Below are 288,358 nucleotides of genomic sequence, written 5' to 3'. Positions count from 1 at the left end.
TCAACTACCTGTAAATCGCCTACTCTCACTTCTGAAATCTAATACCTCACCCCCCACCATTTTTTCCTTTGTCCAAAATGCCTTATACAGTCAATGCTGCATCCTATTTTGGAATTTTCATGCATATGTGAATTCTCCATGCACACATATTAAAAATTTGGTTTTCTTCTGTTAGTCTGTCTGTGTTCATTTGATTCTCAGCCCAGTTAGAAGAACTTAGAAGGCGGAAGGAAGAGCATTTTTTTTAAGCCTCCACACAGTACAGTTGTCACCTTGGGATCTCCCTTCACCACATCCTGGGGGTTCCCTTCCCCAGTTGTGTTGAATACTCTGGTTCTTGGATTCCACCTCTCCCTCGTTCTTGATTCACTCCATTGTTTTGGTGGAGCACACCCTCCAGTAATTTTCTAAGAAAGAGTGCAAGGAAGATATAACAGATGCCATCAATGCCCTGCCCACAGTCTCTTAGCACCTACCACATCCATGTAGTTTAAATTACCAGCACAAATGTCTCTTTGCTGGAGGTTTTTTCTGGCCTTGGGTTTGCTCAAAATTAACCCCCTTCTCCCTGCAAGTATCTCTTAACCAAAGACTGATAAGAGTTAGTAGATAAACACCCCAGTTCCTTCAGCCCTGAGTGGGGATAACTTTGAGGCACAATTTCTACATTGGTCTCCAGAATTCCCCAAAGGAATCAAGTCCCAGTTGTTCACAGGAACTTGCTAGACTTACTGGCTTCCTTATTTCACTTCCCACTGCCTCACATGTGTTCCCTGGGATCATCTCCCAAATAAACTACTTGTGCTCTTATATCTTCTTTGTTCCATGTCTTATCTGTATGCTTTGCTTTTTGAAAAAAAATTTACTTATTTTTAGAGAATGGGAAAGGGAGGGAGAAAGACAGGGAGAGAAATAACTATGCACAAAGGATACATCAATCAGTTGCCTCTCACACACCCCTTACTGGGGACCTGGCCTACAACCCAGGCAAGTGCCCTGACTGGGAATCAAACCAGCAACCTTTTGGTTTGCAGGCCAGCACTCAATCCACTGAGCCACACCAGCCAGGCCTGTATGCTTTACTTTCTACTTTCCAAATCTTCTACTGAGCTTTCTTTAATATTTGCAATCATATTTAAGTTTCTAAGGTCTCTTTTTTGTTCTTTAAGTGTTTCTTTTAAAAAAGTGTTCTGCCATTGCCAGCTGGCTCAGTTCATTGGACTGTCATCCTGTACACCAAAGGAGGCTACGGGTTCAATCCCCAGTCAGGGAATAGTTGGGAGGCAACCTATCTTTGTTTCTCTCCTTCTTTCTATCTCTCCCCCTTTCTCTCTCTAAAAAAACAATGGAAACATATTCTCAAGTGAGGATTTAAAAATGACAATGTTCTGTTTTTATTTCATATGTGTACTATTCCCTCTTATCTCTAAGAGAATATTAATAATTGTTCTCTTTTTTCCTCAGAGATGCTACTGTTGTCAAGTGATCTTTAGGGCATTTCTATCCAGTGTGTCAGGTTCCCAGAGAAAACTTTTTAAATATCCTGGTTGGATGCAAGGGTTGTATTACCCACATAAGGGAAGCAGGCAGGGGGATCTCCCTCTGTCTCACTCTCCCACCAGAAGAAAAGCTTCCATTCTTTGGCCATTGTGGGGCAGGGGCAGTCCACACAATGGCATCCAGGGGAGCAAGGGGTCTGGGGACCTCCATGCTTCTTGAACTGACTTTCAATTCATCCAACTGCTTTTAACCATAACTTTACTCACAAGAGTACCTGGGGACAACAAGGGCTGAGCACATGGAGGATTCTGAAATGTATTGTAAAGCAAGTTGCTTGAGTTTTCTCATCACTTGGCTTAGAATTCTGCTTTCTCAGGTCTCTTGAGAAGTCTGGAAACACACACACATAAGAAACTGGTAATAGTGCTTACTTATGAACAGGAAGAAGGTGGGACCTGGGCCAATGCAGGACATGAGTGAGGGATACTTTTTGCTATACGCCTTTTTTTATTTTGTTTTAGAACCATGGGAATGTATTCACCAAACATTAACTTTTGGTTGAGCCCTAGGAGGGAGTGGAGCACAATACATATGTTTAATCTGTTTTCTTGAACAAGAAATTTCACGGATTGTTTTCTAAATTAGCAGCTTCAATGTTGAAACCATGAGAAGCTTCCCAACCAAAATCCATTCTAAGCAAAATCAGAAGACATAAGTAAAAATATGGACACATATGACTCCATAAAAATGCAAGACTTCCTCTGTGAGGCAAAAAAAGCAAAATCAAATAAAATTAAGTCAGGATACCAAAAACAAATTGGGGAAAAATATCTGCAACTAATATGAAAAATAGCTAGTTTCCTTAAAATATGGAGTTCTTACAAAAAAAACCAGATCAAAGTCTAATAGAAAACAATAGGCAACAGACATAAATAGAATACATTGGTAAGTCTATACAAATGGCATTTAAATATAACAAAAATGCTTGGCATTACCTGTGGCTTTAAGAATGAGCATTAAAACAACAAGAATTCATTTTTAACTTGTCAGAATAGCAACATTATACAAATCTGATAACACATATGGTGAAGTGAGGACATGGGGAGACACGAAGTCAAAACATTTTTTATGATACTGAAAATTGATGTAGTCTCTTTGTACCACACTTTGGTACTATCTGTCAAAATTTAACAGTTACCATATACCCTTTGACCCAGCAACTTCCCAGCCAGAAATTTATCCTATGAATATGCTTACACTGGGCATTAAGATATATTTAAGACATATTTATAAGGATACTCATTACAACCTAATTTGCAATCATAAAAACCATAAGCAATCCAACCATTCACGTAGGAGACTGACTAGCAGGGGTGTCCAACTCATGGCCCATAGGCCACATGCAGCCCAGGATGGCAATGAATGCAGCCCAACACAAAGTCATAAATTTACTTAAAACCCTTTTTTTGCTTAGCAGTTTTCACTAGTGTTTGTGTATTTAATGTGTGCCCAAGACAACTCTTCTTCTTCCAGTGTGGCCCAGAGATGCCAAAAGGTTGAACACCCCTAGTATTCATTTTATATATTGTATGTAATACTAGGCAGCCATTAAAAAAGAATGAGGTACTTTTATATTTATAGAATAATTTCCAATATGTATTATTATGTTTAATAGCAAGATATGAAACAAATATGTATGAATGACCCCATTTATGTGTTTGGTGGTTTTTTGAGTGTTTTTTTTCTTAGATATGTAGATATACTTACATACACACAGAATATCTCTGGAGGGAGACTTAAGAAACTAGCAACTATGGCTACCTCTAGAGAGGGGAACTGGGAAAATAAGAGGTCAAGAAAAGGAAGGAGACATACTTTTAAAAAAAAATACTTAAAAAAAGTTTTCTTTTTTAACCAAGTCCAATCCAGGAGGACTGGAGATCCAGGTTTGGAGGTTGCATATCCAGAAACATCTAGAACAACCCTATAAAGACACCAATGTCTCCACTGCATGTTCACTGCATGAACACCCCAAATCTGGAGGCTGATTTCTCGCTTCTAGAACCACTACTGAAGCATCTGGAAAGTGAATGTGGTTATTGCACCTGACACCCCTCTCTGCAGAGCAGATCTAGCAGTCTTTGCTTTTTGAGATCACTAGTTCCTGAGTCAAGGTCCAGTGCAGATCCTTATATACTGTATCTTGCTGTTTATAATGCACACTGATGTTTTTGGTCCAAACTCTCAGGGAAAATATCTTTTGTTTTAATTTTTTTAACTCAATTATTTATTTATTTATATTTAGGTACTTGTTTTTTTGTACTATAAAGGAATTTTAGCATTTATTTTTCAACACATGGATATCATTATTACTTTCTAGAGTTACACTTTTAATGTATAAGCATGAACAAAAGAATTAAAAACATTTATGTAGATATGGAATTATATGTTTATGTGCATCCTTATTTTTCCCTCAAAACTTTAGGCAAAAAAGTGCGCATTATACATGGCAAAATACGATTTAGCATAGCTGCACAGGAGGCTGGAAATAAATATCCGGTATTTTTAGCTTCTATAGTGAGAGGTTGCCTCTGTATCCCATCAAGACCCATAAAGTGAGGAATGTGCCAAACATAGAGTTTCTATAACTGGGCTGCAGCAAGGGATACAGGGAATAGAAAGAAAGAGGGAGTTTCCTTCAATTTTCACTTTGCTTTGGAGGAAAATAAGAAATCCTCTCCTGGCTCCCATCAAACAAACTCACCTTCCTAGCTGGGTCTTTGCATGCACAATATTCAGAATCACAGGTCTTCAGAATAGAAAGGTCCCTATAGGTCATTTGGTTTAACAGCCTTGTGTTATCATGGAGAAATCCAAATCAATTAAGTTTGGTCAAACTCAAGTTGACCAGTATTACCTAAGGAGAGTTTTTGATGATGTGATAAGGTCCTCTCTGTCCTATCTGGGTCCCTAGCCTCCATAGGACCTTTATGTAAAATCAGTACTTTAGCAAAGGCTCTGATGAAATATCAAGATACAGATTTGTTTCCGGTAGAATCTCTTCTTGAACAGCTGGTACTATTTATTTCAAATATTTTAAAACATTTGTACAGGACTTTTGAGGTTTATTTTAAAAACAGTTTTATTTTTAATAAATAAAAATAAAATAAATAAAAAAGTTTGCTTAATAAGCAAACTAGTAATAAGCAAGTATTATAGAAAAATTTAAAGTAAATAGTAAAATCTCTTCCCTCATCTCTACTTTCCTATTGCATAGGAATGATCAATGTTAAAAGTATGGTGGGTATCTCTCAGTTCTTTTTCTGTGTATATATACATATATTTATAATTTTATAGGTATATGTAATGTGCATATAATCTGTTATGACTTACTGTCTCATTCAACGTGGAAAATGGACATAGCTTGATACTTGAAGTGGCTGCGTGCCAGCGAGTTACTGGCAGGTTGGTAAGCCACGCATGGAGACACAGTGTCTGAGGAGGGGATGTCACGCTTCATGGAAGGCTTGGCAGTAAGGTGATATTTTTGGTCCAGTGGGCTTCACGGTGCTGCTCAAAGTGTAAATCATCTCTTGTAGAAAAATACGAACTTCTGTATTCAGGGCTGTGACCTCCAAATCATCTAGTCTGACCTCAATTGTGGGTAAAGAGTTATTTTCCTGGGAGAAGGGAAGGACTTGGTTAGGGGCCTTTCCTAAGATCACCCAGTCAAGCAGAATGACAAAGTTGGGACTTCTTTCTCCAAGACACTTTCTCATCACGTTGTGTTGCTTTCTGCTGCTTTAGGGAGCAGGGTTTGGGGGGCAGTGCTGAGCATGAAAATATTCAGATGCACAGACCACAAGACTTTTCAGACTGAGGTGCTGGTGCTTCATGCCTGACTCTGTGCCCATGAGCTCCTCCGTGATGTTTTCCTCTTGCCTGCTTTATACCTTATTCACTGCCATTAACTCTTTTTTTTTGAATTATCAGCCTTACACTTTTCGGTCATGGCACTTTGCACTCTTTATTTCTCAAACACAGCTTTATTATTTGCCCAGGTCTTGGCAGAATACTGAACAGGACAATATTACATTAGATGGATGACGAAAGGAAGGGGGGAAGATAACCAAGTTCAGACAGATGCCAAATTCATTTATTTGGGGAATGGTCATTTAGTGCTAGATAATGAAGATGGAGGAGGGATACAAATCAGAACAACATCTTTCCCTTGCCCTCTAGAAGCTTCCTGTTGAGGCAGTTACCTCCAAACTCTTCCATCATTACACTCCATCAAATTAGCATGTACTCCCAATAACTGCATACTTATTGTAAATTATATATGTTCTGCTCTACTAATTTTTAAATATTGGTAAAGCTTAATTTTCTTAATATTTTTCTATAAAAAATACAGAGAAACAAGTGCTCATATATTTTCTTGCCACACCTCAGTGTATCATCTTGGGCACCTCACTTTGGAGTCCACTGTTCTAACAGGGGAATCGGATGGATACCGCAAAATGCTATAACACAAGTTGAGTATAAATCTCAACTATACACAAGTTGAGATTTCCACTTGTGTATAACACAAGAGAGTATAAAAAAGGCTCTAATCCCAAATAAGCAAAGTATTCTGAGAGCATGAAGGAAGCACTGCCAAAAGAAAGGAAAGTTGAGAATAAGACTTCTGACCTAGCCCTGAACCCAGCTCCCCCGGGCCTGGGCTGGGGATGAGTGCCAGGCCTCATTTCCGAGGCTGGTGTCCATGCAAAGACTGCCTTATACAAAGACTGCACGTGAGCTCCTTCTTTACTCCGGAAACATCCATCTCCCAAAACCTTAGCGTGTGAGGGCTTAATCAATAACATGTCATTTCACGATGCTAGAGGCAGACATTTCTGGCTCGGGGCCCAGCGCTACTTTTGACTATGTGCACTCAACGGTGGTGCCGTAAGGGCCCTGGGGGTGCAGTCAGGAAGCTGAGCCAAATCCTGGTTCTTTTACTGACCAATCACATGACTACAGCCCTTTAACTTCTCTGAGCCTTAATTTTCCTGTCTGTGAAAAGGGAACAATAAATTTCTTCCAGGATTAGTAACAATTTCTAACATCTGTTGAGTTGTGTTTTTGTTTGTTTGTTTTTGTTTTTTAAAAAGAGAGAGCAATTTGCTGTTCCACTTACTTACACATTGTGGGTTGCTTCTTGTATGTGCCCTGACCAGGAACTGAACCTGCAACCTGGGCCTATCAAGATGATATTCTAACCAGCTGAGCCACCCGGCTGGGGCCTGTTGAGATTTCCACTGTGCATAACATGTATCATCTCATGAAATCTTCATGACAATATGATGAAGTCGATGCCGTGATTGTTCCCATTTTGCAGACGTGGATATGAAGTCGTAGAGCGAGTAGATCATCTGTTTGTACAAGTTCACACAGCTAGAATGTGCAGAACCAGAGCTCTGAGCATGCCGGAGCCCATGCTCTACCCACTGTGCTCAGCTGCTGACCTCTCAGTGCTGGCTGGAGGGGCAAAGAGATAACACTAACGCTGAAGTCCAAACAAGGTGCTATTACACAACTCTAAATGCAAGATATGTTTTCTTACACAGCCCTAAGAGTAGAATTTGGTTAGAAAAAAATGGAGAAAGAGAACTTTAAAGTTAACTTGCTCTGTTTTAGTCTCTTACAACAGTGTATGATAATCTGGGAAGAGCAGGCTGTTAGGACCAAGGAGACCAGTTCTGCCTCAAGCTTACCCTCTGACTTTGGGCACATCACTGAAGCTGAGTTTACTCACCTATTAGGGGTCCTAATAAGTGAGGTCTATAGAGCTTTCTCCTCTGACGACCCCCAAACTCCATTCTCATAACCGCCTGAGATCTAGACTCTCCCTGATCTTTCTGGAGAGGGCTGGAGAGAGGCCTGAGTTCAGGGAGGCGCTGGCTCAGGTCTTCGAGGGCGTAGGCAAGGCCCGTGGGGGCAGCTTGGAGGGGGGAGGGGGACTCGAGCCATAGCTTCGGTGGATGTGGCCGGCCGGTAATTGTAAGGAAACAGGGCAGAGACCATTTCTGTTGTGGTTGTTCTCTCTGTTTACTTTGGGCTGTTCTGTCATTTTTTAACTGACCCTTCCCAGATGAGATCGTCCCTTTTCAGCTGGGTAAAGTCAGACGCTTGCAACTGATGGGTATTTGAATCTTCTGTGGAGGGAGGCCAGGACAGCTGACCAGCGCCCACCCCCCACCCCCGCTCCCCACACACACAGACTTCAGGGAAGTGAAGCCAGGGCTGCAAACTTGCTGACAGTGGCCAGCGGCCTGCAAACCCAAACATCCTTCTCTCCTCTCCTCTCCTCCCCTCGCCTTGCCTGCCTGCCTGCCTCGGTGTGTAGCAATTCGAGAGAACAAAGCCCGGAGCTTTCCAGAGCAGGGGACGGCTCCCGCCGTGGCCTTCCAGCACTCCCTCCTCTCTTGGGCTCACAGCCGCGGGCACAAGGTTATAGTTACAGTTGAGAACTGCTGACGGCTACTTTTTGGTTGTTGCTTCAGCAGACGCGCGCGCACACACACTTTCCTCATGGCTTCAAACTTCGTATAGTTGATTCAAACACAAAGGTGCATATTTGCTTTGCTTTTCATGTTTTCTTAAGTTTGAACAAAATGAACGCAGTGTTTAAGAGTCAGAGGGAGGGATACTCATTGGCTTAGTTATTTTCCTAAACTTTCCAGTTTCTTTCAGCCTCTGAAAACCAAAGAATAGAGTCTTTTACGCCTAAGATTAGAAACATCTGGCCGTCACATTTGAGTCGGGCTGGGCTGACGTATGGCAAAGCCAGGTGGAAAGGCCTGGCTGCTAGAATTGTGGGATTTTAAGCATTGATGGGACTAAAAGTTATGAAATCTAACCTCTTGGTTTTACAGATGAGGAAACAAACCCAGAGAAGTTAGAACTTGCTTAAATTAATATCGCACATCTTGTGAGTGTCACAGGTGAAGCCAGAATTCAGGAGCATCTCATTCCTGGTCTACCATTCTTTACATGTACCCACAGGCAGGGCTTGAAATAAGTGAAATGTTTATAAATATTATTAATTCCTCCAGTTGACACACACCACTATTTCCATTTTTGCATATTTCCACCAGGTCTTATCCCTGGGGGGAAATATCCTTCCTCAAGAGATGAGAGCACCTGCTGTGTACCAAGGGTTCATTTACATTTCCTCGTGGAGTTTTTACAACACTAGGATGAGACTGAGAAGTCAGACACACTTGCCCAAGGTCACACAATTAGAAAGTGGGGGCATCAGGATTCAAATCCAGGTCTCTCTCAGTGAAGCTCCAGACTTCAGTATACCACATTGTCACAGCCGCTGTGCATGTCACCGTTTGTACCTGTACGCTTTCCCACTTTCAAAATTATGACCTAGCTTTCAGAGCAGTCACCTTTGTGGAGAGTTCACTCACTCCACAGATAATTATCAAACAGCTACTCTGTGCCGGCGGAGTCACGACACTGAAGACTGAGGAGTGAGCAACATACACAAATCCCTGCCTCCACAGAGCACAGATTCTGCAGGGAGAACCAGGCAATAACCCAGATAAATAAGTCACATCAGGTGCTAAGTGGGATGAGGAGGATAAAACAGAAAGGGAATAGAAATGCTGGGAGCTGGGGGTGGGGGAAGACGGCAAGTTTAAATAGGATGATCAGGGAAAGAAAGCTCATCTGTAACATTTAAGAAGGTGAGGGCATGAGCCAAGTGGATATCTGGGAGAAGACAGAAGAGTGAGTACAATGTCGCTGAGGCAGGAGAAGACCTGATGTATTCAAGAAGCGGTGAGGAGCCTGGTATGGCCAGGCTGGAGTGTGCAAGAGGAAAAGTATTGTAGTATCAGATGAGGTCAGGGAGTAACAGAGGCCAGATGTGGGGTGGGGAGCGGCGGGGGGAAGCTGGGACCAACAAAAGACATAGGCTTTTATATACTAAATGGGAGCGAAGCCATGGAAGCTTTTAAATGGAGAAAATACATGTTTAAATGTTCTCAATGGCTCCAATGACAACTGTAACTGAAAAAAAAAATCCTAAATGGTTCCTATGACCACTGTGTTGAAAGTAGAGTAGGGAGTGGGGAACAAGGATAAAAGGAGAAAAACCAGTTGGGAGGCCATTGCAATTCAGATGAGAGATGATGTGACTTCAACTGAGGGTAGCAGAGAATGCAGTGAAAAGAGATGCAATTTGCAGTGTATTTTGACAGTGGAGCCAGTATGATAATTTGCCCTCTTTGCATGTCATGATGTCATAAAACATTTATTTTAGAGATATAGGTTGTTCCCGCTGGTGCTATTCCAGATAACATTTTCATTAGCATTGCCACTCAGGCTTTTTGGCTGCCTTATTTCCTTAGGATAAACTATAAGGAGTTGGATTACTGAGTCAAAGAACGTGATCATCTTTATGGTTTCTGCTACCTAATGCCATATTCCATAGTACTTTCTATCAGCAGTACCTTAAAGATCTTTCACTTTAACTGCTCCAGAATTCCTCTTCAATCCCTAGCATCTCTTATCCTCTCTGCCACTATGGTTTTCTTCTTTTTCTCCTTCTCCTCCCTCTTCTATTGGGGAAATTATTAAGGGGCAGGGTAACAAAGATGAACAAAGGTTAGGGCTGGCCACAGAGAGGTAAGAAAAGACTGGAAGGAATTTCTTCATTTTTTTCCTTGTGTTATCCTGAGAAAGGGCCAGCTGCTTCCTTTAGTCAGATGTGAATCTTCTTCAGTAAGAATCAACAAACTGACAATACTGCTTGCTTAGAGACTTTTTTTTTCTTCTAGAGATCAATGGACTTAGCAATTTCAATTATCTTTCACAATGTCCCCTGGTGCTAGATCAAACTGCCTCCTCTGAACAAACATTCCTCTTACCAGGGTGGGAAGTTCACCAAACTTTTGGGCTCCTTTATTCACCTCCTCCAGTGGTTTGGTGCCCCTTTCCAAGGATCCCCCTGCTTTCCACAACTCCCAAGACTACTTGTTTCATCCTCCTTATCCAAGTTGATTCTTAGTATGGAAGAACAATTTTTTTATCATTTACTAAAAGTGAGGGATTTCTTATGAATTTTAGGATCAGTTGGTCAGTTTCTGCTGATCCTAAAGTTCATATGGAAAGGCAAGGGACTCAGAATAGCCAGATGATCTTGAAAAAGAACAAGTTGTTGGACTCACGCTTCCTGATTTCAAAGCTTACTGAAAAATGATGGTCCTCAAGACAGTGTGGTACTGGAATAAGGACAGACATACAGATCAGTGGAACAGAGTTAAGAATCCACAAATAAAACCTAACAGTTATAGTCATTTGATTTTTAACAAAGAAGCCGAAAGCATTCAATAGGAAGGAATTGTCTCTTCAGCAAATGTTATTGGGATGATTGAATACCAACATGCAAAAGAATTTGGACTTCTATCAAATATCATATCATACATAAAAATTAACTCAAATAGGTCATAGACCTAAATGTAGGAGTTAAAACTATAAGACCTTTAGAAGTAAACATGGGAGTAGGTCTCTGTGACCTTGGTTAGGCAATGATTTCTTAGAGACAACACCAAGAGCACAAGTGATAAGAGAGAAGATTGATGAGTTAAATTTCATCTGAATTTAAAACTTTTGTGTTTCAAAGACATCATGAAGAAAGTGAAAGGGCAACCCACAGAATGGGAGAAAATATTTGCCAGTCATAAATCTGATCAAGGATTTTTATATAAAATCTTAAAAACAGTTTAAAAAATATTTTTTTTATTTATTTGTAGAGAGAGGGGAAGGGAGGGAGAAAGAAAGAGAGAGAAACATCAATGTGTGGCTGCCTCTTGCATGCACCCTTGCTGGGGACCTGACCTGCAACCTAGGCATGTGCACTGACTGGGAATCGAACTGGCAACTGTTTGGTTCGCAGGCCGGCATTCAATTCATTAAGCCACACCAGTCAGGGCAGAATCTTAAAAACTCTTAAATTCAATAATAAAGAAACAAATAACCCAGTTTAAAAATAGGCAGTTATGATAAACATTTTCCAAAGTAAATATTCAAATAACTAATAAACACATGGAAAGTTAGTGGGGAAATGCAAATTAAAATCACAATGAGCCCTGGCCAGGTAGCTCAGCTGATTAGAGCATCACCCAGTACACCACAGAATTTTAAAAAAGATTTTATGTATTTATTCTTAGAGAGAGGGGAAGAAAAGGAGAAAGAGAGGGAGAGAAACATCAATGTGTAGTTGCCTCTTATGTGCCCTGCACTAGGGACCTGGCCCCCAACCCAGGCATGTGCCCCGACTAGGAATCGAACCAGTGACACTTTGGTTCACAAGCCAGCACTCAATCCTCTGAGCCACACCAGCCAGGGCTACAAGAATTTTTTTTTAATCCCAATGAGATACCCACTAGAATGGCTACAATTAAAAAAGCAGACAATAACAATTTTTGGTGAGGATGTAGGTAAATTAGAACCCTCATATATTGCTGATGGAAAAGTAAAATAGTGCAGCCACTTCAGAAAGCAGTTTAGCAGTTCCTCTAAACGCTAAAAATAGAGTTTCTGTATGACCTACCAATTCCAATCCTAGGTATCTACCCAAGAGAAGTGCAAACATATGCCCACACAAAAACCTGTACATCAGTGTTCATACCACCTTTATTTGTAGACTCAAAAGTGTAAACAAACCAAATGTCTACCAACTGATGAATGGATAAACAAAAAGTGATTTAACCATATGATGGAACTTTATTTAGCAACAAAAAGGAAAGAGGTATAGATACACCTTACAATATGGTTGAACCTCAAAAATATTATGCTAGGTGAAAAAAGTCAGTCACCAAAGACCACCTATTGTGTGGTCTCACTTATATAAAACATTTAGAATATGTAGATCCATAGAAACTGAAAATAGACTAGTGAGTGCCAAGAATTAGGGGAAGTGGAAATGGTGAGTGACTGCTAATGGGTACAGTTCCTTTGGGGATAATGAAAATGTTCTAAAATTAATTAATGTGATGGATGTACAACTCTATACTAAAACCCATTGCATTTTACACTTTAAACATGTGAACTCTACAGTGTTTAAATCATACCTCAATAAAGCTTTTTTTTTAAGTGGCTTCATGTTCACTATTGGAAAAAGACACCAGATTGTTCCATTCAGTGCCCTAAAAAAATTTGTTCCTGTAATGCATGGAGGAGCATGCTATGAGAACTGCCCTAAGGGTTGCTAGGGATAAAAGCTGGAGGCAGAGAGGGGCCAGGGGAGGAGGAGGATGGACTGAGGGAAGGAGGAGGGATGATAAGGAATAGGCAAAGAGATGCACCCAGAAATGAAGGCATAAATCATCTCAAGGTTGCATCAGGGAAAGGAAACATGGGAGTGGGGTTTGCAGGAGAGCTTTATTGCCGGCTGTGTACACATGGGGTGGGGGGGTGGGGGTCAAAGCAAAGCTGCAAAGCAAACGACTGAGGGGAAGACTTCACCAATTCGTGGCGTATATAATGCCATGTAAAGCCCACGGGAATTGTTTGGTTAAAGTATACGAGCACTGCAGCGAATTGGAAAACTCAGTCATGATTGCTATCACTAAATTTGTATCAGAGCAAAATTATAATGTGATTCTGCAACTAGCCAGAGAAAATGAAAGGTTAAGCCCTTCCTACAAACAAAGCTGGGGATTAACATTGGGTACTTCTAAGACAGTGCTCCTTTGTCTAAGCAGAAATCTATGTGTATCATCTTATTTGTACACTTCCTTGCATCTTAAGAAGAGTACTTTTTAATTTCTAAAAATGTTTTCCCTAAATTAGAGCTTTTAGGGGAGATGTTGGATCTAAAATGTGCCCATTTTTTGAATAAGAATTTTAAAATAAGAATATGGGCAAAGTGAAACAGTTCAATGGTTAACTCATTGTGCGCATGCGCACATACATACGTCACCCCCTCAAAGGTTAAAGCAGGGCGAGATGCAAATCCCTTACCAGTAGCCTTTTCTGTGGGGCCTGGGCCTGCCTGCTCCAGAGTCCCTGTCTCCTTCACGGCCCTGTCGGGTAGGGTGGAAAAGACAGAGTCAGAGAGCTGTGACCAGGGCTTACTCATCTGCACAGTCACTAGATGACGATGGTTATAATAATTAACACGTGTGAAGGGCTTTGCAGCGTGTAAGCCTCTACCATGCACTTGATTTTTATTTAACTTTAATCTTTATAGAACCACCCCCCAACCATGAGAAAACCAAAGCTTAGGAATGAAGTGACTTGCTTAAGATCGCTTACTCCTTTCTCCTCAAGTGTGTAAACATACCTAAACCTCACTCCACATGCCCTCCTGCCGACCTATGCGTCTTCTTTCATAAGTAAGCTTTTTCACACTCCCTGTCTACCCCTCTTTGCAGTCATATTGTTAATTTCCCTTATCTAAGGAATGTAATATACAAAGGCAGGTCATAAGCTGAAGGATCACACCTGGGGAGCACAGTCACTCAGCTCCTGCAGCTTGGACATGCATAAGTATTAAACACAGCTTGAGGGTTTAACAAGAGGAATGTCCTTGATCTCTGAAGAAAGCGGGCAAACTCTGGGCAGGGAAGCTTGCAGCATTCCTTGGAGCTCCAAGGAGCTTCCCATTCTACGGTTACACTCCCCTCCCTCTCTGAAGGGAAGAAAGAAAGGGAGAAAGGGAGGATGGAGGCAAGGAGGGAGGGAGAAAGGGAGGGAGTGGGGAGGGTTATTTCAAAACAAAGTCATCTGACCTCAAACCCCTTTAATTAGGATCTGTTCCAATTCACTGCTGTTGGAGTTGCAAAACAGAGACCACGTTTTTAGAACTTGTAGCCCTGGCCTTGTGAGAAAAGAAGGTCCCCATACCCCAGAATTGTTTCTTTCACCTCCTATCAAAGTACCTATACTTCCTCCATTGCAACCTTATTAATGATCTAGATCCTGAAAGATTTTCTGAGTTGAAGAGTCTCAAGGAGCTAAACTGCTGGCAGGGGGTGAGGATGCTGCAGGAGCAGGAGGTTGCCTGAGGCAGATGTCACCTGCTTCCTAGTGCTTCGCAAAGTCCAGTCACTTACAGGACAGAAACACTTACAGGACAGAAAAGCACAATGCAAAGAAGCCAAGGAGTAACTTCATGGTCTTGGGTACACAGTTCTCTCCCCTCCCAGCTGCACTAACCGTACTTCCTGTTCTGTTATCTGAAGTGTGAGTCTGGCACTCTGTGAAGACAGTGCCCACTTCCAGCCAAGCACAGCAGCCTTTCCTCCAGACACAGAGGGCCACCCCTGTCTTCAGGGCTCTGCATCTCCAGCTGCGAACACAGGGCGCAGCTTTCATTTCCCCACATTCCGATGTAATGAGCCTCTGGGAGACCAGCATTCCAAGGACTTCCCAACCTGACCAGTGTTTAAAATCTAGATGAAGTCCCTGCACATTTCCCTACACTGTCCATCCCTTCTCTGTAATTCAGGCTGCTGAAGAATAAGTAGCTCCTCAATAGCAGAGGGGACACATGCAGGTAGTCAGGAGACACCACGACAAAAGCACAAAGTAGGTGAAGTATATCTTTGATGCTCACATCTCTTCCCCATGTCCTTCTCCCTCTACTGAAGTCAGGAAAGAATCTGGAAATACTGTTTGCAATTCAATGTGAATGTGAAGTTCTCTTGTATCTCACAGGGCCTTTATCTGCAGTTATAAAATTGGGGGGTGGGGTGGAAAGCAGCAGCTTTTCAGGCAGGTAGCAAAGATGCTTTTAGGGAATGTGGGTATCACCCTAGGTGGAGACCTATTAGAAACACTCGTGTACCCAGGCCCTTCCTGCTCATGGAGCTGGACTATGTGGGAAGTTTGAGATGAATGGTCCATAATCATTCACTTCAGGGACTTGCCTTCAGCCTCTACCTCTCTGGAGGTTTTTCCATCATCACCCACCTTCTTAGGCCAGTACCTGGTGACACCCACGGTGACCCAGGAAGGCTGGACCGGGGGAAGTAGAGAACAGGCTGTGCTGATGATTTATTAAACCCTGTGGCTTCTGACTCCTCCACAAGACTCCTCATCAGAGGGTGCGGCTTGGGTCATGCTGGGCACTCAGCAGCTTTGCGGTGGGTATCGGTTTGTGCTTCCTCTCCTTTGCTTTCGATTCAGAGCTTTCCTGTTGCAGTCTGAGCCGGTCTGCTTTAACCAGGGCCCTACAGCAGCTACCGCTGCGTGCAAACTGGATCCACCAAGGGGCAAGTATAGGGCAACCAGAGGGGAAGGTTGAGAGGGGAAGGTTGAGAGGTGAGAAAGGAAAGTGATAGAAGTCAGCTGGAAATGAGAAAAGAATTTCCAAAGATAAAATGTCATGATGAACAATGAAGAAAACATTCCAGTAATTTAAAACACATGTTCCAGTTCACATTCAGCCATGGTAAAAGTCAATCCTGGTCTAAGTTAATTTGTTCAAATACATTTTCATGAGACCATAGCCTTGGAAATATTTTTCAAAGAAATAAGAAATATATAGGATGAAATAAGGTTAATTCAAGATTTCACTAACTCCAAAGACTTTGGGGAAGGACAAAGAAGGTAAAAGGGGTCAAATACTGGGTGATGGAAGGAGACCAGTGTCAGGTCGGGAACACACAATAGAGAATACAGATGTTGTACTACAAAGTGGTACACCTGAAGTTTATTCAATGTTATCAACCAATGTTACCCCAATAAATTTAGTTTAAAAGCATGTTTACTAATTTAAAAAGAATTAATTAAAATTGAAGTAGCCCAGGCCAGGCAGTTCAGTTGATGAGAGCATTGCCCTGATACACCAAGGTTGAGGGTTTGATTCCTGGTCAGGGCACATACCAGAAGCAACCACTGAATGTATAAATAAGTGGCACAACAAACCAGTGTTCTCTCTTCCCCACCCCTCCTTCCTCAATAAATTGAAAAAAAAAAAAGAAAAAAGGAAAAGAAAGGCAGTGGGCACTGGAGAGTTTCAGATCTGCTTCCCAAAAGTTACAAAAAAAAAAAATGAAGTGTCCCAATCCAATTTTAATTCAGGAACAAGATAACTGACAATTGGGGGGTGGGATTTAGATTAGCTACGTTCAAGGTCCTATACTAGGTTGTTCCACGTAAAGGAAAGAGCATCTGTGAATGCCTAGGAGCAAGAGGAAGCAGGTGTGTTTGAAACACTGGAATCCAATGTGAGTGGAGTGTGGACTGGTGACTGCTGGGCAGGCTGCTGATCCCAAAGGGCTTATGAGCCCCGCCTAAATGATTGGACTCTAGCCTAAGGATAGTTAGAAGGAACAACATGATTTTAAACAGAGGGAGATAAATTGATCAGACTTGCATTTACAAAAAACTTTCTGGTCGCTGGTGGAAATTCATCCAAGGGGAGAGGAACTGAAGGCAGAAAACTAGCAAAGAGTTGCAAAAATCCAGAGGTGATCACTTAAGCCAAGTGGGGATGAGAATAAATGGGAAGATTTGAAGAAGTAGATTTTACTGAATTTGGTTGTTGATTAAATGTGGAGGGTGAGCAAAAGAGTAATCAAGGATGAATCCTAGGTTTCTGGCGAGAGCAGTAGGGTGGATGTTATGGTATATATTTGGATAAGGAACATTAGAACCTTATTTGAGTGAGTGAATTAATATGGTTCCAGGAATTTCCAATGGAAGAAGTTCTAGAAGGCAATTAAATGTATGTCTGGAGTTCAGTGGCAGGGGGTAGAGATTTGGAAGTCATTGGCATATAGACCTCAACCAGCCGTGGAAGGGGATAAGATTTCTCAGAGAATGCGTAGAGGGAAAAGGGGCTGATGTGGGTCAGGATCCTGAGGAACCCCAACACTTAAGAAGTTTATAGAGAAGGAGGAGCTTGCAAAGAACACTGAGGATCCCTGACTAAGGCAGGACAAAAATACTAGTGCACAGAAACCAAAGGAAGACAGTGGGTCTTTCAAGGTCAATAGCATCAGCTACTTAGAGACACATAAGATAAAGACCGATGTGTCCATTGAATTTAGTGACAGAGGGACCACTACTGTTCTAAGCAAAAGCTCAATCAGCGCAGTGGGAGCCGATGCCAGATTAGACTGAATTGAAAAGAGAGAGAGAGAGAGAGAGAGAGAGATGAAGAATCAGAAACAGCAAAGGCAGACAGCAAGGTGTGCACACTCCACCCTCTCCCCCAAATGACCTTCCACACAGTTCCTACTTGGTAAAAATCTTGCTCGTTCCAGGATTGGGCTGAAGTGAAGTGGATTTATTTATTTATTTATTTATTTATTTATCTTTCAATTTTATTCTGTATTGGTTTCAGGTATACAGTTTAGTGGTTAGATGATCACCTACTTAACATAGTGTTCCTCTCACTATTTCCCGTACTGACCCGGCGCCATATATACTTATCACAATATTATTGACTATATTCCCAAAGCTGTACTTTACATCCCTGTGACTATTCTGTAACTGCCAATTTGAGGTGAAGGGGATTTATAAACAAACAAAAATCCAAGGAATATTTTTTTTTCCAGAGATGAATTCAGCCAGGGCTGGAAGTCAGGAAGTGAGTGACTTACTCTGTGCTCACCAGACAGGAACTTTCAACCAATAAAGGCCCGCACAGTCCCTGGTGCCCACATGGGAGTGTTGGTCTACATTACGCCAAGAATGTGATGCAATTCTTAAGAACAGGAAGAGGTTTAGCTGGAATGGAAAGATGACTCTGACTTGGAGGTGGTGGTAGAGGGGGTTGGAATGGGAAAGTCTTTTTTTTTTTTTCTTTCAAAAGAGCAAAGCCAGAAATGAACTGACAAGAGCAGAAAAAATTGAAAAACTGTAACAGAATGCCTTTGTACCCTGATTGTAGTAAAACAGGCAGAAAAAGCATCAGATTCAGAATTGGCTCTTTTTATCACTTATGAAGAGAGAACAAGCACCCAGTGCTTGAGACTCTCTTGATACGTGGAGCATCTCCCTGCACTTTTCTCTTTAATCACAGAGCAGGTATTCTGATAACAGATGAGAAAATGTATCTCAAAGTTGGGGAGAGTGGCTTGCAACCTCACTCGAAAATATAGAGGACCTTGTATGCTATCGAAACAGTTCAGATGTTAGCTGCTGGAGTTCTTACACAGTATAAAAGCACAAGGATATTTTAAAACAAGTTTGAATAATGCTACAATAAGAAAGACTAGATACAAATAACATTTGCTCCAAATGACACAGACACACTCTATGACAGACACATTTAGACAGTGTCGGGGATCATTTTTTGAACTTAGGTAGGCATCTTAAATGGAAAGAATCAGGCCTGAACAACTTATTTTCTTCTTATTAAAAACAATATTTAAAAACCAGTGCTACGTGAGATGTAAAATTCTGGAATTAAACGGGAAAACATGGCTAAGAGTTTCTGGTTACACCAGTCAAATCATTAAAATGAGATTAAAGGAACAGCCCAAATTATTTTCTTCAGAGATACAGAAAAGACAAAATATTATTAGAAATGAGTGAATGTTTGTTATATTGTAGTATTTATAATAATGATATATGTCTCATATGTCACTTAAAGACCATTTGTTAGAAGCTTCTCTCTTAACAGACTAATGGTTGCCAGAGGGTAGGGGGTTGGGGGGCTGCTTGAAAAAGCGGTTAAGAAGTCCAAAGTGGTAGTTATAAAATAGTCACAGGGATGTAAAGTACATCATAGGGAATATAGTCAATAATATTGTAATAACTATGTATGAAGCCAGGTGGGTACTGGAAATATCAGAGGGAATGCCTTGTAAAGTATATGATTAACCACTGTGCTGTACATCTGAAATTAATACAAAATAACATTGAATATAAACTGTAATTGAAAAAATTTTAAAGACTAGCAAATAAATAAATAAATAAATATGCTATTCTCTTTGCAGTGTAGTTGTGACCTCTCAAGGAAACACTGTTAGACACTTGGAGGAAGTGACAAGAGCCTTTGGGTTGGAGTTTTGCTTCCCTCTTCTGGAAACGGTAAGTCATAACCCAGGGACGGGCCGGTGCTAAGGGATCCTACATGCGGCAGTACAGCCAGACCAGGAGGCTGCTCCATCACGAGTAGAATCATCAGGGGACTGAGTTGTTAGTTTCCAGAGGAAAAGGTGGATTGTGCTGGTCATGAATGTTTCCCTTAAGTTAGGGTAACAATAACAGTAATGATAATAGTGACATTCTGTGGCACTTACAGGCCACTTAACAGTTCATAAAGCACTCAACCATGATTGCATTTTTACCTGCCTTTATCCTCCAATAATCCACATGAGGTAGGCTAGCAGACACCGCTCCCCTTTTCAACCATGGGAAACTGAGGCCTAAGTAACTCACCTCAAGTGCCACAGGGGCAGAGTGGGGAGCTGGGTCTAGAAGCCAGATCTCCCCAGTCCCCAGTTCGGTGTGTTCTCCCCGTCACCTGCACAGACCCGCTGCATGGGACGCCAGGAATTCGTCTCTGTTGTACTCTCATGTAAACTCTATGCTTCGTCAGCCTTGTCCCATAGTGTTCACCTAACTGGTGGACATAAATAAGCTTTGTATCGGATTGTATAGGATTTTAACAAGGCTACATGGTTATTGTAGCAAAAGCAACAAAAATGTATTTACCAAAATCCCACAAACAAGTGCATGGGCCTTAGCAGATCTTAAACTTTAGCTTGTAAGTTCTTTAGTATTTAATTTAGTGTTTTTAATTTTTAATTTTTCAACTATGGTTACCTTACAATATTGCATTAGTTTCAGGTGTATAACATAGTGATTAGACATTTACAGAAATTATCAAGTAATCACCCGATAAGTCTAGTACTCACCTGTCACCATACATAGTTGTTACAATATTACTGGCTGTATTCTCTATCCTATACTTTACATCCCATTACTATCTTAAAAGATTAAAACCACTGTTTTTTTTTAAAGACTCTTTGGTGCATAGAGTTTTGTTAATAGTAAGTCCCAACTCTGCTACTGGGGAAAATTGAGTTTGTGAAAGATGGAAGAGAAAGCAGAATGTAAAGATAAAAAAAAAATCAAGGAAAACCAATTTGAAGGTCAGAGTACATTTATTTTACACTTCTGGGTGGGCAGATAAACACACTCTGCATGTTAACAAAATGGTCAAACAAAAAACATACAAATTGATGTGCTCTTCAGTCTTTACTTCCATAGGTCGTACCACCTGTCCTTGCATGCCCAGCCCTACAAACTTCATTGTCTACCTACACTAGTTGCAAGGGAACCACTGGGAGAAGTTGGGCAGGTGGAAACTGCCATCAGTTGGTCAAAACTAAGCCTTACACCAGTTTTGTAACTGGGACATGGTAAAATATGTCTTCTTTTATAGGGCATGTCAGTCAAGGTATTTGTTATTGAACTGGAGTCACCTTTTTTTTTTAAGATTTTACTTATTTCTAGAAAGAAGGGAAGGGAGGGAGAAAGAGAGGGTGAGACGCATTGATTGCTTCTCATATGAGCCCCAACTGGGGACAAAAGTCACAACCCTGGCATGTGTCCTGACCTGGGATCAAACTGGTGACCTTTCACTTTGTGGGATGAGGACAAACAAACCGGTCAGGGTGAAGTCACTTTTTTAGATAACAAACTGGTAAGGAGTTAAGTGACATGAAAAGCTCATTTACTACTATCCACACAACATAAAAGCAACCACAGGCCCGAAGGCTCTGTGGTCAACTAAGAACAGGGCCAGCCCGAGATGGCCAGTCTGACTTCATGTTTGGTTTCAAGCCTAATTTACCTCTTTGCCCCACTCTCCTCCCTCTTCACCCTCTTACCTTTCAATTGTTTCTGCCCTAAAGGACTGATTTCACTTGCTATATTATTCTCTTCCTCTTCTCCAATCTGTTCACTACATACAGAATCTTTCTGTTGGACTTTTGTTGTGACTTCTTTTTAACATGCCTCTTTCCTTCCCCATTCCCTTACTAGCCCTATGCCATTTTATTCCACTCTTGTTTTTTTCTTTTACTCAAATGATGTACATATCCATGACTTGCAGAATAGCCCAGTTACAGAAAACTTGCACATAATCTTTTTTAAGTCAACGTACCCTTTCTGCAAATACCGCTGAGTCCCTCTAACGTCAGCCATTGTACTGAGCGCCAAGGAGACAGACAAGCACCCAGTGACCACTATTCTAAATTGGTGAGTTCTACACTAGAAATGTAGACAAGTTGCTACGGGAGGATGAAACCGTAATTTCTCCCAGGTTGGTGGGAAGACACACATGAGACCATCAGAAAGGCTTTCCAAAGGAGACATCGGAGCTGGGTCTCTGAAAGATAAGCAGACCTTTAGATTCTTTTAAATCAAAAGGGAAAAGGAGAGGGGTATAGTTTACAAAAAGACGTTCTGGAGAGAAGGTACTAATGAGCCAAGGCACAAGGTAAAGTGCCTGGCTGGCAGAGAACAGATAATGTGGCAGGGTTCAAACAAAAGAGGTGGGGGGCGGGAAGTGGCGGATGAGTCTGGAGTGACACAAAGCACAGACTGCGGGAGGCAGACTGCAGGGCATGTGATCTTTTATTCTATAGGGAATGAGGGTGTGATCAACTCCTTAAGTAAATTTCTGGTGCTAACATGGTAGCGCTGGGTTGGAAAAGGGACTTATGTAAGGATAGTAGTAAGGAGGCCACTGCAAGAGTCCAAGTTAAGTTAATGAGAGCTTGAATCTAAGGCCAAGGGAAAGGACGTGATGTATGAGTGGTTATTAAAAACAGACTTTGGTTAACAGTTGAGAGGCGGAAGGCAAAATCAGGAATCAAATGTAGTTCATGACTTGTAGCTCAGGTAAAGGTGATGCCTAAAACCTGAAATACAGCAGGAAGCCCAAGGTAGTTTTTACCTTTGAGTGTTGAAATGGAGGTAATGTTTTAGATGCAATTACATATTTATGGGCCATTCAGACACAGATATCCAATAAGCAGCAAGAAATTTTGGTCTGGACCTCCAGTGTGAGGATAGACAGGAGTACTTCAGAGTTATCGATGCTACAAGCTGGAGCCGACGCCCTAAGTAGAGAAGGCAAACCAGTGAAGCTTGTTCTTGAAGAATTCTTGCCACGTTTGGAATTTTTAGTAAAGGGATTCCTTAAAGCAGGGGCATATCTGGATTAAGTAATAAGAGAAGATAGTATATTATAAAAGCAATAAAAGGGAAGATAAACTACGGTCTAAAAATAAAGAACACACATAACAGTTGATTTTGAAGCTCTTGCTTACAGAGCAGAGTTGAAGGATGACATTAACTCCTCAGTAAAAACAGCATCTAGGAAAATGAAGTAAAATGGAAAGGGAGAAAAAGAAGTGAGGAAAAGAGAGAACAGGCAAAAGGACTAGGAAGGGAAGATTCAAAAATCATTTTGCTACATTTTACATGAATCAGATGTGGAAAAATGTTGAATTAACATTGAGGCCAAATGAAAAAGTCAAACCAAGGATGAAAAATGGCAAATAAGAACTCAATGAGAAAAAAGCAATTAAAACATCAACAAGGAATACAGGAGAAATGACAAAAAAAAATTAAAGAGAATGGAATAATAATAAAATAAGGGAATGGAATGAAATTGTTAAAATAGATATGCCTTTCCCCAAAAAAGCAAATTAAATAACTTGACAGGACAAAGCAAAATGCCAAACGCTCAAGCTGAGCATGTCTGCATGATTGTTCAGGAACAGGAACCAGAAAGGTGTGCTGGGTAGGCATCCAGCAGTTCTGGAGTTGAACCTAAGTATTTGTTTGCTGTGTGGCCTTGGGCAAGCTGGGAAAATGGTTATGAGGATTGTAATAACATGTATAAAATGCCTAATACATAGTTCTCAGTAAATGAAGGTTATGGAAGAAAAAAAATTGGATGTCTTGGTTAGTATATGAAAGTCAAATTTCCAACAGTTTTTCTAATCTAAAACATGGTTTCAGTTACAGCACTTGAAACAAACTTTATTAGAACTGAGTGACTAAACTTCTCGAGATAGTTTTACACTGTTGGGTCAACCATTGCTGTAACAAATAAGAATAGGATGTGAGACTCAATTTGCCCATTCTATCTCAAATTATGTAACATGCTATAAATTTTCTTTGGGGGCCTTTACAGTACAAGCTATTTGGTCCAACCAGTTTATTTGCAATTATAGTGATAACAGCTATACACCCACTGCACTTCACCTTTTTGCTGAGCTGTTTGAAGACAAGCAGGGGAGGGTTTAATCAGTTTTGCTAAATACATGAACCAAAAAGTCTTAATTGTGTGACCACCAACGTTCAAGCCTTTAGTCATACAAACTCCCAATAAGATGGGAAATTAAATTATGAGATGTTTTCTTACACACGTAACATTAAAACACTGTGTGTGCAAAAATAATTATCCATTTGACTTAACTTGCTTTTGCCGGACTTCCTACTGATAAAAGTAGAAAACTTTAAGATCCTTAAATGTGATTTTGTGGAACTGAGACCAAAATATTCTTCTGTATAACCAGCTCCCTAAAATGTACTACAGGAAAATAGAATCTTTTTTTGTAGACAATCTTCCAAGAAAGCATTTCATCCACAAAGTTAGTTCAAACTATAGTTTTTCCAATTCACCAGAGCTGGACAGTTTACAAAGCTTCTGGGTACTTACCTTTGAGTTCCACATTCTACATATCTGGGGTTCTTACCTGGGGGATCATGGACCACTGGGTGACTAACAGGCTTTATGGAGTTCTTGTTCCCTTGACATAGTGTGTGATTATCGGTATGCATGTACACGTGAACGTTTTTCTGGGGTAAAGGCACACACCTTTCACCAGATTTTCAAAGGCTTTCCAAAAAGCTTAAGAACCAGTTTGACATTTAAATGAACAGATGTACAATTGGCCAAATATTGCTGTATTTTAACATTTGTGAGATTTCTTAATTTAATAAGCATCTCAGGAAGTTCAGTGTTGTAACTACCAAAAAAGCTGCTTATAAGAGTAGTTCTTCCTAGTAGTTCACACAATCCTCAACCTACTGCGAACTGTCCCCAGTTCTCTGGAATTACTTGTCTGTATGATTAAGTTCCTAATTGCTAAATTCAAAATATTCTTTGGTACTTATTTGACTACTTGGTGGGGTAGTATAGTGGAGAAAGCAGACTCTGGAGCCAAACTGTCCAAATCTCAGCTCCATCACTTTCTAACTCAGCAACTTTGGACAAATTAACTCTCTGTACCTCAGAGGGGTATCCTTTGTAAAAAGTTTCTTCACTCATATTGTGTGACCAGTACTTACTTCAATGTGAAATTAAATTAGCTCCCAATAAAGCAAGCATTTATGTGTTAGCTATTATTTGGCACCTGGGATAACTTCTTTCTAGGAAATCATTTGAAACCTGTCTCCTATGTCTCATTTAGCCAACACTAAGGATGGCTCCCTAGTTGCACTTTCCTACTTCTAGGTTTATCCCTCCCTAATATTATCTTTCATACTATGGCCAGAACGATCATTTGAAACTATAAATCTGATGTCATCTCTTGCCCTGGACATTAGTGTAGCCTACGCTCCTTAGCATAGTTGACAAGTCCCTTTATGACAGTGGGCCACTCTAGCTCTTCTTCCTAAGTCTCCATTGCCTACACTTACCCTACCAGGTACATTGAACCAGCTAATTACAGTTCCTAAACTGCACCTTATTCTTGTAACTCATGACTTTGTATAAGCCACTGACTCTGTCTGGAATATCCCATTCTCCTCTTCTTATCACTCCTTCCCAAAGTAAATTAGGTGTCTTGCCCCTAACAGCCCTGTACACTACACTTTCTATTCTGTTTGGTGCAGATCTTCCCTTCCCACTACTTCCAATAAAGAACAGAAGTAGGAGCCATATTATGACAGTCTTGTTCTTTTTCTACCATCATAATCTTAAACCATATTTTAAAATTCCTTTGTCATTCTATGATGCCTCTTCTCATTTTTTTAACCCACTGAGTTTAGGTAGAAATATACCTAGAAGGTCCTATGTACATAAATAAACTAGATAACAAAAATTCACACTGATGGGAACATTCTAGAAGTATTTATTTCACTGCTGACCACTTGGTTACAGCATGCAACTCTCAACAACGAGCTGCCACCCTGCACTCCTGCAGAGGCACCAAACGCTTTGGTGCCACTATTTAGCTTTTCAGCCTTTCAAAGGCTTTCATTACCAACATCATTACTTAGGGACAAGCCTTTCAGGGACCTAACTTATTTTCTATAAAAAAGAGTAACTTCATATTTCATGCACAAAATGCCAATTGGCAGATTTAGGTCCAAAAATGGAAAGAAAAAAAAAAACTTTTATTCTAGTTCTGGAAATTATCAGGAATAAAATAAGCATTTCTCCTTGCCTTGTTACAAGGAAATAGAATTTTTGTCTCTATCAGGAATCAGGACAGTAGCTTTGGTGACCCCATAGTTATAAAATTACTTATTGGTTAAAGTTCTGTCCAAAGATGTTAGAAGTTGGCTTGTTTTCCTGTACAATTTAAAGAAATATTTGCAATATTTGTAGGAGTTGCAGGTTATACTGCAGACCCTTGTAACAATATTGAAAAAGCCTACTCACCCATTTAAAAAATTCTATCTCAGAAGGTAAAAGGAAACCCCATTATCCCTGAGCAAAAAGAGAAAAATCATAGGTACTTTTCCTTGTTCAAAGAAGCCGCTATAAATGTTATGTAGATATCTATGCTATCTAGAGTTATGCAGCTCTAGATCATTCTCAGAGAATTTACATAAACTGAAGCAGGTATAAGGAGCTCTCAGCGGCTTTTTCAGATAAAAGTAGTATTTAGTAGTTTGAGTAGTCACTCCACAAAAAACTTAAATTTAATTAACTACAGAGCTAAACATTCTTCATTTTGAAATTTGAGACTGTCCTGAGGATGCTTATGGGACATGAAACTATTGGGCAAGAATTTTAAAAATGTTAACAAATTGTGGCAAGGAGAAAAGACAGTGGGGAAACCATGGTGAAGAAAGTGAGAAAGGGGCAGGACAAAGCTGTAGTTATGAGCTGGGCCTTTCTTTTCGTAAGTCAGGGGGCTCTGGCTATACATATGCTATGCTCACTCATCTTAATATGAACCAGATGTTGAAATATAAAATAAAGAATGTCCCAAACAATTTTAAGTCTTGTAAGGAACAAATGACAGAAAACATTTTAGCTTCTTAATCAAGGAGTGCTATAATATAATTTCAAGGCATCTTGATATAATTCGTTTAACCCTAAAGCAATTGTGCAATAAGCAAAATATAAAAGAAAAATAACAAAGGTTAACTTGCTACAGGGGCCAACAGACAAGATTCTTTGCAGCACATCAATTAACCTTCACATACTGGAGTCTTATTTAAAAGGCCATCAAAAAACTCAGATTACTGAAAATTACAATGTCACCAACAAAAGGAATGTTGATCAGATAGAGTCAAAACCTGCCCAGAAGACTCTCTTCTCTGAAGGAATTTCTGACTGTTGCTAACACAGGTTGGTTAAGTCAAATCTCACTGATGGCTCCGATTGAGAATGAGAATTCCCCAGTCAGTGCTGTTTTAAAAATGTAAAACAACTGGGAAAGAAAACACAAAACAAAACAATCTACTGTTCCCTAACATACATGGCTTAGTACCCAGAGAAAGCCTCTGCCCCCAAAAGAGACTTTCTACATAGGGTTAAGCTTTATTAAATGAGGTGTAATCTTTCATTTTCAGGATATGTCTTTTCTTGCAAAGTCCTTAGAGGCGTAAGTTCCGCTTGGATTCTAATACACATCTCTGTGAGCTCAGTTTCCTGAAAATATACACCTGCCAGGTTCTAGGCTCTCCCTTGACAGTGACCGGGTTCACTACTTCACAGCCACCAGAATCGCACATACACTATTAACATGATGAAAAACACAGCTACTGCTGCAAGTTTGGCATATGTGGAGCGCATGTTCAAGTACTTCGCATCCTGGCGGTATTTCTTGGACAGACTGGACAAATTGTTAGCCTTTGAATCCAATGCTGTCAAAGAAGAAAAAAAAGGAAAATATTAATTAGTACATGGAAGTATTTTATCAAATGTATTAAGACATAAAAATAACCAAAATGAGTGATATTATACCAAACCACCATGAAGCTTAAATTATCATTTTTAAGGGTAAGGTAGTATGTACTGATTAATCCATGATACTAAAGTACTGAAAAATCTATAATGCACTTTATTTTTTACATTATATTCTATTGATTAAGCTATTATAGTTGTCCGGATTTTTCCCCTTTGCCCCCCTCCACCCAGCACCCCCTACTCCCTCAGACAACCCCCCCTCCACCATTGTTCATGTCCATGGGTCATGCATATAAGTTCTTTGGCTATTTCATTTCCTATACTATGGTTTATATTCCCATGGCTATTCTGTAACTACAGATTTTCACTTCTTAATCCCTTCACCTCTTCACCCAATTTCAACATCCCCCTCCAATCTGGCAACCATCACAATGCTCTCAATATACATGATTCTGTCTCTGTTCTCATTTGCTAAGTTTGTTTTCTAGATTCAATTGTTAAATATGTATTTATTGCCAGTTTATTGTTCATTGTTTTGAACTTCTTTTTTGTAAATAGTCCCTTTAACATTTCATATAATAATGCTTTGGTGATGATGAACTTTTTTTGTTTGTTCTTGTTGGAGAAGCTCTTTATCTGCTCTTTGATTCTAAATGATATCTCTGCTGGGTAGAGTAATCTTGGCTATTGGTCCCTGCTTTTCGTGACTTTGAATATTTCTTGCCAATCCCTTCTAGGCTGCAAAGTTTCTTTTGAGAAGTCAGCTGAACTCCTCTGTAGATAACTGAATGCTTTTCTCTTGCTACTTTTAAGATTCTATCTTTAACCTTTAGCATTTTGATTATGATGTCTTGGAGTGGGCCTCTTTGCATCCATCTTGTTTGGGATTCTCTGTGCTTCCTGGACTTGCATGTCTATTTCCTTCACCAGATTAAGGAAGCTTTCTTTTATTATTTTTTTCAAATAAATTTCTAATTTCTTGCTCCTTCTCTTCTCCTGGCTCCCCTATGATACAAATGTTGGAATGCTTGAAGTTGTCCCAGAGGCTGCTTACACTACCCTTATTTTTTTTTGGAATATTTTTCTTCTTGTTCTGACTGGTTGTTTTTTGCTTCCTTATGTTTCATATCATTGATTTGATTCTCAGCTTTATCCACTCTACTGTTGTTCCCTGTAAATTGTTCTCTATTTCAATTAGTGTGTCCTTTGCTTCTGACTGGATTTTTTCATACTGCTGAGGTCCTCACTAAGTTCCTTGAGCATCCTTATAACCAGTGTTTTGACCTCTGCATCTGATAGATTGCTTATCTCCAGTTTAGCTCTTCTTCTGGAGTTTTGATTTGTTCTTTCATTTGGGTCATGTTTCTTTGTCTCTTCATTTTGGAAGCTTCCCTGTGTTTGTTTCTATGTATTATGTAGAGCTGCTACGACTCCCTGTTTTGGTAGTGTTACCTAATGTAATAGGTGTCCTGTGGGGTCCAGTGGCATAGCCTTCCCTATCACCTAAGCTGGGTACTTGAGGTGCACCCTTTGTGTGGGCCGAGTACACCTTCCTCTTGTAGTTGAGCCTTGGTTGCTGTTAGCAGGTCAATGGGAGGGATTTACCCAGGCCAGTAAGTTGCAAAGATTGGCTGTGACTGCAGACCACCAACCTCCATCCTCCACAGAGAATCAATTGTGTAGTGGCAGGGCGGTGGTGCTCCAATGTGGTCTGTAGTCGTCTACTGGGTGCATAGGCCCTGTGGTTTCCCAGGTGGTGCAGGCCAAGGTCAGCCCCCACATATGTTTTGCCCAGGGCAACCTTGCCTGAACTATAAAGCAATCTGTGATGGCTACTACTTGTGCTGGGCTTGGAGATTCCCAGAGGAAGCCAAGCTGTGAATCTAGGCTGGCTGCTGCTAGTGCCATGTCTGGAGCCACTTAACAAGAGGTACAGGGGCTGGTGGCTCAGTGAGTCCAGTTGTTGCTTGTTTGAAAGGATTTAGGAAGTTGTGAAGCATAAGCCAAGACCAGCCATTCATACGGAAAAGCTAGTGTTAACAGCTGTAAGTTGGGTGGGATCCTCATGCGATCTCCAGGGCAACACAGTGTTAGCCACGTTGATGGATTCTCAGATATGGCACATATCTGTTGGCTCTGTGGCTCTGACCACCTTTCTGTCTAAAAAAAAAACAACAAAAAAAAAGCTGTTGTCTCACCTTGATGCTAGACACTTCAGTTCCTCCCTATATGCCATGGTGCCTTTCAAGCTGCTACCTTGATGCTGGAGTTCAGAGGAAGTGAGTCTGAGAAAGTTTGTGGGTGGGTTCTTTAAGTGGAACTGCTTGGGACTCTAGAATTTTCTTTCACTAACTCAATCCCTGCTGGTTTTTACAGCCAGAAAGTATGGGGATTTATCTTCCTGGCACTGGCCCTGGGCTTGGGGGGCCTGGTGTAGGGCTGGGACTCCTCACCCCTGAGATATTCCTCCTGGAATTTTTATCTTCTACACGTGGATGTGGGACCAGCCTGTTACATCTCTGCCCCTCCTACCAGTCTGGATAGATGTGGTTTAATTTCATAGTTGTCAGACTCCCAATGAACTCAATTTCTGCCACTTCTGAGCAATAGTTGTTATATATTTTAGTCGTAACTTTGATGTGGCTGTGCAAGAAGGCAAGCTATGTTTACCTATGCTCCCATCTTGACCAGAAGTCCTTCTACAATGCAGTTTAAAATTATCAGGCCAAATTATGCTCAAATTCTTGAGACTGAATAGTGAAGTGGTTAGGAGTGCAGACTTTGGCCGCTGACTCTTTGGTTCAAATTTCAGATGCACTGGCCATGTGACACTGGTCAACTCAGCCTCTCCAAAGACCCAGTTTCATAATCTATTCAACATATAATGGGGATAACAGAAACTTATCACCGGAGTACGGGTACATGAGAATGCCTCTAAAGTGAGTGCAGTGCCTGCATACAGTAAACATCTGAGAAATGCTGGCTGTCCTAAGCATCTCCATAATCCTTCAACAGTCTAAATCACATTCTCTCATATTATGAAAAATAATAACATATGTAAAATAAGACTCATGTGCCCAGAAAATTCAAGGAACCAAACTCTGAGTATTAAGCTTTATTTCAACGGTGAATGCCAAATTTCTAAGATTCTCCAGCAATTATTCTCAACAGACTTAGGAAAGTTGTATTGTACTTAAAATACAGTGACAGGTGCTAGAAAACTACTTATATCTACTAAATCAAGCTTTATAGAATCTTTTGCATCATTTATTTTTCCTACAAGAACATTTGTAATGTCATTATCTTCTTATAATTGTGAACTGAGCACTTAGAGAAATAGCCAAACAGACACAAGCTAGACTGAACTAAAGTATACAGCATACTTTAATAATAAAAACAAGTAGAATAAAAGCTCTCAGTTTGATATAAATGAATGTTGATTAAACATTGTACTTCTTTAAATTTTTGAATAAGTATTTTGCAATCTGAATTTGCATGTTCTCCCTCAGAGAATGCTTTTGGAATGTTTGCAGTTGCCTAATAGAGACTGGTTTGATTGAGAAATGTGCTATTACTTGGTAACACAGGCATGACAACCACATCTAAATTATCAACTTGTCTACAAGAAAAATACCTAGTCATGTTAAAAAAAGGTTATAGGCTGAGAAATAACCATGACAGTGCTGTAAGAAATCTTTCTAACCAGTCTACTAAAGTGTATAACCTACTGGACAGAGGTTTTTAACTACTGTGTTGATAGCTGTATTGCCAGTAACTAGGACAGGGTCTGGCATATAGTCAGTACTCAATACATAAATCTTTGCTAAGTGAATCTAAATCCACTGGAAATAACTGGGCAGAAGAACAAACATATGAAATATGAAATAAGTAATAGGTAAGAGAATTCCTTTACATAGGAACATTTAGAAGCACACAATAGCATTAACACAAAGCTACTGCTGGGAAAAGTCATTTAGGAAATATGTGAAGGCACTACGTAAAGTGCCGGAGGATACGATGATGGTCAAACATGTTTTTTTGATCCCTGTATCTGTGGAATTTACAGTCTAGTAGGGTGACACCTTTGAATGAAATCCATGGCTTAAAAGAAACAGTATATTTAGGCAGTAAAAAAGGGCATAATTTGATCTTGCAGAAAGAACCCATAAGAACTATTCTTGGATCTTAGATGCAAAGTAGACTAACTATACAACTTAAAAAAACTGAAAGAGAAGAAGGCATAAAAGATGGATTCTTATTATGAAGAAGCTTAGAGAATAAATTTTTTTGAGGTAGGCTCATCTTTTCACTGTCCCTCTCATATGCTCTGTTCAGAAATGCTTTTTCTTTCTCTTAAAATACCACTCTTCACTCCTTCCTGATTTATCAAATTTCAAGAAATCTTTCCTGCTCAGTTCACATTTATCTACTTCCTTCTACATTTTTATAGTCTCTTTGTCTATATGTCTGTTTAAAACTATCCTATGCTGGAGATGGACGACAACGCTGCAGCCAACAGATTCCACCAGGCACTAGCAGGGGCACTTTTAGTAAGCTACTAAACTTTTCTGAGTTTCTGCTGCTTTATCTGTAAAACTGGTTTGATACCATGCACCTCACCTGGGATTATGCCAAAGAATATGTAAAATATATGTAATCCCCTTACCACACTACCTGGCACAAAGTGTTCAACTGATATTTGTTTCCTTATACCATCTATAAATTGCTCTGTGACAATGTTTCCTATTTTCCCAATCAGATCAAGTTACTTTGGGGTATAAATGTATCTCTTTTTATTTTTTAGATTTTATTTATTTATGTTTAGAGAGAGAGGGGAAGGGAGGGAGAAAAAGGGAGAGAAACACCGACTAGTGCCTCTTGCATGCACCCCAACTGGGGACCTAACCTGCAACCGAGGCATGTGTCCTGACCAGTAGTCAACTCAGCAACCTTTAGCTTTGTGGAACTGAGCCACTCTGGCCAGGGCTTAAATGTAAATTTCTTTTTCAATCAGCGTATCAGCTATGTAGCAACCAGCAAAGCCCTAGAAGAGAATTCTTTACACTTTTGATAAACTAACCAATGTAGTATATATTTTGAATTTTTAAAAAATTCCTATGCAGGTCTACTTTATCTCAGGTAGAAACTGTAAGTCTGTTGTGATGAAAATATACACAGACTCACTTAAAATTTGATGTTTAAAGAATGTGAAGCTATACGCTGGGACAACTTCTTACCACTAACATAAAGGTTAAATTTTGCAATGTATAATTTTAAAAAAGTTATTCATGAATAGGTTGCAATTTTCTTGTTAAATTCAAGAAATATTCATTAAGATATCTACTTGTGATCACTACTATGAGGCATAAAAGAAGTATATGAAATAGACATGAAACATAAGCACTACCTTTAAATAGTACATGCTCACATTAAACACTTCAGTTAACATTTAAACACTTACATAATATTTCAACATTAAATATAAATATACACTATAAAGTATATATTTATATTTCAGGTAAATAGGTAAGCAAGAACATATACACATTTACATACAAATACCCCATTATATGCACCCCCCCCCCCAAAATATGTAGCTAAGTGCTTTGAAGGGTTTAATGTGATGTGAGCTATAAGGATCAGAAAAGGCTTTTGCAAAGAGAAAGGTCCCGGCCGGCCAGCTCACTTGGTTAGAGCGATATCCCAATGCACCAAGGTTGCAGGTTCAATCCCCAGTCATGGCACATATAAGATCTAACCAATGAATGCATAAATAAATAGAAAAACAAATCAATACCTCTCTTCTCTCTCCCTACCCCCATCTTCTCCCTCTAAAAAAAAATCAAGTAAAAAAAAAAAAAAGAGCGGCAGTTGTTATCTAGATTTTAAAGAACAGTTCCAGGATGACCAGAATGAGTCAGAATGTTTGTGAACCCGGAAGGAGAGCAGCTCTTAATCTTCTTATCTTCCATCACAGAGTACACAATGCTTTGTGCATTGGCAAGTAATAATGACTGACTGAATGAAAAGTAAGTTGAGACCAGACTAGATCTTATCTTGCAGTAAGAGATTTTAAAGTTTTTCAGCTGAGGAATGCCTTGATGAAAATGGCATTTTATAACTTTTGCTCTGGCAGCAGTAAAGTCACCTGAAGTGCCTACTCAGGAAACCACTGCAATAGACAATTTCCTCTCATTCTTCTTTTCATTTCCCTTAACTTATGTAGGTGTTCCTGTAAATATTTAATTGTGTAAATATCTTAGACACAGTAATTACTTCTGATATGGAATGAGATCCTTATACAGTTTCAACTCCACAAAAACTAACGACACTAGGAAAAACATACTGGAAGTTTTACAATGTAATCTGTTTCTGAGAGATGAATTCTTAACAGTGCTCAATAGAATCTGGCAGCATAAAAGGTACCCCAACATAAGCTATCCTTGCCTGTGGATATCTAGATTTCCCACAGGCAAGGATATAAGGATGAGAACCACCTCTTCATAAGACCCATATTGCTTTCAGATACCTGAGAGTGCTTCTCCTCGTTGTAACACTTCTTCAATATTGGCCACCATAAGCCTCTGCACATCTTGCAATTCAGTGTTGATGGAGCCTAGGTTTCTCCGAGCACGGCTGTCGATGTAGAGCTTCTTGGTTTTCTGAATGTAGGTCTCTACAATGATGAAGAAAAATGACCATTAATGACTTCTTTCATGTCCTTCAAAGTACTGAAGTAGGCAATACAGAGTTCTAGGTTCAGCCCTCTATTGCAACTCTCCATGGTTAAATCAAGCACTTGAATGAGTGTCAAACTTTGAGTTCTGATGTCTTCATTTGTAACATGTAAAAATATAATTAGATGACCATTCAGAAGAAATGCCCTTTGTACAACTCTGAATTAGAAGTATATACTCTCAGGATCCTTAGAGAGATTAAGACCCACTACTGTAAGCCTTTCCTGAAAGCAGAAATTTTCAAACTATATTTCAAGCACCCTAAGGGTTTCATTACTTAACTCGACACATTCCCTGAAAAGGATGCTGGCAATCATCTAGCATTTCTACAGGCTAACATGGCAAAAGAGTCACTCTATCATTAACAAGTTGAAAAAGCCTTGGCTGGTTGTGGCTCAGTGGATTGAGTGCCAGTCTGAGAACCAAAGGGTCAACAGTTCGATTCCCAGTCAGGACACATGCCTGGGTGGTGGGCCAGACCCCCAGTAGGGGGCTCACAAAAGGCAACCACAGATTGATATTTCTCTCCCTCTTTCTCCCTTCCTTCCCCTCTCTCTAAAAATAAATAAACCTTTTTTTAAGATTGAAAATATTATCTTAAAGTATTTTCTTTAACATACATTCCCAATTTCACTGTTTGCAAACTTCAGGTTAAGCAAGCATGTGTTAGGGTGTTTCCCAAATATCTGCTATAAAACTGCAGTCTCATTCATATTTAGCCCATGTCTAAATTTCTCAAAAGAATGACATTATTAAAGATTATATTCTCAACATTTGGCAAAAATCTTAAACTGTGTGTGCTGGGTGCCTTTCATTTGCCTCTTTAGATCTCCTCTCCACCGTTCTGCACCCAGCTTTTGCCTTGGGAAGCTGACCTACATAGGCTATATCAATGGGCTCCTTGTCCCATAGGTTCCAGCTAGGTTCAGTGAAAGGGGGAACCCCAAGGGTAGGAAAGAAGAGTGAATAGTGACATCAGGGTATTTATCTCTGAGAAGTCACCTTGGGCTGGCACTATTCCTCCACCAAAAGTTACAGCTCAAGTTGGCCTTCTTCTTTTTTAAAAAATTTATTTGTTTGTTTGTTTGTTTATTTATGTATGTTTAGAGAGAGGGGAAGGGAGGGAGAAAGAGAGGGAAAGAAACATCAATATGTGGTTGCCTCTCTCATGCCCCCAACATGTGGGGACCTGGCCCACAACCCAGGCATGTGCCCCATCTGGGAATCGAACTTGTGACTCTTTGTTCTGCAGGCCGGCACTCAATCCACTGAACCACACCAGCCATGGCTCAAATTGGCTTTTATAAATTTTCTCCTTCCCTAATCCAGAAACTGCCCCTTCCTCTCATCCCTCCACACCTAGGGATGGTAATGATTACTGTCCAGTACCTTGCAGTCCTCCTATATCCATTCATATCTTTGCATATAAACCTTTAACCTAATTTGAGTGTATCAACTATCTCCTGTGTGACCCTGACAACAGTAGCCTTATTTTTTTCTTGGGTTTACTGGACCGCCATTATCTATAAAAGTAAAATTTGAAAAAACAGACATTAAAAAATTAGCACTTGGAGAGTTTGGAATTATAAAAACACTGGAGTATTTTGCTAAATTTTATTTATTTCTGAAAAGCAAATGATCTTATCTAGGAAACCTGAAACACTTCAGAAACTCAGGGACAGTAAAAACCAATTTCTTTAACAAAAAATGTCAGTGATGTAGTCTGAGTATACTTGTTCTCACTTCCTCCACTTGCTGTACTCAGGTCATTCCCTCTGACCTATTGCCATCAGCTACTTTAACAGGTCTGAGCAGTGATGAGTCTGTAATTCTTTTATAGATAAACACCTGTGTTCACTACTTCTGCATGTAGTAAATGTTATCCCCCAATGACATCTATCTTCTAGTACTTTTCTTTAAAATTAGAGAATCTTACTTTTCTAAAAGAAACAAAACATCATTCTTCTGATTATCAAATTCTGACCTCCATAAAATGAGCTTCACTGTGAATGTGTGAGTGTGTGGATGTGTCTGTGGGTTTGGGGAAAGAACACAGCTATTATATGCCAATCTAGTAGATCTTTAGGCACAGTTCTTGAGCCTAATGAAGAATCAAACCAAATAACCAAAAAGGGCAAAGGGCAACGAGTTCTATTGGGAAAAGATCAAAAGACCAGAGAAAATTACTTATAAGAAGAAAGCCCCATTCATTCAAAAGAACAAGAAGAGGTGGGATGGGAGAGGCAGAATCCACTACTTCAGTATGTAAACATCAGTACAATTATGTGAAAATTATAGCAGCATAACAAATAGGTTTTTCCATATTCTTTGCTCCCTTGATACAGAGGCGAGGAGCAAACACTTACCGAACTCGATAAAGCAATAGGGTCTGGACACAGTGGGCACCTTCTTCCCATACTGTTCATCAAACTCTGAGTGCAAATCTTCTAGGTAGGCAAAAGCCAGCTTCTTAGGGAAGGTAGCCTCACACAAAACCAGATAACACACCCCTTGCTCAATAATGTAGCTGGAGGAACAAAAAAGCAAGAAAAGTTTTTGTAGAGTAACAATACCTCTAACAATCTCGAGCAGACTCTCAGCACCATACAAACTTTTAAAAGTATTCTAACTTAAGCCCTTTGAAGATAACTAAATCAGAAGCCAACCTGAAACTACATCTAAACCAACCTAAATCAGAAGCAAACATCTATTATTAGAAGTATATTGCAAAAGGAGTATCTAGACATGTTTATTATAATTATCTATTCACTATATAATTCTTCAACTAAAATATCCTAATACCTAAGGCTTTTATTGCGAAACCATGGAATTGTGACTATATCCATCCTTTGATTACATATGGTAAACTACTATACACAGTTTTAAACTCCTTCTAGCTGTAACAAAAACAGTGAAACTAAAAAACTGTGTGGATACTTAAAATTTGGACATTAATGCCACAATGTCACTGGGTACAGAAAATAACAACCTCAGGACTATTGATACTCCCTGTCTAGGGTAGGCGTGCTCTGTTCAACTGGAAACCACCCAGTAACAGAAGGACTTCCTCTTGTGAGAGTGAGCAGTGAGCCTCCTGGCCTGGAAGGGGCTTCATGATTACATTCCACACTCTTGGGAAGAAGTTAGGCTACACAGTGACTTTCAACTGTCTTTTTAGCCACTATACTCTTTCTTTAGCAAAAATTACATTCAGGAAACCAATATGTATAATAAATAAGTTCTTTAGTTTAAGTAGGAGTCTAAGGGCCTAAAGTATTACACATACCCTGCTCCTAAGGCATCCTAGAACTCCACAGAGTAGTGTTTACAGTCCATTATGTGATCTCTCAGGCCCTTTAAAACAATGATGATGATGATGATGATGATGATGATGATGACAGTGATGATGATGATGTTATATAACAACATTGCTGTCCTCTCACTTGGGTACCTGAGTTAACTAGTCTCTTTGCCATCAGTCTAAACCATCTTCTAATCTAAACCATTGGTTTTATTCCTAACAAGTGAAAAGAACCATATTACCCTACTTAAAAGCTCTGGGGGTCCCCAGTATGCATAAAAGAAAATCATACTCGTTGGTATAGTATTTGTAACCCTCCAAAACAAGTGTAGACCACATTACGTCATATTTCCTAATACACTATATGACATGCTGTTTTCCAACAAGCTAGGTTCCTTCCCATCCTCGTGGACTTCTACTTTCATAGTATTATAACTGTAATACTCTTTTATGTACCTGAGGAAACCTTGTTAATTTTCATATGCTCAATTCTACTATAATTTTTCTATGAAATATCTTTATAGTCCCCCTCTATCCCCTTTCCTCAAACTTACTCCCTACAAATGGAAATGTATTGCTTCATCCCCCTTGCTCCCAAAGCATTTCAGTTATACCCGAATGGTAGCACTTCTTGCCTTATAGTTGCTTGCATATGTGTCTCTCTGCTAATAAGAGGATAAGTTCATTAAAAGCTATGGCCATTAAAGACAGGACTTAAAACATGGTCTGGCAAAGAATAAATCTTTAGGAAATAGCTCTTGGATGGAAATGAAGATTAAGTATAAAGGTCCCAAAGAAACAAAGCAAAAGAAAATCTCTTTTCAATTCTATGAGAACTCTCCTAGGTTTTTCATTTCTTTTGTTCCTTACCCATGATAGATACAAAGGTACTATATAATTAAGTGCCTGTAACATTTTGACATTAAAAATTAGATTTATAGAAAATGTTTTATACACTATACAAATTAATACCTTATGAAACTTAATATCCACTATTTTAACCAATAGGCCATGGTTTTTTGTTTTGGTTTTGTATGCTTATTTGCTTATCTCTGATGAGTGAAGATTTTTTTTGTCCTTTTAAGTTGAATACAGAAGGTCGCTCCCAGGTCTATATTACCTTAGTTATCCGAGTTCTTAAAATAGTAAGGTTACTCAGCTAGTCCTTTTATGTTTTTCTCTGTTCTTCATGTCCTCTTTTTTCTTAAATCCTTCCTGTTTTATCATGTTCAAACTTCATATGTATTAAACATATAATACCAATTATTTGTGGATAATTTGAAATCCAATGAAGTGACTTTGATCCCTCTCTCAGCTGTATGCATTATCTATAACCACTAAATGGAATGCTCTTAAAGTGTTTTTTATAATTCTTTTTTTTCTAAGTAATAACTAACGGTTATTGACTACTCTCTATGTGCCAGGCAAACTATTAAGAGATATACACGGACTCCCTCCATGTATAATCACAACTATGATTACTTCTCCTATTTTATAGAGGGAACCGAGGCCTGGGGAAGTATATGGGAATTTTTCAAGGTTACGTTGTTAGTAAATGTTTGAGCACGGTACTACCCTGCACGTGTCTAGCTCTATGAATGCCCTAAAGCAAAAAGCTACATATTATTGCATTCATGATAGGTACAGCATTCACTAGACATAGGATAACAGGTTAAATTATTGTGTGCAAGTCAAATAAACAAACCACGATTCCAGTTTTACAGAAATAGCGCTAGGGAAGTTGTTTCCATGAAGAGGCTATACTTTTAAGGTTACCTTCACTATTATTTATTTATTTTTTAATATATTTTATTGATTATGCTATTACAGTTATCCCATTTCCCCCCTTCACTGCTCTCTACTCTGCCCACCCCCTCCCACACACATTCCCCCCTTTAGTTCATGTCCATGTGTCTTAAGTTCTTTGGCTTCTACATTTCCCATACTATTCTTGCCTTCCCCCTGTCTATTTTCTACCTATTGTCTATGCTTGTTCTCTATACCGTTTCCCCCTCTCTCCTCCTCCCACTCCCCTGTTGCTAACTCTCCATGTAATCTCCATTTCTGTGGTTCTGTTCCTGTTCTATTTGTTTGCTTAGTTTGCTTTTGTTTTAGGTGTGGTTGTTACTAACTGTGAGTTTGATATCTTTTTTTACTGTTCATATTTTTTATCTTCTTTTTCTTAGATAAGTCCCTTTAACATTTCATATAATAAGGGCTTGGTGGTGATGAACTCCTTTAACTTGGCCTTATCTGAGAAGCACTTTACCTGCCCTTCCATTCTAAATGAAAGCTTAGCTAGATAGAGCAATCTTGGATGTAGGTCCTTGCCTTTCATGACTTGGAATACTTCTTTCCAGCCCCTTCTTGCCTGCAAAGTCTCTTTTGAGAAATCAGCTGACATTCTGATGGGAACTCCTTTGTAGGTAACTGTCTCCTTATCTCTTGCTGCTTGTAGGATTCTCTCCTTCATTTTAATCTTGGCTAATGTAATTATGATGTGCCTTGGCATGTTCCTCCTTGGGTCCAACCTCTTTGGGACTCTCTGAGCTTCCTGGACTTCCTAGAAGTCTGTTTCCCTTGCCAGATTGGGGAAGTTCTCCTTTATTATTTGTTTAAATAACTTTTCTACTTGTTGTTTTTCCTCTTCCCCTCTGGTACCCCTATAATTTGGATGTTGGAACGTTTAAAGATGTTCTGGAGGTTCCTAAGCCTCTCCTCATCTTTTTGAATTCTTATTTCTTCATTCTTTTCTGTTTGGTTGTTCCTTTCTTCCTTCTGGTCCATTCCATTTATTTGAAACCCAGTTTTCTTTCCATCACTATTGGTTCCGTGTGCATTTTTCTGCATTTCACTTATTATAGCCTTCATCTCTTCATCTAATTTGTGACCAAAATCAACCAATTCTGTGAGCATCCTGATCACCAGTGCTTTGAACTGTGCATCTGATAAGTTGGCTAACTCTCATTTGCTTAAAAGTACTGGCCGAGGGGCTTTCAATTGTTTGAGCCATCTTTTCCGCTCCCCTTTGGTCTGGTTGTGCCTGTTACATATGAGGGGTGTAGTCTTAGGTGTTCACCAGGGCGGGGTACCCCAGTTGCTGGGCTGTGATGTTGTATGTGGGGGCGGGGTCCAAGAGGGAACAATGGCACCTGCTCCGCTCTCTCTAGGACTTCAGTCCCCTCTGCCACTTCCCACAGGCAGATTGGGCCCTTCTGGTGCTGGCTCCTGGGCGGGCGGGCTTTCTAGGACCCTGTGGGTCTCCCCAAGGAACTCTCCTGTGAGGCTGGGAGATTCTCTGGGCCTCAACCCCCACAGGTGTTTCCAATCGGTGCTTTTAGGCTTTGTTTCCTGGCGCTGGGTCCCTGGGTTGCACAGTCTGTGTCGCTGCCCACTTTCGCCTATTTATTTGCACGTGAATATATGACTGTGGACAGCCAGCTGCCTTGCACACTTCACTAGGTCTGCTCGTTGCCTCCCACACCCAGGGTCTGCCACCAGGTCCGTCGGCTGCCCCTGCGCTTCTGGGGTCCACCAACTGCTGCCTGAGCCCTGCACACCCGCATTTGCCAGCCACTGGTTTTTCCTGCCAGGACCCCTCGACCCCTCTCCGTAGGCCTCCAACTCCACCCCTCCTTACCGGTCTGGATGAATGGTTGTCAGATTTCCGTTCAATTCATTTCTCTCTGTTCTGGTTGTTTTCTTGTTTCTAAATTTTTGTTGTCCTTAGTTTTGTTTGTGCGAGGAGGCACAGTGCATCTACCTACACCTCCATCTTAGCCAGAAGTCGCTAAAGTTACCTTCGCTTTTAAAAAATTGTTACTGTTCTCATCAGGTGTTACTCACACTCACTGTATTTCACACTGAAATGATCACAAAGAAATCAGGGTTGTACTCACTGAAAAGTCATGGTGCCGGCTTCCAAGGTGCATCTGGTTGGGGACTGCTCATTCAACTTTCGAAAGAGCTGCTTAGCCTGACTCTGGTACTTCTGAAGATCTCGGACAGACTGAAAGAAGACACTTTCACTTAATTTTTTACACACACACTCAAACTATAAATTAGTGAGGAGCATCAGCATATGAGGACACTATGTGAACAAGGCCCTTCATTTACAAGTTAGTAATATTCATTTTAACAAACAAACAGGACTACTTTTATAGCAAAAAAGAAAATCAAATTCCTAGTTTTCAAGAAAATCATATTAGTTACTTGCTAAGAAAAAAGTATACTTTTCAACTATATTTAAGGCACTCTTAACTTCCTTTTGGTTGTTGTACTTTTTGAAAATAACCTCTTTTTAAATTTTTCAATTAATTTACATTCAATATTATTCTGCGTTAGTTTCAGATGTACGGCATAGTGGTTTGACAATCATGTACTTCAGAGTGCTCCCCATAAATGTTTCCAGTACCCACCAGGCCCCATACCTGGTTATTACAACATTATTGACTATATTCCCTATGCTGTAATTTACATCTCTGAGGTACTCTAAACTTTCAATCCAGTGTTCTTTCCACTATAAAGCCAGTGCCTCCTCATAACCCACTTCACTTGTACAGTTACTGGCAGGGAACTGTACTCGGAACTTGTTGTGTACTTGGGAAAAGTTCTGGGAACAGCAAACTGGTAAGTTTAACTTTTATGCCAGAATGTCAAGCAAAATCTTCCACAAAGTGTTACAGTATTGAGCACATCAGCAAAAGTAAATGTGTGCACCAATGACTGTTCAAATTCTTACAAACACTAACTGCAACTAAGTAAAAATGAACAAAAGTGAGGACAAAGATTGGAAAGTCAAGTATCCTTTACTGAACAAATATTTGGTCCCCAAGTCTGGATAGCAAAAGTTTAAAAAGCAAGGGATATATGCATAAAAATATGAAAATTATATTCAGATGCCAGAATTGCAAGTGATATTTCCCTGAACAATTTCTATATGATTTTATAATTTTGTTTAAGAGAAAAAGAGGGGAAAAGTCTACTGGGGGAAAGAGCAGTGTCATCAAAAGGAGAAAAAATCATCTCTTACTAACCTACAAGATCTAAAAGGGAGAAGAATGTAGAAGAATGGAAAGCGAATATGCATTACTTTTTCACCTACATACTGGGGGAAAACTTCTGCCATGTGATGGGAAGGAATTATTTTATTTTGGGATTATTTATTTTGGTTTGAATAACTGATAGAGTCTCTCCTTGACAGATGTTTGATAACTACATGTTTAAATAGAAAAGTGTTTATGCAAGGTTTGCCCCCAGCCTGGATGTGAGGTCTAATATCGAAAAACTATAAAATTAAATCTTAAAATTCTAGATAGTAAACCACTGAGCTATAAGAGTAAACACAAGGAAGCAATGAAAAATTAAGTGGCAGATAAGCAATGTACCAGTATAGCTGTATTTAAAATGGTGAACTGGAAATGCAAATCTAAACCACAGTAAGATACCACCTCACACCTATAAGAATGGCTAGTATAAAAAAAGACAAGAAATAATATGTGTTGGGGAGGATATAGAAAAAAGGAAACCCTTTTTCACTGTGGGTAGGAATGTAAATTGGTACAGCCACCATGAAAACAGTATGGGGTTTCCTCAAAAAATTAAAAATAGAACCACTGCCCTGGCTGGCTGAGGAGCTCGGTTGGAGCACTGTCCCATCACCAAAAGGTTGCAGGTTTGATTCCTGGTCAGGGCGACATGCCTAGGTTGCGGGTTTGGTCCCCAGTAGTTGGGACACCTATGGGAGGCAGCTGATTGATATTTCTCTCCCACTTGAATGTTTCTTTCTCTCTTTCTCTCCCTCTCCTCCCCGCACCCTTTGTTTCTCTCTGAAATCAATGAACATGTCCTCAAATGAAGATTAAAAAAAAAACACACAAAAAACAACAACTCTCATAAGATCCAGTGATCCCTCTTCTGGGTAGTTATTTAAAGATGAAAACAATAATTTGAAAAGGTATATGCACCCTTAACATTCATAACATTTATATAGCAAAGATATGGAAACAACCTAAGTGCCCATTAATGGATGAAGAATGGACGAAGAAGATGAGTATATATACACACACAATGGAATACTATTCAGCCATTAAGAAAATGGAATCTTACCATCTGCAACATCATGGATGAAACTTGAGGGCATTACACTAACTGAAACAAGTCAGAGAAAGACAAATACCGTATGACCTCACTTATATGTGAAATCTAAAAAACAAAACAAAAAACAAAGCTTACAGATGAGAGAACAGACTGGTGGTTGGGAGAGGGAAGGAGAGTAGGGGGTAAAAATGGTTGAAAGGGATCAAAAGGTACAAACTTCCAGTTATAAAATAAATAAGTCATGAGGATCTAATGTACTAGATAATACTAATAAAATATTAATAATCATGTATCATACATTTGAAAGGTTCTAAGAGAGTGAATTTTAAATGTCCTCATTACAAGAAAAAAATTGTAACTATGTATGGTGATGGATGGTAGCTAGATTTATTGTGGTGACCATTTCACAGCATATACGAATATTGAATCACTATGCTGTATACCTGAAACTAATATGATATTATAAGTCATTTGTGCATCAATAAAAAAAATTAAATTAAATTAAAATAAAATGGTAACCTGAAAATTTAAATATGAATAAGGATGTAAATAAGCATGAAGTGAACCAGGGAAGTTAGGTAGAGACCACTAAAACTATCATTTGGTATATTTATCTAGTTTAATACTGTTCTTATGGCAATTATTTGTTATAATGCTGTTCACTTGAGAAATACCTCTTTATCAACATATGTTTATATATGCATGTAACTGTGTATATATGTGCATATACATCGTTTCACATATTAATACTTTGAAGTAATAATATTATATACTATCATTAAACAATATTGCATACATATATGTGTGTATTTTTTCATAACTGGTCAGCCAGTTATAAAGGAAAGTGTATATATCACATGCTTTGAACTAGTGCACAATATCCTATGTTCCTAAGTCTGAACGGTACTTGCTAATTTGTTTGCTTCCCTCTGCCATTAAGCGGCATTCAAAAGAATTCTGACCCCACAACAATAGATAAAAGGAATGTAAATAAAGTTGAAAACACTACTGAAGTGCTAAGAAATAATATCAATGTAAATTAATGATTTACCGTGGCTTCACACTAGAATCACCTGAAGATCTTAAAAAACAAACAAAAAACCCACTCACGCACAATTTCTATCCCCAGTCAAATTAAACCAGCAAATTGCACATACATGGCTCATACATTGCTATTTTTAAAATACTAAAACCACAGATGTCTTTTTTGACAGGGAAAGGCAGGTAAGCACCTTAAGTTTACAAACTTGCTCAAGTACCTGGGCCAGAAAAGGAAGGGGATAGCATTTGAACCCAAGCAGAAGCAATCTAACTCTGGAACTCCTGCTCCTAAGCATATTATACCACCTCTTCAATTGAAACTGCTTCATGCCCTGGCTGGTGGATTGAGTGCTGGTCTGTGACCTGAAAGGTTGCTGGTTCAATTCCCAGTCTAGGTCCCTGGTGGAGGGCCCGCAAGAGACAACCACACATCGATGTTTCCCTCTCTTTTTCCCTCCATTCCCCTCTCTAAAAATGAATAAATAAAACCTTTAAAAAAACACTGCTTCAATGATAGCAGATCCACCTTCTAGGTGCTATCTCACCATTTAATATTAAATTTAATTCATAGGAAATGCTCAAAAAAAACTCTGGCAGCTAAGATCTAAACCTCACAATATAATCACTGCTTTACAGATAAATCCTCAGTTTGTTTTCAAGGTTAAAGTCACAACGGGCCCATAGTCAGCCAGTCTACCTAAAAATAGATTAGATATCCTAATTCTGTTTCCTACTTCATCCAGAACAGACTTAAACTGTATTCACCGTAATGGGATATCTGTTAGTAATCCAATAATGAAGAGGATGGGAAGTCTGGACAAACTCTGAAACTAACCTGAGGTCATCCAATAGCATATTTAGGATTTGGTTCTGTATATAATATAAAAAGTACAGGGTATTAATTTGCCATACAATGGCAATATTTTTTATTGCTGTCACTAGGACTGTGGAACAACCAGTTGTATCAGTCCCATCTTCTGCCTTACAAGAATGTTTAGCTAAACTCTTATCATTATTAAATTCCTGCTGAACTCAACTGGTCAAAGGCCAGAAGCACCAGAACCAACCATTTTCCTCTAAAAGCAATTACAGTAAGGTGATTAATCAAAATTCGTTTAACTATAAACAGACTATCTGCTTTCTTGTCTACTAGGTCTTCAAGTCCACAGAGCTAGGGCAAAATAAAGAGAAGAGAATATGGTTCATTTTGAGGTAGAACAGGAAGGTCAGTGAAGAAACTGCAAACATCTGAAAAGGAGAAACACAGCAGGATGGAAGAAAGAAAGGAAATAGAGGATCAGTTACAGAATCTAGGTTTGAAGAGAAAAATTCATCTTTCTACCTGCCGGAGGCCCTCATTTCTAGTTAAGCACAGAGAAAACAGTGCATAAGATATTCTGCCTATATCATTTTTTAATTTTACTCTCTATTGTATTATCTAAATAGCCATTCAAATGCAGTAATAAGGCAGTTTGTACAGAGATTAGCACCTAGTAACTACCTGAAATATGGTTTCTATTTTATCAATGTTAATAATTGAAAAGGTACGCTAAATTATTTGGCCTGGACAATTAAGGTACTTACTATAAAACTATTTGGTCAAGATATCCAATTCTTAAAAGTTATTTCTGGATTCCTAGGATGTAAATACATTATTAAGAAGTCTTAGAACAAGGCAGTAAAGTGTAGTGGTTAGGTACTAAGGCTGTGGTCTCGAGTCAGACAGATAGTAATTAAAAACCAGTGGCTCTCAACCAGGGTTGATTTTGCCCCAAACCCACCCAGGTACACCTGGAAATATTTTTCGTTGTCACAACTGAAGGGAGGGTGGGGGTGATGCTACTGGCATCTAAGGTATAGAGATCAGGGATGCTGCAAGACATTCTACAATGCACAGAACAATTTCCCACAACAAAGAATTATCCATACCAAAAGGTCAACAGTGCCAAAGTTAAGAAACCTTGATGAAAAATTCCACTGTGCTATTTAGAAGCTGTGTGACTTTACTCAGGAGACCTATCCTCTCTAAGCCTCAGAGCTTCCTTCCATAAATTTGGAATAATAACACTACCTATTGGTATGAAAATTGAATGACATCATTCACTCAACAGGCTCAGCACAGAACATTCTGTAAACATTCTGTATACTATTGTACTGGTAAAAATATAGTCTACAGTCGATATTTTTGCAGATATTAAAAGTTTAGGACTTTATCATTCAAAGCCAACATTTCTAAAAGGAAATTACCAAGGAATTGCAATCACAAAAATCTTTTGTGGGTCAAGTTTCTTTCCTTGTCAACTGAACAAAGCAACCCACCTTGGTAAACCAATACCTTATTTGGAAAATTAAGAAACACACAATAATAGGTCAATTTTTCAATAAAGTATCAAGGTAGAGTAAGGGCCCACTAATATTAAGTTGACTTCAAATCCATTTTGTATTTTTTGCCTACACTGAAATTCAATGCAATAGTTGGAAAACTGACCAGACTTCCCTCACTTTGGGAAAACTATTTCTTAGTCAAATGACATATCCTTTAAGAAATATTTCCCACACCATCCTGCTTGTTAAAATCAGATTCGATTCTAAACTTTCACTCTCTCCTTCTGCAGAGTGGTCTTAGAAAATCTTAACACATCGATAAAGAGAAAAATATTTCACAATTTAAAATTCAGGGCACACTCCATTTTTTTCACATTTTATATCAGTGTTTATGTTGAATTAATGGAAAATATTTCACTGGTCATACATGCAATTTCAAAATCTGTATCACTGTTAGTCTAAAAGCAAAAGTAAACATATTTCTAGATCAAACCTACGAAGGCAAATAACCAAAGAGAAGCCTTCCTTATTACTAGACACTATGGTCAGTTTAGATGTCATTTCTTCTGAAAATTTTCCTGATCTCCCCAAATCAACTTGGATACCATACCTCTTCCGTGTTCAACCACAGAACATTCTTTCCCTTCTATAGCAATTACACTACATTATAATTGTTAGTTATCTGGCTTTTCTACTAAACTCTAAGCCCCATGAAAGTAGGGACTCTGTCCCCTAACCCCCTGCATTAGCACACTTGATGTGCTCGATACGTTTTTCTTTTCATGAATATATGAATGAAAAACACAAGACAAGGTATGTGCAGAATGGTTCTTCCTAAGATGCATATTTTTTTTAAGGCCTTGAGGTATTTTATCCCCTAAAACTACTTAGGTTGTAATATAAAATAGATTACTTTAAAGAGATTATAAAATTTCACTCTCAGCCTCCCTTCTTCAGGACCTCCCAACCTTGCTCCAGAAACCTGGCTCACACCAGAAATTTCTTTTGTGTGTCTGAATCACAAAGGACTTCCCTTTCAAGATGTCTGGAGTTGTTGTTTTTTAATAAATTCAATATATTTTTGAGCACCTACCAGTATAAAGCTGCTGTAGTAAATGCTATGGGAAACACAAAGATGACTAAGATCTGTCGCTTGCCTGCTAGGAAACTATTAATACAAAGGAAAATAGTAAGATAAAGGTATAAATCGTAACAGGAATATTACACAGGAGTTTTAATTCCAACAGTAAGAATTTAATGAAGGAGGTGGAATTCAACATAACCTTGAAAAAAGGTACTGTATTGAACTTCAAACAGGTGTGTATATGTGGCAATATTACCTCACCCACTTTCAAAAGATGTCAGCAAGCTAGGTCAAGGATCAGGTGTTCAAGTTGAAGAATTTAGGAGCTGTTTTAACCCATGACCTGTCACTCAATTTTATCAGCAGCAAAAATGTAGAAATCCTGGATTTTGACAAAGTCCCTGAGAGTTACAGAAGACTAGATGATCACAATCAGCCGAACCTATCCATTCTCCAGAGCGATGTTTGTTTGTTGGTTCGGTTTAAGAGAAACAGATAACACAAAAATCTACCTCCGCCCTCAGAACAGATTACTTCTAACAGGCGGTCTCTCCAAAGTCAAAAGATAAAATCGCATTTCAGAGAGGCGGGAGTGCCTGAGAAGTCACAAGGGTCTCCAGCGTCCTAAGAAGAACTCCGGGTGCTGAGGGCACAACATTCGGCAGGTACTTGGGGTCGCGGGGATCTAGTAGCTCACCTGTTCGTCCTCCTGTATCGAGGCGGCCAGCGGAAGCCCGTCCGCCACTCGGGCAATCATTGTGAGCAATAACATCTTCACAGGTTACAGGGACCCAACACTGGCCCGCAGGGTTGACTTCCTCCGCCGCTACAACAGTTCTAGCTCTAGCTTAGTTCCCAAGACCCAGCCCCTTACGTCTCCGCTTCCCGCTGAGGTGGCCGGAAACAAGCTCCAGAGCGTTCAACTACCGGTCCCCAGAATTGGCTTCCCACCGAGAATCACAACTACCGGAACACTAGTTCCGCGGTCTCGCCCTCCACCTTCAGAATCTTCCAAGGCTCCGCTTACTTTCCGGATTTCAAGCTTCCAATAAACCTTAACCCCTGAAGGGACGTGGCACACAAACTGAATCAGAATTTTCTAGTTCTTGAAACTTTAAGTTCGGGGAGAGAGCTGGGAAGGAGGGTGGGAGTTGATGGGTACTTGGATAAAGGGAGTATAACAGACAAAAAAAATCAAGCTACATGTTTTCTTTTTCTTTTTTCCATTTTATTGATTTGGGAAAGAGAGGGAGGGGGAAAGAGAGAGAAACATCCACCTGTTCCACTTATCCATACACCCATTGGTTTTTTTTCTTCTGTGTACTCTGACCCCGAACCTTGCCCTATCGTGACAAACTCTCTAACCAACTGATTTATCCAGCCAAGGCTTACATATTTTCGTATTTAATTTTTATTTTCTATATTATATATTCTACACATAATATTGTATATGTTCATATATTTCTAGGCAGAAATTTTTGTCTTTTTTTTTATGTGTTTATGATCCACGAATGGATCCTTGAACATTTTCTGGTAAAAATATGTATTGTATATGTGAATAACTGATCTTAGGTCACAGAGCAGCCATCAGGAAAATGCCCGAGTTGTCTCTGTTGAAACTGCCCCCGGCATTTTAGACCTCAAGAACTCTGAAATCTGATTTGCTTTTGCCTTTGACTTGATCAGCATCATCTCCTTCACAGCCAGGAGTTGCCTTTGAGATCCTGCCCTTTGGTCCTTTGGGAGATACAGAACTAGGTAATGGCAAACACTGTGATCAAAATCTGGAAGGTTCTCAATTCTTTTACACTGAATGGAAAAAGGGGGGGGGTGGTAACAAACATTGTTCAGAACTTTAAAGTTTATGAAGCTTATTATATCCTTTGCCTGTAACCTGACAACACTGTGAAATGGGTCAAATAAAAGAATCATGAAGCTTGTAAACGTTGTACTGGGGTGGGGTCGGGGGTGGGAGACAGAAGTCTTGAATAGCAGAGCTGCCAACAAATTCTTAACTCCTATCAAAGAAACCGAGTAAAGCACATACCTAAATCAATTTAAATTAAGCTGCTAAAACAGGATGGCTTTCCATTAGCAGAAGATTGCAGAAATTTTACACATGAGATCAAAGGAAGCAATAAAGGCTTGGGTCCATTTATTCTTAAGCAATTCTTGAGTACCTAATTAAATGCCAGACACTGAGCTAGGTTTTGAAGATGAATAACAGTCCTAGAAACCTATGGTCCTTATGTACCCCCACATCAAACATTGTCGCTTAGGAGAAAAAGTCTCAAGTAAACAGTAGCTCCCGTTCGAATTACATGATTGTTTAAATGGGGGCGGGGTGGGGGGAGCGTTTCTCAGAAGGAGGTGAAGCTCCTAGCAGACAAAAATAGACAGCCACTATATTTGGACTGATATCCAGACATATACATTAGTACTGCCGAACCGCTCATTAAAAAATTGAAACTCTTTCTTACAGATTAGTATACAACCGTAGTCCTGAATACCCGTCCTCAGCCCCACCTACCACCCCTACAGTATCAGAACTCTTCTGGGTCTGCCTCCGCAGTTCACACAAGTGAGGTTCTGATCGGTCGGTTTCTACGCCAGTCAGCTTCAAAAGCTCTGCCCCCTAGGTGGCTATTGGCTAGTTCCAAGTACGGCCCGCCTTGACGTTGGTGTCCGCCTTTCGGCCAAGCCCCAAGGCCACTGCCCCTCATAGCCCTGCCCCTGCGGGAGGAGCAGCACCTCACTCGGAGGATACTGACACGGTCTGTGTTGGTGGCAATTTTGAATTACCATCCCTGACTAAATTTCTTACAGTTCGAGCTCCATTAAAGCAGGAATTTGTCTTGTTCATTCTTGAATTTGCTCACAGACTTTATCTGTGTCTATGCACTCAGTTTGTCCAGACACTGAAATGGAAAGTAAAGATTTGGGGAGGAAGGAGGAGACAAGAACAAAGTGCATATTGTAAGTAATGTGAAAGCCCCTATTTAAAAGAATTACTACTTTAGATGGCCTACTTCAAATATCGAACCTGTCTTCTAGAAACTACCTCACGAAACTACGTCTTTCATAGTGTCTGTTCGGTCTCCCTACTGTGTTAGGAAAGCCAGGCCAACTTGGAGTTTGGGATACTGGGGGTGGGTGGGTAGGGAGGTGCAGTATTGGGAAGGATAGTTGGAGTAGTTTTGATGGCATCTAAATATGTTATTGAAATTAAAATAATGTTAACAGATGTCTTCTCCTGCTAGCCCCAGAATCCTTTCACAGCAGAAAAAGTAGTCTTTTGTTATTCCCCAGAGTCTAGTAACCTGTACATGGAATTTAACAAAGCTCAATTAATGTTTATTGCATAAATGACTGAATGAATGGCATGCTCATGGACTGAGAGTATTTCATTAGTTGTATACAGAACAATTCATAATAGCAGTGTACTAAGTGAAGACCTATCCATAACCATTCTCTTCGTCCAATTAGTTATTCAACAAATATGTACTGTTCGAGGGCTATGGGCTGAAAAGAACATCAGATACTGGCTTAACAAAGAAACACGATTGCTGGTAAGGTTACATTTTACCTGGCTCTGCCTCTGTCTCTCTGCCATTACCTCCCAGCCCACCTCTACACCCATTCCTTTCACATCTCTCACTCGGGAATGATAAAAGCTTTGAGTGGCAATTTTTTTTAACCCTGGGTGTCTACACAGATTGCACCTTAGACATACAGCCCTGCTTCCTTTCCGTGGAGTCCAAGTTGTTCCTAGCAGCCATTACAATCTCCTGATCTTAGCTGCTGTCGTCTCAACAACTTCCAGAGTCAGTTGGCTTCTTTCTCTTATGGTCCTTCAGTTCCTGCTTTTTACTGGACTCTCTCTCTTCTATCCATACTGGTCTTTCAGAAATGAGTGAACAACTTTCTCTCTGAGTGATTTTCTTTACAACCATAAGGGTCAGATCCCTCAGTTATTATTGGTCTTTGTTATCATTCCTTGTCAAAAACCAGCCTGACCTATTCAGTTTCACCTACCAGAAACCTGAATCCAGTAAGTCATCAAGTGTGACAGAACGAAGTATAACCTAATTTGTTGCTAATGCTTTCTTATGGTGATTTTCTACTTCCCTGAAATACAATTTTTGTTAATTAGTTTCTTGTGGTTATCCTTACCTATCTCCCTAGCCAACCTTCCCACTCCATCACTATCTGATGTGGGAACTTTTACTCCCTATTTTGTTAGGAAGTATAATCCTCTGCTTCTGGAAATCTTACAGACCCAAAGTCAGCACCATTTCTCTAAGGAAGCCTACCTCAGAGCCCTTAGGCAGATGATAGCCAACATCCCAAAAGCAACTCACTTTTTTTCAATCTGCTATTTATTTATGCAGCCTCTTGCTTCTTGAAAATATTACAATGGCAGGTTTGAGTCAGGGTTTTAGGGGATTAAGACAACAATCCTTTCTTTCTCTTCTATGTTGAGATCAAATTGGGAAATAGACATAGGAATCAATAGAGAAATAATACTACTTTTATTATTGATCAAACTAAGTAGGGCATATGGATTTAGATCTGTGATGATCTAAAGGTCTTGCTAAAATTTTACCCCAGAATTAGGTAGACTTACCCACCAAGCCAAGAAACCGCAGGCCTTCCCCCAAAGAGGCAGGCAGGCTCCTTACTACATGTTAGAGACCAAACCAGAATGTACCTGCACTGTGGCCAGCATCTTCTCAACAACACTCACCTATTACTGAGTAGAGCCCTACACAGAGAAGGACCTAGGCCCTGCCAGCGGGCAAAAGCTTAGTGGTTGTGGTAATCTCACAGCCTCCTAGCTTTTCTCTCTTGGCAGCCTTTCGCTGGGAAGTTGTTGCAATACACTTTTTTGGTTCAGGATTTGACTTTTGTAAATGCCTTTCTTATTAGTCTCCTCATTCTGTGTGTTGTACTCCAGTTTATGGTGAAGTTATTGCTTCAAAAGTAAAATTATTGGTTTTTTATATTACTTTGGGATAGAATGTGTATTTTTGTTGGTATCCATCATTTTTGTTGCCGCACATGGCAAAACCTCAGCTTAAATTACTGTAATTGAGTTCAGGTTTTTAGCAAGTTTTATGTTGCCACTTGATTTTTTTTTTTTCAATATGCTCTACAAAAAAGGTTGGAAAATGCTGCTGAAACCTCCCCCACCCCCCTTGAAAATACCAATAAGACAGAAGCCTTAATTGAACCTCTAAAATGCTTCAAGACCCTGGGAAAGATATTATGCACAATGGATGATATTTGAGTAATGTCATAAATTTGTAAAATTTGTATAATTTTTAAAGCAGTTTTTTAAAGAGTGATAGAAATTATGAGGTATTTTATATCTGGATTAGACTATATACAAATACCATTTACCACAAATTGCACCAGAGGCATTTTGTGTTTTTTTTTTTTATAAGTTGGCCTTTGTAACTGTTGTAACTTTGTAATTGTTGAAATCTATCTCAAATGGAATTTTCTGGTGGTTTTGTTTTGGGGGAGGAAGTGCTGGTGGGGACCCAGACTTTTTTTTTAAACACATAGGTCAACTATGCTGTATACTTGAAACTAATGCAAAATAATATTGAATGTAAACTGTAATTGAAGAATAAAATTTAAAAAAATAGAAGAGCATAAAACCCCCCACATTACAAATTACAAATGAGAGAGGGGATATTACTGCTAACCCACAGAAATACAAAGGATCATAAGGGAATACTATGAACAGCTGTATGCCAACAAATTAGATAAACTAGGTGAGATGACACAAATTCCAAGAAAGGCACAAGCTACCTAAACTTATGTAAGAAGAAATAGAACTCCTGAATAGACCTGTAACAAGGGAAGAGATTAAATTAGTAGTAGTAATAATAAAGCTTCCTACAACAATTTCTAGGTCTAGACAGCTTAACTTTTGAATTCCAGCAAATGTTTAAAGAACAGCAGTCCTATGCAAACTCTTCCAGAGAGAAAGAGAGAGAGAACATATCCCAACTCATTCTATGAGGTCAGAATTACTCTGATACTGAAACCACACAAAGATTTTACAAGAAATGAAAATGACAGACCAATGTACCTATGTAAAAATAAGTAGCAAAATAGCCCCAGCTGGTGTGGCTCAGTTGGTTGGGCATTGTGCCACAAACCAAAAGGTTGCCAGTTCAACCTGGTCAGGGCACAAGCGTCGGTTTTTTGTTCTGTCCCTGGTCAGGGTGTGTACAGAAGGCAGCCAACTGATGTTTCTCTTCCTCTCCTTCTCCCTCCCTTCCCCTCTCTCTAAGATAAAAAAGATAATAATAATAAAATAAAATAAATAGCAAAATAGTAAACTTTTCCCAGTCGTATATTAAAAGGACTACACATCATGACCAAGTGGGATTTGTCCTAGGAATATAAGATCAATTCAATGTAAGAAAATCAATAAATGTATTACACCATATCAATAGAATAAAGGACAAAACTCACATGATCATCTCAGTAAAAGTTTTTTTTCCCAAACTCAAAAAAAAGAGTTTGAGAAAATCCAGCAACTTTTCTTATTAAAAATGGTCAATATACTAGGAGTAGAAGGGAACTTTCTCAATCTGATAAATGGCATCTATGAAAAACCCACAGTTAACATCATACTTAAAAGTGAAAGATTGAAAACTTTCCTCTAAGTTTGGGAACAAGACAAAGATGTCCACTTCTACTCAACATTACACTAGAAGTTCTAGCTAAGAGTGTTAAGCAAGAAAAAAAATAAAGGTGTCAAAATTGGAAAGAAAGAAGAAACAAGAAATTTATTTGCAGGTGAGTTGATCTTATATATAGAAAATCCTAAGGAATCCACAAAAAATAGAATTAATAAGTGATTTCATCACAGTTGCAGGATGTGAGATCAATACACAAAAATCAATTGTATTTTTATGAACTAGAAATTAATCCAAAAATAAAATTAAGAATATAATTCCATTTATAACAGCATCAATATAAATGAAGTATTTAGCTGATTTTAACAAAAGTGTAAGATTTGTACACTGAAAACTACAAAACATTGTTGAAAGAAACTAAAGAAAACCTAAATAAATGGAAAGACATCCCATATTCATGAGTCAGAAGATTTAAAAGGGTTAAGATTACAATAATTCCCAAAGAGATCTACATATTCATTGCAACCCCTAACAGAATCCCCGCTGGCTTTTTCTTACAGAAATTGCAAGAGCATCCTACAATGCATATAGAAATGCGAAGGACTAAAAATATTTGAAACAATCTTGAAAAACAATAGTTGAAGAACTCACACCTCCTAATTTCAAAATTTATGACAAACAACAGTAATTAAGACAGTGTGATCCTGGAGTAAGAATAGACATATAGATCAATGGAATAGAACTGAGAGTCCAGCATAAACCCATTCATCTCTGGTCAACTGATTTTTAACAAAGGTGCAAAATAATTCAATAAGGGAAAGAATGGTATTCTCACCGAACAATGGTACAACTGGATATTCACATTTAAGAGTGGTGATGGACCCCCTGTTAGGTAGCCCAGGTGGCTAAGAAAGGACTGGAAGCCAAAAAGGTCCAATTAAGGTCTTTTAGTCAAGATGGGACACTGCGATCAGGCAGGTTGAGTCCAAGCAGACTGCAGTAGCAAGGGAAAGAGTAGAAGGGTTTTTAAGGGTGTGTAGTAGACCCCTGGGGAGGGTGAGTCACCCTGCTGATCTGCCCCAGGTGTCCTGGATGTAGGTATTTGCAAGACAGTGTCCTCTGGTCAGGGGTGGCTGATTTGGTGACAGGAAGTCTGGGAGAATTATGGACCTTGTTTGGGGGGGGGGAAGCTTGAGGGAGAGGGGAGGGTGAGTGAGGATTCAATCAGTTTCCAGCAGGATGCCAGTGGCTATGCCTCAGTTGCTTCTGATAATAGGGAACCTTGTGGTCAGGTATTCAGCCCACAATGCATACTTTCTTTCTTACAGCATAGGTGGCAGCTTAGGTCCTCCATGTCCCAGTACATTCTAACACCCCTTACCTCACATTATATATAAAAATTATCTCAAAATGAATCATCAACCTAAATGTATGACCAAAAACCATATACCTCTTAGAATAAAACATAGGAACGAATCTTTATGACCTTGGATTCAGGAATATTTTCTTAAATATGACACTAAAAGCACAGCAGGAAAAAAATTGGACTTCATCAAAAGCAAAACCTGTTTTGCTTCAAAGAACAATCAAAAGACAAACCACAAAATGGCAGGAAATATTTGCAGGTCATATATCAGGTAAGGAAATTGTATGCACACACATGACACACACAAACACACAAACTTACAATTCAACAAGAAAAGGACAAACAATGGGCAATGATTTGAATAAACATATCTCTAGAGAATATTTATTGTAGACTTCTGGTCAAGACGGCAGCATAGGCAGACATGGCTCACCTATTCACAAAATCACTTCAAAATTACAACTAAACTATAGAACAACCATCACTTAGAAGTGGCACAAACTGAGTTGAATGGAAGTCTGACAACTACAGAATTAAAGAAGCCATATCCATCCAGCCTGGAAGGAGAGGTGCAGATGCAGAATGGGCTGGTCCCATACCCATGTGTAGTGGATAAAAATTAGAGAGGAATATCTCAGGATCCAGGAGTTTCAGCCCTACACCAGGCCCCCCAACCCAGCATTCCAGTGCCAGGAAGATAAGTCCCTATAACTTTTGGCTGCAAAAAAGAGCAGTAATAGAGTTGGGGGAAGAAACTTCTAGAGTCCCAAGCAGTACCTCTTAAAGAACCCACACTCAAATTTATTCATACTTACTCCTTCTGAGCTCCACCATTGGGGTAGCAGCTTGAAAGGTACCAGTGGCACACTGGGAGAAACTGAAGTCTCTGGCATCAAGGTGAGCAGAGGCCATTGTCCCTTTTCTAAACCCTCCCCACAGAGCCACAAGCTGGTGCCATATCTGAGACTCCATCAGCCTGGCTAACACTGTTTAACCCACTTGGGAGATCCCCCACAGACTCTGCCCCAACCGATTTACAGGCTCACCCAAGCTGTTTTTCCACATGAATGGTTGGTCTTGGCTTATGATTCACAACTTCCTAAGTCCCATCAAACAAGCAACAGTTGGCCTTGATTAGCTCCAAGCCCGGCACTAGTAGAAGCCAGCCTAGATTTACAACTTAGCTTCACCTGGGAATCTCAGCACAGCACAAGTAGCAGCTGTCTCAGTCATATTGCTTTATAGCTCAGGCAGAGTGATCCTGGGCAGAACACAGGTGAGGGCTGACCTTGTCCTGAACCACCTGGGACACCCCAGGGCCAGTGATCTGTAAATAGCTACAGACCATATCAGAGCACCACCATCCTGCTCATGCAAAGCTGAGCTTCTATGGAGGGCAGAGGTTGGTGGTCAGTGGTCACAGCCAATCCTTGCAGCTGACTGGCCTGGGTAAATCCCTCCCATTGACCTGCTAACAGCAACCAAGGCTCAACTACAAGAGGAAGGTGTACTCAGCCCACATGAAGGACTCACCTCAAGTACCCACCTTGGGTGATAGGGGAGACTGTGCCACCAGACCCTACAAGACACCTACTACATTAGGCCATGCTACCAAGACAGGGAGTCATAGTAGTTCTACCTAATACATAGAAACAAATACAGGGAGGCTGCCAAAATGAGGAGACAAAGAAGCATGGCCCAAATGAAAGAACAGATAAAAACTCCAGAAAAAGCACTAAATGAAATGGAGATAAGCAATCTAACAGATGCAGAGGTCAAAGCACTGCTTATAAGGAGGTTCAAGGAACTTAGTGAGGACTTCTATCGCATATAAAAGATCCAGTCAGAAGCAAAGGATACACTAATTGAAATGAATAATTTACAGGGAACAATAGTACCCTATAAATGAAGTGATGAAATGAAATCAAGTGGATGAGGCTGAAAGTCAAATCAATGATATAGAACATAAGGAAGCAAAAAACAACCAAGCAGAACAATAAGGAAAAAAAAGATTCTAAAAAAACAAGGATATTATAAGCAGTCTCTGGGACAACTTCAAACATCCCAACATTCGTATCATAGGGGTGCTAGAAGAGAAAGAGCAAGAAATTGGAAATCTATTTGAAAAAATAATAAAAGAAAGCTTCCCTAGTCTGGTGAAGGAAATAGACATACAATTCTAGGAAGCACAGAGAATCCCAAACAAGATGGATGCAAAGAGGCCCATTCTAAGACACATCATAATTAAAATGCCAGATTTTAAACATAAAGAGAGAATCTTAAAAGCAGCAAGAGAAGAGAAGTTAGTTACCTACAGAGGAGTTCCCATAAGACTGTCAGCTGATTTCTCAAAAGAAACATTGCAGGCTAGAAAGGATTGGCAAGAAATATTCAAAGTCATGAAAAGCAGAGACTACAGCCAAGATTGCTCCACCCAGCAAAGACATCACTTAGAATCAAAGAGCAGATAAAGAGCTTCCTCGACAAGAAAAAACTAAAAGGAGTTCATCATCACCAAATCATTATTATATGAAATGTTAAAGGGACTTATTTAAGAAAGAGAAGATCAAAGCTATGAACAATAAAATGACAAAAAATTACAAATCTATCAACAACTGAATCTAAAAAAACAAACTAAGCAAACATTAAGAAGAGACAGAATCTTGGGTACAGAGAGCATTTTGATGGTTGCCAGATGAGAGGGGGGTGTAGGGGAATGGGTGGAGAGGTGAGGGGATTAAGGAGTACATATAGGTAGTTACAGAATAGCCATGGGGATGTAAAGTACGAAGTAGGAAATGAAGTAGCCAAAGTACTTATAGGCATGACACATGGACATGAACCATGGTGGGGAGATTGCTTCAGGGAGTGAGAGTAAAGGAGGGGTGGGGGGGGGAAATCAGGACAACTATAATAGCATAATCAATAAAATATAATTTAGAAAACAAACCATAGCCCTGGCTGGTGTAGCTCAATGGATTGGGCACCAGCCTGTGAACCACAGGGTCACTGGTTTGATTCCTGGTTGGGACACATGCCTGGGTTGCAGGCCAGGTCCCCAGTGGGTGGTGTGCAAGAGGCAACCACACATTGATGTTTCTCTCCCTCTCTTTCTCCCTACCCCTGTGTCTAAAAGTAAATAAATAAAATCTTTAAAAAACAATAAAAAAGAATACTTATTGTACAAATAGTCAATACACACTTGAAGAGATGCTTACCATCATTAGTCAGTAGGGAAATGCAAATCAAAACCACAATCAGCATGGCTTGGTTGAAGCATTGGCCCATATACCAAAAAGTTATGGGTTCAGTCCCCAGTTAGGGCACATACCAAGGGCACATATGGGAGGCAACCAAGAGATGTCTCCCTCACATTGATGTCTCTCTCTTTCTATCATCAGTAGGCATATTTTTGAGTAAGGATTAAAGAATAATTAAAACCTCAATGAGGTATCAGTTCACATCCTAACTAGGATAACTATAATTAAAAAGGCACATAATAACAAATGTTGGTGAGAATGCAGACAAACTGGAACTTTCATGGACTGTTAGTGGGAATGTAAAATCATGCAACTACTTAAAAACAGTTGAGCAGTTCCTGAAAAAGTTGAACACAGAGTAACATGATCCAACAATTCTATTAGGTATCTACAAAAAAGAATTGAAAACGTATGTCCACTCAAAAGCGTATACATGAATGTTCATAGCAGCATTGTTCATAATAGTAAAAAATGCAGACAATCCAAATGTCAATTAACTGATGAATGAATAAACAAAATGTGGTCTTTCCATACAATGTGATACAGTTTCCGCAACAAACATGAATGGAATACTGGCATATGCCACAAAGTAAGTGAACCTTGAAAACATTATGCTATGTGAAAAAAACCAGACACAAAAGACTATGTACTATATGATTACACTTTTATGAAATGTTCAGAATAAGCAAATCCATAAAGAAAGAAAGTAGGTTAGTGGTAGCCAGGGGCTGGAAGGAAGAAGAGCAGATAATGGGGGTGGAAATGGGAGTGCCTGTGATGGAGTGCTTATGATGGGACTATGGAGTTTCCTTTGGGGGTGATAAAGATGTTCTGAAATTGGATAACAGTGATGGTTGCACAATTCTGGTGATTACTAAAAAACTACGGAGAAAAGAAATCAAAGAAGGACTAAATGCATGGAGAGATATCCCATGACCATGGAAAGGAAGTCTCAATATTGTCAAGATGCCATTTCTTCCCAACTATATCTATAGATTCAATGCATCCCAATCAAAATACCAGCAAGTTATTTTGTGGATAATAACAAATGGATTCTAAAGTTTATATCCAGAGGCAGAAGACCCAGAATAGCCAACACAATATTGAAGGGGAAAACAATGTCAGAGGACCAACACTACCCGAGTAATCAAGACAGTGTGACTTTGGCAAAAGAACAGACAAATACATCAAAGGAACAAAGAGCCCCAAAATAGATCAACAAAATATAGTCAACTGATTTTGGACAAAGAAGCAAAGGCAAATTAATAAGAAAAGGGTAGTCTTTTCAACAAATGGTGCTGGAACAACTGGACATCCACATGCAAAACAAGGAATCTACATACAGACCTTTACCTCTCACAAAAATTAACTCAAAGTGGATCAAAGACGTAAATGTACATGGAAAACTAAAAAACTCTTAAAGGTAAGATGATAATATCTAGATGGCCTTGGCTTAGGTGACGATTTTTTTAGATAAAACACAGATAGCAGCCATGAAAGAAAGAGTTGAAATATTGAACTGCACTTAATTTCAATTAAAAACTTCTGCTCTGCAAAAGACACTGTCAAGAAATTGAGATGACAAACTGCTCTTTTTTTTTCTTCTTTCTTTGATTTGGCATTTTCTACTAACCTGTTTTCCATTTCACTGACCCTGACTTCTGCTGCATTCAGACTGCTGTTAAGCATACCCAGTTGGTTCTTACTTCTGGTTATTGTGGTTTTTATAATTAGAATGTCCATATGATTTTTAATAGATTCTAGTTCTATATTGAAATAAATTCTCCATCTTTGCCCATATTTTCTTCTATTTTCTTAAACCTACTAGTCATAGTTATTTAAAGTTCTGTATCTATCTGTTTCTATGAACTTTTCTGTCTTTTTTTGACACATCAATACAAGAGAGAAACATTGATCGGTTACCTCTCACATGGACCAGAAATGGGGATGAAACTGGCAACTGAACTGGCACATCCTTCCCTTTGCAGGATGATGCCCAACCAACTGAGCCACACTGGTCAGGGATCTATTAACTTTTCTCTTAGTGTTCAGTCATTTGGATTTGATTTTTAGCATGCCTCATAATTTTGTATTATATCCTAGACATTGTAAGTACAAAAATTAGGAGGTTCTAGAAAATGTTATCTAATACCAAAATTCAAGTAGACAGAATACTGGCATATCACTTTGATCCTGTAAAGTCTTGTTTTTAAGCTTTGTTAGATATATTCTATTTCAGTATTGCCCTTACTCTGAGGGTGTGGCCTCTTTGGGGTTCTCAACTGAAAGCCCTGGGTGTCTCTCTGCCTTAGGGAGACTTGAAATCCAACTTGTGTTGGATGCTGAAGTCTCTGCTGAGTTCATTTGCCTAAAACTGATGTTAATTTTTTTTAATTTATTGATTTGAGAGAGAGAGGAGCATTGACTTGTAGTTCTACCTATTTATGCATTCATTGGTTGATTCTTGTATATGCCCTGACTGGTATCAAACCAGCAACCTTGGCATATTGGGATGCTTCTCTAACCAATTGCACTGCCTGGCCAGGGCCAAATGGCTGGTTGTTTGTTTTGTTTTGTTTTGTTTCTTTGTTTGTTTCTAGTGTACTTTTTGGCATTTTGCTTTTGCATGCTAGGCTTAAGAATTGACAACTATAATATTTTGAGGAGGGTGAGTACCTAGATTATTGAGTTACTTCTCTGCCATTCCCTTTTCTTTGGGAGTTCTCTCTTAAGTCCCAGCCACTTAGATACCTCTGAATTTTGGCCTTTGATTCTTTACCCCGGCAATACTGCCATCTTCTACTTGGCCTTTACTCTCTAGCACCTGGTTTGGAAATTTCCCTCAGGAGAAAAATCCCAGGGTGAATATGGTGTCTCACTTCATGTGCTTTTCTTCTCGCTAGGGTCATAGATTCAAGTCCTATCTGCTAACTCTTCAATACTTTCAAAGAGTTATTTTTGTATTTTCTATACTTATACATGTAATATTTATATAATGTATAATCTGTTTATAAGTACTTATAACTATATAAAAGTAACACAGCCTATTTTATCTCACTCTCCCTGTCCAGGGGAAGCGTTAGTCTGATAATATGTTCCTCCATCTTGGCTGGAACTGGAAGTCTCAGCACTTCTTAGCTGTTGGGTTTGCAGTAATTGCACTAAACTATTTATCTGCCTCAACAAAGATGGCAGATTCCCTTTCAATGAAGGAACCCCATTCCTATTCCTTTTAATTCACGTTTAAGATAAAATCCACAACTCTTCTGTGGGCTAAAGCAAAGTCTGAGTCTGCCAGACAGCAGTTTCAGCTAAGTAGTAGGATTAGAAGCCTGACTATAGAAGTTTAGATGGTAAGGAAGTCAAGAAGTGTAGACATCAAATGCACACAATGTATTTAAACAAACTAGTGATGAAGGGGTGAGAGTATGATGATGGTCTGTGGGGAAAGGACTCTGTTTTGGTGATAAGACTTGAACATGTTTATTTGCTGGGGATGGGTCTAAAGGAGAAGGGGGAGGCTAGAGATATAAAGATAAGAAAAGTTAATTAAGAATTTCTTAGTGGAGATGAAAGTGGTAGGGTGAATTGCCCAAGTAAGAAACATTGCGGGGGCGGGGGCAGGAAAGGGAGGTAAGGACATAGATTAATTTAGAAGATTTAAGAAAAAAAATGATGAGATCGCTGATGGTTTCATTTTTCTGGAGGCCGTTGGAATCATGGGGGAAGGACCCCTTAAAGACGCGGTAAAGAAGTAGAACTAAAGAAAAGGAGAAGGTAAATGAGTGTCGCAGACAAGTCTCTAAAGGCTCCCAGGTTTGGAGCTCGGGGTGGATGGTAATGTGAGATTTTGTTTTTGTTTGTTTTTTTAAGACAGGACTGAAAGCAGACTTGGAAGGAAAATGAGTTAAGGATGACTTCAGCTTTGCTCATACTGAGTCAATCAGCAACAGTGACTGTTACCTGTGAACCCCGGGGTCCATCGTGTCTACGATGCTCCCTCGCAGGCCTGTGCTGTGCAGAAGGGCGTGCCAGCCTTCTGCTTTGCTGGACACTCACTAGCTTCTGTTCGCAGAGGACACTGTGCGAATATAAGAAAAGGGCTTTGAGGACAAACATTTAGTAGGTTGATTTGACCTATAAACTTTTTTTTAACCATGAGAACATTCCCTTGATTTGATAGTGGATACCAAGCTACATATATTTTCCTGTGAGTTCTTCATGAAAAAATGGCAATCAGAAAGTCTCAACTGAAAGGAAAATTGAGTTTGTTTAGGGGAAAGGTTCTTACAATAGTGGGAAAATTGAAAGGAAAAGTAGATTTTAAAAGAGGGAGAAAGGAGGCTAGCCACTAACCTGGCAATGTAGTGACTCGGCAGAGAGTACAATGATATAAGAGGATGACTGGTTTGTAGGGAAGAGCACGACAAAAATCAGGAGAGGGAATGAGAAAAGGAGAAAATTTCTGAGGTTGGAAATTAAGGAAGGTGGCAGTGGAGCTCATAGGAAGGCAGAAAATAGAGGTCTGGGAAGGAAACCATCTCTGGGCTGAGGCGCCGGGTGGGGAGCGAGCGGGGAGACGGTAGAGGGTGAAGAGGCTGCGGCGGCGGGTGTCTGTGGGAGACGGACAGAGCAGTCTGGGCGGAGCAGGTGGCAGAGGCGGCCGCGGAGGAGGCCTGGTCCTCCCAGGTCTCCGCACCACGGTGGCAACCGGAGTGGATGCTCACCCACACCCAGAGAACGCGCGCGGGCAGTGCGTGGAGACCAAGCAGGGGCCGTAACCAGGACTGGGGTGGCCAGGCCCGGAGAAACCCATGAAGCGCACCGACAGCGGCTCCTGCTGCTGCCGCGCGTCCGGCTGGGCGCACCACGCGCCTCACTGGTTCGGGGACGTGGCTCGGGCCCCACAGTCCTCGAGGCAGCCTGCCGGCCGGGAAAGGAGGCATCTGGAGCCGGCTGGGAGCTGGGCAGCTGCGGCCGAGGAGGAAGAGACAGCCGCGGCAGCCGAACCCTGGACGAGGTGAGAGGATCGTGGGGACCTCATCCGGAGGCTGCAGACGGCTGTGCACTGGCCCGGAAAACCAAAGGTTCAGGGGCTGGAGACTGCAGCGCTGGGGTGGGGGTAGGGGCGAGAGTTGGTGAGGTTAGGGGGGAGGCCGGGAAGGGGGAGAGATACGGGGGAGTTGCCCAGGTGTGGCGCTGGATTCTGCTGGACTAAAGCTTGGGAAACCCAGCCTCTATCCCAAGATCTTTGTTTTATGTGTTGACACCCACTTTGCTGGTGGAGATGAGGTTAAAGGCCATGCTCACCGGGTCAAGGGAGCGATGAGCACATGATTCAGAAGGGGTGGAAGCATTAGGCATAGCAGAATGAAGGATCACGAAGTGTGCTTGGGTGCACATTTGAAAGGGTACCCACTGCCTTCCCTTACACGCCCCCCTTTAAGAAATATTGTCTTAGCTGCAGACAGCACAGTGGGGTTGGCTATGGTTCTTCTTTTCCTAGGCTACCTTTCCCCTGAAGAGCTGGAGCTCTGCCTGTTGGCTGCTGAGGCCGTGCAGGAGGAGCGCCACCTAAACCCAGTCCCTTCTGCGGCTCTGGCGTGGCAGACTAGACAAATTAGGCCCAAATTCTCTTCGTGTAGCAGCAGCAGGGTGAAAATCTGTCATATACATGTTTGTTTGTTTTTTAAAGAAGAGAGAGTGCTGCTGCTTTTTTTTTTTTAATAAGCATTTTCGTGTCATAGCATCTTTAGCTTACTCTTTTTGGAGAGCTAGTATTCTACAAGGCAACAGTGGTTTCAGTCTCTGAGTGGGATCTGAACAAACCTAACTCATTTCTTTAAGGCTTCAGTGTCCTATGCACAAAGTCAGGGTTAGGATCTTTTGAGTACTAATTACAGAAGTAAATAGTAGTGGACCTGTATTCTGTGTTCAGGACTATGCTTTACTTGTGAACTAGGAATCTGTTTATTCACAGACACTTAATGTATTCATTCATCACACTGTCCACTGTTTGAGAAAATTGAGTCAGATACTCAGTTAACAGTGCTTAAAGTAATCACATCTTTTTTTTTCTTCTTGGTGTCTTTATTTCCATTTTTTAAAATTTAATCTTTATTGTACTTTTCCCATTACCATTTAGTCCCCTTAGACTCCTCTCCACCCAGCAATCACCACACTGTTGTCCATGTCCATGAGCCCTTTTTCCTTTTTGCTCGATCACCTAACCTCCCGCGCCCCAGCTGTCATCTGCTCTCCACCTATGATTCCGTCCCCATTTCCCTTGTTAGTTCAGTTTGCTCATTAGATTTCACATATGAGTGAAATCATAGGGTATTTGCCTTTCTCTGACTGGCTTATTTCACTTAGCATAATGTTCTCCAGGTCCATCCATACTGTGGCAAAGGGTAAGATTTTCTTCTTTTTTATGGCTGAGTAAAGGAATCACATTTCTATTAAGAAGCCCATAGTAAATTACTGCTTTTAAGAAGGAATGAAGCAGTAAGTATTCCTTATTTGACTTTTTATAAGAATTTTGGCTCAAACAAAAGTGTTAGTTTTTTTTTAATGTGTGCCTATGGGGTGTTGAATATTTTTCACAGACTACTTGGAATTTTTTAAATGTGTAAAACAAAAAAATTTAGTTAGATTTTTATTTTAAGTCTTCTTGACTTTAGATTTTATTTAAAGTCTTGAGTATTTTATGTACACTGGAATAAATTCTACTCAAAAGAAGCAAAATTTTAAATACATGATTCTTTGTCTTAAAGGTGTGTGTGTGTGTTTTTTTTTTACTGTCATTAGTAACACAAAGTTTGTAGGATTAGAAAGTCAGTTCTCTAATTGTGGTTTCATTGTTAAAGTAGATAGCACACTTTCATTATTTCCTTAATAGTTATTCCTCTCTCAGAGCCCTGCGTTCATCTCAGCTGATGTAATGCTGACCCTGAAATGCTTTTAAACATCTCAGGAATTCTCAAACATAATTCTCAAATGTCAGTGACTTCACCAAGCCTGATGCTACTCTGACCCTCATTTAAAAAGTAGTTCTCCAGGAATGTGCAGCATACTTTTAAAGAACAAACTGACAGTGACCAGAGGGGAGGTGAGAGGGGATAATGGGGGGAATAGGGGGAAGGGTTTTCAGGAACATCTATAAAGGACACATGGACAAAACCAAGGGGGAATGGGATCAGGGGTGGGACGTTGGGGTGGCTGGGGTCAGGGGGGAGTGGTGGGGAGAAAATGGAGACAACTGTACTTGAACAACAATAAAACATATCTCTCTTAGCTATGGTATTAGATGTCTATGAATCTTAGAGGCTTATATTTGGGAAGGGGTGTTTTTGGTATCCAGTTTTCTAATTTTGGGTCAGGAAAAAATGTAAGAAAGCATATTATCCATATTTGACTTAATTCAATGTTATTCACTGAGCAATGATGGTGGAGGCCAGTGCAAAGCTGGATGCAAAGCTACCCTCAGGTAGCCTGTGTGTAGTTCTAAACTATGTTCCTCTAACTATAGTATGAAGTAAGTGCTATAATAGAAAGATGAACTGAAATACAATAGAAATAAAAAGATCTCTGTAGGGGAAGCTGACTGTCCCAAGAGACCATGCTAGTGGCATTATCTTGGAAATTATGTCAGAATCTGGTCGTTAGCTTGTTGAGTCTGTTTCTCAGACTGATATTAAAACAAATCCACAAGACTAGTATCTGAATCTGGAACGGCCAATTATTAATGTATTATGAGGATTCTAACATCTCAGGGCACTAGAACCTCTTTTGTTATTGCAGTGAGGCTTCTCGGCATATTTGCTGCATTTAGAAGCCAAATTATAACCAAAAGTTTGTTTGTGAAACTTGAAGTAAAACAAGGGGAACTGAGCATTTTAAAAAATTCAGTGGCTTCAAACAGAGTGTCAAGAGATGTAAATGAGTTCTTTCTTCCCTGGATGATGTCATCACTGATCAACTTCTCTTCTCATGTACCTTTTTTCCTGTCTCTGACGGACTAGTATGTTCAACCAGGTGGTAGGAATCCTTGTGTGTATTTCAAGTGTCTGCACATTTCTGAACCAGTTTGTCTTCATTGTAAAGTTTAAATTCCAAATGTCAAGCTTACTTCCCTTAGGTAAAATTCACGATGCGGGTAGAGAAGTGGAATTGGGGCAGCTGCTGTATAATCCCTACTGTTAGATAGGACAAAGGTCTAAAGGTCAGGGGCATTCTTGCTAAATTTTAAAATGAAACCCAGTATTTTGCAGACCAACTAGTTGTAAACAGGACAAGTTTGACAGGAACCCAACCTGATAAGGGTAGCCAACTGCAAAGAAGAAATCAGCATGTAACTGACCAAACTGTATAAGCAATGGATAAGCCTTAACTTCCTGAAGTCAGAGCTTTGGAAAGGAATCCTGTCTTCTTTACTTGCTGCCTGCAAATAAAACTGCCATGCAACAACATCTTATTTGTGAATAGAGCACTGCAAGTGGCGAAGTCTTAATAGTTGTATTCTTTAGTTGCTGAGTAGTGTTTCATTACATGACTATGTCACAATTTGTTTATTAATTTACCAGCTGTTTGTGTTCCCCATTTTTTGGTCTATTACAGATAAAGCTGCTGTGAACAATCATATACAAGTCTTTGTGTGTAGCCTGTGCTTGCATTTCTTTTGGTAAATTTCTAAGTGTAGAATAGTAGGCATATGTTTAACTTCTTAAGAAATTGCCAAACTCTTTGTCAAAGGGATTGTACCTTTTCCATTCTTTCTAGTGATGTATGAAGGTTCCCATTTCTCCACATCCTTGCCAACATTTGTCACTTTTTATTGTTATAGTCATTCTAGTGGGTGTGAAATGGTATCTTATGGTTTTCATTTTAATTTTTCTACTGACTACTGATATTGAATATCATTTCATGTGCTTAAATGCTATCCATATATTTTCAGTGAAGTGTCTGTTGAAATCTTTGGCCCATTTTTTTATTGAGTTGTTTCATTTTTATTGTTAAGTTTAGGAATTCTTTATATATTCTAAATACAAGTTTTTATTATATATGTACTTTGCAAATATTTTCTCTGAGTTCATAGCTTTTCTTTTCATTTTAGCAGCAGTGTCTTTTGAACACCAGAAGTTTTGAAATTTTGCTGAAGTAAATACAAACTATCACATTTTTCTTTTACGGATTTTGCTTTTAGTGTAATGTCTAAGAAACCATTGCTTGACCCAGTGTCACAGAAATATTCTCTTATGTTTCCTTCTAGGAATTTTATAGTTTTACATTTTGGTCTATGATCCATTTTGCATTAACTTTGGTATAAAGTGCAAGTATTGATAAAGATTCATTTTTTGCACGTAGATATTTAATTGTTCCAACATTGTTGAGAAGTCTGTCTTTTCTCTGTATGATTGTCTTGGCACTGTCACTGAAATCAATTGACCATATATAATTAGTCTATCTGAATTTTCTATTCTGTTCCTTTAATCTATTTGTCTAGTACAAAGTTGAATTGAACTAGTGATAGCAAACATATTTGTGTTGTTTCTGATTTTAGGAGAAAGGCTTTCAGATGTTACCTGTAGGTTTTTCATAGTTACCTTTTATCAAATTGAGGAAGTCCCCTTCTATTCATGATTTTCTGAGAGGTTTTATTAGAAATAGATGGTTAATTTTACAAGTGGAGAATACAAACTAATATTCCTCCTCAACATAGATGGATAATTCTTAACAAAATTTTAGCAGATCTAATTCAACAACATAGAAAGGATAGGAGTAAAAGACAGAAAACTGTACTTGAACAACAATTAAAATAAATAAATAAATAAATAAATAAATAAATAAATAAATAAAAGCATTAAAAAATGAAAAAAAAAGAAGAAAGGGTAGGTTAACATGACTAGGTAGGATTTATCCCAGAAACTCAACGTTCATTTTAACATTCTTAAATCAATCAGTGTACTTAACCATATTAACAGAATAAAAAAGGTAGAGGAATCTCAATAGATATAAACATTTACTCCTTTTTAACTTATTTTTTCTTTTTTTCTAAGGAAATCTTTTTAAAAAGATTTTATTTATTTATTTTTAGAGAGGGGAAGAGAGAGAGGAAGAGAAGGTGAGAAATACCGATGTGTGGTTGCCTCTCACATGACCCCTACTGTGGACCTGGCCAGCAACCCAGGCATGTGCCCTAGACTGGGAATGTTGGATTTCCAGAGACCCTTTGGTTTGCATGCTGGCACTCAATCCACTGAGTCACACCAACCAGGGCTAAATTTTATTTTTGAATTAAAGTTCACATTTGATATTATTTTGTATTTGTTTCTGGTGTACAGCATAGTGGTTAGATGAGCATATACTTTAGAAAGTAGTCCCCTCTTGATATTTCAAGTACCCACCTGGTACCACACATAGTTATTATAGTATTATTGACTGTATTCTCTATTCTGTACTTGAAGTCTTAGCTACAGCAGTCAGACAAGAAGAAATAAAAGGCATGCAAATTGGAGAGGAAGAAATAAAACTGTCATTACTTGCAATGACATGATACTGTATATAGAGAACCCTAAAGATTCTACAAAAAAACTGCTAGACCTGATAAATGAATTCAGTAAAGTAGCAGGATACAAAATTAATATTCTGAAATCAGTTGCATTTTTATATGCCAAAAATGAACTATCAAAAAGGGAAACTAAGAAAGCAATCCCATTTATAATTTTATCAAAAATTCCTAGAAATAAATTTAACCATGGAGGTAAAAGATCTGTACTTGGCAAATTATAAGACATGAACAAAAAAACTGAAGAAGATACAAATAAATTGAAGCATATACATCATTAAAGTATCCATAATACCCAAAGCAATTTATAAATTCAATGTAATTCCTGTCAAGTACCATCAATATTTGCTTTATGTATTTAGTGCTCCTACTTGGGTGCATAAATGTTTGTAAGGGTTATATCCTCTTGTTGGATATATCACTATGCAATGTCCTTCTTTGTCTCTTATTATATAGCCTTTGTTTCAAAGTCTATCTTGTCATATAAGAATTGCCACCCAGCGTTTCTTCTTTTTAATTTTCATGTGCATGAAATCTCTTTTTCCATCCCTTTACTTTCAGTCTATGTGTCTTTCACTCTAAATTGGGTTTGTTGTAGATAGCATATATATATATATAGTTCTTGTTTTCTTATCCATTCAGCTATCCTGTGTCTTTTGATTGGTGCATTTAATCCACTTACATTTAAACTGATTATTGATAGGTATGTAGTTATTGCCATTTTATTATTCATAGTAATGTTCTTATTCCCCCCTTCTTAAAGATGTCCCTTTAACATTTCTTGTAATACTAGATTAGTGGTGATGATCTCCTTTAGCTTTTACTTGTCTGGGAAGCTCGTTATCTCTCCTTCAATATTAAATTATAGCTTTGTTGGGTATTCTTATGGGAGTTCCCTTGTAGGTGACTGCCTTTCTTTTGCTGCCTTTAAAATTCTGTCTTCATCTTTTTTAAAAAAATTTTTTTAAAGATTTTATTTATTTATTTTTAAAGAGGGAAGGGAGGGAGAAAGAGAGAGAGAGAAACATCAATGTGTGGTTGCTGGGGGCCGTGGCCTGCAACCCAGGCATGTGCCCTGACTGGGAATCGAATCTGTGGTGCTTTGGTTTGCAGCCCGAGCTCAATCCACTGAGCTACGCCAGCCAGGGCTCTGTCTTCATCTTTAACCTTTGCATTTTAATTATGATATGTCTTGGTATCGGCTTCATTGGGTTCATCTTGTTGGCACTCCCTGCGCCTCCTGGACTTGTATTTCCATTTCCTTTGCCAGGTTAAGGAAGTTTTCTGTTGTTATTCCTTCAGATAGGTTCTCAATCCCTTGCTCTGTCTCTCTTTTCCTTCTGGTATCCCTATGCAAATGTTGTTATGGTTGATATTGTCCAAAAGTTCCCTTAAACTATCCTTGTTTTTTCTCACCCCCCTTTTGCTGTTCTGATTGGGTGCTTTCTGTTACTTGTCTTCCAAACTGCTGATTTGATCTGCTTTATCTAATCTGTTGTTGATTCCTTTTAGTGTATTCTTCACTTTAGTAATTATATTCTTCATTTCTGACTGGTTCTTTTTTATGGTTTCTATGTCCTTTTTTAATGCTTACTATCTCTTCATTGAAGTTTTCACTAAGTTCCTTGAGCTTCTTTATAATCAGGTGTTTTGAATTCTGTATCTGGTGGATTGCTTGCCTCCATTTCATTCAGTTCTTTTTCTGGAGATTTTTCCCGTTCTTTCATCTGGGACCTGTTTCTTTGTCTTCTCATTTTGGCAACCTCCCTGTGTTTGTTTGTATGTATTAGATCTGCTACATCTTCCAGTCTTGGCATGGTGGCCTTGTGCAATAGGTTTCCTGTGGGGCTCAGTGGCACAGTCTCCCTCATCACCTGAGCCAGGTGCTCCAGAATCCTGGAGTGGGTTGTGTGTGCCCTCCTGTTGTAGCTGATTGATGTTGGCATGTAAGTAGGTGCAATTGCCCTAAGGCTGCCTGGCTGTGAGGACTGGCCGCAACCATAGCCTAAGCACTGCTGTGTGGAGAATGACACCATTGAGCGAAATTTTTGTCAGTGGGGCCTAGTGCCAGGACCACCCTTTGGTTGGTTGTGCAGCTACTCGTGTTCTGTTGTGGTTGGAAGCCAGCCACCAGGTCTGTTGGTTCTGGAGCCTCGGGAGGGATTTCAGTGCAAGTCAGTATCAGAAGCTGCCTGTGACTGACCTGTTAGGAGCTACAAAGTGAGTCACAGTTGTAGCTGTCCATGCGGACCTGGGTTTATGTGGTAAAGGCCATGCTGCAAACAGAGTCTGGCTCCCACCACTACTGGGTCTGGGGCAGGTCAGCAAAAGGCACAAGGCATGCTGAGACCCGCCACTGGCTCCTGTAACACTTAGCCGCTGAAAGAGCCTTGGGTGCCTCAGGGGTGGTACTTGAGTTGGGTAGGGCAGGGTCTCAGGGAGTCATGGGGGGAGGTGGTGGGGAGGAGTGTTCACCAAGTTAATGCAGATTAGGATCTGGTGCTAGTGCTGAGCCTGAGGCCACTCAGCAAAAATCTCAGGGTACACTGACCTCAGCCGCCACCTACCTATAGTCCTCAAGGCTCACCATGCTACCGCAGATTCAGACTTGGCCATGTGGAGGGAGGGCTTCACCCAGGAAAATGGTGACTGTCCCCCTAGTCCTTGCCCTGAGGCCACACAACTCAGTTTCTCCCTGTGTGTTTCTGCCTCCCCCTAGCTGGACTGGAACTCCTGGAGAGTTTTTAAGGAAAGACTGCTACACAGCGCTAGGATGGCTGACCACACTGAAAAAGCCTGGGGCAGTACCGGTATTGGGTGGAGCAGTGTCTCAGAGAGTCAGAAGGGTGGAGTGAGTGGAGTTCACCAGGCTAATGCAGATTCAGATTGGGCTGTGTTGGGGATGGCTCAACATGGGAAAGATGTCACCCACCTGCACTGCATTGGAGGGGACCTCAGCAGAGGACAATGGCCGCCATCCCTCCAGTCACTGTCCTGGAGCCACACAACTCAGTTTCTCCCAGTGTGTCTCTGGTGCCACCTCAGCCACTGTCCCTCCACTGAAGCCCGGGGTGAGTGCCTGTGAGAGAGAGTCTGTGTGTGGGCTCTTTAAGAGGACATCTGGGTTTCCAGCAGTCTTCCATTTCACCCAGATGGACAGAATCCCCTCTGAGTTTCACAGCCCGGTGATTTGTGGGCTCCTTTTCCCTGGCACTAGTGCTCTGGGCTGGGGGGCAGGCGTGGGATGAGACCAGGGTGGGTAGGGGGCCAGCCTGTTTCGCATCCCTGCTCTTTCGGCCAGTCTTGACATGGCTTCTCCTTTATGTCCTTAGTTGTAGGACTCCTGTTCAGATAGTCTTCAGATGGTTCTCCAGGTTGATTGGTCTAAAATTCAGTTGTCATTTCATGTGGTCATGGGCAGAGGTGAGCATGAGTGACTTACTCTGCCATCTTGCCCAGAACGCCCATCTTGTATGCTTTACATTTTCTTCCTTTCAATGACCCTAGATTGGCTTTTCCTTAAAAAAACAAACAAACAAACAAACAAAAAAAAACCAAAAAGATAAAAACAACAAGACTTTGATTGCACTTTGACAAAAATGGCCTTGTCTCCAAATTAATATATCAAGTGTGAAATGTCATTTGTTTTCAAATAATCAGCTGCATTACTACAATCTGACCTTGTAGGGATTTGCTCTCCATTTATTGCACAAAATGCCTGCAGGTCAACACAGAGAAATAAATGACCCATTTAAAATAAAAAGAAGTGTGCCTGGACATGACCAAGAATCTATCCAAAAAAAACAGCAGATAGCTCAATATTTAGGTTAATGAAAACAGGTGAATTGCGCATTTCCAAGGAGGATCTGGGACACTCTTCAGATAACAAAGACTTAAAGCAAGCTGGGCTCAGTGCCCAAAGCAACAGGCCCCTGTGTGCAGAGAATGGGGGCTTTTGTTCATGGTACGTGTGCTGTATGTGTACCCACACTTAACCCTGCAGCCTTAGCGCAGAGGAAGTGGACCAAATAAAGAAATGTTAACATGCATGAGTGACCTTACTGTACAAAGAGAAATAAAACCGTATTTTAGCATGCTTTTAGTTTCCATAATACTCCAGTCTATAACATCTCATTGCCTCATTGCTCCATAAACCTTGACTTTGGAACCTTCAACTGAATACTGCAACTAAAATGTACAGCTTTACTATCATCTCAGCAAGAACCTTCTTAATAAATTTTACATATTTTCTAAAAGAAAAATATTTTGGTAGTGATTAAAAGCAAATTTTGGAGAGAGAGTGCTTAGGCAGTAAGTTCTATGGAATGGTCTAACAAAGGTGCTACTTTTCACCCCCTAGATTTCCTGTTGTGCTGCCTTAAATAAGTATTTTAAATTCTTTGTCCTTCTTTACTATTAAGAGGATGCTAGCTTCTTTCTGAATGGTAGACCTGGGTCTCTAACTTGACAACGTGACCTTGGGTTGTAGGAAGGTTCAGGAGTCTCTGCATCTGTTATCTATTGCTGCATAGCAAATTACCCCAAATCTTGGTGGCTGATTAGATCATAAGGTGCCCAGACACTTAGCTAAACATTATTTCTGGGTGAGTCTGTGAGGTGTTTCCAGATGAAATTAGCATCTGAAATCAGTAGACTGAGTAAAGCAGGTGGCCCTCCCCAGGGTGGTGGGCACCATCCAGTCCACTGGGAGCCTAAATGGAACAAAAAGATGGAGGAAGGGAGACTTTGCTCTCTCCGCCTGACTGCTTGAGCTGGAATATCAGTCTTTGGACCGTGGACTGAGACTTACACCATGAACCCTCTTGTCACAACTCCACCATCAGCCTTCCCAGGGTTCCGGTTTCCACACAGCACAACGTGGGGTTTCTCAGCCTCCAGAATTGCATGAGCTAGTCCCTTATAATAAGGAAATCTCTTTCCAACGTGAAGAGTGTGATTACCAGGCATCCCTGGTGGCCATTTTAAGACTTCCTGTCACAATTTGCCTCCATTACCTCAGCTCCTAGAAATTAGATGAACAATAGGATTTTTTTCCGTCCCTTTCTTCCTTCTGTAACAAGGCTGGAACAAGTCAAGCACAGAAATCAGGGACTCAACTAGAGCTGAGGCTGAAGAGTATGCCAAACTATGTATGTCATGTTGGAGACTTCCATCCGTATCCTCAGAACAATAAAATCCCAGACTCTGCTTGTTCAGTCAGCTCTAGCTCTCCAAGCATCTCTGGAAGACACTGCTGGCAGTGACTAGCTTTGGCTGCCTCTTGGATGCCTTAAAGGTAGAAGGGATGAATTTCTGGACAGTGTAACCTGTTTGCAGCACAAGAGGCACCCTGGTTGGGAATCTCTGCCTTAGATGACCTGTTGGAAGACCACCTTGTACAGGGTAGGGCAAGAGTAGGTTTACAGTTGTGAGCACGTGAAACAGAGTTTATTCCTGTGTCATTATTTATCATTATATTATTTTCCATATGAACAACTGTAACCTACTTTTACCCTACCCTGTATATTTAGTTTACAGAGATGGCCCCTAAGCCACTATTAATTTACTAAAGATTGCCCAAGAAAAGGCCCTAGTTGGTGCACCCATTGTCTCTCACGTGCACTACAGTGTAGCTGTACTTGCCACCAAGTTCGAGTGCTTCTAATATAAATGAGCTGAGCTGCACTCAGACTGGTCAGGGCTGGGTAGAGCCAGAAACTGGGGCCATATATGTAGTTAAAGTAACTATTAATACTAATAACAGTAATTATTGATTTTAAATTAGTAGTTTTCACAGTTATTTTTTATTATTGCATTATTTCACTTGTGAAGTAATCATTAAAATGTTATACTTTCAAGGATTAACAGAATTTCAACATATAAAGCATATAAGGAGGTTTTCTTTTCAAATACAGTTTAAGTATCCTTAAAACTACTTAACTGTATTTGAAATGAGAACTTCAAAGGGTACTTAAACTGTATTTGAGAGTAAATGTTTAGATATAAAAAATCTAAATGCCACACTTTATTTGTACTTGCTGATCTGTTATGCTGATTAGATATTATAATAATGCACACGAGCACAAGTTTAGAGATGGAAAAAACAATATGAAGTCAGCTACAGGAGTTGCCCCCTTTCCCTATCCTCCAGGGACACAGTCCAGGACCCTGGTGGATGCCTGAAACCATAGGTAGTACCCTCACTTAATAGTACACTTCTTCCTATGCATACACACAGTTTCCCTTGAAGGAAGCACTTTATGGCTTCTTTGGCATATCTGAATTGCCAGCACCACTGTTCCAGCCCTTGGGGCCATGATTATGTAAAAGAGGGTGATTTGAACTCAAGCACTGGGCGACTGTACTCAGTCAGTCTGATCACTGAAGTGGCATTGTGACTGGCTGGCGAGTGGGGTGTGTATTTATGCAGCATGGATACGCTGGATGAAGGGACGATTCACGTCCTGAACAGGATGGAGTGTGATAGCCTGACATTTCATCACACTACTCATAATGGTGTACAATTTAAAATTTATGAATTGTTTACTTTTGGAATTTTCCCTTTAATTTTTTCAGGCTACAGGTAACTGAAACCATGGAGAGAGAAACTGTGGGCAAGGGAAGGGGCTTACTTACTTAGTTTTGCAAAGCCAGACCAAATGGCAGTCTTTGGCTCAACGGTGATGGAAACTTTGGTTTATCTCCTCCAAATTTGATACCCTTATTTTGCTCAAAACTAGAAGGTTTGACACAGGGCTAGTTTTTCTGAATCGTCAGCTTCAGCTTTTCAGTGGCTGCAGTATTTTTTCCTTTTTCATGCTTTAGGGAAACTGTAAGAGACTTTCCTACATCTTACTGCCCTGCTGTCTGAGCTGGCCCTCAGGACTGCCTTTCTTCCCCCGCCCTCTCAGGGCAGCTCCCGCTTGGTCTGTCCTGGTCTCACCAGCAGAAATTGATGTCAAGGCAGGCCAGAGCAGGACCCGCTCCCTAAAACAGAAGCTGTCAGAAACGGAGCTAAGGAACTACGGTCCTGCTTTCAGCTGGACTGGGCCCTGAGTCACACTTCCGTGAAAGAAAATTGGAGGTAGAGTCTGGCCCTTTGAATGGACTGTCAAGAACCTGGTGAATGGTTCAGCTCTCTGGGCAGTTCCGAGCTGTGACTCCAGTGAACCACCCAGAGGATAGGCTGAAAAAATAGCACAAGGGACCCAGAACTATCAAGGCAGCCTGGCTCTATGAGTCAGATGTAGGTAGAGAGGCAGAAGGCAGGCCTCGGGTTCCTCACCACTAGGAACCAGGCAACATCTGAAGGAAAATGGAAATACTCATTGCCTACAGATGACCTGATGGGTAATATAAGTTGTGAAGCAGGTCAGGTGGAAGACCTTAGCAGGTAGCGTTGGTGGCTGTGATTACTGGGAGGGTTTATGTCCTTTCCAAGGGCCAAGCAGTAACATGATGAGGCCTCCCAGTAGGATAGGTTCTGCCAGCAGGGGGCATCTGTAGATGGTCTTCACTGTCACAAGAGCAGGTTTGGTATTCATGGATTGGCACTTCTTGCCAAAGGAGAGGTTCCAATTTGACCTTGAATTAAGTGGACTCTGCATAAAGAATGTGGCATGGCTGCTTTGATTTCCAGAGCCAGCTGCAGTCCATGTGACTGGAAGACTAAAGGCGAGGCAGATTTGGTTTCTGAGTTATGTGGGCACGTACTTCAAACTGAGAGTTGGGGCTCAGGGTTTTCTTAAAAGGACAGGGTCTTAAAAATCACATTTGAGTAACATTAGCAGCAGCTCATGAGGTACCCTATTCTTACTTCCCCCTTCCCATCACATCCCCTTCTCACCTGTCTCCCCAATGCCCTATAACTCACGGAACTTGCCCCTGAGCTTTGAAACTACTTGGGAAGGAAGTTGGAAGAGCGGGCTTTGGTTTGCAGTCACTTTTGCCTTGTGGTATCTTAAAGGTGCCACCCAATGCCTGGCAGTTCAAAATGCACAGAGATGCTGCTGACAAGGGCAGCAGAACACAACATTAGAAGGTACCAGTGGAGATGCATCTGAAGGTTTGACTCTTATCACCCTCCTGGGATGAACAACCGGGGCCCTGACCAGAATGAAGCAAGTAAGGCACCCACTCCTAGAGTCATGTAAATGTAGGGGCAGACCCTGTTTTTATGAAAAATTTTGGTATTTTCTTCATTGTGAATTTTTGCATTAATTTTTAAACGCTTTTATTTATTTATTTGGAGAGAGAGGGGAAGGGAAGGAGAAAGAGAAGTTGAGAAACATTGATGTGCAAGAGACACATCCATCAGTTGCCTCACGCACACCTCCAGTTGGGGAACTGGCCTACAATCCAGGTGTGTGCCCTGGCCCTGGCTGGGAATCGAATCGGTGGCCTTTTGGTTTGCAGGCTGGTGCTCAATCCACTGAGCCACACCAGCCAAGGTGCATTAATTTTTTAATTAAACTATTGCATTAAAATATCATTCACCTTGACTTCTAAGTTTTTGGCATCCCTTAAATTTTGCACCACAGGGAAATGCTTCACTGGCCTCACCCTAGGTCCAGCCCTGAACCCCTTCACAGTTGAACCAAAATCTTGAGCCATTTGAACAGTCCATCAGCACCAGGACCTTCTGGCCTCATTCTTCTCTCTCTCTCTCTCTCTCTCTCTCTCTCTCTCTCTCTCTCTTCTCTCTCCTGAGAACCTACAATACAGGAGGCAATAATTTTTACAGAGAATGCAATGATTGTTTTCTGTATATCACAACCTCTGATTTAGAGTCAGCTAGTATTTTTGTACCTGTTGTTATATCACAGACCTAGCCTAAAAATGGGATACTTTTGTCCAGTTTAAATATTTTGGCTGAAAAGAATCATAGTGGTGCCCTGGCTGGTGCAGCTCAGTGGATTGAGCATGGGCTGTGAACCATAGAGTCGCAGGTCCGATTCCCAGTCAGGGTACATGCCTGGGTTGCAGGCCATGACCCCCAGCAACCGCACATTGATGTTTCTCTCTCTCTTTCTCCCCCCCTTCCCTCTCTAAAAATAAATGAATAAAAAAGAAAATCTTTTTAAAAAGAATCATAGTGGTTAACGTTGGATGCGTTTGTTTTTTACTGAACTGATACCATCTGGATTGGGATTCACCCATAGTCACTGTATTTACTTGAACTTTGCAAGGATAAAAGACTGTTGAGGTGTCCCCATTTTTGTGTAGGATTGCCAGATGTTTGATACTGAACTCCACAGCTCAAAATTTCAGCTTCTTTCATGCTAAGATGAAAATTAAAATAAAAATGGATACCCTAATGTGGGATTTTTCTCGTTACAATTTTTTCTTCATTGTGTGAGTGTTGTTGAGACTGTATCTCAGTATTTCTGAACCCTTGCCAGCTGAAGAAAGGACAAACAAGCTGTTCTAAACTGCTAAGAAATTGACTTCTAATAGCTCTTAGAGGGGAAGAGAAAATTTGTCTTTGTTTTATATTTCACCTTTGTTTATATTTCACCTAGGAGTTATTTTGATGAGCCCTTTTAGATGTGCAGGTTTGAGCCAAATATCTACCAGGGAAAGCTCCAGATATTTGTTAAATAATTCAATGCAAACATTTCAGCTTCTAATTAATAGTGACAAAAGCTGCTGTGGAAGAGGTGGTACATAATCACAGTAATTCAATCATTTTCATTATTCTTAGGAGATACACACGGAAATATGTAGGGGTGAAGAGTCTGCATCTTACTTTCAAATGGGCCGTCAATAATTGTGAGGGGAGAGAAAATGTGACAAAATGTGAACAATTGGTGAATCAAGTGAAGGATTTACAAGACTTCATTGTACTATTTTTTTTTGCAAATTTTCCATATGCTTAATTTTTTAATTTTTAAGAAACTGATTTGTCATATGAAGCTGATTTTTATATATGAGCACATATATGTGTGTATGTATGTATGTATGTATGTATCTATCTAGATAGATATAGATATATCCTTAAGGTCCAATCTACAGAGGACACAGACGCCAGGGTATCTCAGTGTCTGCCAGAATTTTACATCCAGAGAAACCCATCGTGACTGATCTGGGGACCGGCTAGTATGTGGCAGGATGCAAGAAACAAAGGGAGGAGCCAGAGTTGTATGGCTGCCTTATCCTTAGCAATATGTTTCCTAATTCAGAATCCAGTCTGAGCCCTAAACCAGGATCATGTGCTGCAGTTAGTTATCATCCCTGAGGGTGTTTTGTGTGGCCTAGACTGCCTGAGACATGCTCCTTGGCCTTGGACGGGAACTGCTTGTCCCTTCGTGGAAAATGACTCAGGTTTTAGCAATAGTGCAATCGTCATGAATGCCTGGAAAGCTGTTTGTCAATTTATTCCAGTATTGTTTCTGATTCCAGAAATGTATTTATTAACCTTCACATCAGTTCCTTCAATTTTTAAGGCCCAATGTCCTTGTTCAAAGCAATGAGAATTATCCAGGAATTTCACACAAGTCTTTCTTCACTGCTCTAACCCCACTCCTAGAAATTTACATACCACATTTCTTGCATGACTCCCCCTCCTCCCACACCAGACGCACATAAGTAGTGGGTGTTGAAAGAATGAGGGGGATTGTCTGAGTAAATTACCACCAGCTGTCTGCAGGCTTGGTCATAATTTCTTTCCTTGAGGTTTTTGTTACAGCTGACAGGAGTAGCTAGTGAAGGAGATGGGTCTGAATAAGACACATACAGAGTCCTCAAGACAGTGGGAGAAGGTGAGAGATAGAGAGGGAATGCAAGATGATGGATATACCCACTTTTCTGCCCCTGAAACTCCAGCCAGGTAGTGAGGGAACCAGTTCGTTCAGCTTCCTTGCCAGTGCCTTGGTCTCATGATAAATTAGAGCGCTGAGAAACAGAAAGCCTGGGTCACCGGCCTAGCCCTAGAGAGCAGTTTGGAACAGAAATGACGTTAAAATTCACGTCTTCTATGCAGGGTTGGAATCCTGCCTGGGATCCAAACATAAAAAATAACTATGATTTATTGAATGCTAAAAATGTGCTAGGCAACAAATGAAACACATCATGTGTTATTTGTTCTCACAACTGCCCTGTTAGGTAGTTATTATTATTAACTTTATTTTTAAATGAGGAAGCGAAAATACAGAGTTTACATAACCTATCAAAATAACAGGGCTGGAAATTGACAAAGTTGGGGGAGGGGGATTCGACCCAAGTCTCTCACTCCAGAGCCAGAAATCTTAACCACGTGTAATGCCTGTCACTGACAGCAGCTACACAGTGTGGCTCTTTTGGATGAACCTGGCCCTAGATGGTCACTCAGAGGAGGCTGGAAACATCTCTTCTTCTAACAGTGAAAATTCAAATTGTCAAATAAAACACGATCTTTTGCAATGCTAATATGTGATAAAGTTTTGTATTACTAGCACCATGCAGGACTCTTACTCAGATGCTACCTTCTTTACGAAACCTTCTCTGGTCAGGTTTCATTAATCGTTTCCTCCTCTGTGCTCCTCTCTGCACCTTTATTGTAGCTCTTACACAATCTGATTTGTATTACGGTTTGATGAATGTCTGTCTGACTTTCCACGCTAGACTTTAAATATGTAACATGATGCTTAGGATATGCGTCCTGTTTGAACTAATGTGGAATTGAATGAACTTAAGGTAACCAAATTGCCCCTGAGCTTAATTAACTTGTGGGAATAAATTAAGTTCCATTAGCACTAGCTACCTCTGAAGTCTCGCCTGTTCATTTAGGAAATGAAGTCTTTTACAAAGCCTCCTTTGCCACACAGGTATTTTTGCTTATCCCAGGGATATTTCCCAATACCTCAGAAACTGCACTTGGTTCTGATCTCTGTGGCTCTGAAGCACAGCTGCCACTTCGCCTGCTATGTATGTCATCAGAGTCACACAACCTCCTAGCCCCTTCCCTGCTCTAGTGACTGAAGTGCAGATCCTTCAGTTCACCTACGTCCATACCGCCTTGTCTCCTAGGTTACTTGCATGGCCTGGATAACCAGGCACAGCCATCTGAGCCTCATTTTGCCAATTAGGTTCCTCTGTTGTACTAATAATACATACAGATCACAGATTTGAATTCATGACTCTATTGGACAGTTTTTTACTGTCTGAAACTCAAGTTATATTATATGTGGGAACCTGCTTCTCTTACTTGCCTGTCATTTAGTCTCTTTAAGACCCTGTTTTCTCATTTATAGAAGAGGGTTGCCTCCCTGGGATGTGCTCTTAATGCTGCTTGGTTTCTCTTCATTGCACTTACCGCCATCTGGCATATTGTAGTTATTTCTTTCTTTACTGTCTCTCTGTATCAGTAGACAGTGAACTCCATGAAAAAAAGGGTCTTTGCTGCTTTCTTAAACCGCTGTAGTATATAGATTAGTGCCTGACACACAACGGCCCTCAGTATATACACATTCTGAATGAATAAATGAATGAGATAATGTATCAGAATTCTTGTGTACATTAGAAGGCATTGGTCCAGTTGTCTATTTCTGCGTAATTATGTACTTAAAAACTCAGTGGCTTCAACCAACAACCATTTTATTACATCTTACAGTTTTGTGGGTCAGGAATTTGGACAGGTCTCAGCGGAGCAACTCGTCTGCTTCATGTGGTGCTGACCGGGCCACTAGGTATTCAGCTGAATGCTGTCTCGGAGGTCCCAGGACGACTTCACTCACGATCAGGCGGAGAATGCGAGCGATGCCTGACGCCTTCCTGTAGACAGCTGGACTGTATTTCACAAGTGGTTTCAGGGCCTCTCCTCAGGGTCTCTCCAGTAAAGTGCTTGGACTTCTTTTGTTCTCAGCTCAGCGTGAGACCCAGTTGGGAGCTGCAAGGCTTCTTATGACTCAGCCTCAGGATTTATGGCCTAGCAGTGCATGCCGTTGGTCAAGCAACTCACCAAAATGAGCCTTGATTCAAGGGGTGGAGACCCCAAGTCTCATCGGGAGAAGTAGAAAAGAATTTTCAACCATCTCTAATCTACCACATTCCTCTAGCTTTTGACCATAAACATCATCACTTATATTATTCCCTCCCAGAACCCTGGAGTTTCATAACATTTACTGAGTCAGATCAGAAGTTCAGAATATTACCATCTAAATCAAGTTCAGGTGAAGATAGGCTCCTGGGGTACAGCTCCTTAAGCAGGTTCCTCTTGATCTGAGGGCCTCTCGGTCTGCCCTCCGGGCTCCGGGTGTCATTCTCTGAGTCAGTCTTTGTTTTCCAGAAGAAATGGGACTTGTTTGCAGTCCGACAACTTTCTCATCCTGCTTCCTCTCAGTGGCAGGTTGAGGGCCCAAAGGCAGTTTTTCCTTCTGCTCTGTCGAATCCCTTGCAGCCCATGCTGATACAATTTGCTGAAAAACTTTGAAGGCATCTTTCGTACAAATTTATAATCAATTCCTCTAGACAAAAGCCATACCCACACTTCATTCTGAGACAAACTCTTCTCTACCTTAGGCTGCCTGTGAGGCTGCTGGAGGATCATGGGTCCTTAAATCTCGGCTCTTTTGTCTCCTGGAGAGGCACACGCTTCAGATTCTTACAAGACTTTCAGTTTAACTGAAATGATATATGAGGCAACACCTTAAGGCTTTTTGAGTTCTTACCCATCAGTCTAACAGTTACATCTTAGATTTGATTTTTGTCCTGAAATGACAGTTGACCCTTGAACAATGTGGGTGTTGGGATTGCCAGCCCCCCACTCAGTCAAAACTCCATGTATAACTTTGACCCCCCAAAACTTAACTATTAACAGTCTACTATTGACTGGAAGCCTTACTAATAACATAAACAATCAACATATTTCTTTTTGTTATATGTATGATATACTATATGCTTATAAACTAAGCTAAGGAAAAGAAAATGTTTTAAGAAAATCATAGGGAAGAGAAAATGCTTGTGTAGTACTATATTGTTCTCTCTACATCTTTATTTTATTTTTAAATTACAGTTTACAGTAAATATTATTTTATTCATTTCAAGTGTATAGCATAATGGTTAGATAATTATATAATTTATAAAGTGATCCCCTCAATAGTTCTAGTATCTACCTGGTATCACTCATAGTTATTACATATTATTAATTATATTTCCTACACTGTACTTTATGTCACTGTGATTACTTTGTAAGTACCAGTTTGTACTTCTTAATCCATTCCCCTTTTCACCCAGCCCCACAAACCCTCCTCCTATCTGGCAGCCCACAGTTTTGTTCTCTGTATCTATCAGTCTGTTTCTGTTTGGGATGTTTGTTTATTTCATTCTTTTCGAATCCACATGTAAGTGAAATCATGTGGTACTTGTCTTTCTCTGCTGACTTATTTCACTTAGCATAATACCTGCTAGGTCCATCCATGTTGTGCCCAAATGTTTGGGTTTCATTCTTTTTATAGATCACTAGTATTCCATTTTATACACATACCACCTCTTCTTTATCCACTGGTCTATTGGTGGGCACTTGGGCTGCTTCCATGTCTTGACCCTTGTAAATACAGCTGCAATGAACATAGGGGTGCATATATTTTTTTGAATTAGTGTTTTGGATTTCTTTAGATATATACTGAGAAGTGGATTTACTGGGTCATAAAGTAGTTTTAATATTTTGAAGAAACTTTATACTATTTTCTGTAGTGGCTACACCAACAGTACATGAGGATTCTCTTTCCTCCATACCATTGCCAACACATATCTGTTGATTTGTTGGTGATAGCTATTCTGACAGGTATGAAGTAATATCTCATTGTGGTTTTAATTTACATTTCTCCGATGACAAGTAACATTGAACATCTTTTTGTGTATCTATTGGCCATCTGCATGTCCTCTTTGGAGAATTATCTATTTAACTCCTCTGCCCATTTTTAAATTGGATTATTTGATTTTTTGATATTGAGTTGTAAATTTTGGATATTAGCCCCTTATTAGATGTACCATTTGGTGAATATCTTCCCCCATTTAGTAGGTTGTCTTTTCTTTTTGTTGATGGTTTCCTGTGCTATGCAAAAACTTTTTAGTTTGATGTAGTCCCATTTTTTTTTATTTTTCCTTTTGTTTTCCTTGTCTGGGGAAATAAAAAATATTACTAAGAGCAATGTCACAGATTTTACTGCCTGTGTTTTCTTCTAGAAATTTTCTGGTTTTGAGTCTTACATTTGAGTCTTTAATTCATTTTGAGTTTATTCTTGTACATGATGTAAGAAGGTAGTCTATTTCATTTTTTTGCATGTATCTGTCAAATTTTCCCAACACCATTTATTGAATAGGCTTTCTTTATCCTATTGTACAATATGTTTTTACCTCCTTTATCATATATTAGTTGACCAGAGAGGTGTGGGTTTATTTCTGAGCTCTCTATTCTGTTCCATTGATCTATGTATCTGTTTTTATGCCAATACCAGGCTGTTTTGATTAGTATAGCCTTATAGTATAGTTGGATATCAAGAAGCATGATACTTCCAACTTTGTACTTATTTCTTGTAGTTTCATATCAAGTTTTGAATCATTTGTTATACTTCTGTGAAAAATGCCATTGGTATTTTGATGGGGATTGTATTATAGCTATAGATTGTTTTGGGTAGTAAGGACATTTTAACAATATTAATTATTCATATCCATGAGCATGAAATATGCTTCTATTTACTTGTATCTTCTCCCGTTTTTTTTTTCTTCAGCACCTTATAATTTTCCAAGTACAAGTCTTTTACATTTTTGGTTAAATTGATTCCTAGGTATTTTATTATGTTTTGTATGCAACTGTGAATGGAATTGTTTTCTTAGTTTCCCTTTCTGATAGTTTATTATTAGTGTATATAAATGCAACTGATTTCTGAATACTAATTTTGTATCCTGCTACTTTACTGAATTCACATATCACTTCTAGTAGTTTTTTTGGTGGATCTTTAAGATTCTTGCTATATACTATCATGTTATCTGCAACAGTGGCAGATTTATTTCTTCCTTTCCCAGTTTGGATATTTTTTTTCTCTCTCTTGTCTGATTGCTGTGACTAGGACTTCCAGTACTATGTTGAGTAAAAATGGTGAAAGTGGACAACTCTCTCTTGTTCCTGATCTTAAGGGAAAGGCTTTTTAGCTTTTTCCCTGTTGTGTATGATGTCAGCTGTGGGTTTGTCATACATGGCCTTTATTATGTTGAGGTATGTTCCCTCTATTCACACTTTGCTGAGAGTTTTTATCATAAATGGATGCTGCATTTTGTCAAATGTTTTTTCTGCATCTATTGATGTTACCATATGACTTTCATTCTTTAATTAAGTGGTGTTAATTGATTTGTGGCTATTAAATCAACCTTGCATTCCAGGGATAAATCCCATTTGATCATAGTATATGATCTTTTTAATGTATTGCTGAATTTGCTTTGTAATATTTTGTTGAGGATTTTTGCATCTATGTTTATGAGGGATATTAACCTATAATTTTCTTTTTTTTATAATGTTTTTATCTGGTTTTGGAATCAAAATAATGCTGGCCTTGAAAAATGAGATTGGGGGCCTTCCCTTTTCTTAAATATTTTGGAATAGTTTGAGAAGGACAGGTGTTAGTTCTTCTCTGAATGGTGAAATCACCTGTGAAGCCACCCAGTCCAGGACTTTTGTTGGGAGGGTTTTTTTGGTTTTTGTTTATTTCAACAGAAAGGGAGAGGGGAAGAGAGAAAGGGAAGGAGAAAGGGAGGGAAGGAGACAGACAGACATCAATTTGCTTGATTCTTGTATGTGTCCTAACTGGGGATCAAACCTGCAACCTTGGTGTATTGAGATGATGCTCTGACCAACTGAGCTATCTGGTCAGGGCTGTTGGGAATTCTTTGATTACTGATTTAACTTTGTTGGTGGTAACCAGTCTCTATAGATTTTCTGTTTCTTCTTGATTTAGTCTTGGAAGATTGTACTTGTATATTTCTAGAAATTTATTTATTTATTCTAGATTACCCAATTTGTTGGCTTACAAGTATTCTTAGTAATTTCTTATAATCCTTTGTATGGTTATAATTCTGTGGTATAAGTGGTCACTTCTCCTCTTTCCTTTCTGATTTTATTTATTTGGATTCTCTTTTTTTCTTGATGAGTCTGGTTAAACTTTTACCAATCTTGTATATCTTTGCAAAGTACCAGCTCTTGGTTTCATTGATTTTTTGTGTTGTTTTCTAGACCCTACTTTGTTTATTTCCTCTTTAATATTTATATTTCCTTTCTTCTCTTCTGGGGCTTTGTTTGTTATTCTTTTTAAAAAATTTTTTTCTAAATCCTTGAGGTATAAGTTTACATTGTTTATTTGAGTTTTTGTTTTTTTCTTGAAGTAGGCCTGTATTGCTATGAATTTCCCTCTTCGGACTGCTTTTTCTGTGTACCATAGATTTTGGGTTGTTGTGTTCTACCTTTCCTCTCAAGGTATCTTTTGATTTTTCTTGATCTCACTGTTAACCTATGTTCACTAGCATGTTAATTTAGCCTACAGGTGTTTGTGAGCTTTTCAATTTTTTCCTTGTAATTGATTTCTGGCTTTACCCCATCATGGTTGGAGGAGATGCTTGATAGGGTATCAGTCTTCTTATATTTATTGTATTGAGACTTGTTTGTGACCTATTCTGGAAAATGTTCCATGTGCACTTGGAAAGAATATATATTTTGCTGCTTTGAGGTGACAAGCTCTAAAAATATAAATTAAATCCATTTGGCCTAATGTGTCATTTAAGGCCTCTGTTTCCTCATTGATTTTCTGTTTTGAAGATCTATCCAAAGATATTAATGGGATGTTAAAGCCCCCTACTATGACTGTATTACTTACTGTTGATCTCTCCCTATATGTCCATCAACATTTGCTTTGTATTTTTAAGTGCTCCTATGTTAGGAATATAAATGTTTGCAATGGTTATATTTTCTTGTTGAATTGAACCTTTTTTCACTATGTAATATTCTTCTTTATCTCTTTTTCAGCCATTGTTTTAAAGTCTGTTTTGTCTGATATAAGTATTGCTACCTCACCTTTTGTTTATTTCCATGTGCATGAAATAATCTTTTTCCACCTCTTTGTCTGTTTTTGCCTTTCTATCTAAAGTGGCTGTCTTATAGACAGCAAGTATACAGGTCTTGTTTTCTTATTCATTTAGCTATACTATGTCTTTTGATTAGAGCATTTAATCCATTTACATTTTAAGTGATTATTGATAGGTATGTATGTGGTTGTTGCCACTCTATTATTCATATTTATGTTCCCCTCGACTTCTTCTTTTTAAAGATGCTTGACATTTCTTGTAATATTCTTTTGGTGGTGAGGAACTCCTTTGGCTTTCTCTTGCCCAGGAAGTTCTTTATCTCTTTTTCAATTTTAAGTGGTAACCTTGCTGGATAGAGTAGTCTTGGTTGTAGTCCATTGCTTTTCATGCTTTGAATATTTTATTCCTGTTACTTTAGGCCTGAAATGTTTCTGTTAAGAAATCAACTGACAGTCGTATAGGAGCTCCCTTGTAGGTAGCTGTCTTTCCCTTCCTGTTTTTAAAATTCTCTCTTTGTAACCTTTGACATTTTAATTATGGTGTATCTTGGTGTGGGCCTCTTCAGGTTCATCTTGTTTGGGACTCTCTCCACTTACTAGACTTGTATGTCTATTTCCTTTAACAGGTTATGGAAGTTTTAAGGCATTTTTTTCTTCAGATAGGTTCTCAATCACTTGTTCTGTTTCTCTTCTTCTGGTACCCCTATGATTCAGATGTTGCTTATGTGTGGGGGGCTCAACCTGCAGGCCCCCCAATCCCCCCGGCCACCACAGATGAGAATAGGTCTACCAAGACATGATATGCTTGGGGAGGAAAGGTGGCCGATCTGTCAAAGGAGAAGGGCCAAGAGCCTTTTCCTCAATGGTTTTATTGGGTTCATTTGCACAAGAATTCAGTTAAAGCTCATTAATCATTGACAGGAGGAAGGATCAAACAATAGATAACAAAGAACTCTGAGGGCCTATTTTGAGTAAGGGTCAGATAGCTAAAGAGCTGTAGAACTATGAGGAACAAACTTACTTCTTGCTTAGATCCTTATCATTTAATTGAGAGCATTCTAAACAAAGCAGGTTTCACAGGATTTTGAATATTCTTTCTTAGGCCTGGTCACCCGGGGAATCCGCCCTTTCCAGTACAGGGCTGCACCACCCTCTGTCATTATTTCAGGCTTAGGTAGAGCAAGGGAAGTAAGGCAGCCAAGAGATTAGATTTCTTGCAGACAACGAGGACTCAGGCAATGTCAAAGCTGAGAGGCGAGGGTACATCACCCCCTTTTGCTGTAGCCCCCAAAGTCTTTACTTGGGGGCCTCCCATGTGATCATGCCTGTCTTACATTGTTCCCCCCTTGGGGAATCTTATCTGTCATTGGCTAACCGACCAAGCATTGGGGGCCAGGCAGGGTGAAGTAAAAGGAGCAGAAGTGGTGCTCCTGCCAGGGAAATAAGCTTTTGTCTCCTTGATGGCCTACAGTCCAAAGTCTTTCCCTCAGCCTTAGCCTTGGCAGTGGTTACAGCTTCTGATACCAGGCAGGGCAGTTCCCAACAGTTGCTGTGGTTGATGTTGCCCCAGAAGTCCCTTAAATTCTTCTCATTTAAAAAAAAATTTTTTTTTTCCTTTTCCAATTAGTTTTTTTTCTGCTACTTCATTTTCCAAATTGCTAACTTGATCCTCTGCTTCATCTAATCTGCTGTTGATTCCTCTTATAATATTCTTTAGTTCAGTTATTGTATTCTTCATTTGAGTGTTTTCTTATGCTTTCTATGTTCTTTTTTATGCTTACTATCTTTGTTTTGAATTTCTCATTGAGTTCATCTATTCTTCCTGTTAGTTCTTTATAACCAGTGTTTTGAACTCTGGTAGATTGCTTGCATTTCATTTAGTTCTTTAGCTGGAGACTTCTCATATTTTTTTCATTTGGAACATATTTCTTTGTCTCATTTTGGCTGCCTCTCTGTGTTTATTTTGGTGTTTTACTTAGATCTGCTATAGCTCCAGTGTTGGCAGTGTGGCCTTACTTATGTAGTAGACATTCTCTGGGGCCCAGTGGCAGAGTCTTCTGAGCACCTGAGCCAGGTGCTCCAGGAGTATCCCTAATGTGGGTTGTGAATGCTCCCATGTTGTAGTAGAGGCTTCGGTGCTGTTGGCATGTCACTAGGTGGGATTGACCCTCAGGCTGACTGTCTATGAGTACTGGCTATGATCATAGTGTATGAGCTGCTGTGTAGGGGCTGATACCATCAAGTAGGATTCTTCCCAGTGGGGTCTGGTGCCTGCTGAAACTACCCTTTGGGTGTGGCACTAGTGGAGCTAATTGAGTTATGTTGTACACAGAAGTTATGTTGTATGTTAATTGAGTTATGTTGTATACAGAAGCCAGCCACCAGGTATGTTGGTTCTGGGGCCTGTTGGGAGGGACCCCATTGCAAGTCAATGTCACACTGCCTGTGCCTGGCTTGGGACTTCTGTTAGGAGCTACAGAGCAATCTGAGGTTGGTTGCTGCCTGTGCTGGGCCTGGATGCACACAAGAGGGGCACACTGTGAACTGAGGCTGACTTCCACCAGTACCGGGCCTTGCAGGCCAGCAAAAGTTTCAAGACATCCCAAGACCTGCCACCACCTCATAGGCTACTTGTAAGGCTCAGCTGCTGAAAGATCCTTGGGTGGTACACAAGTTGGGTGATATAAGGGCTCAGGGAGTCACCAGGGGCAAATGGTATTCACCAGGTTAATATAGGTTTATATCTAGTGCCAGTGCTGGGCCTGAGGCTACTCAGCAAAAGTCTCAGGGTACACCAAGGCCAGCGGCATTTGCCTGGGGCCTGCAGACCTTTGCAGTAGGGTGGGGTCTTAGGGAGTTGTTAGGCTGGAGTTAGTGGAGTTCACCAGGCTAGTACAGATTCAGATCTGGTCATGTAGAGCAAGAAACAATAGTGGTCCTCCCTCCAGCCCTTGTCTTGATGCCATACAACTCAGTTTCTCCCTTTATGTCTCTCACACCCCTGAGCTTGATGGAATCCCTGGAGACTTTTTAGGAAAGACTGCAATGCGGGCCCAGGCAGGTTGCTTCTGAAAGAGCCTTGGGCCGTGTGCGAGTTCGGTCAGGCAGAGTCTCAGGAAGTCATCAGGGTGGAGCTAGTGGAGTTCACCATACTAAAGCAGATCCAGATTTCTACCTGTAGAGTGGGGGCCCTGCATGCAGGAAAGATGGTACCCCTAGGCCTGTAGGAGCAGGGCTCAAAACAGGCACAGTGGCAGCGGTTCCTTCAGCCCTGGCCCTGAAGCCACACAGTTCAGTTTCTCCCTGTATGTTTCAGGCAACTTACAAGTTTGACAGGAATCCCTGGAGAGGTTTTTAAGAAAAGCTTCGAAGCAGGTCCAGGCTGGTTGGTGCTAAGAGAGCCTTGGGCCATGGGCTAGTTGAGTAAGGCGGGATCTTAGGGAGTCATCAGGGTGGAGCTAGTGGAGCTCACCAAGCTAATGCAGATTCAGATTTGCCCGTGTGGGAGGAGGGCTCTCCACACAGGAAAGATGGCACCATCCCTCCACCCCTCACTTCCAAGCTGCGCAACTCAGTTTCTCCCTGTATACCTCCGGCATCCCCTGAGCTGCCTTTTCTCCACCAGAGCCCAAGGTCAGTGCCTGTGTGTGAGTTTGTGTGCTGGCCCTTTAAGAGGACACCTGTGGTTTCAGCAACCTTCCATCCCACCCCTGTGGATGGAATCGTGCTGATTTTCACAGCCAGATGTTATGCGGGCTCCTCTTCCCAGCACTGGTGCTCTGGGCTGGGAAGCTGGGTATGGGGCTGAGACTCCTTGTTCCTCAGTGGGGAGTGGTGGCAGGGGAGAATCCCTGCAGCTGAGATATTTCTCTGGATTCTCAACTACGTGTGGGAATGGGGCCAACCCCTTTTGTGTCTCTGCCTCTCCGACCAGTCTTGGCATGGCTTCTTCTTTATATGCTTAATTATAACATTTATGATCAGCCAGTCTTCAGATGGTTATCCAGGTTGAGTGTTCTATAATCTAGTTGTAATTTTGATGTGGTCGTGGGAGGAGGTGAGTGCAGCGTCCTCCCACCCCGCCATCTTGACCGGGAACATCCACATCCTCTGTTTACAGGGAGGCAGACACAAATCTGTGTCAGTGGGCCAGGACGGTTCAAATCTGTGTTGTTCAAGGGTAAACTGTAGTTCTTGTTTTGCAGGCTTTTGATATCTGGAGAAGCTGGGGATAAGAAGCAGTTTCATTTTTGAATGTGGTCCTGACTCTATATTTCTTCTAAATTCTGCTTAAAAACTGAATGATTCTTTCTTTTTAGCCCCTCTATTTTCCACATTCCAATGGGTAATGGTTTGGGTAAATTTCTGCCAGTATATAACACAGATCATTTTTTTTTCAGCTCCCAGTAACATTTTCTTCACCGTCCTTCACAGTTTCTCCATATTTTCCTCAGTGTCCTTCCACTGAGAAATGTGTCAGAATTATTGTATGCATTCGCAGGTATTGTTCCAGTTGTGGCCTTTCCAGCTTCTGCTTCATCCAGGACCCAAAGTCATGCCACTTGTTTTAGGGTTTTGTTACAGTGACACCCCACTTACAGGTACCAAATTTGGTTCAGTTATCTATTTCTACTTAGTAAACTATTTCAAAACTTATGGCATAACACAGAAGACTTTTTATTATATCTCATGATTTTGGGGGTCAGTAACTCTTGCATGACTCAGAAGGGCAAACTTACTCTGTATAACCACAGCTGGGGCTGCTTGATTATGTCCGGCTGATGGCTAGACTGATGTGGAAAGTCCAGGACTGCTTCACTCAGATCCCTGGCACCTGGTGGGAACTGCTAGATGGTGGGTTCAGTTGGGCCCCCTCTTCTTTTCCTGTAGTCTCAGGGCCTCTCCACATGGTTTCTCTAGCAGGGAAGTTCCTTATTTGGCTCAGGAAGCTTCAAAAGCAAGTCTCCCAAGTCCTGCAGGGAAGCTGCAAGGCTTCTTTTTGAATAGGCCATCGCAGTCCCAAAACATCTCTTACACTGCATTCTGTGGTCAAGGAAGTCCCTAAAACCAACCCAGATTAAAAGGAGGGGAATTAGATTTCACCTTCGGTAGAAGAAGAGGAAAGAATTTGTGGTCATCTTTAATCTACCACAGAAAGTCTGTCTTTGATTGCAGAATGATTCCTCTCTGTCTGGAAAGGACATTGTGTAAACGCAAGGTCAGAGAGATGAACGCGGAGCTGTGAGGGGCAGAGGAGACATCTGCTGACTAACGGAGTTAGCTGAACCAACTGCAGCGATCAGTGAAGTGACAGGTGCTGCAGACAGCGTCCTGTGAAGCCTCAGTGAATGTTAGGGGTCAAAATTAGAGAAGCAGTGTGCATAGTGAGTGGTTGGGTGTGACATTCTGGAGCAAAACTGGTTGCGGATCTCAGTTTCATGAGCTCAGGCAACATATTTTACCTCCCCGTGCTCCACGGTGGTCAGTTACAGAACACAGGTAACTGGGCCCCTCATTACATTACGGTGAGGGTGAAAGGTGTCAGCACACACAACACTTTCAAGAGAGAATCTAGGAAAATATGTTAGATGTGGTTATTTTTTATGCCTTTCTCTTTTTTATTAGTGAAGTTTTTAATTAAATTTCAGATAAGTAGATAGAAAAGAAATTATGCAGAGAAATACAATTATGGTTATGTTTCTCTTTTTTAAAATATATTATACTGATTATGCTGTTATAGTTGTCCCATTTTTTTCTCCCCTTTATTCCCCTCCACCCTGCACTACTACTCCCACCAGCATTCCCCACCTCCCCCACTGCTTTAGTTCATATTCATGGGCTATACATCTAAATTCTTTGGCTTCTCCATTTCCCATACTATTCTTGACCTCCCCCTGTCTGTTTTGTACCTACCACTTAAGCTTCTCCCTGTACCTTTTCCCCCTTTCTCCCTCCTTCCCCTTCCCACTGATAACCCTCCATGTGGTCTCCATTTCTGTGATTCTGTTTGAATTCTAATTGTTTACTTAGTTTCTTTTTGTTTTTGTTTTGCTTTGAGGTTCAGTTGTTGATAGTTGTGAGTTTGTTGTCACTTTACTGTTCATATTTTTGATCTGAACTCCTTTAACTTGACCTTATCTGGGAAGCACTTTATCTGCCCTTCCATTCTAAATGAGAGCTTTGCTGGATAGAGTAATCTTGGATGTAGGTCCTTGCCCTTCATGACTTTGAATACTTCTTTCCAGTCCCTTTTTGTTCTGCAAAGTTTCTTTTGAGAAATCAGCTGATAGGCTTATGAGAACTCCTTTGTAGATAACTGTCTCCTTTTCTCTTGCCGCTTTTAAGATTCTCTCCTTATCTTTAATCTTGGCTAATGTAATTATGTGCTTAGGTGTGTGCTTTCTTGGGTCCTACTTCTTTGGGACTCTCTGAGCTTCCTGAACTTCCTGGAAGTCTATTTCCTTTGCCAGACTGGGGAAGTTCTCCTTCATTATTTTTTCAAATAAGTTTTCAATTTGTTGCTGTTCCTCTTCTCCTTCTGGCACCCCTGTGATTCGGATGTTGGAACATTTAAAGTCATCCCAGAGGTTCCTAAGCCTCTCTTCATTTTTTTAAATTCTTGTTTCTTCATTCTGTTCTGATTGAATGTTTATTTCTTCCTTCTGCTCCAAATTGTTGCTTTGAGTCCCAGTTTCCTTCCCTTCACCGTTGGTTCCTTGTACATTTCTCTTCATTTCACTTTGCATAGCCTTTACTTTTTCCTCTGTTTTGTGACTATACTCAGCCATTTCTGTGAGCATCCTGATTACCAGTGTTTTGAACTGTGCATCTGATAGGTTGGCTATCTCTTCATTGTTTAGTTCTATTTTTGGAGCTTTGATGTGTTCTTTCATTTGGGCCATATATTTTCATCTCAGCAACCTGTTATATTCGAAGGGGAGGAGCCTTAGGTATTCATCAGGGCAGGGCAACTCACTAGCTGTGGTGCTGTATGTGGGGAAGGGGTCTGAGAGGGAATAATACCACTTGCTCGGCTCTCTGCTGGCTTTCAGTCACTTCTCCCGTGTCCCACAGGCAAATTGGGCCCTTCTGGTGCTGATTCACAGGTGTGTGGGCTTGTGTACATTTTAGGACCCTGTGGGTCTCTCCAACAAACTCTCTTGTGAGCCTGGGAGTTTCTCCCACCATTGCAACCCCCACAGATTTTTACAGCCAGAGGTTTTGAGACTTTCTTTTCCTGTGCTGGATCCCTGGGTTGTGTGGTCTGTCTTGCTCCCTAGTTGTTCCTCCCAGTTTATCTTCACATGAATATGGAACCACCTGGTCCTCCAGCCGCCACATTGTCCTGTCCACCATGGCTGCCCGTCTCCACCCTTCCTACCATTCTGGATGAATGTTTCTTCTTTAACTCCTTGGTTGTCTGACTTCCATACAGTTTGGTTTTCTGGCAGTTCTGGTTATTGTTTGTTTTTAAATTTGTCATCTGTCTTTTGGTTGTGCGAGGAGGCAAAGTGAATCTACCCGTGCTCCATCTTGGCCAGAAGTTGGAGACGTGGTTATTTTTATTACTTCCTTGTAATTCATGGAGTAATCCACATTACGATTAATAGTCCTTTTTACCCAGAATCATGTGAGGGAGAAAAAAGAGAAAGTGAATAGAAAGACTTAACAGTTGGTTAAAGTACATTAGGAATATTTTCAGCTGAGTATAAAGACAGATACCTTCCTATTTTGTGTCTCTTTATCATCCATTCAAATATTTCCTGAAGCATAATCAGATGATCCATTCAAGAGTAGTGAGTACTGTCAGGAAAGATTAGCATAACTGGTTTAATTTATCAACATCATCTACCCGGATTCTGTGAGTGCTAATCCAGAACACTGGGAGAGATACACAAGCAGGAAGATATGTGACTTTCTACATAATAAGCACTGGGACCTATAGTCTTCTCTCTGCCTCGGTCTCAAAATGAATTAAAAAATAAAAGACAATGTGTCAGAATAGGCTAGGTTATGCCGCAGTAATAAATACCCAGATTTCAGTAACTTAATACAACAAAAAATGTATTTCTTACTCATTCAATTGGGTCAGCAGGAATACTGATCAATCTCACTCAGAGACCCAGGTGGATGAAAACTTCATTTTGATATGTATCACTCTTCAAGGATTAATACAACAGCGGAAATTGACAGTTGCCTATTGTATACTGGCTCTTAAAAACTTCCACATTTTACCTAGAAGTGGCCACATGAGACTTCCTCTCACATTTCAATGGCCAAAGGAAGTTATATTTCATTGGCCAAAAGCCACACCTAACTTTAAATGGTATGGGGAAGGGAAAGTTACCATGTATCCACAAGGAGAAAAACTTAACAAAAAGCCAGAAAGTAGCATAGCATTAACTAGTAGCATAGCATTACTACATAGCATTAACTAGTAGATTGTATTATTGTTCCACAAATACTCAGCCCTCCTGCACTCTGTGGGCAGGGTGCACTTTTCTGCGCCAATGACTTTGGACTTGGCCATGTGACTTATTTGGCAGAAAAGACAGTTCTGAGCAAGAACTTTAAGAGACATCACCAGTCTCTGCCAACACTCTTTCACTCCTGTACTCTACCATGAGAAGAATATTTCCTAGGTAGTTGCTGTTCTTCAATGTGGGTCCTGGGATGAAAGATACATGAAGCGGATTTGTGCCCATGCCCGACCAATTCATACCTGGACCACAGATCCTTGAGTGGCAATGGGTATTTGTTGTACAATACTGAGATTTGGCAGTTCTTTGTTAAGCAGCATTGTTTCAGCAAACAAGGTGACTCATACAATGTAATGTGTATTATATATTATATAGTGACTCAACACAGCAAGATTTCATTATGACCAACTACTACAGGCAATGGTTTGCAAGTAAGCATATGAAACAAGAACTTACTAGTTAGTTTGCTGAGAAATTGAAAGTACAATGACATGATGTTGAATATATATGTCTAAAATATCATAACTATCAAATTATGTCTTACTAAATAACAAAAAAAATGATAAACCCTATTGCTGTTGAGGTTATATAAGATGATAGAATTTGTTCTTTTACCATAAAATTCCTGTGCCTTCCAAAGAATAAAATAACAGAGGCAGGAAAACTTCATTAAGGTATTGTTTATGGGCCTAATATTAGAAACAGTGTAGCTATATAGTAATAAGATGATATCAAGTAAACTATGATCATATTGATATGATATAATGTATGACCATTAGAATAATGAATATGGGCACTTGCTCACAGCATGGACAAATATTTAATAAGTGAAAAAAGGAGGATATAAATTTATGTCTAAGTTGTAATTGTAACTCTATGAATAGATATGTAATATATAGATAATGACTAGAGGGGAATATGGAGGTTGTGCTGGAGGATTGGGTATATGGGTGAATAGTTTTCTTTCAAAATATAACAAAAATTTCATTTTTTAACAATAAGTTTAATTCTTAACACATTGTATGCGGGAAACATATTTATATGTTTTACGTTGACTGGTAGTAGAGTGCGTGATAAAAACTACCCGTGAACAATGTGTTAAAACAACAAAGATGTTTCTCAAGAATATATTAATATGTGTAAGAGAGTCATTGTTTGGATTAGAAGATATTTTAAAAAGACTGGACAGAAATTAAATTTTAATATTGATTATCTCCAGGGATTATAGGTAATTTATTTTCTAAATACTTGTCTGTATTTTTTCAAATATTTTACAATGAATATATTGTGAACTTTGTAAAAAAGTAATTTTAAAAATAAACCAGCATGTTTTCTGTCCTCATCTCCAAGACCAGCACACTGTATCTAGTTAATGTATCATTTCTTGAGTGCAGTGCATGTCTCTGGCTGTAGACAGCTTCTCTCCAAACTCACTGGCCCATAATTTGATTTGAGACAGAACTAAATATAGCACCAACTTGGAGATGGAGGACGGAAATCTGGCTTTCCCTGCCCTCCTCTTTTTTTCCCCCTTCAGAGGCAGCGGGAGATTCTTTTCAAGACAGGTGGCCTGTGAGCCTGGTGCCATTACACATTTTAAAATGTTTCCTGGAAATAGTCTAAGCTCAAGAGCGCTGTGGCCTTAGGTAGAAGCTAAGGGGGACTCCATGCTAGGGGCTTTTTAGACTATTACTCTGGTCCCTCAAATGTCTTAATATTATCCTGCCCTCTCAGCCCCTGTAATGTGCTGATAACCAGGAGAACTACTCCGAGAGATGGGAAGCAGGATGACAGTTGCCCCCAAAGATACGAGTTCCCTACAATCTCACCCATTCTAGGCATGCTAGCGTCCCTGTGAGTTTAACTGCAGGATACCTGAGAGAACCAGTTCATTCTAGGGAAGCCTCGTCAGTGGTCTGATCTTCAGAGAACATGTCTTTAGGGCCACAGTGTGTAGAAAACAAGCCTTAGCAGAGACTTGGAGCCTTTTCGGGTATCAAATTTATCATCTGTGAAACAAGTAATAATAACTAAATCAGCATTGCCACATGTGGGCACTACAAAGCTTTCTGCAAATTAAAAAAAGGTCAGTGGTAATGCTAATAATAACAGTGATTATGTCACGTAATAAAAAGGTTTTATTTTAGAGCTAAAAAGGAGCTTCAGGGCTGTAAGCACTTTAATTATAGCACGTCTGACTTGTTTAAACCTTGTTTCATGAATAGATGGCCCAGGGTAGAGCCCAGCTGCCTCTGTGCGAGGGGAACCGAAACCCGGAGAGCTAGAGGACCGTAGACCCAGGATGTGTGAGGTGGAGACAGCTGATAAGACGGCAGGGTTTCCTTAGGATGCTTCCCCTCCCGAGGAAGGCTCCTGTCCCCAAATTAATGGTGGGACTGACGTGTCAGATACCTAGGAAAGGAACAGCACGTCGTCTGAACATCTAGTTGTGCATCAGCCAGGACTGCGTCTGAGACGTTCCTACACCCCAGCTCTGGCCCCCGGGTGCCCGTGGGTGGGGTGAGGCAGACGCTCACGAGGACCTTCTCTCTAAATTCTCCCAACGGTTGGTTTTTCCAAAGCCCCTCCTCAGTGAGGTGGGCGAGGGACAGAAGGTCTGGTGCCCTACCTAAGTCCTCTGCCCTTCCGCCACCATCATCAAGGCCAGCCAGGCTGGAGGGTGTGTCCAGGCAGCGAGCAACCTGGACCGGCCCAGCGCCCCAGCCCCCGGGCAGTCGGAGCCCCGCCTCCTCTCGCGGTTGACAGCTCAGCTGGTCCCGAGCCTCTCGTGCCAGCCAGTCGTGTCTCAGCCTGCGCTGCCTCTGGCCGCGGCTCCCAAAACAGCTCCGGGCGCAGCTCCGCGTCCAGCTTCCTACTGAGAACAGTCCCTCCCTTGTGCCCGTCGCACCGTTAGCTGGAGGTTTGGCCACGTCAAATCGGGTTTAACCAAAAGAAAAAAAAAAAAAAGCAAGAGCAGAGCGCACTCTTCTCGGACACAGAAGGAGGGAGCTGGGGAGGAAAAGGCTGCTGCTCTTTGCACTGGAGATTCGTGGGCAAGGCTTCTCATTTTCCCAGGCTGCTTCCACTCCCGGCTGAGGAGCTCCCGGGAGTAAGGACAGCGCCTGGAAAATGGAGCAGACGTGGACAAGGTAGGTGAGCCGCTGCGCTGCGTCCTCACTGCATCCCGGATTTGGTGTTCCTTCCCCCACCCCCATCCCCGAGCCTTTAGGGAGAGGTCGCCTCTCGCCACTAGGGGCCTCGGACAGCTTCTCTTCTTCATCGCCTCGCCCTCCCTGATTCCCAGTCCACTTCTCTTGGTCCTCCTGCACATGGCCGGGTCTCCGATGCTTCCTTGCTTCAGGACTCTCCTCTCCGCCCAGTCTTGATGTTAAAAATACCCATGAGGCTGCCTGGGAGTTTTTGTAGAAATGTCTCTCTGTCTTTTCCTCGTTCCAGAGATGACAGGGATTCCCTCAGGTCTTTCTTTAGAGATACCTTTGATTTCAGCTACTTTGAAAAATGTCACATTTTCTTCTCACCCTGCCACGCTTCCTTTCGGACCTCTCCCTCCAGGAGTCAGTCACACAAAAGCGAAGGGCCGAGGGAGCAGAGCTCAGCGGTGCTCATCTCCGGAGTCCCAGTTGGAACTGACTTTGGGAGAGGAAAGGGGAAAGAGAGCAGGGCACGACTGCCTGCTTTTAGGTCATGTTTTGGAGATGCTTGGTGAAATTGTGTTTTCTCCATCCCCCAAATATTCTCAGCATGGAGCGCACTCAGGGATAAGAGGCGGTGTTGAGACGAAGACTACATTTCTGTTTTTCAGCGGGAGGGCAGGTGGAGATACCATATACAGAGGGGTTTCCATAGCAGATGTTCCTCCATCTCCAGACTTGGCTTCAGAGGACTGGGATGGGGCCAAAGGCCGTTCTGCGTCCTAAGAGAGCTAGAAGGCTGGACAACCACCGAAAGTGAATGTGGGCTTAACCATAATTGTTTCGAAGACCTGGAGATGTCTAGCTAATTGTTCAACAGGAGTAAGCTGTATAATGTGAATTTTAAAGAAAGGGTGAATTGAAGCTTAGGGTGTGCTGGTGAGAAGGACACTGTCAAGATTTACAAGGGATGAGTCTATGTTTTGCTTTTTTCTGCTCTTCTCAGGCCCCTCCTGGGGGACTGTGCTCCGTTCTGCGCATCACTGGACAGAAGGAATGCAGTCAAGGGATGAGAGGGACTGAAACCCAAACCTTGAGGGATGATTGGAGGACCTGGGGTTCTTTGGAGAAGTGAAGACTTGGGGAGGGGGTTATACAGTAGCTTCCTTCAAACATTTGAAGAGCAGCTGGTGGTAGAGGGAGTAAATTTATTTGGAATCTGTTAGGAGGACAGAATGACCGATTGGAGCAAGGTGTGGGGAGGCAAGTTATGGCTGAATGTAAGGGAAAAGCTTTCTAACAAGTGACCTACCTGGGTGGTAAATAGACTATTGGCCCTGGAGTTATTCAGGCAAAGGCGTGATGACCTCTTGATGGTAATGAGGGAGTGCATCAGGGATTCTTGCTCTCTGTGTGTCTTTCACACAGAAAAAATAACTTTTTTGAACTTTATATTTAGATATAATAATTTCATACAAATTCAGAGATAATTTAGAAAAATCACAAATCACAGGTTTATAGTCCAGCTAATTCTACACACTGCGTATGCCTATGTGACCGGCACTCAGAAGAACATTACCGGCACCCCTCAAGCCCTTGTGACCTTCTGATAACCATGGTCCCGACTGCTAGCACCACAGATTAGTTTTGCCTGGTTTCGAACTTGATGTAACTGAAAGTATCCACTGTGTACTCTTTTGTGTCTGGCTTATTTCACCCAGTCTTAGGCTTGTGGGTTCTTTGACATTGTCCTGTGTAGTTGTGGTAGTTCATTCCTTTTCACTTCTGTGTAGGATTCTGTTGTGTGTAAATATGTCAAATTTATTTATCCATTCTATCATTGTGAGCATTTGGGCAATTTCTAGTTTGGGGCTGTTATGAATGGTGTTGCCATGAACAGTTCTGTACATGTTTTTTGGTGAACGTATGTACACATTTCTGTTGGATAAATACATGGTAAAATTTCTGGGTGATAGGAAATGCATATTCGGCGTTAGTAGATACTGCCAAGTAGTTTTTTCTTAAGTGCTTATAAAGAGGATCTCAAGAGGACACAGACACAGCGGGGTCCTCCACATTGCTAGTCATCAGGGAAATGCAAATTAGAACCACATTGTTATACCACTATCAGAACAAAATGAAAAAGACAGAAAATACCAAATATTGGTGAAGCGAAACAGTCAATATGCTCACACTTTTTCTTACCCTTTTTGTTTTAACCCACAATAAGAAATGTATTTACATTGCAACCAAGTACACTCCCATACTTAACTGAGACAAAGTTTCATGTAGCCCTGGATTCTTGGCTCAGTTGTTTGGTGTGTCCTTCTGTGAAGCAAAGGGTTGCCGGTTCAGTTCCTGGTCCGGGCACATGCCTAGGTTGTGGGTCCAGTGTGGGAGGCGACCAGTCAGTGTTCCCCTCTCACACAGATGTTTCTCTCTCTCGCTCTCAAAATCAGTGGGAGTGTGTCCTCGGATGAAGATTAAAAAAAAGAAGTTTCATGTAACAATACTTAACCTTACTATGTGTTTTGTACTCTGATCTTTTCTATCCTATTATTTTTCTTTAAAAAAAAATGCTGGTGTGACTCACTCAATTTATTCCACCACCTAATGGGTCACATATGGAAAAATCCGGTGATCATGTATGATAACTGATGTCTCAGACACTTCCTAACTCACAGCTAAGATCAGTTCATTATTTAAAATGTGAGAGCCCAGTGCAGATCAGACGCTGCTAAATGCTAAGGGCAAAGCAGTGAGTGAGGCTGGTTTCTGCCTTTGAGGGTTTCGCTTGCTCATTGTCTGTAATTCTGACAGAAGCGAAGGCAGACGTGGGCACTGGCTGCTCCGGGAGCACGGGGAGGCAGCACAGCTTGGGGGATTCAAAGAATAAAAATTAACCAGAAAGCTACCATTTATTAAGCTTACATTCATTAGCTTGCGTGTTAATCCCCTTTCATACAGTACTTTGTATTACCTGATCCTCAGAACCCAATGAGGTAAAGGTAAATGTTATTATACTGATTTTTAGGACAAGAACTTGAACTTTAGAGATATTAAATAATACCCCCAGGCAATGCACACAGGTGAGGAAGAAATACAGCCTGGAGCCATCTACCGTATTTTGCAGTGCATAATGCTCACCCATGTTTTTGTGCACATTATACAGGGAGTACCATACCCATGGTGTGTAATCATTACACCCTTATTCTTCCCTCAAAAACTTGGGCGAAAAGATGCGCATCACACGTGACAAAATACATAATTCCAAAGACTATGCTCTTAATTGCTTTGTTTAAATTGAGTCTTGTAGGTGATTCGGTTTCTGAATTGGTTGTGAATCTGGCTACTTAACCTAACTACTCCTAAGTTTATGAGTAAGTTTAAGACTGTGAGCCTGTTCCCACATTGTATTCTTGGCAGCTCTGGAAAGACACCCCCCACACCTCCCTGAGTGGTTCTTCACATGAGCCTACACACTCTTTATCTTGGTTAGACTTCCAGAAAAGGACAGGGTGCTGAGTGTTTGAGTTCTCTGAGTTCAACATCCCCTACCCCAGCTCTGCACATCTTCCCTGCTGCAAATCACCAGGAGTGGTTTTTTTCCCCAGGAGTCATGACTGACTGTTGCCAGATGCTTTGGTTAAATCCTTTGGGGAGAGCACGGTTAGTTCTGGAATAACAGATTTCACAGGAATACGTAAACCTTACAGAGGGCTGGTTTGGTCACTAATCACACTGCTATCCATGGATAGGGCAGGAGTTGTCAAAGGAACAAGCTACTGGAAATGATGAGGAACCTGGTGATGAGGACAGCTTTGCTCATCCTGTAAATCTAGTACCGGTCAGACAAATAGCTTCTACTGCTCCTGATTGTTAGTGTTCATCTATCGGGACTAGCAACTCCTCAGAACCATGTGGGCATTTCAGAGTCTCTGTCACAGATTACCACAAACTTAGTGACTTAACACAACACAGATTTATTACCTTGCAGTTCTGGAGGTCAGAAGTCTGAAGATGGGTCTTCTAGGCTAAAATTAAGGTGTCACCAGGACTGTGTTCATTCCTTGCCTTTTCCAGCTTCTGGAAGCTTTCCACATTCCTTGGCTCAGAGCCCTTTCCAGAAGTGGCATCACTCTGACCTCTATTCACCTCCTCTCCTCTCCTTTGTACTCTCCTGTTCATCTCTTACAAGGACCCTGTGGTTACACTGGGCCCAAGGGAATGATCCAGGTTAATCTCTCCATCTCAAAATCCTTAATCCCATCTGAAAGTTCCTTTTGCATACAGAGTAGCGTGTCCACAGGCTCCAGATATTGGGAATGTGGGCTGCTTTGGAGGGCCACTGCTCAGCCTGCCACTCTGTTAAATGCTGGAAAAGGCATTACGGGTTCTCTTCCCTTTTTAGTTAGGTGGAAATGTTCTTGTTTCCAGAATGTGGGAAAGCTGAGTAAAAGTCAGGTGAATCATATGTGAACCTTGTATAATTTTCCTGAACAAATAACTAAAGAAGAAAAAAAAAAGAACTTGAAATATTTAAGGGCTACCTATAAGACTGAACTTTAGGAAAAGAAAACAAGTTAGCCTGTTTTGTTTTACATTAACCTGTAATTAGATTTAGTGAAGATGCAAGTATTAATTGTATTTGCCTGCCGTGTGAAAATTTGGAAAAGGCAAGAAACATCCAAGAAAAATAGAGATTTGGTCTCACAATTCAAGAATTCTGATTTTGTTTTTCCTCTCCCACATAGCTAAAGTGTAGCCTTTAAATAAAAGACATAGTTATATTGCACTTACATGATTTTCATTGATATAGATTATTTGAATCTTTTCAGCTCGGTATTAACTCTTAAGCAAGAGGAAGCAAGAATGTTTCTTTCTCTTTGAATTCAGGGTGAGTTAGCAGGGTCCTGTTTACTCATGCATAGTGACAGCCAGAGGTGGGAGTTTCCCCCATTTTATAGATGTGGCCGCTGAGGCCAGGGAGCTGAAGTCAGCACTGGAGCTTGAAGATCTGGTTGACTTTCATATCTTTGCTTACCATGGTGCTGCTGCTTTGCATATTAGGGAATGCCCCGTTTCAAAATTCTACCATTGAGAGATCTTTGGACATATAATTTCCTGTTGAATTTAGCACTTACAGAAATTTATTTTCTTTATTTGGTGAAGGAATATCTCTGCCTTTACAACTCTGATCAACTTTGATCTGATTTGAGCAGGCCCATACTCAGATTTTGGCCTGAGGAATTTATCTCAGTCTGTGCTTTCTCCCCCACTTGATTCCTGCACACTAGATCAGATGAGGCCGCCCACCCCGCCTTCTTCTTGTTTACGTGTTAAGGCTGGATTTAAACCGTCAGAAGACTGGGAAGAGGTTGTGCTTGTCTCTGAAAGGATAAGTTGGTTGACTCCGGTCCATCACGGAGCCCTCTCCACTCTGGGTGACTCAGGGATAATTTATTCAAGCCTGTGTGGAGCCCCATTCATTTGGTGGATGCCCTGGGACACTCACTACTCCTATTGAAATGGACCTTATTTTATAAATAAAATTCCAAATTGGGCTCAGAACATTCCTCAAGTTGTCTCTGGCAAAAATTCAAATAACATTTAAACTTACCAGAAAGTCCAGAATAAAAGGGATGCCATGATGACCTGGGGTGGCCCTGTCCAGTTCTATTTTAAAGCGCTCGAATGCACTGACGACTTGTTTTCCCCGGTCTCAGAACGTCTTCTGACTTCTGTGGTCAGCAAGGCAAGCACACTCTGAATTTTATTTTTTTCCTCATGGCTGAAGCACTTCGTTAGTCATAGGCTATTTATAATAATAGTAATAATAACAACAACAACGACTTGTGTTTTCATAGTACTTGAGTAGTTTCTAACACACTCTTTGTTGATCTGTCTCATTATTTCCAGTCCTTTGCTACTTGTTCCATTCTGCAGAAGCTTCTTTCTCGCTTGACTTCTTCAAGGCCAGCTAGGGAAGAGGTATCTTCTTATCACGTCCAAGGTGGCAGGGGTGTAAAGAAGCAATAACTGCTGATATGTAGAAAACATTGATTGACTTAAGAAAATTTAATAAATTCTAAAATTTCACACAATTGAAAAACATGTTTATTTTCCTTTTCATAATGTGGAGTATTATCATTCTAAATGTACAGTAGCATGTCATGTGGAAAAATAATAGCATGTCATGTAGAAAAATAACACTTTACTAAATCATTCCCCTATACTAAGGCTTTTAGGTTTCAATTTTTTTTATTGTTCAAGTACAGTTGTCTCCTTCCGACCCCCCCCAACTGTCTCCCCCCCAAACTGTCCCCCACCCCAACCATCCCACCTCCCACCCTGGATCCTACCCCCCTTTGGTTTTGTCCATGTGTCCTTTATAGATGTTCCTGAAAACCCTTTCTGCTTCCCCCCCCCCCATTATCCCCTCCCATCTCCCCTCTGGTTACTGTCAGTTTGTTCTTAATTTCAGTGTCTCTGGTTATATTTTGCTTGCTTGTTTGTTTTGTTGATTAGGTTCCACTTATAGGTTAGATCATATGGTATTTGTCTTTCACCATCAAATTTTTAACTGTTATATACTTTTGATAAACATCTAGGTGATAAAGCATGTTCTTTCATAGGTTTATTTTGGAATGACAAATGTTCAAAGTAGAATAGCTATGTCACACTTCTAGTTCTTGAAAATGCATTCCAATTTGCTTAGGGTTTAGGATCACGTAACTTACACCAATATAGAGGGTATTACATTCCATTTAAATATCTCTTTCAAGACGTGAGTCCCTGTTTGCAGGAAGGGAAGTGGAGGCACACACGCTAGCATTAAGCGGCATGCGAAGATGTAGGACATCCCAGAGGAATCGCAGTGATGCTCCCAGGTTTTACTTCTCTCTGGGGTGAAATGCTGCTCTGTTGCTATTATCTCTGTCATCCTCTTGAAGTATTTCCTCCTGAAATAGAGAGAAAATTTTAATATAAGATAGTACAAGTGGATGTAATTTACATTAAACTTACGCAGATATATTGGGATGTCTTTTCCAAAGAAAGAAAAAAAAATAGTTGCTGTATCTGGTTATAGGATTATGGACAACACCCTGTATATGCTGCTTTAAAACTAAGTCAATATATGTTTTTGTATCAGGTTACATTTATGTTTACCAAGTGACAACATGTGAAGTTTGGAACCGAGTTGGTTTTGGAAGGACTCTTCTGTGCATTGGTTTACTTAGAGATTTGCAGAGTATGGCTGCCGTGGGAGCAGCACTGTTGCCGGCAGACCGAGGGGGCTGGCTGTAGAGCGTCATTATTTTCTCGCCCTGAGCTAAAATTATCATGAGTGGGCCTCAGTATACCAGTTGTTCCCACCTACACACCTAGCCTTGCCTTTGCTAGGGTAACTTTGTCCTTCAGAGGTTAGTTTCAGCATTATCTCCTTTTCAGATTATTTTTGGAACCTAGTTCTGTGTGTTTTCTGTAGCCAGAGCACATTCTGCCTCCTTCATTATGGCAGGCAGCTAGTTGTTTTACTGGGTATTTTTCATACTCTAAGATTATTGGAAGAAAGGACTGTTTTTTGTTTCTAAATATTCAGTATCTTATGTTGCTTCTAGCACTCATTGGATCTTCAGGGAAGAGTTTTGCAGGGAACATTCCCTGCAGGGCTCATCTGAATAAACCTGTTCGGTCGGTGTCTCATTATGGAATGGATACAGTAGGCTAGCAGAGCTTGATGCCATTATACATTCAAATGATCATTATGTGTTTCAGAAAAGTGTGTCATATTCCTTTTATGATCTAGACTTCTTAAATAGTAGGTAGATAATGGGATGATACAAAAATCCTGGCTTCCCGGTGCTGCCATTCTACGGGGGTCACCAGACATGAATGTATATTTCTGTTGCAGCTTGACCTCACAGTTCCTCAATTCGTATTCACTTGAGCACTCCATAAGCACAGCCACTCTTTGTAGCTCATCTTCATCCCAAACTCCCCATCTTTATGACTCTTAACTCTAAAATTATGTTCCCTGACCACAAGGTCAAATTCCCCATCTCTTCATTCTTTCTGAATATTCACTTTACCTTACAACTTACTGCATTCCCTCCACTTTTCTGTGCCTTCCAGGCCTTCGGCTCCTCATTCGTCTCCCTACCGAGCATTGGCCTCCGAGTCAGCTATTTGAATTGTTCCCAGGGTTGCTTTAGAATCTCTTGCTGCTTCAACAGTTCCCACCCTTAGTCAGTTTTATTATCCTCTAGCATGCTGTGAGCTCTGTTTTAGTATATTACAAAACCATATTGAGAAGGAAGATTGTAAGTTCATTCTTTCCACTCTCTGGCAGGTCTGTAGTGTTAACACTCTCTCCTCCTTCACTCACCTGCCTCCTCCTCGATTCCTCCTCTTCCCTGCAAAATGCATTTCTCAAAACCTTTGATTTCTGTAGTATAAAATCCAGATACAAAACAGTTTGTTCAGTGTTATTTCTATTATATAGAATTCAGGCAGCCATGTGAACAGAAGAGCAACTAAAAGTAAATACATAAAAATCTTTACCAATGTGCTTTAGGTGGTAACACTTAAAAATTATTTTTATTTTTTTCTATACACTCTTCTCCTTTCCAAAATTTCTAAAAGAAGCGTGTAATTCTTTTCAAATCATTAGACATAGATGTTACTAAGAAAGGAAACAGTAAAACAGTAAAAGATAATGTGAATAAAAAGATGAAAGTAGGGGAGGGGGAAGTCACCTATCTCTTTTTTTTATTGTATTTTTTCCCATTACCATTTAGTCCCTCTACACCCCTACCCAGCCCCACAATCTCCCCACTATTGTCAATGTCCATGAGTCTGTTTTGCTTAACCCTTCCACCCCCTAACCTCTGCCCCTACCCCTTAGCCATCATCCTGCTGTCCATCTATGAGTCTATCTCTGTTTTGCTTGTTAGTTCAGTTTGTTCATTAGACTCCACATGTCAGTGAAATAATATGGTATTTGTATTTCTCTCACTGGCTTATTTCACTTAACATAATGTTCTCCAGGTCCATCCATGCTGTTGCAAAGGGTAAAATTTCCTTCTTTTTTTACAACCAAGCAGTATTCCATTGTGTAAATGTCCCATAGTTATTTTATCCACTCTCCTACTGATGGACACTTGGGCTACTTCCATATCTTGGCGATTGTAAATAATACTGCAATGAACATAGGGGTGCTTATGACCTTTCAAGTTAGTGTTTTGGGTTCCTTTGGATATATTCCCAGAAGTGGGGTCACCAGGTCAAAAGACAGATCCATTTTTAATTTTTGGAGGTATCTCCATACTGATAGGGGACCCACTGTGGTCCCCTATCTCTTGATGTTTGGTCTTGAGCTCTGAGCTAGACTGAACCAACGGCTTCGGCATACCCCAGGGCTGTGAGTAGTGGTTGTGAATGAAAACTGAGGAGTACAGAATGCATCGCTAGGACCAAAAGCAAAAAACACAAGCTAAGTTTTGGAAGTGGGTGGAGAGCCCATGTATCACCCCTGGGTGATGGGACTGAATCCAAAGCATATTATTTTCATGTCTTTTTTAAAAGAATGATATTAGTGCCTTGGCTGATTTAGGGGACAGGGAGGAGAATTCGTTAGGTATTTGGATGTCCGATAACCTCATAGGTCAAAAGTACAGTAGTAAGTGATTTTTCTGAACCTTGATGGATAGAAATAAGAAAAACAACATTAGCTCCTTTAGGATGAAGACTTCATGCAGGAGCAAAGTAGGTCATAAAATGCGAAGTTGTTGCAGATGCACAATGTTGCTTGTAGCTCCCTACATCTATTGAGGACTTAGCAGTCCAGAAAGAGTGCCTCCCAGAGCGCGATAGGCCAAGGTCAATCTCAGTGAATAGATTCTGTCGAGGGAAGGGTGTAAATTGCAGCCTGCACTGGAGAAAAATGGGTGTTACTGTACTGGTGCCAAGTTGCCCACACTCGGCGTGCAGAGAGAGGCGCAGGAGTGATGCTCCCTCTTGTCAGAGGGGCTCTGCCAATTAAGCATGCTAGCTTGCAATTTTATAATGATGGGTCTTGAGATAAGAAAAAATTATAATCTTACTGCATTTATTATGTAATAGTCTTGTGTTCTGCATCTGTGACTTCTACCCTATTTGCATTTGAATATATGTTTTTGGAAGCATGGTGCCAAATGGGGGTTTTCTGGCAATATTGGGAACATAGGGCACACAGACTCAGTGTCTCTCTTGGCAAGAGTAAAAGAGATCTGAGGAGAAATCCCCGAGCTTATTCACTAACAGTCTTTCCCATTTTGATTGTGTCTATTTCCATCACCTCTCTTGCCTGTCGTTTTATTCCCTTTGTCTGTTAGGGACAATGACAAGTATTAGCACAAAAGGGGTTCGAGGAAGGTGTGAATTTGGAGGAATTTGGGTAGAGACAGGGAAGTATAAAATAATGGATGGCTCACTTTTCAGGGTAGGACCTATATAAAAAGTCATACTTACCACTTCCCTTTTAGGATTTTAATCATTCATCACATGGCATCTGTTTATACCAGCACACGCACTCAAGTGTGAGCCATGCCCGTCAGGAATGAGTCAGTGTCCCAAGAAACAAACTTGTGTCAGGATTTGAATCTAAATCCCATCTCCCTCCCACAGCACCACTGCCCACCCTTCCTCTCACCTCGCTTTCCCAGGGGTCGCTTCCCTGGAGTCAAGGCAGGTACAGAGGAGGTTCATTTACCCAGTAATAAATATGTAGGTGCAAAATAGAGTGGACAGGGCAGAGTAAAGGTTTGGAGCCGAACAGATACAGTTTTTAAGTGTCTGAACCAACTAGCCAAATTGTTATATGATCTTAGGCAAATTACTTTATCCTTCTGGATATCCGCTCATTTCCTCATCTGTAAAACTGAGGTAACAGTGCGTGCTTTACAGGATTTTGTGAGGATTGAAGGAGATAATGCCTGCAACAGAGTGGGTGCTCAGGAAGTTATGGCGGCAGCCCTGGTGGTGAGTGCGTGGTGGTTGTCTAAATAACAATGCTGGTCATTCAATTCCAGATTAGTGGTGAGGAAAATTCCGGTGTAACAAAACATGTTGAACTGTAAAGTTCTGTGCAGGCCGTCCAGAGAGCGTTACCTGTGAACATCTTTGTTTCTAGGTGGGCTCCGTGTGTGAAACCCTACCGGTGAAAAATTCTCAGAGCCAGAGCTCCACGTGTTGAGGAAGGTGGGCCGCAGCTCTCCTTCCCCTTCAGGCCCTTGTATATCTGCAAGGGTTGAGTGTGGACATAAAGTAAAAATGTGAAAGGCAGCTCTTTGAACATTAGAAAGATTTCTCTCATTTGAACCAGAATCTAACGACTCATGTCGAGTGAGCTTTAAGAATATGGGAATTAAGAGAGGCTGTGTGTTTGGCTCAGTGCCCAGTCCCGGGGGACCCCAACCAACAGCAAATTTCAGCAACCTTCCCGTCCTACATATCTGCTACTGTTTGAGAAGGCCGAGCTGGGCCTAGTCCCTTACATATTTCACCTTTTATGAAGGGCGTTTACTAGAAAAGCAATGTAAATTAAATCAAAACGTGCTTCCTCATTTTATAAGAATCATACCATCCCAAACGCCCTGCTCCTTCACTTCTCCAGGTTCTCTGCTAGTCTGTCTCTGTAGGCATCTCTATGATAGAGCAAATTAGCCCTGGTTCCTTCTTACTGACATTATTTTAAGTTGTCTTTGGGGGTTCTAAGTAGTCAGATAAAGCTATAGTGCTTGAGGAGGGAAGTGAAGATGAAGAAATGGTTTCCTGGTGACTCCCCTTGACACCCCTGCCTGAGGGTCCGGGTTTGGGGGAAGAAGAATTGAGGAGAGGGGAAGGTACAAAGGAGGCTAGAAGGGGGCGGTCCTGAGGAGTAGCCGGCGCTTACTCAGGTGGGAGGAGCAAAAGAAAAGCCCAGAGCATGCCCTTCATTCCCCTGTTTTGGGACGTTTGTCATGTTTTCCTATGTGTCCATACCCACCCTCCAAGGCCTGGATTCAGTGTTCTCTGTTGTCTCTAGATTTCTGAGATCAGACTGCTCCGCTACCAATCAAGACAAAATTCACTGTCATCTCATTTATGTTCTGAAGTCTGTTTTAAATCCATTATTCCTTTGAATCCTGTCTTCCTCCCCCAGCGGACTTGATGACAGCGTGTATTTCTTGTTTACATTTATGTTGCTGCTGCTTGACGCACAAGCAGCTGCACAATAGGCGTTTATGAAACGGAACGGAAAACCCTAAACGTAGCACTCAAGAGGCCCAGGTTTTTGCTCTAACTACTGTTGTGCAGATTGTTTTCCCGCCTTCTGAATTTTTGTTTCTAATAAGAAAATCATATAAAAAAAAGAAGTTGGAAAGATGCATCTGGGAGATGGCCTTTGCCCCCAGGCTGAGAGATGTGAGGCAGGGTGGGGGTGAGTGAGCAAGTGGGGGAACCAGACTGTGTGGTGACCCAATGACCTCAGAGTGTGCGAGTGCCCGGGGGAGGGGCCAGGACAAGGAACCAGCCCTTTGGGAGTTTGGACACTCATATGGCAAGAAATAGCTCTAGATTAATGGTCTTAATAGGTGAGACTAAGAAGGAAAAAGTCATGAGGCCTAGACAGACAACAACTCCTTAGAAGTAGTTTGGGGGAGTCTGGCACGGGGATATGAATATCTCATACTGTTCAAAGGCTGGTTGATCGATTTGCTTTGTGATGGTGAAGCTGCACAATTACCATCTTGCCATTGCTCACGAATAGTATGGTCAGTCCTTTGTCGTGACCCATTGCTCTTCTAGGTCCACAATTACACAGGCAAAGCAAGGCAATAACACCGAATAGGCAGTTTGCAAAGGACAGTCCAAGGCTGCCGCAGAGAAACTGCCTCCTCGCAGGCCCTGTTGTGGTGTTGCCCTTTGCTCAGGTAGAAAGACTAAAATTTCTACCCCTCCCCACAGTGTTAGGAGACGCTAGACTAGTGGGACCAGCAAGCTGCTCAGCTTTTGGAAAGGAGCTGTATCAGTGGCCATTTTTGAGCAAAGCAAAATTGATTGCCTTGGATATTCCTCACAAGTGACATTTCTACCACACTCAGAAAATTGTTGGACGAAATTATCAGAGCACAATTTGACAGCATCAGAGTATCAGAGTGTAGCAGATGGTTTTGAGGGGAGCAATTGTTTTCTGAATATTCTCAACCCACTCCTGGAAAACTGTAGGAAAAGCTGGTAATAGGGTGTATTGAATGTTGATGCGTCGTTTGAGCCCAATGTCTTCATAGCTACTTATCAGCAAGTCATGAAAATGTGGGTAATATTCCATGCAGAAATTAAGTGGGTGAACAGCTGGTGGGTGGGATGTACTTGGAAGATTTTTCATTGTTCAAATTGAGCAGAAGAGTGTCTTAGTGAAAGTTAATGAGTGTACTTTTATTTAATTGGTGTCAGTATTCACAGATTGATGAGGTAGAGAGAAAAGGATGAGGCTCATTGAGGGAAAGTACAGTTCATTTATACAAGAAAAGCAACATTTAGGGTAAAAAAGCATCTTGGGGGAAGATCATATGTGCACATCAGTGCAGGAGAGCTGTAAATGCTCTGGTGAACCACATGCTAGCTGAGCGTGGGTCATTTGTGGACTCATGTTAAAAAAAAGAAACCTAGAAACACTTGAATCTCAGAAACTAGGGCAAAGAATATACAAGTTTTTTTCCAGACTTGGGTAATATGGGAGAATTTACCAACGCAAATTTCTGCTTTGTGTGTGTGATTTTTGTATGTGTGCATGTGTCAGGGGGCAAGCTTGGAGTCTGCCTCTACTATACTGCGTTCCCTTTGCACTTTGGTTTATCAGATGTCACAAATTGCAATCCCTAGACATGTGCCCTGTGTTTCCTCACTAAGAGCCCCTTCCCTGCGGGAGCATCAGATTCCTTACCAACCTTTGAAGCAGCTGAATGAGCCCTACTCTCTGGCAATAAGAGGGAACTTGAGCTGTTAATAGAGTTAGAGTGATTTTTTAAAAATCTCCTGAGACTACAGTAAGCCCATTAACTCGGTATCCGTCGAAAGTGACCTCTCTACCCTCTCGGTTATTGATTCATCTGGGCAGGCAGCTAGCTCAGAGTGGATGCGGGTGGGGTGGAGAAGGGAGGTATCTCATGGGGCCCACATGGATGGCCTTGCTGTAATCTGCTCCTGATCTACAGTGTGGAATCTTCAAAGCAAGGACCATTGAGTGAGATCATATCTGGAAAGTTCCCTGGATCCTTGGAAAGTATTAAAATGGATTTTTATGCTGAAGCATCTATTAGAATAGAATTACATAATTACTGCAGGGAACTGTAGAAATAAGTGCACTTTTTTTTTTTACAAATATTTGAGGAAACTGAAGCCTAGAAGAGGTAAAAGTGGCTTATAAGCCCTTTAACAGCTTATAATCACAAATTAAAGAATTGTGTGCAAAAGCCTATAAGTTACTCAAGACTGTGTCTTAAAGCAGAAATGAACTTCTTTTTTTAAATGTTTTATTTTTTAAAAGATTTTATTTTTTTATTTATAGAGGGCAAGAAAGAGAAGGAGAAAGAAAGGGAGAGAAACATCAATCAGTGGCCTTTCGTTTGCCCCCAACCAGGGACCTGGCCCGCAATCCAGGCATGTGCCCTGACCAGGGATCAAACAGACGACCCCTTGGTTTGTGTGACAACACCGAACCCACTGAGCCACACCAGTCAGGGCAAAAATGAAACTCTGTGTGTACCTGACCTATTACTAGGATAATAGCCTCTGAGACCTACAGGGGGCCTGGCAGGTATGGCAAATGAGTTCATGAGTGGGGACTACAAAGACAGGACATGAGAGGGACTGAGGCCAACCGGAGACCATGCAGGTTGTCCCCGTGTGGAGGGCAGGCCCCCAATGTTGCTAGACACATTCATTTTCCAAGAGAAATTAGAAATGGGTCAACTTTGTGTTAACTAGTAAAACACGTTGGGTAGGCTGAATTTTGCCGGGGGAATAACCCTGTTCCTGATGGCTTCCTCGGTCTGCGGGCTGGGCATGGAGGCATTCATCCAACGTGTGACTAGAAGCAGCTAAGATAAGTTTTATTCCCATAAGTTTTTCAAGATATTGTTCTGGCTGATAGTTGCAACATCCAAGTAGTGCATTCGTCTCTTAACTGTTACACTCTCAAGGAAAATTTTTTAATGAGAAGTGGAAAGGGAAAGAAGCAGGGGGCCTGGAAGGACTACAAACTGGTGATCTGCTTTTGAATAATCCAGAATTGGCAGGTGGTGTGTGTAGTAGACCAATGTGTCCTTTCTGGTACTTGCATGTCCATCTGGAACTTGACACAGTGAAGATTTGTGCCAAGATCCAGACCCGAGGCAGAGAAGAAAGGACATCAATAATTTCTGAACAAAGGCCAGGCTCTCCTTGGCCTCCCTGTGAATGTCTTCTGGCTTTTAAAAAGAGAAGCCCTCTAAATCTCTGTCTTCAGAACTATTTTTGGAACAGCCAGCTGGGAGTATCCAAAATTTAAGGAATAAGCTGAATGCTGAAAGCATCTCATTGTAGGATTATTGCAGTCCTCTCTCAGTTTCTGCCTTCCCCACCCAGCCGGTCTGTTGTCAAAACAGCAGCCAGCCCTTTTGAAACAATGTGTCACTGAATTTATCTCTTTTTGACTGACAAGGCTCCAGTGGTTAAATGTCACTCATATGTCCCAAAAGTCTACGTAATCTGATCCCACTCAGCCTCTCCACGACTCCCCTGACCTCACCTCCTACTACTCACCACAGGCTCACTCTGCGCAGCCACCCTGGCCTCCTGGCTGTTTCAAAACGCTCTGGTGTGTTCCCTCTTGAGAGCCTTTGCATTTGATTTTCTCTGCTTAGAAGACTCTTTTTCCTTAAATACCCCATGGCTACCTCTAGTGCTTTTCAGAGGAACCCCCGCTCCCCTATTACCCCCCATCCTCATCCCCAGCTTTAATTTTTTTAAGTACTTGTCCCCAGTTGCTAGTGATACATTTTCCTTATTAGTTTCCCCTGACTCTAAGTTCCAGAGTGCAGGCATTTTGCTTCACTGCTACATGAGAGTTGCTTAAAACAGTGTCTAAATATGTAGGTGTTCGATAAGTATTTGTTAATACATTTTGAGATTCCCCCCCTTTTGTGCTAAGGATGGCGGTCTTCAATGTGTTGAGGAGATACGCACCTCTCGCTCTGCTCAGTTTTGGTGTTTTTAACATTTCCACTAATGGACTTGGTCTGTTTTCCAAGTTTGCTATGTCAATTCTGCTTCCTAAACATATCGAAGTTTTTTGCTTCTCTCCATCTCCACTGTCTTTTTGCTGGGTGGAAACCACCACAATTTCTTGCCTTCTCCATCCACTCTTGTTCCCTCCACACAGTGCCACTCAGCCAGAAGATCTTTCTTCAATCTAAATCTGTTCATGTACCACTTATCCCCTCATTTAAAATCCTCCATTTCCTTTCACACAAAATTCGGAATCCTTCCCCCCGCATGCCACCGCACCACAGTCTGGTCGCAGTCAGGTTTTCTCTGCTCTCGAACAAGCCCGTTTCCTTTCCCACTCAGGCTGTTTGCTGTTCCCCTGTGATGAGATGCCCTTCTGCTCCCATTTTCCATCTGCTTGACGTTCTCTTCATCTCAGTTTTAATGTTCCTTTTCTAAGTTTCTCTGAGTCTCTCTACTGTTCAACGTGCTCTTCATTTTCCTTCATAGCATTTGACATACGGCAATTCAATACATACAGAATTGTTGGTTGGATGGCCATCCCTCGGCGTACTGACTGAGGAGGGGAGCCCCACCTGTGGGGTTTGCCTTTTATCCCCAGCACTGAGCCCTGTCCCTGACACACAGTAGGAGTTCAGTGAACACCTGTGGAGAGATAAATGAGAACAGAACATAGAGGTCTTGCTACCCTAGGATCTGGGGATCGTGTAGAGAGGTTTTCTCATGAACTCTGTGTTTCTCTCCACAGAGATTATTTTGCAGAGGATGATGGGGACATGGTGCCCAGAAGAAGCCCTGCAGCAGGTAAGGAAGCTCCGAGCCTTGTCTTGTTAAGTTCTTGGTTTCCTGCTGGTCATAGATGCCTTGAATCATGGACTCTTTAAATTCATCCTGGCAGCGTCCTCAGACTTTTTGCGAATTTCCAAACATAACACCATAGCATATAATTCCTCATCTTCCCAGCAGAGTGCAATGACTCATAACTGAAATACTTGTATGAACGCTTCACATTCTTAATGGTTCTGTAATTGCAAGGCTAAAGTCACTTGTGAAATGATCAAACTAGATTCTGCCACTAATATGAAATCTTGATTGTAATAGACCATTAAACTGGGTATAATAACAGTGTCAGTTTAAGAATTGAGGTTAAATGGGAGGAGCTCTTAGTCCAGAGCTTGTGAAGCAGTAAGCACCCAGTAAATATAATTAATAATGTAGTCACAATAATATCATACCACTGTCACCCTAACATTAGCCAGGGATCCACCTACATTACAAAACCAGTGTGAAGATAGCACTCTTTGGGGGACAGTTTTTCACAACACTTAGTCATTTAAGGGTTGTGCTTTGCTAAGTGATTTGCCTTTCTCATACCAGCCTTGAAGCACAGATGGCTCATATGCACAGTGTGGGGAAAGTTTATAATTTGAAGGTGTTAAGGACGTCAGAGTGGCTTAAAATTAACATTTTTAATTGTGCATGTTAAATCTGCAAATTCCAATGACCTACCATACTCATTTTAGCATTAAGATCCTCCATTTTGAGGTAAAAATTAAAGGACTGGGGCAAAAATGGAATGGAAAAAATGCCTAGTGCAAGTGAGATTTTAGATTGGGTGCTTTCACTTACTGTTTTACTTAATCCATGTAAGAGCTCTGTGGGGTAAGTATCATTGCGCCCATTTTTTCAGAGGCAATGAAGTTCCGCAAAATGGAGGGAGCTGAGGAAGTTCCCACAGTTAGTAAGTAGTCAGGCTTCATACCCAGGCTTCAGAAGCTCTTCTTTTTCCGTCATGTCCCACTGGCCTAACTTTAGTATATTGTTGTTCTAGTTTATCAAATTTTCTTCTATTTAATAGCCTATTTAATTTCACCTAAATATGAAGAAATAATTCTCTCATTTCTTTCAATTGAAACATTGGCATTTACTTAGAAACACTCAGAATATCAACCAAAGAGGTGCAACATTACTGTTAATTTGCAATCACAGAATGGTATACAATCAACAGAATAATGGTTATTTTGTACAAGCTGAATCAAAGACAATAGAAGATGGAAACTATACCACCTTTATCTATAATTTGTGCTGTGCACCAATCAAACCTGCTTTAAATTTCCATGCTGACTTACACCTATTCTCTACCAGGCAAGGTCAGTGGACAGTGAATCCTCCTCTTCCTTCTTCTTCCTCTTTTTTTTTAAGGCAGAAAATGCTCTTTTCTGAGCATTTAAGAAAATCCTGAGAGGTCGGTTGAAGTACTTTTTCGTGTACTCCTTTGGCAAGTTTGCAGAAAGGAAGAGAACGAGAGAGGGAGGAAGAGCGGGAGGGAAGGAGAGAGAGGCATCTTCTCCCATCCCGTTGTTTGCCTTTTTGTGCTGTCGACAGTGTCCTTGCTGAGCAGAAGCTTTTCGGTTTGATGTAGTCCCACTTGTTTATTTTTGCTTTTGATGCCTTTGGTTTTGGTACCCATGCATATATGGTCAGTTGATTCTTGACAGAGAAGACCAGAATATACAAGGAAGGAAGGGAGGGAGGATAGAAGGAAAGAAAAAAGAAAAGAAAAGAGAAATACAGGACAGAAGAAGAGCGTGTGATGACATTTCACCTCCGGCTGCTCAGGATCTCCTCCGCCCGCGTGCCTGTGTCTAGGTCACGTCTCCTCCGCGGGGCTCCCCGAGCCGCCCTGCTCCCACTTGCCCTCCGTGGTGCTCTCCACGAAGCTCAGTGTATTATGATGCTGTCCTTCTTCCTGACCTAAAAACAAAAATTCAGTAATAAAGGCTCATTGTTTCCTGCTGTCAGCCAAGAAAAGATGCATTTTTCTATGTCTTCGACCTACAGTCCCACACTCACCGCATTCTGCGGCCCTCTGTGTACTGCGCTTACAGGGGGCCCGATTTCCCCTTCCCTCACAGTGTTGCTGTTCGAAGGCAGGCATGAGGTTAGCAGCAGCTTCGCCTTCACGAGCCTCTCCCGGAGCAGTGCCTCCTGTGATGAACGGAATGATGACATCTCTGCCCCTTTGCCTGTTTTGCCCTCTTCTATGTGTTACAATCCCCTCTGATGCTAAAACAACACAGTAGCAGCAGACTGTTAGGAAGGCTGAGTGGAGACAGCCTAGTTCTACCACTTTTCAGAAATGTGATCCTGGTCAGGCCGTCTTTCCGAACCTGTATTTACTTGTTAGTAAAATGGATTTAGTGACCACATCAGTCTGTTTCACCGCTGCAGTACTTTCATTTATTTATTTATTTATTTTTCATTTTACAGATTTATTCATTTATTTTATTCTTTCATAGAAACAATGAGAAAAACAATAGAGAAAATTTAAAAAGCCAGGAGAAAAGATTAATGCTTCTTTGAAAAGATTAATAAAATGATAAAACCCAGTAGGGCTTATCAAGATAAAAAAGAGAGCATCGCAGCCAGTATTAGGGATGAAAAGTGAGACACCACTACAGATCCCAGACATTAAAAAGGATATTAAGGGAGTATTATCAACAACTTCATGGTAATAAATTTAAAAACTTAGACAGAATGAACAAATCTCTTTAAAAATACAGTTTACCTTAAGTGACACAAGAAGAAATGGAAAATATGAAGACTCCATACATATGAATTCAATTCCTTTGAATAGGTATTATGAAATGGAGTTCATATTTCTTTGAGTAGGTATTCAAATATGAAATATGAATTCATAATTTAAAACCTTCCCATAGAGAAACTCCAGACCCAAATGGTTTTATTGTTTCGGATATATAAGGAATAAATAACACCAATCTGACAGAAAAGTCTTACAGAAAATGAAGAACTAAACAAGACTCACCTCATTTGATGATGCTAAAATCAAAAGCTGTATATCAAAATCAAAACTATTATAAAGAAAACAACAGACCAATATTTTCATGAACACAGATGCAAAAAATTCAGTAAAATATTAGCAAATCTGTTCCAGCAATATATAAAAAGAATAATATATCAGACCAAGTGGGCTTTATCTGAATAATGCCAAGTTAGCTCAGCATTAAAAAAAAAATCAGTCAAGGTAACTCCTTCACATTAACAGGAAAAAAAAAGGAGAAAAATCATATGATGATGTTTCAATAGATTCAGGAAAAAATTTTGACCAAACTCAACATTAATCCACAAAAGATTATTATGAGTCAAATAAGATGGTGTACTTGAAAGTGTCCGGTAAACTGAAGGACGCTGTGCAGATGGGAAGTGTTTTTATCGTCTCGCCTACTGTGACACCCTGAGACATCTGTGCTGTAAATGTAGACCCCTTCCTCATGCAGGCTTCTTGGGACCTGGACCACACACCTTTCTCTTTTCTTTCTTTTATTTTTTGAGTCAGAAGAAATGCCTTTATTAAAGTTATCACAGATATACAGAATAGTAGAAATAATTATTAATAATGTCTGCATGCCTGAGTACATACATACTTGCCTAACAAGCAGTATCTGTATAAATGAAATAATTCATGGAAACAATTTTGCAACCTGTAATGCCAGTTTAATATGTTGGTTATTATAATTGTTGCTATTTCTAAATGATAACCTAAAAGATTCTCTATAGAGAGATCTGTAGAAAACTTTTTGCTAATAGCTTGACTTTAAAAAAGAGAGAAAATGTTTCAGTTATCTTTTGTCAAGTGACAAACTTAGTGGCTTAAAACAGGGGTCAGCAAAGGACAGCCCATGGGCCAATTGCCAATTTTTGCAAACAAAGTTTCACAGCGACGTAGTCATGCTCATTCATTCACATATTACCTGTGCCCACTATGAACGAGCAACAAGGCAGAACTTGTATTATGACGGAGATGGTATGGCCCATGAACCTAAAATACGAGAAAACGTTTGTCCACCTGGGGCTTAAAACAATGATTTATTATTTCACACAGTCCTGTGTGTTGGCAGACTGGGCATTTCGTCTGCTAGTCTCACTCAAACTTAACTGCAATCTTCTGACAGCTTGCCTGGGGCCAGGGGTCCACAATGGCTTTTTGCTCAAGTGTCTGGCAGTTGGTGAGGGGCTGTCGGCTGAGTATGCTCATTCCCCCTGTACCTGACCTTCACTCCTGCAGGAGGGTGGACTCAACTACTTCACAGCAGTGGGGCCTTGGGGTTCTAAGAAGGTAAGAACAGAAGTGCAGGGCTTCTCAAGGCTTTGTCTCTGGAACTCACACAGTGGCATTTTCATCATATTGTGTTGTGCAAAGCAAGTTATGAGGCCAGTTCGGATTCAAGAGGTGGAGAAACAAACATTTATCAATAGAGAAGCAGGAACATCAAGTTACAAAGAGGCCTGGGCATAACTGGTGTGTTTCACTGGGTGGGGACCATTATCAATATGATCTGCCCCAAGCTACTGTGTGTGGACTGTTTCTGTGTGGCCAAGAATTGGTTTGTATTTTGCAAAAATCAAATTCTGCTGAATGATGTGGGTTAGAATGATCATAATGCCACTATTATATCACATCTTCTGTTCTCTCTCACTGGCAGCTTTTCTTAGTGACACTAAAGACCGAGGCCCTCCAGTGCAGTCACAGGCCTGGAGAAGCGGAGAGAAGGTCCCCTTTGGGCAGACACATTACCTGAGGGCATTTGAAAAAGCCCCTCAGGTGCAGACCCAGGCTCTTCGAGACTTTGAGAAGGTAAGTCCTATGGGTGGGTAATTGCTATCCCAATGAGAGGAAATACCTTGGGGGCAGCAGTGATGTCTTAATAATAAAATATGATCCGTGGCTTGCTCTGGCTTGTGGGCATTCTTACCATAATGGTGCCTCTTTTATGAGCATCTGTCCCAATAAGCATCCGTACTATTAGCCATGTGCTGCGTGCTGTGGTTTGTGGGCAATTGCCTGTATGGGTGATTCTGCTGCCTTACCGTTTTTTATCCCTGGTTTGCTTCTCTGATCAGTTCAGGAAGTTTAAATGGCATCTGGGAACCCAGTCCAGTGGGCTGGCAGCATGTTCTCTGTAGCTGGCGTGGACGACTCTACGTATCTGGAAGCTGTCTGTGGTGTGAGGTGGCTCAGCCACAGCCATTTCCTTCTCAACGAGAATCTGCTGTCATGGCTGTAAACTCCTGATTCAACTCTTGAAGTGCTCTGCGTCTTGATATGTTTATCTTTAGATTTGGCGGAGGCAAATTACTGATAATATAATACTGGTCCCCAGCTCCCTGTACCCTGGATTGGTCCCAGGAAGTACCATAGAACTCGTGTACTGGCACGTATGTAGCCTGCGAAGAGCACCCAGGATTTTACACCCCTGTGTGCTAAAAATAGAAGTAGCTCTTTGGTGCCCCCTGGGGGTTACCCAGGCATCAGGCCACACAGGAGTACTGTGTAAATATATTTTGAGGTACGTGGGTTTCTTTTATTCTTGAATTGACAGCTTTTGACATCAAATAATAAAGTTCTGTTTTCAAAGCAGGGTCAGTAAAGCAGTGTTGACACGGGCTTACCCCATCTTCCCTCAGTTTGTAAATAGAAATGTTTCACTAGGACCTAAAGTGCATCCTGCCAGATATTCCTGTGGACAAAGAAGATGCTCCACATCATGTGTGTCTGAGAATCCAACAGCCTATTCTTGGCCTTGTTTTGTTTTCACGCAGAGTTGTCATGGATACTGGTGCATTTTGTTTTTTTTTTAAGACACAGAGTGTGCAGGAATATTAAGAGCTTTTGAAGAAGAAACCTCTGAATAGCTGTGGGGGTGGGGATGGGGGTGGGGCTGATAACACCCCGGCACCCTCCTCTTTCTTCACCTTTAGATTCTCCTCCGACACAGAAGGGGTGGCAGAGCTGCTGCACCCCTCAGAGCTGGGTGGGGTGCTTTCTGAAAACCAGTGTGCCTGCATGTTCCTTTTGGTTGAGAGCTGATCGGGAACATAGAAGTGAGGAAGGTCACCTCCACTGGTAGAACGAAGGGCCAGATGCTGCAGGGAGAGGGAAAATAAAAGGCTGAGTTGGTGACAGCAGAGGTCACCTGACTCTCAGGTGTGGACTTTTAAGTCCTTTTCTATTAACATCCAGGTCTAATATCTCTGATTAGTTTTACCTTCTCAATGCTGGGAACCACTGACAGAAACCATGCTAGGACAGAGAGAAAAGGCCAATAGGAAATACAGGGTCTGGCCCCTATTTTTACTACAAAAGCATAACCATGTAATTCTCTAACATAAGAATATCACACTCAAGCACACCATATGACATTTTAGGTGAAATGTTCAAATTCAAACTATAAACTATCACACCCATAGTATGACCCTACCAACCGCACTCAAGCAGGCCTTACTTCTGCCAGACCCTGTGTTCTAAATCTCTCTCCCTTGTGTGCCCAGCAGTAAATAATAACAACAAGACTATGACACACGTTTTACCAGGGCTCAGGAATTGTGACTGTTTCAGGGTCAGAGAGTTCAGTACCATTATCATAAACCCTGGCAGGTCACTGGGTCAGAAAGAGTTTTACATATAAATGGTGTTGAGAAAAACTCCTTCTGGCAGGCTTTCTCACTGATTACAGTACCCACTCCTCCCCGCCCCCCCCACCCAGTGTGTCCGGGATGAGTGAGACCACAGCAGTGCCTAGATAACACTAGCTAACAGAACCTGATAGCTTTCTGTGTGTTGGGTACTGTTTTGAGTGTGTACAGTATTGCCTCATCTCATCCTCCTGACAACGCTGTGACAAAAGCTTGATTATCACCCCAGTTTATAAATGAGAAATAAAGACACAAAGAGTAACAATGGAACTAACTTAATGTCTCATAATGTGGGCCTGAACATGCTCATCATTTTTGTGACCTAAAATAGTGAGTACTTTCCAGGTTAGGAAGCTCAGCCAATGGAAGTTTGATGGTAATAGGACAGGGAGCCATTAGCTCCTCCTACTGAGACGAGAACAGAGTGCAAGTCTGTCTTCTCCCGGTAAACTGGAAATCTACTTTTATCTCCTAATATTCTCCCTCGCACTCCCTCTATGCTGAACCGCTTGCAATTCACAGCTGTGTGATATCCCCTAATCTTGGTTCTGCCTAGAATACCTTTTCCAATATTACCTGGTTAAAGCCTCCTCATCCTTCAAGATTCAGCTCAGGTGCCATTTTCTGGTTTGTTTGTTGTTTGTTGTTGTTGTGTAGGATGCCTTCCCTGGCTTTCCAGTCTTAAATTTATACCTTGACTCTAAGATCTTCAAGAATAGAAAATACCTCCTGCTCCTCCTTTTCTAGTCTCTAGGATCTGGCATAATGCCAGTGCATACTATGTGCTCAGTAAACGTGCACCAACTAAACTCAACTTACTGAACTTGCATTTCCCCCAGCCTCCACTCAGAATTCACTAAATGTATTCACAGTAAGTTGAATGGCTCCAAGGAGGATTTTGGTGTATTAATTGAATGGTTAGGATAGGAAAATGCAAAGTAAAGAAAAGTACATTTGTTTTTAACAATGAGTTTAAAGAGACCATTTTCTACCCAAACTGCAATGATAAAATTATACAGCCAAGTAAGAGAAAGAAGCAGAGACCTTTTGAAATATTTGACAGGACTTAACTAAGAAGATCATTAATAGTAGCTAGTAATAATAAATGATATTTATTGAGAATTTATTATATACTAGGCACTTTTCTAGATACTTAATGTATTTTATTTCAACTTTTTTCCAGTTCATCTTCCTAACTATGACATAGATATTATATCCATTAGACCAGTGAAGAGACCAAGGCTCAAGTCACTTAGCTAAAGCTACGCAGATTTAAAGTGACAGAACGAGATAGCTCCAGTGATTTCCACGGCTCCTAGACAAATGAGAGGACCATTCAGAGGAAGAGAGTTACCTTGGTGAAATGTGTGTAGTGTGGTTTTATATATAGAATCAAATGGCAGATGCTATAGAAAAGCTATGTGGAGGGGTAGGGGGCCTGCACTGCCCTCTCCCGTTTACCCATTTTTAAAAATAATGTTGTCTTTAACATGAAAACGCCGGCACAACCAGCTGCAGTGTTCACCTAATTACGAAGCCAGCTTTCCCAGGTGGTCTGAGTCCAACCACAGTGAGTCAGCCTGGCGCGGCCCCGCCCAACCTGGGAAATTTTTCCACTTGACTCTTGAAATCTGTAGCGGGGGAAACAAGTCCTGAAAGGGACTTTTCTGCCTTTCTGAGATATGAGTTCTTCCAGTCTGCTTTCCTGTTCTGGTTCAGGTGAATCTGGATCGTGTCACTGATGTCTTTAGATCCAGCAGTTTCAGTGCTTCTTGAGTGTTTCTCTCTAGTTACAGCCTTGGAAACCAAATGCTACCCGTGAAGTGCATTTTTATTAAAAACCAACCAAACAGACCTCATTTATGCTCCCCAAACCTCAGTGCCCGGCATACTGATTTTGTTTTCATGGGTGTCTGAGGCATTCACACAGTTTAGATGAGAAGGGGAGGGGGGGAAATCCTGAACTTCCAGCAATAATGCAGACAGAATTTTCTTCTTTGAAAACATGGCTTTTCAGAGGGGTTCCACACTGTCATTCCACAGAATTTCAGAAGCATTTTCATTCCTGAGCAATATTGCCAGATGGGTGTCAACACAATCGTTTTTTTTCCTTAATTGTGAATGAAATGAATGATTCTGAGCATTGCAGGAAGGTACACAGATGCATACCAGTTACCATTCTTAAAGAGTGTACAATCTGATTGGGGCATGTGAAATTTAAGTCACATAGGATTTGATTTAAATAACAGCTAAGGCAACAGTGAAAGAGATCTCACAAGACTGGAATATTTGTCAAGCAAATGTATGTCTTTAAAACCTAAATCTTAGAAAATTATTAAAAATTTGTGTTCATATATACATATGTGAACATCTCTTCTTTGCTATATGAAGAAAGCTCTGTCTTCCTTCTGTGGACCTGGAGGAATTTCATTCCAGTAATAATTTCCATTCCAAGAATAAATTTTTTAAATAGCAACAAAATAATGATACCAATTACTATTTATTGAGGGCTTATAGTGTGCTGGGCTCTATGGATGCACTTGACTTGTATTATCTTATTCAGTTCTTATAACAGTCCACTGAGATTAATACATCCTTTGTCTTGATTTGTATGGAGAGGGAGAGACACTGAAGCTCGAAAAAGACTAGTGATTGCTAGGAATTGCGAGAGCCGGGATTTTCACAGGTGTCCAGAATTCAGAGCCTGAACTCTTAGCCACACTTTCATTGCGCCTCTCTGAGGACAGCTGATCCCCTTACTCAATCACTGTGTATCCACTTGTCCCCTCAGTGTGTGGGTGCATCCTGTGTGCCAGGCCCAGTTCTAGCTGTTACATACCCAGTGATCAAGTATGAGTGTCTTCTTAAAAATCTGTGTTCAGGGATAAATGTTTATTTCAGTATTTTTGTACTAAATAAATGTTAGAAATCTCATTATCCACCAAAGTGAGGGTTGATTATCTCAGATGTGGTATATATATAAGCAGAACATCATAGGAGGATGTCCATAACAAATTTAAGATGAAATGCCAAAACAATAACAATTTGAATATTACATAAAATACGATGTTATTTTCAAGGGAGAAAAAATAGAACCGTCTGAAGGGTACACACCAAAATATTAATAGTGATTATGCCTAGGTGATGGGATTAGCCATGATTTTTGCCTTCTTTGTAGCTTTCTGCATTATCTAAATTTTTTTTTATCCTCACCTGAGGACATTTTCATTTGGTTTTTTAGACAGAGGAAGGGAGGGAGAGAAACACTGATGCAAGAGAAGAATTGATTGGTTGCCTTCCAATGCACCCAGACCAGGGATGAATGCTGGGGGACAGGGGTGGGGTAAAATGGGGGAAGGTCGCAAGCACCCGTGCCCGGACGCGGGGATGAACTCACAACCTAGGTGATATGCCCTGACTGGGAATTGAACCTTCAACCTTTCAGTTATGAAACGATGTTCCAACCACTGAGCCACACTGGCTGGGGCTGTATTATCTGGGTTTTTAATAACATGTATTCATTTTATTCATCTAACTATTCAACAAATCTTTCTAAAGTACCTGCTATGTACAATATAATGTCTTAAGTACAGAAAATACAATAGTGCATATGAAAACATGGTTTCTGCCTTCATAGAGTTTATAAATTAGCCAATTACAACAGGATATAATCATTGTGATATAAGTAAAGAGATGCACAATCTATCGCTGGGACTAATAACTCAATCTGAAGGGGTGGGAAGATTTGGGGAAACTTTTTTTCTAGGAAACTACATCTAACTGAGGATCTGAAGGAAGAAAATAAGTATTAGCTGCAGATAGAGGCCAGGAGTGGGGCAATGAAGAGTGTTCCTTGCAGAGGAAACAGCATGAATCAAGATCCAGATGAGAGGAAGCACTGTAATGAGGTCATTCATCTTAGACGGTGCACACTGGGAATGCAGAGCAGAGTTGAGACTGCAGGAGAGAGGGAAGCCGTGTATAGGACCTTATAAGTTATGTAAAAGGTTTTAAATTTTATCAGAGCTCTACGGGGAGCTGTTGAAAGCTTTTAAACAGGGAGGTGACCTGATCAGCTTTTTCTTTTAGAAACACCTCTTTAGCTTCTGTCTGGACTCTGGATGGGAGGAGTCAAGTCCTCAGAGGGCAGTTAGGGGGCTTAGCAGTAGTCCAGACCGAGGCTGCGGTGATGGCAGTGTAGGAGTGAGAGAAATGGACAGGTGAAACAGAGATTTCAGAAGCAGAAGTGGTAAGACCAAGCAATTGATTGGATGTATCACCAGTGATGCAGAAGAAGCCGAAATGTGACTTACCACCAATTCATTTCTCCATTCCCAACACAAGCTAGGTTGTTATCTGTTGTAAACTTCCAGAGTACCTTGTGCTTCTCCCTTAATAACATGGTTTGTTTGTTCAAAGTCTCTCTTTTCTGCTAGAATCTGAGCTCCGTGATGGCAGAGGTTTATCTTGTTCACTACTGAATATAATGGTTAGCACACTGCCTAGCTATAGAGGGCATGTCTTTTACTTTTTTATTGTGTTTCGGATGAATGAATGATCTGAAGCTTTCTCACCTGGGCAACTGTTAGGTGATACCATCCACTGAGAGAGGGAACAACTGGAGCAGACACGTGTCGTTTTTAAATAACCGTTAAAACAACAGCCACAGAGACCAAAAGCCAGTAAAGCGATTTTCACTTTTGGAGCAGAATTATGGAGATCCTTCTGTTCTTCAGACACTCTAAATCTAATTGGCATGACAGTCAAACAGATAGTCCCAATAATAAGAGTAGGAAGCACTCAGGAGGGGCCCTAACCAGTTCAGCTGGAGGATCTGAGAGGCTTTCTTTAGTAGGTGCTATCTAAATCAGTGCCTCAAGGGCAAGGTGAAGATAGTCCAGTCAGAGCCCAGTGGGTGGTGAAGGGGAACAACTTTTCAGGCTAACGCTGATACCCGCTGATACCTGTGACAAACCCTGGAAGCGGCACAGAGCACAGAGAACTCAGAAATAGGAGGCTTTTTGTCAAGGCTGGAGCACTAGAGTGTTGTTGACTGAGTTTCAAGTTGGCAGTGTCTCCCCCTACCCACCCCTGCTCCTGCTCAAAGCCTTATTGTTGCAACCGTGGTCGTTCACGGTATACTGTGAACTCTCAGCACTTACGCCTAGAGCAAACTCAGTTTCCTAACTGTGCTTTTGAAGTTGGCTTCTTTCCTAGAGAAGTATAGAGACAAGTTTATTGAAAGACCTGGAAAATCAGGTGAGGTCATAAATATGTGTTCCCCCTGCATACTAGAAGCTCAGCAAATAATCTTCCTGGGTTGAGCCACTTGTGAACAAACAACACCAGGTTCTGCTGGTGTTGATGGAGCCAAACTGATGGAGACTCTGGTTTAGAGCCTAAGGGTCCCTGGGAGCTGCCAGCAGCAGTGCAGCCCAACTGCCATTCCTGCCGTGGAGTGCACTTAACTGTCTCTGACAGCACTGTTTCTGGCTGGGCTGTGTATTTCTGGTAGTCAGGGAAGTTGTTACTTGTTTTGGTTTGGTTTTATATAGTCCATGGTGCTCTAATGTGATGATGACGACAGCACCTTGTTATTCTAGGATTGGGGGTGGCGTGGGTGTGTATCTGCTGGGGGCGGGGGGAGGCAGCAGGAACATCATCTGAGCCCCTGTCCTTCGTCCACGTGGTGATGCTGCCTGAGACAGGGTTATTTATTGACCTGATGTAATAGCTCTGCTGTTAGCTCTCTTGTCATCAGGCCAGTTATTTCAAGGAAAGGCTGTGGGTATCAGTTTGCTTCTGAATTTTAGGGGAGGAAATGGAATGAACTGATTAATACTGTAGCATTTAAGACTCTGGAACTTCAGGAATTATGTTAAAATTTCAGAAACAGGGTTTCAGAAGAAAGATTTATTATGCAACGTGAGAAAATAAAAGGGTCTTTGTAGGATCTGCAGCCTGCTTTTTGAAGCAGGCATCCACAGTTGACTTCTGGAACACAGGGCAGAAACCCTGGGTGGAAGTGAAAGGGGTGATGAGTGGAAGACCAAGTTCATTGACTTTGGTTGACACTTTCCTTGTTAGAATGCTTTGCAAAAGCTATGCATATTCTTCAGGACAGCCTAATGAGTATGTTTTTCCTGTATCAAACCAGAGTAGATCATATGCTTTCTTTCTGTTTCATCTGAGGATTGTGACAAAACCTTAACTTGATAAAAGGTAGTAACCCATGAGTTTTCGATACTGAGGGCCATTTAAAGGACACCTCATCGAGCCTTTCTGTCAGGGTTCCCTAATATGAGCAGGACTAATATACAGAACACTTTGAAATGATCAGTTCTAAAACACTTGCTTTTTACTAAGTTGAATTGAATTTAACTTTAACTGAAACTTTATCTTTTAAAAATCCTTTGTAAAAGGCAAAGGACTGGGCAAGTTACTTCTCTCAGCTTGGGCTTCTTTCTTCTTCTTAAAATAACAGCTATGCTAAAATATAATTTACATACCATAAAGTATACAAGTCTGTGGTTTGTGTATATCCATTGTGTTGTGCAACAATTGCCACCGTCTAGTTGCAGAACGTTTTTTCCACCCCAGGAAAACCTCGTACCCATTAGCAGTCATTCCCTGTTCCCCCTCTACCCAGCTCCTGACACCCACCCATCACTTCCTCACTCTCTGACTTTCCCGTTTCTGAACATGTCATATAAATGAAATCATATGATATGTGGCTTTTTGCCTGTTTTTTTCATATTAATATGTTTCAAAGACTCATCCATGGTGTAGCATGTATCATTTCATTATTTTCCATAGCTGAATAAGATTCCATCACATTGATATACTAAACTTTGTATATCCATTCCTCAGTTAGTGAAGATTTGAAATGTTCCTACTTTTTGGCTGTTATGATCCTACATAGAAAAGAATTTGTATAGACACATGTTTTCAATTTTCTTGGATGCCTAAGTAGGAGTAAAGTTTGCTAGATCATATGTTTAACCTTTTGAATACCTACTTTGGTTTATTCATCTTGAAAATGGAGAAAACTATATTTTTTAAAGGTTCAAGTAGTCAGATCCTCCAGGGTCACAAGGAAGATTATTTACAGTGAGTAATACTTTTTAAAAAGATCCTTCAGGGACTTGGAGTAGAAATGGAAGTCCTTTGTCAGTCACAAGGTAATCCCATGTTCATCTAGTGTCGTGATTAAGGCCCTGAGGAGGATGTAATTATATCCAATTAATTTTGTAAGACAAGCCCAAGTCATTCAAAACAACCAGGAGTTGAATTTTTGTATTTCTGCAACCAAGAATTTATCAGAAAAGCACAGGGACTCCCAGACACATAGTTGTATTATAAATAAAATATTTGTATTTGAAACATACCATCCCCCTCCTTCCCCCTGCCCCATTCCTCCTGTCTACCCCTGTCCTCCACTCCAAAACAAGCTGGGTTCCTGGGTTTGATCCCACTGGATGCTAAAAAGCAGGAAATACTGTGCATTTGCATGCTCTTTCCACAGAGCTGTTTTGAAAATGTGACAGTTGGCAAAGTTATGGGTTGAACAGTCTTTTGGGGGCCAGCCTTGGATCCCAGTCATCATTGCTGCTTTTGTCTTGGAAACATGTCCTTTATACTCACTCGTCTCCTTTTTTAATTTCTGCACAGGGCAGCCAGAGCTGTCAGCCCGAATAGGTATTTGCCCGCTATCTTCAGGGTTCAGCTTTGGAGAGCTGATCGGGTATTATGAGATTCTTCAAAGAATTATAGTTCTTTCATTGGTGCCCCTTTTGGTAATATTGTTTCTATGAAAAAAAAATGTTTCCAACATAGAATCTCAGGACAGCCAGGATCTTAAAAGTTTTTTAGAGCTAACTAACTACTCCTAGGTGATATGTGAAGACTTAACAAAACTACCCACCAAGATGGAGGCATAGGTAGACACACTTTGCCTCCTCCCACAGCCAAAAGAAAGACAACAAATTTAAAAACAAAAATAACTAGAACTGACAGAAAATCAAACTGTATTGAAGTCTGACAACCAAGAAGTTAAAGAAGAAACATTCATGCAGACTGGTAACAGGGGCAGAGATGGGCAGCCGGGGTGGAGAGGAGACATGGCAAGACGGCAGTGGCTGGAGGACTGGGTGGGTGAAACAGTAAGTGGCAGACAGAGTGGTCCCACACCCATGTGTGAGACAGACTTCACAACCCAGGGTTCCAGTGTGGGGAAATAAAACCTCAAAACCTCTGGCTATAAAAAGTTGTGGGTATTATGGCAGTGGGAGAAACTCCCAGCCTCACAAGAGAGTTTTCCTGGAGAGACCCACAGGGTCCTAGAACATATACAAACCCACTCACCCGAGAATCAGCACCAGAAGGGCCCAATTTGCTTGTAGGTAATGGAGGAAGTAACTGAAAGCCCACTGACAGCCAAGCAAGTGGCATTGTTCCCTCTTGAACCCCTCCCTCACAGACAGTGCCACAATGCAGCTAGTGGGTTGCCCCACCCTGGCAAATATCTAAGAGCCTTCTTGAACATAACAGGTCGCTGAGACCAAAAAGTATGGCCCAAATGAAAGAACAGATCAAAGCTCCAAAAACAGAATTAAGCAATGAAGAGATAGCCAACCTATCATATGCAGAGTTCAAAGCACTGGTAATCAGGATGCTCACAGAAATGGTTGAGTATGGTTGCAAAATTGAGGAAAAAGCAAAAGCTATGCAAAGTGAAATAAAGCAAAATATACAGAGAACCAACAGTGAAGGGAAGGAAGCTGGGACTATAATCAATGATCTGGACCAGAAGGAAGAAATAAACATTCAACCAGAACAGAATGAAGCAACGAGAATTCAAAAAAATGAAGAGAGGCTTAGGAACCTCCAGAACAACTTGAAACGTTCCAACATCCGAATCACTGGGGTGCAAGAAAGAGAAGATCAAGAGCAAGATATTGAAAACTTATTTCAAAAAATAATGAAGGAGAACTTCCCCAGTCTGGCAAAGGTAATAGACTTCCAGGAAGTCCAGGAAGCTCGGAGAGTCCGAAAGAAGTTGGACCCAAGGAAACACACAAGAAGGCACATCATAATTACATTACCCAAGATTAAAGATAAGGAGAGGATCTTAAAAGCAGCAAGAAGAAAGGAGAGTTACCTAAGAAGGAGTGCCGATAAGACTGTCATCTAATTTCTCAAAAGAAACCTTACAGGGAAGAAGGGGCTAGAAAGAAGTATTACAAGTCATGAAAGACAAGAACCTACATCCAAGAATACTCTATCCAGCAAAGCTCTCATTTAGGATGGAAGCACAGATAAAGTGCTCCCCAGATAAGGTCAAGTTAAAGGAGTTCATCATCACCAAGCCCTTATTATATGAGATCTTAAAAAGACTTATCTAAAAAAATGAAGATAAAAATATGAACAGTAAAATGACAACAAATTCACAACTATCAACAACTGAACCTAAAAACAAAAACAAACTAAACAATTACAACAGGAACAGAATCACAGAAATGGAGATCACATGGAAGGTTATCAGCAGGGAGAAGGCAGGGAGGAGAAGCAGGGCAAAGGTACAGGGAATAAGAAGCATAAATGGTCGGTACAAAATAGGCAGGTGGAGGATGTACTATAAGAATAGTATAGGGAATGGAGAAGCCAAAGAACTTACATGTATGACTCATGGTTATGAACTAAAGGAAGACTGCTGGTGGGAAGGCGGGTGCAGGGCAGAAGGGAATAAAGGGGAGAAAAAATGGGACAATTGTAATAGCATAATCAATAAAATATACTTAAAAGGATTTTAAACCATATCCTCGACAAGAGGTTCTTTAAGGTTTCAATTGTATTCCTTTTGTGACAGGAAGTTTACTCTCTCATAATGTACGTTCTCAATAAATATTTGAGTATGACTGTGCGGATGGAGGGTGGCAATAAGTTCACTGCATCCAGTTCTACTAGTGAGTTTATCTTTGCATCTAATTGATGAATACCTCCCTATAATTTCTTGTTTTGTTCCCTTTTAGTTTTTTTAATTATGAGCTATTTTACAAACAACAGGAATGTACAAAGAATAATAAAATACTGTCCATGTATCCAATATCTAAATTTTACCAAATATTATTTTCACTCTTTGCTGCAGATTAAAAAACAAAAGTTAGCATACATCTACATAATTCTTAGTAGCCTGCCCAGATCTGTCTCCTGATTTCTTTTCTACAGTTAATTACTTGTAAGTAATTTTCCAAAGTTACACAATTAGAAAATAGCAGGGCTTGGATTTGAACCTAGGTCTCCTTGGTTCAAAAGCTTTGCTCTTTCTGAAATGCCCAGCTACTTCATCTAGATAAATATGCATAATAGTGATAATATTTATTGCCTATTTGTAAATGAATAGTAGGTACAATGTTAGAGGTAACTTAAAACACTATTCTCCTGTTCCTCTGTTTATTATGTTATTTAAGAATATTTTTCACAAAATGTAAACATATGAATTATCACAGATATCAAATTAGTAGAGTTTAAGTTGTGAAAGTGTTGCTATACTTGAAGAGAATGTGCCAATGAAGATAGTAATCATTTTTAGTTGAGTGGAACTTTATTTTTAGGAGAGAATGGTAAGAGATAAATATGTTTTCAAGAATTTCCATTCAAAAACCTATCTGGGGGGGTCTGAATATGATTAGTCAAATATGAAACAGAGTTTTTTTTTAAGGTTGACTTGACAGTTGTTTATTATGTTAGTGGAGCATGATGTACAGCAGCTGGGTTGTACTCCTCCTACTATTGTTGGTGTTGACTGAGTCCTTATCAAAGTCTTACTTCCAGTTTGAGCTAATACGTTAAGAAGCAGTGGATCCTGGCTGAGTAGGTCCGTTGGTTGGAGCATCTTCCCAATACACCAAGGTTGGGGGTTGGATCCCAGGTCAGGGCACATACAAGGACCAGCCAATGAATGCATAAATAAGTGGAACACAAATCAGTGTTTTTTTCTCTCTCTCTCAAAAAATAAAAAAAAATGAAGAAGAAGCAGTGGGAAGAAGAAATTAAGGAAAGAGTAGAGGAGAGTCATTACTGTTTGAAAAAATATTTTGAGGGAACAGTAAGGATTTTCGATGCACTGTGAAAAAGGAAGAACAAAGACAGAAGCACTAAACCTTGCTCAAGAACCCGCAGTGTTTATTTCCTAAGTAGTTAAGAGTTTACAAAGACACATAGGCCTGGGCCCTGCCCACGAGAGGCCCTGATTTACTAGGTCTAGTGTGCATCCCAGGTATGTGCAATTTTTGTTTATTAAAGCTACAAAAAACAACCACGAACAACCACGAACCAAACGTTCATCCTAGTAAGCAGTTCCTGCCCCGCCCCCCCCACCCCGCCGCACTGTCTTTGTCTTCGCCCTTTGTCCAAATTGAGAGCCAGGATGTGCCTAGAAGAACAACTCAGGCTCTGGAACCCTGATCTTCCAGATCTCCCGAAAATGGTTCTTCCCTTCCCATCCTCTCTGTTCCTCTGCTACAGGACAGTACGCGTTCTTTCAGCCCAGTTGGCTCTCTGCACCTCTGCTACAGTCCCACCCACCTAGATCGGCTTGCATTTTCCCACCCAGCCTAGCCAAACTCGATTCATCCTTTAAGGAGAGCTGAGAGGCCAGTCCTCTGTGGAACCTTCTGACAGCTCTCCTTCCTAATTTCTATAGTTTTTACTATATGTGCAGTTCATACTTCCCTTCAGTTGTAATTTGTCATATGTTATACCCCACTTTTTCATAATCTTGTACAAAGTTCAGTTTCTGCATTGGGTATTAAAATTAGTCTGTTAGAATAACTATTTTACTTACAACCTTTTTATAAAGAAGAAGGCCTTCGGATGTGCTCTTCATCCTAAAACATCGCTATAATTTAGTATACAGATTGAGTTCTTTCAGGATGAAATCTGGTGAGGTCAAAGTCAGTAGCTTAATGATTCACCATTCTTTTACCCAACAAATACTTACTGAGCACCTACGATGTACCAGGTACCACTCTAGGTGCTGGTGATACAGCAGTGAACAAACCAGGCAAAAATCCTGGAGTTTACATGCTAGTGTGAAGAGATAGACAAGAAACAAAATAGAAAGGTATTTAAAATTTATTTTTATTTTTTAAAGATTTTATTTATTTATTTTTAGAGAGAGGGAAGGGAGGGAGAAAGGGAGGGAGAGAAACACTGATGTATGGTGTGTCAGAGATAACATCCATCAGTTGCCTCTCTCATGCCCCCAACTGGGGGCCTGGCCCACAACTCAGGCATGTGCCCTGACTGGCAACGAACTGGCGACCTTTTGGGTCATAGGCTGCTGCTCAGTCCACTGAGCCACTCACCAGCCAGGGCAGGTAAATATATTTTAGACGATGACTGTGCTATGGAAGAAAAAAAAAAACAATGGAGATATGGAGTGCTGAAGTGAGGCTTACAGTGAGTTATGGTTTTAAATATCTAAAGAAAGAGCATACCACACAGAGGATTAACGAGCTCAAAGGCTCTGAGGAGAGAGGCTGTTCACTGTGTTGGAGAAACACCAAAGAGAAACAGCACGACTAGCACAGAATGTGTAGGGGGAGAGAGGGAGGAAACAAGTAAAAGACAAAGTGAGGAGAGATGAGGGCCTTGGGCCTCATGGGCTAATGAAACGATTCAGCATTTCACTCTAAATGAGATGGGACGCCAATGGGAGTTTCCAGCAGAGGAGTAATCTGACTTATTTTAAACATATCACTGTGACTGCTGAGCTAAAAACAGATTATAGGGGAGCGAGGATGGGAGAAGGGACACCCATGAGAGGGTGATTCAGATAATTTAGGAGAGAGATCATAGTATCTTGGCCCAGAGTGGTACAGGTAGTGGTGCTAGTGGTGAAATAGTTGGAGTTTGTAAATACAATAGATACATTGAAACTAGAAATAATAAGAATTACAGACAGATGAGATGATATGTATGAGAAAAAGGAGACAGGAATACGCTCAAAGTTTTTAACCCAAGCAACTGCAAGTGTTGAGTCGTTACAGATTGAAGTGCAGTCCAGTGAGGAAGGAACAGACGCTCTGAGCAAGATCAGGAGTTCAGTTTTAGACATCACAAGTACGAGATGTCTGTATTCAAGTGGAAATCTCTACTAGGAAGTTAGATATAGACTGGGGTTCAGGACAAAGGTCAAGATGGGTGTATAAACCTAGAAATTTAAGTGAACAAAGCATCATTTTTCTACAGTAATTACTCTAGCAAATGTAGTTTCTTTGGGACTATTGGAACAAACCTTTCTACATTATTGGCAATTTGTGCCGCTAGCCTGTATAAGCAAGCTAGCCCATATAACAAATGTAATTAGCAAGAATATGAAATATATTGAACTTGCCTATTCGTTCATTCAACAAATATTTAGGGAGTCCTTCCTAATACTATGTGATGAGAATACACAGTCACAAAATGCGCCCCCAACACATTCTGGTCTGGTTGAGGTGGTTGTTAAATAGGCTGTAGAAAGGAACAAAAGTTACTGGAGAGGCCTTCTTGGTTGTAGTGGGAGTGAAATGAAAGTAGAAAGACATGTACTGTAAGTTCTTCCTTGGACAGCTTACAGACTAGTTGGAGAAACAAATACCCAAGTTAAATGTCTGGAAAAGGTGTGCATGACCCTTCAAGACAACAGAAAAGCAGTATCATGAGGCAGCATGTGAACACTTGCCAAATGCAAACATTTATCTTAGGGGCTCAAAAGAAGAGGAAATCTTCCCAGGCTGGAGTAGCAGGGACCGCTTTGTTAGGGTGGGACTCGAGTTAGGGACTGCAGAGTGAGGCAGGGTGTATGAGTGAGTGGGATGGGTTTTTTTTTCCTTTAATTCTGAGGGATGAGATGCCTGATAAGGGTTTTAAGTAAGAGAGATGACAGGGTGAGGTCTGAGTTTTGAAGACATCAAAACTGAAGGTACACAATAGACAGGGGGAGGTTAAGAATAGTATAGGAAATGGGGAAGCCAAAGAACTTACATGTACGACCCATGGACATGAACTAAGGGGGTGGGGGAATGCTGGTGGCAGAGGGGTACAGGGTAGAGGGGAATTAAGGGGAGAAAAAAAAGTGAGGCAACTATAATAGCATAATCAATAACACATTTTAAAAACTATAATACAGAGAGCAGATGACTGGAGTGAATCTGGCAGATCTGAAACAAGACTGTTGGAAATGTTTCCGCCATGGGGTTGGTTGTGAGATTGGGACATTGAACCTGAACTATCTAGCAAAGTGTATGGAATGTAGACTTGGTTGGAGATTTGGGGGTTGTTTAGGAGGCAGAAGTGATAGTCCTTTTAAAAGTGAATAAAATATCAAAGGGAGAAAGTATAAAGAGAAAAATGGAAGGCTAAGGACTAGCCATCATTTAAGCATTTACTTTAGAGAGCAGCAAAAACCAGAAAAGGAGCCAGAGAGAAGAACAAAGGATCACAGGGCATAGGAGGAAGTAGGTATTAATGTGCAGAAAGAGCTGTCCAGGCTGGTGAAGAATCCCCTGCATTATGCAGTTTTGCTTTTCATAAAGTGTTTATTAAGTTATCTCACTTGATAAAAGAATCCAAGTAAAAGACCTGAAAACATTATCAAACACTAATCACAAATCCGGCACCCTGGTTCCTCTTGTGCAGAATGGAGGTGATAATAACTAAGTTATTCCTCTAGGAGCTTAGACCAATAAAGTACTTTAAAATTCTCCTGGTTTCCAACCACTTCATTTTACAAATGAGGACAGTTAGGCCTCTGGAGAAGTGTCCTAAGGTCATAGGACTATTTAGTAACTGAGCTGGGACCAGAAAATGATCTTCTTGATTTTTAATTTAGACTTTTCCTCACACTAAGCCTAAAATGACATTCATTTGTTCTGAGCATTGACTTAATGAAAATAGCTAAATGAATTTTAAACTTCTACATTTTTTTTTTGGATGTTAACCTCACATCTTTTTTTGGCAGGGGGGATGTTAACTAAATGTCTACATTTTTTTGATGACGAATATTTTGTCTTAAGTTGTCAACAGTCTATGGTAGGAAAAAAAAGTGAGTTGACTACTTATAATTCAGACCCATTCGAGAGACTGCTTGGTTCTAATTACGCCCTCCTGAGGCCACTCTGTCCACTCAAACTCTGTCTTTCAAAGCGAAGGGCAAGTGCAACTCTGAATGCAGCTTCCTGTCATCAGCTCAGTAAGAATTAATCACTTTGTCTTCTGGGTTCCCATAGATTTCAGTGCTTTTCAGACTTGAGGTGGAAACACCAGTGTGGCATGACGTCAGCTCAGTGGGCCACCCCCAGGAAGAGAAATGAGACTCCATAACATCAGCCTGCATCACACGTAGTAATGGTAACATTACTTGTGAAACTTCCACTTCACTTACGTGCGTGCTAGACTGCAGTGTGAAATGTAAAAAGTGTGACTGACACAAGCCTGGAGGAGCGTGTTGTAAAACGGGCACCTATACCTATGTGGTTCTTTGAGGGTTGGGACTGTCTTCACCTTCGTATCCCTCATGCCCAGCGCACTACCTGGTGGGGACGCAGGAGATGTTGCTCGGAATCGTTATGAACAGTTAAGAAAGAATTAGAAGAATGAAGAGCAGGTGGGCTGGGGAGAAAGTGAGTACTTGAATTAAGTATAAACTTCTCAGTCTCCTTTACCGTGGATGTTAATATTAATTTTTTTCAACCTACTATTGACTGCAACCAAGAACCTGTGTCTGGCCTGTGTGTCTCCCCGTCAGTCACTTTCCGTGTCTTGTGTGATGTGGTATAAATAACACTTCCTGCTAACGTTGCAGCTGTCATTCAAGGATCTTAAATTGCTTTAGGAGCAGGATCTGGTGGCGAGTGCCTGGCTCCACTTGGCAGGTGCCTGGGTTAAGAACCAGGGACCCGCCGAAATCTCTGGGCTCCAGGCTGACGCCTCCCTCCCTCCTTCCCCTCCCCCGCCTCTTTCCCTCACCCCTTGGGGGGAGGAGCCTTTCACCCTGGCGTTTTCTGAGCTTGCGTAACTGGTAAGCAGAACTTGTAAAGATTCCAGTGAACCAGAAGGTTCGCTTTTTTCTCTGGTGTATGTAGGGGAGCTCATGGTAATAAAGGCTATTGATTTAAGCACCGCCGGCATCGAAAAGTCAGGGCAGAAAAACTGAGAAGGAACTGATTAGGGCTGAGCATCGGGATCGTCAAAGGAAATTAGGGACCCCTCTGGCTAGTAGCCCTTTAAGATTTGCACCTGACAGAAAGGGGATATTTGACATGTGATCACCGTTTGGGGTACAAGTGTTCTTCATCTCTTGCTTTTGGCCACATTCGATTGAGTTTTATGCAAACCAGCCACCCGGGGCTTAAACCCCGCCCCCCGCCCACCTACCCCCTTCGTTTGAAACCTCCCCCCCCCCATCTCCTTGAATTACTCCCATTCCCCATTTCCTGGAAGCTTCTAGGGGTCACTCCCCTCTCTTTTCCGAGAAGCTGCTAACTGCCTGCACTTGGACCTGGGAGGCTCTGGGAGGGTGGCAGCTCGGAGTCCCGGCCTGGAGTCAGGTTACACCACTTGTGTCTGAGTTCACGCAGCATGTTCCTCTGTCAGGGATTCCGCAAATATCTCCCGGAGGTAAAAAAGGAAAGTGCGCTGCGCTCCAGCACCCAGAGCAGTGAGCCCGGTCCCAGGTCCCCAAGACAGCACGAGCCACCCGGCCATGTCGCCGTAGCCTCACAGCCCCCGGCCACTCGCTTCATGCCGCGGTGCAGCCGCACCACGTTCCTGGGGTGAAGGGGTGACTGGGCAAGCTCCTCCCCATGGGTTGCCCACCATGTCTAATGGATATCGCACTCTGTCCCAGCACCTCAATGACCTGAAGAAGGAGAACTTCAGCCTCAAGCTGCGCATTTACTTCCTGGAGGAGCGTATGCAGCAGAAGTATGAGGCCAGCCGGGAAGACGTCTACAGGCGGGTGAGTGCCGGAGCGCGGGCGCGGCTGGGGCAGCGCATGGATATTCCAGGCTCTGCCTAGCTGTGTGGATGAGCGAGGGAGGTGGGTTCCAGGCCTGGACTGCTCACCTTGACGCCATGTGACCTTGGACAAGCCCATGCCACTTACTTTGTGCCTGTTTTCTACTTTCTCTCTGTGAAGACAGGGAGCTGGATTAAATCAGAGGCTCTCAGACTCTGGTGTGGAACTTTGCAGAACAATCCAGTCGCCTTGGGAGCTGGTTTAAGATGTAGATTCCAGCCTCACCTCCAAGGATTCTGACTTAGTAACGGATGGGGTGCTTGGAAATGTGCATTTTAAAATGAGCCCCACGGGTGACTCTGAGGCAGAAGCTGCCAGGTCCACACACCCGTAGAGAAGGGCCCCCGTCTAGCCCTGGCCCCTGGGAGGCGGAGAATGATGCTGTGGAGGAAAGGGCAGCGCCTGAGGGCATTTCTGTTGCTAGAGAAATTCATGCTTGTTTGGGAAGATCGCTATGCAGATAAACTTTAAGACAGAATCTCAGGCATTTTCAGTCTTAGCAATAGGCAACCTTAAAATGAAGGAAAGGGGGGAGGGGAAATGGTGGCTTCCCTGAGGGAGGGCTGTCTTGATTGACAGCTGAGTGATTGGGGTGGGGAAGGGAGATGGAGGGACTTGGCTGGGTTGAGGGTGAGATGAGACAGCACCTTTGTAAGAGGACTTCAGGCTGTGGGTTACAAGGATTAAGCGTCCTAACTGGTTTCCACAATATTGGTCTCCACAGCCCTCTCAGTGTCCAGGCAGGCACTGAAGTGGCCTGAGTGACCTGGAGCTGGTCACCTCTGACTTTATCATAGATTCTAAATCTCCAGCTGTTGCCGTCAGGAGACTACAACCATGATCATTGTCCGTGCCTGCTCTGGGAGGCATCACAGGCTGCTCGCTAGCATCTGGAGCAGAGGCGTGACTAGTGTCTGTGAAACCCAAGTGATTATTTGGTAAACCAACTAATGTGAACAGCTAGCCTGGGGGAATTTAGCCCTATTTTCTTTCTTTCCTGGATTTCTGTGTTTTAATCGGAATTTTCCTGAAACTGGTCTACAGTTACCTTTCATCTTTTCTGTGGGCTAGATAGTGATGTGCCTTAATGGAGCTGCTGGTGTGGAGGAGGATATTGCCAATGGACAGTTGGTGGCTCAGAGAGCTGGGGGGGGGGGCGGGGGTGCAGTATTCACTTCTGGGTAGAAATAGTGGATGAATTTGGTTGCCTTGCAGAGAGAGGAGCATTTTTCCATTAACTGTCCCCAAAGCAAGGCAGAAAGAAAAGTAGTTTCTTAGATGATGTGACTCATTTCATCTCCCCATCTGCTCTGTACTGGCTGGGGACAGAGTCTCCAGTGCACACTTGGGTGGGGTGTGCAGAGGCACAGTCATTGTCCTGGAGAAGCGGGATGAAGGTTATAGGAGTTGCCCTGGCCGGGTGGCTCAGTTGGTTGGAGCGTGGTCCCCATACACCAAAAGGTTTTGGGTTCAGTGCTCAGTCAGGGCCAGTACAGGAGGAGGTAACTGATCATTGTTTCTTTCTCTTAAAAAAAAAAAAGGTTGTAGGAGCTGCTGTGGGGAGAGGAGGGAGTGGTTACAGGATATTGTCACGTGCAGAGGTGACAACCATTTTGTTAGACCAGTATTGCCACTAGTCCCATTTAGGAAGCAGCCATAGCCCTGTCTCTTCTCAGTGTTAAGTACAGAGTAGTCAGGCAGCTACTGGCACCACTTGATTTGAGAGATCTCAAACTACTGTGTCCCTGTATTTCCCTTCTCACCAAATCTTTGTTCACTCCACCTGTCACTTACTCATCCCATTTGCCAATGACTTGGGAAAAACTAAAGCCTTAAGTTAAAATGCTCTTATTTGGAAAACAGAACACATAAAGCCGTGATTAATCATTAACTCCATAATTGGAATTTCTCTCACAACATAGTGATGAGGGATTGATGGAAACCAGGGCAGTTTCATTTTGATGGAAGGACAAGGACTTAGAAAACCACACATCAGGAGCCCTGGACAAACAGCCCTGGACAACCAGGGCACCTGGACAAGTAATTCAACCTCTCCGGGCTTGTTCCAGCCCCCGTAGAACTGGCATTATGAGCAGTGCACTCCACAACAGACTCTGAAAGTTATTTGTTGAGAGTATGAATAAGTAGCATCCATAAAGATTAACTAAAAAGATACCCAACCACTTTGTTAAACTTCATAGCTTCATACATATACAAAGGGGTACTAGTTATGTCTGCTAGTAGTAATAGTTATTATGATATTTAAAAATGAGGAAGAGGTTTAGCTCTTTTAATCTCACCCTCAAATATTCCCATGAGTGTGTTGTTATGAAAGGGGAGACCTCCCCACACCACCCAGCTTCTTTAGTTCTTACAGCTGGACTGATTGACACAGAACTAGATCAACAGGAAAAAAAAAAAAAAAGACAATTTAATGCGTGTGTTTGAGAGAATCACAATATGATGCCCACATCATAAAATGAGGCTCAGCCTTGACCAGTGTGGCTCAGTTGATTGGGCATCATGCAGCAAAGTGAAAGGTTGCTGGTTCTATTCCCAGCCAGGGCACATGCCTGGGTTGCTGGTTGGGGCACATATGTGAGGCAGCCAATCAATGTTTCTCACATCATTGCTTCTCACCCTCTCCTTTTCCCTCCCTTTCCTGCTCTCTAAAAATAAATAAATAAATAAAATCTTAAAAAAATAAAATAAAATGGGGCTCAAAGAAATTCTCAAATGAGGGATCTTTTCTTACTTTTTAAACAAAGAAACAATATCTGTGAGAAATTTACAGGTCAGAGAAAGGTAGTGTTGATTAGAAAGGAATCTCTGCAAGGTTTGGGTGTTCATCAAAGAGGAATTGAAACAAAGAGTATTAGAAACACAGCAACAAGATTTGTTTACACAGACTTTTCAGTTCTGAGTTGTTTAACTCTAGTGATAAGGGGTGTCTTCCAGGAGGGGGAGAACACCCCCCCCCCCCCGCCCCGGGAGATTTATTTTCTGCATTCAGTGACACAGAGAGGGTCAAGGTGCCCTTCTGGTACCTGCTGCAACTTTAATTCAAAGTAACCAATACGCTGTTGTGGGATATTTTGGGGTGGCCTGTCCTGGACCCCAACGGTGTCTTATGTTCATCCTTCTCAGTCACATCATGGCTCCTTTCACAAGATCAGGTTGATTAAATAACAGCCGTGTTGGCGAAGAGACATCAAGGGTGACATGCCTTGCATCATCACGTGCTAAGCCATGTGACTCAACGAGGATTTAGAGCCCTGTTTTGTGACCAAGCTTATCTTGATTTTTCTTTAGTTTTGGAAGGACACTTCTTCAAATAGAGTAAAAACATTAAATCACACCAACTGAGTTAGAATCTACAATAATTTGGGTGCTGTATGCATGGTTCTTTTAAATAAAACCAGTGTTTGTGAAACATGTAAGGCTGTTGTAAAGAGTAATTATTGTATTGGTTTACATATTTCTGCCACTTTACATTTTGTTGAGATATCTGTACTTTGGAGCGAAAAACTACTGTCCGAAGGAGAAACAATCGAGCTTTTTACCATGATGACAGCAGAGAAGGGAAGTACGGGAAACTTAAGGAGAAAAGGACTGGAGAGAGAGGGTCTTGTTTTTCCAAGTAGTTGATTAAGGGAGAAACTAAAATAGATGCAATTCATAAGGATTTTAATTAATTGTAAGAGAAGTGTTAAGAAAGAGGTATATAAAAACCTAGAAGTATCAACCTCAAAGCAAATAAATAAAAAAAGAGTTTCTCTTTTTCAAGCTGTTGGGAGAATTCAGAAATAATCAACTCATGCTAACCATGGACTAATAAAAGTGTATTAAATTATACATAAAAATTGGTTCTATGAGAGTGGGTACTTTTCTGCTGAGTGTTTAAACCATCCTTTAAGCTTCAATTTTTGTAAATAACTAAAAACAAACAGAATGAGAATTTTCTACTTATCTTCAGCATAGAAAAACGGGTGCATATACCTACCTGATTAGGTACCACTGCCCCCTCTTGGTAGCAAATAGTAATTGTAAGTTCAGTTTTGGGGGAAGACAATTTGGAACATTTAACCAAAGAAAAACCATTGCAGTACAGGTAGGTCCTGGTTCTGGAGCAAAGTAAAGAGAGAAACTGCTGTGACTGGCCCACAGCTGAGCATGGCCCTCTCCTGTGGAGAAGGGCTTGTTCGCATTTCTGGACTGCAGCTGCTCTGGGAAATAATTTCTGGGTGGCAACTTGGTTGATTTCCTCGCTGTTAATTATCTCATCCTGCATCTTCTCATTATAGCTGAGTGTGTGCCACTAGAAATATGTTCAGCCCTGGAATTTATGAAATCCACTGCTGTGTGGTAAACACCCAGTCCCCGAACAACACACACAGACACCATCCACTGTGTTTTGCCGTATGATGACTACTTATTTGTTAAACTTCTGTGCATTAATATTAAGGTGCTTTTAAAAAGATTCTAGAATGAAATTTAAAATCTGACAGGGCCAGGTCCAATAAGGAAAATATCCGGAGAACCTGCAGGCTGTCTTCGTGGACTAGATAGAGTCGATGTTCAGTGACACAGTCGACATTAGGAGGTTAAAGTGGTTGTGGTGGCTTCGGACAGGAGTTGCAAGAGTTGTGTTCCATCATTGTTTGGCCCATAACCCTCCTGAGTTCTCGGAGGCGTGGTTTCTTATCTTGGAAATCAAATGATATTTTTCCTGGGCAAACTTTGAAGTTTACACATAGCATATTTATGCAGCTAGGTTTTTAAAATTGTGGTGAACAGATACTACTTGCCTACGAGATTTTCATCATTTCTACTATTCAGCTATCATTGGGTTTAGCAGCTTGGAGTTATGAACCAGCCAGACCCGAGATGGAATCCTGGTTTACCACTTACTTGCTCCTTGCGCTAACTCGGACAAGGACTATAGTCCCTCTGACCTGAAGTGGCTGTGTTAACAGCACGTATTTTATAGGGTCTGGAGGAGGATTAAATAAACCAGTTGAAATCAGTATGATGTCTATCATGTAGTAAGTCCTGAAAAAAATATTTGCCCTTATTGTGACAAATTGAGAGACAACAAAATTATCCAGATAAGTTCAGTTACTGGACATATTTGATCTGGACCATTATTTAAGTTCTAAATTAGTTTCTTTGTCTTCAGGAGTGGGTTTGGGATCATTTATGCTACTCATTTCAATTCTTCAGTCTAGTTTTCCCACTTATAAAGAACATGGTGAGCAGTGCCCCTGTTGTAGCAGTTTTACGGTCACCCTCAAACACGAGTTCTTTCTTCAAAGACAATAGATAACAAAGGCTGGGTTTGCTAAATTTCTTTTTGTAAAAGAAAATATTTTATTTATTAATGGTATGAGTCCTTTTCTTTTATAAAAATTATTATGACTGATTGGTTATAATTAAACATTTCTTACCATTTTGGTTTAGTACTTTCTGATGTAACTTGGTCTGGTTCTAAAGTCAACTTTAAGAAGATTTTTCAAGCCCTGACCTGTGTGGCTTGGTTGTTTGGGTGGTGGCCCACGAAGTGAAAGGTCGCCCGTTCGACTCCGGGTCCAGGGCACATGCCTGGGTTTCGGGTTCTGTCCTGGTGGGGACGTGAGCAAGAGGCAACTGATCGATATTTCTCTTTCACACCAATGTTTCTTCCCCTCTCTCTAAAAATGAATAAACAAAATCTTTTAAAAATTTTAAGACCTATCTCTTTTTAAAATTGAGATAGATCGACATACTAGTTTCAGATATGCAACATAATGATTCAATAAAAGTACGTATTGTGAAATGGTAAACGAAATAAGTCCAGTTAACATACACTGCCACACATACTCACAAAGATCAGTTTTCTTGTGACGAAAACTTTTCAGATCTACTCTCTTTGTTGTTTTTATTTATTTATTTATTTATTTTTTGCCCACACTGATTTTCTTTAGTTGTAGCCTGATTTTCTTTAGGCTTTGAGCAGTACAATGAGTAACAGTATATATGAGCATACTGTTACTTCAGGGCACTGCTCGGTGCTAAGCACGCAGCAGTCTGTGAACTGCCAAGGTGCTCGGTCAGGTTAAATGGCTGAGGAACCTTTACTTGAACCAGTGGAAGGCAATTAAAGAAAGATAGTGTCATTTTTTTTTAAACAAAGTTTTCTTTTTTTTTAATATTTTATTTATTTATTTTTTAGAGAGGGAAGGGAGGGAGATAGAGAGAGAGAGAAACATCAATGTGCGGTTGCTGGGGGTTATGGCCTGCAACCCAGGAATGTACCCTGGCTGGGAATCGAACCTGGGACACTTTGGTTCCCAGCCCGTGCTCCATCCACTGAGCTACGCTAGCCAGGGCGATAGTGTCATTTTTAATTATTTTTAATCTTAACCCAAGGATATGTGTTTTTTTTTTCTGAGTATGTTTTTAAATTGATTTTAGAGAGAGAGAAATGGCGGGAGGGAGAGAGAGAGAGAAAGAGAGAGAAGAACATGGATGTGAGAGAGAACCAGCTATCAGTTGCCTCCCGTGCGCCCCGCCTGGCAAACGAGCCCGCACCCTTCTTTTGGTGTACGGAGGGTGCTCCAACCACCGGGCAACCAGGCCGGGGCAGAAAGACAGTCTCTCTGAGGGAAATCTAAATGTAGGGACTCACGTTTTGGACTCTATCAGAAAACCTGAATTCTGAGTCCACCTTTTCCTAGCGATGTCTTTGGCCGTGTCCACAACTTCTTTGAGCCTTAGTTTCCTGAAGCAGAGCCATGAATTCCTGGCCTGCCGTCCTCCCCTGTGTGGACTCCTAATGCGTGTTTCAATGTGTTAGATGTTAAATAAATGCAAAGGATTATTAGTGTCCCGCTTACCTGGAGAGTATGCACTTCTGAGATTATTCTCCAAAGTGCTATTGCAGCTACTGTTGCAGTGAATGGCATTCTTATATTTGTTAGAGTTAGCTCTCTCTAATTTTTACAGTTGGATACCTTGTTTAACTAGCTGCTGAAGTTTCTTTCCCCTATATTTTACTTACGTGAACTTAAAGAAATGTATATAGTAGGGAAGAGAGAAATATAAGTAAGAGAGAAAAATAAAAATTACTTTGGCTATGGTCATGGCTGGGGGCTCAGTTGGTTAGAATATTGTCCTGATATGCAAAGGTTGTGAGTTTGATCCCCGGTCAGGGCACGTATAAGAATCAACCAGGGCACATACACGAATAAGTGCAACAACAAATTGATGTTTCTCTCTCCCTCCCTCTCTTTCTTCCTTTCTTTTTCTAAAATGAATTTTAAAAATAAATGAATAAAATGTTGGGATAAAAACCTACTTTGGCCAAACTATTTTAAGCCTTTCTCTGGAAGCCTGGTGTGAACTCAGTCGTGTGTGCCCAGGTCTGTGCAGCCACCAGTGCCGACTCCTCGTTCTCGCTTTCGGAGGCCGGTGCAGGTGGCGTGTCCACGTCCTCTTCTTGGGGGTGGATGTAGGAAGAAAGTAGGGAGATTCCATTCATTAAATTGTTGTCACCTTTATGTTCTTGGTTTAAAAAGTTTAAATCTCATACCTATGAGGATGGTTCTTATCAAAAGAAGACAAAACAAATAAACAAACAAACAAAAAAGAAAACAACATGTGTTAGCCAGGATGTAGAAAAACTAAGCCCTGTGCACAGCTGGTTGGGAATGTACAAGGGTGTAACCACCGTCAAATGGTGTGATGATTCCTCAGAAAAGAAAACATAGAATCATCACATGCGCCAACCATTAATTCCACTTCTCAGTTTGTACCCAGAGGAACTGAAAGCAGGAACTTGAACAGGTATTTGCACACCCATGTTCATAGCAGCGTTATTTGCAACAGCCAAAAGGTAAAAGCAACCTAAGTGTTCACTGACCGAGGAATGGATAAACGAAACATGGTGTACACTTATAATGGAATAACTTTGAGAATGTGATGTGAGTGAAATAAACCAGTCACAAAAAGACAAATATTGAATAGTTCCAATTATGTGAGGTACCTCAAGGAGTCAAATTCATAGAGACAAAGATCAGAATGGCTGTTGCCAGGGCTGTGGTGTGGTGGGGTGTGGGGTGGGGTATGCAGACGGGAAGTTATTTAACGGATATAATCAGTTGGAGAGAAACTTCTGGAGGTGGATGGTTGCACAACTGTATGAATGTGTGTAATGCCACTGAACAGTTATTTAACAATGGTTAAAATGATAAATTTTATGTTATATATATATTACCACACTAAAAATAATCGTAAAGCAACTTGCCCATAATTGTCATAGTTACTTTATAAAAACTATGGAACCCTTGACTAATACAACTTTATTTCCTGTTTTTACTTAATACAACTTTTTTCATTTTTAAAAGCTTTTCATTAGAAGTCATAACACTTGCCTGTTGGGAAGTATGGCCTGTTGGCCGAGAAGAGATTTTTTTCCATTGAATACTTAGGACCTTTTATTTGCAATCACTAGAAAATAAATCTAAAACTAAATTCTGGAGCCTGATTTAATTCTAATTCACTTTTAGTTCTCTTCTTACCTATGTCTACCTAATTTATCTTGTTCCATGAGCTTTTACAAAGCCTCTTCTTTTCATTAGTTGTGTACCTCCCGGTTTGCACACTGACAGGAGGAGCATGGTATAGTTGGAGGCATTTAAAATTCCTGTCTCAAATGTTTCCCTTGTTTGCATTATCACCTTGGCCATCTGTTGCTCGTGCACACACGCATGCATTCCTTCAGACGTCTGTTGACTGTCTACCACGAGCCAGCTGCCGTGCTCCGTGTTGGCCGAGAGAGATACTAACAAATAGGTAAAAATGGTATAATAAGGGCTTCGTAGAGGTAAGTACAGACTGGTCTGTAGCACTCAGGAGAACAATAAAATCTACCAGGAAAGGCCTGCCAAGTGTGTAAAGTTTCCATTGAATCTTGAAGCATAATCAACACAACCAGGAATGGGGGAAAAACACTTCAGACAGGAAAAAGCACATACAGAGGCACGGAAAAGCGCCGTGTGCCTGGCGCAGCGCTGGCATTCAGTCGGGCTGGGACATGTGGTGAGGCTGCTGGTGGTGGTAAGATGAGCCTGGAAAGGTAAGCAGGGGTCAGATCATGGAGAGCTTTGGATTTATCCATTCATTCATCAATAAACATTAATTGGGTACCTGCTATATTCCAAGTATGATGCTAGAAGTTGGGGGTTCAAAGATTAATAAAACACAAGTGAGAGAGTGTGGCGAAAAGCAGAAATTGAGCTGTGTACAGAGATAGTTGGTGGGTGATAGGGTGGACAGAGAGATTTTACCAGAAATGCAGGCCTAGAGGGAAGTCGTGTGTCAGTTTCGTAGGTCTCCGCTCTGTGCCACGCTGGTGGGGCACGCTGACCTGGGGGAGTGTGTTCTGTGATTCTGAACAGCCTCTCTGGATACGCACCCTGGCTTAGGTGGTTGCCCGCCTCCCTTCTCCCAGTCTGTCAGCTCCTCTGATGCCTCCTCAGTACAGGAGGTGCCAGCAGAGCTGAGGTGGCTTTAACACCGCCAGCCAGTGTCAGGAAAATCTAGTGCTGTTACCAGGTAGCTGGGGTTATAATTAGCCCAGTTGCTAGGGGAAAGCTGAGATTCTGTAAGCAGGGACTGTCAGAAACAGCTTTTCCCTGCCTGATGAATTGAGTCCTTTGCAGGAACAAAGTGGAGAGGGATGGAGTGTTTTTAATGTGTTTTTAGAGAATTCAGTTTTTGCTGGGGATAAGCTAAAAGCAGAAAATAGGTTTGTGCTGGGGCTAATCAGCATCTTCTGTGTGGTAGGAGGAGTGGGCAAAAATCTGCTTCGATACATATTTGCATAGCTGGAAAGAGATTTACTTTAAATAAGAACTTAGAATTACAGTTTAGAGCTAAAGAGGATCATGAAGATTATATAATCCTTTCACGTTTTAAGAAAGCCTTTTATTTTAAAATAATTTTAGACTTAATAGAAAGTTGCAAAAATAATAGAGAGTTCTTATATACCATCCCTTCAGCTTCCCCTAATGAATAAGCCATTTATTTCAAAGATAAGGAAATTGAAGTCTGAACAGTAAAGTAACTTGCCTCTGATCATATGGCTAATTAATGGTCAGGTCGGGACTAGAACCCCAGCACTTGCGGTGACTTCCTTGGTCTTCAGCAAAGTTTTAGGGGATTTATATGCTTGCTAAAAATTTAGACTTTCTTTTCCTCCATACAGCTGGGTCTAAAATAGCGTATTCACAGCAGGAGCCAGAGTAATTATAGATAAATGATTCTGTACCCTGTGCCTGCTGTCAAAAGAAAGCATTTAGTTGTTTAGTTCCTCAGCTTATATATGCCTTCCCTAGGAGTTTCATCTGTGTTTCCAAAGCCACTGGGAACATTTTTTTGAACTTCTGCTTCCTGTCCTGGCCTTTGCCATCTCCTCTAAGCAAGTTCAAATTCACAAACTTCACAGCAAAATGAGGCACTGTTATACACGTTGAAGGTACCGAGTGGAGGCGGGTGCAAACTGGTAAGGAGTCCATCCTGCCATGTTGAATGGCAGCTAGACTGCCCACACACTGAAAGACTTGGTACATGCTGTTCCGTGCAGAGCTGAGTAATAGTCCAGGTGGCCTTTTGCCAGGCAACTTTGGAACAGACTTTGGGCCACACTGGGTAGTTACCATCCCTGTTATTTAGCAACTTGGCTTGAAGAGGTCGGGAGTAAATAAAAGGCACTGGCTGCCTTGTAGTGCCAACTTTTCATCCCCCAACCTCACCCAAGGCCTGCTGTCATGAAGGTCAGGAAGCCACCTCTTTAAGTCTAAGTACTCAGGGCCTCAGGAAGCCCACACGGAGGCTTGAGGAAGAAGCCTGCTCTGAGGCCCCTGGGTAAGTGCAGGGAGGCTGCCGGCAGGAAGGCCATGACCTGGAGCTGCAAAAGGGGAGTCTTGGCCCTGGCTGAGGGCCAGAAGTAAGCAAGTCCTTCCAGGTCACTTGTCCTTGGTAGGTTCCCAGGCTTCCTCTGAGGGCCACAGTAGCTGCCCCTCTCAGATGCGCTGTTCGACCCCCCCACCCAGATTCTGTCTAGTCAAACTGAGTCTATGCTCAGGACCAAACATAAACCTGCACAAGTCAGTTGGTGACACGAGGTGTCATCACTCTGCTCCAAGGTCAGGAACTCCTGAGTCCAGAGCTGAACCCCAGGGTCTTCCTGGCACAACCATCAGATGGAGGTAGGGGACCTCTGGGGCTCAGATGAGCAGACCTTTACAGATGGGGCACACTCTATTCGAAGTATCTCTCTCTCCGATCCTGTCTAGGCTGTGGGACTGGGGAGCGGCCCAGCTTGCTGCCAAACCTTTTGCAGCCTCGGAGGACTCAGAGTGAGAGTAGTGGTGACTGGTCCCTGCCGGCCTCTGAAAGCTGGCACTGAGAGCACCGGGGGGCCCTCACCTGTGGAAAGCTTGGTTGTAGAGGAGCCACACAGTGGACTTGCCCAAATTGCTATAGGTAGATGATGGTGATGTCAATTAGGACTGGAGCTCCACCTCAGCCTATCGCCACCTCAAATGGCCCTAGCTGCTAGCTTCTGAATTCCTCTCTCTCCTCTCCTCTCTCCTGTTGCCCTTCTTCTTCAGGGGGTGTTGGGGTACATCCCCAGTGCCTCAGAGTCGGTGGAGCGTGGAGGAAAGTAAATGGTCCGGAGGAAAACAGGTCTTGACCAACCTTCTGGTGCCAGTGTTTTCCCCACTTGTAGGCTCTTCCTGGCCTTCTTTGACCCTCATCTTCTCTCCTTTTCCCCAGTTTCACACGTAAATGCTAAATGCTTCTCATTTAAATCCTCTGGAGAAGGAAATCCATTCAGTGTTACTGCTGGCCAGGCTCTGTGCTTTGTATTTTATACACATTTAATCTCGGCCACAGAACAGCCCTATGAAGTCGGAGTCTTGTCCTCATTTTCCACGGGGCCAGGTTTGCCGTCAGTAGCCTCAGGGAGTGTACCTGGTATCCCAGCAGCTACGTGGCCTGATTCTGTAGTTAATAATCAAGGCCCTGGCTCATTCTTTAGAATTAAAAGTCCCTCTTTCAAATGCAAATGATGTTTTTTTAGTAACTAACTCTGCATTGTGTCAAGGCCCGACTGCAGAGAAAGGAAAGAGCTCTAGTGAACTGATACCTATTTTCATAGTGACAGGAAGGGGTGGCATTATCTCACTGATGTGTCTTCAGTAGAAGGTGGCATTGACCTCATTTTTACTTGTGACATGAGCGCAGATCGCCGTGTGGCATGTATTACAAACCCTAGCTATCCTTGTCCCCATACACTGCCCTGAGTCTGGTGTCGAACTCCAGAAATACAGAGGAAATTGGGGACTACTCAAACCAAAATAAAAATTAGAAAATAGGGTTTATGAGAAAAGGGCAGTGGAATTGGGATTTTTAATTTGGGGAAGGACAAACTCAGAGGTGACCTAATAGTAGCTTTTAGAAACTTGGAGTCTCAGTATGTAGCACATGGTGACTAGCTATACCCTGTCTCTGATGAGAATGAGAATAAATTGACTCTGGTTTAAACATAAGCATTAGGACTCATTCATTTAAAAATACTTTTGAGCACCTACTATGTTTCAGGTGCTGTTGGAAGTGTTTGTTTGGAGTAGATATCACTAAACGAAACAGATAAGCATTGCTAGCCTCATGGAATTTATATTCTACCTTGAGAAGACAATGAACAATAAATATGTAGAATATTGGAAAGTGTAAGTCCTCTTGGGAATAAAAAAAAACATAGAGCAGGGTGGAGGGGGTCAGAAAGTGTAAGAATGGAGGGCAGGTTGTAGTATTAAAGAGTGGTCAGGGAAGGCCACATTTAGGAAGTGATTTTAAAAACACACATGCATGTTTATTGTTTCACAGTTTATGTGGGCCAGCATTCCAGGCCCAGCTTATCTCAATTCCCAGCTTAGGGTGTCACTGGGCTCCAGTGAAGGTGTTGGCCAGGCTGAGTTCTCATCTGGGGACATGACTGGGGAAGAAGCTGCTCTGAGCTCACTTGGGTTGTTGACAAAATTTATTTCCTTGCGGGGATAGGACTAAGGGTCCCAACTTCTTGCTGGATCTTGGCTAGAGGCTGCCCACAGATCCTCGAAGCCACCTGCTGTTCCTTGCCTGTGGGAAGCCCACAAGGCAACTTATATCAAGTCAGCAAGGAGAGGCTCTAGAGCACGTCTGCTAGCAAGACAGTCTTAAAACTTAAGATAGTCACACGAGTGACATTTCCTACCTGTGTTACATGTATTGGGTAGAAGCAAATGACATGCTGCCCATACTCAGGGGGAGGGAATTATCAAAGGCATGAACTCCAGGAGGCAGATATTGTGGGAGTCACGTTAGAATCTGCCCACCACGCAGTCATCCCACTTGTTTTTGTGGAGATGGGATGGAAAGGGAAGTAAATAACCATGAGGTTAACTAATAGAGGAAGGTTTCTTCCTAGGAAATCCATTGATCTACTTTCTGCCTATGGCTTACTTTTATTTATTCTAGAATGTCATATAAATGGAATCATATAATAAAGATTCTAGTGTCTGGTTTCTTTTACTTAGCATAATGATTTTGAGGTTCATTTATGTTCTGTCTATAGTTCATTCCTTTTTATTGCTGAGTAGTATCCCACTATATGAATAAAATGCAGTTTATCCATGCACCTGCTGATGAACTTACAGGTTGTGTCCAGTGCTTGGCATTATGACTATGGCATTATGAATAAAACTGCTCATGTACAAGTCTTTGTTTTATTTTTTGTGGATAAATACCCAGTAGTGATTTTTAGGTCAAATAATAAGCATATATTTCAGCTTATAAGATACTGCCAAACTATTTTCCAAAGTGGCTGTGTTTTTAAAGCAATACCGTAAAGGAAATGAGTAAGTTAGCCTAACAGATAAGTAGGAGATGAACATTCCAGGAAAGCCGTGGAGTCTGAAGCAGCAGGAAGGTGCAAGGAGGTGCTAGAGGTAATGGAGCTGGTACAGATCAGATAGGCCCTTATGGATAATTTTAGAGACTTTGGCTTTCACTCATATTGACAAGGGAAGCCATTGAAAGGTTTTGAACAAAGTGATAACCCAACAAAAGACAGTCCTATCTGACTTTTGAAAAGATCACTATGAACTGTCAGTTGGCAGAGGGGAGGGGAGTTGGGGGACTGGGTGAAAAAGGTGAAGGGATTAAAAAGTACAAATTGGTGGTTACAGAATAGCCACAGGGATGTAAATTATAGCATAGGGAGTACAGGCAGTAATATCAAATAACGATGCATGGGGCCAGGTGGGTACTTAAAATATCTGGGGACCACTCTGTAAAGTACATGATTGTCTAACCGCTGTGCTGTACATATGAAATTAATGCAGAACAATATTTTGTGTAAGTTGTAATTGAAAAATTAAGAAATTTTTTTAAAGAGCACTGTGATTACAGTATTGAGAATAGGCCCTAGAAGGGCAAGGGCTGAAGCCAGAAGGGCTAATAGGAAGCTACTGCAGTAATCCACATGGGAGGTGATGGTGATCGGACTGAGGTAAGAGCAATCGATGTGGGGCGAAGTGGGGAAGGAAGCACCAGCAGGACTTGCGGATGGACGGATGCAGAATGCAAGAGAAAGAAAGGAATCAAGGCAGACTCCAGGGTCAGAACCTAAGCAACTGGGAGGATGGAGTTGCCGTAGTTAAAACTGGGAAGGCTGTAGGTATAGCATATTCGAGGGTAGAGTGGGATTTCAGTTTTGGGCAATTTGTGCTTGAGATATTGGTCGGACATTTCTAGTGGCAATATCAACTAAACAGTTGAACATATAAGTCTGAAGTTCTGGGTAGTGGGTTGGGCTGGAGACATAAATTTGGGAGTTATCAGCCTGTAAATGGTATTTAAAGCCATGAGAATGCTCCAAGATCACCAGGGAGTTAGAACTACCAAAGGGGAAGAGAAAAGGACAAAGACCTAAATCTGGGTCACTCAACATTAATCATGTGGGGAAAGGAGGAAGAATCAGCAAAGGAGATAGAAAAGCTGCAACTGATAAAGAAAACTAGTAAGAGTCTGGAGTCATGGAAACCAAATAAACAAAGTATATGCTGCTGACAGCCCAAGTAATATGATGACTAAGAATTGACCTTTAGATCGAACAATACGAGTGTCACTAGTGATCTTGATCAGAGTAGTTTTGCTGGACTGGTGGAGGCGAGGCCTGATTGCAGCAGGTGTGACACAAAATGAGAGAAGAATTGGAGTTAATGAGTTGACAGATTATGTTGAGGAGTTTTGTTGCAAAGGAGAGCAAAGAAATTTGACAGTAAGTAGTAAAGGATTTATGGAGATTTTTTTAAAGGTAGATGAATAATAATAGCATGTTTGTATACCAATAGAATTTTCCAGTAGAAAGTGGAAGATTGGTGGAGGAGCGTGGGGGAGACTTGCTGGATGTCACTTTTGAGAGGTAGGGAGAATGAGACCTAACACATAAGTGGAATGTCTGGCTTTAGATGGGAGCACGGATAGTTGGTCTATAGGCACAAGTGGAGAGACGGAAGATGTGAGCTCAGGTGCCGGCGGATGGACAAACAGAGTGGTCGGAGTTTTCTCCCAGCTGTTTCTGTATTCCCAGTGAGGTAGAAAGCAAGCTTTATTCTCCCACTGTGTATTTCCAAACATGTCCCTAAAGTGAGTCTCTCTCCCTCATGTGTGCTAATTCCTGCTGACATATGCCTGTTCACACCTGGAATACCCGTATCCTTTTTCTCTGCTTGTCCAGACCTTGCTCAGGTTTCAGAGTCCAGCTCAGATTCTACCTGCTCAGGTGGGCCTTTCCTCATCACGCTGCCTGAAATCACCTTTCATCCTGTGCTCTTCCCACATTTACAGTTCAGGTGCATTATTCAGCAAGTGTTATCCCTGGCTGGCAGCTATCTTTCCGTGTATACATTTCTTGTCCCTCCTTTTAGTTATAAACACTTTGGGGGATGGATTCATCTCAAACTTCCTCTATAACCTCCAACATAATCCTGAACATTGTTGAGCCTGTAATAGGAACTCAGAAAGTTTGTGTTGATTGATTGCAAACACCCTTGAAGTTGCAAGTGAGGCTCCTCTGTACGGAAAAGGATGAGGAGACCACTTTTTCATCCCATGCCATCTCCTCTACCGGAGAGGCCCAGCCGCTGTGCTCTGGGGTACTCCAGGTGAGCCCTCAGCCCTCCCTGGAACCGCGCAGTCTCTCTAGGAGAAGGGTGGGCAGAAGCAGAAAGCAAACACATTGAGACGAGAAACAGGTAAGAAGAAGAAATTCTTGACAGCGAGAGGTGTTTGAGTGGGCTGTGTTTTATTTTGAGCAACATTCATTCATTTGATAAAGACATAATCATTTATGTATGAGCACTGTTGAAGCAACAGTGGGGACACAGTGGTGAGAAAATACAGGGGGGCCCCTGTCCTCCTGACACCCAGAGTTCAGTGTCTGAACACAGTATGAGCAGTACTGTGATCTGACTCCTGTTCAGCCTCGTGCACATTATCAATCCTCTCGTTTTGCTTCACTTATACTGAGCTGGAGTCATGTCTGCTTTGTTGGTTATGGAATGCCATAATCCCTTGAAACACCTAAAAATTCCTCTGTGCCACAGGATTAAGTGCAAGGCAGGGCCGAGCATGTTTCTGTGCAGAGTAGTTAAAGCTGGTCCACCTTTGTCCTGACATCTTATGGCGCAGTGCTGTCCAACAGAAATCTGCTGTGAGCCACAGATGAAATTTAAAACTTTCTGGTGGCCATAGAAAAAGGAAAGTACAAACAAATATGTGAAATTGATGTTCATAATACATTTAAAATATTACTTCAACATGAAATGGTTATTTAAAAATTGAGAATTTATATTCTTTTGTTGTGTTTAGCCTTTGCTAACACAGTGCATACTAAGTCTTTGAAGACCTTACAGTATATCTCAGTTTGGACTGGTCACCTCTCAAGGGTTCGATAGCTGCGTGGGGCTCGTGGCTGCCATCCCGGGTGGCAGGGCTGTGGACCCTACAGTGTAAGTGCTGCCCCTGGTCCCAAACACAAGTACAACCTCAGACGAATTGCCTGATCACAGGCCCTGGCTGTGGGTCACAGCTAGGCTTTCCAGGGAGGAGTGACTCCGGCTCCAGTGTGGGGTGTGAGCGTCAACGTGAGAAAAACTGCCCTGGATTGTGCAGGACGCCGATCAGTGGCTTTATCCTTTTTGAAAAATCAGAGCAAGGGAGCTGAGGATCCATCTGATGTGGATCATATCAGATGACATGGATAATGTAAAGATATTAGTAGGATTTGGGTTTCCTGTGCACCAGTTTATCTGTAGAAAAATTAATGTAGTTTTTATACATTATAACTCCATAGCAAAGTTCTACTTCATCCCCCCGCCCCCACCCCCCCATGCCTGCTATTCAGAGAGAAGCCAGCAAAGCACAGGGCCGTTCCCCGGGCTCCACTTCCCGAATAGCTGAGGGAAACAAGTCATGCTGAGCATCCTTTTAGCCCCTTGAGTGGGCTTGGGCTCCTGTCCCCACACGAGGTGCCCTGGGGATTTCAGGGGCTCCAGCCTCACCCCAGCTTTCACAGGAGGCCTGCACTTTGCTAAATTAAGCCCAGCCAGGCCTATTTGTGGACCCAGAGGCTCCAGCCAAGTGAGCGAGATTCGTCCAGCTGAGGAATGTTCTGGGAGGGGGAGAGAAGTGCTGAGATCATTGGTATTTATGTGTATGATTTCTCGCTTGCCAGCTCACTTGCGCCAGATCAACAGAGGCTTCTGGGACTCAACCAAGATTTTAACAGGATGACCCTAGGGAGTGAGTAGCTGGAGACACACCGAGAACAGTTTGACCTGGGGAACAGCGTGCACGCCAAGGCGGTGTGTGTAGGGGACCTCTGAGCTCAGCATCTAACTAAGACAAGCCCAAGACACCTCATGTTTTCTCCATATTTTGTAATACACTTGATTTTTAGAGCAGTTCAGGTTCACAGCAAAACTGAGCTGAAGGTACAGAGATTTCCAATATACCTCCCGCCCCCACACATGCTGCCTCCGCACCATCGACATCCGAGGTCATCTCATTTCAATCTGTCTCTTCTTGGGTTCCTAAGTTTAGTGTTGACCGGAAATAGCTCTCTCTCCTTCTCACGACTCATGCATCTTCCTACCTTTGGGGAAACTAACATTTATTGAACACCTACTCTATGTCAGATACTTTCACTATATCTTCTCATTTAATTTTCACAATATTCCTGAAAGGTAGTTATTAGCACCTGAAGGAACTGAACCTGAGGTTAAGTGATTTACCTCTAGATACAGAGGTTAAATACAGGGAACTATGTGAACTAAGTGAAACTGTGAAAAAGTGTTATATCTGCACTTTCCTGTGATTCAACCTGATAAGAATGTGGGAGAGCTAGTATTTTAGTTCTAAAGTCTACGTTCTTTGCATTGTGCCATATGTTGCCCAAAGTACCAGATTCTTTCTTTTCCCCCGGCAGTGCTGCAGTCTCAGATTTACATCTCTCGCCCCCTGAAAGACTAGAACTAGGGAGCTGAGAGGAAGGGTCTGAGAGGCTAAAGCTGGAATTACAGGACAGACCTGTATTGATTTGTGTGTCTGCTGCCATTTGCCGCCGCCACCTGTGTGCGTTTCCATACACTCTCTGACTCTGGACCCCTTCTGTTCACCACACTCCACTGTAATCACCTGTTGAATTCACCCCATAGGCTGTGAATTCCCTGAGGACTGCGAGTATGTCTGCCTTGCCCTATCTAGTACCTACTAGGGTACTCTGCACATCTCAAGTGGGTATTTCATGTATATTTGATCAAAAAAGAGGTAAACAAATGCTACCATCTCACAAGTCACTCTGTCTTCTACCTGATGAGTCCTCTCTCTCTCTCCCTCTCTCTCTGTATCGTCTGTCCACACACCTGACCTCCTTAGAAGTTCTTGGCCTCAGTGTTGACTTGGATGTGACTGTCTGTGTTTGTCTGCTCAGGCTGGGAAGAGAATGGTGTTGTGTTCAGGCCCCCACTGAGGACTGACAGGGGTTGGGCCTGAAGGAGTGACCCAAACAGAGGAGCTTTGCCATTTGGATGTGTATCCTTGTATTATGTATTGTAGGAGTATAAGCTGAAAATTTCCACTTGGTGTTTTTCCATCTCTTTGACAGCTGGACATTAAAGCAGGTTCTGGCAGGAAAGTGCCCTGGCCTTGAGGAGCCTTCTGGTTACAGAGGCTGTGGACACTGCCCTGCTGTCTTTTCCCTGGCTTGAAGGACACTTGTCACATGTTGGGACACCCTCTGTGTCTAATTTGGGGCTTAACTGCAGTAGTAGAAGACAGTGAACCTGGAACCTGTAGAAAGGCAGGAGTTACACCTCTGACTAAAGTCTTGACCGTATGGTCTAAGGACTGTTAAACAACGCAGTTCAACTGAGGAAATCTGAAGACCCCATTGGTTTTATTAAGCAGTTCATGAATTGGGCGGCATCCCGTCTAGCAGCTCAAAGGATGGTCCCAGGGGTTTTACAAAGTGGCAGGTTTTTACAGGAAGAGGGGTGGGGAAAGGGAGCTAACAGCAAAAGGAAAGGACTATTTTAGAGCACTGACATCTTCTTTTGGGGGTCAGAGAGGGGACAGAGAGGGTTCTTACCGGGCAGACTGCCTCTTTTTTATATGGGGGATGGAGAGGGCCCATGTGACAGATGACCTCATTGGTGTTGAGCAGAAAATTCCAGACTGGTTGACTAAGATTATGTTTCTGGGAGTGTTTGAAATGGCAGTTAGGTCAGGTATTAAATCTAGGTAGCACAAGTGATGCCATTTTGGATCTGTGGTTTTCTCTTTAATAATACTTAATTTTTTTTTTCCATTTGAATACCTTCTGGCTTAAGTGTCTCACATCTACCTGGAAGATGAGCAGTGAGGGTGGTATCATTCTTATGGGCAAGAGGGAGAGGTTCTGGTTTGATTTAATTGACTATATTGAAACAAAAAGCGCCATGGCTGGCGTAGCTCAGTGGATTGGGCGCAGACTGCGTACCAAAGCATCGCAGGTTCGATTCCCAGTCAGGGCACATGCCTGGGTTGCAGGCCATGGCCCCCAGCAACTGCACATTGATGTTTCGCTCTCTCTCCTTCTCCCTCCCTTCCCTCTCTAAAAATAAATAAATAAATAAATAAATAAATAAAATCTTTTTAAAAAAAGCATTGAGACTCATACAGTTAGTTGATGACAGATACTTAAGTATCTGTCAAATACTTAAACCCACTTGGTTCAATTTTTTGTTTTAAAACTGAGTGAATGGAAAGAAGTTAAATTTGCACAAGAACGTGCTTGGAAGCAACTAAAATGTGTTTTTAGGGACTGTGCAGGGCCAGCCCCCTGCCCCTGGTCAGGACAGTAGAATCCTTGTGAAAATACTCTGTGCTTTACCCTGATTTGTAGAGCCGTGGCTTAGCCTCGCTGGTGTCAGAGAGGCTTGGAAAAGAAATTCATTCTGCGTACAAAAATATTTATGAAGTATACTTTTCTGAGAAGATATACAACTCTAAATAGAAAAGATTTAAAAATAAAACCAACTACTAAGTGTTACTTTTCACTTTGGGTGAATAATCAGGAATGATATGCGAGGCTGCTGGCAAGATTTTGAGACTCTTCTTCCTACTGAACTATTTCTTTTTGAATGCCTTTAGTTTATAGAATTGATTCAGAGTGGGATTTGGCCCCGTCTGTTTTTGTCCCAAATAAAGACCCTTTTATGGGTGGTCTGTTCCTCTTTGACTTGTTTCCTGAGGTGCAGTGCCGTTTCTTCCCTCACTGACCCTAATCCACATCTTAATACACTGAGAGCTCCCTTGAGGTCAAGTTGAAAGGCAAAAGCTACGACCAGCACATCTGGCTAGTTCTACCATTTCTCTGTCCTTAGGAAGTCTGTAATTTAAAAAGGTAAATAAGACATGTGGAAATACAAAGTGTTATATGGTGTGTCAATATGGAAGTATAAGAAGGATGATACTATGAAAAATTGGAGGCATGAGAAAGGACTTTTCATGGGGTGATTTAGAATAAGGCTTCATCAGGGACGAGCATTTAATGATGAAGGTGGAGGGAAAACAGGGATAATGGCACAGAGAAAGCACGGGGCCTGTGTGGGAGATCCAGTTAGACTGGTGGAGTACCACGGGAAATCAGGATGGATAGTTAGATTGAGGTTAAATTTTAAATAAACTATTAATCAGACTTAGTTGTATTAAATTCTATTGCTGTGCAGTTAAAAGCCTTTAAAAGTCTTTTGTGTTTTCTGACTAAGAGGAGTAAACTAATCAAAGCTAAATGGGGAGAAACCGAGGTTGGGAGGCCATTTATGACACTATTTCCAGGGGTGTCAGACTCATTTTCACAGGGTGGGGGAGGGGCACATCAGCCTCGAGGTTGCCTTCAAAGGGCTGAATGTAACTTTAGGACTGGATAAATGTAAGTACTCCTCAACTAGGAGCAAGGGAGCCCTGCTGCCAGGTAGAAACAAGATGCCTGGAGGGATAAAACAAGGTGGAGGGGTGGATTCAGCCCTGGGGCCTTGTGTTTGCCACCTGTGATTTATTCTGATTCCACTGAAAAGGAAGGGGTGTCCTACAGGGTGGTAACTGCAGGGGCTGGAGGGGGGGTGGGGGGGAGGGCAGGGTTGCAGAGAGGGATGGAGCAAAAAGGAAAAAGGACTCACGGACATGGACATCTGTGTGGGGATTGCTGGGGGGAGGGGAGTGTAAGGGGACCAAATGGTAATGGGAAAAAGTACAATAAAGGTTAAACCCCCTTCTCAAAAAAGAAATATGCAGTGCTAATCTCTGTAAGATAAGCTTTAATTATCACTGAATTTTAACTATTCTAACTTCCTAGGGCTTTTGAAAACATTTTTTGTAACAATTTGAGATAAAATTCACATGTCATTGTAACTCACCCATTTAGAGTCTACAGTTCAAAGCTGTACTTGTCAGCATTTCAGTACATTCACAGAGTTGTGCAAATATCACCACAATTGATTTTAGAACATTTTCCTCATCCCTCCAAAAAGAAACCCCAACTTTATTAACCATCACTCCCCAATTCCCCTATCCTTCTTCAGCCCGGAGTCAACCACCAAGTCTATTTTGTTTCTCTGTGGCTTTACCTCTTTTGGACATTTCATATTAGTGGAATCACATACAATGCGGTATTTTTGTGCCTGACTTCACTCACTTAGCCTAGTGTGTTCAAGATTTACCCATGTTGTATATGTCGTTTCTTTTAATGGCCAAATAATAATTCTGTTGTACGGCTCTACCACATTTGGCTTATCCATTCATCAGCCAATGGGTGAAATTTTTAAAAGTTATTCTAGAACTTTGCAGTATCAAGTATTTATGCTTAAAATAAGGGAGCTCCTCAATGGCACTTGTACATTTTGGATTCTGTATCAATTTCTATCTCAATACCAGGTTTCCTTATCTACAATGCCTTCCACCCTTCTCTTTCTTACTCACCCATTAAGCCTTCCTTTGGGAACAAACCCGGGGATCGAACCTGCAACTTAGCCATGTGCCCTGACTGGGAACAAACCCGCAACCGTTTGGTGTACGGGATGATGCTCCAACCAGCCGAGCCACCCAGCCAGAGCACCATTTCTCTTGTTTTTATAAAGTATATATATTTTTTAGGTTTCACTGTGACATGGCTTCTATTGAGGCATAAATTTTTAAAATCTTATTATTTTTAAAAGTAAGAGCCACATTTTGGATTCTATGAGCAGTAGATCAATTAATAGAGTTAAAATTGAAGACTTGAAAAGGAATCAGGTAAGGTCACCACTGGCTGCTTTTAAACCACATCTATGTGGGACTTTTCAGCGAACACCAGGGTGGGAATCAGTTCAGTAGGATCTTGGGTTTCACGTGGATTGTTGTTCAGGCTCTGGTCCAGTGATGTTTCCTGAAACAAAACAAGCTGGAGTCTGTTTATACACTGGAAACACCAATGGAAGTCTGATTAAACACTTTAACTAGGCAGTGGTTTTTCTGTAGAAAGAAGTTATAGGTGGGTTAGACTTTATCCCTTTAAGTTGATATATACTTGCATTTCCGTGTGGTAAGATTTTGTAGCACCTATGAAATTACTTTGATCCATGAGAATCATGGATTGGAATCATGGATCTTGTGGAGGTGAAGCTATTTTAGCAGTTTTGTGTGAGACTCATAAATTTCATTGTTTGATTGAATAGTCATAATACTAAAGCCTGGAGAAGTAATTCATTTTTTATCTTTCCTATTTTTTTCTTTTCCTCCTTTTCATTTCTCTTTTCTACTTATCTCAGCAGGATAAAGTGAACATGAAAAGTGTTCAGCTTGTGTGTGTGTTTGTATGTAGAGGCCCGGGATAGCCCACTTTTGGTGTAATATTTTTTTTCGTTTCTATGAAATAATACTAATTTAATATGTGGTTATGGTGGAGAACATTAGCTATCCTAGTCAGACAGGGTAAATTGTTGGTTTTATAATTCATAGTAGTTCATAGTTTTTGAATGCTTGTTGTATGGCAGGTACCATGCAATGTGCTTTTTGTGTGTTATAATACCCTTGTAATCTCTTGCGTGACCCCCACTTGATAGATGAGGAAGCTGAGGCTTTTAGGAGGGTGGCTGACCTGCCAAGTCCTCTCTTCTCACCTCCAGGGCCTGTGCTCTTGGCTGCTGCACTTCTTGCCTCCACAACTTGCAAGAGGACACTTCATGTACTGCATTCCCTGATTTTATAACTTACTCTGTTCCACTAAATCAGGGAAAAGTTGTTTCCTGACCTGATCTCTGGCTGAAATGCTGGACTCAGTTATTGCTTTTATCTTAGAGAGGAGCCCTTCTGGGTTCCAATTTCTTTATTCTTTAATAAAGTGAGGCACCTGGAACAGATAAATGCTAAGGTCTTCAAATTTGTGAATCTTTCACCAAATTAATTCAGTTATTCACTTCACTGTCTTATCTAGGATTTAGGACAGGCAGAGAATACAGAATTTACATCCTCCATTGTTCCTCCCTTTAGAGGTAAATGTTTTTCCTGGTGGGGCCGAGGAGGTGCCAGACAGCCTGGGGACGAAGGGGAGGTGAACGAAGTTGGTTGAGCAGCCAGGGCTCTAGGCGTGTTGTGTACATTGTCTCATTTAATCTGCACAGAGTCTGCTATGGGATGGACACCATTGTCTTTATTTTAAAAGGAAAGCAACCACACTATGCCCATGAGAAAACGGAGGCTCATATGATGAAGCCCATAACATAGTATTAATAAAATTCCTGCTGCTTAACACTCTGCTGTAGATTTCATCAGGGAAGGGACTGACTCATCTCTGTGCATTCAGCTGTAAATCTGAATAAATTAAATCCCTGAACTGACGGACTTCTCCTTGGGTTACCGCACAAACCTGCTTCTCTTTCTGTCTCTTAGTTCAGTTAATAGTACACATTGCCACCCACTTGCTAGAAACTTCAGCATTGGCTTTGCTCCTCCCTCTGGTCTCATCGGAGTCTCACAGATCAGCGAGCCCTGCGGCTTCTACCTCTGAAAGGTCTTCTTTCTCCCTGTGCTTCGTTGGCCTCACACAGTCCCCATCCGCATTCTGGTCGGTTGCCTCTTGACTCATCCCTCTCCTTCACGTCTACCCTAAATTCCTTCCTCCTTTCTCAATGCAGACCTGAGCACGGGGGTTTTTTGCCTGCAGCTCCCTAGTGAGTTCCTGTTCTCTACTGATGACTATTCAGTCTTCTTCGCAAGCCTCTCATGAACTAGTTGTAAACTGTTTTCTGGACTGATTCCCACCCCTCACCACACACCGGGCCACTTCCCCTGCCCTGGACTCTGTGTGTACAGCCTCTCACCAAGTCTTTGTTCATACTTCACTTGGGATGTTTGTATTTTCTCTTTCTGTTTGTCAAAATCTGATCTGTGGCTACTTCACCTCAATAAAAATCAATTGTTCCCTTCATTGATCTGCCATCAGAATCTTCTCTCACCTTAAACAAATGCAATCTATGGAAGTCCAATTTTATGATAAAGACAGTGTGTTATTTTTAAAAATGTTCACAATATAACTTCTTTAAAGAATTCACTCCCTAGGTGTATTTAAAATGCAGTCCTACATACAGCACTTTGGTTTTCAGGAATAAACCTATGTTGATAAGAAAAAAATATGTTAACATATACTCTGTCCTCCGATACTCGAGAGAGCAAACAGGCTCTGTGGTGTTCACCGCCAGCGGCAGCGATGGAGGAACAGATTAGAGGAGTGGGCAAGCAGCTCCGGGGAAACCCTGAAGCTGCACAGTTTACTCATCATTGGCTGGGTTACTGACTCCACTTCTGTGTCCAGGGCCACGAGAAGGGCTGACCGGAGATGACAAGTTGTGGACTGAGGCAAGGTCAAGCAGGAACCTGGTTCCAGGGTAGAGGATCTGTGGCAATAGGCCAATTATCGCCTTTGTGCTTTTCAGAACATCGAGCTGAAGGTTGAAGTGGAGAGCCTGAAGCGAGAACTACAGGACAAGAAACAGCATTTGGATAAAACTTGGTAAGTTGCAGTTTATAGCAGTTGAATTCTGGTCCCTTCAAGAGTCTGGCCACTAATCTGAGAACAATAGATTTGGAACCAAATTCCTTACCCTGAACTCTGGCCTTTGGATGCCATGTCCAACTGAGGGACTGAAATAATGTGCTTTCTTTCCCTTGGACTCTCTGTCTGTTACTAAGTCTGACAGACCTTGCCATAGGTTGGTAAATTCACCACGCCTAAGCTTGTAAACTTTCTGTTCAGTAATCTACCAATAACACCAAAGGCTGGCACAGTTTGTGGAAAATGGGCACACTCATATACCGCTGGTGAGAGTGTGAATTGTAGCAAAATTTTTGGGATGTGGCACTACCTCTCAAAGTAAAAATATTAAGCATTTCCTTTGCTCAAATAAATCTTAGAAGGAATCTATTCCTATAAATAAAAGCATGAGTATGAAAGGATAGATGTATAAGGATGATTGCAGAATCATTCTTTGTAATGGCAAAAAACTAGATTCAACTGTACTTCAATAGAGCAATGGTAAAAGGCATTTTGATATAACCATGCTGTGGAATAATATGCATTCATTAAAAAGAATGAGTTAGCTTTATATTACTATCCTGGTCAGAAGTCGCTGACAGACTAGGTAAGGAGAAGAAGTGCCGAGTGACGTTTACAGTATCAGCCCTTCGGGGGAAAGACAAGCAGCCCTCTCTGTGTGTGCACATGTTTCCCGATTACCCACAGAAAAAACCGGAAGGCAATATAACAAACTCTTTAACATCGCTTACATCAGGAGAGTGAGGTCGACATCTGTAATGGGGAGAAGACTTGATTTTTTTTCTTTATACGCTTTTGTGTTGTTAAAGTGGTTACTTTCATAGTTCGTAGTTTTTGTAATTTAAAAAGTGAGTTTTAAATGATAAGTATTGTTAAAATTGTCATTAAAGATAATTTCCAGATTGTATCGTGAGGATCAGTATACAGTCAATCTGATCTGATACTCTTTCTCGTGCTACGAAATCTCTTGATATTTTGGATGCCAAGTCTAGCAAGCTCAGAATACTCAAAACCAAACCCAATAATATACGATATAGTGGCATTATTAAACACTTACTAAAGCATTAAACAAGCTGGTAGATTTTAGGAAAACTTATATAAAATATTTTATAAAATAAGAGTTGAGTAATAGATTTTGAGATTTGTTTAATGCTTTAAGAAACTTCTATATCATTTCAGCTTTTAATTAGGTGGAGCTGTTATATCTTTAGAAATGAGAAAACTAAGGTACAGAGTGTTGAAATCTCCTCAGATAAGTGGCAGAACCCACATCTGGCACCAATTCAAGGTTCTTCTGACTTTACGACAGCTGTAGCCTGTCGGGTCAGGATTCCTGGCTAAGTGAGCACGCAGAAAATGTGTGACTTCAGTTCTCACAATATGATAGTTAGCTTTGGTCTATTACATTTATCAAGGAAGATGGAGTCAAAATAAAACTTGATGATTCCAGACGTCTGCCTGTTTAGGAGTCTTTCTCTTTGGGGTTATTCTCATGACTTGTGTCCCTTATACAACCAAGACCCTTCTCTCCCCCGAAGGCTGTATAATGACATGGGTGCTCCAGATAAACATAGCCTCTGGGATGGCGCTGAGCAGTGTCCACCAGCAACCAAGAAATCCTGTAATTTTCAGGGAAGCTCCAGTTGGTTTCCATGAGCACGACCTTCTGGCTCAAATATTAAAGTACCGTGGGGCTGGGGTAGAGTAGCTGTGATTTATCAAGAACCTATGAAGGTTCAATATTGTTCTCTGCCCTGTGGACAAAAAGATGGCTTGTGGTTCTCAACAAATGGCTTAAAACAGGAATAAAAGCAAACCGGAATCAAGATCACTGAGCACCTGATACTGCCCCCCAATCTCTAATCCTCAGATATCCAAGGGCAGCTGTTACTAGAGCTAAAAATAAGCTGGTGACACCTGACCCACTTCATGCTAGCGCCTGGACATTTCATTCCTGAGGACATCAGAGGAGCGAAGCTGGGCCAGAACCCTGAGCTTCCATAGATTAAATGTCTGCTCTCTGCACGGGACCATGGGAAAACGGGATGGAACTCTGGACAGGTAGCCTGGGTTCAGGACAGATATTTGTGGGTTTCTGGCTTTCTGTGGCTGTCTAAATGGAAATTCTGACCCAGCAACCTACATGGAAGGAACACTTTAAATAAAAATAGCAAGAAAGGCAGGGAACTAGCAATGCACTCTGGGAAGACGGTCTGAGTGGAAGAGTCCAGGAATAGATGATAGTGAACATGGATGTTGAGTTCTGAACCGTGTGATAACCGCCCACCTTCCAGATGAAAGATGCCCCTCATGAAGCTGTAGCAATAATGGAGCTGCTAGGGAGTCTGATCAACAGGCAACAAAAATATGGAGTTCCTAAAAGATTACCTGAAAAGGCTAGAAAGAGCAGTTCCACGAATAATTGCAGGGGGGAAAATACGTCATTTTCCTCCTCATCACTGGGAAACAATGTTCACGGGTTCACTTGCTAAATTACATGACTGGCTGTGACTGGTTTTAGTGCTGATGTGGAGAACCTCAGCAGCCAGAATGAAGCGGAGCTCCGGCGCCAGTTTGAGGAGAGACAGCAGGAGACGCAGCATGTGTACGAGCTCCTGGAGAATAAGATCCAGCTTCTGCAGGAGGTGAGCAGGGGCTCCAAAGGGCCAGGCCCCTCTTTCCTCTCTCCCTACTGCTCTGCCCCCTGCATGCACCTTTCCCTCCTTGCTTTGCTTCCCACACGTGTCAAATGTCCCTGTGTTTTAGGGCTCCTAACCTAGGTGGGGACTTTGCAGCCTCTCAGCCTTTGCTCTTTTTGCAGGAATCCAGGCTAGCAAAGAATGAAGCTGCGCGGATGGCAGCTCTGGTGGAAGCAGAGAAGGAGTGTAACCTGGAGCTCTCGGAGAAACTGAAGGGAGTCACCAAGGACAGGGACGATGTACCAGGAGACCATGTCAGGCCCGACCAGTACACTGAGGCCCTGGCCCAGAGGGACAAGTAGGTGCCTTTGGTTCTGTATTTGTCTCTTGTCTGCTTGTCTTCTGCCTCTTCTCGAGGCTATGAGTGCATATAGCAGCTGTACTGTTCCCTTTCAAAGACGTACAGTGTCTATTTCTAAGACTCGATGGCTCCTACAACCAAAGCTTTTCTTTTTAGGGTTGAGTTTTCAATGGTATTTATTAATGGGTGTTGGCAATCAGGAGCCTGAAGTAGTTATAAATAGAACAATGGTCAAATGGTATGAGGCAAGAGCATGGATTCGCTTATTCTACAAATGTTTATTGAGCACCTGCTACATTCCAGGCACTAGGCTAAGCACTAAGGTTACAGAGATGAAAGACCCAGTTCTCTCATCAAGAAACGTTACATGATCAGAGTAAGTTTTCTGATAGAAGTAACATGGGATGCTCCGGGGACATGCAGGATTGTCATCTGTTCCAGACTAAAAGTTTCTTAGAGGAGCTGAAATCTGAGCTGAGTGTTGAAGAAGGAAGAGAAGTTAGAAGAAAGCATAGGAAGTGGATGGGGAAAAGAAATGTTCGGTGCAGATGGTAAAACTGTGGAGGGGAGACACCGTGAACAGCATATTTCAAGACCTGCAAATAGTTCTACATGGCCAGAGCAGAGGGTCTGGGGAAGACTAGGCAGACGCAAGCTGTGCTGACAGTAGGGGTCTGACTGTGTCAGCTTTGTGTGCCACACTAAGGGACTTGAATTTGTTCCTAAAGGTAGTTGGGCAGTTGGTAAGGCCATCATTGTCTGGGTTACTGCAGCAACTTCTAGCTCTTCTCCTCACTTCCAGTCCTGGCCCTCTCCAGTCTATCCCAGTCTAACAATTCAGAGCAGTTTTGAAGCTGGGAATTCAATTTATCACATTGACAAATAATTTAGCCTCTTAGAGGCATGATACGATGGTGTCATAAAAGCCTCAAGTGGTTTTAGCTGAGTAGGTTTAAAAAAATGCAACATACACCCCATGACCTACGTGATCTGACACCAGATCTGACCATGCGATTTAAAAAGCTCTCCAGCATCTTCAGGAGAAAAGATCCATTCTCCTTAGTGTGGCCATCAAAGTCTCTTTATGATCCAACCCCCAACTTCCCCCAGAATCACCGCCCACCGTGAGACCTCTTCACATTTCACTGATGGGGACTAAGTTTTGTTGAGCTCTTACTGTACAGTTGAGCCGAGTACTTTACATTTTTGTTTAATCCTCCTAACAGCCCCCATGAGATAGGGATTATTATGCTTTATAAATGAGGAGGTTGGCATTTAGAGAGTTACGTAGCGTGGTTTCAGGCCCAGCTGGGATCCAGGACTGAAGCCACCCTGCCCGTATGAAGCAGCTGTGCCACGTCAGGCTTCCAGAATTTTGCTCATGCTCTTCCTTCTGTGGGCAGCATCTGCCTTTTTCCCTCCTGGAGAACTATTTGTTCTTAAAAACTCACTAAGGCATCGGTTGTTACTTCTGTGAAGGCTTTTGTGACGGCAGAATTCAGTCTGTATTGTTGCTTTGTTTTATATACACATCCTTTATTGCACACTTCTCAGTGTGGTGCTGCATTTACTTTCAGATCTTCCCTGCTAGATTCCCGGAGACTCGGTCTCATTTCTGCATCTCAGTAAACACTTGTTAAACTAAAAGAAAAAAGGAAGAAAAGAAAGAAAGCATTCATACCTGACAAGTAAATGGAGGGGGTTCAGTCAGATGGCCGTGAACAGCTTTATAAAGTAGGAGACACAGATCATCTGCAGAGACGGAGGGTCAAAGCGATGAGTGAGGTTTGAGGCTTGAGAAAAGTAGAGGTGTTCCAGCACAGATACATGGGATTTGATAAGGAGGCCACATTCACCATCAGAATTAGCATTACAGCTTGCATTTGCATAATGTTCTGAAGTTCTAACCTTGTTAGCCCCAAATCTTAGCTGATCCTCATGCCCTAAGTGAATTTATAATTTGACTTTCTGGTCCTCACCTTTCTGCCAAACTATTTTCCTCCCAAGGTGCTATCACTGTCTTACACTTGCACAGGCGTAATCACCCCACTTGGAACCATTTCACCTGGCACAGCACGTTTTCCAGGGAAAGGGGTCTCTAGTACTCTGAGACTTACAAACAGAGAAACCGCAAGATGTGCCTTGCGTGTTATAGATGAACGATGGTTGACTTGAATCTGTCGTTTGTATATTTCAGCACAGCATACAATCTTTTCCCTTAATGTCCAGCCTCTTCTCCAGCTATTGCCTTCCCCCTCCCTGTGACTCTTCCCCAAATAGACCTTCTATCTAATGCCTTCATTCCTCTGGTCAAGCTCTTCCCTGAGTCTGGAAAATAATCCAATCTTCAAAATCTCTTCTCCTGAGCTTTCTCTAGACTCTTTCTGGTTGAATGAATCACTTTTTTAAAAAAAATCTGTGTTCCTGTAGCTCCATGGCAGTGCCCAATGTACCACATGGTATACAGCTCTGGTATGGTAGCACTTACTACATTCTATTCCAGTTATCTGTTTCTATTCCTGTTTCTCCCCACTCCCCAAACTCTTGGCACATACCCTAAAAGAATTTAAGTTTGTGTAGAGCATAGTTTGTATTTTTCCAACTTTATATTCTCAGTACTTGGTAGAGTGCATTGAGTCTACATAATCATTACCTAACAATTGTTTCTTGAGTGAAACAGCAATAACACCCCAAAATACACAATTTCTGGGCCCTCATTTCTAGAGTTGCATATACCTACGGTATATGGATCCGTGGGCTGGCTTCAGGAGGCCCATGAAAGTGGTGGTGCTGTAAGCAAAAGCCACTTGTGTAAATATTTGGGGGCTAGAGCAGAGCATACATGGCTTTCCAAAGAAAAGAATCAAAGCATTACATGACCCCAAAAGCTAAAAACCCACCGTGTTGAACCGTGCTCTGTCTGGAGTGGGCTGAAGGTAATAGTAGTATCGTGACCATAATTGTCGCTCTGTCTTTTTCTTTGACCCAGACAAATTGAAGAACTGAGCCAGAGACTGGCTGCCCAGGAGAAGCTCGTGGAACAGCTCTCTCAAGAGAAACAACTGCTGCATCTGTTGGAGGAGCCAGCGAGCATGGAAGTGCAGGTGAGGTCCGGGCCATCTGTGCTTCCGTGAGTCCTGCGCTTTTAACATCTAAGTGTACCAGCTCTCTGTCACTGCATGACAGATGGCTACATACCTACTGGTTTAAAACCGTATACCTTTATTATCCTACAGTTTCTGTAGGTCAGAAGTCCAGGAATGGATTAGCTGGATTCTCTGCTCAGGGTCTCATAAGTCTGAAATCAAGGTTTCAGCTTTCTCTTCTGGAGGCTCACTTAAGAAAGGATTCACTGCTAAGTTGTTGGAAGAATTTATTTCTGTGTGGCTATAGAAGTTATGGCGGCTTGCTTCTTCACAGCCAGCAGTGGAGACGGGGGTGGGAGGAGAGAGAGAGAGAGAGAGAGACACTATTGTTTTTCTCAGTTCTAGACACTCTTTTAAGGGGCTCACTTGAGTAAGTCAGGTGACCAGTATGCTGTCCCTTTTGGTTAACTTAAAGTCAACTGAGTAGGGGCCTTAATTATATCGGTAACATCCCTTCACTTTTTCCATGTAACATAGCATAACTATGTAGTGATATCCCATTACCTTTTCCTTATTCTATTGATTAGAAGGAAGTTATAGGTCCTGCCCATACCCAGGGGAGGGGATTATACAAAGGCGTGGCGACCCAGGTGTGGGAATCATGGGGGCCATTAGAATTTTTCCTACTACACTGAGTGATTTCTAACCCTATATAATGTGTAATATGGTTTCACTATTGAAGAGAGAACCCTCACTATGGTGAAAATAATTGCACTGGTCTATATTATTGCCCTTGGAAGTTACCTCAGAGGGAACTCCCACCCTCCACTGTACTTTTAATTTACTAAAAAGATACATTCTAAAGGAACCATAGAATATATCTGTGTCCAAACAATATAAACAGTTATTAGGTATTCTTAAGACTCAAAATAAAGCAAAATATACGTGGTTTAATTTATTGCTTCACCTATACAGAAAACGGACTCAGGATAAAAAAGCAGTGATGACAATTGGTTTAAAGCAGGTTTCTCGACCTTTCTGTGTCATGACACAAATAACAGACGGTACCGTCTGCAAGGTGTGGTGGTGAATGGAGGGAGCGTCTCGCTTGGAGGAGGCCAGTCTGGGTGCTTAGGCTGCAGTGAAGGCAGAAGAAATCACTGTCTAGGCCACACTTGTTAACCTCTTGGACTGTGGCTCCATTTTGGTTGGAAAGCCTTGATTAACACACTCAGAAAATGGTCTGTATGCATATACTTTGACAGATATGAATAAAAATTAAAAGTTCATGGGCTTTTTGCAAGATGTATATTGAAATATATGGACATTTTCTGATGAGACTCTTGAAAGAATTCCATAACACTTTTTATGTTTGTTTAATTTTTATAAATTTTTTAAATTTAGTTTTAGAGAGATGAAGGGGGGAGAGAGAGAGATTGAGATTGATTTGTTGTTCCACTTATTGATGCATTCATTGGTTGATTCTTGTATGTGCCCTGACTGGGGATCGAACCTGCAACCTTGGTGCATTGGAATGATGCTCTAACCAACTGAGCTACCTGGCCAGGGCCCTCCATAATACTTTTTTAATTAGAGAAAACTTGAGGTAATTAGGAGAATTGTATTTCTATCTTGATTCTTTCTTTACTAACTGTATGACTATGAGTACATTACTTTCTCAGCTTCCATATGTGTAAAATTAACCCAAATAATCTCTAAAGTCTCCTATAATGATGACATTCTATTATAATGAGTCCAGCATCATCAGAAAAAGTATATAGTCCCCAAAGTGAGCACTTTGAAAGATACGATATGCATGTAAATTTTGGAATAAAATCCCTCTCATTGCTCCAGTTTTATATTTAGAGACACATAAATACAGATATATTTATGTACATGTACTTATTTTCATCAGTATCTTTGGTAAACACCAGAATGAGTATGGGTCCTTCAGTATTTGCAATGTTAGTGAGGGAAACTGGGCTGGTATCAGTTTTTAGAACAGACTTGAAGAACAGAAAGATTATAATTTTGGAGAGACTAAATTGTTCCTATCGATTCTAAAGGGATGCTTAGAGCAAGGATAAGTACAGCATTCAGAGGGTAGTAACATTGCATGGGCAGAAAAAGAAATGCAACCAGTCCTATAAATTATACTAAATTGATATGCTTCTCTAATGAGGCCTGGTACCTACCTATAAAGACTTGTTATTACCCAACTCTTCATGCACTTATAAACCTGGCTGTATTATGCCGTTAATTCTGTAAGACAGCGTTTGTCAAACCTTTTCATAGAAAGTTCATTTTCATAGGAAATGACTGTCTATGGTACTTTGAAGTGACCAAGGCTGGTCATGTTGGAGGTGATTGCCCATGTCCACCTCTGCACCCATCCCTGACCTGATTGCCGAGGGGCTGACATCTAAGCAAAGTGGCGGGCCACTCTGAGGCACACCGGCTGGAACACGCACGCAGGAAAGCTCTGTCACAGGGGACCTCTGACAACAGGTCCTCTCAGATGTGGAGGACAGAAAGCCTCCCAAAGCCCATTTCCTAGTTCCTCCCTTTGGGTCTGAGCCTTATAGGGAAAAAAAATTAAGCCCCAAGTCTTGCCCAATGTACATAGAATTATTTTACATTATCATCTCTGAAACAGCCCAGAGTGGCCTGGCCGGAGAATGCCGATGCAGCCTTTCAGTGAGCATCCGGAGAGTCCTCCAGACCTTCCTTCTCTCCGAGTGCGTTCAGGTTCCACGGGGGAGGAAACGGTTCTGGTCACTGTGCTTCTATTTTATGTTCTGTGGCCTCGACAGAAAGAAATGTTGAAATGATTTCTGTAATATCTTGGAAACTTTTAGTCCTACACAGGTGGTTCAGACTGACTTAGGGAAGGGTGCAGTCAAGTCCACATCAAGAGCAAGAATCCTGATCCTTCAATGAGTGATTCTAGTGTAAATTCTCTTGGGCTCAGGTTTTCAAATTTGAAGCCAAGCATCAACACTTTTTTTAGTGTAGAGCCTTGGGCAAGTTACGTAAACCCTCCAAGTAGTTTCACCCTCTGTAAAATAGGCATAAAAATTTCTTATATTCAGTCCTATGTGGGGGGCAGGGGTTAGTTGGTTGGAGCATCGTCCCATACACAAAAAGGTTGTGGGCTCAATCGCTGGTCAGCACACATACCTTGGTTGCGGATTCGATCCCCAGTCTGAGTGAGTACCAGAAGCAGTTGATGGATGTTTCTCTCTCGCACTATCACCCTTCCTCTCCCTCTCCCCCTCCCCCTCTTTCTCCTTTCCTCTCTCTCTTTCTCAAAATCAGTAAGATATATCCTCAGGTGAGGATTGGGGGAAAAAAACCTAATGTTTTTCTAGCATATTTCTAGCACATGAAGTTTCTAGCTTATTACTTAAAACATGGTAACTACTATCATCATTATCCATACGACAACCTGGAAAAGAGTAAAGCTATTCTTAAAATGGCTTGCAGCTACAAAGATGTGGTCAATGAGTCAAATACTGTAAACCTCACTCACATTGCAAGTATCTTTGTTTTACAACAAAGACAAAATTAATCAATATAGCAATTATTTATTAGGAAGAGTAATGGTCCTGATTCTCCCTCTGGAACTGTTAGCATTGCACATAGAAAAACTCTTTTATAGGCAAAAACCGAACCGAGAGTGGTCAGTATGAGTCATTGCTTCTCAGGAGGACACGTCGGAGTGTGAGTGGGTCAGGCCAAACTGGTCACAGTGATCATTATATCCCATGTCAATCTCTTAGACGAAAAGAAATACTGAAGCACATTTTGTAGTATCCTGGGGACATTTAGTCACACTCAAATGGTTCAGATTATTATAAAACCTAGAAGTGAATTTATAGGATTTCTTAAAAACATATTCCAAGTGTAATTTAAAATATTTATCAATGAATATTCAAGAACCTTTCTGTAGTAATGAAATCAGAACATACTGTAGCATTTTCTGTGTGCCAGGTACTGCTCTAAACACTTTATATACTAACTCAAATTAAATCTAAAAACAACCCTATGAAGTATATATTGATGTATGAGACATAAAAAAAGAGTAATTTATAATAAAATGTTTATTTTAATACATAAATTCTTGAGCACAGTTATATTAAAAGACACGAAGGAACAGGTGCTTATACCTGTAACGAAAGTCACTGTGACTGTCACAGCTTTGAATGTGGTCTCATGTTGTAAATGATGTCATAACATGCAGGCATGTTATACTGGCACTTCAGAAATGGCAAGGGGTGCCCTGGCTGGTGTGGCTCAGTGGATTGAGCACCAGACTAGTAATGGACTCGTGGTGATGCCAAGGTGAAAAACTCGTGGTAAATTTCCAAATGAAACAAAATCAATCCTCTTAACGTACATACTGGTTCAATTTTTGGAAGTTTTGGTATATATTAATGTGCTCATATATACAGTGGAACTAAAGCCTAGGTTCAGATGACTGTATACAGTTTTATTACCTCCCTCAGCGCCCCAGGGGTCATTTGAAAGTCATTCAGATGTCATGCTTTGTTCATTGCAAGTTGTTTAGTACCCTTTGCCCCACTCATCATTGTAACGACAATGAAAACAAGAAATGCCCCGATGAATCTGCAAAATGGGCTTTTACAGATTGTACAGTTGCTCAGTAGAGCCACAGGTCTAGGGGGTCTTAGCCTTCAAAGGGTTTATAGAGCAATAACAGCTTGCCGTGTGTAGGACTAAAATACAGGATGATAAATAAATACATAGAAATATGCACAGTGCTACAGGGACTTACAGATAACAGGGAGCATGTCTGCCTGTGGAGGTCAGAGAATGCCTCTTGTAGAAGTCACGCTTGACCTGGGCCTTAAACAGAGTACACCAAGCAGGAAACAGAAGTGCACTCTAGGCCGAGGGAACAGTATATATGGTGGGATGGAACATAGTTAAGGAATTGGGAAGAACTGATATAACCAAGCATATGATAAGTGTTGGAAAATGAAATGCATAGCTGGAAAGTCCCAGAAATGTCAAGCTAAGGACTTCATGTTGTAGGTAACAGAGAATTTAAAAAAGAAATGAGCCCTGGCTGGCGTAGCTCAGTGGATTGAGCGCAGGCTGTGAACCAAAGTGTTGCAGGTTCGAATCCCAGCCAGGGCACATGCCTGGGTTGCAGGCCATGGCCTCCAGCAACCACACATTGACGTTTCTCTTTCTCTCTCTTTCTCCCTCCCTTCCCTCTCTAAAAAATAAATAAATAAAATCTTAAAACAAACAAACAAACAAAAAAGACATTAAGCAAGGGGATTAAGAGCATATGATTGCATTTTAGAAAGACTGGTGGTTGTTTAGAATGAGGATTGACTGAGTAGATAATTGATGTCACCCCTTGAGGTAGTAAATCATGGTGTGACACAGCTGTTAACTGCTTGAACTAATCCATTCTGTGAATTAGATAGGGGTAGAAAGAACATTCTAAAAGCAGTTATACAGCACTTTGTCTCCCCCCTCTGTATGCAGTAACGTGTGGCAGCTCTTGCTGTTCCTGGCAGCTCTTGCTGTTCGTGACACCTGACACCTTTGCTCTGGCGTTATCCTTATCTGCTTATAGTAGCTGCATTTTAGTTCCCTCAAAGAAGACACACTGTTTTGATACAGATTATTTGATTTAATTGATTTTACTCTCCCTCTGTTTTCCTTTTCCATTTTACCAAAATATTGCATTGCATCCGTTTTAGCTGGAGTGAACTCACACAGCACTTCTGCGCTCCTATTATATAACTCACTGGATAGAACAACAACAAAATGCACAAGCTCAACACACCACCAGTAGACAACTCCCCATGTTTGCTTCCAGCCTCCACATCCGTTCAGGTCCAGAGCACGTCGTGATGAGAGTGCTCGGGCGCTGTTTGATATGGCTGTCATCTTTTTCACTAGGGAGTCAGAAAATCGAATAAAGCGAAGTCTACAAAGCGTTTCTTGCTTCCTTAATGAAGGCATCCTCGATGTTGCAGCGCAAAGCTGGCAGTGGTTACCGTAATTGACACTATGCCCTTCTACAGAAGGTGGGAGCTCTGTCTCAAAGAACCTTTTAAATGAAACCAGTCCTGGAGGGTGTGCAGGCAGGGGAAGTGATATACTTGCAAAGGAGAGGCTAGAGGAATTCTCATTTTGTTTCTTTCCTTTTTTCCTCTTCATTTTTCCCCAGTGTAAGATAAGCAATATTTATTAACATGTAATTTCACCGTGGCTGACCTAAAAAATGAAACAGGACAACAGGATTGGGGAGAGGCATACCTTAAACAATCAGGCACTCACACAAAGCAGCAGACACTCAAGCCATTGCATTTCTGGCTTGGTTGGAACCTAATGCAAATAGCGCTGCATTCAATGAGGCACATTTCCTAAAATAGCAAACATTCCAGTGTTACCATGGAGAGGTCTGAAGTGGAGGGTAAGGCAATAATGTGTTCTAAAAGCTCAAGGCGGAGACTGAAACCTTGCAGGGATTATTACCTCAGGTACCTCCAGCCAAGTTCATCTAAGATTTTTTTCAAAGCAGCTTTTTTGCATCTCCCCCTCACTTTTTTTTTTTAAGATTTCTTGGATAGAGGGAAAGGGAGAGAGAAAGAGGGAAAGATCCATGTGCGAGAGATATGTCAATTGGTTGCCTCTCGCATGCCCCCAACTGAGGAACCTGGCCTGCAACCCAGGCATGTGCCCTGACTGGGAATTGAACCTGCAACCTTTTGGTTTGCAGGCCAGCACTCAATCCACAGAGCCACAACAGCCAGGGCTGTATCCCCTTCTTAAGCTGATGAATGTTGATGCGGACTCAGTGACAAGTCTTCATTCAACATCACCATCTCCCAGACATAACACTCATTGGGAACATGTGTCAGAAACAGGTCTTATCAGCTAAGAACACTGTAGCTCTGACCCTTTAGAGCTGCAAAGGAAGTGGAAAAATAAGGGACTTCTTTACAGCTTCATTGAAAATACTTACTGAGCATTTACAATGCACATAGTACTGTTAGGTGAAGGAAAAGGAACACAGAATGTATAAGGTTTCGTTTCTGCCTTCTAGAAATTACAATCTAACTGGAAGGGAACAAGGGCACTGATGGAAACAGAATACAAAGCAGTAGAGAAAAAAAATCATCCTGGGCTGGGTGGCGGGGGAGGCAGTGAAGATTCCAATCTGTGAGGAATGAGTAGGATTTTAATAAGGGATGAAAAGGAAAGGCATCAATTCATTCATTCATTCATTCATATTCATTCATTCAATGATTATATACTTAGATCCAGGAACATACTGTTGTTTGGTACCTCATAAGATAACCAGATGAGTAAGGTGTATGGTTTTTCTTAAGTAGCTTACCAGCGAATCGGGAAAAGGCAATATGGAGAAATGACACATAAATCGCCATAGGTACTAAAGGACTTTGGAAATTCAAAGAAGAGAAACATGTCTTTTGAAGATATTAAGAAAGGCAGCTTAAAGGAGATACTTGAAAGTTGGATAAGATTTTGACAGGAGGAGGTAGTAGTGATTAGACAGAACATACCAAGTGGATGAGATGGAGAGGCAGGAAGTTCAGGGTAAGGAAGCAACCATCAGAATAGGATATACGTAGGGGCACAGTGAGTGTAGGCTAGAGAAGTAGGGTGAAGCAAGAGTCAGGGGGACTTAGGTGGAAGATTAAGAAGTTCATGATTAATTGATAAGTTATTAGGTCTCCAGGTTACATTTCAGAAAAGTGATATATATATCTGAGCTCTGTTTTAGAAAAATTAATCTGGAAGGATAGAGTGAAGGGGAAAGAAGCTCAGGGTACTAATAATTACAGAACTCTGTTGCCTAAGATATGAGGTCAGTAGAAGGTAACCAAGAATGGAAATTCATACGAAGGCAAAAAACTGAAATAAAATTTGTTTGTTTGTTCGTTCATTCATTCATTCATTCATTCATATATGCTAGTCAGTGACTACTGAGTGTCCACCATGGCCAGATTCTGGTGCTGTTACATACTGGAGAAACAGTATGAATAAGAAACGGAGAGCCCTTTCCCTTAAGGATCTTACATTCTAATAACAGAGAAATAAATTACCAGGTAATCAAACAAGCAAAGAAATAATTGCAAATTGTGGTAAGTACATTGAGGAAAACAAAGAGCAGGGACTAGCAAACTTTTTCTGTAAAAGGCCAGATAGTAAATAACTTAAATTTTGACTTTGCAGGCCATAAAGTATCTGCCAATGTAGCACAAAAACAGCCATACACAATAAATACATAAAGGAACTGGTATGGCTGTGCTCCAATAAAATTCTGTTTACAAAAACAGCCGGGGGCTGGATTTAGCCCACAGTTCATAGCTTGCTGACCCTGATACAGAATTAGGAGGAAGGTAGGGGGCATTATAGGTAAGGGGAAGATGGCAATCAAGAGTTGAGTCTTTCCTGTGGCCATTTTCAGATGTCTCTGACACATCATGCAGACACAAATAGGTAGTTGGTTATTTGAGAGCTGCACTTGGTAGAGAATTCTGGGATATATATGGGAAGTTACTGGTATAAAGATGGGAAAGGATGAGATGACATTAAAAAAATAAAGAGGCAGGTGAAAAGGTGCTAGAATGAGGCCTCCATGAATACCTACAAAAGGTTCGTTGTAGGTATAACTCTTAGTTTAGAAACTCATTTATGCAGGAAATGTTACATTACTGTCTTTAAATCAACTTTTTCAAAATTTGTTAGTTATTTTATTACAGTTGTCCCAATTTTTCCCTTTGCCCTCTTCCACTCAGCCCACCTGCACCCTTCCCACAGTCAATCCCCACCCTGTTGTCCATGTCCATGGGTCATTCATTCATGTTCTTGGACTAGTCCCTTCACCTTCTTCCACCATTAGCCCCCTCTTTAATCAATTTATTGTTATCCTGAGTCCCTATCTTAATCAGGCTTGGGGGGAATTCAGTTTTATCCATTTGGTACTTCCTTATCCCCACCCTCTCAGTTATGTGAAGGTGAAGGCCCCTAGGTTTTTTCAGGTGCTAAAGCATCAGGGAGATTACTCCGATCATTGGTCCACCACTGAAGCACCTGTACCCCAGCAAGCCTGGTTCGGCCACCCCTAACAGCTTGCTGTATTAGAATCTCATGGAGCAAGAACCCACGGACCTAGAGTCCAGCCTCTTCAAGTCACCTGTTGTCTTCTCCCCTCAGGTCCTGCTGCTTCCTCAGGGCACTGATAGGGAATGCAGGTGGATCCTTATTACTCTTTGAACCTCTGACTCTTCCTATATGGGTGAAATCTCATCTTCTCCTTTTTTGTTGACCTCAAAGACATTCTCTCTTTTCCCCACTAGGAAACCTGGCTTAATCTTCTGGGTAGGTTTCGAATTTTACAAAAGTCAGAGAGTACATTTGACTTCAGCCTCTGCTTTTTCACTCTGTAAAAACTCTTGAGACAAGATAATGCTAAGGGCCTGGCCATCAGATTAGGAAAGAGGGAGGCAGGGGCATACAGGTAACAAAACACATTTCTATTTAAAAATTTTTACCTTGTCACCATTTGATTAGGGAAGAACTATGAGATTAAGCTGAAAGTAGATTAGGATCTTTCTGTAGAGATACTGAAATGCCAGGCTAAGGGTTTGGGATTTCATCCTATAGGTAGTACAATGATGGATCTTTATTAGGAATGTTCTAGAAATAGCATGCAAAATGATTAGAGAAGCATGCTTCTAAGACTGCATGATGATTGAAGTTTTAGGTTTCAAGAACCTGAGGTGGAAAGTGTAGTGAAAATGTGAGGCAATGTTTCCGAAAAGCTAGAGATGTTCAGAAAAAAGGTCAAAACTAATTTAGTGTCTGGTTTAATATGGAAGGATTCTGAGGAATTAAAGGTAACAACTCTGAACTTTACAAGTCCGCCCAGTTACAGAAAATGAGCCTTCTGGCCAAGATGGAGGCATCAGTAGATATACTGTGCCTCCTCCAACAACCAAAAGAGGGGCAACAACAAATTTAAAAACAAAAAACAACCAGAACTGCCAGAAAATTGAACTGTATGGAAGTCCAACAACCAAGAAGTTAAAGAAGAAACATTCATCCAGACCAGTAGGAGGGGCAGAGATGGGTAACTGGGGAGGAGAGGTCTTGCAGCAAGGCAGCAGCTGGAGGACCTGGGTGGGTGACGTGGTGGCTAGCAGAGCAGGCCGTCCCACATTTGTGTGTGGATAAACCCGGAGGAAAACTGGGGGGCAAGACAGATCGTGCAACCCAGGGTTCCAGCATGGGGAAATAAAGCCTCGAAACCTCTGACTGTAAAAATCTGTGGGGGTTGGGGTGGCAGAAGAAACTCCCAGCCTCACAGGAGAGTTCGTTGGAGAGACCCACAGGGTCCTAGAACATACACAAACCCACCCACCCACCCGGGAATCAGCACCAGAAGGGCCCAATTTGCTTGTGGATAGTGGAGGAAGTGACTGAAAGCTGGCAGAGATGAGCAAGTGGCATTGTTTCCTCTTGGTCCCCTCCCCTACATACAGCACTACAACACAGCAAAGAGGGTTGCCCCACCCTGGAAAATACCTAAGGCTCCACCCCTTACAGAGTAACAGGCATGCCAAGACCCTCCCCCCCAAAAAATGGTCCAAATGAAAGAACAGATCAAGCTCCAGAAAAAATAAAACTAAGCAATGAAGAGATAGCCAACTTATCAGATGCAGAGTTCAAAACACTGGTAATCAGGATGCTGACAGAAATAGCTGAGTATGGTCGCAAAATTGAGGAAGAAGTGAAGGCTATGAAAAATGAAATAAAGGAAAATGTACAGGAAACCAACAGTGACAGGAAGGAAACTGGGACTCAAATCAATGGTTTGGACCAGAAGGAAGAAATAAACGTTCAACCAGAACAGAATGAAGAAACAGGAATTCAAAAACATGAGGAGAGGCTTAGGAACTTTTGAGACAAGTTTAAATGTTCCAACATTGGAATCATAGGGGTGCCAGAAAGAGAAGAACAAGAGCAAGGAATTGAAAACTTACTTGAAAAAAAAATGGAGAACTTCCCCAATCTGATAAAGGAAAAACTTCTAGGAAGTCCAGGAAGCTCAGAAACAGGGAAGCACACACCAAGGCACAACATAATTACATTACCCAAGATTAAAGCTAAGGAGAGAATCCTAAAAGCAGCAAGAGAATAGGAGACAGTTATCTACAAAGGAGTTCCCATAAGGCTATCAGCTGATTTCTCAAAAGAAACCTTGCAGGCAAGAAGGTGCTGGAAAGAACTGTTCAAAGTCATGAAAGGCAAGAACCTACATCCAAGATTACTCCATCCAGCAAAGCTCTCATTTAGAATGGAAGGGCAGATAAAGTGCTTCCCAGATAAGGTCTAGTTAAAGGAGTTCACCATCACCAAGCCATTATTATATAAAATGTTAAAGGGACTTATCTAAGAAAAAGAAGATAAAAAATATGAACAGTAAAATGAGAAAAAACTCACAACTATCAACAACTGAACCTGAAAAAACAAAAACCAACTAAGCAAACAACTAGAACAGGAACAGAATCACAGAAATGGAGATCACATGGAGAGTTATCATCGGGGAGAGGAAGAAGGGAGAAAGGGGGAAAAGGTACAGGGAATAAGCACCATAAATGGTAAGTACAAAATAGACAGAGGGACATTAAGAATAGTTTAAGAAATGTAGAAGACAAAGTACTTGTATGTATGACCCATGGTCATGAACTAAGGGGGGGAATGAAGATGGGGGTGGTGCAGGGCGGAGGGGAAGAAAGGGGGGGAATGGGACAACTGTAATAGCATAACCAAAAAATATTAGAAAAAGGAAAATTATATGCCCAACTGTACTTCTGCTGATCCATCTCTAGCTTTTAATAGTGTTACAGCCATTGTTCTCATTCTTGAAATTCGGTCCCCTTCTCACTTGTGCTGTCATTACAGAAGTTTTCTTGAGCCACTTCAACTCATTAGATCATGAATCAAATATTTCATTATCTTTTTACAAATTGACTCCTCAACTGCACATTTCTGCTCATTTTAAACCATTTTATCTATCAGCCTCCAGACCAAAAACCTTATCTCCATTTTTAATGTTTTCTTTTCCTTCACCCTTTCTGCATATACGTCATCAAGTCTGCTGTTCATTCCTTCAAAATGATGCTTGTATCTGCTGCTTTCTTTATTAGCAGGTCTTCCTGTAATCATCCCAGATTTCTCCCTGAAACTCCAATTTCTGATCTTTTGACTGAGATTTTGCCTGCTGCCTGGGTTATCTTCCTAAAATAAAGTTTTCATCATGCCATTCTCTGCTCAAGTTTATAACATTAAGTCCGATTCTAATAGTTGCCAAGGCCCTCCATAGCACCACAGCATGGTGTCTGGCTTAGAGTTGGCCCTTCATTCATGTTCTTTGAATGAACTTGGATGTAGTATGAACCTGGCCATTCATATGTCCCACAAAATCTCTAATATCTCCTCATACCTACAGGCTAGCACTGTATCTAACCCAACTTCCAAGACTTCTGAGGATGCACTTTTTTCTGCACTCCCTTCTTTTTCCTCCATTCTAAGACCCATCTCAAATGCTTCTCTTGACTCCTTCAACTACATTAACCCTTGCTAATTTCAGCTTTATCTGCACTCATATTAGATTTAAGTCGATACCTTTCCATTTAGTAGTCAGTTGTTCTCATCATAGCATCCACATTTTCTCCCCTTCAACTAAACTGAAAGCTCCCTGAAGGCAGAGAAAAGCCATACTGAAGTTTGCCTAAATTCTTACTCATTGGTTGATTGACTTAGTAATACTTTAAAATTCTCTTAAATAGCTATGGGTATTTAACAGCTTAAGTTGAAAGACTCTGATGTTACTATTTTAAGGGATTCTGCTGATACCCATATTATTACAAGCTGTAGTCAAACTGGATATCCCCTGGTTTTAAGACAGGTGTTTTGAAACGCTGTATTAGTAATTAATGCAAAACATGATTGTTTTTGACATCTTAAATATTTCCAGGCAGCACAGGGAAATCATGCTTGTGGTATTACCATAAAGCCTAACTGGGTTGCCTTTGAGATTCTTGCATTTCCTCATTTTCTTTGGCATCTCTGCCAGAGTCACTTTTTTTTTTTTTGTCTTTTTGGCATAGTTTTCAGTAATGAGAACAGCTAGTTCCAATGCCATAACTAGGGCAATGAAACCTCATACAACTGGTTTGAGACATGGGGATTTTCCACATCTGATTCTCTTGGAAACTCCCAGCTTACAACTAGGTCTTGGAAACAAACAGTAAAATGCTGAGGGTACAAAAGTGACTACCGTCCTAAAAGGTACTTCCCAGGGCCCTAAAATCTAGAGATCCAAACAGAGTGTAAAAGATCCTGACCATAATAATATTGTACTTAGGAATCTTGTTTCAATTTAGTATACAGTTCCCTAAAGTCAATAGTTTTGTAGTAGTTCTACATTGATGCGTTTTTCAGTTTATCTGCAGACTTTCTGATCTTTGGACTGAGAATACAGTTTAGGATAGTTCTAATTCAGTGGTTTGTGTGATTCCCAGAAAGTGCCATTAGCATAATCTGGGAATTTGTTAGGAATGCAAATTCTTGGGTCTTACCCCAGACCAATTGAATCAGAAACTCTTAGGTCCCAGCAATCTGTTTTAACAAATCTTCTAGGTGATTCTGATGCATGCCAAAATTGAAAACCACTGTTTAAATTCAACATGTTTACTTTGTAGATTAGGAAATTAAGGGCCAGATATTAGTGACCTCACCTAGGACATAAAGCTGGTAAGTGAATGCATTTGTCAATCCATTCTGAGGACAAATTGCTGATATATAAAATTAGTAATTTGTTTAATTCATAATAGCTTGTTATTATATGAAACCTGTTCTCAAATTTTCCTTTATTACGTACCTTTGATACACTTTAGAAGTAGTCATCTTACTCTAAATCATCACAAAAGCCCTAAATCTCACATTAACAATATGCTTTGTTTCAGTCATAAATGTGTGGTATGCATATGCATATAAATAATATTTCCCAAAGCTCATATGGATAGGAAGTATGAAGATTTGAATTTGCATTTGGGCCTTTTATAGAATTTTTTCTGGGCTATATTTTATCTTCCCAATTTTCAAAGCTAATTCTTATGATAAAATGGGGGTTATTTTCTGCCAAAGAAACCCCTCAGATAAAAGTTTGTAAGTAATACATATATTTACATTTGAACAATACTAACATATATAAAATCTACAGACCTAAGCATTCAGTTCAGTGAGTTGTGACAACTGCACACATCCATGTATCCATGACCCAGATCAAGATACAGAACATTTTCATAGCCCCAGAAACTTCCTTTGTGCTCCTTTGGAACCCATTCTCACCTTACTGCATTCCCCATAACCACTGTCTGAATTTCTGTCACTGTAGATTCTTTTCTTATGGAATCTCGTAGGATGTACTGATTTGTATATAGCTTGTTTCATGCTTTTGACATTCACTCGTGTTGTGGGTATCAGAATACTTTCTTTTTTATTGCTGGTTAGTATTGCATTGCATGAATATATCAAAATGTGTTTATTCTGCCTTTTTCTTGATAACAATATTTTTTTCTTATCAGAAAGGCAGAACATTATTATAGAAAGTTACAGAATACAAATGAGGAAAGAAGAAAATAAGTATTCATAATTCCATTCTCTACACACAATCACTATTTAATAACTTGTATAACCCCCTTAGAACCTTTATTTATATAAATTGGCCATATATATATAGTTATATACATTTCAGAAATTCTTATTTTAGTTTCAAGTTTTACCACTTAGATGCTCATCTTTGTGTGTTAAATTGGCACAATTCTTGATTGTAACTACAAAATATTTTCTAAATTTAAAAAATATCTAACAATAATACATGAATAAACATTCGCTGCCCAAATTTCAAATGATGCACAGTATGTAGAATAAATGTTCCCGTTTGGTCCCCCCATTTTGCTTGCCTTTCCATCGGCAGGCCATGTTAACTAAATACAACACCTCGACCAAGATGATACTGATAAGGACCAGGAAGTGCTGAATTTATCATCACATAATTTTCCTTCATTTATTTTTTAATTTTTACTTTCAAGTTTTGTAATTTATATACCAGTGATCTTTCAATTTAGACTAAATTATTTTATAATACCAATAATCATGTTAGCACTATTTCTAGTACTTTAATTTACTATCCACTTTGAAATATGGTTCTTGAATATTTTCTCAAGGAGTGAAGAGTGCTGTCTTCAGATTTTCTTTGATTGTTGAATGATTCATCCCTATTTCTTGACGCCTAGATATGGCTAGCTTTCTTTCAGTATGTTGGTCTTTACTTAGAGTAAACATATTCTTCAAAGGTAAAAGGCCTTTTCTCCCGTTATACTGACTCGCACTTCTGCACCAAGCCACCTATATAGTCATTAAAGTGTAAAGATTACAGCCATGGCTTGTGTGGCTCAGTGGATTGACTGCCTGCAAACCAAAGGAGCACAGGTTTGATTCCTAGTCTATGGCACATGCTTGGATTGCAGGCCAGACCCCCAGTAGGGGGCGCATAGGAGGCAGCCACACTGATGTTTGCTACTCTTTCTCCCTCCCCCTCTCTAAAAAATAAATAAATAAAATCTTAAAAAAATAAAGTTTAGAGACTGCAATTAGGTACAAAATATTATTATGGAATAGAGAATAATACAAAGTACTAGTTTGCTCCTGAATAGCATTTTGTCTCATTAATTACTTTATTAGCATTTTTCCCAGTAGGAAAATGTGGCTTGCAATGACACTTAAAAAAGAGGCTTGATTAGTGTCTTAATTTGCTCTTTTATAGACCTTTGAATCTTTGCTGTTCATTAGAAAAATACTTAAGACAGGGTAGTGTCCTGGCAGGTGGTCTATCAGTAGGGTGAGTCCAGTAACTACTTGCTTGCCTCTTTGTAGATCACTGTAGATTCGAAAGATTGTTTTAGTTTCTTCTGACCGTGAAGCTCATATGCCTAGAGACAGGCAAAAATGTATCTATGATGAGTTTTACTTGGAACTCTGTTTTACATTCTTGGTTTTAGGGCCAGAATATACATATTTAGGTGAAATCGCACATGCAAAGTTCTATACCCTGGGAACCCCAAACTTCTAAGAACTGTCCTGTCTCCCAATAGAGATAGTAAGATTTTGTTTTGGTGATTAAATAACAATGCACTCATGTGTGCAGAGCACCATAAAGTTTTTAAATTGCTTTAAAAGTCTTTTTATAATATTAAAATAACATCAGCTATTATTTAATGAGCTGAGTAAGCACTGGTAAAATATGGTGGATTAAATAATCTCACTTAATCCACCATAATAAATTGTATGGTTTATTATGAGTTCTCATTGAAGGCATTTGAATGTCTTCTTGTTTGGGAGTAGGGGCTCAGATATAGACTGTTGCTGGGCTTGACCTCTCACAAGGTCAAGTTAGTGAAATTTCAGCATTATTGACACTGGGAAATGTCCTGCTCTGGGGGATTCCACGTAACTGCTGGCGGCTGTTTTCCTTCCTGCCTGGTGTCTATATGCCTTTCACGCCAAGAAAATTCTTTATTATTAACGATTTGACACCCGAATCCCTCCGAGTCAGAGCTCCAGCTTCCCTCCAGTCTTTGTGTGCATGCCAAGTTCTATACCCAAGGGTAGGGTGACTTACAACTGCCTAGTGTTGAATAAGACAGGGTGTTAATTGAAGTCAGAGAAATTCCCAGCCCTAACTGCGCAAGCAGCAGCACTCCCCGACACCTGGACTCGTGCTCAAAACAGCTAGGTCTTTTCTTCTACTACCCACCCCCCTCCCCCAAAATAAGGACTGCCGCTACCTGAAAGAGAATTTGGTGATGGTAATCTACTCTTGGGTTGTCTACATTCTGGAAAAAGCTCACTTAATCCTGTTTAACCAGCTGCATTTACGTGGCAATTACTGGACTCTTTCACAGGTGACTGCTTTGTACCATCTCTTGATTTCTACTCTAAAAAAAGGGGCAAATATCCAGGAGTGCTAAATCCACCACCTACTCCCAACATCGCGAGGGGAAGAGAAACACTTGTCCTCTTTTCTAGATACTCCCAACAGTCGCGGGCGAGGTTGAATCGAGCCTCCAAAAATCCTCCCAACCCGTCTCTTGGTTTACCCACCCTTTCTCCACGGCCGCCTCTGCAGCCTCTAAAGCCAGGCCCGAGACCCGGTGGGGAGAGGAGGTGGGGCTGCAGGCGAGAGAGAGAGACACGCCCGCCGCGGTACCTAGTGGCGCTGCCGGGCTGCCTCGACAGAGGACGTGGCAATACCCGTGGGGGAGGGGATTCGGCTTCCTCCTTCCCCGCAGAGCTTCGGGACTTGCTGCTGGCCCCGGAGGGAGGAGCCAAGCCGGGACAGGTGCGCTTTCTCGGTGAACTCTTAGCAGATGAAAGTGGCCCAGACCGTCTTGCTTCCCACTGGGAATACACTGTAAGCCAGGTCTGTAGTTCCACCGCGAGGAGGGGGTGACCCGATTTGGTACACATCACCATCCGCATGCGCAGATGCGGGGTGCGGCCTCGGGACTACAGTTCCCAGAGGAACCGCCCGCAGGCCACGGGCGCTTAGCTGCTGACGCCATCTTGAAATCTGATCCTCAGTGTCCCAGCCTTTGCGTCAGTCTACGGCGGCACTTAATGCATCTCGAACCCAGCTTGCTGAAAGAGAGGACGCCGAAGACGGCGGCTGGTGGGAGAGACAGTTAGAGGAGACGAGCTAGGTTCTGAGCGCGGCCTGCGCTGCTGTCACTCAGCATCGCCCTGAGGCGTTTCTTCGCGCGCGCCCTTCCCGAGGGGCGGGGCTGACCACTCCGGTACCCAGAGCTCGTGCGCGGGTGGCAGAGGTGACTTCTTGCACAGTGGGAAGCCCACCGGGCTGTGCCATGCTGGCCCGAATCCACCGAGGCGAGAGGCTGACCGCTACCCCACGCCAGTGAATGATCGCCCAGCAGCAGCCGCCTCAGGGAAGATGAAGGAGATTTGCAGGATCTGTGCCCGGGAGCTGTGCGGAAACCAGCGGCGCTGGATCTTCCACACGGCGTCCAAACTCAACCTCCAGGTTCTGCTCTCTCACGTCCTCGGCAAGGATGTCTCCCGCGATGGCAGAGCCGAATTTGCTTGCAGCAAGTGTGCTTTCATGCTTGATCGGATCTATAGATTCGACACCGTTATCGCCCGGATCGAAGCTCTTTCTATTGAGCGTTTGCAGAGGCTGCTGCTGGAGAAGGACCGCCTCAAGTTCTGCATTGCCAGCATGTATCGAAAGAATAACGATGACTCTGGCGCGGAGGCCAAGGCGGGGAATGGGACGGTTGACATTTCCAGCTTACCCGATGTAAGATACTCGGCGCTACTCCAGGAAGACTTTGCCTATTCGGGGTTTGAATGTTGGGTAGAAAATGAGGACCAGATTCAGGAGCTACATAGCTGCCATGCTTCCGAAGGCCCTGGAAACCGACCCAGGAGATGCCGTGGTTGTGCAGCGTTGCGGGTTGCTGATTCTGACTATGAAGCCATTTGCAAAGTGCCTCGAAAGGTGGCCAGGAGTGTCTCATATGGCCCTTCTTCCAGGTGGTCCACTAGCATTTGCACTGAAGAACCAGCACTGTGTGATGTTGGGCCGCCGGACTTAGCAAGCACGAAGGTACCCCCAGATGGAGAAAGCATGGAGGAAGGGACTCCTGGCTCCTCTGTGGAATCTTTGGATGCAAGTGTCCAGGCTAGTCCTCCGCAACAAAAGGATGAGGAAACCGAGAAAAATGCAAAGGAACTTACAAAGTGTGACTGCTGTTCCGATGAACAGGCTCCACAGCATATGTGTAATCACAAGCTGGAGCTAGCTCTTAGCATGATTAAAGGTCTTGATTATAAACCCATCCAGAGCCCCCGAGGGAGCAAGCTTCCCATTCCAGTGAAATCCAGCCCACCTGGAGCCAGGCCTGGCCACACCATGACAGATGGAGTTAGTTCCAGTTTCCTTAACAGGTCTTTGAAACCCACTTGCAAGACACCTGTCAGTTACTCCTTGGAGATTTCAGACCTGCAGGAGCTCTGGGATGATCTCTGTGAAGAGTATTTGCCACTTCGGGTCCAGGTATACAAAATGGCTACATAGTGCCTTTTTGATTATAGTTACCGGCCTCAAGCCTCACGTGACTCCTGTTTAGGTGAAGGTTAATAATATAGACTTAAAATCATTGAGCCCATTTTTGTTGGCATCTTTCGCTTGTGTGCCATTAGTACATGTGATTCACATTCAAATAATATTTGCTTTTCACAATACTCTTTGTAGTAACATCTATTAGCCTTCCCATTAAATATCAAAATTGTAGACTTTTTTAAAGACAAAAGGACAAAGATTCCTAATTCACTTTGACCCGATGAAAAGACATATAATCTTATTTCTGACATTAGAACTCTTTTAGAACTTTCCTTTTAGCCCTTCCCCCTTCTTTTTTTGTTTTTTTTTTTTTTATTTTTAGATTTGTAGATGTTTTCTTCCATTCTGTAAGGGAGTGAGTTCTCCCTGGAGCATTAAGCTTTTTTATCCCCAGGTATGCCTCAAACTGACTAGGGCATAGGGTAAATGTTTGGGAATACCTGTTAACTCACCAAAGTATTGTAACATCTGGGCAATATGTAAATATTAATGTAAATATTGCCCAGATGTTACATTTATATTAGTTATATTAATATTTACATTAATACTACCATTTGAGGACTAATGATGACTTGCTCATAAAAGAGACTTGGGAATTCAAGTGTTGTCATTTAAAATGTTAAGAAGATAACTTTTCACAGCCAGTTTGTCCACTGACGTCCTTTAGAAGATGTTTGATATTAAAGGATTCATCCATTATCAAGTGATAGCGTTTCATCCATTATACTACTCTGAAATTTGTAAATGACTAGAAGAGGGCAGTAGATCTTAATTTGAGCTGTTTATATGTGGCCAATTGATTTCATGTGACCTTTTAAATTCAGCTACATACAGGGAACTGACAGATGCTATTTTGTTTCTACACGTAAATGCTAGGTTCTTAAACATTCAAATGTCTGGTGCATTCTGTTTGGTACACATCCTCTAGTGATAACCATTATAAATATGGACAACCTAGAAGGCATTTTTGGAAGGCAGCCACAGTCAACATCATCCTAGAAATTCAGAGCTTTGATAACAAATGAAATTGTTGTCACTTGAAGTCTTTGAAAAATACTTTTATTATATATAAAATTTGCATTGTAATGACAATATTGTCAGGAACTATATATGAAAGTGCTATGAAAAAGTTTTAAAATGTTTTTATTTGTATAAAATATTGAGTGTTAGTATGTCTAGGGATTGTGTGTGTTTTTTATTTTGCTTCCTTTTCTTAGAGTGGAGCCTCAACAGCTAAATTTGGGCTTTACAGTATTTGTGTGACCAGACATAGATGCACAAATTAAACTTGGTGCTTTCATATTAGGGTCTAAAAGTAGGCTGGGCAGGGTGGGTGGGAAAAAGGCTTTTTTTACCCCCCACCCCCATATATGGTCACTGTTGTAGAAAGTAAAGATTTGGAAAATTGCAGCAAAACGAGGAATTTTTAAATCCATAGTTAATTAAAAATACTATCTTTTGGTGCCTGTTCTCAATAAATTTTGGTGTTGGGAAGGATTTTAAAGATCATCTCTTTTAGGCCCTCAGTTTAGAGATAGGAAAAGCTTGTGGTATAAATAACAGCCCAGGCAGAGCCCAAAGATCCTTAGCCATTCTCAGCCAAGACCTTTTTATTCTGTGTATTAAGCTGCATTGCCTGCTATACATTGAATTAAATAAGTACTTATTTTAAACAAAGAGGTTTTTTTCGATAACTTAAGGATTCCAATAGGATTCTTTAGGGATTCTGTGAAGAAAACTGATCACATTTAAACTATGTTGACTGTATCTTTACTTTAGGTCCCTTTACTTCACTAAATTTGGACATTAGAAAAATAGACGTTTAAAACAATAGTATATGACCTTTCACTGTCGCCTGGCTTACATTCTTTATTTTTTGTTAAATAATAAAACTTCAGGAGGAGGGAGAAAATAACATTCAGCTTGAATTATGACATTTAATTATCATGCCATTTTCTCTGATAATTAAGGAGATGGAAGAAAATAGAAAGATAAATTAGGCTTAAAGCATTTGTAAGTAAAATGTATATTTTGGACCCCTGGTCTGTTCTTTAGGTGGGGTTGACTTTTAAGGTGCCTAGGCCGGTTGTGCTTTATGGCAAAGCCAGAGCAAAGTGGAACAAAGACAGACTGGTTTTTGTCTCTTTCTCTGAACAAATGTGGAAAGAATAGGAGTAAATGTAAATTATTTTTGGTAGTTATCATTTTAGCTTATAGGAAGAAAAAACTATAAAAGAAAAAAATTTCATTTAGTTATATTCTACTACAAATATGAAGAAAACCTCTTATCCTAAAGAGCAGTTAGGTCATTTTGATCCCTTTGTTTAATCCTCCACTTATCCCATTCTGTGTACTATTACAGTGTCACCATCACAATGCCTCCTGATCACCTTCTTGTCTTGTTTCCTCTTTCTCTTTTCTTCTTCTTTATATTAAAGACAAACAGCAACAGTGTCACTCTCCTGCTTATTAAATTTCTAATATGTAAGTTGACTTATTTGTCTTCTGCAGAATTTGTGCTTGAATACCCAAGATTGTTTAAATATCCAAAGAAAGATTTGAAGGCTTATTCTAGCAGTAATTATTCCTGCTTTATTGTCTGGTCTGAACTAGAAAAGCTGTGATAGGAGGGGTGTGGTTCCTTAGTAAACAGCAATTCAGCTCTGGCCCATGTGCAGTTTCTACCTAAATTCAAAGAGCAGATCTTTGCTTCAAGCTTTGCAGTGCCAGGGCCAGCTCCTGTATGACTGTGGTAAATTAACACCTCTCATATACTTCAGCTACACAACTTAGATCAGGCCATTTGGGAGGTGTATTAGATGCTGGTCAAAGATTAGGCCTTTAATTTAATAATAGCTGGTTCTTATGTATCTTCTCTTATTAACAATAGGATAGACAATAGCAGCAGTTTAAGATCTGTGACCTGCTATTGTGAGGACTAGAAAAGTGCCAAGAAAATTGCTGTTATCCCAGAAGATACAAAGTACAGCCTTTTGGCCTAAAGGTCTTAAAAAATACAACATGAGGCCTGGAAGAAGCAATTCTCTTTTCTGGTACTGGACTTGTCCTGAGTCAAGAGCAATTTAGTTAAGATTATTACAACATGATTTTAGTAGCTGATACTCTGGAGATCAGCACTAATCAACCAAATCAATTAATACTGATTTCAGGTTGTATAAAATCCTCACAGGAGTGATTGGTTTCTGTACTTGATACTGCCAAGGATTCATTATGAGCTGTTGACTCAGTGGGACTTTTCCCACTGAGTGCTTTTTTGGCACTCTGCTATCTGAAAGAACATTTTTCTGAGATGTGAAATAATAAAGAATTATGAATAAAGAAGAAACACACATTTTCCAGCTTTTAGATTGGTACATTACATTTACAGAATTAGGAATTTCCTATGATAATTTATGCCAAGATGGGTTCATATGAGATCCAGATTCATAGGTACTTTTCTGTGGCATTCTTTGGCTTTAAAGTTGCTGCTATGAAATATCCATATTAAATCTCTATCTGTCTATCTTCCTACTTACTTAACTTTCTAACTTTGTAGTCTTATTTCTAAGAGAGCCACTGAATAGAACATTTGCCTGAGAATTAGGAGACAGGCCTGTTTTTTGTTTGCATTTTATTGTTCTTAACTTATTAAAAACTTTTGGTCTCCATACTATTTCAGGCATTGTGGTAGGTAGGTAGGCTTTATAGAGGTGAAAGATACATTACCAACTCCTGGTTTAATTGGAACCTTTTCCTGATTTCCTGTGTAGCTTTGGACAAATTACTTACCATCTCTGAGTCACGGTTTCCTCAAATGTAAGATGGGATTGGACCAGATGATTAGTTTTAAAGTTTTTTCACAGCCCTTTGGTTTCAAGTGCATAGATATGACCACCTTTCCTGCCATTTTAAACTTGAGGCTATTTTCTTTAATTCTGTTTGTTATAGTTTAAATTTGAAAACTATCTTATAATAGATGTTATTGGAAAGTCATTTTATTTGAGGAAGTAAGAAGCCAAGTTTTGTAGACAATGTTTTATCATTAAATAAATGATAAAAGCATTTATCATTTAGAATTGTTGTACACAACTATTAAATAGTTATCTGTCCTGTGTGTGACATAATTCACATTACTTCAGGGCAAAGCTCCCTGTTATACCACAACAGATATCTTAGTTTTTTATTTTTTAATTTATATGTGATCTTTTTATCACCATTTATGCCCCATCCCCTCTTCCACTTCTACCTACCATCCCTACCCCTCAGTTTTTCTAGAAGTCATTTTCTTTGCTGCTTTTCTCTTTTTCTGTCTTCCACTATCTAATCCTTTTGACTATACTTTCAAAATGTATCTCCCCATTTCTCTCCCCCTCCATTGCTACCACTCTAATCCAGGGTACTGTTATCTTTCACCAACATTACTGCTTTAGCCTTCTACCTAGTCTCCATGTTTCTACTGGTGCTTCCCCACCATCCACTCCTCACAGAGCAGCTTGAGTGACCTTTTGAAGAATTAAATATGATTGGGTTACTGTTCTGATAAAAACGCAGCAGTCCATTCTCATTTCAATGAGAATAAAAGCTATATATGACTTGACCCCTACCTGCCTTTCCACCTCATCAGAAATTACTATCTCCTTTGCCCATTATGCTCTATCCCTGTGCTATTCGGCTAGCCTTCTGTGGCTACTGAGCACTTGAAATATGGCTAATCCCAATTGAGATGTGCTGTGAGTGATACATGTACCTCTCATTTCAAAGACTTAGTGTGAAAAAAAGTGTAAAGCATCTTATTTATAATTTTTTATGTTGAACATATGTTTATGGTAGTATTTTGGACATAATGTATTGGTTTAAATAAGATCTTTTATTAAAATTTAATTTACCTATTTTTACTTTAGCCAATGAAGATACTAGAAAATTTTAAATTACGTATATAACTCATTGTATTTCTATTAGAAAGTGATACTCTGGTTACTTAGGCCTCTCTTTTTCCCAGGCTCATATCCACCCTGGGTCTTTTCCAATAGCTGTTCCCTTTCTTCTGCCTTGGCTGGTTTTGTACATCTTTGCAGGACAGGCTCATTGTCATTCAAATGTCCATTTAAATGTTGCCTCACCTCATGAAGACTTTCCAGAGATCAACCAATTTGGGATAACTTAATCACTTTGTCATGCTTCCTGTTTTATTGCATAAGGCTTGTCACTATCTGGTATTTTGTGTATTTCCTTGTTCCTTTATAACATAGCTCCCCAATCCATCTTCCACGGCACTTTGTATACTATGGTATTTAAAAGATCTGCTGGATAGTACAGGGCTAGAATACAGTGAACAAAGGAGATAGCAATGCATGGTGAAGTAGAAAAATTGATAAATAGCATTGAAGGAATGGAAAAGGTTTTTCTTCTGAAATCTTCATATTCCCAGTCAGTTGCTGGCAGGAAGGGATTTAAGGTAAGTTGTTACTTCCCTGCCTGCAAGGTGGTAATCAGAGTTTGAAAGTGTGGAGGAAAGGAAAAATGAATAGCTGTTGCCTTTTTCTCTCTTCCTAATGGGTTTGTAGTTTTCCTAGTTGGTCTGGGGGTGGGGCAGCCAGGGAGGAGATGGAGTTTAATGCCCACTAAATTCCTAAAGCTTTAGTTTAGTAAGTACTCTTAGCTCATAAATATTAGGTACAGTTCAATAAGTTCATCTTAGTCTGACTGATCAGCCCATACATAAATAATACGTGTTTGTTTTTTTTCCAACTGAATTGTTTTGGTGAATTGCTGTTTCTGTAAGACATAGCTCCTTCTTGGGCCACTATGGATTTTAAATTTTATTTTAAATTTTTCACATTTTATTTTGAAATATTGGTAATTTCAAACTTAGAGAAGTCATAAGGGAGCTACAAAGAACTCCCAGATTCACCAGTTGCCTAATATTTTGCTATAGTTTGCTCCCACTGTCTATATAGATACATTATTTTTTTTATTCCTGAACCATTTGAGAATTAGTTGCAGATATTAGGCATCTTTACACTGAATTCTTCAGCATTTATTTCCAAAAGACAAGGACATCTCTTATATAACTACAGTACTTAGTATTGATAAAAATGCTCTTATTTACGGGATAGTCCATGTTCAAAATCTGCCATGTTTCCAATTATGTGAGCAGGCATGTTATAAGAAAGATAGTTGGAATATAACTTTTCCTCTCAGGGATGGTGCAAGTTTGAACAATGTACCTTTTGGATTCCTTGATTGAAATCAGGATAAAGTGAATATTTGATCATCATAAGCATTTTCTATTTTGAGTCCTCCCCTCTCTTTAAACTCTGAATTGTCTTAACTGAATAGGTAGTGTTTGTGAGTCCATAGGGAGAATTAGGGAGGGGAGCTAGGGAGTATAGTAAAGATGGACGTGAATCAGTCTGTACTCTTAATAAGGAACAGGACTGTCTTAGGAATTCATACTGATAATTCATGCAACAACTCCAGTTTTCTAAGTCTCTGACAAAAAATGCTAGAAACGTTTAAAGATAAAATTTATTGTTGGCTACTTTTAACTCACATTACTTGTCTTGTTTCTCCCTAGCCCATGACTGAAGAGTTACTCAAACAACAAAAGCTGAATTCAGATGAGACCATCATAACTCAACAGTCTGTACGGGATTCCCACATGGCAGAACTCCAAGAAAAAATCCAGCAAACAGAGGCCACCAACAAGGTAGGATCACCACCAGCCCTTGGAGATCACAGGCTCTCCTGAAGACGTGGCTGGCCCTAGCTGAGTCTGTTAACCTCTCTGAGTAGGACTTGGGAGATGGGTACTATGTATTCATGGTAATATTTGATTTAAAAATATAGTTCTTCTCTTTATTTCTCATGAGGATTTTAGCCTGTTCTGCACAGATCAGAATTTCTGGTGCCTTCTAAGTCTGTGCTTAAAGCTTGAATACAGTCTTTAACTGTATAAGGTGCTGAGAAAGGAGGTTTGTGCTTCTGACTTCAGCCGAACTTCTCACCCCTTTACAGCCCATGGATTTTAACATCTGGGTAGAAGAAAAGTCCCAGATGCTGAGCTTCTGGCCTGGTGTAGTCCTGTCCTATACTACATAGCAGAAGCCCCTTGGTTTTCATGTAAGGGGTCCACAGTGACTCATGTGGACACATGCCCAGGATGGCTGCCACCACAGAGAAAGCACCGTGTGTGGGAGTTGAAGTAACTGAGTGTAGAAGGAAGTATTTCACATTTCCTGCTACTTTTTCTAGCTCATTGGCTTAGGGCTTCAATGGTCACTATATGTAGAAAATAAGCAAGGTAATTATTTCCCAAGAAATCTAAGATTTGAGGGCAGATTTTATGGTTCCATTTGAGGTTAAAAGAAATTGAACTAGCAAACTATAAATATTTTACTTTTCTGAATTCAGATTCTCCAAGAGAAAGTGAATGAAATGAGCTGTGAACTGAAGTCTGCTCAGGAGTCATCTCAGAAGCAAGATGCTGCAGTTCAAAGCCTCAAGGACACTCTGAAAAGCAGGGAAAGTGAGGTAAAATATTTGGCTATCAAGGACTTGCGAAGAAATGATTTGTCCCATCAAAGTCAACAAGTATTCTGTATTTTTGTAGAAGTAGATATTGTCAGACTAACAAATCTTACCCTAAAGAAATTGTAGCTTAACCTAAATTAGTATGTTGAAGTAGTCCTCTTACTAAAATCTGTACAGGCGAGATAATGGAGTTAGTGTTCAGTTTACTAGCTTGTTTGGTATTCCCTCTTTTGTTTTCAGACCGAGGAGCTGTACCAGGTGATCGAAGGTCAAAATGACACAATGGCAAAGCTTCGAGAAATGCTGCACCAAAGCCAGCTCGGACAGCTTCATGTATGTGGGGGTCACATAGGTGACACTTCAGTGGAGGGTGTGCCATTCTCTGTCACAGTCTTATTTGGTTGGTCTTCTTAGCTGCTCAGTGCTTGCCCTCCTTGTGATCATGATTTTTACACTTTTCAGATCTCTGAGGGTACTTCTCCAGCTCAGCAGCAGGTGGCTCTGCTTGACCTTCAGAGTGCTTTGTTCCTCAGCCAGCTTGAAATTCAGAAGCTGCAAAGGGTCGTACGACAGAGAGAACGCCAGCTGGCTGATGCCAAACGATGTGTGCAGTTTGTCGAGGCTGCAGCCCAGGATACAGAGCAGCAGAAAGAGGCTTCCTGGAGACACAACCAGGTAAATCATTACTCATTTTATGACCCTGAAGGTTGACTTTGCCCCGATGGCAACTTTTATTCCGGACAGTTTGTGTCGAATCCTTTAGTCACTTGCTTAATCTGAGTGATTCAGTTCAACATCTGTTGTCTCATACCATGTGCTGAATACTGGGCTGTGTTCTGCAAATACGAAAGTAAAGATCACAGGTTCTTTCCTCGTAAGTTAACTTGTAATTTAACGTGAGGTACAGTCACATAAACAGAATTTCAGTGTGTTAAATACTGTAGGGGAGGCACATGGGGGGTCCCATAGGAAATATAGCAAGGACTGAAGAAGGGAGTCAGGGGGAGCTTCATGAAGAAGGCAGTATGTGAAGTTATTCTTGAAGAATGAGTAAAAGTCAGCGAGAAACAAAATCAGAAGAACAACCGAGGTCAAAGGAATGGTGCTCACCATTAGCCATGTATTTTTTAAAAATAAAACATATAATTGTTAGTGGTATTTTTATCTTGTTAGCTTAGAACATATGCTAGAATTTCTTTTTTCAAGATTTAAAAGGATGGTAAAATATCCTATCCTTGAGCTTATTGTGAAGGATCCAGGCTTATAGTTGGACAGAGTTCTCCTTAGTAGTTATAGAGGTCTATCATTTTTAAACCAAAAAATTAGTATTGAATTACAATGCCAAATTTACATCCTACCCCCATCCATAGTTCTTACAATTTCCCATATCCTAGTTCATTTGTGTGTAATATTTCTGAGTAACTTTAAGAATGGGTCTTTCTGCTACTTTATAGTTCATTCTACATGCCTGGAAAGTTTTAAGGCCTCCATATCTAATGACCATGTGAAAATTTTAGATTGTTTTAAAAAGAAAATCTGGGGGAGCATTTGAAATCTTCCTTATGTTATCAGTTTGGCTCAAATAAACTCTTAAAAAATCCAAAAAATAATAAATTAAACACACAAAGGGAAATCTTTTTAATTCAGGAATTACGAAAAGCACTGCAGCAGCTACAAGGAGAATTGCAGAGTAAGAGCCAACAGCTCCGTACCCTGGAGGCTGAAAAATACAATGAGGTTCGAACCCAGGAGCAACACATTCAGCATCTAAACCACAGTCTGAGTCACAAAGAGCAGCTGCTTCAGGTGAGTCACGTAATGATTTCAACTAAACTGGGCTCATAGAGCTTTGACATTCCTGTTCATGTAATCTCAAGATATCAGTCCACCTGCTTTGAGTACCTGTAGAGTACCTGAGTATTCTACTGCTACATGTAGAATAATGAGAGGTGGGAATTAGGAGGATTCAAAAGAAATAGCAAGTGTAATCTGTGAACCAAGATGCTAACCAGAAAGAGTAGGAGACAATAAATATAGAACTGAAAGATGCAGGCACTAAGTACTCAGCAAATAGTTTATTCAGTACTTCTGTGAGTCAGACAGTGTGCTAGGAAGACAAAGATAAGAGATATGGCCTCTGCTCTCAATCTAACAGGTGAAGATGTGTATATAAATTTCCCCAAATGATAAAATTAAAGTTTTAGGGGAAAATGGAGCACTAGACCTGGCTGGTGTGGCTCAGTGGATTGAGTGTGGCCTGCAAACCAAAAGGTCTCAGGTTCACTTCCCAGTCAGTGCACATGCTTGCATTGCAGGCCAGGTCCCCGGTAGGAGGCACGCGAGAGGCAACCACATGTTGATGTTTCTCCTTTTCTCCCTCACTTTCTCCCACCTTTCCCTTCTGTCTAAAAATAAATAAATAAAATCTTTTAAAAAATGGGACACTAAAGAAGACAGTGATCACTTCTACCACTTACTCTAAGCTTCAGTCACTTTGAATCCCTTACATTTCATTGTGCATACATTTTTTCTTTGATAAAAGTACCTCTACCACCTCTTCACTTGAGAAACAACTCCTCCTTTCAAGACAGAGCACATGTAATCTTTTGTGAGATCTTTAGTGACACCTTTAGGCAGAGTTAGTCAACGCACCATGTGTTCCCCTAGTAGCTAGCTATGCACACATACCTATATGAGATGTAGAATAGTTAAAAAGGTGTTTGTTATCTCTGCTAAACTGTGTTCCCCCATGAAAGTGGTTACATTTTGTTTTTATCCTGAATAACTCACAAATTGCTTGACAGAGTATGGGAATTCAGTTAATTCTGGATACAGGAAAAAAGGAAAGTATTTTTTGGTCTCATTAGGAATTTCGGGAGCTCCTGCAGTATCGAGATAACTCGGACAAAACCCTTGAAGCAAATGAAATGTTACTTGAGAAACTGCGGCAGCGCATACAAGATAGAGATGTTGCTCTGGAGGTATGTCTTACAATTTTGCTCACGACGCTATGGGTTGTTCTTTCCACGTAGGTCCTATAGAAATCTGTGTCTGCTGGGTTTGCTGCTTTTCAGAGTTGATTCTCCGTTCCTTTATATTTAGATTCTTACTGAAAAAGGGTGATCAGAATAGTGACTCTTATGAGCTTTAGGATCCTTGCTTTCCTTGCAGCGGGCTATAGATGAAAAGTTCTCCACTCTAGAAGAAAAAGAAAAAGAGCTGCGGCAGCTCCATCTTGCCGTGAGAGAGCGAGATCATGACTTAGAGAGACTGCGCGGTATCCTCTCCTCGAATGAAGCTACCATGCAGGTACGAGCAAAATCTGTCTGTCTCGGCATCCCTCTCCTACTTGGATTCCTGAAGCCTCACCCCTTCTATCATTTTCTGAAAACCAGCGTATTTGCTTTATAAGAAAAAAGTAAAAATACAAAACAAAAATAACAGTCATCAGTTTCATCACTAAAGATTAGGTGATGAGAAGCTTTAGCACTTTCACAAACTTTGTAGGGGAAAGCAGTGAATAGGGATTTCTATACATGGTTCTAATTAATGTCTAATCTTTGTCAATATCTGTAGACTTTTACATAAGCATTGCCAGGGTGCAACTATTAATTGTGGTTTTCTCAGTGTTGCATATGTGTCTATGTATGGCTACAATCAGAGCACTTGTTTATTTTATTAATATTTATTGTGGGCTATTTTTGGATATTTTAGAGCTTGTATATCTAACCACCTGCCACTTTTTAAAGTTCGTCACTTCCTGTATAATGTAGCCTACTACCTCCAGAATACTTTACTTATTATGTACGTTATATTAATCTTTCTACAAACTAGGTGAAAGTTTCTAAAAACAAAAAATAGATTAGCATGGCATTTTTAGATGATATACTGTTTTCTCCTTTTGTAAAATAGTTGATAACGTAAGAGGTCATTTTAAATGACCTCAGGTAGGTCAGGTTTCTCGTGTAAACTGAGATGTGTAGGGTGGTCCTTTGACTTACGGTTGCTTCTTTTGTGACTGTAGAGTATGGAGAGTCTTCTGAGGGCCAAAGGCCTGGAAGTGGAACAGTTATCTGCTACCTGCCAAAACCTGCAGTGGCTGAAAGAAGAAATGGAAAGCAAATTTAGCCATTGGCAGAAGGAGCAAGAAAGTATCATTCAGCAGTTACAGACATCTCTGCATGACAGAAACAAAGAAGTGGAGGCAAGATTTTAGTTAATTTAAAGACAGTTGGTTTAGTGGTTATTAGTGGTTACGTAATCTCAGTCTTGGACTAGGACTCTTGAGGTCTGGCAGGCCAGCAACCCGAGTCTTTAATTCCTCTCTCTGCCTGGCACGTCATTGGCTTTCACTGGGACTTTTATTCCTACGCCTATAAAGTCAAGGAGACAAATTATCTTACTTAAAAAGAAGTTATGTAAGGATTAGTGCATTCTAAGAAATGCACCTACAAAAGGGGTTAAGGAGTCCTAATTGACCAGATACAAAATAGTCCCGGGGATGTAAAGGAAAGCATAGGGAAGGTAGTCAGTCATATTGAAATAACTGTGTGGTGCCATGTGGGTACTTGAAATGTTGGGGGAACACTGTGTAAAGTATATGATTGTCTAATCACTATGCTGGATACCCGAAACTAATAAAAAATAGTGTTGAATGTAAACTGTAATTAAAAATAAAATTTAAAAACATTTTTAATTTTAAACCTACAATATGATGGCTACCCTTTATTAGCTGCAGTGCTCATGCTATGTCAGCTGCCATTTTAAGAGCTTAATGGGTATTAACTCACTGAATCCTCCCGTCTATAAGATACATATTTTTATCCCTCTTCTACAGATAAGGAAACAGAAATCTCAAGGGATGTTAACTTGTCCCCACCCATTAACATAGCTAATAAGTAACAGAGCCAGTGTGCAACCCAGGCAGTGTGGCTCCACAGTTTTAACCACCGTTTACTGCCTCCCAGTGTAGAAATGGGAACTGTATCACCATGCCAAAAGATACAGTGCTTATTCTTTTCCAGCTCGTCATTTTGTGTTTCTCTGTGATGTTACACCGGGGAGAAAATACATGAAATAAATGAACTGAGTGACCTTTTATCCTCATCTAACATTAATTATTATGTGCCCTGAGCAAATAGGGAAAGGACTTACTTCAGAAAACAGTGTCAGTTGCCATTATAAGTATTTTTCTGTATTGTTGGTGTTCATTCACTGAGCATGTATTTATAGTTATGCCAGACCTATTGTAGAGCTGGGGAAACAAAAATAAATGAAACATTGATACTTGTTCTTCAGAATCTCATAGCTCTTTCTCCTATGATAGATTCTTCTAAGCCCTTTGATATATAACAGAGGGAATTCTTTCCTTCAAAACTTACACTGTTTCTTCTGCCTTAGGATGTTAGTGCAACATTGCTCTGCAAACTCGGACCAGGGCAGAGTGAGATCGCTGAGGAGCTGTGCCAGCGTCTGCAGCGGAAGGAAAGGATGCTGCAGGACCTCCTCAGTGACCGGAACAAACAGGCGGTGGAACATGAAATGGAGATTCAGGGCCTGCTTCAGTCCATGAGCACCAGGGAGCAGCAGAGCCAAGTAAGGACTGACGCACGGGAGAACGGTATCACTTAGCGCATCGGTAGTCTGCAAATAGAAAGCATTTGGACCTTGGAATGTGTGTATTTATTATTTTGCAGTTCACTCTGTTAGGTTTTTTCTCCTTCAATCTATTCACTAGAATACAGTTTTACGTCACTCTTCAAAGTATGAAATAGTTTTAGAACACTTTGCATTTGGAAGGATGCCTGAACAGTGCATGCTCCCACCCATTAACTTTGTTACAAACATTTTCTTTTCCTCAGTATTCTGATAATTTTAACAGAAAAATATATGGGGTTCCAGGAGATTTTGATTTTGATTTACTAAGACATTAGTGATATTTGGTATTTCTAGCCAACGTGTGGGAAAACTTACATACATTTTCTCTTAATTTTTGTGAAATCTGAGTTAAGAGGGAAAAAAAAGATTGTATTTTTTTCAAAGCCATGATGAGAATCAACATAATGGTGCACAAGTATTTCAAAAGTAAGTTTTTAAGTTACCTTCATTTTCATGTGTCTGTCTCCTCACGGGTAGAGAACGGCATAGTTGACTTGTGCTCCATTTGAGGGAGCAGCTGATCAGAATCTCCCTGGTCGGTTTTGAGAGGGAACCAGATTCTTACCGCTTGCCTGTGTTATTTGACCGTGGTGTTCTCTAGTGCTTCCTTCTGCTGTGGGATCAGTGATACTCCACTCCCTAACCCTCAGGCCCCCTGAAGTAAATACACTCTGTTTGGAACATGCTGCCAGGTACTGCAGAACTGCTTCTAGAACAGACCTAACAAAAATCACTGTGAATTATTTAAGTCTTTGGCAAAAGGCTATCCGGTATTTATTTGAATTTGCTTCTTAACCCCTTTGTAACTTGAAAGAATTAATCTTATTACACTTCAGTAATATTAGACAGTGCTGTCAGTAAAACAAGAGAACCGAGGTGATGACTAAAATTGTAAAAGATTTTCAATTCAAGAAGAAGAGTAATGATTGTATTCATCTAGATCTGCTCCTCAAATTTTGCGTGCAGCATAATCCTCCTCGATCACACTGTGTAAAGACTGAGACTCCCAGGCTCACCCCCAGAGCCAGAAATTAGGAGGTACAGGTGGGGCCCAAGAATTTGCATTTCTTATGAGCTTCCAGATGATGGAGGAGCCCTACTAAAAACAGCATTATTATAAAAAGAATCCCTAGCCAGGTAGATCATATGTGTGACACCAGACATCTTACATGTCATTTATTTATTTTTCTCATAATAAAATCTCTTCACAGATTTTTAATAAGGCAAATTAATAGTGCTTTGATACCTATAAGATAGTTATGTCCAAATCCCCAGAGAGCCCAAATTTTACTTACTGAAAATGGAGGGTTATTCTTTTATTTCCTTTAGAAATGATGGCTGGAGCTCAGCTTCTCATTTAAAATGGTGGAAATTCTCCCCAGAGACAGTTTGTGCTATGATATAGATAATACAGTTTTGATTCATCATCTTACAACCCTGAATAATTTTACTGTTAGTTTATTATTTCCAGATTTTCTGACTAAATGCAGACTTTCTTTATGGTAACAGTCACAAATAATGTCCTGTATTTCTTCCTTGTTATGTCATCATTTGTCTTAGGAAACCATGAGGTTTTAAATGAGTCAACTGCATTGGTGGTTTTGAGGTTCAGATGTAGTCTGATAATGTTTCTGTGTAATTGTTTCATTCAGTAATTATGTACTGAGTACCTGCTATGTGCTGGACACTGTTCTGGGTGCTTGGGGTTCAGCACTGAACAAGCATTATAGTACCTGTAAGTTTCCTTAGAAAACTAACATCCACTTGGGAGAGAGACAGAGGCAATAAACAGATAAATCAGGTAACAGTAAGCACATTATAAAAAAATTTATGAGGCAGGGAACCAGGAATAGAGAAGAGATTGCAGTTTTTAATGATCTGTGCAGAGAAGGCCAATCTTAAAAGGTAAAACTTGGCAAAGCCTTAAGGGGAGTAAACCAAATTGGTGTTTGGGTGAAGGACATCTGGGTCAAAAGCACATGTATCCCAGAGTAAAGAAAACATCTGTTACCCCAATTCAAACTGTAAGCTTAACACCTCAGTCTGATAGAGTTCCAGCAGAACCAATTTCATATAATTTTGTCTTTAATATATCTGTTATTTTCAGTTTTTCCAGTATTCTACCTACAAGAGACTTTCCACTGATCAACTATGTTTTTACCCATAAACTGAAAGTGAGGAAACTATTTTCTAGGGTCCCTCTGCTTCATAAACAGCTTTTAACAAGTAACATCAGGACACAAATTATGTTTTATTACAATATCTTTCTAATGTTATGTGTGATTTCCTCACTAGGCTGCTGCAGAGAAGATGGTGCGAGCCCTAATGGAAAAAAATTTAGAATTACAGGCCCTGCGCCAGTATTTAGGAGGGAAAGACCCCATGGCGTCCCAAGCACTCCTCTCCAACCAACCAGCTGAAGTTACTGCCATCAGCCCCCATCTTGGAGAGCAGACTGATCAAGTGAGAACTAGAAACTTGTGTAATATTTGAGGCCCAAGTTTGATAATTATCCGAACTGTGTGAGCACATTCCAAGTCCTTGTCATTATGATCATGATCATTATGAACTCCTGCATCTTCCTAAATTTCCCAACTCTTCCAATTTTTAGGGTTCAAAGAATATACCCTGCAGAGATGACAGCGCTTCATTGACCGCCAAAGGGGATACCAGCATACCCAGGTCCTCATTAGGTAAGTATCAGATTTCATTTTATTAGGAATCTGTTTTTTCTTCTGTAATTGTCTCTTAATGGGTTTGGCCAAGACTCTCTTTCCCTTCCTTCCTTATTGGAAAAACTAAATTTGGATTCCCCTGAAAGGATGAAGACATGTCTACTCTAGGAAGAACTGCCCTTTTCTTGTGTTGAATTGAGGTTATTGCTCTGGGTACCCACTTTGAAACCTCCTTTTCAGATAGCTCTGCAGGGATTCACAAGTGCAGGAGGTAGTGTTCCCAGACTTGCACAGCGGGACCTGGGGCTGACAACTTCAGGGTATCTTTCAAGAAAGCTGAGGATTCTTCTTATAACTTGACATCACCTACATACCTACAGTGTTGGGCGGGGTGAGCAATGTACATGGAGTTATTTGCCAGGCTTAGCTCCATCCAAGGATGGTTGTAGGTGTTGAACTCCCTAAAAACAACTAAATTCTATCGAAGGTAGGAGCAAAACTCAAATGGAGGCCTGGGATTAGACTCTGTGACTTCCACAGATCAAAAGGTTGGGATATAGGGTAGCTTCAGGGAAGACGTTCCCCAACAAGTAGCAGAAGTAGGGACTCAACATGATTAATGGAGTGGTGAGTATAGTCCTATGATAAGAAAGGTTGTGGACTTAGGATTTTCAGTGATATCAAGAATGTAAGAACTTTGTGTCTGTTATAGTGTAGGATATTATGGAATCCATAGATACTGTGTTTTTCGGACTGTAAGGTGCACCAGACCATAAGATGCACCTAGGTGTTAAAGGAGAAAAATAGGAAAAACATTTTTGAAGCAAAAAATGTGGTAAAATATTTAATAACTTGTGACCCTGCTCCATCGCCACTGCCCCCTCGGCACCCCCCCTCCCCAGAGTCAGGCAAGCTGCATTGGGACTATAAGACACACCCTCACTTTCCTCCCAAATTTGGGGGGGGGGGTGCGTCCTGTAGTCCAAAAAATACAGTAAGTCACCCAAGTAGTCATTTTTCTAGTAAGAAAACTTTATGCTATTTGAAGAATAAAGAATGCTGCATTTGTTTAATTTACTTTCTACATTCCTTTCTTAAAAAGTACCTTCCTCCATTTTTTATTTTGCAAATTTCAAACCTATAGAAAGTGGCAGAAATAGTATTTTGAATACCCTTGTACACTTTTACTAAGGTTCATCAATTAATATTTCGCCACATTAGCATTATTTATTTGCATACACACAGATGGGACACTTTTCTCTGAACCATTTAAAAATTACTTACAGTCATCATAACCCTTCATCCCTAAATACTTCACTGTGTGTTCCCAAGATCAAGGGCAATTACTTACATAAGTACAATGTAATTATCACACGGGAAATTTAAACTTTGTGTGGATCTCTGGCTTATTCAATCTTCTCTTTATAGGCAAGAAGGTTGCTTGCAGTGTTTTGCTTTTATAAATAACACTTCAAAGAACTTGTGCATATGTTTTTTTTTTGTTTGTCAGAGTAAATTCCTGAGAAATGAGGCAGCAGAGATCACATCGTGTTAAGAGTGATTAAAACTAGCACTATTTTTAAATTTTAGGAGACTTGGACACAGTTGCAGGGCTGGAAAAAGAACTGAGTAATGCCAAAGAGGAACTTGAACTCATGGCTAAAAAAGAAAGAGAAAGTCGGGTGAGTTTTCTAGTCTAGCCTAATTTTTGAATTCCTGGTTTTTCTTTCAAAATACTTTATATTTAAAAGAGTACATTGCTCCAAGTATAATATCTGGGCCCAAATACAAGATGTGCCATTTTTTTCTTTCTGGAGAAAATATATAATCATTTCATGAACACCTTACCTCTCCAAGATGCTCTTGCTTTTATAAATGGGGACTGTTTTTTTAAGTGCTGAAATAACAGTTTTCTCTGCCCAGTGCTAACTGGAATAAAATAATTGTAAAGTACTTAGGAATAAGCAATATGCTATACAACTGCTGCTTAGAATTACGACATTAGAGCCATGAAATTAGTTTTGGAAACAAGAGAACAAGAGAGATTTGAGAATGATCAGCATGTTTACTGACTACTTGCTATAATCAGTGCACTTTCTTGGGTACTTGAATTAGCACAAATGTTTACCATTTATGCAAAGTAAGTGGTATTGGCCCTAGCTTATAGATGAAGAAGCTGAAATGAGGAGTTTTTTTAAAACATGGAAGTAGGAAGTAGTCGTATAATTAAGAAATGCCAAAGCTAAGACATCAACTCAGGTCATTTGTGTAAGTAGTCATTTCCTAGAACAGATAGTGTTTCCCATCTTTATGCTCTATTTCTAGCAATAAAATTTTCATCAATTTTTTTTATAGAAGAGGCCTCTCAGCCTTACAAAATCTCTTCCCTTTCTGCCTCCCTATGTAGCTAGTTATATGTCTAGCTATGATCTAGAAGAAATAGTAAGGCCACTATAGCATTCCAGACTGAAACTAAAAGCCTTTGTGTTACCATGGCATCCGAGTTAGGAGATCGGTCAGGGTCATGGGTTCCCAAATTAAGTGCACCTGGCTAGTCTCTACCTCCTCAGTTTTGTTCCACCTCTTTGGCTTAGATCTGCACGATAAAACCTGTGTGTGTGTTTGTGATGGAATTATATTATTGCACCTCTTAATTTCTCTTTTTACACTGTTTATCTCCTCATAAGCAGGCTGACATTGTATGATTACAGTTTTGAGGATATAAAATTGTGTGGGATTTTTTAAATTACCACTTTTAAAAAGCCCCTAGTCTCCCCACCCTTTTTTGGGCTCTGCCTTAGCCATTTTCTGATTATTCATGTCAGATACTCATTTCAGAGCAATGTTACTGTTTGGTTTGGTCCCATTTTCCGAATCATAAAATTATAATGACTAAAGGGTCATTTTGATTGAATGATACGTAGCTATATTACTTACCTTCATGTGTCCTAATCAGCTACCAGCTCTCAGTTCAGTGCCTTATGTTCATTATCACCTTCCCTCTAATATTAGGTGTTTTTCAAAAGGCATACAGATTTTCACAGCTTTCTAAACATCCCCCCTATTATTTTGAGGTAATAGTAATAGTGGTAGTAGTGGTTATCATTCATCAATTGCCTGCTATGTGCCAGACACTTTAGATACATTTTCTCTATTCTCACCCATTCCTGAGAAGTAGGTATCTTTCCTGTTTTACAACTGAGGAAACTGAAGCTCGGTTTAATTGTCTCGTCAGGGATATTGTGCCGTGCTTTAAAGGTGCCTGACTCCATGTGCAGACCTTTATCATGCTGCAGTGATATTTCTTCCTCTGTTTTCATTTTTCTTCAATGGAGCAAATACCTGGATATTTAATGACAGAGACCTCTGAAGAGGGCCTAATAAATAGCAGCCATTCTTCCATAACCAAGACCTGAACAAACAGAAATAAATTCATGGCAGGTAGTGTGATACTTTATCAACTGTATCACTGATAAAGGCTTAGGTAGAGAACTTAATGCCAGAACCAAGTGAGCCCGCTAGCCATTCCCAAGAATTAGGTAGACTTATCTCCCCAGCCACAGGCAGCACTGGCCCTTGGCACATCACCCAATCTGCATGGTAGGGAAGAGGCTGCCCTTGGAGAAGCCACGGCAAAACAAGCTTCCTGCAGACAGCTCTCTCCCAAGGTTAGGAAAGGTGGAACTGAGTCAGACATGCCTGGTTTGTCCTTCCCCTGCCTGCCTGGGGCTGAGTGAGGGAGGGGATGGAGAGAGGTCAGGAGTTACACTGCCGAGCCTCCTTCAATGTGCAAAGACACATGAGGAGGGACATTTTCTCCTGGCATGCCACAGTAGCCCAGAGCCATCAGATAACTTTGGGTAGTTATAAATCATCATGAGCACACACAGTGATACTGTAAGCATTGATGGAACTAGACTTTACCTTTTATGTATTTAAGGAAAGGAGTGTTGCTTCCTTTAGGAAGCTTGGTTACACCTTAAACTAGCTGTGTGCCATCCGTCTTCACTTACCACACTGTTTTTTTACAGTTGTTTCAAAATATTTCTTTAAAATGCTCATTTACAAATAACTTTCCATCACCTTAAAGAATATATGGATGCACAGGATCTACAGGAAAGTCATTCTAGCCTAGTGGTTCTGAGTCCGCTTCCTTGAGTTTACGTTCTGGATTTACCGCTTCCTGGCTCTGTGATTTTTGAGCCACTTCCTTAATTTCTCAGAGCCTCAGCCACCTCATCTATAAATTGAGGAGTAGAAGAGTAAGTTATCCAATAGGGTTGTTGAGGATTCACTCATTCATTCACTCATCAACTATGAGGGTGCCTTGTCTAAGTCAGCGCTAGTGCTGGGGTAAGGTTGTAAACAGAACCAATAAGGTGCCTGACCCTATGTAATTTATTCTGCTGGGCGATACACACAGTATACAAATAAATAATATAATTACAGATTATAATAAGTAACTTGAGAGAAACAATAGTTACCTGGGCCATGTGCGGTCACTGTAGGCCTGGCCGTGGCATGGCAGCTCTCCCGGAAGCAGGGCATCACTCTGCATGGGAACACAGAAACCATGGCCGAGTTCTTCTCATTTGGCATCAGCATTTTATATCAGTGTGGCATCTGTCCATCTGAAACCTTTACGTGAGTGTGGAAATATGGACTCACCTTGCTTGTAACTATTGATCCTGAGCTTCTGAAATACCTAAATAATGTGGCTGTACAAGCATTCAGTTTAGAAACTGGTGGTAGTCATCTCGAATATTAAAAGTGGTGAGGTCCTTGAAAGGTGGCTGTTTGCCATTGGGTGTGACAGGGCTGCCAGAGATGGCAGTACACCCAGAGAGGAGTCTCAGAAAGCTGTCCAAGATGAAATCTGCCTGGTGATCAGACGGTTCTCAGCTACAGTGACATTTCTGCCAATGTTGGAAGTTTTTTGTTCATTTGATCTACCGATAGATACAGACAAAGCTTTGGTTGTACCTGGAAAGTGTGAAGAGTTGGGACCACAGTTCACTATCAGTTCTGAGCAAGTCATGTGCGTTCCTTCACTACTGCCGTCCACAGAGCAAACAGCATGGTGGCCAACAAACTCCCTGTTCGTGGCTGAAGATGAGACAGGAACAATGATGTTATTCTCAAATGTGCATTTCCTGAAGCCAAGTCCACTATAGTTCATGTCTGATTTCATTGATTAATTTTTAGATGGGGAAAACTTAACATCATACTTTACATTTTTGGGTACCTATTTGACTTCCCCTAGGGCTGATGTAATTTTTTTCACACTGTTCAAAAAGAAGCTAGCAGATTACATCACCACTGAAATGTCAGTTCCTTTGAAGGTGGTAACTGGAGATGGAAAAACTTTTGCTGTAAAGCTAAGTGCCTTCCTAAATCAGACCTTTTGGTCAAATAGCTTGACTCAGAATATCGGTAAATGTGAATGAAACACAGCAAAAGAAGTCTGAATATTCAGAATCTCTTGTTTAGGTCCTAAAGTAATAATCCACAAGGATAAAATATTGCTGTAAGGTCCTTTTGCTATTTATTTCATTTATATTGTTTCCATATTGAAAAAATATCTCCAATTGTTTAATTTTACTGCCTATAATGTACATCTACAAAACTATTGCTCTTTCTGCTGTTCAAATTCCAGTGATATGGAACTCTTAAAAATGTCTTTTTGTGTTTTATAAAGTCAAGCTTTAAATGACAATGATAAAGAAAGTTAAATGTATATGTTAAAAAAAAAGAAAGTAACGTGGACGAGGACCAAGCTAGAGTGGCCAGAGAAGGCTTCTCTGAGTGGATGACAGGTCAGCTGGGGCCTGAGGGTGAGACGAAAGCTGCTCTAGGGCAGGCATTCCAGGCAGAGGGAAGAGTGGGTGCAAAGGCCCAAGTCAGTCTGATATTCCTAGAACAGAAAGCGTCCACTATGCTTGGAGAATCGTGAGCAAAGAGTAAAATGTAGGTATTGAAGTTGGAGAGAAGTAGGCAGGTGCCAGGTCACTAGGTTTATTAAAAGGATTAAATATCTCCAAAGCATTTATAGTGCCTGGAGCATGGTAAGCACGTAGTGAATGTTAACAGCTGTGATTATCATCATGATTATTAGTGATGTCTTAATAAAATATCTGTCATTTTCTGCTGAGGAGAGAGAGAAGATACAACACTGAAAGGTTAGGGCATGCAGTGCTGACATGTGGTAGGACTTCTTTATAGGTGGTGGCATGTTCTGTCAGGAGGCATGTCATGTTTGGTGATCTCTTGTGATGCAATCAGCTATTGATGCCTGTACCCATTAGTTCATTAAGGGTTGCTAAATGAAGATACTCTATCTATCATGTTTTCATCTATTAATTAAAATACTCATGTAAAGAAAAACTTCATCTATTCTTCCATCTGGTAGTGGTGACCAGCTTTTTAAGTATCAGAAAAAATGTACTAATTCAACAAATTTGATATGTTACAGTGTTAAATAAACTGGAGGACACCACTCAAACCACTGTTACAACTTCCCGTAAAACATCCTTTGGTGCCACACTGTGTGGTTTGTCGAGCTGATCCAGGAGAGCACTGTTCATATTGTGGTGTTTACCTACATTACTGGCTCTTAGTGATACAGTATTGAAAATATTGGCCTCGGTGTTAGAGTATAAATGTCACAGATACTGTTTTCTCAGCCCACTGACTGGAGGATTTCTTCTCCGCAGATGGAACTTTCTGCTCTACAGTCCATGATGGCTGTGCAAGAGGAAGAGCTGCAGGTGCAGGCGGCTGATATGGAGTCCCTGACCAGGAACATACAGATTAAAGAAGACCTCATAAAGGTCTTTCAGAGCTTTTTAAAGACCATTGGAAATCATTGCAGCTCAGAAAACCTGTAGGGCATCTACAAACATTTGGGTGCATTGAGTCCCTTGGCCTGTGCTTGTCTCTTTGGTACACTGTTAGAGTCTCTTGACATTACTGTATTCTCTTTGACTTATCAGAGTTGCTAAGACTTCATAAGAATACGTCATTACCTTTGTATGGCTTATCAATGTCCCACTTGAAAGAGTAGCAGTCTGTTTTAGAAGCATTTACTCCTTTGCTGCATAGTATTTTTACTACTGTTTTTGTTTTTTGATTTCTAGGACCTGCAGATGCAGCTGGTTGATCCTGAAGACATACCAGCTATGGACCGCCTGACCCAAGAAGTCTTACTTCTTCGGGAAAAAGTTGCTTTGGTAGAATCGCAGGGTCAGGAAGCTTCAGGAAACCGAAGACAACAAGTAAGTTATTGGAACACAATCTGTATTTTAACTGTGAAATAAACTGGAAATGCTGTCAGTCTCAGTTACGAAGGGGTCTGTTGATGGAATGTCATGGAGAATCTGTGCTCTGAAGTTTCCTGCCTTGGTCAAGGGCAGCCACAGCTCTTCCTTTCTCACAGTTGTAATTCTTAAAGGAGAAGTGGTCCCATGCTGTCAGTTATACCTCATCCGTAAGGCACTTCTCTCAGCTAAAGCCTTCTCATCTGCCTGCATTTAACCATTTTTTAAAAAGGTTACATTTTTAAAAATGTTTAAGTTTTCAAAAAACAGGAAAAAACCTCTTCTTCTGCCCCAAATTCTTTTGTAGCTACTACCAGCTATCTAACCTTTTCTCAGTGGCATACTTTTCAAAAAGACCTGCGTGCCTGTGCTCCTTGTCTCCTCCGTCATCTCTCACTAACTGCTCATCTCAGTCCAATCTGGCTATTAAGTCTGCCAGTTCACTTAAACACATCTCTGCTGGGTGCACACTGTCATAACTCGTCGTCTTTGTAGCACTTACTGTATGGCAGAAAATGGCACAATGACAAGTGTGATTGATGAGTGCCTTTTCCCCCGACTAGAGAGTAAGCTTATCCTTAGATCAGATCCTGGCACATAGTAAGGGGCTCAATACTTACTGCATGAGTGAAGAATACTAGTAAGTCTTACTACGTTTCCCTCTTAGCCTTCCTCTCTTTCTCTTCCACTCCTTTCTGTCAGCCTCTTGTCTATGCTTTTGGCTCCTGTCTTTCTTGTACTTGCTTCCATGCTTAAATTCTGCCTTATAGAGCTTTAAAGATGAAAAAGGTAATACATGTGACATCAATTTGAAAACTAAAGTACTATGGAAAATGTCAGTAATAATATAGTGAGCTCTTTTTAGTCACAATATGTGCTAATACATTCTCTTGGTCTCTTTCTCAGGCTTAACTGCCTTCATGTCTCCTGCCTCCATTTGTATATTTCTCCTATTCTTTTCTCAGTTGCTGCTGATGCTGGAAGGACTGGTAGATGAACGGGGTCGGCTGAATGAGGCCCTACAAGCAGAGAGACAGCTCTATAGCAGTCTGGTGAAGTTCCATGCCCATCCAGACAGGTAAGAGAGTGACTGCACTGTTTCCTTTGATCCTCATTAAGTGGAGGTGCTTACTGATGTCGTAGAGGGGAGAAAAGGAAGCAGAGACAGCTACCGAGACCACATAATTTGTCATTTGTTTTGTGGATTGCTCCGAGCCCAAGTGCCTAAATCTTAAGTGAGTCATATAACTATTACAAATTTCAAGTGAGAAGACCTAGCAGGTGTCTACAATAATGTCTTGTATATAGTAAGCACTCAGTGTATAGTGCTTTTCATTCTCAGCTTCACGCCCTGTTAAAGGCTATTCTAGGAGTAAGGCTGTAAAGGGAACGGATGTCCACTGAATATCACTGAAGAAAATATATTATGATGGCAAATACCACCCCAGGATCACTGAGAGCCATCATGATGAATGTGTATACTTGTACCTCTTGATTTTGGGTCATGTATATTATATCATTCTGGTTCATTTTATATCGCACCCCCTCCCTTTTTCCATTTGCCTTCCCTCCTAGCCCTTTTTTTTCTTTCTATTGTACTTCAAGCAAATAAATGAAGAGGAAAGGTAGAATACCCCTTGATTATGTTACTTTTTAAAGAATGTCTGGACCTTTAGTTTCTGTGAACTGAATTACTTTTCAGGGCATTGTCAAGTTTGGTTAACAAGTGAGAGAACAAATGTCTTCAATATTAGTCCTACTTGGCTCAGTATTGCTTCAGTTTGTGTTGAGTTTTTCCTGGGTTTTTGTGTTTAAAAAACTAACGTTTAGTCAAGTAATGAAATTTTTATTATGTGTGCTATAGGGGTATGAGATAAATCTTGGGAACTATAGTTTTATGTGAGATTGGCCCAGAACCTAGGATAAAGGGATAAGCTCTAAAGAAAGGAACAGGCCGTGCTAATCTACTGGCAGTGGAAACAAATGCCACCACAAAGACGACATTCATTTATTGTGTCCTGGAGACAGTTACTTTAGAAGGGCTCATGGCATTGATGGCTCTTTGGAAGCATGTGTGGACTCATTACAGTTGATGGCTAATCCGTTTTCCTTCCATATGGCATGTTTAATCAGCTCTGAGAGAGACCGAACTCTGCAGGTGGAACTGGAAAGGTCCCAGGCGTTACGCGGTCGACTCGAAGAAGTTCTTGGAAGAAGCCTGGAGCGCTTAAGCAGGCTGGAGACCCTGGCTGCCAATGGAGGTGGGGAACTGGAAAGTGTGGGAGTCCATCACAAGCATGCCTTCTGAGTGCTGGCGGGTCAGACTACAACCAGGACGGAAAGCCTTGTTTGTACTAACCAGAGAGAGCCTTGCCTGACTTGGGCAGAATTAAATGGTGACTTACTAATGATAAAACCGGTACAAATAGCATCAAGTACAAAGTGAAACTCACTTTAGTCTACCTGTATTTCACGATACATATTTATCTCTAAGTTGAATGGTGGAGGTTACAAAGTGTATTTGCACATTTTAAATCATTCCATTTTAGTTTTCCCACCCGTATTCCTTCTTTCCCTCAGCCCCTCCTCCTGATTCCCTTATCCCTTCTGTGGGCCAATAAAGTTTATTCCTTCCCCACTGTCACAATCCATTTCATATGCTCCCTATCATGTCATAAGTGCATGTGTGTGTATTATTTTTGCCATTCAATCAGCTGCTCTTTGGGGGAAAGCAATTTTTAAATCAAATAAAAGTTTCAAGATAAGAGGGAGAGATTGAAAGTCTATAAGAATGACTATGCAAAAGTGATATAATCCTTATCAAAAGGTAATCAAAACCAAGTCTTGGCATAGTAGACTACAGTATTGGCGGGGGCAAATTAAGGAGCAGAGGCAAAGACTATTAAAGCATTTATAGTGAACCTTTACCTCTAATATTATTTCAGAGTTGATTATTGAATGACAGTGAAATTAGACTAGGAGATTAAATTCCATTAACTTCTTTTTCTTTAAATCAAGGGTATGTTATTTAGTCTGAATGTGACTTTAGAAAGCTTCCAGGTCTTTCAGAGTCAGAGTTCTCTATGTGAAAAAATAATTTCAAGCGAAGGTGCCCCTTTAAATTTAGTATTTCACCAAATAAGTCATTATAGCCAGAGGAGTGTACTGCTAGTATGTTTTCAGTAGGTAGTGACCCTGGATGGAAATCTATATTTTTCACTTTTTAGTGCTTCTACATTTTTCCATATTAAAATAAGTAATAACCTTCAGGCTTTGAGGTGTCTGAATAGTTTAGAAAGAAATATCACAGATCTGTGTTCATAGGCTTTGGCCGTTGTCTCAATGCTTTCTTAGCAACATGACAGGTGTAAGGAAAGAGGCACTAGAGGTTGTATTTCTGGTGTCTTCAGTGTCGAGAGGATAAAAAGTAACCAGGATAACTTTGGAGTTTCATGGGTTCAACACCATGAGATTTCTTACTTTGTTGAGTGGAAGTCTCTTAGATTAGAAGCTAAGATTTCCATTTTTAAACATAGAGTGTGATGAACAGAGATTGAGACTTTCTAGCACTGTACACGTGACTCTGTACTCTGTGTAAACTAGCTGGAGTGCATGCAGTGAGCTGTTAGCCCTCCATGTTTTGCCAGGACACTTTTATTTTTTCACACTTACGTGTTGATACAGCTTGCCTGACGTTCTAAATTCCATCCAAGAGTAACACCCTAGCATCTTCTGATTAAGTATTTTGCAAAAATTAATAGCCATAAACCTTCCTTTTAATGGAAATGCTTTCCAGGTTTAATGGCTTTGGGGGGAAAAGGAGTCATTTAAGGAAGGAGATAGGAAATGTAAGCAGAACCATCCATTTTTCCTAGTCCTCTAATCTTAAGGGACCCTTTTCCTCCACAAAGCTTTTCGTGACTTTCTAGAAGTAAGGAGGGGTGGTTATCGAGCTCTAAAAATGTCAACCAACCAAATATTTAGGAAATGTCTTCCCTTTATTTCTCTAGTAGACCAAGGAAGCTTTCTAAGTCCACTAAGAGTCAACCTTGGGTGAATTTTGTGTTCTAATGGGTTGCAGTGAGTACAGAAACTTACATTAATTACCACTGCTGCTTCTGTCAACCTTGAACAAGAGCAGGAATTTCCCTTGATTTCTTGAACTGTTGCTAAGTGTTAGGAATATTAAGGTAGTTGGGTGGATAATGAGAAACCCCGACTTCCTAATGAGAATAGATTAAGGAAAAAATGTAAGTGAATTTCTGGCCCTCCTGATTTGGATTCTGAAAAGACAGACTAATTTGGTACTTGCCTTTGATATTGGTCATTGGAAAACATTTTAGAAAATTAAGTGCTTTAGTGGCAAAGGATAAATTGAGAGTTTGATCTTGATACCATCGATGTGACTGAAATCCCGTACTAACTTTCTGGTGTGGCTGGCAGCAATGAGGCTTGCAAACAGTCTGTCTGGAGAGAGCTTGCTGGTCTCACCCTTTCTGTGTGATAATGTGACATCTAATGAGGGAACACAGTTCTGATGAATTCTGTTCTATAACCCACATACAGGTGATGCTGTGATCGAGCACATCATTTATGTAATCATATTTAGCATGATATAATAGCATTCCATTCTCTCTGCAGAAGCACAGACCCTTTCTCTTCTTACCGGATTATTCTACCTCTCATCAGGCATTTTTCAACATTACCAGAATTTTAGGCTAAAGCATTGTATGTTTTGCTTATAGAACCTTGTGCCTGAATAAAAAAATCTCAAAAAAAGAAAATAAATGAATTAAATTCCCCCTAAGCTCATGCTAAATTTGAATCGTGGAACTTAAATTGAGAAAAATCCATATTGATACACTTGGTTTTTCTCACATTTCCTTTTTGAAATAATAGCAAATGTGTAATGGTTGTAGGAGGTCAGGAGAGACTAAGTCTATAGTTCTTCAAGTACCGAGTTGAAAAGGACCTCCAGGAGGATTTATTTAATGAGTGAAATGGAAGTCCTTTTGATAGATATTTCCCCTAAAGTATTCTTTATTGCAAGTTTAAACTATATTGTTAAAGTCTGATGATTGTTACTGCCTAGTATAAATCAACGTTTTCCTGGTGTTCCCTTTTTAGCTACTTAGCCAAGTTATAACTTTAGAAAAGACATGATTGGACTATTGTAATATTGTCAGCCTTTTACTTTGATAGGATGTACTTTTATTTTTACCCCCACTTAACTCCTCCCCTCCTCCCCTACTTCATTCAGTTGTGGGCAGCAGCAGTATTTTTGGTACCTCTATTTCCTTACTCATATTTTTAAAAGATTTGTCAGTGCTCTTACATATAGTGAAAGCTCTGTTAACGATCAAGAAAATTTTGACCTATACAGGGAATCAGATTCTAGCCTCAAGACATTTTCTTAGAAGGTTCTTTAGTATATTTCACTTGCACAGTTTATACATAAGTGATCTCTGTGGCAAATCTTTATAAAACACCTATCACTATTATGCTTATTTATGCTCCTGATTCAGTAACTGGTCCTGAGAAGTTTGGCTTACAGCTTCAAAACAGTTCAAGAAATTGATCTCAATTTTCTCTGTCTTATAGTTGGATCTAGAATCCTCTGGTTAGGGAAAGGGGGAGTAGATCAGATTATACCAAAAATTTCTCCTTTCTTTTAGGAATAAAGGTTGACTGACCTACCTCAAGTCACTTCCCTTTTGGACTGTACGCCTGAGAGGGAACAATACTTGAATACCTTGGCTTTCTTTATGCTAGTATTAGAAAGCTGTAGTTCCTTCTGTTAGGATAAAGTCATCATTTTCTGGTTTCATGGTCTTTTTATATGAAAAAATCACAGAATCTTCACATTTGACATCCCTGAAAAATTCAAGTTGCCTTTTCAACTAGGGCCTCAGTAAGTTGAGGTCCTACTTAACTCAGTAGTGATCATACTGATCTGCAGCCAGTGTCCTGCAGGGAAATGTGACACAGCTCCTGTGAAGTCAGGCAGAAATATTAGTAACCCACACACAGTTTTTTTTCCAACTTGTCTTCTAGAAATTGTACTGATGGTAGAATAAATGCAACTAGCTTTCTTTTTCAGATACTAACATCCCGTGAGATGAAGCCTGTAGAGTATTTTCTCTCATTTCTCTTTGGGTTAAAGCTCAGAGAGCTTTTCTTCTCCCTTTGGTAACATGGAACCATTTGCACTGGAGAAAGAGTAGCTAGGACTCTGGAGCTCATGAGGCAACCAATAATGAAAAGAAGGAGCAAGTCAATGGTCAATACACCGGAGTGATTTCTGTGGGGTAATGGTTTCTTCATGCATTTTGGAGTATGATTTAAGCCACCCTCTCACTAGTCATTTGGAGCAAGAACTTTGTTAAACCATTTTTATTATGATTCCAAGACAAACACATTGCTGTTACATAGTCTGAGTATTGACAGAAGGTAAGTCCTCAAGTTCTTTCTGTATAATCACATGAGCCAGGATGAATTTCCCAAGTAAAAAATTTGCATTATAATTAGCTTCCAAGAAAGGATGGAAAGGAGAAGGGGAACACCAAAATTGTAGAGCTGACAATACTAATTTTTCTAGATTTCAAATAAGAAAATTAAACTTATGAAGTCATGTACTAATTGTTTTTGCATTGCTTTCCCTTTTTGTTGTTTAAAGTCAAATTCCAGAAATAAAAGTCTTTACCATATTATTTTCCTCTTCCTCCAATTCTGGAAGGATAAAAATGGAAAGTTCAGCAACATCAGACAATGTTTGATCTAAAATAATCTGAAGAGTAGGGGTGTTAAGTACATGAACCAAATCAACTTCCTTGTTCCCTTTAAGGAACTCACAATTGTCTGGCAAGTACATGTAGGTTTGCTCGTAGTATATATCCTGAGCGTGCAGTGCTGCTTTTTGCAATTATCAAAGTCATTGCTTTAAAATACCAACCTCTCTCTTAAGCTGCATTTGTGTATATACAAGTGTGTTTTATAAATCATGAATTTGTTACCATGAAGTACTATCGGTTTGATAATAAAAACAGCTTTACTTTTATCATTTAAAAGTTTGCTTCTAGAGCTGTTGAGAAAAATTCAAGTGATTCATAATGATTTAAATGAAGGAGGCAGTGACATGTTCAGTGATGCAGTCATTTGGCATTAGATTATTTCCCCATCAAAATTAGCTGTATATTTTCTCTTGAAGTTTATTTCTTGATGGCACAGTCCTGTGCTAATCTGTGTTATCATTTGTGCTGAAATGGAGAGTGTACTTTTTTTTATGTTAGAATTTCAGCTACTTTAGTAGAGACACTAAAATTGTTACTGATCAATAAAAAGATCCAAGGCCAAATAGTCACTATTGGTTTCATTCTTCAAAGATTTATTTTTAAAAAAGTAGAGAAGGCTCATATCTTTTTTTTTCCTCTTGTAGGAAAATCAGTCTGTTGATCATTGTACTGAATTTCCAGGTCAAAGTTAAGGCTCTGGAATGAGTGAATGCCTTTGTATTTATTTAACTAAAGGAAGGAAGAAGAATAAACCTGAATTTTTCTGCTTTCAAAGAAGTGAGACTAAAGAAACAGTACTATATTTCCTGCAGAAATGTGAAATGGACTACTTGACCTTAAAACCCCTTCTTGCTCTCCTTATGAGGGAGAGTAGAAAGTGGGGTGGGGCTGTGAGGAACCAAATCGTGGTGGGTGGTGCTGTCACAAATGTTCCTGGAGAGGCCTGCTTCCTGCGTCCATTGAGGGAGCAAAAGAGACCATGAGCAGAAAGAATTCCTTGAAATTACAGAATTTCAAGCACTGAAAACAGTTGCTTTCTGGATAAAACCAGCTGGAAGGCCGCTTAAGAATGTTGCAATTTAAAGACAAAGATATACCATGAAAGGGCTTGACCACAGACAACAATTTTCTAGCTACTTCTGATCAGAATCTGTTTAGTTAAAGAATTTTATTTCTCAGCAGAAGTTTATGGAAGACTATGCAAAATCTGAAAGTTTTCCCATGGTCCAGAAGGGAGTGGATGCAGTTGCAGTTTGACAGAAGAATGTTTTTCTTTGATGCTCTAGTATAGCGTCACAACGTTGAAGCCAGCAATAGCTGGGGCATGATGTGCACAAGTGAGCGCTCTCATAATGAGCCCGTGGCAGAGCGCCTAGAAGTGAAAGATGTGCCCAGAGAACCTGGCACATAAGCCTGGCACTGAGGGGAAGAACAGCCGGTGCTTGGCTCCACAAACTTGTTCATGCTGTAAAGTTTTTAGCTCTTTGAACTTTTCAGAGTAGTAATGACTCCTACATTCTGAGTAACTGTGGGAAAATGTTACTCCTTTTCTGTTGTCACATATTAATGACTTACAGGGGAAATAGTAACAACTATAGAGTTTGGGGAAAATTGTGTCCTCACAACCCTGTTTGGGCTCTTCACTGAAGAATGAACATAAAACACTTCATGGCCTTCCCTCTAAGGGTCATTCATGCATGATGGAGTTTTGTGGCAGTTATAATTTGATGATGAGCCCTATGTGTGAAGCACCTTATTATTCAAAAGAGTGCCTCCTACGTACTTACAGCTCTGTTCTTTCAACGGTCCCGTGAAGCGGGGGGAACACAGTATTATTTCCAGCCTCCTGTTGGGGGAAACACTGGGACATAAGTGCAGATAGACCCAACCAAGATCATGCAGTTAAAAACACTGGGTGTAAAATTCCCCTCTGCTCGTTACCATTAGGTTCCATGGCCTGCTTTTTCAACCCTCACCTTTTCCAGCCATGGGCCACTTCAGTCCACCAAGAATAACAAGAAAACAGTAATTGCGTTTAAGGGCAATATTTACTGGTACACACCGTATGCCAAGCACTGTTCTAAGCATTTCAAAAGCAGCAATTCTTTAAAGCTCACAACTGTAGGGAGTGGATGTCACTATTAACCATAATTAACAACTAAGGGAGCTGAGGTATGAGAGGGTATGACTTACCTAACTCACAAAACGAATGACAGAAGCAGAAATCTAGACATTCTGGCTCCAGAGCCCAAGCTCTTAATAGTTATGCCATTCTCAATTTAAAAAGCTCCACAAACATGTGAATTTTTGCCTCCTTAAGATAAAAAGTATATTTTGGCCCAAGGATTTTGTAGTATTTTGGAGGTTTGTTTAATTTCTGTGTACTTTATAATCAGATAGCTGGTAGAAGACAATTTTCTAAATCTGAAAAAAGAAGGTTTTGCTACCACCTCATTATGTGTGGTTCAGAGCCTAGAAATTTACAAGAACCACAAGTTGAGAGCTACCATCAAAGCCTCAAATAAAAAATTTTAATAAAATTTCCAGTCTAACATGTAACACTTAACCCTGGAGATAAAACCTAGAGAAGTGAGTTAAGTTTGAATGAAGTTTCTTAGCTTTCAGAGATTCCAAAGGTGACAGATATTTCACATTTATGAAGAGTAAGTAGTAGATTTATTAAAATATAAGACCTTTAAATTAGAAATTTAAAATATTCTAAGTTAGTTTTGAAGATAGTGTTTTGTTGCCCTGTAAAAATTTAAAAAGGAGGAAAAAAGTTTAGAAAGGAATATTTCCCACCAAAAAGTTCTTATATTGTCACAAAAAAGAAAACAGAAAGAGGATGTCTAATGTAAAATTATACAGGACCTTGTGTGGGGTAGTATGCGTTACAATATTTTCTATATTATAAAAATTTTTATTTTATCCCACTGTAACACAAAAAGGCTTTCCACATTCTGATTTAAATTGATAAAAGGATGAACAGCCCTTAAAGCTGTCCCAAAGGAAGAATAGCAGACTAGCTAGAAAAATAACTAAGGGAAGCAAACCCCTGTATAGATAGTGGAGTGTTGGGACGCAATGAGCCTTCTTGCTTGGTCTCCATTTAACTCCTGATGAAGTCAAAAGCATAGCATTCTGCCCCTGAAAGGATTAAAGAGACAACTTATCTAGAAATGCAGATGTGGCATCAGAAAGTCTGTGGAGGTAAGTGGAGGGCAGAAAGTTGGACAAAAGCCTTTGAGGCCAGTGACAATCACCCATTCTAATCGCCACTTACCTTACTCCAGGAAGCTAGCACAGGAATCACCTTGGGATGCAGGCCCAGCATGCTGGCTACACAAACCGGGAATGGTCCTGACCTCAGAGCTGCGCTTTCTTCAACCACAGGGTCATCTTCTAGCCCAGCGATTTTCAACACTGTTCACTGCATGGTACACATAAACTAATTACTGAAATGTTGTGGCACACAATATTTTTTTGCTGATCTGACAGAAAAAAAATGGTATAATTTTGATCCATTCACACCAGATGGCTATTGTACTGGGTATTGTCATTTTTTTATTTGACAGTCTAAGGGAAAAGAGGTCAGTCCTCCTGACTAAATAATCCGGTATGGCATGTTTTAAAACATTTTACTGCACGCCAGTATGCTGTGCCATGGCACACCAGTTAAACGTCATTTCTCTAGCCCAACACTGAAGGGAAACAATGAAGTGTCTTGTCTTAATCTGTCACTGAGTGAGGCTATTCATTTTCTTTGCAGGAAAAAATAAAGATTCTGATCTGTAATGTTGTATAGGAAACATTTTTTGAAAGTAAACATAATGTATGACATAGACATCCTTAAGTGAATTAGCATCCTAGACTCAAAGAGTTGCCAAAACTTAGGGAGGGTGTTCATTCACCTCTACACAGCCAGTGTCCTGAGTTAGGTCTTTCTGAGGCTGGTTTGAAAGAATAAGCATTGGGAATCCCCATTGTACCCTGGACCTCTAAAGATGCTGAGTGGTAGGGATGCCTTGTAAGGGCTTTATTGAACAGGGTACTGCCTTGATGCCACGTTAACACAACATTCACGGTGATCAGGGAATGAGTCATAAGATGAAGCTGTCAGGACAACATGCTTACTCCCTTTAGTACTTGAATGAGATTGACTCAGACCATTGCAAACATTCTGGCACGAACTCGCAGGTGCCGAGGGGGAACGTGGGTGTGAACTGCCCCTGTTCATCTAATCTGCAGATGGCAGTGAATGCTCATTATTCTTGCAGGGCCTTTCATCCATGAATGTCTGAGTTTAGGAGCAGGGTCTTTAGTCTTGAAGGAAGAAATAAAGGTAAAAATCTGATTTGTCATTAGAAGGAACAGGAAGTTGCCATCGAAAGTCCAGAGACTCAACTTCTTGGGACAGCTCTTGTCAGGACTAGCTTTGTAACCTTGGACAAGCCTCCTAAACTCTTTGAGGCCCAGGTAACTACTACTCAGTGGTCAGAAGAGGAGTTTGAACAGGTTGGTTGCCAAGGCCAGGGTCACCACTAGATCTCCAGCTTCTCTAACTTGAGCGGGTTCTATAAGACCCAGAGAGTGTCAAGGTAGATTTTCTTTGGTGTTCAAATGAATTAACCATTATAAATTCCTACACTTTCAGAAGACATCTATAATGTGGGCCATAGGCCTTAATCTAAATTGGATGCACAGACAGTGTTTTATTCTCACAGATGTGGAGAGGAAGAAATGTCCTCAGTTTGTGCTATCCAACACAGAAGCCACTAGCCATATGCGGCTGTTTGAATTTTAGTTTAAATTAAAATTTCAGTTCCTCAGTCACACTGGCTACAATTCCATGCCCGGTAGCCACACAGGACCAGTGTCTACTGGACTGGGCAGCGTAGACACAGGACTGCAGAAGTGTGTTGGTCAGCACTGCTCTAGACCTTCGCCCAGACCGCCAACTGCAGCTTCTTGTCCCTTAGTGCAGGGTGTGGATGTGTGTGCCCTAGGATGACTGTGTCTGTCCGTGGGGAATGAAAGAATGGATGAAGTGCCATTTAGGAAAGGCAGTGAGAGAACCCCTCAGGAATGGATGCTAGCATTGGACAAGAGTCTGAGAGAGATGGGGAGCAGGGAGGTTGAAGAAGGAATCAAGGAACACCTGAACCATTCTGTGCCTCGGGTCTTGACGAGATCTGAGCTTCTGTGTAGGACACAGGGGCCCTAGAGCAGGGTTCCTCAGAGAGATTGTCACCCCATGCACAGCTGATCCCAACATCAGAAAAGTATGAGAAGGGCAGAGCTACTCTAGATCCCGGAAAATCAGGGACTCTGTCAACACTCAGTGGTGGGAAAAAGGTTAGTCATGCTAAGTTGTTACGTAGCCTGTCAGTGGCAGGAGGGGGGATAATTCAGACGTTCTGGAAATAGGTGAGATGGGTAACCACTCTGACAGTTGGCTCCGTACGTACAGGTCTGTGCAGTCTAAGCCATATTATGTTTTGAGACTTTAAGCTTGAATGTGTTAGAAAGTATCCTGTGACTCGCAAGAAGGCTTTTTCTACAGATCTGGCACATTGGCTCCGCCTTTCCTGTCGGCCCTGCTGGCTAGGGGGCCATGCATATGGGAAGGGAAAAAATCAGGGGCGGATGGCAAAAAGAGTGTAATTTTAGCTGCTGTCTGGAAGCCATCTGTGAAGGGAGTCACCTTTCTCTTCTGGACTTATTTCCAGGCGCAGCTGCAGGGGACGACACCGAAGATGCGAGCACCGAGTTCACTGACAGTATTGAGGAGGAGGCTGCACTCCACAGCCACCAGCAAGTAAGTCCGAGTCAGGTGCCGGGTCCCAGGGTGGAAGGCTCTTAGCCCTTCGGGGTCCGGTGGTCTCCTGCAGCCCTTGTGGACCTAGATGAGGAGCTATCTTTTCATATAAAGCACTTCCCAGTCTTCTTCCTGCCCTCCCTGAGCTTCCCAGCCTCCCTGCCTGCCTCTATCCTCACTCCATTTTTCTCTCCAATCTGCCCTTTTGTTTTTACTCCTTCTATCTCTTACTCCTGCACCCTTTCCCCCCACCCACCTTTGCCCCATGTGCTGTCTGTAGCTGTAGTTTCAGGAGAATATTTACTTACAACAAGACCACAGACACTTTCCCTCTTGGGCTTTTGTAACTGAAACACACCACGGAAGACAGAGAGTCATCGCAGGGCCACTTGGGGAGGTGGCAGGACATGGGATCTGCTCTGGGAGAATGCTCTCTGAGAAACTCTAAGAGGATCAGAATCATTCTCAGTGAAATCTCATTGTATAAAAGAGAACTTTGTTGGACAACTGGATGGGCCACCCAGGTCATGACACGTCAGTGACCAGGATATGACACTTCAAGAGCAAGCCCCTGTCAAACCTCAGAATTTGGAACTCAAGGCTGAAACACTGCTCTCACCAACCATCACTGAAGCTCAAGAGTTGAACAGCCTGGATCTCAGAGATTAAATCACCAGTAGTGACACCATAGCACCCACTGGTACTCCCACATGTCCCCAGTGACATTTAGTGATCACATCTCCCAGATGGACCATGCCTGTGACTCTCTGAGTTATTAAGGAGAATGTGAATTATTGGTATTTGTCCTGGAGGAGCCACTGGGCATTTTCAGTGATAACTTCCTTGGGGCTATTAGGAAAACTGTAGGGGAAATGAGGCTTTCTGGTCCACCTGTACATCTCCTGCACAAGAAAAGGAGGAGGCAACTAATAAACCAACAAGAAGGGCCCAAGGGAGCAGTCCCCAAATCTCAGAGGATTTCACAATCTTTGGCTCTTGAAGACATGAGTAGTTGTCTGGAATATCTCACATCTTCAACACAGACTCTTCACCTTCTGTCAAGACCCTCTCTTTATTGTTCTAGACATACCTGACCCTTACTTTTCCCTTGAGTTTCTGCATGAGCTCTACTTATCCTTTTGCTTGAACAGCTTCTTTTGAATCCTGCTGACCAGTGCTTGTAACTTTAATTATGTGCACCACAGCCCCTTGGGACAGGTCCCTCTGCCTCTCACTTCCTGGTTCCATTGAGGGTCTTGGGTGAGCAAGGGGGCTCTGCAGGATGCAGACCAAATGTCCACCCTGAGACAGAGCTAGATTGAGCTGTCAGCGAGTCGCTGATGGTTATTGCTACCATGGATCAAGATTAACTTCAGAATAAATGAACAGGAGACACAGATGTGAAGAGAGCCAGGTTCTCATTGACAAGGCCTTTACTCTAATTCTCAGATGTAGGCAAACTGGTCAGTAAAGTCATTTCTTCCTTAACCTTTTTTCCTATAGCCTGTCATGGAGAAAATGACCAGAGCACATTTTGAGAAGGTTAGTTCCATCCTGAAATAAACCTTTGCGGGGGGGCATTTGTGTTTCCCTTGCAATGTCTGCCTATTACTTGGCATAGGAGCTAATAAATTAGGGGTGAAAAAATCTTTGAATTGGGGCTTGACTCGTGATAGACAAAGTATATATACCTATTGGATGAAGAATATCTTGGGTGAGCACCATTTTGCTTTCCATCACCTTCCCTTGAAACGCAGATCTTCAGTTTGGGGTAAGAGGTGTGTGAAATCATTGTAAATTTACTTCAACTTTTCTGGAGCTTGAGGGTGTGACTCTTCTACCAATTAAATAAAGCTTTTTTTTTGCCATAACTGTTTTGTGTCCAGATTCTCAAAAATGTGTTTGCTTGTTTCCAAGGAAAATGGTCCCTTAAGAATATAGGCCCTGAGCTTCTTCTATTTGTGTTCTTAAAAGGTTGACTTCATTCTCAACACAAAACTGCCCTCCTACCTCCAGCATACACATGAATACCCTAACAAACACATCCAACTTTGTGTTTCTTCCAAGGCAGGAACCACCTTTTGGCCAAAGCAAGTTGCTTTATCCTTATATTTGAACTCGCCCACCTCAGGAAGTCTCAGGTCTGGCCATGATGGTAATTTCCATTCTCAATCAACTGTAAGATCTGTAATAAACACCTAAAACTCCTGTGAAAGAAACTAGAGTAATGAGTTACTGTCACACTTAAACTTTTGCAGGAGAAAATTAATCAAGAATCAAGGTTCAAATCAAAGGAGAGAAAAGTCAGTAGACTTAGTGTGACAAACTTGAGAAAAGAATATCTTTAATGTCCTTAATGCTGTCAGACAACTGATGTACATTGTGAGAGACGTGAAGCGATGGGGTAAAAACAAAACAACTCTATTCCAACAAGAGATGAGAGCTACATGTAGACCTCTGTGGGGCAAATGGAAACCCAGCATGCAAAAAAGTTGAATTATACACCGTGGAGGCAATAGAACAGATGAATTAGGAAATGTGAAAAAGGGGAAAAACCCTTTAAGATATATAATTAACAATAGACATAAAGGATTTATACTGCTACTACACATATTTGGGTTTTTATTGGGGGGTGGGAAGAAATAGTAGCCTTCATGCATTTGCATTTAAATTTTAAAGATAAGTTAGCCAAAGTAAGCTTCCTTTGACATGGTACTATGAAAAGCAAATTAGCCTGGGAACAAATCAGATCTTTCTTTTCTTGTTTTCAGGTCGGAGATTAGACTAGATGGACCTTATGGTCCCTTTCAATGTTAGCATTCCATGGGTCTTCATTTTTATTTAAATAAAGTAGATATATTTAAATCAATAGAAAAAGATACGCATCAAAAGGCACATTAAGAATAGGCAGGTGTCTTTAAAGTTAGACGTTATTTTTAAGCAGAAGGAACCCTTAAGGTTTAGAACAGAAGAAATGTGCCCATATTCAAAGCTGATGGCACTGTGTACTTAGGTTAGTTGCAAAGAGTTTACATAGACAGATTCACACAGTTTAAATGGGGGCTGAGGTTCTAAACTTTCAAATGTGGTCTTATCCAATCCCCATTCCTTTATTTTGTCCCAGAGCCTTTGTGACACATGCAGGATGGCCACCAGTCTGAACCCAGTTTGGCAACAGAGGCACAAGAGACAGACATTCCAGAGCCTCCCAAATCTCAGGCTCACAATCCCAGGGGGGCTTGAGTGCCTAGGAAATGAGCAATTGTGTTGGCTCATCTCTTTCATCTTTGACTTGGATGCACGTCTCTTTACAACCCCATTGCACATACATGCTGTGAGTCAACCCCTTCATACACCGGAAACCTAGATCTTACTATGCGCTCTGTTACCACACAAAAGCAAAAGCCAATAGCTTTCTGCTGAGCCAAGCAGCAATACCAATCACTGACCCATTTATGGTCCTTGAGACCCTGTTCTGTTCAACACATTTGTGACCTGAATGAAGGAATAAAGCATTTAATTCTATGATGTGTCCTTAATCAAGCAGCCACTACACTATTCTGAGGACCTTGGGAAACGATTTTATATAGGCAGAATGAATTCATAAATGACTAGTACAGTCCTAATATTTATAGAGATGAAAGATGACAAACAGCATGACCCAGAAACAGCTACAGGGAGAGGCGGGAAACTGGGAGGTCAAAATTGACCTGAAGTTAGGTAAAACCTCGAAATGCTGGGAGGAAAAAGAAGCCAACGTGACACTGGGGTACAGGGTTAGTAGTGGACAGTCAGGCAAAGTCTTGCACTGAAATAATTAGTCATGCACTAAATCGAGTATCTTATTCGGGGTTTGGTTTCTGCACTTTTAAAAGCATAGGGAAAATTGGAGAGGAGCTCAAGATGAATAAGAAAGTCTAAAAGTTAAAAATTCTCATTTGAGGAAAAATCATATGATCTGTTTTAGTTGCAACACTGAGAAGTAACTTCAAGAGTATTTTTAAAAAGGGTGGTGGGAAAATATTGCTTCCTGTTTTCTTCTCACTGCTTAGATCTGTAGAGGGAGTTCAGCGGGCAGCATGGGCACAGGGAAGATTAACCGACCAGTGAAATCGCCTGCTGGTGGGTCGCCTCGCTTTAACTTCCCAGCAGTTGTGGGGTGTGATCTCCTGCTGCCAATGAAATTGAGCTTGCTTTGTCTTACCTGCTTCTTCACCCTATTCTGATTCTGTGACTGTGACTCCTGACTGCTGAGCACCCTGAGTCCTCGCTCTGAATCATCCTGAGTTAAGGGCACAGCCCTGGGGTTTGAGCTCTGGGGTCTGGAGTCTTGATCTTCCCAGTCAAGAACTCAAGTGTCTTGGAGCCAAGGAAGCTTCCTGACTTGTGAGCAGACTCTCAGGGAAACCTGTCCCCTCAGGAGAAGAATCACAGCACCCACATTTTCCAGTCCCATTTAAACCTCATTTGTTTGCATTTGTTTTTGATTACATGCTGCGTTTTTTTTTTCTCACCCACTCTGAAATCTCTTCCTGCCCATGGCAACAATTCTTCCTGCTCGCAGAGGGTGTCCTCCCCACCCAACCCAGTCTCCAGGGCCCTTATGGCTGAGGAAGGCTTGGAGGGAGCTCATTTTAGGTCTGCCTTTTTTAGTTCCCATTCAAGGCTGCCTTTCAGATCTGATGTTCCTCTTGGGTCCTCTTTAATGACCTGACTTCTTTAAACCATGATTTTCTTTCAGCTCATCAGAGTGGCTTTGGAGAAAAGTCTGGCAGCCGTGGAGACCCAGAAGGTGTCTCTTCCCTCCCCGTCCCCGACAGGAGGGGAAAATGACAGGGGTCTTCAGGAGGAAATGCTCCACCTGAGAGCTGAGATCCACCGGCACTTAGAGGAGAAGAGGAAAGCTGAGGGGGAACTGAAAGAGCTAAAGGCTCAAATTGAGGAAGCAGGATTCTCCTCGGTGGCCCACATCAGGTAGGACACGGCCCCAGAGATGGGGAGCCTGCCTATTGAGAGGCCGCCACAGCCCAGGGACTCGCCTTGCTGCAGCCAAAGCACCCGCGCTGCCGTGGGGCTTCAAGGTCCACGTGCCAGGCTCCAGGCATTTGCGGTTCTACAAAATCTTTAGAGAAAAGTGAATGATATTGGATAATGAGGATTATCAATAATTACCATTCAAATTATTCAAATAAAGCTGGCTTTCATTTCATATGATAATGCTCATTATTAGCCATCCAGATGATAATCATGACTGGAAATCTAGTTATATAACTGGTATTGCTGTTTTGAATTGACTGGAACATGTAAGGAATCTCCTGGTATCCAAGCTCCTTCACTGCTGTGTACCCAACCAGAACAGTTTAGGAGAAGAATAAACTCTGTCTCTACTCAGCTCTGTCCCAGAAGCATGAGGCCTTGAATCACAGAACAACAATTTTATTAACCTCCGGTATCTTCACAAAAGTGGCAAATCGCTGATTCACTGGCTAGATTGGCCACATTGTCTTTAATGCCTTTTTCTTTTTTCCCCCAAAAGATGCTTGGGAACATTTTGGTAACATGGGGTCAATTCATTTACTCATTCATCCCTGATTATCCATAATCAGCATGGCCTGTTGTTTAGGGCACAGCTGTGCAGACGTACAACTTCTCATTCGTGCCCTGTTACTTCCCCGCCTGTTATGTGCCCCTGAAACATCCCTGAATGGTAGAATAACAGTAGCACTGGAGAGGTCCTTGGCATCTAACCTCATGTTGTTGTTTTGTACTGGAGGAAACTCAGGCCTAAAAAGTTCTAGTAATTTGCTCAAGGTTGAGTAAGAGTCCAGGGCTATTAGAGTTACAGCTATAATTTTGGATAACATTCACTGGTTAACAATAAAGTGACAAAAGCTCAAAAAAAAAAAAAAAGAGTTCAGGGCTAGACCCCTGGCCCCCAGTTTCTACAATCTGGGCTTTGCCTTCATACCACATACTTTGTCAGGCGATGTTTGAATCATTCTTGTGCTCATGGTTCTTTTCTGCTGGTTCTTTTATTCCCAGTTATCCTGGAATTTCTTTCCTTAAAGTCTATTTAAGTTAAAGGATAAGTTTTACTTAAACTCTGTTCTATGTAAACTCAGTTGAGCTGTCAGAGTTAAGAACACTATTATCTCTTTTGATCCTACAGTTGAACTCACAGCCAAACCACATGCACATGTTTTTGTGGATTATTTTCCTGTTCTTTTACTCTCACCAAGGATGTATTTATTGATTTGAGAGAAGACGGGAGAGAAAAAGAGAGAGAGAGAGAAACAGTGATGTGGGAAACATCGATCGTTTGCCTCCCTTATGCTCCTTGAATGGGGACTGAACCCCCAACCTTTTAGAGTATGGGGAACAGCCCCCCAACTAACTAAGCCACCCAGCCAGGGCAAGGGTTATTTTCCTTTTTTCCTGAGAGTTACTGGCCAGAAACTCTGACTTGTTTAACTCTACCCAACCTTAAGATTCCCTGATATTGCAGAAGACAGACTTTATATAATTAATGCATAGCTTACCTCTTGGGAAGATTTTGTTGAGCTTTGTTTCACTAGTTTATATTGTGAAACAATAGGGTTTCCCCCAAAGCAGAAAGTTAAAATATTAAATGTTTTTCTATACTACACACGTGTCCCTTTCTCTCCTTCTCACACCTCAATTTTGGTGAAGTACCAGCTCCCTTTTTCTCCATTGAGGAAGCCCTCTCAGAGATAGTCTGTCCAAGTCCTAAGTCCTAAAGTACTTCCTTCCTCAATTAGGACTAGATAAGCTCTGCAAAATTGTGGGATTCCAAAACTTTGGGATTCTGAGAAATTGAATCTAGGGGCATAGCCAACTGCTGATGCTTCAAGTGGTGAATTCCTCATTTCTTCTGCCTCTTCTCGTCATTTAGCACACTTGAGAAGCACCTGTGGAACTTAAGCAAAAATGTAGATTCAGGGGCCTTAAAAGCACTTCCTCAGATTCTGATGTTAGCATTCCTCAGGTCTGCAGCTGGTTCAGCAGAATTAAATGATCCTCCATGGAAGACCCTGAGCTAACCACCACACATAAGTAATTTCATTTATGCATCCAATAACTCCACTAGATAGATGTCGTAATCCTTATTTTATGCAGATGGAGACTGAGGCTCAAAGAGGGTAGGTGAATTGCCTATTTTAAAGTGAATTGCCTTGTGAAAGCCATGTTGTTTTCATTGCTTCCACCTACCCCACTGAAGGGTTTGCTGGGAGGACAAAGTGGGTCTAGAGTGGCTGGGTGAAAGTTATTGGGCGAGTCCATTTTATTTCTCTGATGTGGAGGCACTGGGGATACAGGGCGAACAGGACAGAGCCCCTGCTCTCATGAGGGTGATCTTCTCTCACGGCAGTCAGACATGAAGCAAGTAATTACAAAAGTTCCTTCGATTAAAGTTCTGATTAGTATTATTTGTTTCCTCTGTGTTCCTGGGTCCCAATGTCTCGTGCAGTAGTTGAAAACTGACTGAGGGTAATTAATAGAACTGTAGAGTTCGTAATAAAAAATTTGTCCCAGGCAAAGTCTTTATTTATTTTTTCCTAACAGTTGAAGTACCCTTGTTTACTCCAGGGCCCAAAGCAAGTTAGAATATCAGGCTGTGTGACACAGGTAAAGACAACAAAACCAGGTGTCTGAAGTCTGGGATTTTTAACAATGATGCTGCCACCAGGTAGCTATGGGAGCACAGGCAAGTCTCTTACTCTTCCTGGGCCATGATTTTCTGGTTTATAAATAAGAGTGTTATTGTAGGTCTCTGAAGTCAACTCATGTTCTGGTGTCTCTGAGTCTGTGATGGAGTAAGACGTGGGTAAATGGGCTTTTGGGAACTGAGGTCAAGATCGGACTTGGGCCCTGATGATGTATGCTTCCGGCAGGAACACTATGCTGAGCCTTTGCCTCGAGAACGCAGAGCTGAAAGAGCAGATGGGAGAAGCAATGTCTGATGGATGGGAGATTGAGGAGGACAAGGAGAAGGGCGAGGCGATGGTGGAGACTGAGGCGGCCAAAGGGGGTCTGAATGAGAAGAGCCTTCAGGCTGAGTTCAGAAAGCTCCAGGGAAAACTGAAGAATGCCCACAACATCATCAACCTCCTCAAAGAACAGCTGGTGCTGAGCAGCAAGGAAGGCACCAGTAAACTTAATCCAGAGCTCCTTGTGCACCTGGCCAGGGAGAGCGACACGATGAGCACAGAGCTGGTTGGCCCTCCTGGGAAGCCCCAAGGCCAAGAAGGGGAGGATGTGACTGTGAGGCCCCGCCCCAGACCCCAGAGCCTCGACCTCGGGGCTGCCCTCGCAGTGGATGCTCACCAAGTAAGTGTGGGGTTGGATGGACAGCAGGACCTGTGGAGAGGGGCTGGAGGTGTCCATTTTTACCTCAGGCAGTTCTGCCCGTGGGTCAGGAGGTACCAGGGAAGGGCACCTTTGCACCACAAGCAGTGGGCATGATATTCCTCACATATTCGGCCTCCGAAAGCCTTTGGCAACATTATCCCATAAATATTTCTCGAGTAATTAATTCCCATAAATACGTCTCACATGATTACTTTTCTAGTAACACAGTTGGTGTTGGCAGGAAGCAATAAGACCTGGTCTCTGTCCTTCAGCTACTCAGTGTGGAGGGGAAAGACGGCACACAAACAGATCATTTCAGTAGGATGCTGGATAGGGATGCATGAGGTTTTAGTGCAGCCCAGACAGGTGGTGTGTAATGACATCTTTCCCTTATCACTGCCATTTTCATCACAGCTCATCACAGGTGTCTGTCCCCAAGTCTCAGAGGAGGTTATGAGGATCCTTTTTAAGGGGAGGGGCTTTGCTGAGGCTTCAGAGAGGATGGCTGGGGCAGGAATGCCGGGAGATGGGTGGAGGTTTCTACCTGTTCTCTTTCCAACCGCTGAACACATTTACTGAGAGCTCTTCTGTGGACTCGATTGGCACTGTGCTGCGTGCTGTAGATGCTGAGATGAATAAAACATTATCTCAGCTCTCCAGGAGCTCCCTCTGGAAAGCAAGTCACTGCCAAATGGCCTGAGCAGTGCTGTGACAGGCCCACAGGGCTCAGGAGGGGAAGTAGCTCTCAGCGCCTGAGGGATGACCTCAGACTGCCTGCGTCCCTTCACTTCCCTGTGCTGGCTCCTTTCCACAGCTGGATAACCAGCCCCAAGCCCGTGGTCCTGGGCCACAGTCAGAATTCAGCCTGCCAGGACCCACCAAGCAGCTGCGTTCCCAGCTGGCACAATGCAAACAACGCTATCAAGATCTCCAGGAGAAGCTGCTGATATCAGAAGCCACTGTGTTTGCCCAGGCCAATCAGCTGGAGAAGTACAGAGTCATGTTCAGTAAGTCTTAAGTTCCTAATCACCAAAGTGCTTGTCTTCTGCCCGAGAAGCTACATGCTTTGCAAACTTCACTTTTCTGCCCCAACCTGAAAAGAACCCAATCTTGACCATGGTCCTGAAATTGTGGAAGTGGCTATTTAATTTAATTTACAGATGGCAGAGAAGGATGTTTGCAGTGGGAGCATAGGGAGGCCATGGGTTAATATCAAGGTCTGGTGATTTCTGGTATAGTCAGCAAACCACTTTACCTCACTCACATACACTAATTGTTTCTCTTCTGCTTTTCTTTGCACCACATTAGATTCTTTAAAAATATATCATCGCTGTTGGTCTAGAATCGGTGCTTTCCTGTAGGACTTCCTGCAGTGATGGAAATGTTCTATATCTATGTCACATGTGGTTATTGAGCACATGAAATCCAGCTACTTCAAGTTGGGGATTTTAAGTTTTATTTAACTTTAATTAATTCAACATAAAATAGTCACATGTGGCTAGTAGCTACCTTATTGGACAGTGCACATACAGATGTCTTGGGATTCTAAATTAGTTCGGCTCCATTGGAGTATTTACTGAGCTTCTGTGGATAGGGCACTTGCTAGTAGCCCTGGGACTTCTAGAGGTGAGAGGATGCAATACCTGCCTAAGGGGTCCAGTCCTGACTAAGCTAGGTTGTCCGTAGGGGAGGTCATCTGTGGTGAACAAACACTCATCCTGGCGGAGGAAGTCCTGCTGCCTGGAGAGGGTGGTCTCTTCTACCGCGGGAGTCCAAAGAAGCACCTGCCCCACTCTGGGTCTGACGTCCCACCCCGGGGGGCCAGTGTATGTGCCACTGAGTATGTGAGAAACTCCGATACCCTCTAACACCCTCTGTCTCCCAAGCAGGTGAATCCTCGGTGAAGCAGGTCAGCAAGAAGGTTCAGGTGGACCTCCAGGACCTGGGCTACGAGACCTGTGGCCGCAGTGAGAATGAGGCTGAGCGGGAAGAGAGCACCAGCCCCGGTAAGGGCATACATGTGGGCTCACCTTCCCCCCCAGAGTCAGCTTTCACATCTGGGCGCTGTTGGCCAGGCTCCCCCCTGATGAGGAGGAGGGGTGGGGGGTGGGCGAGTAGACTGAAGAGGGCACGGGACCAGAGAGGGAAGGGGAGTTTGGAGGAAAAATTTCTTTTTAAGATTTTATTTATTTATTTTTACAGAGAAGGGAAGGGAGGGAGAACAAGAGAGAGAAACACTGATGTAAGAGAGAAACATTGATTGGCTGTCTCTCATATGTACCCCAACTGGGGACCGAACTTGCAACCCAAGCATGTGCCCTGACCGGGAATCAAACCAGCAACCTTTTGCTTTGCGGGACGACACCTAACCAACTGAGCCACCCAGTCAGGGCAGGAGGAAAACTCTTGCCCAAGATGAGGCTTAGTGTGAGTTTGAATTTCTAGAATTAGTTTCCAGCATACTGCTGTTAAAGAAAGAACTGTTCTAGCCAATTGATTTTTATAGAAAAAAAAATACTAAGTCTTATTTATTACTGAAAAGACCAAATGAGCTTTTGGGAATATGCAGATCATAAGTTAAAATTGTTTCTCTATTATTAAAGGACTTTGACTGTAGGGACACCACCAAACTGAAATCGAGAAGAGGGGGAAAGCGCTCAGGAACACAGAGGGGGACCGCACCTGCCTGCAGGGCTGTTGGGAGGATAAGTGCTGTATTTGAATGCTAGTCCGGGGCCAGGGCTGAATACAGTGCTGCTTCAAGGGTCGCTGTCCTAATTACTGACCAGACCTGCCTCCCCGTAAAGGGAGAGGCTGTGGTAGCCTGCCCAGCTCTGTTCAGGAGCCATCTTTGTCTTTCCTCAGAGTGTGAGGAGCACGACAGCCCCAGGGAGACAGTCCTCATGGAGGGGCTGTGCTCCCAGCAGGAGCACCTGGGCTCGACACCGGCCAGCCTCCCGGGGAGGAAGCCCTTGGAGAGCCAGCTGGGAAAGCAGGAGGAGTTGCAGGCATACGGAAAGTCCGAAGACATCTCTGTCCTCCGTAAGGACATCAGCGATCTGAAGGCCCAGCTACAGACTGCCAACAAGGTCATCCAAAACCTCAAGAGCCGGGTCCGATCTCTCTCAGTAACGAGTGATTATTCGTCCAGTCTGGAGAGACCCCGAAAGCTGAAGGCCGTTAGCACCCTCGAGGGATCTTCACCGCATAGTGTCACTGACGAGGATGAGGGGTGGCTGTCTGATGGCACTGGGGCTTTCTACCCCCCCGGGCTTCAGGCCAAAAAGGATCTGGAGAGTCTGATCCAGAGAGTGTCCCAGCTGGAGGCCCAGCTCCCAAAAACTGGACTAGAAGGGAAGCTGGCTGAGGAGCTGAGATCAGCCTCGTGGCCTGGGTAAGGGGGACCCTCACATGATTGATGATGTCTGAGTTTATGCTTGAAGTGGGGTAGCCAGGCAGGTAGAAGAGAAAACCCATCAGGGCGCTTGTTTCAGTAACCGACCTAGGTCTGAAGAAAGGACACAGAAGCAACCGGCAGGGCACTGGAGGGTGGCCCCGTCCTGGAGGGGCCAGGTCTCTAGGACTTCCTCCCAGGAATGTATTAGTAAGGTGACAGTACAGACAGTGTCAGAGCGAGACTGAGGTCAGACTGCCTAGGTGTGAGTCCTGGCTCTGGCACTTATGAGCCGTGCGACCTACTTAGTCTTTCTGAGCCCCTTTTCTTGTTTGTTAAATGAGGATATAAGAGAAGTTATCTGAAAGGGTGGTTATTAGGTTTTAGTGAATTAGTACAGGCACTTAGAATAACACCTGGCATGTGCAGGGTCCGGCAAAAGTAATGCCTGCTTGACTGTGGTTGGTAATAATTTGTAACTTTAATTTGAACAGTTCACCTAAAATGTCATATGGTGTGCTCGAGTTTGGTATTGTTATGTTACAGAATTACATGCTTATGACTTTATAATAAAGAAGGGGCATTATTTGTGCCAGACCCTCTATTAAGCTCTTAGTACTATTTGCCATAATTCTTACTATTCTTGATACTTTGTGTTGAAAAAACGCTGGGTAGATAGCCATCCAGCATCCCTCCTGGTTATCTGTGCTGAGTAACAAACCAGCCCACAATACAAACAACAGCTACGGGGATTGACTGGGCCCAGCGGAGTGCCTCTCACTTGGGGGTCTCTCGTGTGGCTGCCATCAGCAGGTGGAGAGGGCTGGAGTCATCGGAAAGGTCTCGCGGGGCTGGACACGGCTCCTTCACTGACAAGTCTGGTGACTCTGCTCCTTGGCTTCTCTGTCTCTCCACGTATGTGGCTTCTGTCCCCGGGCCTCCCCTCCTGGCTTGGGCTTCTCATAGGGGAGTGGCCTCAGTGTAGTTTCACTTCTGCATGGCAGCGGGCTTCCAAGAGACAGGAAGTGGAAGTTGCCAGGCCAACTTCTGGATGTGGCACAGTGTCACTTTCACTGTATTATTTGGTTGAAAGTAGTCGCAGAGCCCAGCCGGATTTAAGGAGATGGAGAATAGCCTCTACCTGCCAATGAAAGAGCGGCAAAGCCTCGTGTCCGAGGGGTGACAGAATGGGAGCTGTGGAATGGCCGTCTTTGTGAGACAGCCTGCCGTCAGTATAGATGGTCTTAGGAATAGAGCACATGGAAGATCCTCTCCAGGTTTAGGATTAAGTGAGTCTACTCAGTTTAGTTTTAGTGTTTGCTTAGTATGTACTCAGTAAATATGCTTAGTATTTATTGAGTACAACATAGTACATAGTACAACACCTGTGAGTCCACACTATACTGGTGCTGTTAGGGGTGTAAAAGCCATCTTTCCCCCACAGAACTTACTATTCATTTTTGGTCATATGACTGACATACACAGAACAGTGGCATAAACTGTTTAATGCAATGGTTTGCCAGAGCAGAATTTATTCTGAAACACTTGTCCTTTGGCTTATGTGCCAGAACCCCACTTGGGGGAGATCCTTAGAGATTTTCTCACAGAAGTCTCTTTGGAAGCCCCAATAACCTAACATTCACTCTTTGCCATTTTTACTCTTTTCTCTTCATCCCTGCATTAGGAAATATGATTCCCTGATTCAGGATCAGGCCCGAGAACTATCCTACTTACGCCAGAAAATACGGGAAGGGAGAGGTATCTGTTATCTTCTCGCCCAGCATGTAAAAGATACAGTAAAAGCTTTTGAGGACCTCCTAAGGAGCAACGACATTGACTACTACCTGGGGCAGAGCTTCCGGGAGCAGCTCGCCCAGGGAAGCCAGCTGACGGAGCGGCTCAGCAGCAAGCTCAGCACCAGTAAGTTGGCCACGGGGCTCTGGGACACTCTCAGTCACTGGCACAGCCTCAGGCCTAGACACCTCCGCCTTAGCCTTTAAATTCAGCATCCAGCTTTCACGTCATTCCCCCATTCCCCGAGGCCATTACAGGATCAGGCCTGAAAGGAAGAACCATGGGAAGCACGGCAGTGGAACACACAGGGCTGGAGGGGCCTTGATTACTGCTCTAGGGACATCATCGTCCATGGAATGTGACCTTCAGGGAGGGAGGCTGCTGCATCCATCCGGTGCTAGTGGGGAGAAAGGGAGATGAGGTCAAAGGACCTTGTGATACTGAAAAGAGCCCTGAGCCTAGAACTTCAAGACCCAAGCTCTAGCCTGGAGCTGCCATGAACTTGCTTTGGGCAAATGACTTATCTTTTTGGTCTCTCTCTCTTTATTTATTGCATGGTATCATACATGAATGTAATTCACATATCCAATAGCTAAAGTACCATGCCCTTTTGGACATGGTTTAGTTTGATTGTCATAGTACAACAGCTAAAGATGTTGGTTATTATTGGAGCTCTTTGCTTAGAGAGAACTTCCTGGGTACAGCAGGGTCAGTTTTCAGAGTCAGTAAGATGGGACTGGGCTGTTACTCACCTTAGGCAAAGAGTAGATTCTACAGGGAAGCTGGGACGGGACACCAGCTGTACAACTGGCAGGCAGTGTAGGGCAGGCTTGGAGGCTGGGTCATTCCAGAGGGAAGCCGGGCAAATGCCTTTTGAACTTTTTCGTATTGATTCAGGGCAGAGGAAGTCATGGTGGTGACCCCCAGGCCTTCCGGACGGCCTGCCCAGTGAGCTCAGAAGCCTGCTGGGTCTCTCCTTTAAAGACACACTCCGAGGCCTCCCAGAATAACCCTCCCGCACCTTGGGACCCACACAGAGCAATCCTTATTCTCCACCCAAATAGCCTTCTGCGTTTATAATGTGCGAAGTGGGACCTGCCTGATTTTTTTACTGTTTGTTTTCTGAATTTGGTTTGCAGAAGATCATAAAAGTGAGAAAGATCAAGCTGGACTGGAGCCTCTGGCCCTCAGGTAATCCAAACAGGGCCTGGTCAGGGGTAAGGAACAAGCCCGAGGAGTTCGGCGTGGCTGCGACTTCACAGATGGGGTGGGCGGAGGAGGAGAGTGCTGCCTGTGATGAATTCATTTATTCATGGGACACTTTACTATTGCTTTTAACCTAGTTCTTTACCCTCTTTTGATACAATTCTGTTGATTTCTACTTGCATATTTATTCTCCAGGCTTGGTTACATAGATCTGGGGGCTCCTTACCATCCCCAAGTGTCTGTTCTGCTCTCCCCTCCCCTGTATATTTATTTACATTTTAAATTGAATTTATTGAGGTGACATTGGTTCTTAAAACTATATAAGTTTCAAGTATACAACTCATTAAAACATTATCTGCACACTGCATTGTGTGCCTGTTGCCCCAGGCACAATCTCCGCACCCCCCCCCACCCCGACCCCATGAGTTTAAAGACCAGGGTGTACTTTTTCACCAGGTTGGCTTTCCCCGAGTTGAGTTGGCAGTTCGTCTAAAGCCTCCCAATTTCCTTGGAAAAAAATAATTATATTACAGTTCCTAGTGAAAAAGGCCTAGCCATTGGCCATCCCTGGGTCACTGCAGTGCCTTAGAAACCAGTTTTCAATGAGTCACTGCAGACAACAGCCTCATGATACACAATAAAATATGGGCCCAGGATTGTAACTACTAGTTTGAGACACTTTGTGTCATGACTGTGCTTTATGCCGTACAGTGCTTCTCAAAATACCTTGGTGGCAGACAAAGTGTTTTGGTTTTGCTTTTATTTTCATTTCTAATCCATCAGACACACACGTGGTCTGTATCTCAATCATCCAGATGAGTTCACTTACTGCACTCTTGGATGTGAAGGCAAAGCCAAACTGCTATATGTTTCTCAGCGCTTGCCTACCTTCCAGTTCTGTACTCGTTTTGTTGGAGACAGGTAACCGCTCAGGCTGTAGCCATCGTGGGGACCATACTTGAAGCAGCAGTGCACTTAGAGGGCTAGCCCAGTCTCCGCTAGTCCTCAGCGTATCAGGTGGTCGGTGCACTGGGTAGCTATTGCTTCCCCTCCCTCTGCACCCCACCTACTCCAGACCCCTAATCAGAGGTGGGCTATTTCAATTATTCTCTGCAGAATTGGTCCCCTTGACTTCTGTGGCTTTTCTCTAGGTGGTCTGGTGACCTTGATTTCACCTGTTGTCCTCCCTCACCTCACTAGGCTAAGCAGGGAGCTGCAGGAGAAGGAGAAAGTGATTGAAGTTCTGCAGGCCAAGCTGGACGCACGCTCCCTCACGCCCTCCAGCAGCCGCGCCTTGTCCGACTCCCACCGCTCTCCCAGCAGCTCCTCCTTCCTGTCTGATGAGCTGGAAGCCTGCTCTGACATGGACGTAGCCAGCGAGTACACACACTATGAAGAGAAGAAAGCTTCGTCTGGTCACCCAGGTAGCCTCTACTGTCCGAATGGCACCAGCTTTATCTAGGCTGAGAGGAGACCTCCATAACCAAGCCTTATAGACCCACCTTGGTGTGGCTCAGGCTGAACATGGCCCTGAGACCAAGGGCCAAGCACAGGCCCCGGTGGGTCAGGATCTTTGCTGTGCCCCTGACTCTGCAAGTGACCACTGTCACCAGGTCTCCATAGCACAGCATGTGCATGCTGTTAGAGGCAAGGCAAGCCCCAGTGGGGAGAGGAAGAAGCGCAAAGCAGACTTTTCTTCCCCACTGCCTCTTGAGCACAGAATCTGTCTGGCTGACATCCTTCTTTAAGATGGGACACCTGTGCCTTCCTGCAGTGATCTCGTTAGCTGCAGCTCCTGAACAGCACCCCACAGATGCTGCACGCTGGCCTTGTACTATAGGAGATGCATTTTCCTGGTTTCAGGGCTCTCTGCCCCATATCACCTCTGAGGTGGCTTGCCTCACTAAGGGAGCTATCTGTGCATAAGGAAATGAATCCTGCTCGCAGGGCTTGTGCTTGGTGCTTCCCCGAAAGCGAGGCTCCTCCCTGTTTCCCCTGGTTAACTGTCAGGCCAGATTCCAGTTCTCTGTAGAACATCATTTTCTTTCATTCATGGGTTTTGTAGATTCCATCCATCATTCAAGTCATTCTGCTGTACTGTCTTCTAATCCATCATCAACCACCACCCCTCCGGGGGCTAAGGCCGAACCCAGCAGCAACCCCGTCAGCTTGCCTGCTCCCCAGAACCACCCCCAGGAGGCCAGCCAGGTCCACCCAGGTATGCACCCGTCAGCCGCAGGGGCCTCGTCTCCCCTCCCCCAGCTGCCTGTTTGACCTTTCTTCAGGGACAGGTGTTTCCACTCTTGGGGGCTTATTTGCATTAGATCCTAGACAGAATGAAGAGACCATTCTCATTCGCTGTATCTGACTTTTTGTTGTTTGAAACATTTTAGAAAAATCAGTAATCCACAACAGACATTGAGATCCCTACCAATTCTGATCAGTAGTTAGCTAATAAACATTTTCATTTCCTTCTCTCATTTCATCTTGGGGAACAAAGGGGCAAAATATTTCTCCCAGGATTATAGTAGCCAAAGGGAAAAAAAGTTCACGTCTACTGCTCCCCTGCACATGTTACCCATTTTATCTGTGCCATAGCCTACAAGGCCTGGCACAACAGGGGACCTGCTGTGGGGCTGCGTACTTCCTGGCTGAGGAGCCTCAGTATCCCCAGACAAGATTCCATTCATTCGGGATTTATGAATGGGTTGGCAGTCCTTGACATGTATATGGTGCCTATCCTGGGGCCAGTTAGGGAGGTACATTTCACTTACCTGCCTCAGCGTAGGCCCAGGGGTGCGCTGTTTCATTGCAGATCTGCACCAGCCACCGTGCAGGGAGAGGGCCAACTTGTCTTACCTTCTTACCCCCAACCCCCACTGGCTGCTGTCTTCAGGGCGGTGTGTGGTGAGGTCAGATTTGTGCAGAGGTGACCCCAGAAAGCACAGTGCTTCCTTCTGTCACCCCATCTCTCCTGAGAACAAGTCTGCCCAAATCTTAAGGGGCGGGATGCGTCTTCTCGGCCACAGGAGTTAGCAGCAGCCGGACAAGGAACTCCTGGGGAGAGGCCGCTCACCCAGCGCTGTAGACATCTGCAGAAACGCTTTGGGGTCAAACAGAGCAGAAGGCCAAGGGTTTTAAAATCAGAATGCCTCCCTGAAGGATGCCTGGGCTGTGTCACCTGGCAGTTCGGGTGTCTTCGCAATATTGTTCTGATACCGTGTCAGCGTCCTGGGCCAGTGAGTATGGTTTAGAACGTGAGCATCCTCTTCCACGTGAGACATTCGCCACATGTCACTCTTAGTGTCTGCTCCCTCCTCGGGATGCCTGCCCTGTAACTGTTTTTAGGGAAGAAGAGGCAGATTCAAACATCAGAACTTCCCAGGGTTCCTAAAGACCTTTCTGTAGGTGAGCCGCATAACGACAGCCTGTAAGATTTGTTTCAGTGCAAATGTCCAAGCTGTCCTCCCAGAGTTTGTGGTTCAGCAGGTCTGCACTGAGGCTCACAGAGTCTGTGCGTGTGAGGAATTCCTCCCAAGTGATACGAATGCCCAGACAGGTCTGTAAGCCACTCTGTCTACTAAGTCCCTTTGTGGAGGCCTCTGTTTTTCATTTGGTGAGTGAACGAACATACGGCTTTGGGATTCTGAAATCTGTTTCCATCAGAGTCTTGAATTACGTGCTTTAATAATGCAAATTTTCCCAGAGTCCTGGTTCACTCTGCCTGCCTCAGGGTAAGCCCCGATGCTTTCAGAAAAGGAACTCGAGGTATACAGAGAGTCTTGACACAGGGCAAGGACAGGCACCTGCAGAGAGCAGCACCCCGCGGCCCTTGAAAGCACTCAGACACAGCTGCCCTGACCTGGCTCTGCCCGGGGTTGCTGGGAGGGAACAGTGGCTCCCCAGGTTACTGTAATGCCACCTTGCCTTCTATAAGCAGCTGTTGTCAAGATGAGCACAGACTGTGTACGCAGGGTGGCCCTGGCAGGGGACAAGGAGGAGGGGCCGCTAGGCCAGCCTTCTGGGTGGCAGTGCTCACCCTTAGCCATGGCAGTGGTCACTCTTAGCCGTCCCAGGCAGCACCACGCTGAGTGACAGCCACTTCTCAAGGAGACATCTGGTCAGGGAAGTTTCATCTTCTCCATCTTTTATCCATTCCTTTCTCTCCCTTTCTCTGCAATGATGTCTCGACTTTCTCCCTAACTTTCTGTTTCCAGGCCTTCATTTTCCCTCCATCCCCACGCTGGTTAGCCTCCCCCAGGCACCGTTGCCCTCAGCTCCACCCAGCTTCCTGCCTTTCCGCTCCACTGGCCCTCCCCTCCTTGGCTGCTGTGAGACACCCGCGGTCTCCTTGGCCGAGGCGCAACAGGAGCTGCAGATGCTGCAGAAGCAATTGGGAGAAAGTGAGCACTTCCGCCGCATTTGTGTGCTTGCGAGTGGCAGCCCTCTCCCCGACCCTGTGTGGCTCTGCATGGCTTGATGGCAGAGTTTCCCCTACACACAGCCTAGGGATACACATTATCAGTGGATGGTAGCAGGATGACTCTGCTTGCTTTTTTTTTTTTTTTTGTAAATGTTCTTACTGTTGTCTTTCCGGGGTGTGTGTCTCATCTGTTCGCCAGGCCCTAGACCTGGAGTTCCTCCCTCCATTGCCAATGTAGCATACCCCCAGGTGTGCCGAAAGCCTGATGCACCAGTGATGTGCTTGCTGGCAGCGTGCGGGGGAGAGCTCTGAGCCCGGCCCATGCATGAGGAAGCGGCTGTGACAAAGACGCCGTGTTCGGTGGGATCCTTTCCATGGCCGTTGTATCTTCCTGCTGTGAAATGCTTTAAGTCAAGTTCACATCCTGACTTCCTCAGGCGCGGGCCACAAGAGGTGGCAGTAGAGCGATTCAGGAGAGGTGACAGCCCGTCTTCCTAGTGCACAAGGTTCATTCATGCCCCTGGCCAGGGGGTGCATGGGCAACTAGAACCAGAAGCACAGCTGTGGCGTCTGCTGCGAATTCTGCCCTCTGACTCACAGAGAGCTGTTGTTATGTAGTCACAGGTTCATGAGTTCGTGAATGGTGTACGGTCACTTTTTACAAAAGGGTTGGATGTATGTGTGGGCTAGATGCCTCATCATAAAATTATTTTTGCGTTTGATCAATTATAGCTTAGAAAAAATAAGAAAAGAACCTCACACGATTAATTTGCTTTCTAGTGGCACTTTAAAAAAATGACAGAAAGCAGTTTGCAATGACCTTGAAAGAACGTTTTGTGCCTCCAGAGAAGCTCGGGTGAGCCCGAGACTGATGTAAGGATCCCACACAAAGGGAGTCCGGTGGCCTAGGAACACAGCCGAGAATTTGTGTGTCTCAGTCCTCAAATGTCATTTGGATGAAATTATTTCTTTTGTCAACCCTGAAAATGGAAACACTGCCCCCTGCCTGATTGTCAGAACCAGGCAGACTAACGCCATGTTTAGGGGAGTTTGTACACCTTCCTTTCTGCAGGCAGGGAAGTCTGAGAGGCTGCCTTTTGCTTATCCGCTCACACAAGCACAGCAGCCCAGGCTTCTATAGTGACACAGACCTGATCTTACCTGAGCCTCACTCAGCTTGCATGATAGGGAGAGCCAGAGAGGGGACCCAAGGCTCAAGGAAGTGAAGCTGCTTGTTCAAGGTCACTGGTAAGTAGGAGAGATGGGCCCAAATCTGGGTCTTCTTCAGAGCATGAGCCGAGCTCAGCCAAACAAATTCTGGAGGCCCCTTGTAACAATTTTCTTTCCCTCTCTTCAGAGGTCAGTGGAAAATGCTGGTGTGTCTGACCTAGAACTTACTGCTGTAACAGTTCTGGAGCCAGCCACTGATGGATAACAAACCTGTCTCGTGCCAAAATGGCAAGAGAGTCCTCCAGCCTACTTTTTCCCCTTTACCTCCCCACAGTTGTCAGTGGTCCAAAGGGGAACGTACTAGGGGAGCTCTGCATAGACAGGGGCCTGGTGATGTGGGTTGAAGTCACATCTAGTCTGAGGCGTTGGCCAGAGTTGCGGTGGTCCCAGCGTTCATGAGGAAGACTGTAGTCCTTCCTTTGCCCTCCTGAGGTGCGGTCCTCTCCGGGGGACCATAGGTCACCAGCTCTCCTTTCTGCGTTGAACAAGCCCCCATGTGGACAGTGGTGCGTGGGGGCTCTCAGGTCGCTTTGGGGCTAAAACCTCGAGCAAGAGTCTGTCTGGGGTCTTTGTGGGCCTGGTGGCCATGCTCTGCGTTGTGTGGCCAGGGAGACTGGGGGTGAGAACAGTGATCATGGTGCTGAGAGCCTTGGACCCTCCTGTGACCTTGGTTAGAAAGTAAGAGACATCAATGGCTCCTTTCCCCCTTTGCCTTGTCGGGGTCGAAAGGGTAGGAAATCATATCTTTATTGAATCGCAAGTAAAATTCAGAGGCTTACATGTTTCTTCCTCTTCAAAATACAAGACCCCACTGCAGAGATTTGCTAAAAATCTGTATTTTGCAAATTGGGGAAGGGAAGATCTATGATAATACTTCTCAAACTTTGCCACCTGTTACAGCCCCCTGGGATGATTCACAAATACCCAGTGCCCAAGCCGTGCCCAGTACCAGCTGAAGCAACATCTCTGGGGGTCCAGACATCAGTATATTCATATATTTTTGTATTGTCCCAAGTATTTCCAGTATGTAGGCAGATTTGAGAATCAGCTACAAATGGAGATAAAAACTGGCAAGTGCCGATGGCATTAACCCCTCGGAGGAGTCTGGCTTGGCTGGAGGAAATCTGGCCTCACTTGTGTTTGCTTTGGTGGAGCTACCTGTTGACCCCGCTGCCCGTGTGTATAATCCCTGGAAGAAAGCAGTCACATGAGTACGAGTAACCCGAACTACAGGCCTGCCAGCCCCTCGCTGTCTCTCCCCAAGCTGGGCTTCTTTCTGCGCAGAAGCCGTGATGATGGGGCTCAGGGGGAGGCGCATGCTACCCCAAGATCCATGAAAGCACCCGCCTAAGAAAGGAAAGGCCCTCCCCCCTCCGTGGAAGAGTCTTCAGTGACCCTTCAGACAGGGGTGATGAGTCCCGTTGGGTGAGGTCCCAGTCACCGCTTGCCTGCCATACGCCTCCCCCAGACTCAGCAGAGAGGTCTTCGGTCTGGAGGAACTGGGGCGACCACGTCTACCTGGATCTCAGGTGCCCTTTCTCCTTGGGTGGCCCCAAAGGGGAAGGGGGAAGATGATTGGTCAGCTTCTGGGGAAGGCAGGTACCCAGAGGCCAACAAAACGTTCCTGTTCACGGGTGCGCTCTGTGCTACACCCCGTCAGGCCTTGCACCCTGACTTCTCGAGTCAGTTCTACCCCGGAACCCCCCTGGGCTCTGTCGTAGGGATCACTGCAGGAGCCAGGGGTGGGCCGCTGGGCTTCTCTCTTGTTTCCACTGGTGACTTGCAGGTACTTTATCCGTCCCCTGCCTCTTGGTGTCTCAGGGTGGCAAACACACGACGTCCAGATTGTGAGTCTCTGTCTAACTGGTGTGCGCAGTGGGCTGCAGTACGGCTGACGTCCCACATGTCCCCTTCAGTGTCCGTTCTTAGCAACCACACACTTCTCCTCTGGCGGTGTTTCTCACACGTGTTCCTTTCCGCTCAGGTGTCAGCACCGGCCACCCCGCCTCCCCAGCCACGCTGCGGAGCAACCACTCAGAAGCCAGCTCTTCCCACCACCTCAACGCTGCCCAGCCCCCCTCTCCTCCAAGGGGCACCCTAGAGCTGGGCGGAATCCTGGAGCCCCGGTACCTGGGCAGCAGTGGCCAGTGGGATGTGATGAGGCCTCAGAGAGGGAGTGTGTCCGGGGACCTCTCCTCAGGCTCCTCCGTGTGCCAGCTGAACTCCAAACCCACAGGTGAGAGAACACGTCCGGTGCACAGTCTCCCCCTTTCCTCCCTGGGCAGGGCTCTTTCACGTCTTCTCTCTCCCTGGCTCAGAGGGGGGGTGCAATGAAGGGGCGTGGCCGCGCTCCCAGCGCCTTCATCCATCCTGCCCAGGGCCTCCGTGCTGTGCAGTCGTGGGAGAGTCAGCCCCCGCCCCACACTGTGCTCTCACATTCGCACCCTCTCTCCCTGCATCTGGAGCCCCTGACAGCCACTCTAGCACCTTCCAGAATGCCGGGTGCCAGCACTCCCAGGATGTTCTTCCGGCAGTCAGAAATCGTTCCAGAAAGGGTGGCTGTTTCTGCACAGCTCCCAACCCTGCAAATATGCCCTGAGAACACCCAGCTCAAACTTGCCCTCAGCGATCACTGCTACTGCCCCGGTCAGGGCTGGGAGCCGCTGCACCGCGTGGGCAGGTGGCTACTCAGGGAAATGCTGGGGTGCAGCTCAGTTCCAACAGGAAGACGATGGTCAGTTTCAGAAAAAGATGGAGCCCGAAGCAAAACGGTGCTGTGTCTGTCCTTAGCAACCCCCCCCCACTTCTGGTTTCCGCATCTTTTATCTTTCCCTTGGGGGCACTTCTTCCTCCTCTCTCAGAGCAGTACAGGCTGTCCTTCCCTCCGTCCCATTAACGGTGACTGGAGGGCAGCATTCAGGACCATTAACCACACGGATGAGTATATGTTCGTGACATTTGACCTGAGGCCTCCTCTCAGAGAGGGAGGAAGAGCTTTGTTTCTTGCTAAACAACGTTTAATCAAGTATCAGACAGTAGAGGTATTAGTGTAGCATGATACCTTCCCTGTCACACCCAAAGTCACGCTGAGGAGGTGGCCCCACCTTTCCAGATGCCAGGCAGGCTCTCTCCACAGACTTCAGTTATCTTCCTAAACCATGTGGAACCCTTACACTCACTGCACACTCACGCTGAGATCTCCCGTGCACTTAGCCCTGTGTGGGAGGAAGCCACGGGGCTTGCCAACAAGCAGCTGGCTGTCCTGTGTTCCTGGGTGCCCGTGAGAGAGGGTGCAGTTGGCGGAGGAAGGGTGGTGATATTTAGGAATCTTGCTGAGAGGCCAGTGTCCCAGGACCCCGCCCCCGCCCCACCCCAAATGGGCCCCATCTGTGACCAGGATTCTCCGTCTCCCACCTCTCTCCTGTCCTGGTGGGGGACTGCAGGGGCTGACCTGCTAGAGGAGCATCTTGGTGAGATCCGGAACCTGCGCCAGCGCCTGGAGGAGTCCATCTGCATCAACGACCGCCTGCGGGAGCAGCTGGAACACCGGCTCAGCTCCACTGCCCGTGGGAGCGGAAGCGGTAGGACAGGCCCAGGGCGTCCGGGTTCTGGTCATAATTAGGGAGGTCTGGAGGGAGGGCCCTCAGGCAGAGCTTTGCAGTATTCAAAGCACAGTGTCCTGCTGTACTCCAGTTGCTCCCTGCAAACAGCCCAGCAAGGCAGCTGGGCAAGCACCGTTACCCTTACTTGGACGATGTAGAGGAGCTCAGAGAGTAACTCTCCTCACAGCAGAACCAGCAAGGTCTGGCCCAGAGCCCTCCGACTTCTCATTCCATTCTTAATCTGCTCACCTGCTTCCTGCCGACCCCTCTGCGCCCTTGTTGTGTGGTTGGCAAGTGATAGAGCCAGGTCTCAGAGACACTCCCCCAGCCACTTACCGAGGTGGCCTTCCCCCCACTCCCCGCACATGCTGTCACTGGGGTGCCATTCCTTCCACACACCTTGTCCTGCCCGCAGCTCAGCAGCAGCTGTTTAGGGGAACGTGCCTCATTAACGACTGCAGCGAGGGTGTGATAATGCAGCAGAGAACCGCCCCCCCCCGCCAAAGAGGACTTGAAACCAGGCCTTCAGCCCACCGGCCTTTAGGCCCAGGACTTGAGTCCTCGGGGCTTTGTGCTGGGTTGGGACAGTATCTTTGGAGACACAGAAGGGGCGTCTTCAGACAGCACCTGTTACCCAGTTGCATAACTTGACTGCTTGAACTTTCTGGAACAGGAACCACCTCTACCTTCTGCAGTCAGGGCCTGGAGAGCACGCCTCAGCTGTACAATGAGAACAGAGTCCTTAGGGAGGAAAATCGGAACCTTCAGGCTCAGCTGAGCCGCATTTCCAGAGGTGGGTGGCGAAAAGCCCAAACTGTGATCACTCTTGCGTCCCTTTCTCTCCTGGCCACACCAGTTACCAATTGGAAAAGCAGACAGAGGAGGTGCACATAATGGCTACCCAGGTCCACCAACCCAAAATTCCTATAGCTGTTCTCCATCTGGAAAGGGCTGCTCCTGAGAGGTGCCCACGATGGGCCCTCGGACTCCTAGGCTCCAGGACAGGTAGCTTCAGGAAATCCGCCACTTCTGCAAACTCACCTGCAGCTGTGCCGTCATTAGCTCTCAGAGTGGGCACCGCCTGGGTATCTGTGCTGCCTCCCCCAACTCACAGCTGATCTGGAACCAGGAGAGGAAGGACATGAGTTTCTCCAGACCGACTGCAGCTCTGAGTATCCCTCCTCCCGGCAGAGCTGCCACCCCACGTCTCCTCACCACGCCCCCTCCCTCATTAGTGAGGCTCCTCTCTCTCTGGTCAGGAACCCTCGTGACTCTGTATCTGGAGGTGCTGGCACAGAGTCCTCCAGGGCCTCCCTAACGCCGCACTGGCACCCACAGGCGCGCACCATTTCCTGTGTGGCCTGGGGCACAGCTGACCTTAGTGTTAACTGACTTGCTCCAGTCATTATATCATCAATAACAAATTATTTTTATTTACATATATTCATTGACTAGCCATAAAAGACTTAGAGTAGTGTCAAAAGGATCAAGTCCAGAATGAGTGTGAATGCTTGTGGAAAAGGAAAAAGATAATCAGTAGATTTTTCTGAATTAGCCATTGCAGAGCAAGAAGATGTGAGAGGAAAGCTCACTGCTTGGGGGAGGTGACAAAAGTTCATAGATAAGAGAGAAGGCACAGCCACTGAGCTACTCAGTGGTAATTGAGTGCCTGGCAAGACCAGAGGGGCCTCACAGGAGAGAAGGCAGTGAGAGATTTAAATGAGTGCAGTTTGCCAGGCCCCAGTGAATTCCACCCCGTAGGACTGACGGCGCCTGCAGTCCTGTTTTCAGAGTCCTTGTCAAGACTCTAAGAATTCACGAAGATCAGAGAGGTGCCGCAAAGCTAGAACTGATGGCCCTGTTTTCAAAATGAGGGAAACAATATATCCTAAAAACGGCTGACAGGAAATCTTGATACTGATCTTTGGTAAAACTCAAGGATGGATTATTGCACAGAGGGTTGTGAGCACTTAGAAAATAGTGAGCGTCAGAAACTAGAGTGTGTTCTCTAACAGCAAGGCAGACCTCGTGAAATCAGGGGATCGGGCACCACAAAGACGGAGGCGTCCATCCCCCAGGGCACGCAGACACACTGAGCCCACACTCCGTGCCTCCCTGGCTCCTTTCGCCTTGGTTCTGCCTGTCAGATGGGATGGGCTTGGGCTCCTCCTCCTGCTGACCTTTGCCCCACAACCTGACCGCTCCATGTCCCGCTCACCAGAGCACTCCCAGGAAACCGAGTGCCTGAGGGAGGCCCTGCTGACCTCGAGATCCCGCCTTCAAGAGCTGGAAGTGCAGCTGGAGCACCAGAAGGTGGACCGGCAGCAGCTTTTGGAAGACTTGAAGGAGAAGCAGCAGGAGATCGCGCGTTTCCAGGAGGAGCGGCTATCCCTCCAGGAGAAAGACTGCAGGTCAGAGGGAGCCCACCAATAAGGAAGGTGGCCCCAGTTTCAGATTTCGAAGGAGGGTTATTGGCAAGATAGCTAATGGCCACTCTGGAAACCTCAGTTTCCTCCCTGCTATTCTCTGACTTACGGGTGACCGAGCAGAAGGAAGGACTTCTCTGGGATCGCCCCTTTCACTCCAAAGTTGACAGTTAAACCCCGTACCAGCCTCCATGCTCATCCCCAGCGAAAACTCCCTAACTGCTTGGCAGCATGAAAGGAGCACCTTGGGGGCAGTGGGAACCGGGGCCAGTGTTGGTGTCTCCTAGCTAATGCAGCTAATGACACGGCTCCAAGCAAGGCTGCTTTACCTCCCTGAGCCTCTGTTCCCATGGCTGTAAAATCAAAGCCGCGGTCTTTGTGACCCCTGAGTTGATAGCTAGGCCTGAAACTCTGTGAGGCAAAGGCTGGCTCACAGCTTGTTGCCCCGGTTTGGCCAAGGGGCCGCCCCAGCTCAGCAGGCCCTCCTCGCCTCTCCCCGGCAGGCTGCAGCGCAAGCTGGCCCTCCTGCAGCAGCAGTGCGAAGAGAAACAGCAGCTCTTCCAGACCCTCCAGTCGGAGCTGCAGATCTACGAGGCACTTTACGGCAATGCCAAGAAGGGGCTGAAAGGTACGTGTTCTTCCCTACTCCCCCACCCCGTGCTTCGAGGCCCATTGGAGTCCTCATGACCTTGGGAGTTTAGAGAGCTTGGAAAGCTACAAAGGTCTGTCTCAGAAAAAGACGCCCAGACCTGGGGCTCCCAATAAAGAGAGGGGAGCCCCCCACACAAAGCCCAGAGGTGGGTGCCATGAGCGAGATGGAGCCTAGCCATCCTTACAAATAGGCCACAAGAGTCAAACTTCACCCACCATCAGGGCCAAACCCCAGGTCATCGGAGTCCCGACTGCACAGTGGTGCTGCGTAAACACAAAGGACTGGGCTGGTGGCACCTGAAACGGCCTCATGCATCGTGGACAACACATTCCAGCCACCATGCAGCCCACGCAGCAGGCCCCCACTCTGACCTTTCCCCAGTGAGAAAATTAAGATGGAAAAATGTTTTTATGGAAATCCCACTATAAGACTTAAATTTCAGTGCTGGATTTAAATTTTAAATTCTTATTGAAGATGTTTGCCACCTGCTGAAGTAATAAGTTTAAAAAGTCCTGAGCTTGACTGAAAAAACATCAGAGGTAGAAATACGGGGTGGGGAAGCCTGGTCTGTAGCTGCTCACGGGCTTGCGGAAGTGGGGCGGGAGCCCCAGGAGGGGGACCGGCCACAGCTTCTGCGGCGAGGGAGTTGGGAGACCCGCATTTCCCCAGGGAAGTTGTAGACCCAGGTTGCTAGAACAGCCAGTGCAGCCTCGGCCCACAGCCGTGCGAGGCGGTGTCCCCGTGGTGAGATCATGTCAGAAATATTGTCGGATTTGGACACCGTCTTGTGAAAGCCGCGTTGACAAACTAAGGAGCATAATGAAGACATGGGCCACGAGGCTGAGGGACCAGAAACCTAAAACTGGTTGAAGAAATTAGATATTTTTAGGGTTGGAAAAGATCCTGAGGAGATGAGAACTGGCCTCGAGTATTTGAAGAGCTGTGAGGTGAAGAGGGGCCGATGTGTTTTGTGTCCCTTCAGGGGGCTGAACAAAGGGCCGAAGGGCGAAGGGTAACAGAATTTGGGTCTGCATAATTCAGGCTTTCCCTGGCCCTAGAGACTTCTAGTGACGGTATGGGTGGCTTGTGAGAGAGTAAGCTCCCCATCCAAGCCTTGTTTATTATTTTTTGAAGATTTTATTTATTTATTTTTTGAGACAGGGGAAGGGAGAGAGAAAGAGAGGGAGAGAAACATCAATGTGCAGTTGCCTCTAATGTGCCCCCAACCAGGGGGACCTGGCCCACAACCCAGGCATGTGCCCTGACTGGGCATCAAACCAGTGACCCTTTGGTTTGCAGGCTGGCACTGAATCCACTGAGCCCCACCAGCCAGGGCTCAAGCCCTGTTTAAATACAAAGGGATGCTTTGTCAAGTACTTGCTTTGGATGGGAGGTTGACTCCCTGAGTCTGTCAACTCTAGGCTCTTTTTCTTTTTGATTATATGTTTAAAAATTCCATGAGCAATATGGTTTATTATATTAAGAATTTTCACTATTCTGTAAAATTTGAATTTTTATAAAACCTGATTGAGTTTCCTAATTTTGCTGATGAGAAGGTGAGCTAGAACTTGAGCTAGAACGAGAGGGCACAGCAGGCTGAGCGAATGGCAGCGCGCAAAAGCTTGGGAGTGTTGGTGGGGAGACCCACCTGCCTGTGGGAGAGCTTTGTGCCAGGAGGTGTGAGAAGTCAGGTAGTCAAAAGGGGAGTTGGAGGACCTGTAAGGTGGGATGAAACTTCACACTCTGTGATGTAGGCAGTGGAAATGTGCTTGCCTTTTCCAAGCAAAATAGGTGCATGGTGGAAACGGAATTTTAGGGTGGTCAGACTGGTGGAATGTGCTGGAGTTGGAAGACCTTAGAATCAAGGAGACCTACTGAATGGGTGTGGTAATGTTCTGGGATGTAAGTGATGAGAGTCTAATTGAAGTGCTAGTGGGGAAAAAGGGAGAATAGATAAGTGACAAACATTTTTAAATAAGTAAAATATTGTAAGAATTTGGATATAAGGGAAAAGAAAGAGGGAGGAGCATCAGGGAACTTTGGGGTTAGTATCCTGACTCACCTCCCCTTCCACGCCTTTACCTGTTTTTATGGGCCTTTTAGAATTTATTTCAAAGCTACTACCACTAAAGCCCCATAATCCCTTTTTCTTAATTCTATAATCCCATAAGAGCTCTGAATTGAACTTTTTTTTTTTGCCATTTTTAAAAATTTTATAGTTGTTTGAATAGAACTCTTTTTCCATATACTCATTTGGTGACAAAACCTAACTAAACTGACCAAAGTGTGTTCATAGTCTTTGTTTATCCGACTTGGTGAGAACATTCACATAACTCATCGCAGAAATACTGCCGTGTTTGAGCGTGCACTGTGGCCCAGGGGCAAGGGGGCGCATGTGTTCTGCAGTATGCATGGTAGATGCATCCTATTGCCTTGCTAAAACCAGAACAAATTCTACCTTTTCAGATACATTTGGCCTCAAAGTTCTCAGATAATGCAATTGTGGTCTTACAGATGATTTCTCCTGTCTCTCCGTTCCCAATAGGTACAAATAGATGGTGTAGGGAGTGGAGGTGAAAAACATGGAGCAGATAAAAATTTATATTAGGTGTGATCCCTGGTCTGTGGTGCCCGATTCCCATTCTCACACGCTGCCAGAGGCCTGACGCCTTCCTCCTCCTGCCCTCTGTGATTCCTGAGCGTGGGGGCTACCGATTCTCCTCCTCCCCCAGCCCTGCCCTACTTTAGCACTGTGCTGACCTTCTGTCTTAGAAGACCCTGCTCACCGGCCAGTAGGACTAAAGTTAACATGGAGATGAAATAATAGGCCTGACCTCATCTGCCAGTCAAGTGCCCTCTAGGTTCATGTGGGTAATTTGAACCTCAGAAAAATTCCAGACTGGAGTGTATGCCAGACTCCACACAGGAAAACTGACATGTCCATCACAGATGTGGTGCCTGGGACCCTGCTATGACAGCAGTGTTCACAGAGGAGAGTTCTGACAAATGCATAGAAATACTTGGATCAGCGCTACCAACCCCTCCTCTCCCTTCTTTCAGCTTACACCTGGGATGCCTGTCACCAGGGCCCTTTGAGCAGTGACTTGAGCCACCTGGTGGCAGAGATCCGAGCTTTGCGAGGGCAGCTGGAGCAGAGCATTGAGGTGAACAACAGTCTGCGACTGCAGCTGGAGCAGCAGTTGGATCGGGGTGCCGGCAGGGCCAGCCTCAGCGCCCCCTCAGCCAGCCAGAGCTCAGCAGCCAACTCTGACCCTGGGAGCAAGCAGCCGTTCTTCCAAGGTAGGAAGGAAAGGGCATTGGGAAGCCCTCAGCGAGCAGGGAGGCCACCAGGATGTCTGTGGGGGAAGGAGCAGCCTTGTCTCCCCCAGGCTCCTGAGGGTCGGGGTGAAGCTGGAGATGCTCCGATACAGTGCCCGAGGGGGAGCCTGGGGCTCAGGGTCAGACCCGCCTCAGAGTCCGCGTTGGCCACCTGCCGGTTGTTTGCCGTGGCCGGGCGTTTAACCTTCCCAGGTATTCAAGCCTTGGTCTCCTCATTTTTTAAGATGTGGATGACAATCTTTTGTATAGTGATTTTGTAACCGGAAAAGACACCGGCGTTCAGGCTGCCTGTCACTACCAAATCCAATAAGCAATGACAGTGATTGAATCTTTTATAGGCGCTTTATTCAGATGGCCGGCGATCCGAGAAGATGGCGGGTTCATACCCTAACAAACCATCTTGCTCTCTCCCAGCCAGATCTGTTATAAGGGGGTTGGGGGAGGGCAAACAGGGTGTCAGCGAAAGCCTTTGAAATTCAACAGTTGCCTCCAAGGGGGAAGGGTAGTCGCTTGCTTCTTCCTGGTACAGACGTCTCCAAGAGGTCATATGCTTACTCTTAGGCGCCAAGATAGGCCTTATCTGTAGTTACTGAAACAAAAACTTAACATACACATTACTTGCTAGATTTATGACTATTTACCTTAAGCTAAATTTTCCCAAGTCTTAAGCCCCTATCAATTTGGAGCACTAAATGAAATAATTCACAAGTGCTTGACACCACAAGAACTGCTCAACAATTGACAGCTGTGTATCTTAACTATTCCTTGTGTTCTGGGAGTGTTTTAAACTTACCACAAGTTTTCGAACAATTTTCCAGATACCTTCATCTGAGGCAGGGCAGGGTCTCCTCTCTCCGTTTTCGCAGGAGCAGACCCAGGCGCTGAAACACTCACTGACACGCTAGGCTTCCAGGGGCTAAGAGACCAAGCCAGGGTTCGAACCAGAGGTTTTGATTTTCAGTTCGTGTTCCTTCTGCCTCACCATGCTCGCCATATTGCTGGCCTTCCCAGACTGTCTAGCCTGGCTTCCCTTTCCCGAACGTGTGGGGGACTTGGCCGTGTGGACGAACATTCCTGTCCCTAAGAAGATCCTGGTAATGGGAAAGTGGTGGACAGCCGCCATGTTTATTCTAGGTGGCTGTCAACCAGTCCTGCCCCCACACCTTGCCCACCTTTGCAGGTAGAAAAGTTTTAACCGGTTCTCTCCCTCTTGTCTCAATATCCTTCATCAATCTCTCTTCCCCCAGTTTTAACATGAATGGTAATATTGCCCCCACACCCCAGTCTCTTGATACATTTATTTCTACTTCCCCTTCCCCCACCCCCAGCCGATTGGTTCACCATTTAATTTTTATCCACTCACCTCCATGGCCATATCCTCAATTTCATGTTAATCAGAAACCACCTCTGCTCAGATTACCTAAAGCTGAGCTTTCAAACTTCCTTGCCTGCTGCTCTGGAGAGTGTTAGTCCTGTTCTCTCTCTGGTTCTGCTAGATGTTCACTTACCGCACAGGGGCCTCACCTGTCAAATGCAGGTGGTACAGCCCGATCATGTTCTGTGGCCATTAAGCAGGAAAGCGTGTGCGGACTTGCATGGTGCCCGGCACGTAGAACCCGCTGGGCCTGCTCAGGCTGTTCGGGCCACCACACTGGTTGCAGTGCTTGGTAGGGGCCCTCCTCCCTAACCAGGCTGTCCCCTCCCTCACTGTCCCCACAACACAGCCAGGGCTCAGCCCCACTGGTCCGGTCCCCACTCCTCCTGCTGTCCCGCCACAGAGGCCCAAGTGGGGAAGCAGGTGCTAAGCCACATTGGCCTGAACAGGAGTGTTTCTGTCTTCGTGGTATTTCCTTTTTAATTGGTGTTTGATTACAGTTGCCCCATTCTCCCCCACCCCTCCCCCATTGTCTCTGTGATATTTTCTAATTCCTCCACTGTAGGCTTGCCCCCTGGTCTCCATTATGGCACCTCTCGCCCACCAAGGCTTCTGTCTCCTCGTCTGCATTTTTCCGCAGCACTAACTCCTCCTCAGAGAGGTGATGAGAATGCCCGGTTGTCAGCCACACACCCATTCATTCCTTGAGGCAGTAGTTTTAACATATGTACCACATCATTTATGCACTTGTATACTTAGTTACGAAGTATAGTACATACGAAATTATTCAAAACTGGGGTTAGAAAAATATACCTAATAATTTTTTAAACTAGAAGTTGCTTTCTCATGGAACACAAGTGAAAGGAACGTCTTGTTCCAAACTACATGATTCCCTTGCTCTTGCTTTTGCTTGGGGCATATGGGCGATGAGTACGTGTGAGGCGGCCTCGCTGCCTCAGACCTGCGATGGTGGGGGGGAGGCCGTGCCCGTGCTGGGGAGCGGTGGGTTTCAGGGGTCCTGAGGCCGTCCTTGTCTTCACTGCCTAGATGCGGCCGCCTCCCCCCCAGTTCGGGACGTGGGCATGGACGCAGCTCTGGTCTTCCCCAGCTCTCCTTCTGCTGCTCCTGCCCCAGACTCGGCCGTCTCCAGTGGGACGAACGGTAAGTGTGGCCACTGAAGGAAGGGCTCAGGGACTGAGGATCAAAGATGGCCAGTGCAAGCGACCTTTGGTCTTCTGCGTGCGCGTCTTCTGAGTTTAGCGAGTCTCCTGTGTGTGTCCCGAAGCCTTTAGCCCCACGCATCGCAGCTGCTGTGGCCACCTTTCCTGTCGTTATGCTTTCTCCCACGGGTTTCCTCTGGCCCTGTCGCTCCATTGCATGCGGTCACTCCCTTCTTGAAGGTGCTGCTGAACGCAGCTAAACTCCTGGTCGGTGTCTCCTCATCCCAGAAGTTAAAACTTTTTAATTAATATTGGTTGTGAACATTTCATTTGTAATTAGCACAAAATTTGCCTCCTGGCAGTTTTATCACTATGAGGTAATGCGAGAAAGATTATGAAGACCTAGAACCCAGAACATCTATGGGCTTCGCGCCACGCTCACGCTTTTCTAAGCCTGCCTGCCTTGCCCCGGCTCTGTCACTGTCTGGTGGGTCTTTTGCACTGGAGTGAACTGAAGATAGGATTATGAATGTCAGTGGGTCCCGTTGGCTGTGGTTTCATTTCAGAGCTGGGCGTGGATGCTTCTCCCATGACACCGAGCCCTGCCGCGCTGGAGGGCGATGCTGCCGACGGCTCCTTTGCCAGTAAGCATGGCCGCCACGTCATTGGCCACATTGACGACTACAGTGCCCTCAGGCAGCAGATTGGAGAAGGCGAACTGCTGGTCAGGAGGATGGCGTCCGTCGTGAGGTCGGCCTGCCACTGCCCTGGCCCCGACGCTCGGGGCACGGAGGTAATCGCATCCCAGCGAGCTGCCTCTCCTCAGCTGCAGATAGGTCTTACGTTCACACCCAGCCAGCCTTTTTCTCCGTCCCCTGTTTTCACTGCAAACTCCGTTCCAGGTGCAGCCGCCTTGGTATTTCCCCTCAGGACCCCAGAACAGCCTCTGCAGCACCGGCATCCACGGTGCTGTGCCCGGCGCCGCGTGGTAGCTCATTCTCTGGTGCGGTCCTGCCGGCACGTGGCCACCTGTGGTCAGAGTGAAGTCACTTAATCAGAATTTGAGAATTCACGTCCAGATGGGCCCCGTGTGTGTGTGCGCGGGGCAGGAGCCCGGCAGCCGTGGGATTTCCCTGCTGGGGCCGAGCAGGGGAGGAAGGCGGGCGGCCGCTTCTCAGAGCGCTTCCCCCCGAGAGCCCCGGCACCAGCTGCTGTGCCTGCCCGAGCCACTGCACACACTCGGGCACGTGGGGACGGTCTGCCCCAGGGACCCCACGCTAGAGAGGAAGACACACATCCAAGTGGATGGGTACACCAAGGGGCTCCAGGAACAGTGTCGGACATGGTCCGCGTGGGCCGTGGGGCAGGGACGCAGAAGCGGCCAGAATCCCAGGCGAGGAGGGTGCCGGGTTGCTAGAGCAACAGACACCGCGGGGTGCAGTGCTCTGGGTGAGGAGGGCATGCCAGGTAAAAGAGCAGCACCTCAGTCCCCAGAGCTGGAGGTAAATGGTCCGCCCGATGCCCCGACGCCCGGACGAGGCACAAGGTGTGATTCAGGAAGGGCGGGGGATGCCGGGAGGAAAGCCTTTCCCTTGCCCGTCCCAGGTGCTTTGGCCTGCCCAGTGACTACACTGACTCAACTAACGGGAGTAAAACCAGTTTAATGTCACATGGGACGCCAAAGGTCTGAGGCTCCAAGAGGTGACCCAAGCCGGCAGCTCGTGCACCCTCAGACAAAGAAAGAATACATGTGTGCGAACTGACGAAGCCAAGGGGTTTGGGCTTGGGATCGCCAGTAGAAGGAGTAGCAAGGTTTGCTTGTTGGTACAGCCGTCTTGCGGGAACTCCCTGTCCCCGGTGATGAGGATGTTGCTGTCCCTCCTGGGGTGCGGGAGGGTACCTTTCACCCGGGAGATTTATTTCCTGCTTTCAGGGGAACGGTCAGAGTATCTTTCTTGCACCTGCTCTTCCTTAAGTTACTTTAATTCCACTTGATCAATATACCAAAATGGTGTAGTTCGCTCCCCTTCGGGACTGTAGTCTGAAGAGCACGGAGCAGGAGTGGAAGCTTAAAAGGAGTGTGGGGGAAGCCGGAATCAAATGAATTCTTGCAGATGGAGGTGCCTGCTGAGGTTGGAGGTGCTGGGCTTCCAGGTTAGGGTTTCACAGGTGCCAGCGGCCCCCGCCCCTCCATGCCTCACTCACAAAGGAAGAAGCTTGGTATCACTGACAGCTCGTGGGACCCACTGTGCTTGGGGGGACGTGACCTCTCAGCCCCAGTGATGGCCCTGCCCCCTCTCCCAGGTGCTTAGCAGCGAAGGCCTCCGTGAACTCCGCAGCAGCGCCAGCGCCCTGCACCACGTGTTGGAGGAGTCGGCCTCCCTCCTCACCATGTTCTGGCGAGCGGCCTTGCCCAGCCCCCACGGCCCTGCGCTGCCCGGCAAAGCGGTAAGAGGCCAGTGCTCTTTACTGGTCTGCCCCCATTTCCCGTGCTGCCTCCGCAGCCCCACAGGTCCCGAAGGTCAGGGTCCCAGTGGTGAGTTGAGGTAGATGGGACCGCAGAGGAGGGTCCCTGGGGAGACCTCTCATCTGTGGGGGCTGCTTCCAGTGCCGCCCTGACCACCTCCCTCCCCGCCCATCCCCACACCCAGCATGAGAAGTCAAAGAGGGAAGGGAAGGAGAAGGAGAAGGCAGCGCCATGAGAACCCTGGTGACCATAAATGCTCAGTGTCTCTACCTTTCTGAAGTTGGGCTGAACTTCAGGACAGGTGAAAGCATAAATACTCCCACCGTCCGCATTGTCAAGCAGGGTCACAGAATGTCACCACGAGATGAGCAGACTCTTGCAACCACCCGCTGGAATCCCAGTGTATCACTTAAGCCTGCATCTCCCGGTCAGGCCTAGGGAGACTCAGCCACCCCCCAGGTGCTCTCGGATCTCAGGCCTGCCCTCGGGTTGCTGGCCCCTCGGGCAGGCAGTTTCAGAAGATCCTCCCAGGCCTTCTAACTGCAGATTAACACCGCTGGCACCGTAGGGGACCCAGTTATGCCCATTCCAAGGGAGGGAGTTTTTGCCATCCTGAGGCTGGCACAAATATTTACAAAATTGCAGACTGTCTGAGGCCAGCCCGCCCCCCCCCCCCCCGCCCGGCATAACCGTAATTACCAAGGCTTAGCCGTGACGCCCAGTGATATAATGAGGCCGACACCCAACGTGAGCACTGGTTCGCAGCTGGGAGGCCGGTGCTGGCCAGCGTAGGTCCTCCTCAGCGGCAGGAGTGGAGGCCTGTCCTGCGTGTGGGGCTTCCAGGTGCTCAGAGTTCCTGCCCAGTGACCTCGTCCTGAGCTGGTAGCAGCAGCTGCAGGGTTTTAGGGTCTTTCATGGAATCCGGTCCTGAAACAGTTGGGAAGATTCTAGAATCCTGTTGTGGATTGTAAAAAGCCACAAAGGGTGCTTCAGGCCTTCTGACCATGACAGACAGCCGTTTCTCTTCCCCAGGGAGAGCCCGTGAAAAGGGAGCTTCTGGAACTGAGAGCCAAACTGTCCAAACACGAGAGCCTCCTTCAGAGCACCGCTGAGCACCTGAGGACCGCCACCCGGCAGAAGGAGAGCTTGGAGCAGTTCATCTTCAGCCAGTGTGGGTGCCTGGGCCAGGGGTGTGGGGCGGGGGGGGACAGGAATCGGGGCTTCCAGCCTCACTCATGCAGTGGATGGACGGTGGCCAGAGAGGCTAGGGGTGGGGAGACTGACGTGACACCCCCGAACCTCCTGTGCCATGAGTCCTCATGAACGCGGAGGGTGGTGGAGTGGGGGGACGGCAGGAGACCCCAAGCTGAGTGGGCCTGGAGGACACACTTAGAGCACACGCCCAGGGCAAGAGGGGCCCAGCCGGTGATGTCCGTCTCGTCGGGCTGTTCTGTTGTTGCAGTGACCAGGACACATGATGTTTTGAAGAAGGCGAGGACTAATTTGGAGGTAAGAAAACGACAGGGAGCCCACCCAAACCCCATCTCCATCTGTCCCCAGAGTCTGCAGGTGACCCTCAACCTGCTCTGCCCACCCAGGCCCCTGGCCCACTCTCGGGAGCACGAGGAGTCGGCAGGCACCCTCTGGTTCCTGTCGCTCTCGGCTCCCCAGCCCCAGCACGCCCTCCCGGGCCTCTCGGTTGGTGTTCACGTGGCCACCGCCTTCCCTCTCTGTCCCAGTTACCCCTCCTTTTGTGCTGAGTCAGGGCCCCAGGGAAATGCAGTTCAGCTGATTCCGGAGGTCAGAGGCCACGTGGGAGTCAGCCTCTGAATTAGCTTCGGTGGAGGGCTCCTGAGGCCAGCTGTGTGTCCTGGCATTTTCTGCCCTACTTCCTGAGAAAAGTTAAAGCTTTAAGATCCAACTTTATAAATTGATTTCGCTGAGCCCTGGTGGGCAGCAAACCGCAGTTTGGTTTGGATTTATCCTTGTCTGTGAGGCAGTACCACAGCAGAAAACCAGCGGGTCCTACTGACCCGAAGGAGAATTTGACAATAAAGACGGGAACTCAAAGGGAAAGATTGGATGCACACGATAGCCCCTAGCAAGTGAGTGCTTTGAAGAAAAAGTCGAGACTTTAGAAATGGCTTAAAAATCAGAAGCCAAGTCTTTAAACCTGGACTTTGACACGAGGCCGTAAGCAACTGCCGTCCTCCTGACTGGGCACCCGAGGGAACACTGCCCCCAGGGAGCACGGGTTGGGCCCTGAGCGAACTCTGTCCGCCCCCTTCTTTCTAATTCCCTTTGGTTTTTCTCTGATGCTTCCTTTCTTTCCTGAGCCTTTTTAGAAGAACACTTCCAAGATTGCCTCTGTAAAGCCTTATTCCCGCCCCAGCAAAGGTAACCCGCCAGCTTCAGAACCTGCTGGCTTCCCCAGCTGGGAAGCTGCCTCTCTATTCTGCTGGGCCACTGCAAAGTGCCTGAGGCCGGGGTTCTAATCCCAGGCTTGTCACTAACTGACTGTGTGGCTTTGGCTGGCCCTGTAGTCTCTGAGCCTGCTGCCCCTGGTCTGTAAGAGGTGGCACTAGACCTAAATGATTGCTGAGGTCCCCTGCTGACGCGGTCCCTTTTTCTCCGTGTTGAGTACACGGGACATAACAGGGGGACTGTCCTGCACAATGCCCTCCTTTCCTACGCCTGCATGTGTCATACTAAGCACTTCTTTTCCTGGGAGGTCACAAGAGTCATCACTTTGCTCCAAAATGAACTGGAGAGTGAGCTGGCCCCTGAGGAGGGGGTGGTAGGGTCTGGCCACCAGGGTGCAGCAGCTCTGGGCAGGCATGTCACCACACCAGGAGGTGGGAAGCTTTCCTCTGACCTGGTGGGGGCAGTGGCCCCCTGGCCACAAAGCGTCCCCAAAGCTCATCCACTTAACGGGCTGTCATTGTGCTCCTGGTGCTGTCCCCACTCAGCCCTCACGGCAGCCTCAGGGCGCCACCTGCTGATAGGGCCTGATAATGGGCAGTTACTTTGTTCTGTTTTCGCTCCAGGTGAAATCCCTAAGGGCTCTGCCGTGCACTCCAGTCTCGTGACCCTTGCCTTCCAGGAGCCTTGCAAGAAGCGAAGCCACCAGAGGTCCTTAAAGCAGCAGGAGGGGTGGGCCTGCCCCCCTTTTGCGCAGCTACCCATCTGCTGAGATCTCGGCCCTACACCTGCACCCCCGCTGGGGGTCTAGGGGAGCCGGGGCAGGGCGACAGGCAGAGCGCCTCTCCTGCCCTTACCGAACACGTCCGCCATGTCCGCGGCTCAGCACTAAGCCAAACACGCCCAGTCTGCCCAGGGCCTCGTGGCGCTGCTTCTAACCGCCCCAGCGGCAGGGGAACCAGCAACAGCACATTTTTCACCTCAGCAACTACCCTCAGATGGTCAACTCAGGGGAAAGGGGACCCTGCTCCCCACAAATGGGGCACGTGGTCCCAAGCCGAGCTCCTCGGCAGTTCTAAAAGCACACGACTGGGCAGCGGGGTCCTGCTGGGCGGTGGGGCTCCGCCAGCGCCGCTCACGGACCCCTCCGGACCCGGGTCAGCTCAGCTGGGCCCCAGGCGGGCGTCCGCCCACGCAGCAGCGCCTGAGGTCTTCGAATCCCCACGGCGAAAGGGGCGGCTGCCCGGACACCATCTCACGCTTAGCCTAGCACCTCCTGTTTCTGTTCCTTTATGAAAAAGCACCAGCTTCACTCTAATCCGCCGTCCCGTTTCACCACCCTAACCTCTCTCCGGGGAGCTGGGACTGAGGGCGAGAGCAAGCCCATGGCAGGTCCCACGTGAAGCAAACCGGTGATCATTTTTAGGTGGCATGTGACAGACCCCAGTTGTGCTAAACTCGTCTCTGTCTTCCCAGTGCTTTAGAAGGTGTGTATGTGTGTACAGATGTATGATATATATTTATATATGTTGCTGTAGCGATACGTGGAAGGCCGACACAGCTGGTGGGCAGGGTCTGTGAGAGGAAATGAAACCTTTTTCTTCTGGTGGCTATTAGGGCAAATGTGCATAAAGAAATAAACAGTTTTTCTTCGCCTACTTTGTCTCCAGTGTCTGTGCAGTCTCCAGGCTGGGTGTGAGAGGACAGGAAGGGCACCCTGCCCTTGAGACGCACACAGCCTCGTATCTGCGGTCTAAGTTCAAAAGCAAAATGTTCTCCCTCTTTGTCATTTTGTAAGAATCCTCAGTCTGAGAATGTCAAGAGCAGCCCTTACCTTCAGGGTGCTTACAGTCCGCTGTGGGGGTTATCGAAGCCGCTTCCTGGGCTCCAGACCCGATACGGTTGGTGGCGTGGGGCCCTGGGCTCTGCATTTGTTACAGAAGCACCCCAGGTGATTCTAGTGCCGGTAGACTGTAGACCACAGTTCAAGAAACATTGTTTTATAATGTTGACTCAAAGCTATCAGTACTTTATTTTACTTGAACAACATTGCGTTAAAAAAGTATGCAAGTCCCACTGACTGGGTAGCTCAGTTGGTGAGAGCGTCATCTCTAACACACCACGGTTGCGGGTTTGATCCCGGATCAGAGTCAACCGGTGAATGCATAAATAGGGGGAACGGCAAATCACTCTTTCTCTCCCTCTCCTCCTCTTTCACTAAAGTCATTTTTTTAAAAAGTAAGTTCCATAAATGTTGACATAAAGACCTTAAAATATTCTTTGAGGAAAGTCCTTATATCCAATAAAGCTACCACTCCACAATTATTTTCTAGAAAGTTAAAAAATTAAAACATCCGTCAACACACTCATGCCTGAGCTACAAACACGCCTTACTTCCATAGCAGCTGGTGTGACCTCACCATCGGTGTTCACACCCAGGGTAAGCATTTCCACGAGTGCCTTTGGCTGCCAGCACAGAGGAGCTCGCCGGCAGGTTCAGCGAAATGGGTGAAGAGTCAGCACAACCGTTAAAGTAGCGAAGTCTGAGGACCGCTTGCCCTGTGGTTATTCCAGCATCCCGGCAATTCCTCCTTCATCCCTGTGCCAGGGCTGGCAGGCATTGATGATATGACCAGTAATCCATGGAGAACTCAAATGCTGCTTGTAAGGAATGTATTTATGAAAACATGTGACATATAAATCTCAGATCTGGCCAAGATCTGTCACAAACTAACTTTTGGGAAAGCAAAATGTCAAAAAGTAGCTCTGCCTTAAAAATAGTTGCAATAGTATATCTCTGAGAGGAGGAGTCTCCAATATTTAACTTTTTGTAAATTATAGTGTTTCCATGTGACAGGAATAGAGCTCACTCTTAAAAATCAGTCGGTGTGACCACCCGTGACTTCTGATTTGCCTTAATTCAATTCAAATTAGAACCATGTTGAGCCCTGTGAGGAGACTTGGCTGAGAGTTCTATAGAAAAGAATGGAAAAAAAATGATAGATACCTAATGTAACATTTAAACTATGTAAAGATACATCTTGACCTGTCAGCCTAAGACGGAACACAACCTGCAGAATTTGCACAGGGTTTATATATCCCCCAGGTCTTACTCCTGCTAAGGCACTTGAGCTAGACACTTGCCTTGGTTTTCCGATGCTGTCATAACATGTTCCCGTACACTTAGTGGCTTAAAAGAAGACAGATTTATTATCTTGCAGTTCTGTAGGTGAGGAGTCTAACGAGGATCTCACTGGACTGAAATCAAGGTGTTAGCAGCACTGCCTTCAAGCCTTCCGGGAGCTCCCTGAGATCATCTGTTTCTTGGCCTTCGCCAGCTTCCAGAAGCTGCCCACAATGCCTGGCTGGTGGCCCCTGTCCCAGCTCCAAAACTAGCCACAGCAGGCAGAGTCCTCACATGGCATCGTTCTGACCTTTTCTGCCTCTTCCATTTTCAAGGCCCCTTATAATTACAAGGGGCCCACGGGACAATCCAGGATCTTCTCCTCATTCCAAGGCCTTTAATGAACATAATCACATCTGCAAAGTCCCTTTTGCTATGGAACAACATAGTCACAGGTCCCCCCAGAACAGGGGGAAGGGATGGGGGTGTGCATTTATTCTGACTACCACAGCAAATTAACTCAGATGACAAGTATGGGAACTAAAAAAACCTTTTCGAATTTCAACAGTTTAGCAAAATTTAAGACACTACCTCGAGACATAATCTAGAACAGCCAATCAAGACAAACCCAAGTTTGACCCCTAGAAGTGCTCCATTGGGGACCAGTTGTTTTGTTTTGCAGATACGGGTTTTATTTTTTTTTTCCTCCAAAGGCTGACTTTGATTGTAGAGGTCTCATCCAAGGCCAAAAGCTCATGGTGGAGGAAGGGAAGGTGGTGGCAGACTTGGTACACCTGGGATCCCACTAGCCTTGAACTTAAAGCTAGGTCAAAATGGGGCAGAGAGGTGGTTTTCTTTGGATGTCCCTAGAGTAACTAAGGGCCCAGGAGGCCACGAGGGGGCGCTGTGGTCCTTCCCTTGCAACCTTAAATTTTGAAATATATTTTCCATGTAATTGAATGTATTGGGGTGACACTGGTTAACAACACATCATCTGTACACTGTATTGTGTGTTCCCCACCCCAAGTCCACTCTCCCTTCATCACCATTTATTCCCTAAGCCCTTCCTCCCCCCATCTCCACGCTGCTGTCAGTGCTCATGAATTTTTTTCCTTTTTGCTCGTCCCCTCCACACCCCTTCCCCAGCTGTCAGCCTGCTCTCTATAAGTCTGTCTCATCTTGCTTGTTAATTTCGTTCCTTAGATGCTACATATGAGTGAAATCATAGGGTACTTGTCTTTCTTGAAATATATGAATTTTAACCCGGTATAGAATTCTGTGCGTGGCAATGTGCCACCCCTAAATTTCTTGGGTCAGAGATGAGCAGTGGCAAACAGGAGTTTCCCTTAATTTTTTTTTTAATTTTTAGAGAGAGAAAAGGAGAGAGACAGAAGGAGACATTGATTTGTTATTCAACCTATTTGCGCATTGTTTGATTTTTATATGTGCCCTGACTGGGGATCGAACTTGCAACCTTAGCACATCCGTATGGTGCCCCAGTCAACAGCTACCGGGCCAGGGCCAGGGCCAGGGCCAGGAGTGTCCTGCCTCAGGTGGGGAGTCATTTTGATCAGCACGAGCTGCTTAAGCCAGGGAAGTGGCAGTCGGCGGGAGTCCCGGTTCTTTGCAGACCGAGTCCCAAGTGGAAGGCCCAGGGTGACCTCTGGAGGCCCCCGCAGAGACTGCGCTGGGCTGGGGAGCTGCAGGCCCGAGGGACCAGAAAAGCGCGGGTCCGAAAACAACAAAAATCAGACAGTCCCAAAGACCCCATTTAGACCACAGGAGAGGTTAACGGAGCCACAGGCTCTCACCTCCGGGCTGCTGACGCCCGGCTCTGGGGCCTCGGGCAGAGTCTCAGCCGCCTCTGAATTTGTCCTCCAGGCGCCCTGGGCCGCGGCCCCCACATTTGATGCCACCTCGACCACCGCCCCGCCCGCCAAGTTCAAAAGGTAGAACCACATGGTGCTGCCGGCTGTGCGGAGGCACCGGGAACCCGGTCTCGGTTATGATTCGAGCCGAAGTTCCCCTCGCACTTCAGGTTCCCCCACCCTCGCCTCTTCTGCTTTCCCAAGTCACGCCCCTCCCCGCAGCCCCGGGCTGGGGGAGGGGGTGGGGCCCCGGACGTTTCTACAGTACTTATCCGGTTCCAAATCAGCTGCTACAATCAAACTTTTTAAGAACAGCTGATTTGAAAAATATAGGTTCCTCTATTACAGAAGGTCTCCAGTAGATTTTTTGGTTCATCCGCCCCGCACCCCCACCCCTGGGGCACAAGCGTCCTTCACGGAGCATTTACTGGGCGCGCCTAGTAGACTGCGGGCCCGTCGGGGGGCGTGGGGCTGAGCAAACCCGGCCGGCCCGACGGACCCTCCTCGGGGGGCCCGAGGGCGGCGCGGCGGGGCCCCGCGGTTCGCGTCCTCGCACCGCGTCCCGGAACGCCGGCCGGGAGCGGGAGGCGAGTGACCTCTGCGCGAGAGGCTGCGGGCTTCCGCCGCACGGGGGCGCCTTTCGCTGCGGCGAGGAGCTGGCGGGGAGGCGGTGGGCCCGGCGTGCGCCTCGGATTCCCGGCTCGCTCGGGTTCGCGCTCGGCGTCGGCGCCGGGACGCGCCCGACCGCGCGACTGAAGGTCCCAGGCGCGGGCGGGGCTGGACGTGCCAGAGGAACCCGAGCCTGCCCCGCGGGGCCGGAGGAGGCGGGAGTGCGCGCTGTTCCCGGGAAGTGAGCACGTGGCTCACGCCCACGGTCTCCGCGCCGCACTCGGTCGGACGGATGGGCTGTTGACCGCAAGGTTGGGGTTCGAGCCCACCCAGGGACGAAACCTGCCCGTCTAGGTGGTTTTTCGTGCCCTGCAGCCCTGGGTTCCTCCCCGCCCTTCTCCTTAAGGTCCCGGAAGCTCCGCTGAGTTTCTCCCAGCGACGCCGTCCGCCCCCTGGATTCCAGGGGACCTGCCAGGCCCGGAGGCCGAACGCGCGGGCACCGGGCTCCCTCACACCGGCTCCAGGTCACCGCCCGCCCTGCCTCCCGGCCGCAGCACCTCCGCGCACGGTGTTCACCGCAGGATCTCAGGACTCCAGGCCCTTTGGTCTGGGACTGTCGCCCCTTGTAAAAAGATTAAATTCACATACAATAAAAGCTAACCGTTGTAAACTTACGTTTGAATGACCGAGTTGGTGAACTAGTACATAACCCCGTTTCAGAACGTTTCCCTCAGTTTCCCGGAGGCCCTCCCGCCCCCTCCTGCAGCGGGGGAGACGTTAATCTGCTCTTCGTCTCGATGAATTTGTCTTTTTTAGACGTTCCATATAAATCGGATACCACACTATATGAGTATTTTGTGACTGGCTTCCTTCACTTAGCATAACGTTTTTGAGGTTTATCCACGCTGTAGCCTGCATCAGATTTCGCTGCTCTGTATTGCTGAATATATTCCATTGCACAGACGCAGCACTTTGCTAACCCACGCGCCAGCTGACGGGCGTTTGGGTTGTTTCCGGGTTTTGTTTTTGTGGCTGTTGTGGTTAATGCTGCCATGAATATCTGTGAACAAGTCCTGTGTGCACCTGTTTTTGTTTCTCTTGAACAGATTTCTGGTGTGGTATTGCTGGGTCCTGTGGTAGCTAATGTTTGGCTTTTAAGAAACTGTCCACGTGTTTTCCACGGTGGCTGTATCACTTCACCTTCCCACCAGCAGTGCCAGACGGTCCAGTGTCTCCACATTCTCAGCCGCCCTGGCCTTGTCTTTTTGAACAGAATCCACTAGTTTGTGTAAAGGGTTATCTTGTTTTTTTGATCTTGTTGTTGTTTATTTGCATTTCCCTAATAGTTAATGACATTGAGCACCTTCTTACCTGCTTGCAAACAAACCATATACTAGTCTTCTTTGGTAAAATATCTATCCAGGTGTTTTACTGATTTAAAAAATTATGTTGCTTCTTTTTATTGAGTTAAGGGAGTTCTTTAGCTATTGTGAATACAACTTTTTTATTGGATATTTGATCTGCAAGTATTTTTTGCTAGTAAATGGCTTTTCATTTTCTTAATGGTGGTTTTTGATGCAAAAAAGTACTTAATTTGAATGAAGTGCAATTTATTACTTTTTTATGTATTGTGCTTTTGCTGTAGTGTCTTAGAACTCTTTCCTGAACCCAAATTCACAGTGATTTTCTTCTATGTATTCCTTTTGAGGTTTTATTTTAGCTTTTATATTTAGTCTATGACCCATTTCGAGTTAATTGCTGTTTGTGGTGTGATTTCAAGCAAAGTCCAATGGGGAGCTTTGCCCTGACAGCTGTGGGAGAACTTGGAGGTAAATTATGTTTAAGAGCTAATCTCCTCCAGGCCAGGAAACAGAACAGTCAGACTTCTGCACCTGTTCGTGGTTGCCAGGTACCTTGGAGTGGAGCAGTAAGTGGGGTTTGGTTGTCAAACACTCCTGTACTTCCCCAATAGCTCGCGTAGGTGCCCAAGGGCAGGCAGTTCTACTCAGAAGAGTCCGTAGAGGCAGGAGGGGCTTACAGAGAGGGGTGAAAGGGATCCCAGGTGGTCTGGGTTGGGCTGCTGGAGGGTCTCCTGTTGAGTGGACAGGAAGGAAGCCTTGCGCACAGCAGGAGGTCAGCAAACAAGTCTGGAGGGGTTGGAGCAGATTGAAGGCATTTCACAGATTTGTAAACATTTTTGCCAACATGAAAATAGTGTCGTGTGTGTGTGTATGCGTGCTTTGCTTCACCTATCATAAGGTATCCGGATCAGAAACCTGGAGTTACCACCCCCAAACCGAGCCCCCACTCACCCCCCTCCCTGCAACAATGAAAGAACAGGGGAACTGCCTAAGGTCCAGCCTGATCAAGAGCCCCGCTGAGCTCTGATAGACTCGAAGTGTTGGCTGACATTTCCCAAGCACGACCTGAAGACCGTAAGGTTTTGGGGTTTCCCATGTGCTCTCAGAGGTACACTAGCAGACAGAACTGGACATGCTGAGTACAGAAATAGACAGAGAAACATAATATTACACGGATATACCACATCAGCATCACCCTCGACGGCAGTGATCTCCCTGAAAATAGGAATGGGCTGTTGAAAACATTTCAAGTTTGGGTGACAGTTTAAATTGTGTCCTCTGATCGAATGTGATGGCAAGTGGGGGCTCTATTGTAAAGTGTTTTAGGTTCTGCAGATGGAATTGAGAGGCAAAGGGAGAAAGCAATTATACAACTCAGAGTAACTTACATAATATCTTTCACACTTCGCACAGTGTTTCTTATCTGATCCCATGGTTCCGTGCCTAAATTTGTACCAAGGAAGTTAATATCATTCAAAATATTCAAAATCCATACCATTAAACCTGGCAGTGTATATTCCTAATGGCACCTTACGCTGGTTTATGACTACAGGTAGCAAAGTTAGGGCTAACTTTGGGCACGGCCATGTGCATGCGCCTCCTTGACCCCACCTCTAGGGGGAGCAGTACATCTGAGCTGGCTCCGTCACTGGGGGAAGGATGTAGGTCAAACAGGTTATAAATGGAAATACGGGAGAGGATAGCAAAACGGAAGCATGCTCATAAAGTGGCTTATGATTCCGGAGAGGATTGTGACCATGCTGTTTATAAGCATATTTCCCCCTGAAATCTGGCACTAACTAATGAGCAATGCTGGGAGGGAACTGCATGCCTGCTGATTTACAAGCTGCGCCCAAAACTCCACCTAGACAATTTGGGGAAGAGAAACAATGTTCCTTCCAATTGCTATTATTTCCTTTCAGTGGGGGATGGCCTGGAAAGGGAGAAAGTTATCTTTGTTAATTTCCCTTGTGAATATCTAATGAAGACCAAATACACTAATGGCAGTTACTATTGGGAGAGTCCTTACCTATGGAATGCTTTCGCGGGTTTTATCTAGTCCATGTGGAACTACCCAGAGAATCAAACCTAGAATCTGTGGGACTATGTGGCCTAGCTCCCTGGAAACCGTCCTATCAGTTGTGTAAGTATCGGCACAGGAGGTAACTAAAAGCAGCTCCATTTTATGTGATGATCTCGTACATCACCTAGAGGCCACACACGGCTAATCGGGGCTGGAGCGTGCCCTGATACGGGAAAAATCAGTGTTGGTGGCAGCAGACTACTGGTTGCTTTGCTGGTGCCTCCCAATTAATTTTGTCCTGGAAAATGTGAGTATGACTTGAGCTCAGACACATTTATGATTCTTGTGAGAATGATTTGGCTATGCGATGTTTTGTGTTATCTCTGTTTCAGGTAGACGTGCTCTTCTGCAACTCCCAGACCTTTCTTAAACTAGTTAATGTCGGCCAAGGTCAAACCAGGATAATCATTCTGTAAACTGATTGGCAGATCATGGATTAAATATTCAGTGGCCTTTATTGCCAAATATGTTGTGAAAGTATCTTCTAAAATTATGTATTTTCTTTTGCATATTCCCACTTGCACCTCCAAAAGTCCAAAGCCATATTTCTCTGCTACCTCGTGGTCACTGTCACCCACGTCAGCCACCTTAACCTGTAAATTGAAGGGTGCAGGGACACACGTGCCACTTCTTCAGGTGCATGAAGAGGATACCGTCTCTCTGCAGGTCCGAGACATCAAGCAGCAGCACTCCTGCTCTCTAAGTCAGCTCAGACTTTCTGTTCGCAGTAACAGTTTCATGCACATGCCACCTTAATGTGGTCGTATCAAGAAAACGATTCCATTGTACAAGGAACTAAACAATAGATCGCTGTGAAAACTAGCTTGTCCCCACTGAGCAAGTTCTGGCTAGGACTTCAGAGGTTTTTAAATAAGCTTGGTACATCATTGCTCAATATACAGTATATGTTATTAAGGGTATTTTAATAGCACTTGACTCATTGCAATATGACTTTAGACAAGTCACTTAACTTTGATTAGGTTAAGAAGAATTTGGACTCTTTGCCACAAAATACGCATTTGAGCCATAGCAATGCCCAGGCCTTCCATAGCAGAGACAGTGCTGGCAACCAGAGCCCTGCCCTTTTGTTTCTGGGAGGAAGGGAGAAGTGAGGAGTGGAAGAAAGGAAGAAGGGGAGATGCATGAACAGGTGGAAGGGAGAAAAGATGGATGAAAGAAAAAAGAGGGAAAGAAGAAAGATGCATAAAATGCATGGAAGGAAGACAAGACAGATGAAAGGCATGAAGGATGGATGGGTGGATGGATGGATGGATGGAGCAAGGAAAGGCAGACAGATGGAAGAAAGGGGGCCAGAAGGAAGGACAGGCAGAAAGATATGTAAAAGGAGGTAGAAATGGGAAGAAGGCGGGAAGGGAAGCAGCGAGGTAGGAGGGATGGTGGTTGGAAGGATGGGTGGAAATAAAGGAAGGAATAGAAGGAGGAGGAGGAAGAGGTTGATGTCTGAAAGTGAAAAGGAAAGGCAGGAAGAAGGAAGAAAGAATGCATAGATGGATGGAAAGGCAGAAGGAAGGATGGACGGAAGGAAGCTTGCAAGGAGTGATGAGCAGAGTAGGGGGAGGGAGGGAAGAAGGGAGGTAAACTTTTCTTCCCCAGAATTTTGCCTTTTTTTCTTTCAGGTTTACTTTGTATTGGTTTCACATGTAGGATTTTGTTTTAAATAAACAGCCCCTGCACCGCTTACCTATTCTGGAGTCAAGCCAGCAGCCACTGGTCTCACCTGCATTGTATGTTCATTTATTCTACTTCTGTTGGGGTCAACAAAGATCATACCCACCATTGAACTTTGTACCAGCTGCAAGAGTCTCAGCAAGAACGTAACAGGGATGGTCAAGAGCAAGCACTGGGGTCCACGCCAGACTCTCCCTCCTTCCAGCGAGGTGGCCCCAGGCAGAGCTGTGTCCCAACTGGCAAGAAGGATTTGGCCATGAATACTATCCTAGGCAGAGGGGACAGCATGTGCAAAGGTCCTGTGGCAGGAATGAGCTTGGCAAGTTCATCGAACAGCAAGGAGGCCCGTGTGGCTGGAGGAGAGAGAGAACAAGAGAGGAGAGCAGTTCTGAGGTATCATCAGGGCCTATGCTGTGTGAAGTCTTGGAGGGAGTTCATTTTTAAAAATTGTGGTAAAATACACATAAGATAAACTTACCACCTGGATCATCTTTAAGCCTACAGTTTGGTAGTATTACGTATATCACATTGCTGTGCAAGCAATCTCCAGAACAAGCAAAGCTTCAATTCTGTACCCACAAAACAACAACTCCCCATTTCCCTCCACCCTGATCTTGTCTAACACCGTCTGCCCTCGGGCTCAGCGAGTTTGACTCCCCGGATACCTCATACAGAGTTACACAGTATTTGTCTTCTTGTGACGCGTTTCACTTACCAGATGTCTTTAAGGTTCATCCATGGTATAGCATGTCAGAATTTTCTCCCTTTTTAAGGCTGAATAATATTCCATTGTATTTACATATCATATTTTGTTTATTAGTTCATTAGGACCTTGGTTTTCACATGGTACAGGCAACGTGTTAGGTGTTGGGGTTCAACACGACTATAACGCACTACACTGTCCCAACCCCTGACCTGTGGATGTCACCGTCTGGGGGTAACAGGGACGATCATATAGTTTCTAGATGTAAAACCCTCTGCTTTATTCTTCACATTCTCCCGTAGTGCACTGACTTACTGATGGATTGGAATCTTGGTAAACTGGGTCTCTAAGATTCTATAGGTGTCAGGAAGACAGCATTATGATTCCATATTTGCAAACACTCCGCAGTAATTCCGGTTCCTCCCATCTCCATGGAACTGATCGCCTTCACCCCTCTGGCTGTCCTTCTGCTACTGGACAGGGATTGGCCGGGCGTGGGACTGCCTCAGGCCGGCCTGCAGGGAGGGGCTTCTTGACTCGATGCAGGAAAGATTTCACAATGTGAGTCCAGGTGATTTAGAGAGGACGCTCATTGAAGCCGAGGACAGCGAAACAAAGGAAGGACTTAGGGTGGAAGAATGACAGTGAAACTGGAAGAGTCGGTGTTCACGCTGCCTGACACCAGAACAAGTAAATAGAGACCAGGATTGAATCTTTATGGGCTCACTTCATAGGATGCCAGCAGCCTGAGAAGGCGGCGGGTTGTGTACCCTAAAAACTGCCTTAGCATCTCATCCCAAGCTGACCTTTTTATGAGGAGAAGAAAAAGGTAGGTAAGAGGTCTGGGAAAAAAGTCGATCAGATAAGAGTTGCAGTCCAGGGACAATTTTCCTAGTGTTTCTTTATGTACTAATCAATAATTATTTTCTTTTTAATTTTTCTTATTTTATTTATTTATTTATTTATTTTTTTGGAGAGAGGGGAAGGAAGGGAGAAAGAGAGGGAGACAAACATCTGTGCATGAGAGAAACATTTACTGGTTGCCTCTCACTTGCCCCCAACTGGGGGCCTGGCCAGCAACCCAGGCATGTGATTGAACCGGCGACCTTTCGGTTCACAGGCCACAGCTCAGTCCACTGAGCCCCACCAGCCATGGCAGTCACCAGTCTTTATCTGTGTCACAGCCCGTCCCTCCCGGGAACACAACAGCTCAGATACCTTCTCCATTCCTTGCAGACCCCCCAGGGGCACAAAGGTTGAATTGCTTGTCAGCCTCCGTCCTATTGCTCTTGCATTAATCACTTAAGCCTATCAACTATAATTAAAGCTAAAATCTTTAACCCTTGAGTTCCTCTATCATCCTGATTCTGGGATTCTGCTTTATTCCACAGGATCTTTAATGTATACCAGTTACTTCATTCTTCCTCTTTAACACAAGCTCCCAAAGGACGTTACTTTCATCCAGGGCTTCCCCCTTGCCCCGAAAACTGTGCTTCCCCCAAATCGTCACCTCTGGTCCTCTGCACTGTCAAACCCCTTCCTTCAGTTCCCCAGGGCCGGAGCTGTGGTCGGCCGGGTCTCAGGCATGCTCTGAGTGTCCGACACTCCTTCTGTGGGCACACTCACCTGCGCCCCTCCTGAGCACAGGTCCTCCCTGCTGTCCTCTCCTCCAACTGCACGGTCTCTGCTGCCCCCTCCGCTGCTGCTGGCTCCCAGACCTTCCCGCATACAAACCAGCTGGAGCCCACAGTATTCTCTGGCCTGTGCTTGTTCCGGGGCAGGCTTACGAGCGGTGATTTTGACTCTCTGTTAATCTCTAGCCCTTGGAAATGTGTGTTGAGAGATTCAGCTGCCATCATCCTAGGTGACCTGTCCTCTTTATATCCTCATACAGATGTGGAATTTCAGTAGCACACAAAAATAGACCGACTTCTATAACAGAACATCCCCGTCTTCGCTGGCCAGCTGCAACAGATACCAACTTAGGGCTGATTTGTTTTACTACCATGCCGCCCACTATTTAAAGCAAACTCCGAATATCCTATTTCATCTGTAATTATATCAGTATATTTCCCTAAAGAAGGACTATTTTTGAAAGCATTATAAAAATATCATTATAATTATTCATAAATTAATGTAAAATATTTAATGCAATAAGTAGTGTTCAAATTTCCCATTGTTTTAAGTTGGTTTCTTTGAATCAGTATCCAAAAAAGGTCCACAAACTATGATCACTGGATATGTCTTTAAATCTCTTGCAAAATGTAATTTCCTATTTTCTCCCTTCCCTTCCCTCTCTCCTTCCCTCCTTTCTTTCCTTTCTTCCTTCCCAGACTCACTCCTGCCCATCCACCCTTCCTCCCTCCTCTTTCAGTGGCCCTTGCTCCCTTTTCTCCATTCCTCTTTCTTTTTTTCTCTCCTTCTGTCTTTTCCCCCCATTTATTTGGAAACTGAGTTGTTTGCTATGTAGCATTCCCACAATCTGGATTTATACCGGGGTGCACTTGAACACATCCCTCTGTCCTGCGCACTTCCCCCGAGGTGGGGGTAGGATCTAGAGCACTGCTGTCTAATAGGAAGAAAGGGCAAGTCTCATATGCAACAAAATTTTCTAGTAGCCACATTGAAATCTAAAAAGGACAAGCACACACCAATACATAATCTTGAACACCGCTACTTATACTTATAGGTACACATTAAGAAATCGTAATTCTACCAAAGGTTACAAAATTGTGTCTATGCCTCCCCGCAGGAAGTCTTTCAGAAACGCAGGGGAAGGGTGATGTTCGCAGACACGCAGATGCTGAAAGACTTCATCACAGCAGACTGCACTGCAGGAAGTGTGGAGGGTGTCCTCCGCGAGAGAGGACACCGACACCAGGTGGAAATCTGGGTTTACACGAAGACAGAAACGGTACCTGCACGGGAAAATGTATGAGATGTAAGACGTCTTTCTTACTATTTACATCTCTTTAAACACGTGGGACAGATGAAACAACGGTGATGGTGGTGGATGGTGGGGTTCGTGGCACGTGTAAGGTGCCACGCACGGCAACCACAGCACAAGGGCAGGCGGGGGAGAAATGGGAAGGGGCACGCTGCCACGTGAGGGCAGGCTGTGGCGAGGTCCAGATGTGTGCTGTGGAGCCTAACGCAGTCGCTGAAACGACGACGGAACGAGTGCTATGTAATAAGTCAACAAAAAGAGAGAAACTGGAATCCTATGGAAAGCATGTAAACACTGCCACAGAACAGTTGCTCTTCTGGGACTCTACCCTGTAGAAATGCTCTAACAAGTGGCCAGATACGTGTACGAGAATGATGAGTACAACATTATTTGTAACCCCACAATGACAATTTAATTTGAAAAGTATGTGGAAAGTGTTAAAAAAAAATTACAACACAGAGAGTGACTTTCAGATTCACCTAAAGATCTTGGCTGAGGTCCCTCCCATTGTGCAAGAGACACAGTAGACGGGAGGGCAGTAATGGAAGGAGCCTATCTTGGTAAAGGTTGAGAGGGAAACACACAAAGGTTTGGATTTTGCTTTTTTTTAAGAATAAGAAACACGTCCCTGGGTGGGCTCGAACCACCAACCTTTCGGTTAACAGCCGAACGCGCTAACCGATTGCGCCACAGAGACCTGCAGGGAAGCAGATCTCCAGGCAGTAGAGCAAGCACTCGATCACCGCTAGGTGGAGCCCACACCCCTCTTGCCAGATGCAGGGCCGCGCAGACTCCGAAACTTCGGATAGCCGGAGACGTGGAATCCACTCCACGCACTGGTGGCGTTTGAACGCTGTGCGTTGGGCGATTCTGAGGGCAGTGCGGCAGCCGAGTGGTCTCCCCGACTTTGCCCCATTCCTGCCTTAGAAGCCAGCACCGCGGAGACGCCCGTGGCCGCGAACCCCTCGGCCTGAGCCGAATGGGGCCGAGGGGAAGCTGAACGGCCCGTGGGGCCCTGTGATTACTTTGCTCCCGCAGAACCCGACCGTCAGCGCCACTGGGGCTCCACCTGGTAGAGGTGGCTGGGCGGGAGCCGGGGACAGTGGGTGGGGAGGGCTTTTAAAAGGGGCAAACGCGAGATGGCGGCAAAGTGACTCCTACTCCTATGTTAGGCGTTTTAAGTTTGCACTGTCACTCGCTGATTTAAAAAATAATTTAGGCCGTGTTTCATTTTGGATATTTCAAATTGTTCACGGCCTTCTGTTCCCTAACCTTTTCCCTGCAATGTCTGATCTGTTAATTCCATTTAGTGAATTTATCTCAGATGTTATTGCTTCTATCTCTAAAGTTTGACTCTGGAGGGTCGTACGTGTTCCACGTTTCTAATAAACTCTTTGGACGTATGAAACAGTCATAATAACTGTGTTAAAGTTCATTTTAACATCGTCAGTTATGGTTCGGTTTCAGTAGACTGATTATTCTCCTCATGGTGGGTAGGTTTTCCTGCCTCCGTGCCTGCCTGGCATTCTTTGATCGGAGGCCAGACATTGTCCTAGTTTACCTTTTGGGGAAGTGGCTATTTAGGTAGTCCTGCAAATCTTCCGGAGTTTAGTCCTGGGGTCCAGTTAAGTGACTTGTCAACAGTTTGGTCCCTTTGAGGCTTGTTTTTATGAGTTTTTAGGTAGGTCGGTCTCAGGCTGCTTATTCCCTCAACTGGGGCAAGCCCTTCCTGAGCGCTCCTCACAGTGGCCCACGAGTAGTCCGCTCTGGCTGGTGGGAATAAGTATGATTTCCTACGCCAGGCCCTGAAACTTCTGACCTTCACAGAAGTTTCTTCCCTTGGCCTCAGGCAGTTTCTTCACAAGCACGTCGTGATCAGTGCTCTGCTGAGTACTTGAAGGAGACTCTTTTCATACACCTGCGTTCTGTCTCTGCCCATCTCTCTCATCGCTGTGAGGCAGAAGAGTAAGAAATTAGGAAAATTCCTCGGCAAGCGGAATGGGGAAACAGACCCAGAGCAGATTCAGACGGGCCTCGTCCAGCAGCACCCTGACTCACCTGCCTCCTGCCCTGCACATCTTCCTAAAGGGATTAAGGCATTAAGCCCTCAGGACCAGGAGGTTCTGTTCACCATCAGATAATTTTAGGAACAAAGCCTGGGTCTACTGACCAGAGAGACAGTTTCGGTCAAACTAGAGAGAACATCTAGGCCTCAGCTCCAGGCCCAGAAAAGCAGCAAATCCAGACGAAGTGATGCCACAGCCGGCTCAGGATGGGATGCAATGACTAAGGACCACCTACCCCAGCGCCAACCAATCAGTAGAGACCAGGTACAGACCAAGACCCTGACTCTATGAGCTGGAACTGATTAATCAGCATATTAAAGGACACACCTGGAAACCTGATGAATATTCTATTGATATTCTCCCCTGAGACCTCCCCTAAAAGTCCTGCCTTTAGAAAAGATGATAACTCTTAAGGCAAAGGACTCAGTTCTCTCTCTCTCTCTCCCCCTCCCCTCCCCTCCCCTCCCCTGCCTTCCTTCTTCCAGTGTGTCCCTTTTGCTTTCTGCTAAGCTCTAAGGGCCCTTCGTTTGCCTTTGTAACTAGTTTCCTGAGCCCACACAGCCCCGCTGCTGCACTCCTGCGGCCTGTGTGACTTTCTAAAAGGCCAGGGCAGCTCTCTGAGCACCCTGCCAGAACCTGTTCTTCCAGCGTACTTTCTCTTTGCATTCTAAATGACCTTCCTCCTGTGCTCCAGTTCTCGGTTCTGAACTCTTTCTTGCCAAATTCAAGAACCAAAAGCCCACGTTGCTGCTAACATCTGGTCCTTTGTCCCTGGAACTCTAGGGGCCTTGCTCTCCATGGACGCTCAGCTTTGTCTCCACAACCCCGGAGTTGGCTGCAGAGCCCCTCCTCGGTTCCACCCTGAAACCCTCCGACAGCAGTAAGCTGGGCCAGCAGTAGGGCTCCCCTTGTCTGTTTCCCGTTTCTCAGGGCTGCTGTCCTTTGTTGCCTGATTTCAGTGTCTGGAAAACCAGCATTTCAAGTGTTTGTCCTTTTCCTTCCTTCGGGGGCAGGGGGAAAGGAAGGGTGAGATTTCAGGCGGGGCTGCCAGAAGCTGAAGGCACCTCCTTATGTGTTCTTTGTTTGGCTTCAATAAGAGGTGTGCCAACTTATGTTCCAATGTATTTCTCCAACTCGGTGAAAGAGCCTTTTTTCTTTACGTAGTTTTTAGAGTGGAATTATTAAACTGATCTGATGATACAAGGAGTCATCTTTAGAAATCTAACACGAGAGAAATTTATATGCCATTACATGTCAATTATTAGACTTTTTACAAGTGTTTAACAGTATTTGAGATTCAACCTTTTTATTAACTTGATATTTTTTCCTCCTTATATTTTATACTTAAGTACTGAAACCACTAATTTAGCTACAGCTAGACTGTTAAAAACCATTCCCGGACTCCACTGGGGTACTGGGAGAAGAAGGGTCATGGCCTTGAGGACCAGCACAACTGAACAGACATCACAAGTAAAGACGCCTATGTCTGCGTGGGGTCAGACCAGGCGTGGGCAAGAAGGACCCTGTGCTTTAGAGGTCAGCAGAGGGCATGTAAAAGAGGTTCCCCAACTGGGGATAGAACCTGGCCCACTGCAGTGAAAGCACCAAATCCTAACCTTTTGCCTCTCCAGAGGACAAGTGCTGCAAGTGAAGGTTAGTTCTCTGAGACAGGGAGACAGGGACGACAGACGTGGGTGCGATTCTCAGGGGCCCAGGGTTGAAGGCCACTGTGCAAGGCCCCCTCCCAGCCCTTGCCCCTCTGCTCGCCATCTTTCACCTCTCCCAGCCCTGAGCAACATTTTGAGCTCCGAGGCCAGGCCACAAGGTAACGGGCCTGGGTGGCATTCTAGTCTAGCTTTAGCACTGTTGCGGCAGAGCCCGGGACATGCTGTACCTGGTGACAAGCTAGAACAAGCTTGGTGGACAAACGTGACAAGCACTACACTGAGGGCACAAGGCCGCTATCACGGGACAATGATAAGGTGCAAAACAAAACAAAACAAAAACCTTAGCACCTGCCACAGCTGTACTAGCCACCAAGTCTGTGAACTGAAAAAACGGCCAGCGATCCCTTAGACAAGGAGACTGCGGCTCCTGAGAGGCTTACAGTCCCGCGCCTAACCCCCGAAGTGAGGACCTTGGGGACCCCGCATCAAACGCTGGTTTCCATTCCTGAACTCGGTGCCGCGGGCAGGAGTCGCCCTGCGGGCACCTCCGCTCTCGCCTGGTCAGGAGCCGGGGCTTAGGTTCATCACAGTCCTGGGCGCCCCCCACCGCCCAGCAGTGGGGACCCCTGCCCCTGGGGCCTTTTACGGTGCTAGCGTTTAGGACCCTCGGCTCCTAGCCCACCACCGGTGCCTTCAGCACGCCCAGGAACCGTGGGAACCGTGGGAACCGCTCATCCCATGCTCCCCCCCATCTGCTCAGGTGAGCCCGGCCTGCGCGCTCTTTCCGCGCTAGGCCTTCCGTCTCAACGCTTCTCAGTGTCCCCTGGACAAGAGGGGTCTCCTCCGGTGTCCCCCGGATGAAAGGGGTCTCCTCCGGTTCCTGCTGCCCTCGCTTATTGTGTTCGAGTCCATGATTCCAGTTAAGTCCAACACGGTAATCACACTTGGACGTTTTAGCCGGTACCGCAGCAAAGGCTGATGTCTTCGGGCTTTGCCAGTTTGGAAACACCCGACATTCAGCACAGGCCCAAACCGTGCTTTCTGACTTGAACTGCTGAGTTTATTTGAAGATCAGGCCACCAGGCCGAACACAACCCAGAAGGATTTCAGACCCACCACCTGGCGCAGGACTGAGGGGCAGCCACGCAGATTCTGTGGTCCAGGGGTTCCTCCCTCACTGGTCTTGAGATTCTGTTTTATTTCCCCTTTTACAGCATCTGAAATTTCTTTTTATTTGCCTTTATAATTTTTCAACTCAACATGTCTTAAAGTGGGAACGGTAATAAACAGGTAAGGGCAGTTTTCAGAGAAAGGGTGTCAAGAGAAGTTTTCCTGCTCACCTCACAGCAAGACAGCACCAAGCCGAGAACTTCCTCTCGCGAAACACGGAATGTGAATGGCGTGTCTCTCTCCCCATCGACCGGAGGACCAGGTTCCAGGGGGCCGACTTCATGGCAGTTTCTTAGATCAGAAAACTTCATATTTTTTCCCCTTTCCTTTTCTGCTTGACCTACACCCCGCCCCCTGCCCCTCCGCCAGGAGAGGATTCACTTGTCTCTCTGTCACCACTAGGGGGGTCTCTCCTGGACGGAACAAAGGAGCTGTTGCTTTTTCTCTCTCCAGGAGTGAGAAGGGTTGGGCTGGGGAGGTGTGACAACCAAAGTCGCCTGGGGCCTTGTGCACCTACCCGCGGAAGGATCCTGGCAAACCCCGCCTTCCCCCTTCAAAACAAAACAAAAAAAAAAAGTGCCCCCTGAAGCCTCTCCGCAGGTTGAACGGAATGCGCGGGGTTCTGACTCGCAGAGGAGCTGCGCAAACAGGCCTCCGGCTGAAGGTGGGCGCAGAGCCAGAGGAAAGGTGCAGGCACAGGCCGGACGCACTGTCCCGAGATTACGTGTCTGGAACCTCGGGTCTCCGGAGGCCAAGAGTCGCGTGTCAAACTGATCTCCGTGTGTGTGTGTGCGTGTGTGTGTAACTCAGGAGAGCCGTTTGTTCTAATTCAGAGATCAGGAGAGGGGAGGATTGTGCAGAACAACGTCCATACTTGACCCACAAGAAAGAATTAATTCCTAATTAGATGTGGGGCTTGAATAAAACATTAGTGTCAAAAAGAATTCTTAAGTGCTTCTTCCTTCCCCTCCGCGCCCTCCGCCTCCCCAGCACTGGAAGGGTGGGAACAAAGGATTCCCACTAAAACGGAAACACTGTAGATGCGAAAGGTTTTAGGGGGAACATCCGGAGCTCTGTTTAGGGCCCGAGGTCTCTTCCTTGAAGGAGATTTCCAGCCACCTTGCAACTGAGTTGTTCGTGTTGATGATCTGAGTATCGGTGCTAGGTCCACTCTTACCTGGGCGCCACCCTTCCGCCTCCTCCGGGCAGTCTCGCAGCCTCAATGCGTGGATTCCGCTGTGACTTGTGCACCTGAACTCCTTCTCCACGCGCCACTTGCGGAGCAGAGCGCTGGATGTGTTGTGCAGGTCCTGATTTCAGAGAAAACTTGGAGAGTACGACTGCTCGACCATCCCTGCAGGGGCGGCAGCGCCGGGACGGGGAGGCGGACTAGACCTCCTGGAGCGCTGTTGGAACCGCGCGTCGTCGCAGAGCTGAGAGAAAGACGAGCCTCTGTCTCCAGCGGCTCAAGGGCTGGGACTCCGCTGTCAGGGTTGCCTTCTTGTCAAGTCTCTCCACACGCAGGAATCTTCCTTTTCATGCACAGGAGTGGCGGCGTATCACAATGACGAGCGGCAGAAGAGTCTCCGCAACCTGCGAAGTCCTAGAACTCGGGTGAAGGACAGCGATGCTGGTCCCCTGGTCGCTGCTCAGGGGCGCAGCTCCCCAGGCCCGACAGGAGGCGGCTCCCGTGCGCCCCCTGATCATCTTCCTCCGCGCACACTGGTTCACAGGTCTCCTCTTCCCACGCTGGGCCACCGCTCGGCCAAGCTCATATGGCGAGGCAGAGATTTAAACCCAATTTGCACGGCTGCCATTACTGAGAGAATGAGTTCAGCTTCTGGTAATGGCTGCTTACGTTTTCTCAGAGTAACTGTCGTACAGGTAACAGCTCGTGACAGCTGTAACTCTCATGACAGCTATAAACTGTGGACAAAAATACATCCTAAAAATTACCCGAAGGCGCTGGGAGACTGAACAAAGGCGTGCAGACACAGGGAGGGACTGCAGGGAGTGGGTTTTCCATTTTGCCAATTTTGGGCTGAGAGCACACGGCCCTCTGCACTATTTGGGTCCGCTAATTCCAGTACAAAACCAACTCGCCCTGCTGGATTCAAGGAGCAGGGGACGAAGTCCGGACAGTCACAGAGGCTGGAAGATCGAGGGGCTGGGAGGAAGCCGGGAAAGGGAGAAGCCACTGAAGGGAAGTTCAAGGCGTGTGGAAAAATTCTGCCCGAGCCTGGCCCACTCCTGCACCACGCGCGCTTGGGCGCCTCCAAGTGGCCGGGCCCTGCAGATGCGCCTTTGCCAGGTGGTCGCGCGTGGAGAGAAGGTTGCGGGGCCTGGCGGTGAAACAGGTGCCCAGGAGGAGAGGGGTGTGGGAGGGACCCTGAGGGCTTCGGACCGAGGCCACGGGGATGGAACACGCTTTCCGGCAAAGCTCCACGGCTCCGCACCCGCATTTCCCCTACGCTAGTTGATGGGAATGCTGTCCTTTCGGATGCTCCGGCCAAAAAAACTTATGACGCTGGAGGCTCCCCACATTTAATACGTCAGGAGTTCGTGTCCCCTCGTCGGCCAGGCGTGCAGACATGGGTCTGCACCCAGGATTCTCCCCTTCGGCACTATTGATACTGATGTGACCACTCCTTGTTGTGGAGGGATTTCCTGACTTTTGTAGGATATTTTTGCATTTTACTCGGTGAATTACAGTTCGGTAATTCACTGTTAGCATAAACATGGGGATGGGGGATGGAGATAAACCCGCGTAGACTGGCCAGGAGTTTGGATTTTATTTTAACGCAAAATGTTTCACCAATATTTAAAATATCTCTACCAGAAAAATGGCTATGACGGCGTTATTTCATTAGTGGAAGCTACGAACGGGGCTCCAGGAGAGGATTCCGCGTTTGGGAGTAATTTCTGCGCACGCTCAGACAGGGGCGCGTCCCAGGTTCCCAAGGACCTGGCTTGAGGTGTTCTTCTTACACTGGGGTCGCCCTCCCTACTCTCCAAGGCCTTGCTTGCATTGGCGAGACAGCCGTACACCCCTCTCTGGTCCCAAATCAGGGTCACAATTGCTGCTGGGATTAAAAAAGTAAACCGAAAAACGTGTCAGTTCCAATCAAGAAAGACAATAGACACTGTGGTTTCGGATTGGAGCCGCGGTTACTGCATCTACAACACAAAGCACTGACCTGCTGGCAGATGCTGCATTTCTTTTACTATTTTCGACGTGAAAATAGTCACAGTATATATGTATATATACATATATTTTTTTTTTGCTTTGTTCTTGGACAGCTTGATGCCTGGCAGGGTGCAGTAGGAAGCACAGATACTTACGTGCTGTTCTTTTCAGAAACAACAAAAACAAAAAAAGTGGGAGAAAGTTCCAGGTAAGAAGGATTAAAGTGGAATTTTAGGAATTTTAATTAGCATGTGGGGAATTTCAAAGCCACAGCACGCACTCTTAGGCTTTAGTCTCCCGTGTGTGTGTATTTATATATTTGTACATTCGTTCCTTTTGGAGGGGGGTGCGCCTAGAGCTTAAGGACGGAAGGAAGCACTCCAGCAGGAGGGAGCAGGTGCGCGTTAGAGGGGGCGAGCTGAGAACAGGGAGGAGCAGCTGAGCCACCACGCCCTGTGAGGGGTGGGAAAAATGGCGCAGGCGTTACCCTCGGCTCAGCAGCCTCAGTTCTGGAGTTCCGGCTAAGAGAAGAACTCGGAGCCAAG

At 43.0% G+C, this 288,358-nt stretch overlaps 2 protein-coding genes, 1 non-coding gene and 1 pseudogene across 18 annotated transcripts; 2 read left to right on the top strand and 2 right to left on the bottom strand.

Annotated features, from left to right (window-relative positions):
• Window positions 1-20,611: 20,611 nt before the first annotated feature.
• On the bottom strand, window positions 20,612-49,113 carry SEC22B (SEC22 homolog B, vesicle trafficking protein). Its single transcript, XM_045816593.1, has 5 exons — window positions 48,919-49,113; window positions 41,572-41,681; window positions 36,738-36,898; window positions 34,164-34,310; window positions 20,612-27,591 (listed from the first exon to the last, which is right to left on the bottom strand). The coding sequence occupies exons 1-5, from the start codon at window positions 48,991-48,993 to the stop codon at window positions 27,437-27,439; spliced, it is 648 nt and encodes a 215-aa protein (XP_045672549.1). The 5' UTR covers window positions 48,994-49,113; the 3' UTR covers window positions 20,612-27,436.
• Window positions 49,114-64,505: 15,392 nt separating this feature from the next.
• Window positions 64,506-266,997, top strand: LOC123833467 (phosphodiesterase 4D interacting protein). 16 transcript variants are annotated; one of them, XM_045861699.1, is made up of 48 exons: window positions 64,506-64,526; window positions 116,791-116,846; window positions 121,547-121,698; window positions 140,431-140,541; window positions 166,200-166,276; window positions 168,840-168,963; window positions 169,140-169,315; window positions 172,308-172,422; window positions 198,267-198,398; window positions 199,103-199,222; window positions 199,463-199,555; window positions 199,685-199,897; window positions 200,870-201,028; window positions 202,090-202,203; window positions 202,394-202,531; window positions 203,247-203,426; window positions 204,623-204,817; window positions 207,176-207,343; window positions 207,492-207,573; window positions 209,146-209,237; window positions 214,269-214,385; window positions 214,692-214,829; window positions 215,837-215,949; window positions 217,005-217,132; window positions 227,392-227,480; window positions 232,222-232,454; window positions 235,394-235,829; window positions 236,665-236,857; window positions 237,740-237,856; window positions 238,716-239,244; window positions 240,929-241,164; window positions 242,178-242,229; window positions 243,445-243,668; window positions 244,310-244,462; window positions 246,462-246,647; window positions 249,882-250,133; window positions 251,341-251,478; window positions 252,173-252,292; window positions 253,721-253,910; window positions 254,429-254,553; window positions 257,638-257,877; window positions 260,339-260,452; window positions 261,018-261,244; window positions 262,756-262,899; window positions 263,951-264,089; window positions 264,381-264,427; window positions 265,264-265,315; window positions 265,966-266,997. In XM_045861699.1, exons 2-48 carry the CDS (start codon window positions 116,819-116,821, stop codon window positions 266,109-266,111), a joined length of 7,347 nt encoding a protein of 2,448 aa, XP_045717655.1. In that variant the 5' UTR covers window positions 64,506-64,526; window positions 116,791-116,818; the 3' UTR covers window positions 266,112-266,997. The 16 variants fall into 16 exon arrangements, 15 of the variants coding, with proteins under 15 accessions (XP_045717655.1, XP_045717660.1, XP_045717653.1 ...); XM_045861692.1 differs by having other exon boundaries at window positions 64,510-64,526; window positions 237,737-237,856; XM_045861698.1 differs by lacking the exon at window positions 64,506-64,526 and adding an exon at window positions 99,595-99,746 and having other exon boundaries at window positions 237,737-237,856.
• On the top strand, window positions 211,301-212,665 carry LOC123804561 (annotated as a pseudogene).
• A 13,349-nt stretch (window positions 266,998-280,346) lies between the features above and the next one.
• Window positions 280,347-280,420, bottom strand: TRNAN-GUU. Its single transcript has one exon. It is a non-coding gene; the product is annotated as a tRNA-Asn (tRNA).
• Between the last annotated feature and the right edge of the window lie 7,938 nt (window positions 280,421-288,358).

The sequence above is a fragment of the Phyllostomus hastatus genome, unplaced genomic scaffold (assembly GCF_019186645.2).
Source record: "Phyllostomus hastatus isolate PE091 unplaced genomic scaffold, TTU_PhHast_1.1 phas_scaffold_216, whole genome shotgun sequence".
Taxonomy (NCBI): Eukaryota; Metazoa; Chordata; class Mammalia; order Chiroptera; family Phyllostomidae; genus Phyllostomus; species Phyllostomus hastatus.
The sequence above is the reverse complement of the archived record's forward strand: the minus strand, read 5'-3'. Positions and strand labels throughout refer to the sequence as shown.

Excerpts from the sequence above, each read along its gene's own strand:
- SEC22B (XM_045816593.1), bottom strand. The coding sequence starts at position 48,993 with ATGTTATTGCTCACAATGATTGCCCGAGTGGCGGACGGGCTTCCGCTG. Across the intron at positions 34,311-36,737 it reads CTATTGCTTTATCGAGTTCG|AGACCTACATTCAGAAAACC; the intron begins GTAAGTGTTTGC and ends TCATCATTGTAG. Across the intron at positions 27,592-34,163 it reads ACGAGGAGAAGCACTCTCAG|CATTGGATTCAAAGGCTAAC; the intron begins GTATCTGAAAGC and ends CTTCTTTGACAG.
- LOC123833467 (XM_045861690.1), top strand. The coding sequence starts at position 190,499 with ATGAAGGAGATTTGCAGGATCTGTGCCCGGGAGCTGTGCGGAAACCAG. Across the intron at positions 202,532-203,246 it reads CGAATGAAGCTACCATGCAG|AGTATGGAGAGTCTTCTGAG; the intron begins GTACGAGCAAAA and ends TTGTGACTGTAG. Across the intron at positions 243,669-244,309 it reads AGCTTCGTCTGGTCACCCAG|ATTCCATCCATCATTCAAGT; the intron begins GTAGCCTCTACT and ends TGGGTTTTGTAG.